The sequence below is a fragment of the Sarcophilus harrisii genome, chromosome 1 (assembly GCF_902635505.1).
Source record: "Sarcophilus harrisii chromosome 1, mSarHar1.11, whole genome shotgun sequence".
Taxonomy (NCBI): Eukaryota; Metazoa; Chordata; class Mammalia; order Dasyuromorphia; family Dasyuridae; genus Sarcophilus; species Sarcophilus harrisii.
Window position 1 is genome coordinate 322,183,184 of NC_045426.1, and position 288,358 is coordinate 322,471,541.

Here is a 288,358-nt window from a genome sequence, read left to right on the forward strand (position 1 = left end):
GCTTGGGATTTTCTGACCTATTCTGCCACTTTCCCAGAATCCTTCCCCAAGTTGATTTTTTAAAGTATATTTTGGACCAAATCACACTACTTTCACTGAGCTCTACTGACTCCCAATTACTTTCAGAACCAAATATAAACTATTTTGTTAGCTATTTCAGAACTTGACTAGTTCCTGTTTTCAGTCCTTATTATCCTCCTCATAATTTATTTTCCAGCCACACTGGCTTACTCAGAATTCCTAGAATCCAATGTTCCATGTCCTACCTCAGAGACTTTTCCCTCAGTATTATCTTAAACTATAACACCCTATCTCCACCTCCAAGTTTCCCTGACTTCCTTCAAGACTTAGCTCAATTGGTCCTTTTAAAACAAAGAATGAGCAACAACAAACAAGAATAAGCTTACATCCCATCTACTCCAAAAGGCCTTTCTTGGTTCCCCACTCCCCCCAACTTCTAATGTTTTTCTACTTCAGAGTTTCTTCCATCTACTCCATATATATCTTCGTCTTTATACCTAGTTCTTTACACATTGTCTCCTTCCATTCAAGTGTAAGCTCCTTTCAGGCAAGGACTGAGTTTTGCTTTTCTTTTATATTCCTAACCCTTAGTTCAAGACATAAAAGTGCTTAATAAATGCTTTTCAACTTGACTTAAGTTGTAAATTAGATAAAAATTAATTTATAAATCATATTTTTCAATCTGATACCTCATCCTTTCATCAGTCCTCAATACCAGGAATTCTCTATTCTGATTAGCTCAATGAACAGGGTAAGTATCTTCAAGATGCTATCGTATATAAAACATTCACTATTGCCCAAATCGCTTAAGTATTAAAAAAATAAAATAAAAGATATTTGCTCTTTTCCTTTATTTTCACTCATTTTTTCTTTTCTTATTATGGCCAGTTTCTTCCTCAGTTGCTAGAAGTATGCTAGACATTAAGGATACAAAGATCAAGGAGTTTCCATTCTACTGGGAGCATAATATGTACGCAGAGAGGTAAACATAAAGTAAAGATAAAGACAATGTCAATTTAGGAGGAAGCACTAATAAGTAGCTGGGATAGGGAATCAGAAAGTACTGCCTTCTAGGAGGGAGTACTTGAATTGAGTTTTGACAAGTGCTAAGAATTTCGAAAGTAGAGATGCAGAAGGAAAGCATTCCAAATATACAAAGGTCGAAGATAAAATTAAGCAGGTCATTTTATCAACAACGCCACAGTGGAGAGATTATTCAGTAGGATTGGGGAGGTTAGCAACATCAAATACTGCAGATAATGAAATATAAAAACCAAGAATCCATATTTATAAAAATATTGATAGCAGCCACCTAATTTTATAGAAAAATAAAACAAAAGAAAAGAAAAACAACCGGAAGCAAAGAGAACTCCTCTTGCCTGGACAAAGTTTATGTTAGGTAAACGTGATAAAATATTGTTGTTCAAAAAAAAATGACAAAAAGGATAGATTCGGAGACCCCTAGAAATACATTATGAACTGATACAGCATGAAGTGAACAGAAGTAGGAGATCAATTTATATAATGATGACAACATTATAAATATAATTTTGAAACACAATTTTGATCAATGCAATGACCAATCACGACTCTAGAACAGAAGTGGGCAACCTTCTTTATTCTGCCACAGACCATTTGAATATTTATAACACCATTTTCAGGCCATACAAAATTATCAATTTATAATATTCAAGCAGTGGGAGGTTGTTGTACCTAGTTTTCACCTTATCATCACCTGTGGTTGCCTTAGCAAATGATTTCATGGGCTTTTTTCCCCACTCCTGCTCTACAAGATAAGAAAACTTGCTTCCCTCCTCTCGGCAGGGAAGTAATATACAAGAGAGAGCTATGAAATGACAAACATTTTCTTTTTGATTTTTTTTTTCATTAATTCCCTTGAAATTCTTGACCTTTTGTTTTTCCATATGAACTTTGTTGTTATTTTTTCTAGGTCATTAAAATAGTTTTTTGGGAGTCTGATTGGTATAGCACTAAATAAATAGATTAGTTTAGGTAATATTGTCATCTTTATTATATTTGCTCGCCCTATCCAAGAGCATTTAATATTTTTCCAATTGGTTAGATCAGACTTAATTTGTGTGAAAAGTGGTCTGTAATTTTGCTCATAAAGTTTCTGATTTTCCCTTGGCAGATAGATTCCTAAATATTTATATTATCAGTAGTTACTTTAAATGGAATTTCTCTTTGTAACTCTGACTGTTGGATTTTGTTAGTGATATATAAGAATGCTGATGACTTATGTGGGTTTATTTTATAACCAGCAACTTTGCTAAAGTTGTGGATTATTTCTAATAACTTTTTAGCAGAATCTCTGGGGTTCTCTAAGTATACCATCATGTCATCGGCAAAGAGTGATAATTTGGCTTCCTCATTGCCTATTCTTATTCCTTTAATCTCTTTCTCAGCTCTTATTGCTATAGCTAGTGTTTCTAATACAATATTAAATAGTAACGGTGATAGTGGGCAACCTTGTTTCACTCCAGATCTTATTGGGAATGGTTGCAGTTTGTCTCCATTACATATGATGCTTACTGATGGTTTTAAATAGATGCTGCTGATTATTTTAAGGAAAAGTCCATTTATTCCTATACTCTCAAGTGTTTTTAATAGGAATGGATGTTGGATTTTATCAAATGCTTTTTCTGCATCTATTGAGATGATCATATGGTTTTTGTTAATTTGGTTATTAACATGGCCAATTATATTGATAGTTTTCCTAATATTGAACCAGCCCTGCACTCCTGGTATAAATCCTTCTTGATCATAGTGTATAATCTTGGAGATGATTTTCTGTAGTCTTTTTGCTAATATCTTATTTAAGATTTTAGCATCAATATTCATTAGGGAGATTGGTCTATAATTTTCTTTCTCTGTTTTCAGCCTACCTGGTTTAGGTATCAGTACCATGTCTGTGGAAATGACAAACGTTTTCAAACATAACCAATATGTTTTCAAATTCAGTGCATTTCCTTTGATTGTCCTTTATGACGTGGAATTCTATTTGTTCTTATTTCTGTTTTCTGGCTTCCTTTTTTGATTTCAAGTCCCAGATAAAATGCTGTCTTCTATAGGAAGCCTTTCCTGATTCCCCTTAATAATACTGGCTTCCCTCTGTGAATTATCTCCAGTTTTTCCTGCCTATTTTCCCTTTATACATAGTTGTTTATATGCTATCTCCTTAATTAGATGGTGAGCTCCTGGAAGACAAGGACTGTCAAGCTTCTTCTTATATTCCCAGCACTTAACATAGCATCAGGCACACTGCTGGCATTTAATAAATATCTGTTGATTGATTGAATTTGTTTTTGCTTGACCATACTTATCTGTTACAAAGGAAGGCTTTTATTTTTAAGGGAAGAGTTGTGGGTGGAGGTGGCAATTGGGAGGGAGTAGTAATAGTGATTTAAAAAAAAAAAAGGAAAGAAAGTCAATGAAACAAAAAATAGAGAGAGCAGAAGGATGCTAAGAAGTGGACACAGATAAACAGAACAGTATTAGCATTGCTATGTATGTTATATATAACATATACTTTTAAAGTGTGCTATATATGTAAAGTATGTGCATAATAGAGTGTCAAGATTTTGTGTACAACCCCACTTTTCCAATTTTCTTTGTATATGACAGTATTCATGTTTATTGTTATTTTTCAGGTTTGTAATATTTTTTTTTTAGTGAAAGATGGGACCTGAGAAAAGGCTATTGGATTTAGCTTTTAAGTTGCCACGTGTAACCTTAATGAGAACAGCTCAATGGATTGCAAACCAAGGTCAAAAAGTCAATAGGATGTGAGGACACAAATGCAGCAGGTATAGACAGTTTTTTCTCCTGAGATTTTGGCTGTGAAAAGGAAAAAAGATCTCGTGGAATAGCTTAAGTGTATGACAGGGTCAAGTGCAGCATATTTAAGGATGGAAGAAATCTGTGCATATTTTCAAAAATGATATTTTAAAAAAATAAGATCAGGAAGGATTTTTTACTGAGGAAAAAATGTACATTAAAAAAGGCAACAATACATCAACAACTATTGACTTATATGCCTCTTTTCTTATCTCTAAAATATTTTTGAGACTAGAAGTGAACAGTCTTTAAAAAGACATTTTTTCTAGCTGTGTGACTCTGGGCAAGTCACTTAACCCCAATTGCCCCAGAAAAAAAAAAAAAAGACATTTTTCTAGCACAGACCACATCTTTATAGTCATACAATTAAATGATTGTTTTGAAGAATTTAAGAACTTACTCTGTCTGGTGCTTGGTGGATTTTTTTAAATCATTTGATTCAGAATAAAATGAGATTTTGCAAACTTTTCTGAAAGAAGGTATCTTTTATACACGTTAGTTAAAGTAATACAGGATTCTATAATAAATGTGACTAAGAGATAATGCAACTTGATGACTTGTCAAGCATTTATATTGAATAAGGCATAAAAGAAGAAGACGTATACTCTCTGGTGATAATTGCCAGGATTACAGAATGTCGATCACATGTGGTACAAATAAAAGAACTTTCAATTAATATTGCTTTTTCCATATGCTCCCATTCAATGACGATGTTACTAATTATATCAAGTACTGGAACACTGCAAAACATTTCTCTTTTGAAAAAAAATTGTTATCTTTTGTTTTTATATCACTTATATTTCCTGGTGTGTTCTTTTCCCATTTCTCATCCAGAAAACTACCCCTTATAACAAAGAGTTTTTGAAAAGTGCAACAAAATAAACAAACATAGAAGTCTGACATAATAGTCAATGTTATACTCCAATAGTCCCTCACTTCTGCCAAAAAAAAAAAAGAAAGGTAGTAGGGGAAAGTACCTTCTGTTCTGGGGGCCATTAATAACTTTATGAGGGCAACTAGGTAGCTCAATAGATAAGAATGCCAGTCCTGGAGTCGAGGGACCTGAATTCAAATCTGATTTCAGATACTTTTTAGCTGTGTAACCACAGACAAGTCACTTACCCTTGTTTGCCCAGGTCTTCATCTGTAAAAACAAGCTAAAGAAGAAAATAGCAAGTCATTCCTGTATCTTTGCTAAGAAAACCTCAAATTCAGTTGCTAAAAGTTAGACATTACTGAAACAACAATAATTTCACTGCATTCAATTTTTCTTTTCTTGGTGGTGTTATTATTTCCATTTACATTATTCTGCTGGTTTCACTTTGAATTAGTTCATTAAATTAGTAATTTCTTTATAGCACGATAACATTCCATTGCATTCATGTGCCACAATTTGTTTAGCACAACGTTTTCTCAATGAAACCTATAATTGTTCAAAGAGATTGTTTTTTTCCTTTGATCTGTCCAGATTATGAGCTTCAGCTGGACAGAGAACTAATTGAGCAAGACCATCATATTTATATTTCTTGGACAAGTGCTATGAATGAACATGAACTAGCCCCAAAGTTGTGTGGGATAAAAATATTGATTAGAATATTTACAAATATACCTATAACCATATTATGAATATTTCTCAATTGATGGGCATCCCCTAAATTTTCAGTTCTTAGTCACCACAAAGAGCCCTGCTATAAATATTTTAGAACATAAAGATACTTTTTCTTTTTCCCTTATCATTTTGGGGAAATAAACTTTTCCTTCTTGTTTTTTATCTCTTTGGGATATAGACCTAGAAGTGGTTTTAGATTATTTCTTTGGTATTTTTGTACTTCTATTACCAAGTTTCTATTTCTTTTTTTTTTTTTATGATATTCTTACATTAGTCTCATTTCTTTTCCAAATTTTTTCCTTATCTCTCTAATTTGATTTTTAAAATCCTTTTTAGCTCTTCCAGGAATTTTCTTGTGCTTGAGACCAACTCATTTTTCTTTGTGGTTTTGAATATAACAGTTTTAACTTTGTTGTCTTCTAAGTTTGCATTTTGATCTTCCATGTCACCATAATAACTTTCTATGGTCAAGTTCTTTTTGTTATTATTTGCTCATTTTTCCAGCCTATTCCTTAAATTTTAAATTTATGTTAAAATCGGGCTCTACTATGAGGGTGGAGGAGGTACTCCCCCAAGTTTCAGGATTTTTGTGCAGGTGTTTTCAGAACCAGTTTCCTCCAAAGAAGTATATAATCTAAGGTAAGGTATGGTTACTGCTCTGCTAGCCTGTGCTCTGGTCTCCAAGTGATTACAAGCATTCTTTTCTGCCTTGGAACTATGATGAGGGTCTCTGCTCCACTATGACCATAAACGCTGGTGTTTTGGTGTCCTGGGATGGAGTGTGAGAAATATAACAAAGTCCTATACCTAATGCCAGCAAAAGGACCATTGTAATCTGCTGATCATTTTTCTGACCCCTTTGCCATCTATGGGCTGAGAGCTCCAGAACTCTCAGCTACTTGCCTTCAAGACCTCCTGCTAGAGAAACAGACATTTCCTTCTAAGCTTCTAAGTTGTCTTGGACAGCAAAACTGTTTTACTTCCTTTTTTTTTTTGTGGGTTTTGCAGCTCAAGAATTCATTTTGAAGCATTATTTAAAGTTGTTTGGAGGGGAATTTATAAAAGCTTAGATGAGTCCCTGCCTTTTCTCTGCCATCTTGGCTTTGCATCCCATCTATATAACATATTTTCAAAATAGATAATAACTTTCTATTTATAATCAGAAAGTTGGAGAAGACTCATAAACTTGAATGCAGGGATCATATCATATCTTTGTATCTCTTCCAATTTTTAACACAATGTTTACACATGCTAGTTATTTAATAAATGTTTCCTTCATGGAAGAATAAATGAAGATATATTAAAGAGAGAAAGAATCTTTCTACTAATTGCAAATGAAATTGTATACTATTTCATCTATATTGTACTTGTTTACTGAGTCCAGATGTTGTTTTTATGGCTAGCTTGTTTATATAACTTCCTACCACATTGGATTTTATTTTCTTGAAATCCTTCCTAGACTGTTATTTTCAATATTTCAAGCTTAATCTCCACATCATCCAAAGGTAAATGAGGGTCACACGAGACCACCACATATTACAGAGGTTTTCATAGGCAAAGTAAAGGGGGTCATTAAAGAAATGTTAGAGGGGAAAAAAAGGCTCTGGTCATATGACAAGATTGAGAGTCATACAAAAAGTCTATAGACTCTACCCCAGTTGTCAGGCTATCAAAATCAAGGAATGCCCCCATGATTTTGGGTGGACCTCCTATAAAAAACTCCTGAGAGGTCATGAACAAGTCACACAGAATGGCCAAGACTGGATATATTTCTATTTTTATTGGAGGTTTGGAGGGATTATCCTCGTCAGTAATACCATAGGTCCATTTGAGTAATCGTAACAATTCAATCCCTATGTGCCCCTAAAAACTCTTGGACCCTCTCATATTTTGGATTGGGTAACTTCAATGAATCCAACATTCTTAACAACCATTATTTCTAGTCTACTACCTACCACAAGTAAAGTCAATCACTAAAAACAAAAATATAAAATTGTTTTTTTCAATTTCTTTCCTGCCCTTCTGACTTCATTTCCCCTAGCACCCAATTCCCTCATGTTCCCCCTTTTCACTTCAGCCTCTGAATTCCTTCAAAACTCAATTCAAATCCCATCTTCTGAAAGAGACCTTTCTCAACTCCTCACTTCCCCTCATCTGAACTCATACCCATTTTTAATGATTTCTTCCTGACATTACCTTTCACTAACACTATATATATATAGTTTATTGTATATAATCCCCATTAGAATGTAAATGTAAGCTCCTTGAGGACAGAGCATTCTCTGTCTGTCTGTCTTTCTCTCTCTCTCTCTCCCCTTCTCTCTCTCTCTCTCTCTCTCTCACATACACACACACACACTTTCTCTTTCTGCCTCTTTTTCTCCCTCTTATTTTCATACATGTTCTCACTTACTCTAGCAACACTTAAAGTGGTATGCAGCATGCACTTAGGAAATGTAACAACTAACAGAATGACTTACTTATTACTGGTATACCCCACATAGACCAATCCTCTCTGGACTATGGCCCATGATCCAAAATAATCTTTCTCCACTTTAAATTTCTATTAGCTCTGTATTCTGTCCCTAGTGTTACAGAGAAAATCTTCTAATAAATCAATCTACACTAATGTGTTAATAGTTGATTACAGATTAATGTGTCATACTTTCCCTAGGATTTTTTGTTTGAAAGAGAATGCTTGGAAAACGAATGGATCTCTATTACTGAGTTTACAGGCAGGTGTCCAAGGAGAAGACAGGAGAAAGATAGAATTGGTCAGAAGAGTGTATTTCCTCATCCTTCCAGATGGCTCCTTGTTCCACCTACTCTTGAAATCCGTCCTAACAACAGAGAGCTAGCTGTAGCCATCCACCCCAATTTCAAACACAGCTTCTAAAAGGAAGAATGTCTAAACAGTCATTACAAATTCAAAGTTATTCCCCTTCTCCACTCGCAACAAATTCAAGCCATCCTTTTCATATTAGTAAATCATTAGTTCCTAAACATTTATTAGCTCCTATGAGAGAGGCACTGGGCTAAATATTGGAGATACAAAGATGCTCTGGGATCTCACAGTCTAAGAAGGGAAACAACTTGCTAACTATGCATGAACAAGATATATATGAGATAAAGGGAAGGGACACCAGGGAGAAGACACTAGAATTAAGGGTGATAGGAAAAGGCTTCTTATAGAAGTTGGGATTTGATCTAAGGCCAGCAAGGAATCCAAGAGTCAGAGATGCAATGAAAAATTCAGGCGTGGGGGACAAGCCAGTGAAAATACATTCCTCCCACATCCAGATAAAGGAGAGAATCTTTCTTATGTGAAGTCTCACCAGAAATAAATTCAGCCTCTAAACAAGGAGCATTGTGGTACCATTTCCAAAGCAATACAGCAAATTCCTACCAAAGGGCTAGATAATTTGATCCAGGCCCCCAAGAGAACAACGAGAAAATATGGCTACCAGTTCCAGTCTTTTTCAGTTCTCCAAAACTGAGATTACTCTAGACTTGGTTGTTGAAGTGAGGTACATTCATTACCTGAGTTTAAATAGGTAGCTATGGGGTGAACGAGGGCCAGGTAGGCTTTTTAGAGAGACAGAATTTGCTGCAGATTCCTTCCTTCTTTCACACAAGCAAACCTTTGGGAGAGAAAACCAGGCTGACCTGTGCTGGGGACTACCATTTTGGTCAGGATAAATTTCCTTTCATTCAATTTAATCTCATTTCCTCTCTGCTGTGAAAAGGAAAAGTAAGATATGGAGAAGGGCCCTTCTCTGTCCTCCCAATTCGAGGGTGGCTGCCAACCAATTAATGCCTCCTGAATGTTATCTCACAGCTATGTTAATGTTATGTTAATAAATGCAATTAAGATAACATTCATGAGGTGTTAATTGGTTTGGCAGATGCACATGAATAAGAAGCACAGATATTTTGCTTTCCCTATTTATGGAGGCAGGAAGTGACACAAAGTTGGACAAAGGGAAACTTAATTTGCCTCCAGTCTCTTTGAAACAATTTATGCCTTTTCTATTAAGTAAAATTTGGGATTTTAAGAACATGCACATTTTGAGCAATTTTTAAAAAAGAGATCTAATGATTGTAAAATGTTGCAAAAACAACAGAATTGTGTTTTGTCACAGGAATAAACTGTCATGTTTTCCCTCCTGTATCACAAAAAGTACTTGTATGTTTTCTTTTGCATGTGTCCATAGCATGTATATTATAATAATAATAATAATAACAATAATAGAATTTATATAGCAATTTAAAATTTGCAAATTACTTTTTATAAACCTCTAATTTTAGCTTCACAACAGTGCTAGAAGGTAGGTGCTATTATCACTCCCATTTGATAGTTGGTAAAACTGAGGCAAGCTAACCCAGGGTCAAATAGCTAATTAGTGTCTGACAGAGGACTTGAACTTGGATACTTCTGACACCAAGTTTAGTTTTTTATCTACTGTACCATTTAGTTGCTTCAGATAAGGCTTGAACTTATCTGAGTTACATAAACTCATCTAAATTTACCTGTCTTTGCTTTAAGAGGGAAAAAAAAAGTCTATATAAATAATTTTTCAAAAGTAGATAAAAAAAAAAACACTGAGGAATTTATTTGTAATTTTTAAAAGGCCTCTGGGTACATTATTTTAATTGGTTAATAATGACTCCTTAATTTATCCTTTTTCATAAGTACATATCTTCCTATATAAAATTTACTTAACTCTCTATAAAGAGAAATAGCTTTTGCAAATAGTATGTGTAAATTAGGAACTAACTGAAAAGCTTCACTAGATCAGTTAAGTTTCTGGATTGGGCATTGTTATGATGGGGAAAGACTCCTCAGAGTTAACTCTTAAGCTTTAACATAAGGATAAACTTAAACCAAAAATCATACTCGTTTTTAAGAACTTAAAAAATATGTATATGGTTGCTATGATCTCTGACTGCCATCGATCATGCTACAACTTCTAAAAAAGGCACACCCAAAAGGAGAGTTCTAAAGATGCTCCCAAATATATAGCTCTTTGACCTTCTGAAACACATTAGTAATCCCCAAACTCTTCAGTTGTCTCTGTGCTCAAATCTTAGGAAAAATGGTAGCCCAGTCCCTCATACAGGATTTCTCCAAGGACAGATGTGATTCCAAGGACAAAGGCCACAGCTATGTATAGAAATTCATCATTTAACAAGAGGTTGCCACAATTTCATTACTCTATTATAAGTAGGTCTCTCTCATCTGGTTCTCTTTCTTTAAAACACAGTAATAGATAGCATTTATATAGAACCTTCTGTGTACCAAGGACTGTGTTAGATACTTTACAATTATTATGTCATTTGATTCCCAAACAACTTTGGGAGATAGGTGCTATTATTATCCCCATTTTACAGATGAGGAAACTGAGGTAGACATAAGTCAAATAACTCGTCCAGGGCCACAAACTAGAAAATTTAACTCAGTCTTACTGACTCCTGGCATAGCATCCTATCCACTGGGCCACTTAGCTAGACAAAATACTTTTAAATGTAATGGCCAAACATAAAAATGGCATACCTTTTTCAGAGAAGATGCTGAGCAAAGCAGAATCACAGTATTACAAAGGAAATGTGAAGTGCCTGACTAGTAGCAGAACCTCCTGAACTTGTATTGGACTGATCAGCCACAGTCAAACATAGCACACCTTGAACATGACATTATGGTGTTATTGGTCTTCTTCAAGTACAAAGGATGAACAGCAACAGAGAAGGTCCTATTTCTCTCTCTTATATATGCTGATTCTAGTAGAGAGCTACTGTCTGCAGCTGTTGAATTCCCATTTATTTTTATTGTCTTAACAGTATGGGAGCAGAATCTGAAAAAGGTTCTTCCTTTATTTAGACCCAAGGTGAAGCATCCTCTTAGTCCCCATTTAGGCTCAAAATGAGTAGCTATTTACATACAAATTGGGTTTCCAATTAGGGGTTATCATTTATCCTAGATTAAATAAGTGAAATATATTGAATAGAATAGTGGTCACTGAACTCAATAAAATGTATACAATAACAGGCAGTGAAACATATGCCAGATCCATGATTGTTTTATTAAGAGTGAAAATATGGGTTGAATTGAAGATTCAGTCCTCATAATACCATTATCCCATCAAGATATTGGTGAAAATAAAGATTTTTACTAATCCATTTGTATATTTTGATAAATTTGCAGCCTTATCAATGTGGTTACTGCCTCCAACAACACAGATGGTCTTTCAGGACTCCTCTTCTAATGCAACCTTGCCCATAAATCCTCCACAAGGGTTTATTCATTGTCCTGGAGTCTTCCTTTAAATGTTAATGTTGCTTGGATACTAATGGAACATACAAACTGTCCATCAGTTAACCCTTGCTCTTGCACACATGTTCAGCCCACCTTCCTTTCCAATCACATATCTTTGATAACATTCTTTACTCTGCTTTTCTTGTGCAATTCTTTAATTCCTAATAACTAACTAATACCATCCATGGATTTTTCACCATTCTCTTTATATGACTCTCAACTTTAATTCTTTGAAAATATTGTATTCCATGACTTAGAGCAGGGGTCCTCAAACTTTTTAAATAGGGGGCCAGTTTACTGTCCCTCAGATTGTTGGAGGGCCGGACTATAGTAAAAACAAAAACTTTGTTTTGTGGGCCTTTAAATAAAGAAACTTTCATAGCCCTGAGTGAGGGGGATAATCGTCCTCGGCTGCCACATCTGGCCCGCGGACCATAGTTTGAGGACCCCTGATTTAGAGCCTATCTAAAAGTCCAAGAAGAATATATTAGTCATATATCTAGAATTGGAATGGACCTTCGTGGTCATCTAGTCTAATACTATCACTTTATAGATAGGAAAAAAATTAATTAGAATGATATAATTAGAGCTGAAAGTGACCATAGAATCCAATTTCCTCACTTTACAATTGAGGAAATTAAAGCCCTTATAAGCTATGACATATGCATGGTCACACAGCAGAACACACATTTACATTTGGTATTATGACTTTCCACAGCACCCCCATTCTTTCTCCCTTATGTTAAAAAAAAATGGGCCTTTAAAAGTTGAGAGTTATTAAAATCCCTGACCAATTTCCTTCTTTTATTCAATTTTGAGCCAGATCATAGTCCATGCACAGAGCTGATATATGGACTAATAGACCATCTCTAATGTTGGTCAGCAGTCCATCTACTGAATATCATAATTGGTGAGGTGAGAACCAATGACATCACAAAGTATTGTCTTGACCCACACATTGATTGGATTTAAGTTAGGCAGGGTTGCACTAAGTCAGCATCATCACTCTCTCTCTTCCTGAGTCATTGAAATCCAATGACAAGACCAAAAAAAAAAAAAAAAAAAAATCAAGATGACTAGGAATGGGCAGGATGCAGTGGATGACTTTGGTATCTATGGTATCTGACCAAGCTCTAAGCACTCCACAGTGTCTGCTTCAGCCATCTTCATGGCCTATGGAGCAAATTTATCCATCTACCCATTCCGCCATCTTTGGGGATTCATCAACAAGTCTAAAGCCTGTCAGTAATTGGTTTAGCCCATTTGCCAAGACAGTTTTACAGGGGTAAATCATTTTATGTGCTAAAAATGCTTTGGAGCCACAGGTGAGAGCTACCAGATAGGTTATACAATAGCCAGAGCACAGAATATGGAGTCAAGAAGACCTGATTTCAAATCTTAGCTCAGACACTTATAAGGCACTTAACCTCTGTTTACCTCAATTTCTTTAAGTATAAAATGAGAATGATAATAACATCTACCTCTGAGGGTGGCAGTAAGAGCAATTGAGATAATTTTTGTCAAGTGCTTAGAACATTTGGCATAGCTGGCACTTAATAAATGCTTGTTTCCTTCCTTCCCTGAATAACAGACATTCTTTAGCCACTTGGTTTTTCCTATGTGAATAGTTAAATTGAATTCTTTTGAATGATAAGGAATATTCTTTGGAAGTTCTATGATATTCTGACCCTTGATTGAATCATCACCAAGTCATTGAAAACAGAAGTACCTTTTGTATATGTTTTTTGGTAAGAGCAACAAAATAAGTTGGAAATGAGTCAATTATCACAACAGAGATGGCAGACATACAGGAAAGAATTTCCTTTTCTCTGAAGTCTTTGAATCTGATTTTTATCATCTATATCAGGGCTTCTTAAACTTTTTCCACTCACAAACCCCTTTTCACCCAAGAAATTTTTACGTGATGCCAGGTATACAAGTATTTAAAATAGAAGTACAAATCGAACATTTACTGACAATAAATTATAATTTCATGACCCCCATAGTCAGTTATGAGACCCCATACGAGACCACAGCTTAAGAAGTTGAGATATTTAGAGCAGGATGCTCTCAGAAAAACCTGGAAAATCCTCCATGAACTCAAGCAAAATGAGAGTGCTTTGTATTGTGTACAAAGTAATAGCAATGTCCTGGAATGATCAACTGTGAATGACTTTGCAATTCTCAGCAGTACAATGATCTGCAACTATTTTGAAGGACTTATAATGAAAAATTCTATCCACAACCAAAAAAAAGAACTAATTGTGTCTGAATACAGATTGAAGCATGTTCTCCCTCCCTCTCCCTCTCCCTCTTCCTCTTCATCTCCCTCTCTCTCTTCCTTTCCCTCTCTCTTTCTCTCTCTGTCTCTTTGTGTATGTCTCTCTTTCTTTTTGGGGGGGAGGGGGGAATCTATGTTTTCTTTTACAACATGCATAACTTCACGTGTGCTTTCTTAATGGGGACTAAGGATAGGGATAAGGACAGATTCTAGAACTCAAAGTTTTAAGAACAAACAAAAAAATTGTTTTAAATGTAACTTGAGGAAAAAAATTATTAAACAAACATAAAATTTTAAAAGAAGCTGGATCTAGAGTGATAGGTTTCTAGAGACCTGAAAGGAACTTTTAAGATTAATTCAACATTTTTAAGACAAAACTAAGAATCAAAGAAGTCATGATTTCTCAAAAGATTACACAGTAAATTAGTAACTAACTGACGATTATCTGCCTGTCCATTGCTCTTTCCATTCTACTATGCTGCCTCTCCCTTTTCTTGGTGTAATGTCCTTACCTTTTCAGTGTAGTGTAATAAAACTTTATTCTTGCTTTTAACATGTGCATATGTTGATTATTTTTTAGATAATAGAAATTTATTATCTTTATTAATGACAAGTTGTTAAATGAACTCTGTTATGAAATAGCATTTCTGTCTCTGTTTGTTTAATATTTTCCAATAAGATAAAAACATTATGGCCAAAACATACAGTGTTTCATTTTCCTGGCTTCATTCTGACTGTGGAGGTGGTAAAAATATACCCAATCCCTGGATACTGATTCAGTGATTTGTAGATGCTTCCACTAAGATTTGTTATAGCAGTAAGTCCTGGACAAGCCCTGACTTGGATGCTATTGGAGATAAGATTTCCAGACATCCCATTATATTTCTTTCAGTGGTTTTTCAAATCAAGTCAATAAGCATTTATTAAGAACCTATTATGTGTCAGGTTTCTCAAATACAGGGTCACTTAGGAAGTTCAAGTATATAAAATCAGAGAATCATAATGTAAATGTTATTTCTAGGATTTTCATGGCATAAAGGAATTAAATATCTTCCATGAAACTTTCTTGTATTTATGGTATCAGATATTTCCACCAAAGAAAACTAGGAAAATCTCTGCAAAGCACCATCCCAAATGTTGTGATGTTTCCTGCATCTACAATCACAACATTCACAATGTTATAAAATAATGTTTTCCTATAGAAAGTGAGATTTTAGCTGAGACTTAAAGGAAGCCAAGAAAGTCAGAAGGCAAGGAAAATGATCCAGTCATGGTAGAAAGTCAAAGAAAATGGCCAGTTTGGAGATTGGAGAATCTCGTACAAGAAGCAAATAACATCTTAATACTATTATGACAAAACTTTGACCTTAGAAACCCCTTAGAAAGATCTCTGGGGATCACCAGGGGTCCGTGGACAACATTTTGAGAATATCTGTTCCACCTAATTCTTAAAAAAAAAAAAAAAATAGCCACAGAGCCTCTGCTTGAAGATCTCCAATTAAGGGGAACTTACTATTTTTTTTTTGAGACGTTCCATTCCATTTACACACAATTTTCCTTCTGTGGTTCTGCTAAGTGGGTTTCTTAGCCATTAAATATCTAGACATCTTGAAAAGCTGAACAGATCTTTTTTAAAATATTTCTGTAGTTTGGAAAGACTAAAGACCTCTGATCAACAGTGGACCTCTTAATCAACAAAGATTCCAGATGATGCATACGAACCACCTGCTGAGAGAAGATAGACTTATACAGAATGAGACATACATTTTCAGATATGACCAACGTGGGAATGTGTTTTGCTCAACTACAAATTTATTAAAAGTTTTTTTGTTTGTTTTTATTTGTTTTATTGCTGCTTTGGTTGTTTGGGGATTTTTGTTTTGTTTTAATGAAAGAGATGGAGGAAAAGGAGAAGGTAAGGACAGGGTTGCTCCTCTCCCACCAAAAATGAATAAATGAAATAAAAACCTATGAATCATTAAAGCATTTTTTTAAAAATGCACAGCGAACAGAAGGAAGAACAAAAGGACCATAAGCAAAAAGAACAGCTTTGAAAGTTATATGCTGAATTTGTTACATAATTGAAGAGGAAGATGTATATAATAGACTCACAGTTTCATGTGGAATCCTTTTTTTCTATTCTATTATGTATATTGAAATAAGAAGGGAAGGAAAAAGAAAAGAAGAGAAGGGAAAGGAGGGGAAAAGAAGGAAAAGCAAAGCAAGGCAAGGGAATACACATATTATATTCAATTAAGGGATAGATGAGTTACGATCTGGGACATTGTCACTTAAAAACAAAATAGAAAAGAAAAAATTCATATTCTTATATTTGGAAGAAATCCAACTTAATACTTGATATTTTTGTAGTGGCTAAAAATTGGAAACTGAATGGATGTCCATCAGTTGGAGAATGGTTGAATAAATTGTGGTATATGAAAATTATGGAATATTACTGTTCTGTAAGAAATGACCAACAGGATAATTTCAGAAAGGCCTGGAGAGACTTACACGAACTGATGCTGAGTGAAATGAGCAGGACCAGGAGATCATTATATACTTCAACAACAATACTATATGATGACCAGTTCTGATGGATCAGGCCCTCCTCAGCAACGAGATCAACCAAATCATTTCTAATGGAGCAGTAATGAACTGAACTAGCTATGCCCAGAAAAAGAACTCTGGGAGATGACTAAAAACCATTACATTGAATTCCCAATCCCTATATTTATGCACACCTGCATTTTTGATTTCCTTCACAAGCTAATTGTACAATATTTCAGAGTCTGATTCTTTTTCTACAGCAAAATAACGTTTTGGTCAGGTATACTTATTGTGTATCTAATTTATATTTTAATATATTTAACATCTACTAGTCATCCTGCCATCTAGGGGAGGGGGTGAGGGGGGGTAAGAGGTGAAAAATTGGAACAAGAGGTTTGGCAATTGTTAATGCTGTAAAGTTACCCATGTATATATCCTGTAAATAAAAGGCTATTAAATAAAAAAAAATAATAATACTTGATATTTGAATTAATACTGAGAAAAGGTAAGAGTATTACCAAATCCAATCACTTCCTGGATTTGTATTTTTGTTACAGTTTTTACTAAGACATTTACTCATAGGCCATCCAAATAACTGTTAAATAATTATTAGATTTTATAAATGTCTCTGTTTTACATGGATGAAATTTTCAGTGAGAAGTCAATGTACTTTTTAATCAATCTGTGAGGCATAAAATAACAGCCTTCATTATAACACTATGGAGTGCTAATTTGAATTTTTTATTTAATGTCAGGCATCAGATACAGTACCCCACACTGTGCTCTGCACCTAGGAGGCAATCAGCAAATGTCTGCTGAGTGATCAAAGGAGATAAGGTAAAGAAGTTTGAATGAATAAGTGAATATATGAATGAATGTTGTCATTAAGTTGATTACATATTTTATTTAAGTAGGAAATATGTACTGTTCTTCTTGGCTCTGCTAAGTTTAAGGCAAGGCAAAAGCTAGGATTTTAAATTGCATACATGATTAAGCCCTTACCAATTTGGGCAATATTGAAAGGAATGGCCAAGATATTCACACAAAATAAACAATACCAGGAAATTAATATGTGCAGTGACAAGTAAAGAAAAAGAATACCAACACAAAGCCAAATACTCTATAATTTCAATAGTCAATCTCCCCCAAGGGTAAGGAAATTAATCTTTCCTTTTAATGAAAAAGTGCGGAACTATGAGTACAAAACATTGAATACTCCCTCCAACAAAACTACTAATTTCATTTAACAATTTTTCTTTGTTATAAGATAAAGTATCTGAGGAGTGGTAGGGAAGAAGAAAAGGCAAGAATAGCAGGGAAGGATAGAGCTGAAAGTGAGTATGAAATTTTAAAATAGCATCAAACTCAAATAAAATTGAGGGCCAATAAGTCATACATAAGAATCCATCTGGCTACATGCTGACTTGGAAAATTGTATATTAATATTATATGTGTTTTATTGTATTTTTTCTTATTTTTGTATTTCCCAATTATATTTTTAATCTGGTTCAGGATGCACTCAAAAATGTTAGAGCCACATGTAAAACATCAACACTTATTTTTAAAGAAACTGAACAGGTGGAGGTCAATAAATAGTCCAATTGATCTAAAACCATGAGCCAATGAGATAAGTAGAAATTGATGGAAAGCAGGAGGAAGGAACTAGTATAGAAAGCAGACACAAATTCAAAATAAGAAATTACAACAAAGCCTGATGTTTGAGCTGAAAAAAAAAGCAAAGTTAAGAGCTAAGCAAAAATTTCTTGTATTAATCAGTCTCAAAGGATCATATAAATTTTAGGCCAAAGGGTTGTAAGGCAAGGCTTTACCCTTCAACCCCAATCAAATTCCCTTCAGTTGAAAAACCCTTATCACTACCCTGCCTATATTAATTTCTGCAGAAAATTCCAACTATGGATAATCATGAGGTACCTTCCAATTCTCAGATTCTGGTATTCTGCATGTAATCTAAAAATGATGTCATTAATGTTAAAATTCTCAAACAAATGAATGAGACTTCAAATCCATATAGCAGCTATTTTGACATCTTAATTTTTTATCCATTTTCTAAAATCCTCTATGTGGTAACATGGTAGTCACTGTTTTCATTATTGTTTAAAATTATGCATTAATTATATTAAAATAACTAAAAATCTGTTTTTGCTAGGCTTTCATGTTACCATTTTGTTTCCCAAAAGAAAGCACACACAAAATCTTATAGACAGAAAGTAGATAATCAGGGATGTACAAAAGCTTACAGTAGCTTAAGAAGCTAATTATAAAATTTTCAATGAGATCATTTACACTTCAGGTATCAACAAATACAAATCAGGGCTTTATTTGTTGTTTTGCTGATTGTCTAGACTGAAGAAAGTGATGACGAAAGTGTTAATAAATGCAAATTAAACTTTTAAATGTGTTGTGCATATTTTTTCCCAAAGAGCCAGTTGTTAAACATTTACAATACACTACTGCTTAGAGTTTTCATGTGAAATAGTGGCTTTTTTCTATGACTTCACAATTCAATAACCAAATTTTTAAAAGTCCAATCAGTGAGATAAAGTAATTCTGAACTTTAAGTACTATAGGTCTTGGTAGTTTCCAGCTTGAGATTTTTTTTCTAGCAGTAGTGTGTCATTTCAATCAATTAATATTTTATTTTCCATGTTCAAAAATTTTAGGTAGATTCCTTGTATAAGTTCTTGTAATACGGTACTCAGGTTTTATTTTTAACTTAACCATATTCTGCTGGAAGAACTGTTATACTAATTTAAATTAATTTCATATCTAGCATCATTAAGGCCAGTTACTCTAATTTTTATAGAAATCATGTATTCTTTCAACCATCTTCTCTCAGTTCTGTTTCATGAAGTTTTTTTCCTGCTTATACATGTTTTAATTCCAAATCTCTTATTCTATTTTTCAGATCCTCTACATTTCTAGAAAGATTCTTCACTGGGAGTCCTAATACATTTATACCATTGTTTATCTTCAATATTCTGCTTTGAAAGCCCTGATTCATGGCCTAACTTTCAACTAAATATCTTTTTTAAGAGTTAAATTTCTCTTTGAATCAATTTTGGGTTTCTTGTTTCATGATCTTGGAATTTTTGTAAAACTATCCTTTTCATTGTGTATTTCTTCATCATTTTCCTTCATAATCCAACATTGGTTCAATGTGTTATAGCTTTTTTAAAATTTTTACTCATTTTTCCTTCTGTCTGTATAAGTCTCACTGTTGGTTAATTTGTTTGGTAGCTGGGCCTATATCTAACATTTCTCCCTCATGGAGTTTTTGCCTTTTTTAAATATTCTCAATAAATTGTCTCTGCTTTTTTCTTTTCACTCTTTTTCTCCCCCCTTTATTCTCTCCTTCTCCTTTTTCCACCTCTCTTCTACTGCTACAGCATTGATATCTTTTCCTGCACAATTTGTTCTCAAGCACCCCAAATTTAATCAGGGTCCAGTTGGCTCCCTTCCCATACCTTAAGCATGGGACTCTAGTTCAGTTTCTATTGCCCTTTCTCTCCAGACACAGAAGTCCCTCCTTTCTTCTTCTCTTTGCCATAGCATCTCTCTCCCACTGCCTTTCATCCAAATACACTATCCTTCATATGTCTGGACAAAATCAATGCTGTCTTTCATTTTGGGACAGGGGCAGGAGTAATAGAGTTGAGAGAAACAGACCTCAGACTAAGTTACTAATCAGCAATAGGGCAAACTGGAAGTGAAGCTAGTGAATTAGAATTTTAAATATATACGTTCTCATATATTATTTCATTGGATTCTTACTTTATGTTGTGCATTCTTTCTTTTTATCAAATAGATTCATTTTGGCATATATTACCTTCTTTGGGGGTTTTCTAGATTAGAGAGGTTTTTAGAAAACATCTATTCCAATTATTGTTGCTTGTCCCTCGTTTTGGAAGAGGACCAATAACATCACAGGAGATATCAACACAACTCCAACTACTCCACCATTACATCAATTATACCACCTACATTAAAATTTATAGCCATTTATGAGAGTTTTTGTAAGATGACATTTAGTCAGGATAGCAAGAGCTCTTCACCTTCTTCATTTTTTGTGTCTATTTCTAAAATCTATAATTTTTTGTTAGAGTTTGCTTTTCTGAAATAGAACTAAACCATGTCAGACAATTGTTGCTCACAGTCATGTACCTTTCACTAAATGTCATGAGGATATTCATATTTTTATTCTGACTTTCTGACTCTGGGTCCACTTGGATCTTTCTCCCAAGCACTTCCTCGTACCATGCTGAGACTGCTAGGAGTTCATAACTACTCCATTCAAATAGAGCATCTGTCAGGGCTTGTCATCACTGTCTCCAGACACAAGAACAAAGCTGTAGAGAGATATTGTAAGATCAGCATACATTCAAACTCCCTGGCTTGACAAACAGGGCGGGGGTCTCCTGTCTCTGTGAAGTATCTTAATTCTCACTTCCCCCTTGTCTCTTACATTTTTTTTCCGGTCAAACTGCTAAAGGAAACATATCTAAATATACTCCCCCTTATGTGCACTGACTTACTCATTATACCCATTGATTCACACTCAGCTCCTACAAAATCACATCATTCTCTAATCGCTCTCCCTCTCTGACTCACATTACTAATCACTTCAAATATAACACAAACTTTCCATTATCACCTCATTCTCCAGAGACTTTCTACTCCACAACCTCAGAGGCTGGTTTGGTAGGCAGATCTGCTCCACCAATTATCAGTGTTGGGAATTAATCCTGAGAATTCCTCTATATTGGGGAAGGGAGAATGTTAAACAAGCAACTAGGATCCCCAACACAATCCTTGAAGCTCCTTCCTCAACCTGTACACAGTCCCAAAGTATAATTTATGGGCACCTGAGGGCAGCTCTGTGCCTTTGAGCCTCTGGCACATAATTATTCTTCCTTCATTGACTTCCTCAATCTTTGATACAATAATTTTATGGTTCTCATTTATGATATCATGCAAAAAGAAATTCTTTATTTTAAAGGTTTTGAGAAAATAATACCTTAAGAGTTTTTGCTGGTTAAGTTGAGGTGTTAAAAAAAAATCTAATCCATGTTCTGTCTCTGGACCCATCATATTTTCATTTGATTGTCAACTAGATAAATATTCTTTCACTCTGCCCTAAGTATTTTGTTTTTCTGTGGCAGGCAAACAAATACTGGTCTCAGAAATACTTCTTTCATTTAAACAATTTGTATCAATCATATTCTTGCCAGGTGAAGATGACCTAGTGTTGCCAATTCATTTTCCATCTGTGATTGTGTATGAAATGTTCTTATTTCCCAGCACTTTTACCTCAATGAGCATCAACTTGATCTTTCTTTCTCCTGCACAGACCTAATTTTTTTTCTTATTTTTAAAATTTCCTTCACCTTATTTCCAAAAGTGTATAAAGCCCTGAAAAAACTATTTCCCTTCCTAAGTCCTTGGAATCATTTTGGAATTTTTCCAGATTTTCTCCAACTAGTGCTAAATACATGGCCTTTTTGCAGCACTCAGCTATTTAGGTTTGCTGAAAACATTGTGAATCATGGAATAGGGCTAGTTCAGAAGAATTAGAATTTCAGGGGATCCAAAGGGCAATGGGAAAGTGAATGAGAATGTAAGAAGACACAATTACTTATATATGAAGAGGAGTATAATGATATAAAAGATATCATGAAAGAAATTCACAAACACACAAACTCTACATAAGAGGAATTGGGTTTTTCTTGTAGCAAAAATAAGAAACAATAAATGGACTGCCCAAGTGTTATCTTCGTATTCTAGAGACTTTTGCTGGTTTCTCTGCATACTGATGGAGGAGAATGAGTGAATCAACAAGGTCTCACCTCTCCTTGACTGTCATGGCTTCAGATTCCCTACAATGTCATTTGATTTGTGCTTCAACTCCATCCCTTATCACTAGATCCTTCCAACACACACACGCACACACACACACACACACACACACACACACACACACACATTTAATTATAGATAGATATAGATATAGAAACAGGGAAAGCTTAAAGAAAAACAGAATCATCCAAGACCTGGGGTTTAATTCTCCCTAATCAAAAGAATACAAATATTCTTTTCCTCTTTTCAAAGTATCTACAATTTGAAGGCTACTTACCTCTGAAATAGGAGTTGTTAAGATCAATAAACTTTTAAAAATTATAACTATTTTAATATAAATTTTACCTTTGTAAGCATATGTATTTCAAATACCCATACTCTCCAGTATTAAGTGAACCTCCTCCAATGAGATCCAACACTGGACCAGGAAGAAGAATAGGTCTACACTCTGATTGCCACTGCAACTTACAGTCTTCCTTTTTCCACTATCAGTAAATTGCACTCTTCAGGTTTACTCTATCAATAAAATCCTACTGAAATCTCAATTGCTTTTATTTACTTCCCCTTTATTATTAATACTCATTTCCCACAGAGGTGACAGTATATGACTAATAGTTTTCTTCTCTACTGCAATCCTTTCTCTCAAATCTAAAGACTGATACATACATTCCCTCAAATACTTTGGCCAGTTTGTCAACCACCTCAACTGTCATGATTTGTCATTTCAACCTACCTTAGGAATCATCATAACCTTGATTTTAATCCCAGACTGAGTCTTTTGAGAAAGCAAACCAGGCCATCTTCTTCCTCAATTCTGATCTATTCTTTAACCACTGAATGGGTGCTGCCTCAAACAAACTGAGAGCTGTGAAAGACCTTAGCTGAAAAAGGGCAATATCTCCTACTGCATCAGTGATTATTACCAGTGTCTTGAACAACAACAAACCACCACCACCCTGGATCTCATTATCAATAAAAATAAGATTAAAAACATCCTACCAATACTTCAAGGTTCAGATCAAAGCTTTCTTCATAAATACTCTCCTGGTCTCCACTTCCAATTCCCCACAATTTGGAAGTAATTCCTTCTTCCTCTGAACATTTATAATACTCTATTTATATCTTACTTGTGTCATTTATCATATGCTAATTTAGATTGCAGGAATTTTTGTATATATCTTATTATTCCTGCTAATTTGTACAGTAAATTGAAGATAAGGAGTCTGTGTATATGTTCCTCATCTCTGTTGGACAGTACCAAACAGAACACATTTTAAATAATAAACCCTTATGAAGCATTTGTTATGTAGCTTATTCTTTGAAGCTACCTTCCCAAACTGTACCTGTACTTGCAGACTGGGTCCCCAAAAGATAACTACTATGATTTTCCTCAGGGTTCTGGGAAAGGTAAATTCCTAATACTGTAGCCCCCAGGTTCCCATTTGGGGAAGAGGGGAAGTATCTTCTCAAGATTATCAGCTGATATCAATTAATCAGATTTAAAAGCTAGTATTTTCTAAAGAGGCATCATAAGTACAATTGGTATAAAACATCTTCCCCTTCAGACAGTCCATGTGACAAAAGAATAATTCAAACTTTCTTATTGCTGAAAATTTGTTTCTTCCTTTTCTCATGAAGTTAGTTAGGTTGATATAGAGGTGTCTAGGGTGGGTGAGATCAGTGATATGGTTAGTATGTGAAGGAAGCCTAGGTTGTTATGTAGATGTAGTAGTGCTACTAAAAGGGGAAGGGACCCAATATAGAAGAGGAAATATAATCCTGCATTGAGTCGTTCATTTTGGCTTCCCCATCATGTGATGATGATTAGAATAGGGATTAAAGTAGTCTGGAATAGGATGTAGAATATGGTGAGTTCTGAGGTGAAGGCTATGATTAGGGATAGTTGAAGAATAATAAGTATGGTTAGGTAGATTTTTTTTTCATATCAAGGGCTCATGAGCTAGGTGATTTTGACTAGCAATGATTATTAGTGGAAGGAGTCAATATGGTAGAACTAGGAGTGGGCCTGATAAGGAGTCTAGGGAGAAGGAGTTGTTATAGTTATAGCCTAGATCAGAGTTGTGATAAAGCAAAGTTAGACTTTCTATGTATTTCTAGTTTGTCCTCCACTCAAATGCAAACACTTATCAGTTACTCAAGAGACATTGCTAGGATTGGGAAGCCAATCCTCTGACTCTAAAGTTCACAAACTTTTATTCTACTCAAGATAGGGGGAAGTAAAGGAGACTGGGGCAAAGTCCAAGAGTCTCCCCATTCCCATCTGCCATATGCTTCCTTCTCAGGAGCTTGACAGTCAAACTCCCAATTCTGAACTATTTATTTTCTGATTTTATACAAGCCCCACAGATTGTGACCAAGTTCCTCAACCAATCTGAACCTAATTCCTTTTAAATATAGTTGAAATGCCTTTGATTGATTGGTTGACTGATTTGTTCATTTGAGGTATCCAAGATTTTGTCCACATTTAATAAATGTTGGAGATTATCCTCACCTGATGAAGGTATCAGAATATATAGCATCTTTATCTAGGGTCACTGAGTGATTGACCCTTGCTGTTATAGCTCAGCATATGGATGAAACAAAGGCTTGAAAACAGGCTAACTGCTTCCTCAACTATACCATGATTTCCACAACTTGTTCAGCAAGTTCTTTATATATTTAAAGATAAACCGGCCCAAGTGGCATGTCATAATTGGCCCAAATCCTGAATAAATAGCATTCTAATAATCAAAGTGTTTGAAATTGGTATGAATCATCAGATGGAGCATTAAGTATCATTGCAGTAGACTTCTCCCTAAAGGACATAACTAGAAAAATCACTGGGTCCACTCATGTCTACCATACTCCTTTTGGGAATAAAAATCACTTACAGAACACCAATGGCTAAGATTTGTCAATGTTCTCAAGAATTTGAAGAAAAAAGGGACCAATAATCTTTTAGGGACACCCTTTGGGCTTTTGTCTGCTATCATTTGGGCGCTTGATAACTCACATTTTTCTAGGCTGTAATTTAAATGAGAAAGGACCATTATGTCAGTCATTCAGTACTAGAAATTATATAGAATTGAAGTTCTACTATTCAACTATTCAAATAACTAGTGGAATTACTAGGAGTCCTTTCCACTTACACATTAAAAATCACTAGAAAGGGGCAAGAAATAATAATACTTTATACTAATATAGTACTTCCCATATAAAGATCACAGTAGATCCTTGCAAAAATTAACCCTTAAATACTTATCTCCTCTCTACAGAGAGGCAGAGGACTATAAGGACACACCATCACACAGATTGTTAGAATGTCACTGTATCCCTTGTTTTTCATTAAATCATTTTTCTTCATTTCAAGAGATGATTCAATTCTGTAGAGTAACCCAAAATGACAAATATAAAAAAACTAAAGATATCAGCAAAACAGATTTAAAAGGAAAAAATAATTTCAGAATAAGTGTCATTTCACATGTGATGTGGTGACTCTATGTATTCCCATTTTATGGGTGGGGAGAGGGGAAACTACAATATAAAATACCTTAGCCAAAACTGCAAAGTCAATTATAGTGATGTCAATCATATTGCTTCAGTTTTGTCATAAGACCAATAGATACAACCCCAATACAAGCAGCAAAATGACAGTACTAGAAAATATCAGTGGCTCTAAAATGCAACATGTCCCTCTATATGTACTCATTGGTCTCATGTGTTTTATAATGGTGTGGCTCTCCTGTATGTATTCCCTGCCTGTGTTCACTCCTTCCACTGAAGCTGTATTTATTTGTGCAGCCTAGGTTTAAGAGGGAAATTTTTGAGTACTTATTTCACTGTCTTTATTAAATGAACTAGTTGTGTACTCTTGTTGGTTATTAAAGATAAATACACTGGTGTGCACTTTTGGTGAGCTATTTAATGAGCACATCCTTTTTAAAGGATGTGACCCCACAAGAAGGGGGTATCCTTTCTTTAGGAAATGATCCACTGGGAACCCACCCTATGAGTTGGGTGTTCCCTTATGCATTACATCTTTAAACCTTATAGGTTTACTTACTTACCCATTTTCCTTGGGAATGTCTAGTTCTAATTCCTATGTAACTAAGTATTAAAGTAACTAAGGTACTAGTTACTAACTACTAAGATAATTAAAATGTTAGTAATTAGTACCCCTTATAAGTCTGTATCCAACATCATCACTATCTTTCACAATGTCAGAGTTGACACTTGATACATATATAGCTTTCAAACTGAAGGAGCCATCCCCTCCCCTCCCTTCCCTAAATACCTTTCTAATAATGGAATGCTCCCAAACGGGTTAGAAGAATGGAACCCTTTCAGCTTAATGATGTGGTCCCCATGTAGATGTGTGAACTAGGTATCTATATAACTTTTAATTCAAGAATGGGGGTCAGACTAACTTATCTACAAACCCAGACACATAAATCACTTCTTGGGAGAGCTTCCAAAGTGAATGGATATTGCCTCATCCTTGTTGGAGGAGGGAGAGAAAAGTAAATTTCACTTGGAATCTATGATCTAGTTGGACCAGAAATAGTAAGTACAATTTTCTGTAGTTTTGCTCTTGTACTTTGCTTTCTCTCTCTCTCAACTATAAGTTGCTGAAGGAACTTCCCCTAGTAGTTTTTCTTTCCTCTTCGAGGAAATTGGCAGCTTTCAGCTGAGCTTCAGGCCTTCCCTTTCCTCCCTGAACCTATTCTTCTGTTGTTGCTGAAGAGAGGTAGCCCTTTGGCTGAGTACTAAGACTCCATTGCTCTGGGCCGTGGTTGTTGTCCTGGATCTGTTCTAACTTGAATCTGAGTCAAATAGCAGAGGCCTGATTTTGCAGCTTAGCTTTCAGAGCCCTTCACAACCTGGCCCCAACTTATCCTTTCTGCCTCATTGTACATGACTCCCTGTCTCACACGCTGTGATCCCGCCAAACTGGCCTTATCTCTGCTCCTCACACAGGACACTACATCTCCATGCCTTTTCACTGGCAGTCCTCCATGCCTGGAGCACACTCCCTCCTCACCTCTGCCACATAGAAGCCCTTCCTTCCTTCCAAACTCAGCTCAAACATCACCTATATAAAGTCTTTACCATTTCCCTTTTTCCCTTACTAGTGCTCATATTACTTTGTATTTATCTACTTTTTTATGTATTTTCACTTATTCACTTTAGGTTGATTCTGTATATTCTTACATATATCCTTATTATCTTCCTCGTGTTAGAGTATAAGTTTCTTGTGAGTAGGAATTATTTAATTTATTATTTATTTATATCATTATTATTAAATATATAAATATTTATATATTTATATATTTAGTATTATTATTAATTTAATTTATCTCTATAGGCTGGACATAGTAGACACTTATAATGAATTAAATTATTTTAATTAATTTTTATAATAATTATTAAATATCTAAATATTTATATATTTATTATTATTAATTTAATTTATCTCTATAGGCTGGACATAGTAGACACTTATAATCCTTGTAATCATTTAACGATTTTTTCTCTGTTTAGAAAAAAAATCTATGTTCAATAAGATCATATTGGATTTAGAATCTAAGATTGTAATCTATCAACTTCTTTTACAGAAATATATATATATATATATATATATATATATATATATATATGTGCATTTAGAATCCTTAGAAGTTTTTTTGATAGGGTCATGTTTAAATTCAAGAATTCCCCAACATAAGATATGCTATGATCCCTATTATAAACTCTTTCTCTTGAGAAAAAAAAATTAATTCTTTATTCTTATTCTTTTGAAGGGTAGGGAAGATTCAGCTTTATAAAGATACTGTGGTTATGATTTAAAATGATCCCAGAGGGTTTTAAATCATCCTAAATATCTGTTGGCATCCTAATAGATTTGGGGGTATAGAAGATTTAGTGGATGGTAAAAGTTGGAGATTTTGCTTCTTTTGGCAAACATGGTAACATAGCATTTCAGTTAGGCTGGCAGAGTACAAATTATCATCCCCATTTTACAGATAAAGAATCTAAGGTTAATTATCTTATTAAGGGCCTCTCCAGGTAAAAAAAATTAGCAGCAACATAACCAGAACTCACTTTTCCTAACTCATTTTCCAATGTTTTTCCCTCAATATCATGTTGTTTATTGACTTGGCAATGACACAAATTAAGTAGATTCAGAATACATAATCACCACTGCATAAATAATGAATTGAAGAAATATTTTATTCAACTGCTTTTTCCTTTGTCTAACTACTGGACACCAAATTTGCACATAAACATTTATAAATTAATGATTCAAACATTTTTCATAATGAGGGGGACAGTCTTTTGCCATGATGGCAAACCACCAGCTTTGCCCCATCATCCCATATTTTAATATTTCTAGTGTCTGCTTATGAATTTTCCAACCTCAATACAATTTCTATGACCTGGTACAAGTCACCAAGGAGGAGGAAGGAAGTTGGAAAGGTAAATGAAAAGTATGTATATTTATCCACATTCTCAAAAATTACTCATTGGAGATTGTGATTATGTGGTAAACACTGCTGGGTACCTTGAGACAGGAAGGAAGTGGACTTCAGTAATCCTAGTTTAGATCAGAGTTGGGGAAGGAAGACTTTCCCTTAAGAAGGAAAGGAAATCTTGATATTTTACTGGGTCATTTATTTGTGTATCATTTGAGCAAAGACCAATTGTTGAATTTTCAATATGAGTAATAACAATACATACACAGTACTTGCTTTATACAAGGCACTACACTAAGGGTTTTGCAGTTATCCTATTTTTTCCTCACAACAACCTCAGGCCATTATCATCTTTACTTTACAGATGAGGAAACTGAGGCAAACACAGTTTAAGTCTCATGCCCAGGGTCATATAGATAATAAGTGTCTGAGGTTTGAATTTGAACTCAGGTCTCCTGCCTCTAGACCCAGTTCTCTATCCATTGTGCCACATAGCTGTTCCAGATGATGTTTATACCTGGAAACAGCAAATGCTACAAATCAGAGCTTAGTTTGTTGTTTTGTTGGTTGTCTAAACTTAAGAAGGTGATGAAGAAATTGTCAATAATGCATTTTAAACTGAAAAAGTAAAAAGTGAGTATCTTTTTATTTTAGATAGCCAATTGCTAATGCTGACCAGCACTGGAAATTCCAAGGCATGTTGGCCACAGGAAATCTCATTCAAACAATTATTATAACTTCCCTGAGAAATGACTACAATTGTAGCAGTAGTATCAGCAAAAAGGCAAAGTTTCCAGATGACTAATAGAACACCAGCAACAGAGTGACAAGGAAGTTTCTTTGCTTTTTTTTTTCTCAATAGCATTTTATTTTTCCAATTATATGTAATATTACAATTATATGTAACATTCACTTTTGTAAAATTTTGTATTCCAAATTTGTTCTCCCTTCCTCCCTTATTTCTCCCCTCTCCAAGAAAGCAAGCAATCTGATGTAAGTTATATAATCTTTTTTTAACATATTTCCATACTTGTCAAGTTGTGCAAGAAAAATCAGACCAAAAGAAAAAAAACCACAAGAAAGAAAAAGGTTAAAATTGTATGTTTTGATCCACATTCAGTCTGTCTGAATGTAGATGGCATTTCCATCCCAAGTCTTTTGGAATTGTCTTGGATGACCAACTTGCTGAGCGGAGTTAATGCTATCATAATTGACCATCACATTATTGATTATCACACACTGTTACTGTGTACATTGTTCTGGTTCTGCTCACCTCACTCAGAATCAATTCATGCAAATCTGTCTAGGCTTTTTTGAATCAGCCTGCTCATCATTTCTTATAGAAAAATAATATCCCATTACATTCATATAATAAATTCATATTAATTATGTCCATAACTTATCCAGCCATTCTCTTATTAATAGGCATCCACTCAATTTCCAAAACAGACAAGAAAGTTTTTGGACCACACTGATGAGTTCCAGGAGATAGTACAGCCAAGGACCAGCAAGGAACAGAGCCAAAATATGGATGGACAAACTAGACTTTACCCTTCACTAATGCTGAATCATGGAAATTATCTACATACTGAAGGAAGATGGAACTGAACAGAAGGGTAGTCATATGGAATCTCTGGAAACCCCAGGTCCTCTCCTCACTTGACAGGAGTCCAACACAAGTAAGTAATTAAAGTATCAGTAATTAGTACTTCTTATAAGTCTGTATCCAACATCATCTAAATCTGAAGCAATTGTGAAGTCTCCTAGAGGCTCACCAGAAAGGAAAGTTCTTTGCAATGTCTATAGATTTGTTTAGGAATCCTAATTTTTCTTCATTGAATATAATATGTGACCCATGTTCCATGTGTTGTTAGCTTGCTGCCAGCAAGCAGACCAAAGATATCTAAATATGAGATAAAAATAAGCTAATCAGATGCTCCCAGATGAATTCTAGCTGGGAACAGGAGATAGAAATAAGCTAATCAGATGTTCCCAGAGGAACTCTAGCTGGGGACAGAAGCCAGAGAGCATTATGTTACTCTGGGTGGACTGACCATATGCTCTCATCCAACACATTCATTATTGGAAATTTTAGAAATTATATTTCTATGATTCTGATTTGAATACAGTCTCCAACTGTGAAAACATTACTATTGGAGAATTCTCCCAATATGGCAATATCTCATCCCCAGTATTAACAATAGATACTACAATAACAAAAACTCAAAAAGATTTTTGAACAGACATATAATTTTTTAAATGTGGGCCTGACAGCCCTTTTTGTAGTGGCTAAAAACTGGAAACTGAATGGATGTCCATCAGTTGGAGAATGGCTGAATAAATTGTGGTATATGAATATTATGGAATATTACTGTTCTGTAAGAAATGACCAACAGGATAATTTCAGAAAGGCCTGGAGAGACTTACACGAACTGATGCTGAGTGAAATGAGCAGGACCAGGAGATCATTATATACTTCAACAACAATACTATATGATCACCAGTTCTGATGACCTGGCCATCCTCAGCAAGGAGATCAGCCAAATCATTTCCAATGGAGCAGTAATAACTGAACCAGCTATGCCCAGAGAAAGAACTCTGGGAGATGACTAAAAACCATTACATTGAATTTCCAATCCCTATATTTATGCACACCTGCATTTTTGATTTCCTTCACAAGCTAATTGTACAATATTTCAGTCTGATTCTTTTTGTACAGCAAAATAACGTTTTGGTCATGTATACTTATTGTGTATCTAATTTATATTTTAATATATTTAACATCTACTGGTCATCCTGCAATCTAGGGGAGGGGGTGGGGGGGTAAGAGGTGAAAAATTGGAACAAGAGGTTTGGCAATTGTTAATGCTGTAAAGTTACCCATGTATATATCCTGTAAATAAAAGGCTATTAAATAAAAATAAATAAATAGATAAATAAATAAATAAATGTGGGCCTGAGAGTAATGTCAAGAGCATTGCTTGAACAGTGTGTGCTAAGGTGTCTCATTCATTGTTAAATAAGTTTCCAGATATTATCTTCCTTCCTTTATTCTATCCCCCCCTTTTCTCCCTTATTTCCTTCTTTCCTATCCCCCCTTCTTCCTTCCATTCTTATAGAATAACATGAATTATTTTATCTTTCTACCTTTCATTTGCAAATAAACTCATCTCTTTTCTTCTTTCCCCCTTTCCTCTCTTCTATTCTACTCTTTTCTCCTTTCTTCTTTGTCTTTTATTGCCCTAAAGAGTGAGGAAAACCTAATCTCAAAGCCTACCTGACATGTCTTTCCTAAAATTTACTACATATCCTTTCTCCATCTCTATCATATTCTAATAAAGGAAATGTGATTTGGAAGAAGAAAGGAATTCGAAATAAAATTGAATTGAAAATTGAATGTTTTGTATTTGTCATTCTGCTTCCTTTAATATGCATGTGTCTCTTGTAGCATCCCATCTGCTAAAAATCTCAAAGGCAAATGTTGTGAATTCTGACTTCTAGGTCTCTTAGAAATATCAGGTTCTCCCCAGATTCATACCACCCCCTCTGTACCCTGGGAGAAGAAGAAAACCTCATATAAGATTTGGGGGTTGGGAATGAGATCACGACTTGAGTGAAAAGGCTAAGGGTGAAAGCAAAGATGAGTTAAGGAGAAGCAGGAACTGTGGTCACCAAGATGGAGAAGCAGGGCAGGATCTGCTCATTCTGATGGAAAGCAACCTGGGTGAACACATTAATCATCCATGGCAGACAAATGAGAATAATGTCAGAGAATTGGAAGAAACTCTAAGCAGCAATAGATTCTCCCCCAAGATATTTCCAAGTAATATCTTCTTTCCTCACCCTTTTTCCCTCTGTTTAAGTAATACTTTAAAATATAGCAACAAAACAAACTCTTTTTTTAAAAAATTATCTCATTTTACTCTCCCAGATGCCAATAATAGTTTCTAAATATGATTCTCTCTTTCACAAATAAATTTATTTCCATTAGTCCAATTGATAAGAATGTATTTAGCACTCTCTATGTGCCAGGCACTCTGCTAAGTCCTGGGGATATAAAGAAAGGCAAAAATTTGGTTCCTGCTCTCAAAAAAGTTAAAAGTCCAATGGAAGAGACAATGTGCCAAAAAAAATGCACTTGTGAGATATGCAGTGCAAGTGGAAGGTAACTCACAAAGAACCAAGAAATACAATTCTTTAGTGCTACAGAAATTTTCATATGAAAAACTTGGGTTCCTTCTTAAGGAATTTGATGGATAATTGAAAGATGTATTTAGTGTAAGAATTCAATCAATCAAAAGGCCAGTGGTATTTATTACTGAATCAGGAGCCATCTGCCCAGATGATACTTTTATTTTACTTCTCCTGAGGCTATGCTGGCACATGCTAGTGGGGAAGACACTGCCTATGTCCAAGGGATAAAAGATGGAGCCTGCATCTTTCTGGGACACATATTTGTCTATGTGTTCCTGGGCATGTGTAATCTGAAGAGTAGGTTGACAAAGATGGCCTCTCTAGCTACAGAGCTCACTGATATAACAGACAACATCTGTCTTGGAGGCCCTAGTAATGGTTTACCCATTAGCAAGGTTGTATAGTGAGAGAGAGGGAGCTAGTGGGGATCCCAGCTTGCAATCAGAGTGTACATGAGAGATGACCCTGATGGCTTTTTCATTTCACAGTCTATCAATGATAGGACCCTACAGCTCTAGCATGGGAGGGTAAAATTTCATCCTGGGTGCTATCAAGTCATGATTTAGTTTTCTCTATGATCCTATAACTCTTCAAACAGGCCTAAAACTTAAACTTGGAGCTCCTTTAGATTTCCTCTAGACTAACAGTTCTCGAAGGATGGTCTGGGAGTTGCTGGAAGTTCAGGAGATCCTTTTAAAGGGTCCATGAGGTCAAAATTATTTTCATAATAATATGAATATGTTTTAATTTTTAATATGGTAAATATCAATGGATACAATCTATATAAGCTAAAACTCTTAGGGGAGAGGATCCTCAATAATTTTCAAGAGGATAAAAAAGCCATGAGACCAAATAAGTATGAAAACTACTGATCTAGAGGTGTGGACCAATTTGAACCATTATGCTTTTAGGGATAAGTTCTAGTTCCAAAGTTTTACCCTATAAGGAAGGGAAAGCTAAGAAGGACAAAGGAGAAAATTGTTCTTCCAAGCTAGATGTACTCAGAGAACTATCATTTAACATTCTTTTAACTTGAAATTATTGTTAAGAAAAATGACTCCTTTGTTGTCCTTTCCTATTCATATTCAGCTCAGAAATGGAATTGCAATAAAAAAAAAATTTCCTCTGTTTTGTTTTTAAATAATCTAAAGTTATAGAATTTTAGAAACAAAAGGGGTTGTAGAGGTCATCTAGTACAATTCTCTAATTTTACAGCTACAAGCATTAAAAATAAATTTGAAAAAAAGTTCACTAGCATAAATAGTAGTCATAAAGTTATCTATCCCCAAAGCCAATTCTTTATTTAAGTATGAGCTTTTGCCTTTATCAGGGACATTTGCACATGAAAATATGTTTGCTAACCTTAGTTCCCTAGATATGAAATGTAAGCCAGGAGGAACACAAACATGATTATACAAATGTAAATATGCTTTCATATACAAAAGGCCCTAATGAAAGCAAAGTCCTTACCAAAAAAAAAGCTTTCAAAATAAAGGCTAAACAAAAGTGAATTGACTGACTTTCCTTTAGAATGACTACTAGCTAGAATTCAATCTTTAATATATTTATACAAACTCAATACCAAAAATAACAAAAGATTATTCTGACATAAATCCTGGGTTTTTATTGTTTTTATTTAGACTTCTACCAAACTATACTATATTTTGAAGTTGTTGTTGCACCTGCTCTGAACTTTCAAATAAAATCTGACATTTTCTGGCTTCCAAAAGATGAATATACACGTATATATATTTGTATGTGTCATAGCTATAACTGTGTGTTGACTCATAGTTAAAGTTTGCATGTTAGTTAACACTGAGAATATCTAGATAATCTTGAGATTAGCCAGATAACCTTAAAATTAACTTCAAGAGTTAGATAATTTTAGGTTGTAGAGGTATGGGGGATACTGACAATTTCAAGAAGTTTTTGTTCTTTCTTCCTTTCCTTTTTAAAAAGGACAAAAATATTTCTATCACTCCTTCCAAAACAGAGCAGACAGGGAAGAAATATGTATCTCCACCAAAGTATCTCAGAATAACAAACTATCAGAGCTGGAAGATCATTTAAATCCCATTGTTTAAGGCATCCCACCAATCATATAATAGCTCTTAATTGTAATATGTACATATGCATGTATATATGTGCCCATACACAGAGGCATACATATATATGTCAATAAACCAACAACTATTTATTAAGCACCCACTATTTACCAAGAACTAACTATAATCATATTTTAAGCACAGAGAATAACTTTTCAGTTTTTAAAAGAGAGAAAGGGGGAGAAAGTGTGTGTGTGTGTGTGTGTGTGTGTGTGTGTGTGTGTATGAGAGAGAAAGAGAGAGAGAGAGAGAGAGAAAGAGAGAGAGAGAGAGTTTATATTAAAATACTTTTATTCAGTTAGCAGACAAAATCAATTAAAATACATTAGTTCAATCTGAAAATTAGTGAGACTTAATTTACTAAATTATTTTCTAATTTATGTTGTTTTATTTTTTGTTCTTACTCAGATTTTTTTTTAAATCAGTTTCATCATTTTAAAGCTTCAAACCAATATCCCCTATGGTTGAACAGGAATCATACACTGATTTTGAAATGGGTCACTTTCCACAAATGGGCCTTAAGAAATAGATGAGAAGTAAATCTGAAAGAAATGTGACTGCATCTTTTTATTTTTTAAAAAGATAGAACTTCTGCATGTAAATGAGAGCTATTCTCTTCAAAATAATTACCTTGTTAAGTATTCATTTATTTCTTTTTTTAAGTATTTTATTATAGCTTTTTATTTACAAGACATATGCATGAGTAATTTTCCAGCATTGACCCTTGCAAAGCCTTCTGTTCCAACTTTTCCCCTCCTTCCCCCCATCCCCTCCCCTAAATGGGGTAGACTAATACATGTTAAATATGGTAAAGTATACGTTAAATGCAATATATGCATATATATTTATACAGTTATCTTGCTGCACAAGAAAAATTGGATCTAGAAAGAAAGAAAATAAAACCTGAGAAGGAAAACAAAAATGCAAGCAAACAAAAACAGAACGAGTGAAAATATTATGTTGTGATCCATACTTAGTACCTACAGTCTTTTCTTTGGATGTAGATGGCTCTCTTCTGAGAGCTGAACAGAATTGGAACTTGTTTGAATCATCTCATTGTTGAAGAGAGCCGCGCCCATCAGAATTGAGTCTCCACTTATTTCAATCATATATTCATTGTTTAAAAAATTGGAACTAGCTTCAGATTTCATAACACATTTTTAAAAACATCTCTAGAAACAGCAAATTAGAAATTCCTCAGAGTCAAAATTGGTGAGTGAAATGGATGATCAAGCTAGGTTGCACAATTTTGTTTAAAAACGATGGTGTGAATATAAAATCTCAATAATAACAAAAATAGTGTGGCTCTGTGAAAGAAAAGTTGCAAAAAATTAAATAAATGGCAACATCATAAATGCTTAACCTCCCAAAATGACAATTTGAAAAATCCAGCATTCATTTTGTGATCTAATCTCTAGAACAGTAATATTTCAATGGTCCACAATACATAAGAAAAAAAGATTCAGAGTTGGAAGAGACCTTGAAAAATCATCTAGTCCAATCCCACAATTTGCTTAAGGTCACCAAGCAGAAATAGCAGACCGAGGATTTGAACCCAGATTCTTTGCCTCCAAATGCAAAATTCTTTTTTCCACTGCATCATGCAATTGTACTCTTGACAATGGTACAAACTAGAACCTATCCTTTTTTTCATCATATGTGTCTTTTCCATATCCTCTACAGGAGGGTTACCTAATATGCTAAGACTTTTCTTTAGCTTTCCCTATATCCTTTAACTCCAAATTCAGCATTCTTTCCACTGTTCCAAGCAGACTCTCCAAGGATAACTTGGAGCTATTCCCAGGTACAGAGTTTGCAGACTGTTCTTCAGCTACCCCTACCTCTTGCTGATCTACTACAGCTGATTTATTTTCTTCTCCAGTCACAGTTTTTGTTTTGTTTTGTTTTTTTCAGCGATACCTTCTTTTACTTTTACTCTTTCATCTGTGCCATTCTTAGGATTATAGACTGAAACTTAGAGATCATGACATTCTACCCCACTCATTTTAAAAATGAGAAAACTGAAACCCAGAAAAGCTAAGTGATTTCTTCAAGAACACACAGTAGTAAGTGGCAGGGTTTGTATTTGAAATTAGAACCTTTGACTTCAGAGTTGATTTTTCCCACTGTCCTGTGCTCTCTATGCTGCTACTGCCTATCATACCCACCATTGTCTCTTCATTGACTTTTGTGTAGTCTATAACACCATAGCATCACTGAAAAATTCTGTTCAAAAGATGGACCTTTGTTTCAGAGAGAAACACTGATTAATAAATTAATAAAACACTGTTAATAACCAGTATCCTTCCATTCCTTAAGGGTTGGAGGTCAGGGATGGAAAGAAGGAATACAGATGCTGAATGTAATATATACATTAACATATATGGTCACTGTGTCAATTGGTTTTGTGGAATAGTCTTTCTTTGTTCTAAAAGAGATTTCTATAGCAAGGGAGGGCAAGGTGGATAGAACAGGTAAATGACTTCAATGTTAAAACAAAAGTAATCAATAAATCTTTTTTTAAAAGAACTGCATTTTCCAAAAACATCCTAGCCTATTGTCCCCCTCCTTTTGTACTCTGTGCTAGTCCCATTTTATAACCCATCACAGGGTCTATCCAAGATACAAACACTTTTGAACAAACTCAATGGGGTCATCTACCTACCTGCACATCATAGTCTGACAAAAAGACAATTTTCATACATTTTGTTTTTCCTTTGTGGATAATTAAGCCAAAACTTTTTTGATTGATGACAGATTTCAGTTAGGAAAGTCCTTGGTATTCTTAACCTAGAAGCCAAAGCATAAATCTTATAATCTATATAACAAAATCTATAAAATTTAAAGAACTTGAGGTCTTCTTCATCTATAGTAGGAGTTTATTTAAATTGGTATTTATTTCTATTTTTTTAATTTTCAGGTAATAAGCAAACTTTAAAAAAATAAAAATCCATGAATACATGACTACATGATCCAGCAAAATTAATTCCTACATGAGCCATATATGAAAATGTATGATTTTTTCCTACATTTGAAATTTGTCGTACGCTGATCAGAATGCTAAAATATTTCATTTTTTTTTCTCTATAGCACTAGTATTATATAAATCATGTTCCTAATTCAATAGTAGAGGTTTTTAACCTAGGAACTATGATCTCTTAAAAATGTGTTAATAATACACTTTAACATATTTCACATGTATGGGACTACCTGCCATCTAGGGGAGAGGGTGGAGGAAAGGAGGGGAAAAGTTGGAACAGAAATTTTTGCAAGGGTCAATGCTGAAAAATTACCCATGCATATGTTTTTGTCAATAAAAATCTATAATAAAAAATAAATTAAAAAATGTTAATATAATTGGCTTCCTTTATAATCCTATGTATATTTTATCTTTTAATCTTTTATTATTATTTATTATGCCTTTAAAAAGATGATTATGAGAAAAAATCCAGTAGCTTCACCAGATTGCCAAAGGGGCCTACCTATGTCACACAAAAAAAAGTTAATTCCTGATCTATATGAAAATCTTCTTTTTTTTTTTCGTGCAAACTACCCCCCATACAAAGATGCCTAATACCTTCAGCTAATAGCTCTTATGAACAAGTTTATAAAGTAAGCTTTATTACTTTTGCATTCTTTGTTTAACACATGGATGAGATAAATTTCTGTTACCAGAAAAGGGAATAGCAGAAGATGGAAAAGAAGAAAAAAAAAGAAACACCAATAATAAAACATACTGCTTAGATAATAGATCAGTTATCTTGATGTCATATTTTTCTCTTCTTCCATGAGAATGAGTTCATTATAGTTCACTGGTGTAGGACACTTCTGGTAATTTTCTCTAGTGCAAATAGGAAACTGTTGTGCAATTTTTATTACTTTTTTTTGGTACTGTGAGAGTAAATGACTTCCCATGGTCACACAGCCAGCACGAGTCAGAAGTGGAACTGGAACCAAGGTCAGCTTTCTATTTCTTATGTCGAGTAGTCTCTCATGATGTCTCATGCTGGTGATTAAAAGCAATCAAAAGAATCTCAAAGAAAATTCTTTCCCAAAGAAGTAGCCATGCTCAGCATGCTCAGGGAGAGCAAACTAGACACCATGCTGAATCAAGGTTAGAGATACCACTTCCATGGAGCAAGTTGAGAAATGGAGAAAGAATTTAAAAAAGTACTCCAAAGACCAGATAGTCAGTAAGGAATTAAAAGTAATATACAAGGAAGAAAAGTATTCTCAAGATGATGGTTCATCTCATGCAAATGTACTGATCAAGGCAACATTCCTTTCTGATAGCAGCATGTTCGATGGAAGAGTTAGTATGTTTTCATGAAAAATGTTACTTTTACTATTAATGCAGAAGGTTATAAAAGTAATTGGAAACATCCATAGGTTATGAAATACTCTATTATATAAACCCAAAAGGAGAGGTCTAATCCCTACTTTTGGATAGAATAACATAAAATAACATAGATTAACATAGATAGAATAACAGTGTGTTATGTGTACCTCAAAAATGTTCTATAGCCTGAATACGTTTAACTTCACTTAAATATTTTGAAATTTTTCCAGTATTTTAATATAATATTTAAACAGCAATTTCTAATAATATTCTAGTGTAGTTTTCATTTAAAAACACATGTGTAACTTTTTCTATGTCAACTAAAAAATTAGTTAAAACAAGTAAAGGGAAATAATTTTATTAATATTTTTTCAACTTGTATAGAGAGTCATTGAGCTTTCTAATGTCATATAATTAGCAGGAAATGAATGTTTCGTAGATTTAAAGCTGGAAGAATTTTAAAGGTCATCTAGTCTGGTTAGATGTCATTGATAGTTAAGAAAACTGAGGTCCAGAAAGAGAATTATTTGCCCAAGTTCTCAGGGGCCAGTATAGGATGAATCTGACAGTTGAACTTGGGTCCCTTGATTCCAAATTAATACTTTTGCCACATTATCATGCTGCCTCTCTAAGAATCTAACTTCCCATACAGATATTTTAAATCAAGGAAAGAGAACTGTGAGTAGCAAGTATATTCAAAGTAAAAATATAATAGTACAGCTAAGACCTGATTAGAGTGAATAATGAATACTGTGAAGTGGTCGCAGGTAATCAAATTTGTACTATTCAAGGTTATAATTATGTAAAATATAGCAAATGGTTTCAATCCATTGAAAATATGCAGTGCAAATTTGAATAGTGCAACTACTCAATGACAGCCATTATTCACACTAATAAGAACTTGCCTGCATACTTTAAAAATATTTTACCTTCAAAACATATTTTCAAAACTGAGACCTTTCTCATAAAAGGTAGATCATTTTGCAAATCTTCATATGACAAATGCCAAAATTTTGGACAAGAGGTAGAAAAAGTGAAATATTTGATGTCAAAGGACCTGAGGTCAAATTCTTGCTGTGTTTCTTCCCTGGTAACTTTGGACAATTCCTGAGTAGATAGTTAGATTAAAATCTTTTGAATGATAAGAATCTTATCTAGAAGGATTTGTAATGGTCTATAGAATATGATTACTTTTAAAAGCTAGGAAAGGAAAAATTTAGTATCCATTGAATTGAATCAATATTTATATTTACACCAGGAGGTATTATTTGATCTAAAGTCAAAACCAAATAATTTTAACTTTAACACTGCAACATTTTTATTTTGTTAGGAAATTATAAAGACAAAGTATCTATGTGACTCTCAAATTTTAATAAGTAGAAAGTTCAAGGGCTCATTAGAATTAATTTAAATCTAGATAATTATTTCTTTTTGTTATTATTACTTTTTCCCCCTTTTTGTTTCCTATTCCTTTTGGGGTATTATAGTGAGAATGAGAACAATGGATAGTCTGAGTGCTAGAGTGGTAAATAGAAAATATGAAAAGAATTAGACAGAAGCCTCCAATATATTAGATGGATCATATTTGAAGGATTTATGGAAAGATGTAAATGGGCAGCTAGGTAGCACAGTGGATGAGAACCAGCCATGAAGTCAGGAGGACCTGAATTCAAATCTGAACTCAGACACTTACTACTTTCTAGTTGTGTGACCCTGGGCAAATCACTTAATCCCAATTGCCTCAGGAAAAAAAAAAAAAAAGGTGTAAATGCAAATTACACAGTATAAAGTACAGAGGGATTAAGATTTGCACCACTGAAAAAATACACATGAATCCAACAAGGAATGTCTGGTACTAGTTTTGAATAATAAAACTTAATTTGAAAAGTATTTATTATAATGTGAAAAATATATAACTGTAATTATAAAAAGAAGTACATCTTAGCATGTCTATTTAACTAGGTAAATATAAGTATAAATTTCTGAAATACTTTTCTAGAAGAGAGCACTTTACTAAGTCACTTCACTTTACTGAGTCAAATGCTTTTTTGTAATTAACAAACAACAAACATAATTAGATATTATATCTGCTATTCTTTCAGTCAATTGTGTGAATGTTAAAAACCTGGTTTTCTATAGAAAAAAATGTTTACAAACACAACCTTTTGCTGTTAAAAAATATTTTCATCAAGGATGATTTCAAAATGTATGTAGATCATTCTCATAAAGATTTTAGAGATGAGAAAATAGGTAGCTCTATTAATGTCTTCTTAGTAAATTTATTTTAAAAATAATAATACTAAAGTTTCCCCTCCCCCCATTCTTTTTGATATTTCTCCTTCTTTTAGATAGCTTAAAAACTGATTCCTCTGTGTCTTCAAAACTGTATATTGCCTCCAGCACTGGTTTCTTCTGAGTGTGCTAATAGTCCTTGACAAACACATCTTTTTGAGTGCCATCTCAACTTCTTTATATAGAATAGGATAGTGTTTTTAAGAGTGAGGGAGCACTAGCTAGGGAAATAAGGAAAAGTTTCATATAGGAAGTGGTGCCTAATGCTGTGTTTTGAAGAAAGGCAGCAATTCTAGCAGTAGAGTTGAGGAGGGAGCACCTTCAAGATATGTGAGACTATTAATACAAAGGATTCTAAGCAAGAGAGATGAAATTTTTGTAAGAGAAACAGCTTATAACTAAACTGTAGAGTGCATAAAGAAATTAATATCAAATAACACTAGAAAACTAAGTGAGAATCAGATTGTAATTTTTTTTTTTTGTAAACTCTAAACTGAGGATTCTGTTTATCCCAGAAGGAATAGGAAGCCACTGAGTGTTTTGGGGTAGAGATCTAACATAGTCATATCTGTGATTTAGGAATATCAGATTGGCCATAGTTCAAAGAACTGATTAGTGACTGTGACTGTCCAGGTGAGAGATGATTAGGGGCAGAATTAGGATAGAAATATTATAAATGAGAGAAATGTGAAGGATGTTGCAGAGGTAGCATTGACAAGTCTTGGGAAATGACTGAATAAGGATTTGAGGAAGAAGGAAAAGTCAAGGATGATTCCAAGATTCTGAAGCAGTCATCAAAAGGATGGTGATTCTATCAATAGAAATGAAGAAGTCTAGAGGAAGGATGGATTGTGGGGCAAATATAAGTTCTGTTTTAGACATGCTAAATTTGAGGTACTTTATTAATTATGTGACCCTGCTTGAGTAATTCAGTTAACATTTCAGAATTTGTTTTTCTTTTAGAAAATAGGAATTAAAATTTTTTAAATGTTGGAAGAAAAAATACTTGGTAAATCTTAAAGTGTTATAGAAATAGGTATTATTTTCTTGCTAAACCTTCTCTAGAGGATATTAGGTTTATGTGATTCTACTAATCATAAAATCATAAAATATAGGTAGTAAGATCTGCAGTACTGAAGGAAATCTCCCTAATTGACTTAAACGAGGTTGTAAGAAAGAACAATGAACTAGAAGTCAGGAAGGCCACATTTTGCCACAGATAACATACTAATTCTGTGACCCAGGCACACTTCATCGTGAGTCTCAGTTTCTTTGCCTATAAAATGAGAATGTTGGATTCAATGTTCCCTAGGCTCCCCTGCAATCTAAACCTAGATTATGTTCTCTTATGAAGTAAAATGGGAAAGGAAGGGGCAGCTAGGTGGCAGTGGATAGAGCACCAGTCCTGAAATCAGGACCTGAGTTCAAATAGGTCCTTAGACACTTAACACTTCCTAGTTGTGTGACCCTGGGCAAGTCACTTTACCCCAATTGCCTCAGCAAAAAAAAAAAAAGGGGGGGGGGGAAGGAAGGGATATGAAGGGATATGACAAGAGTGAAATAGCAATATGAAGAAACATTTCAAGTAGTATGCTATTGCCTGTCACAAATTTTCATTTTCCTGTACAGGAATGTTTGTTTTTGTTCAATAGTCATCACTTTAAGATGGATAGGAATAAACCAAACTACATTTCCTTTTTGGTCTTCTAATTTAAAGGTGGTATTTTGACAGTTTCTTTCACTTTCAACTTAGTTCTCATTTCACAAAAGATTCGCCACCAATATGTAATTAAAAGAGAAACGCAATAAAGGATTAAGGGTCAAATCACACAGACTCTGATTTACACATGCAAACAAACATTGATATAGAAGATTAAGAGCTCAAAAGGTTAAAGGGTACTACTCATACTTAATGAAATGATTATTAGCTAAGGTAAAAAACTGAAATCAATATCACTGCTATCACAAGAGTGAAATAACAAATTGATTGTCATCAAAATAATTTTCTTCTTCCAAATAATTGAGAAACTCTAATATTGGTCATAAATTTTAAAGTACAATGAATTTATTTGGAGTTAATATGTTAAAGAGGAGGCAAAGCTTAAATGGACTTACAAAAAAAGTTTTTGTACCAACATAACAAAAGCTCACATACACCATCTGATCAAGGACAAATATTTTCCTTGAACTCTTTATCTTGCATTTTGCCTACATAAGGAAGTTTAGTTAGTAGCAAAAGTAGGGAGTATGGGATATGAAAAACAGTTACTGACATGATAAAGAAAAGAAAGTAATACATTAAAGTGATGGTATCCCATAGAACCACAAGGATAGAAAGTACCTACAGAGGTATGGAATACAGCCCTCTGTTGCCAATGCCTAAATTGTCAAAGAAAGCTGGTCCTCTTTTAAAATAATGTATTCAGAATGAGACAAGGAGTCCATAACTTTTACTGGGACATCACTAGTACTTAATTATCTTTCTAATTAAAAAAAATGTTTCTTCTCTATGCCTGATTAAACTCCCACTTGCAGTGAAACACACATAGGTATGTGTAACTGACATTTACATAGCATTTTGATTTACAAAGAATTTTGCTTATATTCTTATTTAATGCTTCCAGCATGCTACTGTTATGCCTGTTTTATAAATGTGGAAACTGAGGGACAAGAGATTAATTATTAGTTTAATTATTAATTATAATTTAAATAACACCTTAAAATTTACCAGTCTTATTTGATCCTTCCAGAATGCTACTGTTACACCTATTTCATAAATGTGGAAATTGAGAGATAAGAGGTTCATTATTTGGTTTAACTGAAATGAATGTCTCTTGCCCGTGGTCACACAGCTGGTCAAATATATCAGAGGTGAGATTTGAGTCTGTATCTTGAGGACTCCAAAGCCAACATTGCCCAAAATACCACAGCTTTGATTTATTGCCATCATCTTCTTTTTCTTCATCAAACCACTAATAGATTGTGATTGTCCCAGCTTGATGCTGAGCCTCTATTAATAATACTTTTCTTGCTACCCAGTGCACCATCCTAATAGTGGCCTGATCCAGGCCATCTTGTCCTAGCTTATTGATATTGTTATAAGATGGAATCAAAATCCTTACTGAAGTCCAGATAAATTATAGCTATTGCTTTCCCCTCTTTCAACTGGGCTCATCACTCTGTAGAGGGAAATTAAATTGGTCTGGCATGATTTGTATTTCACAGAATCATGTTGATTACTACCCAGCACCTTGCACTCTTTGAGATGGCTGCAAATTGATCGTTGTATGATTTGTTCTTGTATCTTCCCAGGTAGCCACGATAAGCTGAATAGTCTCTAATTACTGCAGTTGTCCTGTTCTCTGTTGTAAAAGGCAGGTACTCGCGCTGCTGCCTATTCCCCATACTCAAGACCCAACATGAGTTTCAAAAAATAAGGGCTATTGGTTCTACAAGGACTTTTGCCAGTTTCTTTAAGTGCCCTAGGGTGCACATAATCAGACCCTGCTAATTTGAATACATTCATCTTTTTAAAGTACTCTTCAATCACTTCCTTCTCTCTCCTCATTTGGCTTCTTACCCCATCACAGATGGCACTCACTCTCCTTTCCTATTTTTCCTATCATTGTTGAACTTTTTTTTAAGACGGGTTAAAATCGCACCAAAACCTTTTTTTTTTTTTTTTCAGAATCATTTGTTAGTAGCTTTCCATCCCTGTTAAGAAGGGGACTGATATTTTCCTACACCCCTTTTTGCACGATGTTGCAACACAACTTCCCTAATTAAGTATAGTAGAGAAGGAGGGGATGAAGCCTATAAAGGAATTTATAGCTCCTTCTTGAATTTTCTCAATAAATGAATTAACAATGAATCAATAAATGAGCGTTTCAAAAAAATGCTTATTTGATTGGGTGGTATAGTTTTGTTTTTTGTTTTTTTTTTTTAAGGTAGGGGTGAAGAAGTAGAGGCAGAACTACACGTCAAAAATTCTATCTAGCTTCCTGGCATGATGGTGATTTTTTTTCAGCTTTTTTCTCTAATTTTTTAAAAATTGTTTTTAACTTATAAACTAAGACAAGCATTTCCATAACATAATAGAATAAAAACAGATTTCACATAAAACTGCAGATCTATTACATACAATTTGCAATTCCTTGTCAAATATATAATAGTTATTATATACATATTTTTTTCCTTTTTTATTTTTCCATCCCTCCCTTCTTCAAGAGATAGCCACCATTAGACCTAAACATGTACATATATGTGTATGTATGTATGTAAAATCATTCTATACAAACTTCTATTTATCAGTTATTTTTCTGTGCAGATAACATCTTACTTCATAGGGTCTTCATAGTTAATTTGAGTATTTATAATAATCAAAATGACATAGTCTATCAAAGTTGTTTTTAAAACGATATTGTATACAGTAACAACAATGGTTCTGCTCATTTTGTTCTTCATTATTTCATGCAAGGTTATCCATGTTTTATTTTTTTAATTTATGAAAAAAACAAGCATTTTCATAGCATAGCACAATAAAAAGATGATTGTACATGAAACTGCAAATCTACTGTGCACAACTTGCTATTTCTTTCAAATATACAATTAAATTTTTTTTCACTTTTCCCTTCCCTCCTTTCTAGAGGTGGCATAGATATATAGATATAGCATATATCTATATATATACATATATATGTAAAATTATTCTATACATATGTCTATTTATCATTTCTTTCTCTGAATGTGGTTAACATCCTTCTTTATATGTCCTTTATAGTTAATTTGGGTATTAACAATAGATCAAATAACTTATTTGCTCAAAGCCATTCTTAAAACTATATTGTTGTTACTATATACAATGTTTTCTTGGTTCTGTTCTCTTCATATTGCTCTTCATTATTTCATACAAGTTTTTCAATGTGTTTTTCCCCCCTGAGGTAATGGGGGTTAAGTGACTTGCCCAGGGTCACCCAGTGAGGAAGTATTAAGTGTCTGAGATCAAATTTGAACTCAGGTCCTCTTGATTTCAGGGCTGGTGTTCTATCCACTGCACCACCTAGCTGCCCCCTGTTTTTCTAAAATTATTAGAAGAGGATTCTACAAAGATGGCAGAATATGTTTAAAATATCCAACTTCTCCAACTTTCCCTCACAAACAAGACAAAATTGCACCTTAAGGGAAAAAAAAGAAGACAAAAACAAATAAAAGTTGGAGCAGAACAATGGTCCTTGGACAATCAGAGAAGATAGGACCAGAACAAAGGTTTGACTCCCGTGAAGTGTGAACAACTTCAGGCTTGTTTCAGCTGAAAGCAAGAAATTTCTTGCTTTTCTGCAAGCAGAAAGCCCCGGGGCTACCTAGATTGGAAAGTAGTCTCAGCTTTAACCAAAGAAATTTTCACTTCTAGGACACTGGAGCAAGTCTGGCATCCGAGTCTAGGAAAATTGAGGGACTTCTGCTGGTAAGGAACTCTAGACCCAGTTGTGCTGCCAAGACATGGCTCCAATCAACACAAGCCTGGGCAGATTCAGTAGCATTGGCTGTGGGCACTTGCAGAAAAGTGGAGCTCTTGGGTTTGAGTTCCAGGTCAGAGGGGAGAACTGAAGAAAGGTCTGAGGCCAGAGGCACTATCACCCCAACCCCAGGATTAGAGGGATTAAAATTCTTTTAAAAAAAATTAGCAGGCAAAGGAGGAAGAACCGAATCATAGAAAATTACTAAGGGAGTAGAAAAGACAGGGAGGATCATCTTCAGAGGAGCACACTGAAATTTATATCCCAAAGAGTCAAGTGATCACCTACGCCCCAAAAATTCACAGAACAATTTTTTTAAAAGACTTTAAAAATAAGAGATTAAGGAAAAACCTGTAATAATAACATCCCAAGAAAAACAAGAAGATTATGTAAAGAAAGTCAGCCAACTAGAAAGGGAGATCCAGAATCTTAAGAAAGAAAATGATTCTTTGAAAATTAGAATTGAGCAAGGGAAAGCCAGCAAAGTTATAAGAAACCAAGAAATTATAAAATTTAAAGAGTGAAAAAACAGAAGACAATGATAGATATCTCATAAGAAATAAAAAGATCTCAGTAAGAGAAAACATAAGAATAATTGAACAAAAAATATTACCAAAAAAAATTTTTATATAAGACATAATTAAAGAAAATTGGCCTGAACTGTTAGAACAAGAGTGGAAAGTAGAAAAATAAGAAAAAAAAATCACCATCTGAAAGATCCTATGAGGAAAACCTACTAGAGCATCATAGCTAAATTTGGAAACCCTCAGATCAAGGAGAAAAAATTATGAGTAACAAGTGAAAAACATTTCAAATATGAGTTAGTCATAATTAGAATCACATAAGATCTAACAGCAGCTATATTAAAAGATTGATGGACTTCGAATACTACATACTGAAGAGACAAAGAACTATGGTTGCAACTGAAAATATCATACCCAACTAAATTAATCATAATCCTGAATGAAAAAAACAAACATATATATATATATATATATATATATATATATATATATATATATTATATGTATGTATGTATTCAATACATTGTAAGACTTTCAGGATTTTGTTACAAAAAAATCAGAACTTAGTAGAAAATTTATCATGTGAGATCCAAGAGAAACATCAAGTAAATATCAAACATTAATTTCATAGTACTCAATAAGAATAAACTGTTTATCTTTATATGTGGAAATATAAACCATGTGTTTAATTAAGATTGTCATTAGTAAGTGGATAGTTTAAAAGAAAGATTGGAGTAGTGCTGCGTATGATGGATTTTAAAAAAGGAAAACTGTAAGAAAAGGCAAAAAGCTCCTGCTCCTGCTCCTACTCCCAGAAGTTGTTTGTCTTTCATTCTCAAAGAGGATTATGGCATCAGGGAGGTTATACCATAAAATGCAAATGAATTGGATTTAAATGAGGGAGGCTGTGCAAGGTCACCACCCTCACTTTCTCCTCTTGTGCCATTATATCCAGTGGCCTGGTATATAGATCAAGACAACTAGAGATAACCCTGGATGCAATGAGAGATTTTGGCCTTTTTAAGGCAAGGTCTTGTAGTGTTCTTCTTTTTCTGGAATATGATGGTTCCCTGGGAAAGCAGGTTTCTTGGGGAGGTTTTCTGGAGGCAGCCTTAGTTTCAGTTCAAAGTAATAATCACTTCAAATACAGGCAGCTGATAAAATCCAAATGTTTGTTTTCTCCTTCCAAGGCTTGTCTTTTTCCTTGGGCTCGATTAGTTTTCTTAGAGGCCTCTCTCCCTCCTTGGTTCCAAGAGCTCTTGCAGCTTGTCTACCAGCTTCTGCCTCTAGCTCTCTCTGAATCTTCTCAGCTGACACCTCCACTCACTCCTGGCTCTCAAGCTCCCAGAGTGCTCCTTGGTCCTAAGAGCTTCTTGCTTATATGCTATACACTGGTGTGTACTGAGTACACACCAATCATTATATCACTGGGAAACCATTATTTGTAATACGATTAAATCAATCCTAAACTAGATTTAAACATTGTCTCCTCAATTCCACTTAGTACCTTGTTTCAAGTTCTGGCCCATAACATCTCCTTGTAGGATCAGATCAATCATACTGAACCATGCTAAATTAGATAATTATTGTCTCTATCAATTCTAATGACTTAACACTTTGTAAGGATTCCAACAAAGTCTTTAACAGGTCTCAGTTTGATTGAAACAATGCCCAATCAGTAATTAAGATTAAGACATGAGGCAGGTAATGGCTTCTTTTATATCTCAATTTGGGAGAGGAAGACCCTCAGGTTTCTGTTTAAAATCTTTTTCTCATACATAGAAGAGTATAAAACTCTTCTAAAGTAAGAAGGGAATAAAGGATAGGTGTGAGAAGAATTAAAGAAGGGATTTTTAGAGGTGGGTAGGTTAAAGAATAAGTGGACAAGGTAGCAGATAGAAGTAAATAGGGTTAAAAAAAATAATGAAGAAAAATAGGAAGGAGGAAAATATAAAAGTAATTGTTGCTTAGAATATCAAGGGAATGAATTTACCCATAAAATGGAAAGTGATAGCAGATTAAAAAATTTGAATTCAACAATATGTTGCTTTCAAGAAATAAAATACACCAAGATAAGATCAAAATGGGTTCATGATCTAGGCATAAAGAATGAGATTATAAATAAATTAGAAGAACATAGGATACTTTACCTCTCAGACCTGTGGAGGAGGAAAGAATTTGTGACCAAAGAACTAGAGATCATTATTTATCACAAAATAGAAAATTTTTATTATATCAAGGTAAGCTTTTGTTTGTTTGTACAAACAAGTTAAGCTTTTGTTTGTTTGTTTGGTTTTGTTTGTACAAAACTAATGCAGACAAGATTAGAAGGGAAGCAATAAACTGGGAAAACATTTTTACAGTTAAAGGTTCTGATGAAGGCCTCATTTCTAAAATATGTAGAGAATTGACTCCATAAGAAATCAAGCCATTCTCCAATTGATAAATGGTCAAAGGATATGAACAAACAATTTTCAGATGATGAAATTGAAACTAATTCTACTCATATGACAGGTGCTCCAAATTATTGATCAGAGAAATGCAAACTAAGACAACTCTGAGATACCATTGCATATCTCTCAGATTGGCTAAGATGACGGGAAGAAATAATGACGAATATTGGAGGGAATGTGGGAAAACTGGGACACTGATGCATTGTTGGTGGAATTGTGAACAGATCCAACCATTTTGGAGAGCGATTTGGAACTATGCTCAAAAAGTTATCAAACTGTGCATACCCTTTGATCCAGCAATGTTACTACCGGGCTTATATCTCAAAGAGATATTAAAGAAAGGAAAGGGACCTGTATGTGCAAAAATGTTTGTGGCAGCCCTTTTCATAGTGCCTGGAAACTGGAAATTGAATGGATGTCCATCAATTGAAGAATTGCTGAATAAGTTGTGGTATATGAATGTTATGCAATATTATCGTTCTGTAAGAAATGACCAGCAGGATGAATACAGAGAGGCTTGGAGAGACTTACATGAACTGATGCTGAGTGAAATGAGCAGAACCAGATTATAATACATGGCAACAACAATACTATATGATGATCAATTCTAATAGACGTGGCTCTCTTCAACAATGATAGGATCCAAATCAACTCCAATTGATCAGTAATTAACACAACCAGCTACACCCAGTGAAAAAACACTGTGAAGTGGATGTGGACCACAGCATAGCATTTCTACTTTTTCTCTTATTTGCTTGCATTTTTGTTTTTCATCCCAGGTTATTTTTACCTTCTTTCTAAATCCAATTTTTCTTGTGCAGCAAAGTAACTGTATAAATATGCATACATATATTGTATTTAACATATACTTTAACATATCTAATATGTATGGGACTACCTGCCATCTAAGGGAGGAAGTGGAGGGAAGGAGGGGAAAAGTTGGAACAAAAGTTTTTGCAAGAGTCATTGTTGAAAAATTACCCATGCATTATGTTTTGTCAATAAAAAGCTATAATTAAAAAAGAAAGAAAGAAAGAAAAACATGAAAGGGCAAAAACTTAAGAAAGAAGACACTGTCCTCCAGAGAAACAGATGACAACTGGCAATAAGCATAGTACGGTCTCACATATTGTATGAATGTATATATGTATATATGTGTGTTAATAGATATCTATTTATGTGCGTATGTGTGTGTATGTCCTATTTAATTGTAGCCTTCTTTGAAGGAGAAGAAAAAATTAAGAACTGAACCGTTTAAAAAACAATGTGTAGCACTTACTATATAGACTATCCTGAAATGAAAATTTATTGCTTTCTATTGAATCCTCTCATGTTCAGCTGTGTACATGGCAATGCTTTTTTTTTTTTCTTATTTTGTATTTAAGTTTAAAATAAATTTTAAAACAAAAAAAAAAACAACAAATTCATCATTTCTGATAAAGAGATTATAAAGTCATAAAGGTTTTTCAATGCTATATTAATTTAAATGCAATGCAACTTGGCCTCTAGATTAATACTTATTTCATTCACCTTTGGGTTTATCAGGTATATTTTTAAAAGCAGGCTACTTAGAGCTTTTTGTTTTTTTCTTATGCTCCTTACTTCAAAAAAGAAACAGATAAATGAATGTGAAAATTAATCTTTAGAGAGCCAGAGAAGGAGAAAGAGAGGCAAAAATCCTAAACTCTTGCAAAGTGGTCAAAAAACATTTTTAAAGCATCTACTATGTGCCAGGCACTGGGCTAGGGTATTGAGCAAACACAAAACATGAAACAATTCCTGCTGGCAAAAGATTTACAATCTGAGAAGTAGAATGAGCTCATTTGAACAAGCAGTTTAATACTACATCGGAGGGATGCTGAAACAAAAACTAGTTGTAGGAAGTCGTCATTTTCTATAGCCAATTTCAGACAGCATCATTAAAGAACTTAACATTGCATTGATATTTCATGTAATACCAGTGTCTGGGTTACTAAATTAGGTTGGAAGCTGTAGCAAATCTTTCAGGCCTCCGGGCTTCCAATTATAACACTGAAAAATAGTTTTTTACTAAATACAGCATAACCCTAGAGGCCTAAAAGAGTTCATACACTTACACACATATATATACACACACACAGAATTCAAGGGAAATAATGTCAAGACAGTACTAGTTTTCAATACAGGATGCATTTGATGGTTTCACTGATATATCTTAGGAGCCTGAAAGAATGACCCATCTTTCTCTTTATAAACCAGAACTATAAACTCTGGGAAAATCTGATATTATTAATTAAAGGAATAGAAAGCTAAAGACAGCAGGGAGCTGGGCAGGGATGTCATTAATCAAGCAAGGAAAAGACAAAATAGTGATATTGTAGATTTAGAGTTGAAAAGGACTATAAAGGTCATCTACTGTAGCATCCTCGATTTTTAGAGGAAGAAAGCAAAACTCAGATTAATTTGGACTTTCCCAAGTTACATGGACAGCCAGTACCCTGACTTTGTGGCATCTGTACTATACGATCAAGCAAAGGCAAAAGCACAGGAGTTTGTTTCAGGCATACAAGACAAGCTGGTTAATGAAGAATGAAGTCCATTTTGACTGGAATATAGAAATAAGGTGAGAAGGAAAGTAAAAGGAAAAGTATTTGCAGTCGGGCAGTATATGTAGATTGGAGTCAGCTTTTGTTCAGTTGACAACAGGAAATCACTAAAGAGTGGTAGTAATATGATTAAACTTTGCAAAAGATTGGAGGATTAGAGAGAGTGGCAGCAAGAAAACCAAAAAATGAGACTATTATAGGCCACAGGAGAGGTACTAAGGGCCTTAATTGGATTGAGTGCTGAGGAAAAAGAAAGACATGAATAAAAGAGCAAAAGTAAAGGTGTTAGCACTGATTGGGTATGGGAGGAGAGGGAAGAGTCAAAAATGACTCTGAGAACTTAATGGTGGCTCTATTAATAGGAAGAGCAAAGTTGAGAGGAGTTAGCATTTTCAGGAAGCAGAATATAAATTCTTTTTTGGATTTTCTGAATTCTAAATGTCAGAGCAAGATGCCAAAGGTGAAAGTAACCCACAGTTGGAAGTACCAGCTGGAGTGAGGCTATATATAAATTTAGGATTCCCTTGCACATAAACGATAATTGAATTCATTTCAAAATCATCAAATTTTTAAAGCTGATAGGGTCCTTTAAGATATTACCTACTTATATGAGGTTGGGCCCATTACTGAGTCCTGACATTTTTTTCATCTATTAAGTGAAGAGACTGATTGACTCAGGGATCCAACAAAACTGACACCTGAAAACTTGTATGTCCTGGAATTAATGAAAATTAAGTTTCAGTCTTACAAAGAGCATATTCAAGTAAGACATCAGAAACTTCTGGCTCCAAAGCAAGGTATTTGAATTCCCTGAATATTTAAATTGGACTAGATTTAAGTTAGTTGTGATATTCAGGAGGTAGCTAAGTAGCACACTGAATGGAATGCTGTAGCTGGAGTCAGGATGATCTAAATTTAAATCTACCCTCAGATACCAGCTCTATATACTTGAGCATGACATTTAACTTCTGTTTGCCTCAGTTTCCTCAACTGTAAAATAGAGATAAGAGAAGCACTTACCTCACTAGGCTGTGATAAGAATTGAATGAAATATGATTTGTAAAGCAATTAGCACAGTGCCCAATAAATGGTAGCTGCTTAATAAATGAATTATTTCCTTCTCTCCTTATTCAAGTCAGTCAGGTAAGCCATTTTCTAAATGACTATCTTTCATGGCTTCATAAACTTGGTATGCTCACCAGTGAAGAATGAATGGGTCAATGAATGAATTAGTGAATCAATGGATAGACATATTAATTTTCCACTTTGTATCAGCAAGTGTTAGAATTTATTGATTTATTTAAATTAAAAAGAAAAATTAACATTCCCTGCCCTAAAAGAGTTTACATTATTAAGGAAGATAAAATGAATGTGAAGAGGCATGAGGAGCTATCAAGAAATGCCTCTTGAAGGAGGTGCCATTTGAGCTGAGCTCTAGATGAAAATAGAGATTCTAAGAGACAGAATTATATTCTGGATAGGACAATAGCTTGAACAAAGACATAAAAACAGAAATTAATGTTGATTCATTCAGGGCAAAATGAAAAGAAGGACCTCTATTTGCCTACAACTCACACCTTTAGCATTTCCCAGCATCATGCACACAGATGACACCCAGTAGAGTCTCTGTTGTGTATATCTATATGTGGTAAATACTTGGGAGACATAAGATAATTCTTTATTGATCTTTGGGCCAGCAGATATTACCCTGATCCCTTATTTTGATGGCTAATTTTTCCTTCTTACAGGCTTAAATAAGCTTATTATAATCCACACCATCAAGGGAGGAATTCTTCCATTCCTTATCTTAAAGAAGAACTTTTTGCAGAACAATAGAGCCTGAAGTAGAGTGTAGATTATCTCTTGAGAAGATTTAGCCTGAATGGATTCCAGAATCTATCCTCTAAAACTGCTGGAATCTTTGATAGATGGAACTGGATATAAGAGCCTGTGGAAGGCTGAGGATTTTTGAAGAGATTTTATCCTTTTACTATTCATTAAAACATATATCTATAAGACATGGTTCATAATCATATGAATAGCATATTTTATTATTTGTATATAGATATTTCTATAACTATATTTATAGTGTAATTTTTATTTAGGAAACTTAATCACACAAATTTTCACTTTTTATATATACATGTAAATTATGTATTGTGTATATGCATATGTTATATATATATAAATTATATGTATGTGTATATGTATAAATACACACACACACACACACACACACACATTCTTCAGTCTCTAGAAGCCCCAAAGAAAGATGGTAGAGTTCTCATTAACACCTTAGACATATTACAGCTTTGGAGCAACTACCAGACCAGCACACTATTGGAAAATTTGTGAATTTATTTGGGCTTTTTGAGAAGCAAGAAAGTATTATATAAAGAACCACAAAAATGGACATTTTTTGACTCCGTAAGGCCACTGCCAAAACTATCATTTAAGGATATCATTTTTAATAATAACTAACATTTATATAGTGCTTGCTATATGCCAGGCACTGTGCTAAGGACTTTACCATTATTATCTCATTTAATTCTCACAATAGCTCTGGGAAGTAGACATTATCTTCATGAGGAAACTTAAGCAAACAGAGCTTATCTCTGTGACTTTAGAGTCACATGGTAATTGTGTGAGGTTAAATTTGAACCAAGGTCTTTCTAACTCCAGTCCCAGCACTCTTTTCATTGTGTCATCTACCAGCTATTTCTACAGAAAAAAGATGTCTAAGTGTCGGCCAGTTGGAGAATGGCTGAACAAACAGTATGTGAATGTAATAGGAGTATATTGTCCCTTCCCTCTATTATTTCCAATTTATCTTGTCTTTGTTTTGTTTATACAGTTGTTTTCCTGTTGTCTCTTCCATTAGGTTATGAGCCCAAGATCAGGAACTGCCTTTTTTTTTTTCTTTTTCTTTTTTTCTTTTCTTTTTCTTTTTTTTCTTTTTTTCTTTCTTTTTTTTTTGCATTTCTAGCATTTACCAGAGAGCCTGGCATATAGTAGGTGCTTCACAAATGTTTATTGACTTTCATAAGAAATTATAAATATGAAGAATTCAAAGAAATATGGGAAGATTTATAAGAAACAATCCAGAGTAAAGTAGAATAAAAACAATACATAATCTAGTCCATGGTTGAATTATCCAGAGAGAAAGAAATAATAGATAAGGAAATGAATGAATAAACAATGACAATATAATAAAATGAGGAAAAATTTAAATATGGAAGCAAATAGGATATATGGCTGTTGATTTGTCAAAATCAGTATGTATATTTTAACAAATTGAAAATAATGGAGTTGTAGTTTATAGACAGATGCTATATATATGATCCTTTTTATTCTTGTTTGAATGTTTATTCAATAGTTATTCCAATGTTTATTTTTGTTGACCAAGTTTATAATAAATAATAATAATAATTGACATAAGTGAGGGAAAACTAATGAGACAAGTATTGGAAACCAAGATGGCTAGAGCACTTCTACATAAAAAGGAAAACCATCTCCACTTCCTTTCTCCTGTTAATTCATTTATTGCAAAGTAAGAACATTCTAACTTTTAATGGTATCCACTGCAGTGATGTAAGCATGGCTTGTACTTTAACTCAGTAGCATTCTCTGAAAGATTTTCTAGCTGCTTTCTTTTTAAAGAGCTTTGCTGGAGAATTTGGTGTTGACCAAGTCTTCATAGTTTAAATCTCATAAATCTCATAATAGCCAGAGGCATATTCTTTGACAGAATTTGCATCAGCGGAGCCCAGCAACCTAGAAAGGTAAGGCAGAGTAGACTTGCCACTTTTGTTTTTCCCTCCCCCAAACACTCCACCCTACCTAAACATATTACATCCCAGGTAGTCTTTTGTAACACTGTTTTTATTATAGGTAAACCTAAGTGGGTGGGTGGGGGAAATGGTTGACATCAGAACCTAGGTCATTAGCATAGTCTTTCTCACACAATGAGATTTCTATGGAGCTTTTCCAACTTGAGTGGTTGTAACAAGTTTTAGATGCCATTTTCAGCAAAGGAAAATTGTAGCACAGGGACAATGGTTAATGTATTATTTCACATTAAGGGCATTAAGTCTTTCCTGAAAGATATTGTTGAGGGATATTGAAACAGAGGTCCTAGGACTAGCAATAACTTGTTAATTCTGGAAGAAGACAAAACACTAATCTTTTTCCCACTATATACTTTTAATCTAACATGGAACAAAAAGGCAAGTTGTAAACTTCTGAGGAACAGCTTTGGAGAAAAATTCAAGGAAATGCGCACAATCTAAGAAAGAAAATCTAATCTTATAATGACCATTACTCAAAGAAAAATTAAAGAAATGCTATTGTCACCAGTCATCACTGTAGTTTTGGATTTTTTGTTGTTTTTTTTTGTTTTTACTCTGTAGGTGAAAATAGAATTAGCAGACTGGGATCCTGGACTGACCCAAAAGAAAGTTTAATGCTAATAATTTCAAAGCAAAGGACAATAATTCTTTGTTCCCACCACAACCTACTTGAGCTCAGAAACTTGGGCTGTTAAAATTGTTGTGACAACTCTTCCATTCAAGAAAGAACATGGTGTAGCAGGCCTTGAAAGCCAGCTCATTTACCCTCCACATCCAAGGAGACACTAATTGGTGACTGTACTGAAGGAAGGAGACAACTAAATGTAGATGAGACACATTCTGCAACTGCCTGATTCTTCTCTCCAAGAAGGTGCAGTGGAAAGAATATTGAATTTGAAGTTGAAAGCTATATGTTTGAGTCTCGATTCTGACAATCACTATCTGTATAATCGTGGGTTGTCAGTTTGCTCCTCCCTTTGGTAAGTTGGCATTTAAACCCTTTTGGACAGGTATTTCATTTGAATTCCTACCCAATTCTATAGCAAATAGTTTTTAGTTTAAACCTCTTTCTCGTGTTTTTGACAATCAGTGTAGTATGGAAGAACTCTAGACTAGTGTAAAGTGAATATATATGTGCTCTTTAAATATCAATATAAATATATTAAATATAAATATATATATAAATAAATATAAATATGGCTGGCACAAATGTGGCACTGATAAATATCTGATCTGGGATCTGGCTCACCCCTCTCCAAGAGTGTTTGTGATTTCTCCCTTGGGGGAGCCACAGAATGAAGGCCATAGCAAGATACTTACTCCTTCCCTTTCCCATTCTCAAAGAGAGTATAAGCTATACCCTATGTCTCAAATAAATGTATATCTAAATGTACAATACTTTAGGGAAAGTTCAGGATACATACAACTTTCCCTGATTGCTCTCAGGCAAAAACTAATAGTTTCATGTCACAAACTTATCTCCTTCCCACCAAACATCACTTATATAAAGGATTAATCACAAAGTGAATAAGTGAGTAAACCTATATATACAAAAAGCAAACAAACAAAAAACCCAGTAAACAGAAGTTACATAGAAGTTAAAAAGAATTGAGTAGGTCATATATCCTCAGAAGTAAGGTCTATGGATCACAGATTACCAAATCCCTTTCATGGGAATTAGTAGGTTAAAACTATTTTCATAATAATACTAAAGTGTCATTTGCCTGTTAATATATCCCACCTTTTTCCAGCTACATATTTTATAAAGCTGAATTTTCTTTATATGCTTCAACTAAAATAACATCATAACAATTTGAATGCAGGAGCAGATATGAACATTCAGCTATCTTTTATTAAGCTAGACACTAATGAGATTTAGAAAAAAAATGTAAACTAATGCTATATTATTTTACTTGCTAAATTTTTTGTTGTTGAAAAGTTTTTTTTTAAATGAAAAATGCTATTTATGTACATTAACTGATTTATTATTTAAATGAATTAGTATTTTAAAAATTCTTTGTCTTAATTTCTAATATGCTAAATATTAGATATAACCTATATAAACAAAAGATCTTTGGGGTCCTCATAATTTTTGAGAGTATAAAAGGGTCTTCAGACCAAAAAGTTTGATGTTTAGGATAGACTAAATAATTGTTGAGTCATGTTGGACTCTTTGTGATCCTATCTGAGGTTTTCTTGGCAAAGATACAGGAATGGTTTGTCATTTTCTTCTCCAGCAAGTTTTACAGATGAGGAAACTGAGGCAAACAGGACTAAGTGACTTATCTAGAATCATACAGCTAGTAAATATATGAGGTGGAAATTGAACTCTGTAAGATACATCTTCCTAATTTCAAGTCTGGGACTCTATCCACTGTACTACCAAGCTTAACCAAAGAAAAAGGGAATGATCTTCTGAGGAGTCCATTTTTAATAGTCTCTAAGGTTGGATTAGAAGTCAATGGCAAACCATTTCAATATCTTTGCCAAGAAAACCCCAAGTGGCATCCAGAAAAGTTGGATATGATTGAAAATTATTAAAAAATAACAGATTTTCAGGCTGACCCTCAGAAAAAACTGCCTCAGGCTTGGGAAGAAGTGGATTCTTAGTTTTAGTTCTAGTTCTGACTCTGCCACTAACTTTCCACAAGATCCTGAGCAAGTAATTTTTACATTTTCTTACCTCTAAATCATATAATGAAATTAATAGTGATATAGAGTAGAAGTATCTTGGCTCCCAAATAGTACTTCTCCTATGATTTCTCAAAATGAGTACTTATAATAAATATATTAATATTCCTTAGCTTACTTTTGTAATTATAAAAAAAAATCAACAAGAAAAAAGTAAAAAACCCAAACAAAACCAATGAATCAAACAAAAAACATCCGGAGTTACAGCCTACAGAGCAAAATACAAATTGAGTGTTGGCTAAATACACACCTTGTTTTCACAACATTAAGTTGAAGACTGCTTGCCCCAGAGCAACATGAAAGAAAGTCATCAGTCATTTTTTTTTTTTTTTGAGAAGAATCTTTACATGAAAAAGGTAACTATAATAAGCATTATACTGAGGTTGTCTAAACAGGAATTACCTTAAGGCACTTACTTCTACTCATTCTATTCAGTTTGAACTTTGATGATGAACCTTCAGGCCTGGAGGGGAGACATAGAGCATTGAGGCTTCATCTACTTACACTGGGAGATACAGGTTATTCTGGCCTACAGCCAGTAGAAATGAGAGAGAGAGAGAGAGAGAGAGAGAGAGAGAGAGAGAGAGAGAGAGAGAGAGAGAAGAAATGAGAAAGAGAAGAAGGAGGAGGAGAAGAAGGAGGAGGAGGAGAAGGAGGAGGAAGAGGGAAGAGAAGGAGGAAGAGGAGAAGAAGGAGGAAGAGGAGGAAGGAGGGAGAGAGAAACTGCTATCACCCTACTCCAAAATTATTACAGTAATATCTTAAATGGTCCTTCTGCTTCTCTTCACTTCAGAAATCTCTTTCTGATCAGAATGGCTACCTAAAGGGGTCCAGCACCCAGGTTTCAGGTGGGCAGGAGCAGGGATAGCACAAAACATCAGCTCATAGATTAAGAGTTATAAGATTGATACTACCATTTTCCAAATGAACCTGAGGCAGAAATCAGAAGAACCAAGTTCAAAGAGAAAAGTCAAGGCAGAGAGTAACAAGCACCAATAGATAAATAATTCATCAGGTACAAAAGGTCACCACCAGGGACCAGGGATCCGAATAGGCAGTTCTGGGGAACAAATGATAAGAGTAACTGACATTTATATGATCCTTTAAGGTTTTGGAAAGTATTTTCTATATAATTTCATTTGAGTCTTAAAAACAAGCCTATGAAGTAGGTATAACAGCTATTATTATCCCCATTTTATAAACGAGAAAACTGAGGGTACAAGTGGCTTCCCTATGGTCACAACTGGTAAATATTAAAATTTTCCTGATTCCAAATTCAACAGTGCTATATCCCTTATGATATCTCATTTCCCTCATAAATACTGGATCAAAAGCACAGGCCAAAAGAGGTTAGGATCTAAGCAACAGGTCTAATTAATGGGCACTAGCAGTAATAATAGTAATAACAAAGCTTGTTACCTTATGAGGTGGAGGTCCTTTATGTACAGCCTGAAGTAGTCTAAGAGTGTGGGCCAGCAGGAGCCTTCAGGCAGAGGCAAGTAACAACACCTGATGGAGTGAGGGGGCAGGGGTGCCAGGCAGTTTCTCACACTCTCCTGTACTTTGTAGTAATAATGTTCTTCCTAAAATATCAATTTCATCTTTCTCCAGGCACACACTTAAAAACTCTCAATGCCTCCCCGTTGCCTCTAAGATAAAGCTCAACCCTAGAATTCAATTCTATTATACGTTTTTTTTTAAATGACTGGGTGCCCAAATGCAAGGCTTTTAGCCAACTTTATAACTTTCTCTTACACTTCTCTTACACAAAGCTTCTGTTCTAGCCAGACTGATTTCTTTACTCTCCACCCATGCTTTGCACTTTCCCAGGGATGTGACTCCTCCCCTCCGTATAATGCAGTCCTTCTTCCTCTCCACCTCTTTCAATTCCAAATTCATCCATTCAAGACTCACCTCTATGAAACCTTCCTTTTCTACCCCAATCCATTGTAAATTCTCTTCTTTAAAGCTCTATGACACTTCTTAAAGTGGCATTTTCCTTTGCTGGCTTTTATTATTACTGAAAGTTTTATAGACAGTATTTCTTTTTCCTGCCCAACTCCACTTGGAAGCAAGAATTGTTAACCTGGGGTTCAAACCTTCACCATCACCACCACCAAGGAGTCATTAGATAGACTTTTAAGGATCCATGAATTTATTTTTATGTATTGTGTATATTATGTATAAGTTGAGTGATAAGATGATTGGTTTCCTTTGTAATCATACAGGGAGTTTTATTTATTTATTTTAAAATATGATTCTGAGGAGTTTATCCTTAGGAGGTGTCACCAAATGGCCAAAGGGGTTCAGGTCATACACATAAAAAATGAAGATCCTCTGCTTTCAGAAGAACAGAGAATATATCTTGCTTATTTTTATGTCCCCCACAGGTGCCCACTACCTAGCAGGTGCTCAAAAATGATTTGTCATTCAACCAAATCAGGGTGTTAAGCAAGCGATTCCAATCTCCACTGAATAAGGAAAAAGGAGGCAAAGACAGACTGCAGCCTGAAGAATTTATTAAGCTAGGTATGACAGCTTTTCTGACAGAGACAGTTTAAAATATATCTGAGTGGGTTTCAAGGAAAGCTACAGCCTTTCCTTTGGATGCCTTTAAAAAATATCATTCTCATCTATCTGCAATGGTTTAGATTCAGTCTCTTGCCTGAAGGCAAGAGGATGGAGTAGAGTCTCTCAAGGTCCTAGCCTTAGGTTTTCTCTTTTTATAATACTGTACATTCTTTGAAAGAAAATAACTCAGAGAGAGGGGCTATTATTGTTAGGGGACTTTGGGTTTCCTACCCATACAGTTATATATTTTATTCTCTCTCTCCTTTCCCTCTCGCTTCCTTTTCCTCTCCTTCTTCTTCCCTCCCTCCCCCTCTCCCCCCCCATATAGATATATACATTATATATGGATATATATGTATATTTCTTCCTCCTCTCTGTCTCAAGGTGAGTTAAGTCTTTTTCAGCCTATGCTCATAAAAACAGATGACCTGGATCTTTATGGGTAGCTAATTGTTTGTTTTTAAGTCATAAAAATGAATTCTTGCTTTGTTTTCAAAGGAACATACACTTCATTCAAACCATACAAACTGAATGACAAGTAGGTGAAGTCCAAGATTTGAAAGATAAAACTTTATTTGTTGATTTTTCTGCTCTGAACTGAAAACAATGGAACAAAGGAGCCAGTTTGTTGATATAAGCTCTATAAAACACAATAATATTAGTCATGTAAATAAGAGAAAATAAAAGTGGTTTAACAAGATAAATTACAAGAAGTCACCACATTAGAGATTAAAATATTCTGATTAAGCAAACACTAACTGGGCCAAAAGAAAGGATAAAGGAAAGAGTGATAACTTCTGATTTAGAAAACAATGGGTCTCCTTTTATCTAAGGCATTGCCTAATAACAAGGCTAGCATTCAGAGGCTAACTCATATTTCCATTGTGAATCCAGGCTCTGCTGCCATTGTATATCTCCCTTTTTATTCAAAACAAAACAAAAACAAAACCATGGTAAAATCACAGCAAGACAAAACCAGCAGATTCTCTTTCCTTTTTTTTCTTCCTTTTTTCCTTTCTTTTTCTTCCCTTTCCCTCTTGTACTCTCCCATTCCGTCCCTCTCTTTTCCCTCTCTCTTCCCTTCTCCCTCTTCTTCTATCCCTCTCCCTCTCTGTCCCTCCTCCTCTCCCCCTCTCTCTCTTTTCCCCTCTCCCCCTCCCTCCTCTCCCTTCCCCTTCCCCTCACTTAGCTCCCTCCCCTCCCCCTTCTCTCCAATCTATTTTGCTTGGTCTGAATTATGTAAATCTGTGACGGGAATAAAAGGTGTCAGTGGTTTCCAATTCTCTATTTGCATTCCTGCTACTCATAACTCGCTTTGTAATTTGCTGGCCTGACTTTCCACACGATGAACAGCCTGCTGTTCTCAAGCTGGAGGGAAAACAGCCAACTTATCAGTGTTTAAGATTATCCATGTACCTGTATGAACAGTAACTTTCTCATAACCTTTTTTTTTTTTTTTAAATATAAGAACATTTGAACAATTGAAGTAACAGTTTGGGGATTTGCACTATTTAAACGAAGAGTATTGAATAGGTCTATGCCATTTCTTGAGTCAATATTAGATATTTGTATAGTTTTCTTTATTAAAGTGTACATCTATAAATATAAAGAAATAAAACTTCTTAAAACTTTTAACAAGTGAAACCTTTCTGGTTCACACTTCTAGCGGTCTCCTGGCAGGGATGATTTCTAGATTGCCAATGACTGTGCCATATAAATAAGAACCAGGATACCAAGGTCAGAAGTTGCCTTGTAAAGAAATTATTCCATCTCTGGGCCAAGCAGCTCACCTACTGAAGAAGTCCAGTTCGTTTTACCATTGTTCATTTGGAACATCTCCAATACATTCTATTGATAATGGAATTTGGAGCTGGAAAGAATCTAGAGCCCAAAGCTTGTTGATTAACTAATTCAACCCTTTCATTGTGCAGAAAAAGACACAGAAGCTCAGAATTGGAGCTTGGAGGTAGGGAGGAGCAAATAGAGAGTTGGGGTAACCAATGCTTTAACTCAGAATTGTGTATCAAGATTTTTTTTATAGCTGTTAAAGATATATTTCTTAGCCCCCTTTACCCTAGCCAGGATTAGACATCACTTAAGGTTTCTAAACTAGCAATCCTCCCAACCCAAGCCTACCCTAACCTAGATTGTGGCAAAGTACCTGTTCTGTCTGTCCTGCTGGGCCACAGGGAAAAGAACCCCAGGGATCCTTGGCAGGAAATTTTTAGCAATAGAATAATATAAGCCAGTGGCCAGAGATCATGGGCAAGAAAAATATTGCTTCCATGTTATTAAAGCTTTCTAAAGACTCTATTAAGGTATAGCTCCCAGGTTTAGAAACTGGCAAACTGTAAAGACTCCATCCCTAGTCCAAAATTTTCCATAACTGCTTTGGCAGATAGTAATAAAAGCAAAATTTCTTTTTGATCCCCAATGCTTTCTAACATATTCCTCTTTGCCCTCCCCATACCTGCAAAGAGGCATTGGACCATCATGTGTGCAGGAACATCTTTGAGATAAAGGAAATTATAATTTGGGGGATAACAAAAGGTTCATTTTCTATTATGGATTCCTGAAACTCCTACTAGCATTGAGGCTCTTGAGAACAGTTCCCTAGTCCAACAATTCAAATCAATGAATATATATTAAGTACCTTCTGAGTTCTAGACATTTGTGCTGGACATCAGTGATACAAACAATAAAAAATAGTTCTTGACCTTGAGAAATTTACATTCTATTATTATTAAAGTAACTGTGAAAAAGTGAATCTCCTTCTTGCACACATCCTCTTTCTCTCTCTCTCTCTCTCTCTCTCTCTCTCTCTCTCTCTCTCTGTCTCTCTCTCTCTCTCTTTCTCTCTCTCTTTTTCTCTCTCTCTCTCTCTCTCTCTCTCTCTCTCTCTCTCTCTCTCTCTCTCTCTTTCTTCCTCCCTCCCTCTTCCAAAGGATTTCTTCCATACATGATTTATTTGGCAATGAGCCTCTTCTTCTTTATGCTGTTATTTATCTTTTTATTTTTATCTCACTGAAAGGACACAAAATTTCCTCAAAGGAAAAAATAATTTTACTTATCATACAATTTTTATGCATAGAAACCAGACTAGACTAGTAATTTATAAATTGACAGATTATTAGTTACTAAACTTTAATTTTCCCCAACTAGATTAAAAACTCTATAAAGGCAGGGATCACATTATAAAATCCTTTATATAACCCAATTTCTTTCTCTAAAGAAGCAATGAGGAGTACAAAGTCTTCTGAGCTGGGAGTCAGGAGACCAATCTTTGAATCTCAGCTAACATTCAGTAGTGGTGTGACATATATAAATTATTTTATTTTTCTATTTCATCTGTAAAATGATAGTGATAACACTAGATCTAATTCAACAACTGTGGTGATGATTGTTATTTTTGTGAGGAAATCACTGATGTTTTTCTATATAAATATGAGTTTACTAATATTAGGGCTGATAAATGTCTTTGGGTGATAGTAGTGATCTGTCATCTGAAAAGAGCAACACTTGAAACTATTAACACACATTAAAACATGTTGAATTAGTTCATCATATTATCTAGGACAGTGTTAATGGAACAAACGAAGAAATAAGTTTTGATGGACATAGGGTCAAGAAAGGGTTAAATCATTGGGAAATTTTCTGGAATAAGAACCCAGTAAAGGAGGAGTAAAGTGAATCCCAGCATCAAGATTCTGGACCCTAAAAGGATTGTGGGATTATAGTTTTAATAATATAGAGGATCTTTGAGATTCTTTATCCAATCCAACTTTCTAATTTTATAAATAATCAACCCGACTATAATGGGTGCTGAGGCAAACATGATGATGGTGAATCTATAACTCATTCTTCCATAACTAGCCTGGCTTCAGGACTCGACTGAACCTCCCCTAACTTGACCATCTAGACAGGACCATCTTCTTTCCCCTGCCATATCCTTTTCCTCCTTTTTGAGGGACTGATAATCAAATCCCTTCTATGAGAACCATTTCTTCCTTGCTCCCTCATAGCTATCCATATCAGTGTTATGCCTTCAGTGTTCCTGTTCCATTCTCCCCTACCTTTCCATCCTGCTCTCTAAAATCCCTATTTTATTGTTAACAAATTATCCTTCCTATTAGACAAGAGGTTCTTGTTCTTTTTTTAAATTTTAATAGCTTTTTATTTACAAGTTATATGCATGGGTAGTTTTACAGCATTGACAATTGCCAAACCTTTTATTCCAATTTTTCCCCTCCTTCCCCTCACCTCCTCCCCTAGATGGCAGGATGACCAGTCCATGTTAAATATATTAGAGGATAAATTAAATATAAAATAAGTATACATGTCCAAACCATTATTTTGCTGTACAAAAAGAATCGGACTCTGAAATATTGTACAATTAGCCTGTGAAGGAAATAAAAAATGCAGGCAGGCAAAAATATAGGGATTGGGAATTCGATGTAATGGTTCTTAGTCATCTCCCAGAATTCTTTCGCTGAGTGTAGCTGGTTCAGTTCATTACTGCTCTATTAGAATTGATTTGGTTCATCTCATTGCTGAAGATGGCCAGGTCCATCAGAATTGGTCATCATATAGTATTATTGTTGAAGTATATAATGATCTCCTGGTCCTGCTCATTTCACTCAGCATTAGTTCATGTAAGTCTCTCCAGGCCTTTCTGAAATCATCCTGTTGGTAGTTTCTTACTGAACAATAATATTCCATATTATTCATATACCACAATTTATTCAGCCATTCTCCAATTGAGGGGCATCTACTCATAGACAAGAGGTTCTTAACTTTTCCTGTGTGTTATAAACCCCTTGAAAAGTCTGGTGAAGCCCTATAGATTTTTCTTGTAATTATCTTTTCTAATATGTGAAATAAAACTTATAGGATTTCAAAGGAAATCAGAGGTAATGACATGCAAATATCAAAATATTAAAAAACAAATTTTTGGCCCCTAGGGTAAAGAATTTCTGTATTAGCTCTTTGCCAGGAAGATCTACTTTGGAAATTACTTTGTATATGTTTTTGTATTTGCCTATATAGCAATCTGACACCCTCTCTCCCTTCATAGAAAGTTTCCTGAGGAGCTTGGCACATGATAAGTGGTTAATAAATGCTTGTTGAATCGAACTGATTTGCTCAAGGTCATGCAAAAGACAAAGCCAGAATTGAAACAGGATCTGACTCCAAATCCAACTCTTTCCAGTTTTCCAAAAAAGAAACTACAGTTTTCTCCAGAGACAGCTCCCACAACTTACACCCACTTAGATTTTGTCAGGCCCAGAATCAACTCTAAAAAGAGTAGCTGCCTCAGTGCTTCTGCTTTTCACATTCAATGTGGGAGACATATTACTTCATAGAATCTTGGAATTTCAAAATGGGAAGGGATTCACAATCTGTTTCAAATGTTTTCTCCCTGAAAAATTCCCATTACAACACACCTATTAAATGGTCACCCAGCCTTTACTTGAAAAGCTTGAGGGCAAAAATCCACTACCAATTCTGGATAACTCTAATTGTTAGTAAGTTTTTTTCTTATAAATTAACCTTTTTGAAAATTTACCCTATACTCTGCCCTCTGAGGCCATATAGAAAAATTGTTAGATTCTCTTTCCTATGTGACAATTTTTTAATTACTTAAAACACAACTATGAAGGGACAAGTCACTAAATCTCCTTGGGTCTCAATTTCCTCACCTAAAATGTTAGGATTGAATTAGGAAGAGAACAAAACTGGATTACATTTGGGAAATACACAGCACTTTTTTGATCATAAGTTTCACTTTAACACAAAAATATAAATTTATAACAACATTCTTTCAGTGATATAATATAGCTAAGTTTCATGAAATATCACAGTCTCAAAAGAATCAAAATTAAAGAATTCCCAAAGGATAATAGGGGTGGGAATAAATAAGCTTCTGCATAGTACCAATGAAATATTCAGTAAATGCAGAGCCAATAAGCAAATCGTATAATCAGGAATAAGAAATAGTTATTGCAACAATACCAGTTGCATCAGTTTCAATAGAAATCGTATAATCAGGAATAAGAAATAGTTATTGCAACAATACCAGTTGCATCAGTTTCAATAGAATGTGAAAAGAATTAGAGGATGGTCTTCGAAATGTTGGATAGGTATTCTATGAGGATTTGTGAATTATGCATATGGATGGGTAGTTAGGAACCAAGAAAGATGAGATCACTAATTCCATGAAGAATTGAAGTATGTTTCTGATCACTCTGTTCCTTCTAGCTAAAATGAAATGTTCTCTTTCTGAGTTGCTTATTCATTTCCTAAGAGGTCAAAGTCCCAGCTCAAAGGAAGCCTTCTCCATGAATTTTTCCCTTATTCTACCAGTAAGAAATAGCTTCATCTAACTCTGAACTAGCACAGTTTGGGGCTTCCTGCATTTATCCTATGTTATTTCTATTTGTGTGTGTCTTATTTCACTCGTTAGATTATGAGTTCTATTACAGTAATAACTGTATCTTATTCTTCTTTGTATCCCTCATGGTGCTTTGCACATACTAGGTACTCAGAGATAATTTATCAAATGAATAAATGAGTCAATTCATGCAACTAGTGTAATTAAATGAATAAATAAATAATAAACTAACCCACTCAAGTGAAAAAGGCACTGTTCATAGCATAAAGATAGACTTTGTCCCTTTCTCATTGAGAGGGTTCGAAGACATCTAACATGGCTGGTGCATGAAGGACATTTGGGGCCTGAATAGGGAAAGAGGGAGGAAATTGGTAAAATCTGCTTACATAAAAGATGGTGGAATTTTTCTATACAATATAAGTATTTCATAAATCTCTGACAATAAAAACATGCTTGACCTGGAAAGTCAAGAGAGCTAACACGATTGTCCAATCTGCATTTTTTACTTACTAAAAAGAGACAACCCTGCAATGAAACAGTCTTTGTTTTTTAAGTTCTGAGGTTTTTTTTTTTTTTTTTTTTGCATCTTTCCAAAGTAGGCCAGATTTCAAATGAAAGATTCCAAATGAAGGGAGACATGTAGAAGAGATTCTAAAGAGTCTCTCAGTAGACACAGAATTGTTGAATTTAAAGATAATTGAGTTTGACTCCCACCATAGAACAGCAACCCACAGCCATTAGGATTCTTATTTAACCAGGGCTCATCAATTCTCACTAAACCTTATTCACAGATTTGAGAAGCTTCAGCTAATGCTAATAAAATAACTACTATAAAAGAAAAGATCTCCCAGGGAAAACTGGAAATTTCCAGATTTCAAAAAATAACCTTGGACTTGATCAACATTCTAAAGACAGCCATGTGAATGGCTAATGAAGCTGTATAATTTCAGTATGTGTTTCTCAAGGTCTTTTAAACACAGACTTTCGTAATGGGGGGAGGGGAAGAGAGGTAGTGTGACATACAAATAGAACAAAATTGGGACCCTACTCCATTAACCTTGCATTTGTTTGTCATTATTTTTCTTACTAAATTATATAAATGGGCAGTGTGAAGTATTCAGACAATAAAAGTAAGGAATTGTACTTTGCCTTTCATTCATTTTTTCCCATTCTTCTTCCCTGCTCCCAGTATATATCTTCTAAAGAAGATTTTTTTGGTAAAACTTCCTCCATAAATGTAAATAATACTCAAGCTTTTCATAAATTGAGAGGGGGTAGAGGAGAGATGGAGAAGACTGAAGGTAGAAAGTGGGGAGACTTTCCCGCCAGAGATGTTAATTTTTATTTAATTCACCATGCATAAGGAGGCCTTTTCTGAAATTTCTTAATGAAGGTACACAACTAAAATTTAGGAAATAATTCTCTACTATCATGTTTCTTATCAAACAGTTTAAAAAAACATGGATTTGTGGCAATGAGCATATCGATACAGAATACCCATAATAATGAGCTCTTAGATCATTGATGTTTAGTATCTCCTTTCTTAGATTCTCTCTCTTATAATAATTACTCTTATTTTGTCTCCTCTGCTCACCTCCAATTTTCCCTTCCACCTTATAGTCCCATTTCTTTCTTTCAGTACTTTTTATTTCATTTTTCACTTTTATTTTCTCCAGTCTAATGCTTTTTTTTCACTCTCTCCATTTTATTTTGTTCCTATTACTCTTTTGTGGGGAGCAGAGTCTGAAAAAGAGAAATGAAGAGGGAAACCAAGAGAGTCATGTGAAGAAGAGATATTGCGTTATGTGGTTCAGTGTATTTCTAAAGTATTTTGGAAGCCTGCATCATTATTGATGCCACATGTAATGTAGATGAGTATTCCTGAGATCTAGGTTCATCCCTTGTGCAAAGATACCTTCTCTCAAGTTGGGAATGGAGGCATGAAAAGACAAAGGAAAGAAAGAAAACTAGAAGGGCAGGGTAAAAAAATGGAAGGAGATCATTTTTTCTTCTAGTTGGATGTTCATGATTATAAAGTAAAGTTCAAAAAGAGTCATGTTCTTGATTTCTTGGAAAAGGTGTAAATTATTACCGACAATTGTAATAACAATTACAATCCACTAAAGTCTTACTCTGAAGCCCCAATGAGATGTGGGAGTTAACCAGGGATCTCAAAGAAATCATGAGGATATAATCTCTGGAAGAAGATAGGAAAAGGAAAGAAAGAGGGAAGAAAGGAAGGAAAGAAGGAAGGAAGAGAGGAAGGAAAGAAGAAAGGAAGAAAGGAAGGAAGGAAGGAAGGAAGAAAGGAAGGAAGGAAGGAAAGGAAGGAAGGAAGGAAGGAAGAAAGGAAGGAAGGAGGATAAAAGGGAAGGGAGGAAGGAAGGGAAGGAGGGGGGAGGAAGGAAGGGAGGGAGGAAGAGAAGGAGGAAGGAAGGAAGGGAGTGAGGGAGGAAGGAAGGAAGGGAGGAAAAAAGAAGAAGAAGAAGAAGAAGATGATGATGATGATGATGATGATGAAATGAGGACCAATCTCACCATTCATGTCAAAACCAGAAAATTACCAGATGATAAATTTTTGGTTACAACAATTCATGAGAAGCATTTATTGTGGAGGAAATACTTATAACAATGAAAGCAAGTATTCTTAAAGTATTTAAGGAAGGAGTAGTAACAAGGATAATAATAAAACAATATATAAGTGGTTTTGTGGATAGTCCTGAACTTGGACTTGGGAAAACCCAAATTCAAATATGATCTTAGATATATACTGGACTCTGAGTAAATCACTTAACCTCTATTTGCCTTAGTTTCCTCATCTGTAAAATGGAGGTAGCAATAGTACCTGCCTCCCAGAGTTGTAGTGAAAATCAAATGGGTAATATTTTTAAATCATTTAGCACAGTGCCTGGTACATAATAAATGTTTGTTATCTATCTTATCTATGTTTAATTTTATCTTGCCTTTATGGTTTTCAAAATGTTTTCATATACCTTAATCCATTTGGCTTTCATACCAATTCAGTGAGATAAAATATTTCTTTCTTTGCGAGAATGGCTTCACACTGTAGTTGTAGTTAAAACTTCCCTCCCCAAAATTAAGACTATTAACCTATTATTGAGGCCATCCATGGTGGGCGTTAGGTCTATTTGGGCCATAGAGGAACTTATATAGGCTACATAGGTACAAACCAACCTTATTGCTGCCAGAGAGAGGATGAGAATAGGAGGATTCAGCCAGAATATTCTGGGCACAAATAAAGGCAAAATAATTATACAAACAAGCACTAGCTGGTGGCCAAGGTTATGATTCAACAATTTCTGGGAATCAGTGATATGGGTATTTCTTTCATTAGCGCAGACTGCAATTCATCCATATCTTCTCATAAAATAATCTTCTTTTCCATATCCTCCTATAGATCATGCAAAAGCTACCTAGCTAACATCCAAGAAGCTTTCTACTAAATGTTTTCACATTTTTCAGGTACCCTTGAAACTTTGAGCTGCCTTCCTATGATCTCTCTCTCTTTCTCATCACAGGATTATCTACCTCCTTTTCTTATTCATTTCTTCCATAGCATCCCTTGGAATCCATGTGCCAAATGAAAATTTCCATATGGAATCCCCTTTCCATTTCTTATTTATAAGGAAAAGAAAGAGAAAAATAAGGAAAGAAAAAGTTAAACATTTTTAATGGGGTACTGCTCAATAGAATTATGAGTAGATACTGGAAAGGCCCGTTCTTCAAGAAAAAGGCCATTTGGAAGCATCCGATTTTAATTAATGATACTTGATAGATAGGTACTCAGACCAGTTGCTTTTTTAACGTTGAGTAAAAGAAACCTGAATAATGAAGGAGGTAGAGAAGGAAATGATAAACTTTAAGAAAACTGTTAAATTTTTTGAAGGGAAAGTTAAAAAAAGATTTTTGAAACCAAATACCCTTCCCCCTTCTCCAACCTTGAAAAATCATGCAAAAACTGAAAAGGACCTTAAGGATCATCTGATTCAGTATTTCCTATTTACTAACTTATGACTCTCTAAATGAAGACTGCAATGATGGGGTTCACAATGATGATCATTTCATACTAAAATTCCTTTAATAAAACATGGAATCATATGCATGTTTGAAAGCATTCTGGATTTACTTCTGCAGTGATTCAAAAACATCATGATCATGTGTGAAGATCGCGTATTTTAAAATCAGCCGGAGTCAGGAATTCAGGTTAGGGGAAAATCGTCAGTCTTTATTCTCAGTGAAGAAAGATCAGAGGTGGAAGAGAATGAGCGATAGCAATGTGTGTAGCTGAGTCAAGAAGCTAGCCAGACCAGCAGCCGCACGACCAACAGCTAGGAGTATGGAACCCAGGCCCAATCTCTCCTACCTTCTCTTCCTGTCTCTCTGCCTCCACCCACCAAAACAGTCATTTCCTATACAACACATCAGGACTTGCACAGAGAGTGGGGTGGGGGCCATTCTTTATCCAAGCATGTATATTAATAGAGTATAGTCCAATTACTATTTAGCCTCACGTGCTTGGGACCTTAGTGCATCAACTCAAGCCTCAGCCCATTACAATCATGTGCACAATGATTCTGGTATTTTTGCAGCAACTATATCACTCTCTGACCACTTCTGGATAAGCACAACACTTTCTTATGATTTCTCAACTTATCATCAAATTGTTTCCAAACTACCACAAGACTTTAACATTAGATCATAGTTCCCAGTGTTCATACAGATACATGTTCATACTCCTCATTTGCATTTTATGCACTGCATCAGTTTAGCTTCCCTTCTGTCATTCTATAACCATACATCATCCACTGAGAGGTTTGCATCCTTGCAGCACAAATGTCAGGCTCTTGGAAAATTGTAGTCACTGGGCATGAGCATTACAAATGATCTTGGAGCGATCATGAACCAACACAAATGTTCTGCAAAAACAAATCTTATATTGTCTATCATTGCAGTAATAAAACTGTTTTTTAATTTAAATTTATCTTCTACTTATATTATTATTATTCTGTTTGATAGATTTCTCAATGAATTGGTTAGCAATTAGTCAATTAGTAGAGTTTCTGTAAGAGTACAGTTGGTATGGCAGTCAGTAATAGAATTGGAGAAAGCTACATCTGAAGAAAGTTTTTCCTTACTAAAGTTAGCTTATATAAAAAAACAACAACATGTGCAATTGCATTTAAAGTATATTTATCATTTAATACAGCATTTATTATCCCATAGAAAAGTAAATATTTTATATAATTAGCTATTCATTTTCCTTAATTTGTTAGATCACTAAAAATAAAAAAAAAAACAACAAAAAACAAATTCCTCCCTCTGCAAGAGAGCTTATAAAATTCTCCTAACATTTTCTACTACATATTTATGTGAGTAAGCACTTTCATTTTTTGTTTTAAATTTAAAACAACAACAACAACAACAACCAGAAATAAGCTCCACATGAAACCAGATTTAAGTCTGTTTCCTGTTGAGGCAAATAATACAACTTTTGTTCAGAAAAAAAGTTCAACATAAAAATTAAGTATATAATTGTCAATATTATATTAAATATGTTTTGAATTACAACTTATTTTATTAAGAATGTTATTTATAAACAAAAATTTGTAAGATGAAATTTAATATGGATTCTTACATTTAATAGTATTGAATTACATGGATTCATTCTTTTAATCCTTATAGAATGTATATTACAATGTATATAATATACATTATAGAATGTATATAGAATTATTTCTTAATTAGGGTTTTATTTTATGTATAAAGTTTTTATAATTATAGGTAGAATGTTTTATATCTTGTAATTGAACTATAAGCATGAAATTATGTCTACAAAATATATTTATATGATTTATATGACTCATGATTTTGTTATATTTATATAAAATTATTTAATATATTTACATAAATTCATATAATATTTGTATAAATGTATGTTTCTGTAATTTATGATAATTTGCTTCATAACACATCTATGTAATTATGATAAAATTAATATGTAAATTTTAAAGTAGAGGCTTTGGGGACAAAAGTTATAATTGAAACTATAGAAAGGACCTAACAAATAAATCTCAAAGAATATTATGTGTAGTATATTAAATTACCTTGGAATTCACAGCACATTGTTGTTGTTGTTAAAAGGGATCTATAGAACAAAAAGTACTGGGAACTACTAATGTTGTTTAACTTCTTCATTTTATGAAGAGGAAACAGACCCCAGAGAAAGATTAAATGAATGGTTCATGGTCATTAAGGAACGTTTGTTCAACATTTACTAAAATTTAAATTCACCTGAGGTATAGACAAGAGGAAGTTACTGGGAGATAATATGATATAAAAAAAAATCTACAAAATGTTTAAAAAGTACAAGGATATGCTTCAAAATTAATTGAAAAATATTAATACCAGGCAAACTATCTATTCCCCTAACCTCTAATGTCTCTTCCAACTCTCAATTCTGTGATAAAAATGGTTTACCAGTTTAATAGCCTTATCCAAAAAAGGAAATGAAATCAGTCCAATACAACTTTTTCTTGCTAAAACAAAGCTGGTTCTTTCTGATCCCTGCTTCTTTCCTTAGATATTCATAAACTATGAGTCATAAACTACATCCTAGAACTTTGCTAGCTTTTGGAGTCAAGTTCAATAGGTGTAGTTTGTAGAATCTATTTTATTCCCTTCTATGAAATTCATAAAATCTTCATCAATCCTGAAGCACTAACCATCTTCACCATTATCTTCCTGCTACAGTCAACAGTCTCTCACAACCATAATATCTACTACTAGTTCTTTAAGTATCTTACCATGTAGTTTACTGCCCCAGGTGATCTGAACTCATGATAAGGGAAGGGAATAAGCCTACTATGTGTCAGACACTGTTTTAAATGCTTTATAACTCCCTCATGTGATTTTTCACAATAAAGACAATTAGGCAATCTCTTACTGTCCCCTTCTGTTGATCTTATGTAGAGAGTTAATGTAACATATATGGATAGAGAACTGGCCAGAAAGCAAGGAAGACTTTTTCTACATCCCATCTCTGAAACATATTGGTTTGTCTGACCTGACTTAGTTACTTAAACTCTTACTGCTCTGGCCAAATCTCTAGTTCTGTAAGATGCAGAAAAAGTGCCCACCTGTCTTGATAGAACAGGTGAACAAACTGCAGGTTTAGTCACCATCCCTACAAGCTCTCTATTAACCATTTCTGTTCTCTTTTCCCAGTCTAAACATCATTCTTGTTTGACACAGAAAAAGGATGAAAGATACAAGTTGAACAGTTCTCCCTTCTTTCAGTTAACTGTTTTTTTTTTTTTCCATCCACCATGAACTGAAGTCCTTTCACTTTAGAGTTCCTCTTTTTTTTTTTTACCCATTATAACAACAAAAATAATAATAGCCTGTTGCTTTCTCTTTAATGTTTCTTAACAAACTCAGCTCATTATGAACTAAATGAGATAATATGTGCAAAATATTTTAAACACACTGTATATTAGCTGTTGTTATTATCATAGTGTACTGCATATACTCTTTTTTAAAATTTTTATTTTTTTTTAAATTATAATAACTTTTTATTGACAGAACCCATGCCAGGATAATTTTTTACAACATTATCCCTTGCACTCACTTCTGTTCCGATTTTTCCCCTCTCTCCCTCCACTTCCTCCCCCATATGGCAAGCAGTCCTATATATGTTAAATATGTCGCAGTATATCCTAGATATACTATATGTTGCACTGTACTCTTTTACAAGTCTTTAGTCCATCTTCAGCATGTCCTTTAAAAATTTTACATTTTACAATTAAAACATTATATTACATGTAATTTACATTACATTTATAAGCTGAGTTTCTTATGCCTGCTATTTCTCTTTGAAAACTTAGAATATTTGGGAGCAGCTAGGTGGCACAGTGGATAGAGCACCAGCCCTGAAGTCAGGTCCCCCTGAGTTCAAATATGACTTCAGACACTTAATACTTCCTCACTCTGTGACTGGGCTCAGCCTCAGCAAAAGGAAAAATTAGAATTTTATTTTTCAGGTCATACATTTTTCCTGAGTTAAATAGAATGCCAGGCCATTGACTATTGGCTAACAATGTGCCAGAGGCATTTCAAGGGATTATTAACTGGTCAAGTTAGGTTTAAGGGAGAAGTCAGAACTTCAGCTGGGTCTTTAAGGCTAGATAGATTTCACAAAAGTGAACAAAGGCATTTTTAGAAGGAGGAATGTATATGCAATGATGTGGAAATGGGAATATATTATATTACACTAATTATACTAGACATTATATTAGAAAAATCAGCAGACCATACATATGCTTTGACCTCGTGATATCACTCCTAGGAAGATCACTCCCAAGAAAACTAAGACTTGGTGTGTGTGTGTGTGTGTGTGTGTGTGTGTGTATCTGTCTGTCTGTCTCTATGCATGTATATGTCTCTGTGTATATGTATAATAGGAGACAATCAAGAAATTTATTGCTGAAACATGATTCTTATTGGAAAGATGATATTGGGAAAATAGAGAGTAGATTGTCATAGCCACCAGTACCAAGTGAAGGAAATTTAATGTTATTCTGTAGGTACCACAAAGCCATTTAACATTTTTGAATTAGGAATCAAAGATAGTGGATGATTAAGATAATAATATGACAGCAGTATGGAGAATAGATTGACTGAAATAGTGATGAAAACTGGGGGAACCAATTAACATTTTGTAATAACTGAAATGTGAAGTGATAAAGATCTGAAAAAGATTGTTGGCAATGAAAATTGAAAGGAAGGATGACTTAAAAAATACTCCATAGGAAGAATCAATAGAACACACTAATTGAATATGGGAGAACACAAAATAAAAAGTGCCCCTGAAATTTTCTGCTTTAGGGACCAGAGAAAATGATGATACTATTGTTGAAAAGTTGAAAGGAAAAGTTTTAGGAAGGTTAGTTCACTTTTACACACACAAAGTTTGATGATAAAATAAAATGTTTTAGGGGAAAGTTGGAGGTGTAAGCCTGGAACTTTGAATTATTCATTGGTGTGTGGCATATAGTATATATACTTAATAGATAAATGCTTGTTGATTGATTGATCACTTAGAGATACTAGTTGAAGCCAAGAAAGTAGATAAGTTCTCAGAGATAAGAATTTGCTATATGAATGTTCAAAGGATATAGATGGACAGTTTTCAAAGGAGGAAATGTAAACTACTAACTACTTTATGAAAGTTTGCTTGAAATCTCTAATAAGAGGAGAAATGCCTATTAAAACACCTCTGAGAATTTGCCTCCTATCCTTCAGATTAGTTCCTTAAAACTAGAAATTATTTTGTTTTTTGTCTCTGCACCTTCAATGTATCTAACACATTGCTGAATGAATGGGGAAAAACAGTCACATTAATCTATTGTTGGTGAAAATGAGTTAGTCCAATAGTTTGGAAAAAAATGATGTCATACTTAAAAATTCCCCAGATCATAAATAATCTTGTGACACAGTGATATCATTACTAGGCATATATCCTAAGAAAGCCAAAGACAGAGGAAAAGATACGCATCTGTGTGTATCTATATATTTTGTTATGTATATCTATAAGCACAAAATCATATACCATAATGCATGTAAAAATCATATATGCATGTATATATGCATATGTAAAACCCATATACATTAAATTTTAAAGGCAGAATGTGCTCCCAAAACATTAGGGAATGTTTTTGTAACAACTATTTTGGCTACACAAACTTAATAAATACTTTCTAAAACCTATTTAACTCTAGTTGATAATCAATGACCAGCATCCTGGCTAGGAACTTGTGAATGATACTACCAGAAAATCCCAGTCCCTTAGCTATATCCTCAGAGTTCTAAGATCAACAGTAGTCATTGGTCTTTGAAAACTAAACCTGCCATTTGGAGCAATCATTGAGAAAAATGAGTCAAGAGGAGGTACTATACATATAAACCAAAATATTTATAGGAGCACTTTTCTGGTGGCTAATAGACTGAGAAATGGCTGAATACATTCTAGAATATAAATGGAATGGAATATTATTGTGTCTTAAGACGATTAAGAATTCAGAGAAATTTAGAGGTTTTTATGAACTGACACAGAAGGATTTGAATAAGGAAAACAATTTATACAGTGACCATAATGATATAAAGGAAAATAACAGTGAAAGACATTAGAATACTGATCAATAAAGTGACTTAGTGAAATGCTAGTGAGGCATATGCCCTTTTTCAGTGGATAGGTGGTTATCTAGAGGTGTATAATGAGGCACATATTATCAGGCATAGCAAATACATTAGTTTATTTTACTTAACTAGCCTTAAAAATATTTTTTTATGAGAGAAGATTCTATGGTGGTGAGAGAATATCAAGGAAAGAGACAAGAATTAATCATGTTTGGGTTGATTTGATTAAAGTTGGTTCATCTTTCTTTTTCTTCAATATGCACAATTATCCTGTGACACATACTGGTTTTGTAACCCTGGTGAAATCACTTAATTTCTCAGCATTCTGGGAGATTTTTCTAGGCTATATAAATTGCAGAGAAGTGCCAGTTTGTTCTGATATAGGGAGTTCCTTAAACCTTTGGGATCACAGATCTAATTCCAATCCTCATCCCTTCTTCCTCATTGTGCCCACCACACTCCTGACTTTAGGATCCATTCTTCCCTCATCAGAACTTAGTATATTTTTTGAGTAAGAAATGATAAACTTCTTGCAGCCAAATATGGTGTCTTATTTAGTTTTTAATATTTCTTCAACTCTTAGCATAGTCTTGTGTTCATGGAAGACACTAAATATATGTTCATTGAATGAATGTTGAATAAGTGAATCAATGAAAGAATTATTATGATGCAACCTAAGGGAAAAAGCTCTCTACAGCTGACATTCTATTCAAATATCTTACCCTTAAGTGCAGAAACCTATTATGTTATTGAGTTTCATTGGGAAAAAAACTGTTAGGCAATAAGCAAAAGTATTATTTTATTAGGTCTGCTGCACTGGAAGCATGATTTTGTTATGTCTTACAGGCAACTTTTTTTTTCCTGAGAAGCATATCTCCAATTTCATAAAATAAATAAATAAATAAATAGGATTCATGGGGCAGACATTTTCTGTATAGGCATTTTGTCATAAATGTACACATTCTGTAGGTTCTATGTGTCAAGTGTCAAGAGATCAGAAGAAAAACGAAAACATGATTGGACAAATCACTTCACTTGTCTTTCCTCACAAATAACACTGAAGATATTGGACAACATGATATCTAGAGTTCCTTCGGGCTCAAAAACCTATGCAGCTTAAATTCAAACAAACAATAAAATACAGCAAAAACTGTATTGTCACAGTTGGCAAAAGTTGAGTTATTCTAAGTCACCAAAAGGTAGATTCTTTAAAGATAATTCCAAATATAATCTCAAGTTTGGAATCTGAAAATTTATTTATATAAAATATGAGTAACAAAAGATAAACATTCTTATTCTTGGTATATGTTCTTTTTGTCTCAGCATTCTACCCTTCAAAATCTTCAAATATGGCATTTCCCAACATTGGTATATCTCTGCAATTTACTCCTCCAAGCCACATTATCTCTCACTTTCAAAATACTATTTATTCAAAAGTCATTTCCTCTTGAAATTTTCCCCAGATCAATGCCCTCTAACTCTTTTTTCCAGAGTTCATCACATTAGGTTTTGTTGATTACTTTAGCGTGTAGACATAATTAGTAACTTTATGAATCATTCATCCATTTATATTTTTATTTACAAAGTAAATCTTTCTTTAAAAAAATAATATTGTATGTGGTTGGTGGATAAAGTTAAAAATCTGGGTTTAACATTTATCTTTGGCACAACCTCTAAGACTAGCTGTATGACTAATTAGCTATATTAACTTTTCAGTCTCCCCAGGGAATTAGCTAAAACTACGAGTTACAGATGTGTTGCTGGGAGTTCCCTACACCAGGGAAATCACAGGGCTGGACTACCAAAATAACTGGCCCATAAATGTTTTGGTTGAATTTGACTTCCTGGTGTGAAATGAAAGAGAGAAATTCAAATATACTTTTGAAATTTAAATAGTATTACTTAGTAAGTCATAAATCAGACCAAATTTTCATTGTACCAAATAAGTGTTAAAGTTATGAAATAGAAGCATATAAAAAAAACACAACTTTTTGTTTATTATTCTATTTTCATCATTAGTATTCATTTCTGTCATGCATATATCTAACATTTTTGACACTAATCGACCATTCTGGCTAGTCTCTATTCCAGGGGTTTCCTGGACAGAGCCAGAGCCTGGTATTCTTCCCATCTGTTTGACAGTTCCTATTACTGATCTTCCTTCTAGTGACCCCGAGGGCTATGTCTTAGACTCTCTTTGGTTTGTGTGTGTTCCCTTCCTTGGGAAATCTTTTGTTTTCATGTATTCAAATACTGTTGTTATTGTATGTTTTAAAATTCAGATCTTTCTACCTCTAATCCTAGTGTTCCATCACACTGACATCTCATCAAGATTCCATATAACAATGAGAAGAACTCTGATAATTTAGGACAATGACAAATGATATTGATTTGTATTGTCCTTCTCGTTAAATATAAGCTTTCTGAAGTCAGGGATTTTTGATTGCTTATATTTGTAATCCCAACTCTTAGAAACTTTCTGGAACAAAGTGAGCACTTTAAAAAAATGTTCTCTCCTTCTCTATCCCTCTAAATTTATCATTTTTCTTTCCATCCCTCTGTCCAGATCACCTCTGAGGTCCCATCTAGCTGTAAGAGACTAAGATGTAACTCTTGTACACCAGTAAAATTAAGGCCTCACTTTCTGGAGCTTCCAGAGGATATCCTAGTAGGAGTTACCTGAAGGTACTTGTCGCCATAGAAACGCTAATTTGAAAGCCAATGATCTAAAGAAAGGTATTATTCCTTGAGGCAGGCTGTTTACATGAATCAACATTTCTCTAATACTTGTCAGTGTTTTGTAACACTTTCTTAAGTGCCAATTGTAGCTTGCCAGTTCTTCTGAAGTGTAGAGGCTGTAAATGGGTGAAACCAGAATGGTAACCAAGTTCCCTTGGGGCTTTTTCTGTCATTGTAATGCAGAAGTTCTTTTTAGTGTTTTCATTTTGCATAATCATTAGTTATTTGGAGACTAGTGAGAAGCATTGGACAGATCTATTAAGTCTTGATTAGTCAGTATGCATTAAAAGTGCTTGTTTTCCATTATCTCTCCCACTTCTTATCCTTAATCCACACCTATTCGAAGTATTTTTATCTTGATTTTCTTCATTTGATAGTGCAACTGGAATTTACTTGTTAAAGGGGATCTCTAGGGATTACTTTAGAAAAAAAAAAATTCTCCTGAAATTAAAAAAAAAAAATTACAAGCATGCTGTAAGGAAACATCTGGCCAGAAAAATATATGGGTGGGGTACCCCTACTTGAAACTTGTCATTTCCACTGCTCCACCAGACAAACATTTATTCATTAGCACACAATCTATGCCTCTCAGATTTTGAATAAACACATCAAGAGTCCAAGATTTAATTGTCTGTTTTCTCTTCTATCCACTATTAACCTTTAAATCTCAATACAAGGAGTTATAAATCTGTTTTTACACTGTCTTTCAAAATACTGAAGAAAAAGTTAACCCTGCCCAAATCAATTTACTGTTTCTTTTCCAAGGGGAAAAAAAAAGCCAAGAAAGCAACTATGCAGGGAAGCAGCAATGAAAAGAAAACAAACTTTATTTTCCTCTATCTCATGGTTTCTAAATACTTAACATCCAGAGAATTTGCTCTTTCCTTTTATTGTGGATTTGCTGGTGATTTTGAGCTCCATGCGCCATGTAATAATACACTAGGGGATTGCCAATGTAATGCCCTGATTTATTTAAAGATTTCCATTTTATATTAGTAGATAACCATTGGAGGTAAAATAATCTCTATGGAAGAATTAAGGAAATGGTCTATGAAAAATCAAAACATAAATGATACAAAGGGAAGATGGGTGACTTTGTGGATTGATCACACTAAGCTTTAAGTATGGAAGACTGGACTTCAAATCTAGCTTCTGATACTTACTAGTTGCAAGTCACTTTGTCATTGGTTTCACTCAGTTTCTATATCTATAAAATGGAGGTAATAATAGCATCTACATCCTAGGCCTATTATGAGGGTAAAATAAGGCAATACTTGTAAGATGCTTTGCAAACCTTAAAGTTTGACTCTTCAGTGATTTCATTTGTTTTTGTTTTTGTTTTTTTTTGGCAAAGATATTGGAGTGGTTTGCCATTTCCTTCTCCAGCTCATTTTATAGAAGAGGAAACTAAAGCAAACAGGGTTTAGTGACTTGACCAGGGTCACACAGATAGCTTCTAGGTCATATTTAAACTCAGGAGGATGAGTCTTCCTGACTCCAGGTCTCAACTTACTTCAACACCTCCTTGCCCTCTAAAATTAAAGTACTATATGAATGCTAGCTAGTATTAAGTATTAAGTGAACAAAGGGGTAATTCAATGCAAGAATACTTGCTTATGTCAGTAAGGACTTTTAATGTGTTCAGAATAAAAAGAAATGAGCCTTATTTCTTTCAAATCTTTTTTGGTTCAAAACATTATTAGTTTCTGAACTAGGTGCATTTAATTCCATCTAGCATATAAATTAAATGGGAGGTGAAAGTCACAGGGCCCTAAAACTTTGAGATCTTTGACACCATTTCCAATATATATCTCTCTTCCGGTTTCTCAAGTCCTCAGGTACATGAGGCAACACAAGGATTTACAGGTTCTGGAATCAGAGGGCCTTGGTTCCAAGTCAAACTCAGCTATCTTACTACGTTAGGCAAATCATTCCGTCTCTCCAGGCCTCAGTTTCCTTATCTCTAAAATGAGAGAGCTGATATATTACTGTATATGTACTACTATATATTACTGAATATGAACTTTTTGTGAGTAAGTTCAACCAAAGTTTTATCTGGTCCCAGAAATTATCAACCACACATTTTAAATTTGAAGTTTAATGAAAAGGTAATTAAAATAACATTTGAAAAACATAAACACCCTTTCCATTTAACAGAAAACAGACATATCTGAATAGTGGTGGTTAAATAAAATGTTTCTGTCCTTTTGGGTAAGAGTATTGTATCGAATTCTAGACTATGGTCTTCACTAACTGGTACATATGCAGGCCTAAGTGCTCCAGAACAAGTGTCAAATGAGTTTCTCTTCAGCTATTTCTTTTCTTTATTCTGTCCTATGCAATTCAGTTTCTGTTGAGCTAAATGCTAAACTGGAGGGGAAGGGGGTAGGGGGGAAAGAGGACATTGTTCTTACTCTCATTAGTCTTTGGAATGGGTTCAGGAAAAGTGACTAAATTCAGTGAGCCCCATTATTAATGATTTGTTCAAATGGCATTTTCCCCCCTACAAAGTCTATATACTGTCCTTGTCTTTCAAGGGCATCTCACTTGTAGATGTGGAGAGTCCTGGTAGAAGTGCACTCTGCTTGAACTATTTCAAGAAGACTAATCATGTCTCTATTCTATTTGTGTGAAAAATCTTAAATTAATCAGAATATATTAACACTTAGAAGTTACTCAGCCATGTGTATAATATGTAAATACATTTATATTGTTCATATATAGACACATTAAGATGCTGTGATGGTATTTATATCTGTGTGTCTATGCTTATTGCTTATATATACATATCCCTTCTGTTACAATTTATGTCTTAAAATATATTTAACAATCTTCTGAAGAAGGCCAAAGGATGATATTTTGAGGGGGTGGTGGTGGTATTTTAGAGATGGCTGGCATGGTCAAGTATCTTTTGAAAGGAGATGACTAGACCTTGAGAGTCTTATCAAAGTGGAGCCAAGAAGCCTAAAACACTTTCTTTCACTAAAGAGTAAATGGATAATCTCTGGCAAATTTATTCATCTTTTAAACAGTAAACAAAAGGGTGAGTTGTGAAAACAAACATTTCATTTTCTCGGAGGCTCATTCTTTTCAGCAGTTTCTTTCCTTTCCTCTCACACCTTTTCTTTCCCATTCTTAAGTTTTTCTTCCTCCTAAGCTTTGTCTCTTGTACCCAAGCACTGAAGTTGCAAAGGAGATATTTTTAATTATAAGTACTACAGTAATGAATTCAAGTACACTCATTTATCATAAAAGGCTTCCCCATCTGCCTCTAAAGTATGCTTTAAAATGTTGTGTATTTGATAACATTAACACTGAGAATTTTCCATCCGTTAGTGCTAAGCATTTCAGATGCTATTTTTTTTTTTTTTTTAAGAGCATGGAGGTAGTTTCAGGCAGAAAGAGTACATTTATCTCTCTCTGTGTGTGAGTGCCTGTGTGGTCTCTTTTCCTAATTTATTTGCACTTCAACCCATTGGGATCAAAATGCAATCCCTGTAGGCAAAGAGAGATTAGGGGGAGGGGGTTCACTTTTTCCTCCTCTTCACACACACACACACACACACACACACACACACCCAGAAGGGAAAGCAACTTCTCAAGTGCCACAAGTTCTTCTGGCCACTGTACAAATTGTTCCTGAGCATGGAGGGCTTCCAAAAGGCCTAATTAGCAACTCACAGCAAACATTTCTTTGCATTAGCTAATGATCCGGCTACACTTGTAAGCAAACAGTACCAACATATCTAATCAATGCTGAAAAAACCAACCAAATGCCTATTAAACATCTGGATGTAATTTTCTAGTTAAAATAAAATGAAAACATATGCAGGTTCCTTTGATCTATGCCTTAAAGAAGAAATTGTTGATAAAAAAAAATACTGACCAGTCAATGTGTCATTTTCATAAAGTCTAGTCGTTTCTCTTCAAATGCTCCCAATTTAATTTTGTTGGTTTCCTGCAATCTCTAATTTTACCATATTGTGCGAAACCACAAGAGATTCTTTGGATCTGATTTTATTTGAGGTTTTACTGCTGCATGGATCTGCTACTGATTTTTTTTTTTTTCTACTTTGCAGTCTTTTTCCTCTTTTTTGTCTCTTTTAGTAAAAGAGTATAGTGAGTAAAAGGTTATAAAGTAATGCTGAGAAAAGTCCCTTTTGGAGCCTTTCTGACAGAGGTAGGCTCAAAGAAAAATTCCTAACTAAAAAAAAAAAAATTTAAATGATGAATAATGAAAGCAGTATCTATTAACTTGAAAGTAGTGAGGATAATGAAAATGGCTTTTTTAAAAAGCCTGACCCCATTATTATTTGTTTCATAAAAAAAGAGGTAATCGTTTTAAGAAGATACATAATTTCTTGGATTCTATGATTAGCTGCCTCAATTAACTTTTTTTTTTCATTGCTCTGCACTGCAGAACAGTGGAATAAATCACAGGAAAAGATTTTCTCCTATTAAGGAAACAATACTATCTAGTATCTATAACATCTAGTATTCATTTGGACATGTAGTGGAAATACTTGTGTTATTGGTAGGTTGAAGATTTGATAATCAACAACACATGAATGAGGAAAATATGTTCAGTCCCATCTATGATAGGTAAAATGAAGAGTACCACAATCCTTTGTTTCCTTTGCAGAAAAAAGGTACTATTCATCAGAAGCACAGTTTTATATGGAAACTGAACTTAATATTTTTTCAAGTAAAAACATCATCCATACAATGCATGCAAAGGTTAAAGAAGATTGTGTTTAACAGACTTCAAATAGAAGAGTAGAAATTATGAAATTGCTAAATAGGCACTATTTTCTTTTAAATAATACTGTAGGCAATCTGCACATATATTATTTATTTAAAACATAAGATTAAAGCTGCTTGATTGTTTAAACACCATCATTTGTAATGCAATTTGATGAGTTTTGCAGTATAATTATTACAGTCTGACAATCAAGGAGAAAATATGACCTTGAAAAGGGGCAGAGCCTTCTTCATCTTACAGGGATGCTTCTCTGAGAAAAGAAGAAACTGGTGAAAAGTAGCCATCATTAGGGCACAAAATTAGAGACTTTCAATTGTAAAAGATAATTTTTCAGAGATAACACAGAGAGGAAAATCTAAAGTGCTGGTGTCTCAACTGCCATAGGTTAGGAAGTAGTTGTCAAAAGAGAAACTTAAGAGTTTTCTCCAGTATACCCAGGAAAACTTCTAAAAACATTTTAAGTGAATAAAATCACTTTAGAATATTTAGATGTATTATACGGAATGAAGATGGAGGGGATAAGGAGGGGAAATGGAGAGGAGGAAGAAGAGAGGGGAAAGAATATTGTTTTTGTTCTTGTTCTAAAATACATTGTTTTAATTTGTCTGTTTATATCTAATTACCAGTTTGTGCCAGCAGGTTAAAATTCACACCAACCCATAGCTAGGTAAGCAGATGTGTTGCTGTCTCCCTTACCAGTTATCATCCTATATGCATGCATATCTGTCCTATGTTCACACCTTCTACCTAAAACTGAACAAAATGAATGCAGAAGAAAAACTGTTCTAGATTAACATAATGGGAGATAATTTGAACATTGCCTATCAAATCAAAGTGCATCCTTTATATAGCCACCAAATGTCTTCATGCAAACATCTATGAGTCCACAATACAGAGATGGGTGTGTGTATGTGTATGTGTATAGTTGTATTTGAAATGTATTTCTAAAAGAGGGGAGAAGCAAAGCTGAATTTATGTCTGGACATAATCTGACAAAAAAAAGGAAGTACTGCAACTTCATTTCCCATGTAAACAAGACAAAACACAATGTTATTATACATGAATGAAAACTCCATTTATTTAGCAGATTGCAGAGATGAAATTCTAAATGTTTAAGAATTTACTATAGATTTCAAATAAGCCTAAAAATGTTTGGTTTTCATTTATAATTGAAGTTTGAGGCTTGATACAATCATGAAAAATCAATCTTATAAATGTTTTAAAACTGCAACAGTGAAAGATGTTGCACAAAATGATCCTTTAAATATTTTAAGAAGAATGATCTTTGTAAATGTAAGAATCTTTTAAAAAAAAAAGTGCATCTGTTTAAAAAGCAATTTTTTTTTTTTTAAGATTTAAGTTTTTTGAAGAAGACAATTGGGATTAAAGGAATCATTAATACCAAAAGACTCATTAACTAAATTCCAACATAAGATACATGTTTGTCAAAGAAATATATTTCCAATTGAAGATATGTTTCCATTTGACAAAGATAACATTCACACACAGGACATGTGGAAAGAACTTTACTAAACTCTATTTTAAACAAAACTCTGCAAAATTAAAGACTTTCAAGTTTGTACTCATACATTTGCACTGACAGAACTGACAATTTCTAATGCATCCTATTCATACAAAATCTTCTCTCAATTTCAGCTATGTCACTTACCCAATACTCTCTAGTTATTATTAACTGAAATATTTCAGTGTTCTTTTTACAATCAAAACTATGGGGGGAGGGGGAGGAGAGAGAGTCAGGTTGGTCAGCGCACAAGTCTGAATTACATGATTTCTTCCTTTCTTTTCAGCGTTAGCAGAGTATGGTGGTAACTGGGTTGCAGAGCTCTTAAGAGTTTGAGGTTGATTCACGACACAGGCCGGGTAGAATTTTCAAATAGGGTGAGCTCATAACAAGTAACAGGAATTTTCGGACATGTGTGATTTGTGTCACTGGTCCTTTTTCTAGCTTTCTGCTAAATAAAACCACTGTGGTTTTTAAAAGGTGCTTTGAGATCTTATTTTTAAAAATGCCACGTAATTTCAGCGTGGGTGTTTTATGTAAAAATGCTTAGAAACGAGGCAAACAGCCAAGGCTTCTCCACTTTGCCTTTTCATCAAGTGCATAAGCTATCCTTTTGTGTCCGTGAAAGGTAACTATTGGTAAAAAACAATCGTTAAAGACAGTTTTGAATGTGACCTCGCTTTCAAAGTAATAATATCAAACGAGTGGTTTCCACGGGGGGGGGGGGGGGGGGGGGGGGGGAGGGAGTGTTCTCCTTTAACTACCCTCAATTCCCCATCATAACGAGATGGTCTGCCTCACTGGGTTACTTTCACAGATATCTGAACAGGTTTTTTTTAAGTGAAAAAAAGAAAACGACAGAATTTTTAAAGCCACACACTATTACTGACACTACTCCTCGCCCCCTCTCCCCTTCTCCCTTTTCTCTCCAGAACGCGCCCGCGCGCTCACTCTTCCCACGTTACTTTGATTGACAGCTCGGTACCGCCGCTCTCCTTCCCACCGACCTTCCCATTTTCTGTGCCAATCTCAACGTTCCCCCGCTTCCTATTGGCTGGCCTAGGCGTCCCGCAGCTCCTCTAGGAACGCTTCCTCCCGGAGCTGGGGAGAGCGAGGCTGGGCGGAGGGGGAGGGAGGAGAGACTGGGGAGACAGTGCTGATGGAAGAGAGAAGAGGAGGGAGAATGGTGAAGTGGGCGGTGGTGGGGTGGGGGTGGGGGGGAAGGACGAGTCTGGTATTGCTCTGCAATAGGGCGATGGGAGACGTGTCGTCAGGATCCCACGTTGGATCTTGGAACGCAGGATTGGTTGGGCCGGGACTCCTTCTTCTCCTCCTACCCTCATCCACACGGACTACATCCTCTGCTCTTCGTCCCCTTTCCCCCCTCCCAGCTCGCGCCAGGGTGGGCGGGGCCGGCTGCTGGTTAGCTAGAGGAGTGTGAAACCGCGTGTTAATGTTACCAGCGCGAGAGGCGCAGGCGGCAGCGGTGGCGGCGGCAGCAGCAGCGGCGGCAGCGGCGGAGGTTTGAGCAGGGGCAAGGGAAGGAGCAGGAGCAGGGGCAGGGGCAGGGGCAGGGGCAGAAGCAGGGGCAGAAGCAGGGGCAGGGGTAGGACCAGGAACTGGAACAGGAGCAGGAGCAGGAGCAGGAGCCAAGAGCAGGACCAAGAAGAGCTGGAGCCGGAGCAGCAGCGGCGGATACATTGTGTCCGGCTTCTTGAGAGGCGGCTGATTGCTACCGGCTCGGTGGCATTGCCTTGACCAGCAGCAGCAGCCGGAGCGTCGCGGGCTGTCGAGACCCTGGCGGCTGAACACACCAATTTACCTCACTCCGACTCCCTGTGCACTCTCTGACTTCCGATAGCTTTGTGGAGTTGCTGCTTGCAAAAAAGAAAGAAAAGAAGAAAGAAAGAAAGAAAGAAAGAAAGAAAGGCAGAGAAGATCATTAGTGAGCGAACGGGTTTGCTCCGTGGATTTTTCTCAGTCGTCCCTCGGTTTATGGATGTTGTCCCCGGGATTCCAGGGGAACTTTACTTGTGGCTGGAGCATCGACTGTTAAAAGGAAAACATAAAAAAGGAGGGGGGCACCAGGGTGGAAAAGGAAAAGAAAAAAAACCCAAAAAGGATTAGCAGCGCCACAAGACTCAAGAGCTGCGGGGCTGTACGGAAGTCTGTATGTGAGGAGATGCTTTGGCTGCGGTGGCTGCAGCAAGGGTGTGTGTGAGTCGCTCCCCGATGTGCTCCAGGCGCGAGGAGGCGGCGGCGGCAGCTGGGAGGCTGCTGCACTCGGGAGGGCTGCACCCTTCTGAGTAACTGAGAATTACCCCATCTCGTTTGGTTTTTCTGCTACTACCGAGGATTTTTCTGCTACGGCCCAATAATTAGACTATTGCCTGTACCTACCACCAACCACCTTGTTCCTCGTTTCCACTTGTTTTAGTTGTTGGGATTTTTTGTTGTTGGAACCTTCACTCCAAGACTGTTTTGAGTGCATATACTGCTTGGCCACCCCCTCCTCTCGCGCGCTCTCTCTTTCTGCACTTTCCTTGCATCATTACCCCTTCTCTGTGGTTGATGGTGATCACTTGGCTCTGAGCCTCCACCCGGGGCTGTGTGTGTGTGTGTGTGTGTGTGTCCACGTCCTCCCGGGAGCGCCTTTGAGCCTAACCGGCCCGAGTATGTATGTGTACGCTTATATGTGAGTGATCCTGGGTTCCCCTTTGCACCCACCAACCCCTGTCTGGGCAGCGTGGTTGACAGTTCTTTCCCAATTCGCCTCCTGTCTGCTCTTACTGGATTTCGTCTTTAACCCTAGAAGTCACCCGCTTGCTCGGGGGTTTCCGGTCCCTTAATTGTTTGTTTTTGTTAGGGGTGGGGGGTGGGGCAGCGTTCTTTTGCCACCTGCAAGTTGCCCCCCACGGAGCAAGGGCGGGAGGAAGGGGGAGAAAGACTGGATTGATTTGCCCTGGACCTGCGCAGCTCGCGCATCTGAGGGGAGTGGTTGCTGTGGGGGAGTTAACCTTGGTCCCGGCTTTGGCCGTCGGGGGAGGAAGACCTGTGCGCCCACCGTCTCTCCCACCTCTCCGCCGGAACTGGGTGATTCCATTGTCCATCTCGGGTCTCTCTTTTTCCCGAAGCCCAGAAACTCTCCTCTTCCCTCCCCCACTCCCCGAGGCCGGGCGGGAGACGTTGGCCCCTGTGGGAGGTGGGGGCGGTGAGCAGGAAGAGAGGGAAATGTGGCCCTGAGCTCTGGGAGGCAGTGTCCCACCCGGCGGCCCGGCCCAGTCCGGCCTTGGGCAGCCCAAGTAGCCCAACTCCGGTTCTGGTCCTGCCTGGCTGTTGTGCGTGCGTGTCTGTATGTGCGTGTAATGTCAGTGTCTATGCGCGCGCGCTTGTGTGTGCATGTCTAACGCGCACCCCCCTCCCCCCTTGCTTGGATCTTCTTTCTTTCTTCCTGTCTTAATTTTTCTCGGCGGGATTAAAGTTGGAAATTGAGCGGAGAATTGAGCTGCCCAGGAGCAAGGCAGCGGCTGCCGTCAGAGCGATGTTCCCGCAAAGCCGGCACCCGGTAAGGAGCGCCGGGGCCCCGGGGCCCTGGGCGTATGCTGGAGGGTTTGTGTTGGGGGGAAGTATAACAACGTTTTGCGTTGGGGGAGGCGCTGTTCTGGTGTTATGATGGGTTCTCTATAATATCTGTCCTGCCTTTACCTACCTTCTTCCCGTAGCCTTCGGGGCTGCTTAGGTTGGGCTCTCTGGAGTTCCCGGCCCTAATTCCCGCTTTGGGTGCGGGTGCGAGGGTGGGGGTGGGGGTAAGAAGTGGTGGAAATTGCCGTGTGGGTTTTGTTTTGTCTTGTTTTGTTTTGTTTCTTTGAATAGTAGGGTCGAGGCAGAAATAGGTTTTAGACCTCTGGCACCTTTTATTCCCAACTACTACCCTCCTCCCCCTTTTAATTTTCTTCTTGCCACCTCTAAAGCCTGCACTTAGGCCGGCAAGGTAGGGGGACGGGGACAGAGAAGCTTCTTCGATTTTCCCCATATATAACCCTTTTTTTCCTATCCCATGTACATGAGAGGGTATTTAGCTTTCTCCCTTCTCTCCCCCCTCTCCCAGTAGCTGGCCCCCACTTTGTCCCTCTTTGTTCACTCTTATTTACATGTCAATTGTAGTCCTGGATCTTGTGGGACTGGGACTGGCCCTGGTCCTCCTAGATGACTCTGGGAATTGAGAGTATGGGGGCGGAGGTAGTTGTTCCTCCACTTCTCTCCCTGGGGTTGTTAACCTTTTATTGCCTATGGGAGGGGCGGGCACCCATCATTTCCTTTGGCTTCCCAGACCCTTTCGGAGGAGGATGCTACTTCTGCCTAAATTACTGAGGTATCCCCTTTCAGACCCCATCTGTTCCTAGAAGTGGAATGGGGAGGGCTAGGGGTAGATTTTAGACCCACCTTCTATACCCTTTGGGAGTTTAGGCAAACGGGATGGGGGCAGGGAAAAAGCATTGCCATCTGCCTCCCCCAAAGAAAACTGAAAAAAAAAAATACTTTTTGTACCTTCGACAGCCGGTAACTTTTGTTTTGGTTTTGTTGTTTCTCTCTCTCTCTTTTTCTCTCTTCCCCCCCCCCTTACCCCCTCCCCCTCTCTCCCTCTCTCTCCTCCCTTATCTCTTTATTGTTGGTGTATGTCTATGCACATCCATCCCACATCTCCAGACGCCGCACCAGGCTGCAGGTCAGCCCTTTAAATTCACCATCCCGGAGTCTCTGGATCGGATCAAAGAGGAGTTTCAGTTCCTGCAGGCTCAGTATCACAGGTGCGTGCAGCAGGCCCAGCGGATGCCTTAAGTCCTGAGCTGACCCTGTCCATCCCTGGCCTGGGGGGGGGGTTGGATATCAGGGTGGAATGTATTTGACTTGATGGGGGGTTGGGAGGGGGTTTTGTAGTTTTCTTTTTTTCTTCCTTACTGTTTTATCCCTGGGGTGGCAGCTGTATTTAGTACTTGTGTCCAGGCGGTGGCGTGTGGAATCACAGTTAAAACCTGTCATTCACTTTTCCCTTCCCCGCCCCCCTTCTTGGCTTTTCTCAGTCATCCTCCCCCCCCCCCCCATCCCCTCCTCCTATTGTTTCAGCCCCCTGTTTGCTGCTGTTCAAATGAACTCTTTTTCTCGTGTTTTGGGGTTGCATGAGAACTGTCAATATTTGCCCTTCATTTATTTATTTTGCAACAGGCTGAGCCGAAAACACTGGTTCAATCAATGTCTTAGTCTTGGAATGTAAGGGACAAATGCAGTGTTGAAATAACTTTTGGTTATGTTGGGGGATAGAGTTGTAGAAAGCAAAGTTCATTGTGGAAAGCTTACTCCTTTTAAACATTTATTAAACATTTATTGTTGTTGGGCCATTTACACTGAGACTGACTTTGAAGATCCAAAAAATAAATAGAATTTCAAGTTCCCATCTTGTTTCTGATGTTTCTCCATATAAAGTTCATCATAGTGCTTGAATACAAGTATAGAATTACTGTCCAAATCAGTGAGAATTTTAACAAATGGAAGAAATGATGTTGTGGCATGTTCTTAAGAGCTTAAAAAACTAAGAAATTAGCTTTCATACTTTATAGAGATAAATTCCATCACAATTTAAGATCTATAAATGCCCATTTAAGTAAGGAGTATCAATGAATCCTCCTCCCCCCAGAAATATCCAGTATTCTGTTTAGAGCATGTATTTATCTAATCACACTACTTCCAGGGTTATACCATTCTATTGGCTTACCTGACATGCTTTTAGTGTGTTTAAAAGACAAAGGTAAAACTAGCTGAGTTATGGAATGGTAATTTCTTAATTAAAAACTTTAAAAAACTTGGATGTTTTGAGAGTCAAAACAATATGTGTTATTTGAAGTTCAAGTTTCTGTTAAGATATTAATTATTCTAAACCATGAACCTAAATTAAAATTTAACTGATCAAGAATTTATTAACTACTTGTCAAGATTACTTTTGTCCTCTATCTGGAATTTTGTATGTTCTAAGCATGAATCACAGTGGAAAGAATTGTACATAAAATTCATTTTACTTGTATTCTCTATTAAATACAAGGGACAAAGCTTTTGGGTGTTTACTTTGATAGTTTATAGTTTTTTCTAAATTGGTCTGTGTTTTTACTTGAAGTGCAAATATGTGAGGCAGATGTTAAAACAAGTGACATAATGTTTACATGAAGTTGCCTGTTTTGTTTTTGTAGCCTTAAATTGGAATGTGAGAAATTGGCAAGTGAAAAGACAGAAATGCAGAGACATTATGTGATGGTAGGTATCAAAGATTTATTTTTTTTCTTTTCACATACCATAACAAATATATTTTCTTAGTATCACTTAACATGAGTTAATGAAACTTTTCATCCTCTTTTTTTTCTTCACAGTATTATGAAATGTCATATGGATTAAACATTGAAATGCATAAACAGGTAAGATTTTTAAGTGAATTCCAAATTGAGACTAAGAATCAGTTTATGGTTATAATTCTGGTATTGCTTTTGGTAATAGGTGACTTAAAGACATTTGTAGGTCTCAGCCAGTTTATTAAAGAATCATAGTCTTAGAGTTAGGGTAGTTTCTTTTCTTTTTTTTTTTTTTTTAAACAGAAAGGAAACTGAGACCTATAAGTGGTTTGAACCTATGGTTCAGATTTGAATCTTACTTGTAAGACAATCTCTACATTTGGCATTCTTTTCTCCTATACCAAACTTTATCCTGATAATTACTTGGCAGAAGTTCTTTGTCTTGGTGTTTTTGCAGAAAAATTGAAATCACTAAGTAAAAGGTATGGAAAATATAAGCTCTGTTGTTTATAGGAAAATAAAAATTGATTGTACTTTAATGCATGGATAAGTTAATGCGTACCATTTGATATTACAGGTGTATAGACTTGAAATCATATACATATTGTTGAGTCATAGGATTAAATGTGGCAGAATACTTAGAAAGTAAACTGGTAATCAGGACATGGGTTTAAATTTGGCCTCATGGATCTTAGCTCAAATCACTTGATTTCTCTGTCTCACTTTGATCATCTTTAAATAAGAAAAAAAATATTTGTACTCCTCGCCTTCCAGGAATGTTATGAAGATTATTTTTATTATTTAAAGCTCTTTGCAAGCCTAAAACCATTATATAAATGTCAATTAACATAATAATATTGACACCTAGAATCAAACAGAACCTTAGAGATCATTTATTAGATTCTCTTCATTTTTTTAGATGAGAGAATGAAGAACCAAGGGAAAGGGAAATAACTTGTTCAAGGTTACACAGGTAGCAGACAGCATATCAGGATTTTGAAGTCATGTACTTTTTGACTCCAAATTCCCACTACAAATAGATATTGTTGTACCCTCTTAGAAAAGTAGAAGAGCAAATTGTGTAAAAGAACTTCTTTTCATTAATGTGATATGAAGAACTATATAGCAAGTACTTATTTTCTTTTTCAGTTTTTTTTTTTTTCTTTTTTTGGTGCTGCATAAAAATACCATTTCGATGACTTGTTGGTAAACATATCTTTAAAAAGAACTTAGTAAATGAAGTCTTTAATCTGGGAGGAAAAAAATCCTTTTATAGGTGTAGCATATGTTGATAGTAGCTTGAGTTCCTAGTGGTTTTAAAAGCCTGGAAAGATTAGTGACTGGGAAAGCTCTGGTTATGACTATGAGTTTGCAAGTTCCCATAAAATTCACACTTATGGCTACTATAATGGTGAATAAAAAGAGTATTGAACTGGAACAAGGCACTAAGGACCTCATAAGAGAAGAAAAGCTAAATGATTGCTCAGCCCAAAGGACCCTCAATTGAGTAGTCATTGTCTGCCAAAGAAAGCATTAATGGCAGGGTGTAAGTATTCGGTAGATATGCTGACGTTCACTTTTTCATCAGGAGACTGGTACAATAAGTCTTTCAGAAATCGATTGCCTCTTAAAAAAAATTATCATTAGATGAAGTTGCACAGTTGGACACATTTCAAAGTGCAACAATACAATTCTTGCTTGATGTATATGTGCTATTTCATCTAAAACCCTTGTTTCATTAAATTAAAGAGCATGGCTGACCGGCTAGGGCACAGTGAAGAAATTGATTAGTTCAGGCTTCAGATCTTCACTATATTCAAAGACTTTCATTAAGCAAGTGTGTTTCAGAGTTGAATTCCGCTTTTGTAACTCTGAACTCTTTGATTCTTTTTAATTCGTTGCAGATTTTGATAATGCTGAGGTGTAGTTTTGGAAATCCTGTTTTCAGCTATGTTTGGGAGAAGATAGTCTAATTTTCTTTATTTGGACTAATTATATTTTAAAGTAATTTTTTTGAAGTAAACTTTATAATGTATTCAGAATTGTTTGGGCTTTTTGTTGTTACAAATAACTACTGTCTTATCAAGAGGAATTGTAAACTTGATTGCACAGGTCAGGAGGAGTCCTGGATAAGTTGGGGTTTTTTTTGGGGGGGGGGTCTTTTTTGTAGCATATGAGAATTCACAAACTTTTGTCAGAATTCTGTGTACTTGCTAATTTGATTTTTTTAATGGCATTAAAAGACAAAATTTGTATAATGAAGAGAATGAATAATAGGCTGAGTTTTACTTTGAACTCATAAAATCAGAGAATTTAATAGCTCACTGTACTGCTAGAGCTCCTGTTTTCCAAAAAACAAGATCGCTGTGTTCATGCTAGGTTTATTGCTGGATTTAAAGAATATGTATTATTTTTTTGTGCCCATATTTAGTTGTATGACATTTCTTTTTCCTTAAAGGAAAAAGAGATGTGTCAGAAATGTGTGTGTGATGGGTGTTAAGAAATGTGTTTGGGAGTAGAGTTACATCTCTGTGCATATATTCATGGGCAATTGAGTGAATATTTTGTGTCTACATGTAAGTATATATTATATAGTATATTATATGTAACTAGTTTAGTAATTTGAAAAGTGTAAAAGCTTATATATATATATTTTAATAGCAGTCTTAAAACTCTTTAAATTATGTTTGTATTGTAAATGATGACAGACCCTCAACTATAGTGATGCAAGGTTCAGCTCTGTTATGATTCAGTGTTAAAGTAGCCTTACAATTAAAAAAAAAAAATCTTTCTGAATGTCACACGTTAATAATAAGTTCTGAGGAGGCATTGGGTAGCTAGTAATCATAATTCTTATTAAAACTGGTGACGTCTAGCCCCTAGGGTGTAGCCAGGCTCAAATTGATGCTTTTTTGCTGCCTGATCACCAGCGTGGCCTAAGTGCTCATTATGTTGTAGAGAGGCCTTTGGAGCTCTCATTACGTTTGACAGGAATTCTCTCTAGGGGGAAACTGGGCATTAGCTAGACTCCTGACAGGCTGAAATTATTCCCGCTTTATGGCTTATAACCAAATGCTAGCAAGGCATCATCAGGGGACACAAAAAATTGTCATTTCTGACAACATCTTTGTTACTGAAAAATGCAGTGATGGGGAAACTTTCCACAGAACAGGCTTTAATGTTCTTAAGGCTTGTTTCCTGTGTAAGAGACTGCTTCTCTTCCTCTGCTGCTTCTCTCCACTCCCTATGCCTCTCAGAGTGTTGGTTGGATTTTATATTCTCCAGTGTCATCATACTACTAAGTCTCTGGCAGTCTTTAAATGGAACTGTCATCCAAATCAAGAATGGTCTAATTGTGGTTTGCCTACTTGTAGATGCAGGTTTGTTGTATATATTCCATATTAATATTGTTTCAACGTTTATTAGTTTTTTAATTGACTACAATAAATTTATGAAGTCTGAATTATGTTTTGCATTCTAAATCTTTTGGTATTAAAAAGAATATTTCATACCATAATTCAGTTATAAGGAATAACTCATAAGGAAAAGCTCATGTGAAATGAGAATGAGCTAAAATGGAAACTACTGTTAATTTTTTGCAGCTGGTACCTAAATAGCAATGAATGAACTTTGGTTTTATCATCTGTAAAATAGGAATAATTCTTAAATCACTTGATGAGGTTAAGACTCAGAAAGTTGCTGACTTGCTAGATGCTTTGTAAGCTTGAAAGTAATTTTAAAGATATGTCACTTATCCTTGGTATGTGTGCACTGAGTTCATGTGACAAACTATTAGGGCTGAGTGGCTCCTGTATTTTTGTGCCTTGGGACATCTTTATTCAAAGAACTCCGTTCATGTGGGCAAAAAAGCCATTTGAAAGATCACAAAATTCTGTCATTAAAAGGCACAGAGTCTATTGACATAGCATGGTGAAAGATTTTGAAGTCCTAGCACTGGGGATAAAATGTCAGAATCACAGTAACTTCCTTGTTTCAGAGAGGTTAAAATTGAGACCTGCAGGGGATAAGGCACTCACCCAAGCACACCAGGTCAGTAAACTAGAGCTAGGAGGCAAATCCCAGTCTCCCAGCACTAGCTATAATGGGCGTTCTTGCTGTTCCTATATACTCTAGCAGCCTCTTTTCCTCTTATTTGCTGTGTTCTCCTTTTGAGTCAATATTGGGCAGGCATTTGTGAGGACAGGCCTAAGTTAGGGATATTGTGGAATAGGGCTGAGCTCATCTGGGTCTGCAGAAAACTCAGTCCATGACCTTGATTTCACCAGTACAGTGTTGTAACTAGCTGAGCTGGCTCAACTAAAATTTAGCATTCTGAGAGACGTGAACAAAAAAGACATATCTGAAGGTCTGCTGACATGTGACCTTTCTGGGATGCTGAATGTTTCTCTTAGCAGTTTTATTTTTATTTGCAAAAGACAGGATAACATTTGTTCCTCTCTTCATTAGAATGTTAACTCTATATAGTGTGTGTGTGTTAATGTGTAGATGAGCTAAGCAGATTGTAGAGAGAAGCCTCTTTTTTTGGTGTCTTGGATCCCTTTTGGAGTCTGGGGAAGCCTTTGGACCCTTTTCAGAATAGTTCTTTTTAAATATAAAAAGTGAAGAGGATGCTAAATTTCATTTAGAGGTTAGATGTAAAGTAAGGATGTTTCGTTTTTGTTTTATTTTGTTTTTTCCTATATGAGTTTATAGAGCCCCTGACATCTGTAACCCACCCCTAGGGAGTCTGTGTACTCCAGATAAAGAACGCCTGGGGTAGCATATTGACACTAAGCCCTTCTGAGAAAGTGTTTATAGGTTAAATTTTGGGGGGTTATGGGAACAGTGAGGTGTCAGGTAAGGGAAAAAAAAAACTATGATCTTGCATTCATTACTTAGCAATAGTAGTGGATGAGACTAATAAACATTCAGAAGTAGCTGTTTTATGAGTTTTGTAGAAGTTTCTTATATATGAAAATTGGCCTTTTCCATCTTTTTATTTTTGGTTTCACCTACAGATTTATTCCTTAGACCTGAATGTTTACTTCTACTGCCTGAAAGTTGTTACTTCTATTACTTTCTTTTACCTTTTTTTTTTTTTTCCTGGTTTTACACTTGAGTAAGATTGCTTTCTAGGTCAGAAATCTATGTCCAGGAAATGTTTGCATGCCAAAGTATTGGTATTAAGGATTAAACTCTATCAGGTGCTAATAGGGAAGTGGTACAAGATGTCTTGCTGTCATCAAGTATAAGAATGGAGTGTGTGTGTGTGTGTGTGTGTGTGTGTGTGTGTGTGTGTGTGTTCACCAACCATATCAATTCTTTCTAAGAATAAGTTGGAAATAAAGCTTCTAAGTAAAGTATATATTTAAAGCCCAGTTCGTTAAGGTTAGGATTAGCCTTTGTTCATTGGCAAGCAGCCAAAGAAAGATTCATCACTTTTGAACTTACTGACAAAACTATAAACCACCAACAGTGTGTGTTTGCTTCCATTCCAAAAGTTGAGAGGGAATAAGTCTTTGTTTCTGGAGGTGGAAATGTTTTAATTGAGACATCCTTTCTTAATTTGATTTAGCCTGGAGACAGACTTAGAACAATCATCATTTAACATATTTTTGGTTTTCAGTTTCCTCATCTGCAAAATATGGGAGGGAGGGAGTGTAAAGCATTGTTTAGTCTCTTTCAGCTCTTTCTAGGAGTCTTTATCATTTATTAGAAAAACTAATGTTGCTCACAGAAAAGCTTTTAAAAAGGAACATGGAATGGAAATTGTTAGTCCACACCAGATGCCAAATGAAGCCAGTCTTAAGCCAGGGGGCTTAAGATAATGTTTTCCCAACTAATGTTGAGTAATAAGCCCCATAAGAAAATCTGTCCCTTTAGTAAACATTATGTAAAGAAGTCTTGTTGAATGATACTGAAACTCAAGGCACACTCATTTATTTAGTGAACTTTTTCTCACGAAACTAGTTGAAGTTTTTGTTGATCTCTTATGAAAACATTGTAGTCTCCAGGAGTGGATTGAAGTGGGGTGGAGGGAGAGAACAAATTTAAGCTTAGTTGAATCGCTTGGGTTAGTTAATAAGATCCTTTAACAAGATCTTTAATAGACTATTGTTGAAAAAACATATTGTTTTCAGTGTTTTTTTTTAACTTTTGTATTTAATTGAAAGATGTTTAAACTGACAGTGATTTACTTCCAATTAAATCAGAATAACCTTTATTAAATGCCTGTGTATAAGCATTGAGGAATAAAAAAAGCAAAACAAACCAGAAAGACCTTTAAATCCTTGCCTTCAAAGAATTTATATTCTATTGCTTCAGTCCATAACTAACTTAATTGATTTTTTAATGAATTTTCAGATAACTTTGGAAAGAACCTTTTTTAAAGCTGAAAATACAAATCTTTGAACTATTTAGATCATATTCTAAGAATGAAGAATAGAGGGTTGATGCATTACTGAGTTATAGGATACTATAATCTCAGAATTAAAAGATACTTCAAAGAACTAGTCCAATTTGTACTCACATCATATCTCCCATCAACATTATTTCTGACCAAGTGGCTATCTGGCTTCTGAGAACCTGCCTAACAAATAGCCAGGTAAATGGTATAGCGGATAGATGTGGAGTCAGGAAAATCTATATTTCAGTCCATTCTCAAATACTTATTAACTGTGTGATCCTAGGCAAATCACTTAATCTCTGTTTGCCTCAGTTTCCTAATCTGTAAATTGGGGATGATGATAATAATAGAATCTACCTTCCAGGGCAGAAGATCAACTGACATAGTATGTGTAAAGCACTTTGCAAATCTTAAAGCAGTACTGTATATAAATGCTGTTTTTATTATTACTATTATTAAAAACTTGGTATCTATTGAAATACAGCCTATTCCATTTAGAGAGTTTTAATTATTAAGGACGGCTAGATGGTACAGTGGATAGCATTCTGAGTATGTAGTCAGGAAAATGTAAGTTCAAATCCAAATTCAGACATTTAATAGCTGTGTGATCCTGGGCAAGTGACTTCACCCTGTTTGCCTCAGAAGGAAAGAGTTGGACATGACCAAAATGATTGAACAACAGCAATTATTAAGCAGTCTTTCCATTGAGTTAAAATTTGGCTTTACTCTGTAGAATTCAGAACTGCATCAAACCCTAGAGTTTGCAAATGAACAAATGACAAAATCATTCAGACTTGTCTAGTCCTCACAAGGAGGAAATTCAGGTCCTAAGGCTCCCGAACGGTAAGAAAAGACAAATGCAGTCTTTTCTTTATAGTCCCACTGCTTCTATACTTTAAAATTTGATAGAAAACAGAACTTTTAAGGAATATTGTATAGATTTAAATCTGGAATCCTGTTGGGTCTATACTTTTTCTGAAATGTTAGCAATGCTTTGACTTGTTTTGATTAACATATGAAAGAAATTGGTATGTTTAAAGAAACATCAAATCAAGACATTTAGTAATTTGAGAGGGTAAAGAGTTTTGTCTCAACTTAGGTTAACCCTCCTTTTTCAGAAGTCTTTGAGGATGATGAAATTGAAATGTCAGAAAATAATACATACTGATGATGAGAAGCATACTAATTAATGTTTAGAGTAAGTTTCACGTGGTAGATGCTAAATTCAGAAAACATTTCAGTAACTTTTTTGTTTTTCTTCAGCGTTGTTAATTTTTGCTTGGTTCTTATGAATGTGAGGAACAAAATACATTAGCTGATGTCATGTTCATATTTTTAGCCCCATTTGTTACAAATTAAGCCTACTTAAAATGAATTGTTAGCAAAAATTAGTAAATTCTGAATTCTGTACTTTAAAATGTGAACAGTTTGTGAGCAAACCTAGTTTTACTTAATGCTTGTGAGTTCCTCAACAAAAGGATTTTTAGATGTGTAAGAAATGTTAAAAATATAAATTATATATATTTCAAATTTCTCCAATGTATAATTTTGTCCCCCATTCTTCCATATACAAAGCAAAAAAAAAAAAAAACAGAATTCTGAGAAATTGAAAATGCTGTATCTTTTATTGACCATGTCTCTCAGTTTAGATTTCCATACTTTTGAAATATCCCTGAGAAATTTTGAAGTCTGGTTATTGGTCTAGAATTGGTACCTAGAATTTTTTGTTTTGACTTGGTTTTTGTGGAATAAATTTATTATTAGTCTTAAAAGCTTGGACTCAGTTATTTTATTTGTTTTGCCTTTCTTGCATCTCCAACATTTAAATAGTGCCAACAAGTAGTAGACACTTAATTGTTTGTTGACTGACTAAATAAAAGCTAAATGTTTACATACAGAAAGATTGTTGATTTTTGCATACATTTTGTTAGTGTTATTATGTATGCTGCATTCTATAGATGCCTATTGCACTTCTTTTCATTTCTCTTATAGTAACCCAAGATTTTGGTTCTTGAGCGATGGTTATCCTATGATTCTTTGTCATAATGTTGTTGCTGTTAAAAAAGAAGGGAGAGAATTGAGATGGTTGAAAGAAAATATTAATTAAACAATTATGAAGTTAAAGGTTTAGTTCTATCAAGGCTCTTTGAATTGAAAGCATGTTTGCAGTCAATTCTTAAATGAACACTTTCAAGTCCTTGAAATAGAAGATGGAGCCATAGGTTTCCACTGTGAGGAACAGCAGAAAGAGCTCTGACTTGGGTTCAAATTCTGTTTCTGGTAATTATTATCAGAATTATGTAGGGAAAGTCCTTGAGCAATAATAGAGAGGGTTGGAATAGATGATTTCCCAATTTTAGATCTATTATCCTATGATATTTTTCTTCATTTGTAATTGTTAGAATGACTTTTGAATGTACCATACTTGTTCCAGGTAATCACACCTATTAAGTTGTAGGCAGTTTGAATGACTGACTGTTTTCAGTAAGTTTTTATTCATTTCTACTTACTATTTGCATACAGCTTATTGCTATGTCTTCTGTGTTTTTCTGTTTTGTTTTTCCCCCATAAAGTGAATTTTTTTTTTTTTTTTTTTTTTTTACAAATTGGGAGAGTGTATTTGTTAGATATCAGTGTTTGGAGCTGGGCTTCCTTTCTTCTTCCATATGTTCATGTAATGCTAAAGGATCACTTTGAAATAGAAAGGGTTGTTTCCACCTGGTTTTATTGATAGGAAAATTGCTATACATTTAAGTTTAAAATTTAAAAATGTGGCCAGTCTCTTTCAATTTCTGACCTCAAAAATGAATTCTTCAGGGAAAAAAAATGTTAAAAAACCTAAAATGTATGAAATATTTCTTGCCCTTGTACCCCCAAAACTTTAATGAAAAAAGAATTATTGTTCAAGTGGTATAAATTATATAGACCAGACTGTCATAGATGATTGTTTCTTCAATTTAACTGGAATTTAAGATGAGAGCATTTGTACACACTAGGACATAGATTTGTAAATCAAAATGCTAGTCCAGAATCTGTGTTCTTTGCAACTATAACATGGACAATTCAGGTTAGTAGTTGGTGACAGGAAATAAAGCCTGACTTTTTGTTTAGAAGTGTCCCTAAATCACAAAGCATCTCTTGAGTTTGTGTAGTTGCTAGTCTATGGAGCTAGGCTGCTTAAAGGCATTGGTCAGGAAGCTGCAGCTCTCCAGAAGCCTCTTGATGCCTTGGGTAAACAGTCGGTCAAAGCAGCTTACAAGTAAGGTGACCAGTCAGTGTATTGACAAGAACAGACACAATAGAAAACTGCATTAGGAGGCAAGCCATTGGGATTTGCAGTAAATATATTACAGAACACAAGTGAATTGCCAATACTGCTTGTTTAGCAGTTTGCAAGGGCAGTGGCAGTATGGATTTTTGAATTAGAAGGGAAGGACTGTTCTTTCTCTGTGCTGGAACATCTCGTTGATGGCTGAGGAGAAAATTGATTTAGAGAACAAAATGCTGCTGCCTTTATTTGTGCCATTTTTAAAGGCTGCTATGGATTGGTGAGTGAAAATAAAAGGTAGCTTTCTGTATTAAGAGAAATAGGGGTAGCTCATTTATCTGCCTGGTCTAATCTTCTGGCATTAGCAATATGAAGATTGAGAAGGTAGGATGGGGGGAACAGCATCCAAATCTAGACTGCTGTCATTGCTGCCTTACAAACAAAACTGGTAGAGAATGGCCTTTGTAGCTTTTGCTCTTTGAGAAATTTCTGTCTGAGTAAAATAAAGGGTTTTGACTTAAATGATGACCGAGATCTCATATTGGTTGGTTTCATATTGTATTAAAAATCAAATTTTTAAAATGATTTTTATAGGGTAGTAAGCTTAATGGGATTCATCAATGGGACTCTGGATAAAGAGGTCATATGGTACTTCTTTAAAACGTAAAATTTTTTTTTGGCTTTTGAATAGTTTAAAGTGTAATAATAGGTGGTACCCTGCTTTGTTAACATGGAAGTATGTATTAATTTGGCTTACACTAAATTGGAAATTGACCTTTGGTCAGTCTGTAAAAGGAAGGTTTAATGAGCTAATTAATAGTGCAAATAATGTTAAGGAGGGTTAAACTAGTTTAGAAAATAAAACGTTCAGGCACCTCAAGCGTTTTAAAAGTACCAATTTACATGCAAACAACCGATTTACTAATTATGAATCATCCTTATCCATTAAAACTAGTCCCTAAAGGACCTCCATTGGCAATACTTTGTTAGCTTGACTTTATTAGTAACTTAACATACTTGAATGAAAAGACAATTGTATAAAAAACATAGTGTTTGGATGAGCGGGAGTCAACCACTCTCATCTTTCCAGGGAGATTGAGGACCACTGGACCCTACCATCTGTTCTACTAGTAGTTCCTAGGAGCCTCAACCATCTGTCTTGTTGATACATTGTTAAGGCCTCCAGGCACTGTTCTTTGACCTGCTGGGGGATCCTGAGGACCCGTTAGTCTTATCATATACTGCCCCAGCATCCTTAGGACTTAAAGGCCTTTCTACCCAGCCCACAGCTGACCCTGCTTTATATGTAGTCTTTCCCAGTTAGAGTGTGAGCAACTTGAAAGCAGGGATTGCCTCAGTATTTTTCCTTGTTATCTTCAGTGTTTGGCATATATAACAAATGCTTAATAAACATTTTTTTCATTCACTCAGAGAAAAATCCTATAATTAAAGTTTTTTTAGGATTAGAAGGATTTTTCTTCATTGTTCCTTTTCATCCTATTATTTCTTGGTTGAATCCTCCCTAGCATAGTAGCATTAGTTTTACTTTAATAGAAGTTGTAAAATACATAAATTGTGGCCATTAAAGGTTTGAGTAAAAAGGGATATTCTAGATATAAAGATAGGAAATAGACCTGGGGAGAAACAGCTTTGAAGAAAATACTTTATGATGTTTATACTATACTGAGTGTTCTCTCATCTCCAGGTTCTTAGCTTTTCTGAGAAGAGAGTGGATCCATAAACTAAGGGGATGGGGAGTGGGGAGGGAGGAGACAAGTTGAATGTATTATATTCCTCCCCTTCTATATATTGTAAAAGATGGAAAGCTTATTCTCATTTGTTTTGTTTTTGAAAGAACTGAGATTGTCTCTCTGGCATGAAGTTTTTGTACTTTTTAAAAAGTCTTTCTTGATAAAGGGTAATGTGGATTGTGTTGACTATGTCAAGTAGAAGGTTGGGGAGAGGAGTGGAGCTTATTAGAAGCTGGGTGTGCTGGAATAATTCCTAGTCTGTATGTATTAATTAAATCAGAGAAAAGAGTTCTGAGAATCCAATCATAGGCATTCTTGTCCCAAGGCAACAGGCAGACCAAATATTGGGTTGAACTTGATTGGACTTCTGACCTAATCTGAACTTTATTTCCTGTAGATAAATTCCATAGGTTTCTGTTTGCCCTCCTTATTGACACCTCTGTGTAAAATCCATTTCTTGACCCCAGAATACATTATGGGCATGAGGCAAAAATAAAAAATAGGGAAAGGGTGGGCTACAGAAACTTATTTCAGTGTCTGTTTTTAAGTCAGATGCACTGAGAAACCCAAGCCTTTGCCCAGCTAACCTATCAAAAAAACTAAGCTTTTTTTCCTGCCTCTCCAAATTTGTTTGCTCCCATGACTTCAATTGTCACTTCTATGTAAAGAACTCCCAAATCTTTATCTACAGCTTTGATGTCTCTTGCTTGCCTATATATTTTTATTTTTTTGCTGAGGCAGTTGGGGTTAAGTGATTTGCCCAGAGTCACACAACTAGGAAGTGTTAAGTGTCCAGATTTGAACTCCTGACTTCAGGCCTGGTGCTATATCTGCTAGCTGCCCCCTCCCTATATATTTTTACCTATGTGGTCCCACAATACAGCATATCCCCAACTCAGTTCATCATTTCCTTTAAATTTGCTTTTCATCATCATTTTCCTTATATTTAATTACTTCCTCAGTCCTATGAATAAGAATAGCTAGTATTTATAGAGTGCTTTAATATTTACAAAAAATTATATAAATATTTTCTCATTTTTTCTTCACAACAACCTTGAAAGTTACATGCTATTAATAGCCTTACTTTTCAGATAAGGAAACTAAGGCAGATAAGAATGAAGTGTCTTCTTAGGGTCATACAGCTAGGCTAGTACATATCTGAGGCTAGGCTAAATATGAAGTCAGGCCTTCCAACTGTAGGCCCAGCATTTTATCCACTGTACCATCTAACTTGTTTCCATTGCCAAATATTCCTTGATTCCAGCATGTGTAGTCATACCATAAGCCTGCTTTCTTAGACTATTGGAGCAGTTATCTCAGAGCTTCCTGCTGCTACTAGTAGACACGTCTAATGAAATGATCTTGGAGTCAGGAAGACTTGGAGTCAGGTTTTGTTCCTACCACCTCTTAGTTGGGTAACCAGACTGTAAACTTCTTGAAGGCAGGGGCTGTCATTCTTTTTTCTTTTCTTTTTCTTTTTTTCCATATTAGTATCTCCATCAGCTTAACACAATGCCTAGCACATAATAAGTGCCTAGGCACATAATAAATATTGACTGGCCAAAGGAATAATCTTACTTTACTCAATTATAAAGTGGAGATAATAATAATACCTACCTTCCAGGGTTGTTGTGAGGATAAAATAACATTATATCTGTGAAGTATTTAGAATAGTACTTGGTACATAGTAGCCCTCCCTCGCAGGGTGGTTGTCAGTCAGGCTTAAATGAGGTAATGTCTAATAGAGGTGAAGCATTTTGCAGACCATAAGCACGGTAAAGATTAGTTGTTATCACCCATTCTAGAAAACTTTGAGGGATGATAGTATTGGTGATTTGGATAAGACTCCCTCTAGCCACCACTTCTTCCTCCCTCTTCCTACATAATTTCTTGAAAACTGGTCTTTAGCTCTCTGTTTAATTCTATTCTTCTATAACCTATATGTTGTCATGTTCATGGCAATATTTTCACCCAATCTTTGATCTGGTAAGTCAGAAGCTCTGTCTTCTTTACCACTAACCTGATCACACTTGATATTATCACACTTAGAGAAATATCCTCATTTCTCTCTGTTCATCTTCTATTCTTTTCAGTCTCTGTTATCTTCACATAAATGAGTCACAAGCATGTTATGTATATGTGAATATTAAAGGTTCTTTTGTAAATGTTTAGGACTAAAATTTTCACATACTGTGAATTCTGATATCTGGACTGACCAGTTCCTTCCCTTAAAATCTTGCCTTGTGCTTTGTGATTCCCTTTTAGTTGAGTTTCTTTTCTGGATTTGTTTGCTCCTAATCTTAATTTTTTTCAAGTGCAGAACTTAACATTTCTAGTATTGCATCATTTTCTTTCTTAGTATCAGTGTTTTATCTTCGGGCCCAGATGGGTTCTCTTTTTATAAGGTCTCTGTTGGAAACCTCTTTTAAACTAGCAGAAAAATAATTCTGGAGGAAAGAGGCAGAGAATGTTTTGGTTATTTCTTCTTCTCCTACCAATAGGAGGTCAGCCATCTTGGGCTGTGTGCCCCATAAACATGGATTTAGTAGTAATTGAACTAGCTGTTTGTAGTTTGTTAGTTTTAGGGGAAATAAGAGCAGCCAACTTTATTTTAACAGATAATAGTTTAGGGATCTTTTAAGAAAATTCTTTTAGTGGAACAAGAAAACCTGACAACCCTTTTTAAGAAAAGGTTCATAGAGAGGTTATGGATAGATGAAAATGGCTTTGCTTTCAGAGCTCCTGATTATATTGCTAATATTAAAATGAAACAAACAAAAACTATACAAGAAAGGAAAGTTTAGGTTATTAGTGACAGTTGGAATTTTTAAAAGGATGACGTGCTATAGAATAACTTGTTTTAGCATATTTGAGATGAGAAAACAACAGCTACCTAGTAGAACTCTTATGTATGTGTGCGCTTGGTCTGTATGTTTGTGTACTTGTTTTATATGTGTATGTGCTTGGGTCTACACATGTTCCCATTTCAGAGGTAAGGGGATAAGAGTAGTTTCCAAAGGTGACTCCTTTGGTGGGAAGTATTAGAAAAAGGACAGGATGTTAAATAACTTAGTAATGAAAGAAGCATCCCAGAAACCCTTGAAAAATCATTCAGTAGTAGTATCTACATTCACAAATAGACTGGTCATTTTATAGTTGAGTCAGATTCTGAAGAATTAGTCTTGTAGTGATGCAGAGAAGATGAGAAATTTAAGTAACATCAGCAATCTGGATTTGACCAAAGTCCCAAGCTGTAGTATCAGCTGTTGACAACTATGATTGACTTTTTTGCTTCTATATTTGATTCAATAAATAAGTTTGCGTATAGGGAGCTGAAGGTGAAGGGTACCTGATTTAGATCAGATAGGTTTAGAGACAGGTTTAGAGATTGTAGGTACTCTGTAGTAGATCCTTATGAATGGAATAGTCAAAGATTTTAATTCAGATGTGGAACATAGATTTTTTTTTTCCTTTCTAATTAATTTGTAAGTATGGCTTAACCACTGCAAATATAGAGCCACATACAAATCAATCTCATTGTATTTAGTACTTTAATTGTGTGCAGCCATCCATTTGCTCATTATTTTATCACAAGGTCAAATTTTTTAAAAAGCTGTTTTTCTGATTATCATATTATGTTAGTCTGTCAGTTTTCCCCCAAGTGCTGAGATTGTTCAAAGTTTATTTGGAATGAGTACTAATTGCTTATCAGATTAAATCAAAACCTGTCTTCTGGTGCATTAAAAAAAAGAGGGGGTTTCTGAGCAAACCTCCTACTAGTGAGAACATTAGTATTGACAGGATTTATAATTTAGGATATAGTTTGAAGGCCAAATTCTACTGTTTGTCGCATACTGCTTAATATGGCTGTAAAGAGGAGATGAATGAGGCTACTTTTCTGACTCTATTACTCAGGAGGACTGTAAATTTGATTGGCTGTTACAATTCTAGCAGAATCATTCGATTTGAGAGCAATAGAAAGATAAGATATCCAATTACCCAAATGATTTGCAGGGTTAGCCAACGTTGTCATGGAGACACGAGTTGGAACAAATTAAATTTTAAGCAATAAAATAATCTTAAAGCACGTCTGGGAACAAGAAAATTTGGCAGTGGCACTTACCTGAATTGAATCTTGGCTTGACACGATGTTGTTTGACATTGATATACTGTGGGGGCCTAAACTTTTAAAAGGCACAACATTGCCTTTGCAGAAATGGAAGGAAAGCTTTCCCAGCCAAATCCCCCAAAGTGGAGGCTCAGCTTAAAGTAGGAGTTGTAAGGTTAGATTGTGGCTTACATGATGCTTAATTATAATGTGTTTTTAAGAATATTCTCTAAGGATTGAAAAGCTTTAATGTTTAATCTTCTTTAAAAGACATCTGAAAAATAAAGATTTATTTAGGATTTACATTCAGTTTTAGAACTGCCATTTTCTACCCTTTGGATATTAGAATGTATGTTAGCAGATGTAATGGAAATTGCATGACTGTCTTTTGGTAGCGGACAATATATTTGCATGTACAAGTAGATTTCTTTTTTTTCTTTTTTTTGGGGGGGGGTAGCCATACACCTTGGCATTGCAAAAAATATGTACATCTTCCTGAAATCCTTTCTATTAGTTCACTTTTTCAAAGTACTGCTTGAAGGGGTAGTAAACTAAATTTTGGCCAGAAAATCTGAATCTGCTTAGACCTGGGATAGAGTTTAAAAGGTTTATTTTCCCTCATTAATGTATTGTTTAACTGATTTTCCTGGCTTGTAAGTTGGATTTTAAAACAGTCAGGGTGGCCCAGAAGGAGAGCTTTTTATCCACATGTCTATTAGACTGATGGAGACGAAAATTGGTCTGAGGTCAAGCCATTTGCAGCATTCTCACAGCCTTCGATTTTCCTCTCATCCTCACCACAGATCATCTCAAATGATTCAGTAATGACCCAAAGTGCAACATTGACCTTTATTCCCTGGTGAATTACTGTGTTTCACTGTATAAATGGCAGGAAGTCCATTTTGTTCTTCCAGGAGGAGTTCAGTATTATTGAGCCAGGCCTCCCCTGTGGGAACCATACAAGTACAGACCGGTGAAATATAATACTTAGGGTAAATTTGGTTTCTGTTGCTTTGGAAAATGTGAATTGACATGTCTCAAAACCCCCTTTTATACTCTTTGTATATTTGGGCAATTAATCATAGATGATCAAAGAACTTTTTTTTTTTTCTTAGAAGAAAAACAAATTGACTTGCCCCCTTACAAAATAACATGTGTATATGAGCAGATACTTTTGGCAGCCCTTGAAATTTAGTTAAAGATGGCTCCCAGTCTTAGAAACTGTTCATGCTTGCATGATTGTATCTTTCTTTAGATAGTTACCCTATATTTCTTCCTGGAATTTGTTACAGTCAAGTATGTATTTTAAATTAGAAGCTACTCTAACTGGGAAGAAGGGTTCTTTAAATAATGTCCCAAAATCAAAGTTAAATTTATTAATTGACTTGTGTAATTGAGTTGGTTTCTTTTTAGTCATTTAGATAGTGGTTTTTTTTTGGTTTTTTTTTTCCTCTTTTCAATAAGATTTGGTGGTTGTTTCTTTCTGAGAGTCATGTTCTTCAGAAACTCCATTAACAAAGCAAAACCAATGGGTATTATTTTCACTTGACTGTATATGCAACATTTTGTACTAGTAGCCTCTCATTATCATTTCAAGGAGGAGGTGCTTAATTATCTCTTCCCTGAGACCAAGATTGATTATTTCAAGTACTCAGTTTTATGCTTTGTTTCAGAGTTTTCATTTATGTTATAATCATTTTATATGTTGTTCTCTAGTTTCTCTCTTTTTATAATTGTTGATTTAATTTATTATTTTGATCTGAATTCTTCATATTTTTTCTTACTATACAGTTTTTATTATAAAGTTTTTAAGAATCCTTGAATCTTTGAAAATAAAATTATTTTTATAACTATTCAATGTGATTAATTTCCTTTGACCCTTTGTATTTTATGCATTAAAAATATTATACTGAGAAAGGGATTCATTTGCTTTCACTAGACTATTGAAGGGGACTATGACAAAGGGATATTATGTTGATATACTACAGTTTGTTTGACTATTGTCCAACTGATGGTAGATTTGTGCTACAAGTACTTCAAACTTCATACAAACACTAGATTGATAGTCATTTTATAGGAGTAATCAACTTTTGTAACTATTTTTTTTATAAGGTATTTGTAGTATGTTTTTGTTGTTATGTAATACATACACAACACACATGCATGAATATTTTTCTATATTTAGTTTGACAGAAGTTAATTATTCCATTCAACAGATAGTTGTTAAAAATTTAACATGCTAATTGCTGTGCTGGGTTCAGGGGCTACATTTTGGGGTTTAGGAAGTGGAGGCTTTCAGTTTTCACTTTGCCCTTTATAATTTTAATATTTATGTGTGTATATGTTATTTATATGTGTGTGTATGTATGTTTGGAGGCAACTGGGGTTTAAGTGACTTTACCAGGATCACACAGTAAGTGTCTGAGGTTAATTTGAATTCAGATTTTCCCGACTACAGGGCTAGTCATCACTTTTATGTATTTTCCAGGTGAGCCATTTTATACTGTGAGATATTTTGCATTTTATCTATTTTTCCAGTCTTTTTGACTTTTATTATTTCTTGATATCTCATGGAGTCATTTGCTTCAATTTGGTCAATTCTCACGTTTAAGGAGTTGTTTTCTTCAGTAATGTTGTTAATTCTCTTTTTATAATTTGGTTTTTGTTCTTTTAAAAAAAAATCTATCTTCTAAAAATTCTTGTTGGACATGTATCCAATTTTCATTACTCTTTTAAACTTTGCTTGTAGTTGATTTCAAGTAATTCAAGTAGCTTCTTATTTTTCCAAATATAGTTCCAAATATCCAAAGATAGTTTTCAACATTCACCTTTGCAAAACCTTGTGTTCCAAATTTTTCTTCTCTCTCCCCCCTTTTCTTCCCCCACCCCCCGTCCTGTAAGCATTATGATATAGGTTATACATGTGCAAAAGTATCTTTTAAAATATTTATCTTGAACTTTCCTGTAACCGTAGTGACTCTTTAAGGTTAGGTTCCTTTTCTTCCCTCTTCTCCCCATATTGCCATCTCAGTGCTAGATTCTGTTCACTTGGGGGGGTTGAGGGAAAGTGGGGCATATCTGACCCTGAGCTGCTGCTGTGTGTGTGTTTTTTTAATGTCCTTCTAATGTTTTTACAGCTTAGTTTGGGAGCCTATTCATTTTTGTGTTTCTGGGAGAAGTTTGTTGACTATCCTCCTAGTATGAGCTCTGCAAAATCCTGACTCAGGTTTGAGTCTGTTAGTTATGTGTAGTTGAGTAGGAATAGACTGCTATTGGATCCAGTGAGTGTTAGCTTGCTGAGAGGTTGGGACTGAACTGCTTGTTCCCCTTTGGTCTTGGTCTCCTGGCCTGATTATTTCACTGTAGCTTGTGTACAAGGCTAAAGATTAGACCTAAGTCTCAACTTAGCTCTTGGGCTTAGATCCACATAGTTAAATTTTTGGAGTTTGGAATTTGTTTCCTTTGCTGTACACAGATTGGGTCTCTTATTCATGAGCCCTGCTCTCCACCCTGCAACTGAGTAATAGGTGACAGCTGGCACCTGTTACTGCTCCCAGGGTTAGTTCAGGGATTCCCTGGAATCTATTTCTGTTTGGTGCTTCAATCTCAGCCCCCTTGCTGTTCTTAGGTATATAAATGCTCCTGCTGGCTGGGCTTCTCGTAAGCCCTAACCCAGTGTCCACAGACTTCTCTATATTTTCCTAAACTGTTCTGAGCTGGAAAAAATTAATCATGGTAATTCTGTCTTGACTTTGCCCATCAAAATTTAATTTAGTATTGTTTGTAGGCTGTTGTGGAGGGCTTGGACTGGGTGAGCTGGGCAGAAATGCCCTAGACTTTACCCTAGAAGGCAAAAAACAAACCAGGTTCTGCCCTCAGGGAGCTTCTCACTAAATAGCTCTCTATTGGATTACTCTACAGTAAAAGTTGGTTTCTTTCTAAAAATCCCTTTCTTTCTGACATTTCAAAGTCTTGATGGGTCCAGAATGTAGTTATTTAACAGCTCTCTCAAAGTAAGTTTTCTATTAAATTTTCAGAGAGATTATGCTGTTCACATTCTCATTAATCTCTTGAGTTTGCGATATTTTTAGATCGGTTTGAAATGCCATTTTAGAATATACTTTTCTGGCTGTTGATTTGACCATCCTCACCTTATTACTTTAAGTAATCAGACTTTTGAATTTATTTCTAAATCACTCCTACTACATTTAATTTTTTTACTGTTTTTTTTTTAAACATGTGAAACCTTTTATTTCCCCCCTCCTATTTGCTCCCTTTCCTTAACAAATCTCCTGCTAGTACCAGGCCACTTTAGTACCAAGACACCTCTTTAACTTATTTATTCTTCATCTTTCCTCTAAACTCATATTCTCTTCATTATTTCAGTTATTCCTACAAGAAAATTTTCTCAGGTCACTGAGATTGCGTTCATATTCTATAAACATCTAACAGTTTCCCATTGGTATCATCATAATCATCATCACTCAAACTACAAAAAGGACTTTGTTTAGGTTTGTGTGATTTAAAATTTTGATTTATAGGTAGTGAGTGTAGGGGTTAGGGGGTGGGTCAGACATGCTGGGTTTTATGTAGCATTTAGTAGAAACACTCATGACAACTTAATGTAGTCCATAACACTTAGTTTAAATGATGTGACAACTAATTGCCATCAACCTCCTTAAAAATTTGTAAGTGCTATCAAAAAGCAGGCAATAAATCATGCATTTGTAGTGGAATTTTGGCATTATGGTTTGTGATTTCCCCTCCAGAGTATTTATTGAAAAGAGCCAATTAATACTGAATTGCAACATTAGATAATCTGCATCTTTCTTGTAAGCCTACCAAACCATCTTTTTAAACATGAAACAAATCAATAAGATCATATGTGTACAAGCACTTTGTGAACTGTGCAACAAGGGTGTCTGAATAATGGAAATCTGCTATTTAGGGACTGAAACAGCTGCTTTGCCTTTGTCACTTTGTCAAGGATGCAACTTTACTGAAATGACAAATTAAAGCACAAACACTCTGCTTGGCAACAGTTGGGTCAAAACATTTAAGTCATTAATTAGAAAGAACCAAGGCAAAAGGAAAAAAAAAAGAATTACACAATTGTACAGTGTTGCAAACTCAACTTCATCTTGTAAAATGCAGCTGAATTCCTTCATGTTAATTTTAATGATGCTTCCAGGAAAAAAAAAAAAAAGAGAGAAAGACTGCTCTTGAGTCTTGGGGCCTGCCAAGCTTGTCATTTGCAAATAAATCAAAAGACCATCTTTGCTGGAGCAGGAACCAATGAATAGAGTTGCTTTGTCATTCTTTGATAGGCCCCACACTCAAGCCTGCTATTAAAAATGAATGTATTCAAGAGACTCTGCATTAAGAACATAAACAATTAAGGGCACTTGAGATGCTCTGCTAAGAGCTGCCATACAGATACTACAAGAGCTTTCTCATGAGAAAGCAGGCCTCCGCAATCTGCCTTGCCATTGAGCTGGGCAATTAGTGTTGCTGTCTCTGCCTAAGCAGGCTCTCTGCAGTGTGGGGCATATGGGATTTTGTTTTTAACCCCTCCTTGTTTCCAGCTAAAGCTGTATGTGAAGGACCTGGAGTTAGAGGACAGACTTCATGCAGTTGAAGATATCTCCAATAGTAGAATGCTACTGGAGGCTGTCAAAAAATGAAGAGGTGGACTATTAAGAAAAAACAAGCAAACAAGCTGTGGTCATATGCAATTGAGCACTTAGGTTTTGATTCATTTAGCCGTGTGGAGTTTTGAGAGAGATTTCGGTTTTTAGCATTTGGACATATTTCATCATTGGTATTAAGAAAGGGAGAAAGAAGGATGAAAATTGCTGTCTTCTAACCCTCAATTGAGATTTTCACAGTTGACAAGATCATCCTGGTTACTATTGGTTGGAATTCTTTCCTTGTTGAAGGACCAGAACTGTAGGCATACCCTGTCTAAATGAAACCTCGAAGGGAAAATACAAATTAGTTTAGGAAGTGATTATTCACTTTGCCATAAGGCTTCACTATAGGATTTCTTTAAATAGTAAGTCCTTTTGGGCATTTAAAAGTTTGAGTATGTATATTTGTATATGAATTATTTATTTAACCTTACACTGGATCATCCCTATAAGCACAAGTCAATATGTTTTATTTCTTTCTGTTTCTTAAAGTGCTCTTTGTGTTGAATTGAAAGTTTTAGGAGCATGCTTGTTCTTTAAAATAAGGTATAGGTTCTTATGGACTATCCTATCATGTCCTAAACAATCTAAGAAGCTTCTGTGACTCAAGGGATTAGATTGGCAAGGAGAATTGGTGTTTTGAATAGCAAATCTATATCTAAATGTCTGTAGTTAAAAGGGAAGAGGGTTTTTTTTCCTAGTTAAAGGGAAGAGAATATAAGAAATTTATTAATGATAAAAATATTGTAGCAAGCAGTAAACATTTGCCTGGCCCTTGTGGAAAAACATTTGTTGCCCTAAGACTTTTAGTTTATAGCAACTAAAGTTTTCTGGGGAAATTCTTATAAGCAACCAAATAATTTTCTAATGAAAAGCTATTTTGGACAAGTGGAATTTTTCATGTGAATTTTTTCATGGAATTTTTTTCATGATAGACCACCCTTTCCCAAATTAACTAATTGGAGACAAATTCAGGTCCAAAGAAAAAACATTTATTTAGTCCCTGCAGGGAGAGGCCCAGACACACACCTGGGAGCTATCCCAACTCCTGCCATGTGTTGGTGAACCTGACCACTTTCTAGCTTGTCAGGATTTAAATATCAAAAGACTCAAGCCTTTGCATTGGATAGACTAAAAGGAAGTAACCATCCTTGACCAATAGTCACCAATATTGTCTGCTTCCTGTGGATCAAGGCACTTCTTGTAATTTCCTTTCACTGACTTAGGGTCTGACTTTCTGGCTCTGGGAATAGGGATCACATGACTTAGGCCTAGACTCAGACTTGAGAAAACTTCATTCAATCAATGAGTCTCATTCATTCAGAATAATGGCAAAAAGCAGCACAATTTTTTTTCTTGTTTTTCACTTTAGGCCAAGAATTCTGATCACCTGTTTTAAAAATGATCTAATTTAGAACCATACGGGTATAGATAATTCCTTGTTAATTTGTAATGAACTAACAGCCTTAGGAGAATTTTTTAGAACTGAAATTGGGGTAACTTGGAATCACTCATTTGTTATATAGCAAATGAAACCTAAGGTAGTAGAAGCTTAGCTTTTGACCTTTTCATAATCCATGTAGTTTTTTTTAGTTACACTACAGCTCATACTTTTTCATTCCTATTCTTCAAGTGATATTTCTCGGGGCTCTTGGTTATAGGGTATAACTCTGGTTTTAGAGGACCTAGAGGTCTAGAAGAATCAAAACATGCTCCATTGCTTTTTAAGTATGTAGTTGGAAGGAACCTTTGGGGTCATTGGATTAGATCCACAAGGGGACTCTATAGGGTTCAAATCCTTCTATTTATCATTTCAAGATAATGAAGCCCAGGCAAAGTAAATTGATTGTAAACCTTAAAATGGCATCTAAATGTGAGTGGTTCTTGTAGATGAGAATAATGATAGTACTATTATTGAATCAGGTTACAAGGATAGGTAAATGACAAAACTGGGATGACAACTCAGAACTCCTTACCCTCAGGGCAGTATTCTTTCTAATTCACATTGTCATAATTTGAATTTTTTTTAATATTACCAGATAGCCCATCTTAAACCTTTTCCTTTCAATTCTGAGTTTCCACTCCTCTCCTCTGTCCTCCCTCTTTCTTGATTAATACCATCCTTTAATTTTTCCTTCCTCTGTCTCCTAATTTATGGTATGGGCTACTTAATGTTGTCAGACTTGGTTTGCTCATATGTAATTTCTTGTTTTTTTTTTTTTTTTTTTTTTTTTCTTTTAAACTTTGAGTAAGTCACTTCAGTTCTTTGGGACTTAGTTTCCTATCTGTAAAGATAGCGAGATTGGCCTAGAGGTTCCTCTAAACTTTAAGCTTTTGAATCTTAAGAAACAGGAATCTTTGTTTATACTCCCACATTGAAATTCTGTTAACACATTTAATATATCCATACAATCATAGATTTTTAAGACTTGAAGGGATCATAGAAGACATCTTCTTAAACCATTTCAGAGAACTGAAGTTATTTGCCTGAGATAACTAATTATTAGCAGTTCAGACTAGATCTCAGTTCTCTTGATTCTTAATCCAGTGGTTTTTTTTCTCACTGTGCTCACAAAGTGTCAAATAGTGACTCTTCAAAACTCTTTCAGTTCATTTCTTCCATGAAAGCTTTTTCAGTTCAAACTCAGTTGACTCTGGTTGCTGCAGTTTAATTGCATTCTCTCCTTTAAAATTTTTTACATATTACAGCTGTCACCTTGTCCTGATCTTTGTTCTTTCCCTATGTTTGAATGTATACATTATACTTTCCTTCCCTAGCTGCGCATCTAAAAATAGACAAATGCAAAACTGAAGTTTTTTCACTCCCTTCACACCCAAACCTTTACTTTCACACTTACCTAATGAACAAATAACAGTTCAGTAAATAAACATGGATAGAACCATTCTATATGGAGAATATTCTTCATAGGTCTGTGTTGAAGTTCCAAAGAAATGGAGGATCTGGGTTGTGCTCTTCAGGAGATGTGTGGCCACATATGAGATAAGACTAGTCCCTTCTCTGTATTGGAGCTGATATATCTGCAAGCTTTGCATTTACATTGTTGTCTAAATGTAAGCAATGATAACTCTTCCCCTTCCACACCTGGGTTTTCAGTGCTCCCAGTGTGGAGATGCCCACTAGGATCAGAGATCAGTAAGTTGCCTAGGGCAGTGAAATTAAAAAATTTATGGTCATATAAACCATAAATTTATACATATAAATATGTATAAGGAGGACTTTAACCCAGGTCTTACTGACTCAAAGCTGGTCACCTGTCCATTAAAGCATGCTGGGTCTCACATAAAGTTGATATGGCTCTAACTCTGGCTTACAGAAAACTCATAAAATGTAACTTTAAAATAATATCTTCAAAGTAGATACTAGAAATTTTTTTCTTTTAAGTAAATAATCATGTTAGGGTTTAGATGATAAATTTGGACTAGTATTGTAACTGGCCAGTGAGTTCAAATTTATTAATTTATCCCAAGCAGTGTGGTGGTTAAAAGTAATTAGCCTTAGGGTTTGGGAGTTTAGGGGGGGTTGGGGCATCTGGGTTTATAGCCTACCTTTTTTTTTTTTTTACCTTCTTACCTTTGTGACCTGAGTAAATGACTTGACCTGAATAAGAGGCAGTTAAAATTTGACCTTAGACACCCATTAGTTACGTGACTCTGGACAAGTCACATGTTTGCCTCAATTTACTCATCTGTAAAATGAGGGTAGTAATGGAATCTACCATTTGGATTGTGAAGATAAAATGAGATCGTATTTGTAGAGCACTTTACATAACGCCTGGCATATCTTAAGTGCTATATAAATATTAACAACTACTGATATGACTACTACACCTATACCTATAACTACTACATTCCACTGAGTCACATTTCTTTCATCTGAAAAATGAAGATAACAGTCAGTGTTTACCTTAATATAGCTCACTCCCCTTCAAGTTCAGCAGGGTAATTGATACATAAAACAATACATTCCATTTTAAAATATTGACTAGTATTTTGTATGCTTCATTTGTAAGGGACCATACTTAAGACATCATATGTGTTATGTGTACATGGATAGTATGTGCATGTATGTGTGCATGTTTGGATTTTCAAGTAGTTTTTTATCTTCAAAATTCTTTGGAAAGAGAAATTGTGCCTATAATTTCCTTTTGTGCCATGTATATTATGTATGTAATTCAAGTCATGGTAATTTGATGATTCCTATTAAAATAATACCTAACAATCTGGCCTTGTTAGATTTGTAAATCTAGACTTCTAGATTTACAAATCCTGTGTATTTACATATTCTGTGTTCTGTGTATTTGGTGCATATGGTCTTATATCTCATTGAAAAAGCGGAGAGAAAGCAAGTCTGATTGTTAAGGCTCTCTTCTCCCTGCGACGCAGCCTCTGAATTATGGTGAATTCATCCTTGAATATGTTTTTATTGCCCAAGCTTCTCTCTAAGTATTTCTCTCAGCTCCCATAGATTGAACTTTTATGTGGACGATTCATAGAATCAAACCAATAGATTTCTTGAATCTTAGTCTTCCCCTTGAGCTTTTAGTCCCATATCCCCCAGCCTCTTTTGAATATTTTAAAGTCTATCTCAGAGATAACTTAAATACTATATGACCAAAGTTGAACTTGGTCTTTTTCCCTAACTTTTCCCCTTTTCCATACTTATCTCTTTATGACACAGTTACCACCATCCTTCCAGTTTCCTGTGTTCATAAGCTTATTCCCCTCGCTTCTGATTGTTGCACCATCCCCTTAATTGCTCTCCTGGAATCAAGTCTTTCTCAGCTCCAGTCCATCCTACACATTGCCACTAAAGTAATTTTCCCCTGAGCTTAGATGTGACCATGTGACTCCTTTATTCAACCAACTCCAGTGGCTTCCTGTTGGGCCTGTAGGTTAAAATATAACCTTTTCTTTTTAGCTTTTATAACCCTGTGCAACCTGGCCCCAGCCTTTCTTTTCAGTCTTATTGGGGGTTATTCTCCCTCTCTCATTCTTTGATCTAACCAAACTGCCCATCTCTGTCTTCTTGAATGATTCTTAATCTCCTTAATTTTGCACTGACCATACCATATGCCTCAGATTTCTTATCTTCTTTCTATTACTAAGAACACATTACTAATGCACTTTCCTCAAAATATCTTGTTATCTAACTACTAGGAAGAAAGTTCTATTTCTTCTCCTAATATATGCTCTATCCATTTATATTTGTACTTATAACCTCTGTTAGAACGGAAGCTTCTTGTTTGAGTGTAGAAATTGTATCATTCCTTGAATTTATTTCCTTAACAAAATGGCATATATATAGTAGGTATTTAATATGTACTTGTTGTTTAATTGATTGTAATTCTCAGGTTTAGTCTTGAATTATTATAAAGATAAAACAGAGATCTGTAGACAGATATTGCAAGGAGTCCACCGATAAATTTCAAGGGATCCATAAAATTTGATGGGGATAAAAATCACATCTTTATTTCCGTATAATTGATTTCCTTTAAAATCCTATGGATTTTATTTGATGACTATAAAAGCATTACTCTGAGGAGTCCATAGGCTTCAAACTAAATTATCAGAGTGTTAAGAATGCTTGAGTGAAGATCTCATGTCAACAATATTTTTCCAATTTTTTTTGCATTTTAATATATATTTTATTTATTTCATTTAAGTATTTCCTATCTAAAAATTTTATTTTATTTTTAAAAATTTGCATTTTTCTTCTCTTCCTTATGTTTCTCCCTCACTCCTTGAGAAAACAGACATCATTTATACATATGAATTCATGCAAAGCGTTTCCATATTAGCCATATTGCAAAAGAAAATACTATCTCCTTCGTCTCCAAATTTAAAAGTATGCTTCAATCTTCGTGGATAGTTCATCAGTACTTTCTTTGGAAGTGGATAGCAATTCAGAAACCCTTGAAATCTCACTCAAATTGTCCTCAGCCACCTGGAAAAATGTATCAAATTTATTTAGATTATTTGCTTGTTTTCTAAAAATAATATTTATAAAGCATTTAATTATGTGCCTTACATGTAATAGGCACTTAATTTTTTTCTTTTTGTGGAGAGTGGGGGTATGGTTAGGGAGTGATTGTTGGGAGAGAAAGAAACATAATCATAATCAGCTCCTGCCATGATGCAGATGGTTATTGGACTGACAACTAGACTCCAGGAAACCTGCATTGCCCCACTAACTAGATGTTTTATTATTTCTGGGCCTAGTTTCCTCATCTGTAAAATGAGGGGGTTAGACTATATAAGAAGTGTAAGCTCATATACAATAGTTCTAATCTCAAGAATAATTTAACATGCTTTGATTTATCCAATACAGCTTTGGAGGAACATGCTTACAGGAATAATAGTGGTATTTTAAATTGGATTCACACTTGCCTAAAGACTGACCATATTGGTAGTAGGATCCACATTAATAAGTAACAAGTGTTTGGGGCCTTATTTGATGAACTCCAATCTCAAATTCAGTGGATTTTAAGAACAAGGGTGATAGTAGAGAATGTGGTGTTATATTCATTTTCCAAATATTCTTATTCCACAGGTCAGAACCTTAAATAAAATTTTACATTAGATTGTAATTCCTCTAAGCAGTGGAAAATACTCTATTTATTAATGATTGACTCCATAGGCAAGATTTATTGCTTAGAGTTTTAGACATTAAAGAAAACTTGACCTTTCTCCTGCTTTTTGGTAGCACCCTGGGGTCTTGTGTTACCTCAAGGGATACCATAAAATTGTCAGACTGAAAAACTTATGTGATTTATAGTTCATTTTAAAATATGTTGATACCACATTTCATACTTATAAACTGTGAAATCAGACACCATAGTCCTTAATTCTGAAAATTCTGGCAATCATTTGGTTAAGTAAGCCAGATATATTCAATCTGCTTGTGCACTCTTTAGACATTAACCATTTGTTAGTACAAAATAGTGAGAGTTAGCAAACCATGAATATAGCATTCTCAAGTCTACTATTATCTAATTAAGAAACCATTAAGCCATGTAAACTATAATAGCTCAGTTTATCCTTCTGTAAAGTGGGATTAAGTTCAGCTACCCACTTACCTCATTAGTATGTTATAAAGATTAATGAAGCAACTTTGTAAGGCATTTTTAGATCCTCAAATTAAGAAAGGTTATTATAGAAGCACAAAGTATTTGGGGATATGAGACTTTCTTAGAAAGTGTTTTTTTTTTTTTTTTTTTTTTTTTAAATCTAATACCAAGTAGCCTAATTTTTTATGTTATTTTTTCCCTCTTATCTCTACAGACTGAAATCGCCAAGAGATTGAATACAATTTGTGCACAAGTCATCCCATTTCTGTCTCAGGAAGTAAGTAAAACTGTTCAGCTGTTAAAGTGCAATTATGTTGCTTCTCTGTTTGCAAATTAGCTAGTTTTAAGATGTTAATTTTATCACAACGCACAAGTGTGAAGAACATCTGTTACAGCTGAAGTGTGCAAACCCCCTGCTATTCGGTTGAACAGATCTGAGGGCAAGCTGCAGAACTGGCGACAATAGCTCAACTTCAAATTAATTCTTTTCAGAAGAAAACTGCAAAATGACTATCAAGATAAAGCTTTTTTTTTTTTTTTTTTTTTTTGTGAGCAGCAGTAGTAACTACTGATCACTCAAGTGTTCCTCATTTTTTTTTAAAATTAAAAAAAAAGTTTGTCTTCTGATGTTAGTTATAAAAGCCTTTTGTTTCTGCATTGTAGGAAATGACTATACAATTTACTAAATCCCAGGTTGAACTTTAAAGTTAAAATGAATAATGCAACAATTACTCACTTTTATATAGTTGTAATGTTTACAAAAACTGGAAATTGTCATGTGAAAGATACTGGGCACCAAGGTGGCCCAATGAATAGAGCACCAGTGAATTAAAATCTAGACTCAGACATATACTAAGCTTTGTGACCCTGGACAGTTCACTTAAAACCCTGATTCACTACAAAAGGGAAAAGAGTTTTTATAGAAATTTGGAAATGTGTATTATAAAAAGAGTACTTTGTTTGGATTCAGAGGGTCTAGTTCCATTTGTGGCTCTCCCATTTTACTGTCTTTCTGATCTTGGGAAGTCACTTTAACTCTTGAGTGTCAGTTTGGTAGGAGGGAGTTGGATCTGGTTGATAATGGTTCAATATGGTTCCATCTAGATGAGCATTTTCCTTGTAAGTAATAGGTTTTTATAGATGTACTTAAACACACACACACACACACACACACACACACACAGAGTAATGTGCTCTATTCCCAAAATTAAAATGATTATGGAGATAGAGACAAATATATAGTTATCCTCTTATGGAAAGTAAGGGCAAGAGGAGATAAGAATGAGAAGAAAGTCCAAATAAAGTAACTTTTAAAAGCTGAAAGTAGATTAAGCGTTCTTACAACATGTTGCTCTAGGCTTTAATTCTTGTATCTTTGAATAGTTAAATTTGCCCTTTTAAAATCTGCTTCTTGGCCTCAAGTTTTTATATTTAGACTGATGAGGTAAAGCTCACTGTGTGGGTAGGACGTTTTTACTTTACCTCTGCCCAGTCTTTCATACACGTTTTGTGTTTATGTAATTTATTTTAGGGCCTCAGAATATTCTTGCTTTGGGGAAACTCAAAAGTTAGAAAAGACATCATGGATAGAGTGTTGGCTTTAAGAGTCAGAAAATCCTGAGTTAAAATATTGTCTTAGACATTTACTTGCTTTTACTTTGAGCAAGTCATTTAACTTTGTCTGCTTCTGTTTCCTCATCTGTAAAATAAGTAAAATAACAGCACCTATCTCTTCCCTACACCAAAGTTGTTATAAAGACCTAATAAGATTACATATATAAAGTTCTTTGCAGACCTTTAAGCACTATATAGGTGCTAGTAATCCTCATTATTCCCCTTACCATCCTCACTGTCTAGCCCAACCTAAATAAGAATCCTTTCTGTGATATTTTCCCTAAAGTGTTCCTCCAGCCTGTGCTCTAGTGAAGGAAGAACCAGCGAAACCAGCTATTTCCAGAAGTAACCAATTCTACTGTTGCATAGTGGTCATTGGAAAATTTTCCTTAGATTGAGCCCAAATCTGCATCTTTGTAACTTTCAATCATTTTTGGCTTTTCAGACCAAACACTGCTACTTTTTTAAGGACACATCCCTTCAAATGCATGGATACATCTATCATGTCCCCCTTCGAGTTGTCGTTTCTTTTGACTCAACATCCTCAGCTCTTTTTTACTCCCTCTCATGACATAATCTTGAGAGCTGTTACCCTTGTGAAGTTTTCCAACTTATCAGTGTCCATAAAGTGTCCCTCACTGAAAACAATACACTAGTTCAAGTCTGACTGGGAAAGAGTATAATGAGTAATTAATCAGCTCTATATTCGTTCATTCATTAAAAACCACATCTTTGTTTTTTTGTGATAAATTTCTTTCTTAGCCTCCTCTTCATTTTGTACTTGTGAAATTAACTTTTTGAGCCCAAGTGTGGGATTTTATATTTATACCTTGAAATTTCATGACAGTTGAGTCATTCTTAGTGTTTTGACATCTTTCTCACATACTGATCTAAAAAATCATAAACAGCCAACAGAAAACTTGGTAGCCCCTAGTATTTGGTGAAATATATAACTTTTAAAATAAGGTAGTTATTCTTAGGTTCCCTCTGCTCTAATGCTTTGCATTTATTTTACATGTATTAAAACAGTATCTAGGAAAGAGAGCCTAGCCTTTGGTGTAGTTCGCTTAACATCTCTGCCTTAAGCTCTTCTACATTTAGCAAGTGTTTCTTGTTTACTTTCCCCATGCTTCAAGATTTTAGGAAGAAACAAGTAGAATTTTTGACTTAGTTATCTTAACCTTGCTTTTCTGTTTTTTCTTCCAAAGCATCAGCAACAAGTGGCTCAAGCAGTTGAACGTGCCAAGCAAGTGACCATGGCTGAGTTGAATGCCATCATCGGGGTACGTGGTCTTCCAGGGCTCCCTCCTACAGTGTGTATAACCAGCTTTCATTTCTTATTGATTGCTAGTTTACTGTAAAGATATTTTTGATGTCTGATGTTATGTATAGATGATAGGTGTTTTTATAGACTCGTATTTTTGGTGAAGGGAAGGAGCAGGAGAAGGGAAAGAAAACTTATTTTGTTTTGGCACAAAGAATGTGATTTGTTCCCTGCTCCCATGCAGCATTCATTCATTGCATTAGCAATAGCAAGACTTTTAGTATTGTGTTAGTTAAACAAAAGGTTCCAGATTGGTAGCCTTTTAAATGTTTTTCTTTCCTTTCTTCCTATGGTATTGGGATCACAGTGAGGCTAAGCCTGAGCTTTATATTGCTTCAGTTCATTTAGTTATCTTTGCTTTTGCCTTCTGCTTTTGAAAGTACTTGGAACCTGTATAACTATTCACCCTTCTTCCTCTTTCTTTCTTGTACAACTTTCATGAATTTTAAAGGGGCACACCAGTGAAAAGAAATTTCTCTTGCTTTTGAAGAAGTGTTAATTGTCTGACATAGTGTTCTAATAGCCTTTCACCAAGTTTTTGATTTTAAATATGCTGAGATCAGTTAATACTCCTTGCTTGTGACTGGTTGTCAATCACAGGTCATTGGCTGTGCATTAATGAACTTGGTGAACCGTACATTCCTTCCACTGCATGAGTCTTTCCCCTCTCCCCACTCCCCGACACAGAGTCTCCAGAATGTTTCTCATGTTTTCTGCCCTTCCAGTCTAAGTGAAAGAAGTAGCCGAAACAAGGAGCCGTCCTTTCTGATTTTATTCATATTGTGAGCGCCCTGAGCGGATTCAAATTACTCATTTATCAATTTATGTTAATTGCTTGTGAGAAGATGCCCTGCTGGTCTTTATGGTTCCCTCAGACACTTTGTAATGATAATTAGACATGCTGCTCTACGGATTAGCAGTGCCATAGTCCAATGACGTTTGCAGACAATGGGACCAGTTGATCCATCTGTGCTTAAAATTACATCCCAACTGGAGATGGAGAAAAAACATAAGAGCCAGGGAGGATTAAAAGAATGAGCCTCAGCTTGAAAATTCTCCTTTCATCAGTTTCTCAATTGCAGATCTGCAGTCAGTTTGCCCGTGGTAAGCTATTGGCAGTCAATTAGGTGAAATAAACTGGGAGGGTGACCTTCATTCCCTTTTAATAGCTTTTTCCTCCCTGAAATGGGGAGCTTCAGTGGATTTTCAGCTTAAATTTTATTCAAGCTGCTTTATTACACTTGACAGCTTAGCTCTGCATAAACAATCCCCCTTCCCCCAAATCCAAGCCCTGCCCCCCCACCTCAGTATCACATTTTGACTGTTACTTAGTCCACTCTAATCACATTCAACCAAAAAAACACAATTACATCTACATTTGTCTGCAACCTTCTGTAACTTTTTTTTTGAGGAATGAATTGCTTTATTCTGGAGTTCAAATCAAATCTTCATATGGAACTCTAGTATGTACAATGCTTGAGTTTTGGAGAGAATAAGTATTTACATAGTACCTACTATGTGTCAGGTATTAAGCTAAGCCTTTTATAGATATCTCAAAGAATAATGGTGAATTTTACTTGTACTTTGATCATAGCTTCTTTTAAAAAAGAAAGAATTTATTTTGATTAAAACAACATACAGGCAAGGAATTCTCCAGGTATGGATTGTATCACATTGGTTTTCCTGTAATATTTGTATGTTTCAGTATAACATTTATAGTAAAGCTTTTTAATAGATTCCTAAACTTATAGAATCTCCTTCTATGTCACTCTCAGAAAATAGTGATCTTGAACTTAAGCTTCCCCTCCAAATAATGATGTCAGGAGTTCTTTTAAAGTGGGGTTCTAATAGTTTTTTCCAGAACAAAATAATTCAGGTAATGTTACTGTTTCATTAAAAGAGTATGGTAGCACTGCAGAAAAACTAGATTAGTTAAGTATAGGTCATCTCAAGCCTCTTGACAGCCAGATGTCTTAAACAGACTTAGCAATCAAATCTTTTATAATTGATCATTTTAAGTATGTATTAATTTGTCTGAGGGATCTTTTTATGGTTGGATGTGATCAATAATGATCCTTTCCTAAAGCGTAAGTTTCATGCTCGGACATATGCTTGATTTTACTTGAAAGGGATTGTGTGCATCCTGGAAAATCGGAGTAGCATAAAATTGGGTTGACAATTCAGTAGACCTTTGCACCCCATTCATTGAACATGCAGTGTGTCAACCTGTCTCCCCAGAGGGGAGGAGGCATCAGGAGGCTGTCTGTTCCTACAAGCAGCAGCTGTACACCAAAGTAAATGCAGCCTGGTTTGATAGCAGCTGTCAGTATTGTTCAGGGACCTGACTTAGTGTAAAGAACAATAGAAGGGGCCATGCCCTTAAACTGCATCGTCTTTCAGGCTAAGAAAAGAAATAGTAATTTAACGGTTTAGACATCTATTACAAGTGTGAAAGATCATGAAAGAGTCCTCTTTAAAATGCAAATCACTGAGAAAATTCTCAGTTTAAGACACAATCAGTGAACTTAGGGCTCAGCAGTGCTAAAGATGTTAGTCTAAGGTAAGCTGGGGTGGGTGGGTGGAGTTAGAGGAATAAAGGTTAGGTTTTCTTAATAATAGAAAACTTCACCTGGCTAAGCATCTCTGTATTCTTGTGTCCTTAATGCTTGGATCTGAAACTAGGCACTCTGGGGATAAGGGAAGTTATTTAATTTTTCTTATTAGATGATTCAAAGTACAGTTAATTTTTCTTGGAAATAAACTCAGTTCTTGTAGCTAGAGCAATTGTGTTAATTTGTTTTTTGTTGTTAATCTTTTCTCACTTCCTGTCGAGAGAGACAGGGAAGGAGAGAGCAAAGTTAGAGTAAAGAAGGAGAGAGAGGCAAGGGGAGGAGTGGAGAGAGAAAGAGAGAAGAGAGACTTGAAATTTTATATTCAATATTTTGTTTTTCTGTTCTTGGCTTTGACCATTTCAGTGGTGAGGGAGAGAAAGCAAATTCGATGGCCTCAGTAGAATAATGATTGCACATTTACCTGTTGAATGCTGCTTTTAAAAAGCTATTTGTTATTAAATGGGTTGTATTCTTGTAACCATAAAAGGGCTATTTAATAATACAGAGTACTTAATGAACTCAGGGTTTGGTCTGGTTTGACACACAAACCACCAGGGCCTTAGAAAAACAAGATGAGCTGAGGGAAATGAATATATATGAATATGAGCACTTGAGTATCAGATTTCCACAGGCAGTCCTCACACTTAGTGGGTTATTATTCCTGGAAGAACTGTTTTAAGCTTGACATAAGTCAAATCTAAATTTTTTCATAGAAGCCGTCAGTAAGATGGTGGTTATATACCCAACTGATACTCAGTTCTTTATTAGATGACTAGACATACATAAAGGAAGTTGGCTTACATAAGAAATAGTGAGTTGTATTTGATGTCAGGAATATCGAAGTTCAAATTCAGCCTTAAACATTTATTCTTTGTATAATCTTGAGCAAATTTAACCTCACTTACCTTTGGTTTCCTCCCTAGCAGATTAAGAGTATTAATAAAACTAATCTCATAGGGTTGGAAGGATAAAAGAAAGGCCAAAACTGTTTACAAACCTTAAAGCAAAATACGTTTGTCCAACTTAAATTGTAATAAAATTTTTTTGCATCTGGGCCGAGGAGTAATAAACAGGTCTTCCATTAGAGGGTAGGGAAATAGTAGAGAAGGTTGGCAGGGGAGGAGCTCTCCTCAGCCTGCCATCTGGTACCTTCCTTTTTAAACTAATTGTTATTGATAACTAGCTGCTAAGCTCTGTTTTTATGTTTTTGAAGACCTGCAAATTTCTCTAATTGGATATCCTGGGCAAAATGACAGTCACCTTTCACTTAGTCATCTCTGTGGCTTACCCCAACAACCCTCCCCCTCCCCCTTCCCCTTGATGATGTTAGCACTTTGCATCCAAAAACTTCACCTTCACTGGTGGCAAGGCAGCAGAGTAGAATGCTGGTTCTTGGAATCCAGAGACCTGTGTTTAAATTCCATCCCTAATTTCAGGCTCTTTGATAAGGAAGAAGTCATTTCACCTCCCCAGTGTGTTTTCTTATCTGATTAAAATAGAGATAACAGTATTTGTACTAGAGATAACAGTATTTGTACTATCTACCTCCAAGGGTCCTTGTAAAAAACACTTTTTAAACTTTTAGTGATATACAAATTTGAGTCTATATTTTGGCTAATTAACTATCATTAGATTTTCCCATCCTAATGATTATCACTATTCAATCTGATCTTCTCACATGATTCCTCCACAATTTGCCAAAATCAGGCAATCCCATTTTCCAGAATTTGTCCTTGTTTTTGTTTTTTTTTCTTCTTTTTTAAAAAAACAGTCTAGTTATTTCTGCCCCTCGAATATCCACTTCCCAACTTCAGCTAATACAACTCTGCTGAATCCTAGTGATAGTTACCATAATAAATATTTTTAAAGTCATAATATTAATATGTGGAACAGTTGACTTCTATGATTTAAGTGCTGTCCAAGTTGGTCAAAAATTGGCTTATTGGCAACTCTTCCCCTTCCCCATTATGTCACTCTTGTTCTTTTCCCTTATAATTCCTCAATGTATTATGTTCTCTGGGTATTAACTTACCCAATAATAGTTTTACCTAATTGCTTTTTTAAAAAAAATGTAAAATTAATAATTTAGAATAGAAATATACTTGAGGTTGTGTGTGGGTGTGAGTGTGTCTGAAAAATGGTCCTTGGCCTTCATCTGATTGCCAAAAGGATCTGTGACATAAAAATAGATTTAAAACACTTCTGCTTTAGTTGATCTACTGTTGTTGGTTTGTTGGTTTTGTTAGGTCTATGATGAAAGTTCTTAAAAACACATATACATTGATCAGAGTTAATGCAATAATAATGCCTTTTGGATTTAAAATGATGTCTTATTATAGGATACAAATTTCTTTCCTCTTGCTGCTTTATTTTGGTCATCAAGATCATGGGATTCTTCAAGGTATTTGAGTGATATCATTGATTAAGACAAGGCAGGATGGGGGAGGGGGACAGGGCCTGGAGGACTTTGAACCACTTGATCATTCTTTAAGAAATTTAGGGATTATCTGTTTAACCTGTTGGTTTTTCCTCTGAAAATTTCTCTGTAGACATTGGAGAACATGCTTTAGTATTTCAGTTGCTCTAGAAATAGGCTTTCTTGGGCTTCCAGAATTTCACAAGGCATACCTGCTTCTTAAAATACACAAACCAAATATTATTGTCTCTATTTGAAAAAAATTGTTTTTAGTCCCTCTCCAGTTGTTCTTTCATAATGTCAAAAAGCTTCCAGGCATTGACTTGAGTGATAGCTGAATTCAAGGACATAAAGTTCAGAGTTTATCCTTATTGTACAGTAATAAAAGTTGTTTCTCCTGCCTCCATTTTTGCCACAAATCACAGAATCTGAATCTTAGGAATTTTGGAAGTGGAAAGGATTGGATTAGATCAGAACTAGAATTTTAAATGATCTCCTGGCTAACTATTCTAAATCATTTAGCTCATCTTTTGAGAAGGTATCTAACTTGCCCACGATCACATTTAAAATTGTTATTACTTTAGGTCTTTTCTTGTATTTCATACATCTTGTTTCTGCTTATTTTATATATTTGTCATGTCCCAAGCTCATAGAGAACAAGAACTGTTTGATTTTTGTCTTTGGAGTTTTAGTGGTTAGTACAATACCTGACACTGAATACATGCTAGTTGATTGATAAATATCATTGCTCCTCTGTTGTGGAAACTCCTCTACCAGGATACATCACCAACTCCTCTGTGACATTGTCATAGTTGCCTCAGACATTGAGAAGCTCAGTGTTTTGCCCATAGTTTCTCATCCAGTATGAGGTCCATTCTTCTATACCCTTCCATTTTGCCCTTCGTAGCTCTTCTTTTAAGAAACTGCCTTTCATATTACGCATGGAAATTATTTTGGGTTTATCTGAATGTGTAGGACACTTAAATTGGGCAATTGATAGAGTGGGAGGCCTAAAGTTGGGAAGACTGAAGTTCAAATCCAGCCACAGAAAATAACAATGATCCTTGGACAAATAATTTAACTCTGTTTGCCTCAGTTTCTGCATCTGTTAAAATCAGCTGGAGAGAGAAATTGCAAATTACTTCAGTTTTTTTGCTAAGAAAACCTCAAAATGGGTCATGAATGAGTTAGACAAAACTTAAAAAAGTGAAAAAAGACAATTTAAATATGAGGCTTTTCATCCTCACATCTCTTTAGTAAAATATAAACTTTTTGATGGCCAAGACCTTCTATTTTGTCTTTGAATCTCCAGTCCATAATACAATGCTTAGAATTTAATAGTTGTGGAATGGATCCAAGGTAGAACTTGAGTCTAACAACAAGGCAAAATAATCTCGTTGCTTTACTGTTAACTACATGATCTTGTTTTCCATGTTTCTAAGCCCACTCTCTTTTTAATTCCACCCACCAGTTTATACTGTTATTACTCTGAGGATTCCCAGCCCTCTCAAGTCAGAGGAAGCATATCATGGTACTTCCAGGCCTGCTAAGTGCCATAAATGGATAATTAACAGAGTATTATAAGTGCCAGTTACTAGAATTCAGAGATTGCTACTTGTATTTTCTTTTTTTTTTTTTGGGTAGAGGTTGCATATATTTCAGCATTTGAACCAGATGCTTTTCTTCATGCAAGAAGGATTTTTAAGGCATTTATCACTGGAAAAGTATTGCTGTTCAGTAATTTCCATGATGTACATTCCATAAATCTGGCTAATATAAATATAAAGTTTTTTTTTTAAAGAGAAAGATTAGTTTAATAAGCCTAAAATATGTTTGAAAAGGAGATAAATCATTGATTCAGTATCCAATATTCATGTAGAGAACAATCAAGTTCCTGGTACAAAGCAGATAGATTTTGAGGTGGGATTTGAAGGACAGAATAATGTTTGTGCATGCAGGAAAAATAAGGTTGGTAAGCTTATATACTTGGAGTATTTGGGGCCTTTTAGCCAGAAAAACCAGATGTCTGCTACACGTGATGTCGTCACCTTAACTACAAGAAAATCTGTCATCTCTCTGGTGATCATACATATACCTGATAGCAATGAGTTTCAGTGATGATTCTGACCTTATTCTGATTTATTTAACAGTAGCTTACTTTCTTTGAAAGATTGATCTGTTTGTTTCCCTCTGCTGTGCACCAGGCAGGCTAATCTGTGGTACAATGCTTAATCAGTGATCTCATCTTTTTTTTTTTTTTTTTTTTTTTTGTGGCAAATTTGGGGGTAATGTATTTTATGAATATCCTGAAAGCATATGGAACATGCTTTTTTATTTTTTTTGAAGTATATGCATCTTTTTATGTTTAGTAATGAAAGCAACGTGAAGGGTGACCCAAAACCTCTAGATTTCTCTTGGATTCTTGTTTCTTTGTACAGGCTATCTCCCATGACTGGAATATATGCCTGCATCTTGTGTACCTCTTAGAATCCCTAGTTTTCTTCAAAGACTAATTTAAGCATCTACATGAAGTCTTTTCTCATCTCCTCTATCTGCTGAGGCTTTTCCTTCTCCCAAATAACTTTGTGTTAACTTTCTAGATTTTATACATGTTTTTATAGGTACATGATGCTTCTTCTGATAGCATGTAAGGTTCTTGAGGGTAGGGGCTATTTGTTTTCCTGTTTGTATCTACAGTTCTTGGCACACAAAAGCCTTTTTTAATTAAATGGGGTCACTGTATGGATTTTTAATATTTTAGGGAAAATAAATGTTTTTGTCTGATTATACTCTTAAGCCAAATTGAGTCTATTGTTGCATGAGTTGATTGGCTACAGGATTAGCAAGATGTTGGATTATTTTTCCCCCTTGGATGTGGCTGACAGTTATCTCTGGGATTGTTGTGCGAAGTTTAAGAGGATGAGTTTAACCTCTTGAGGGTTTATTCTTACGAATATGCAGTTAATCCTTGGAAAGCCTATAAATACCTGGGCTTGTGTGTGTTTCCTTGTAAAAAAGAGGAATAGAGCCTAAAAGAATAATGCATACAACTACCAGAAAGAATAGACTAAAGGGCTGCAGCAACACTCAAGGTCGTCTTTGTCAGCTGTAATCTGTTTGATGCTGCCAAGCCCTTTACGTGAGTATATCTTAATAGGATGGCGATTTATTAATTTTTTTTTTTTTTTTTTAGAAGAAACTGCACAAAGCTTTTGATGCATCTTACTTTGGGTGGAGTGCAGTTAAATGTTAAATTGTACTGCCAAGCATCATTCTCAGACAAGTGTTCTGATCTTCAGTGTTCTTCCATGGAGTTATTCCATGGGGCTTTGCGCATTTCCTTGTTGGAAGGTTGTTGGGCAAGGACTGACATAAATTCTGATGGGATGTTAATGTGAGAGTGCCTGAAGTACAAGTTAGGTAAAGATGAGAAAAACAGTGTAACTGTTAGAGCTTTCTGTAATATACACTTAAACAAGGGAGAAATGAAACATTTTTAGGGCAAAAATGGAATTTCAGTGTCGATAGAGACTTTGAGGTCCAAAAATTTATCCAGGATTTAATTATCTATCTAGTTAGTGGCTAGAACTAAATGGGATGGCCAGATTAAATAGTATTCATTTCATTGAGAGATATAACACACACACACACACACACACACACACACACACACACACACATATATCTAGCAATATATATTTACACACACACACATATAGATAGATATTGATATAACTAAAAATGCTGTATCTTCTCATCTTCCCCAAATTTTATTGAAATCTTTTATTTTTATGTCACCTTCATTTCTAAATAACATCCCTTCCTTCACCTCTGCTAAGAGAGCTGTCATTTTAAGAAAAAAAGAAAAAGGTAGGAAAATTAACCAAAGCATCAACTAAATTTGACAGTAAATGTGGTATTCTCCAGCATAACTCTGCAAAGAAAGTAGGAAAGTGTATTTTCTCATCTCTTTGGACCAAACATAGTCATTATAGTTACACAGTATTTCCATCTTTTTTATTTTCCTGTTTACATTATTGGAGTCATGTGTATATTTTCCTGTTTCTGCTTATTTTGCTTCCCCATTAATTGATATCTTCCCATGCTTCTCAATGGGTCTCTTTAGAATGCCATTTCTAAGAGATTGCTGTTAAATAGTTGTTGTTCAGTGATTTCAGTCATGTCTGACTCTTCATACCCCATTTGGAGTTTTCTTGGTAAAGATTCTGGAGTACTTTGACATTTCCTTCTTTAGGTCATTTTATAGATGTGGAACTTGAAGCAGACAGGGTTAAGTCAATTGCCAGGGTCACACAGATAATTGAGTGAGGCTAGATTTGAACTCAGGAAGAAGAGTATTCTTGGCTCCAGGCCAGGTACTCTCTCCACTAATTGCCTAAGTTGTACACTGAGAAATAAATATTATAAAAATTTGCCTTCCATTCATATATGAAGATGCTTGCTAGCCAACCAATGGTACCCTACTTTTAAAATTGTCTTTTCTAGTAGTGGTCATAAGTTTGAGTTATACTATCATTAGTCTTATCTGATTCCAATTGTAATAAATAGTTTTTTTTTTTTTTTTTTTTTTTTTTTTTTAAGTGATTTGGTTGGGGGCAGCTATATGGTGCAGTGGATAGAACACCAGCCCTGAAGTCAGGAGGACCTGAATTCAAATGTGACCTCAGACACTTTTAACACTTCCTGGCTGTGTGACCTTGGGAAGTCACTTAAAAATTGCCTCAGCAAAAAATAAACAAACAAAAAAAGAGACTTGGTTGAATATTTCATAGTAGGGGAACAGAATGAAGTTCTGAAGTGGCCTATAATTTAACCAATATAGTGAGAGCTTATTTATTCTAAGATAAGACATGAATGAGATGGTAGCTAAATGGCTGATCTGTTTCTCGGGGGATCATGAAGCTGTATAAATTATAAGGGTATGAGTCTCTAGTATGCTTATAGTTTAGTAAATTTGGGAATCTAATTGGAAATATGGTAGAAATGCTCATTGTATTCTCCCATTGCCATTCTTTAGGAATAGCAGCCATTTTAAAAAACTGCCATTTATAGAATATCTAATCCTTGTTGGTTAAGTTTTGTCATTTATATGTCATCTTGGTAAAGAGTCTTTTTGAAAATAAAGTTTATATTCTGTTGATGCATCAACTTTATACATAATGTATTTTTATTTATTCCAGTAAATCTTTCCCAATTACATGTACCAAAATTTTAACATTAATTTAAAAAAATTTTTTTTGACTTGCAGATTCTTTTTCCTTCACTTGTCTCCATTTCTTAAGAAGGCAAGCAATTTGATGTTGGTTATACATGTGAAGACATGTAAAATGTATTTCCAAATTAGTCATGTTGCAAAAGATAACAGAAAAAAATTTTTTAAAGTATGCTTTAATCTGTATTGAAAATGGGTAGCGTTTTTCATCATGGGTTCTTTGGAATTATCTTGGATCGTTGTTTTGATCAGAATAGCTAAGTCTTTTACAAAAATTCATCAGCTTTATTAATTGGAGGAATTGTCTAACTATATATTGGTTAATTATAATAACCAATAGATTAGATGCTTTACTGCTCAAATAAAATTTGTATTATACTTGAATATGAAAATGGGGGAATTAGAAATTAATTTTTTTGAAATGCAAAAGTTGATTAATACTTTGATTCTCTCTAATCCAAACTTTGGAGATTCTTGCTACATGCAGGTGTGTGTCTTGTGGACAAATTTTTTGTTTGCTATTGTTACGAATCATGACCCAAAGGAATGTGGAGCGAAGGACTCATAGCATGGTGTTATGGCACTAGTTTGTTATAGAGACTAAAAGCAAATTCATTTAAAGTCTTAGATTATACTTAGGGTACTCCTAAAGATATTCTTAATGCTTTCCAACTTTTGGTAGAGGAGGTGTGGCATTGTGAACAGTGGGTCAGAAATAATGAAGACTAGCATTGGGCAGCTAGGTAGCACAGTGGATAGAGCACTGGCCCTAGAGCCAGGAGGACCTGAGTTCAAATTTAGCTTCACACACTTGTCACTTAACCAGAATGGCTTTGCTGCTGCTTTTCTCCCCCCCCTCCACCCCCCCCCAAAAAAAAAAGGTCACAAAAATACTTTGCAAATATCTTCTATTATCCTTACACAGTATTTCCATCTTTTTTTTCCCCTTTTTATATCATAAGAGTCATTGTGTACATTTTCCTGTTTCTGCTTATTTCCCTTCCCCATTAATTGATATCTTCCCATGCTTCTCAGTGGTTCTCATTAGAATGCCATTTCTAAGAGATTGCTATTAAGTAGTTGTTGTTCAATGATGTCAGTCATGTCTGACTCTTCATACTCCATTTGGAGTTTTCTTGGTAAAGATTCTGGAGTACTTTGCCATTTCCTTCTCCAGGCCATTTTACAAATGAGAAAACTGAGGCAGACAGGATTAAGTGATTTGATTAGGGTCACACAGCTTGTAAGTGTGAGGTAGGTGTTATCTTTATACCCATTTTACATAGGAAAACAGACTGAGAGCAGAGAAAGGACTTGACCACACAGCTAGTAAATATCTATGCTTGAATTTGAACTTTTTGGCTTCAGGCCCAGCACCCTATCTACCTTACCCACGTTTCCATTCAAGTCCCACAATTAACATACTCTTTGCATAATTTTGGGCAGATCATTAAACGTCTTAGGGCCCCCAAAACTTTTATCAGTCGCAGAGAAAGTACTTGCCTATGTCATGGAAGTGGGTTCTTTGTCTCAGGGTTCCCAGTACTAGTGAAATCATAGGTCCAAAACTTACTTGTCACTTTACTGTCTGTAAACTCTTCATGTACCCCCTCTAATGAGGAGAGGCCATTCACCTGATGGTAGTTTGTTTAATAATACAGCAGCAGTAGGAGGAGAGAGTGTGTGTACATGTATGTGTGTTTTTTCTAGCTGTTAGGCAATACAATAATGGGATCTATCTGTTTCCAAAAAGTAATATTCACTGTAAAATTGCACAATACATACCATAAGGATTATGGAGGAAATGACGTTAAAAATCATGACACTCAAAAACTTTGTTAGTGACACGCAGACAAAAGATAGGAATTTATTAAAAAATAATTGCACAATATCATAAATCTTTGAGAAATATGTAAATATTACAATAAATAGTGGCAGTGTCTGCAGCCTCGGATGCTACTTGGTAGGCTGGTAAAAGGCTTGAGTGACAACTTGATTTGATAAAGATTTGAAATTCTGAAGTTTGCTTGTAGAAATGGGCGTCAGAAGGATTGAAGCTAATGAGTTCTTGTGAAGTGGTGCAGTTTTCTGTATTCTCTTTGATTCTTGAATATAAAAATCACACACAAGCTAACACAATTTGTGTTATTATCAGAATGTTCCCTAATATATCAATTATATTGGAGCATATTCATTTTTTGAAACAAGCCTTATGTCAGAACTAACTGTGCTTAAGCCCTCCTCTGTTTACAAGGTGTCATGCTATTTGTTCCTCCTCTTTGCACTGTAAAAAGTCTTTAAAATAAAAAGAGCGAAAGATTTAGTAATGAATTCAGAGAATAGCGATTTAAAGAAAAAACCACACTAACGTAAATTTTTTACTCAAATATTTTTGGTGTAAACATTAAGGGTTAACATAAAATTTTTCCTTCCTCCCATTAACTGTTAAATTCAGAGGCAAGGATTCTGTTTCTTCCCCTGTCTGTGACCATCATGATTGTTTTACCCATTTTGGGAAGTAGTTATTTAAAATTTTGTGTGTTTGAGGTTTTCTCTGAAAGACACAGACAAGGAGACATTATTCTTTTGTGGGTTTTGAGGTCTCATTAGCTCAAGATTTAGAACATTTTACTCATATCCTTCCCAAATTTGACATGTTGGGAGAGGAAGATGAGACTATCAAATTCCATTGTTACCAAACCATCCCGTTCTTGCTTTTTATTTTTTTATTTTATTTTTAATAACTTTTTATTGACAGAGTGTTCTTGCTTTTTAATATCAATATGGAAAAGGTTCCACAGTTGAATCTTTTTTATGTTGCATAGCAGAATATGATATTTATTTGGAGAGAGGGCTGTGGAAGGTTGATATGTTTTAATCTTAACATTAGTATCGTCAATTATAGAAAGTGTATGTGGGTTTTTTTTTTTTTTTGAGGTGCAAAAAATAGTTTATATGGGGACAAAGGAATATTGAAAGCTGAATTAAGTGCTCGCTCTCTCTCTCTCTCTCTCTCTCTCTCTCTCTCCCTCCCCCTCTTTCTCTTCCTCTCTCTCTGTCTGTCTGTCTGTCTGTCTCTCTCTCTCTCTCTCTCACATACACACACATACACACTCTGTATCTCACACACACAACCTTGATGGAGCCAAGAATGGTATCACATTAATGGGCATGCAAAGACATGTATGATTTAAATGTGTTCAAATCTCTTTTATTACAAATGAAAAAACATTGCTCAAACTTATGATAAATAGCAGGACCAGGATAATTCTAAATTGCTAAAATGATAAACATTGGTTTATTTTAATGTCCAAAAGTAAATTAAAGGCCATTATTAATTTAAAATGAGTGGAGGGGAACCAGATTTTCCTCCTCAAGATTTATGATATTTGTCAGTTTACATAATTACTTGGTCAAACGCTCCAAGAATCAGAATTGGAAAGGACCTTGTAGCTCTCTCCTTACTAAAAGAAGGATCTCCTTTATGAAACATGACATACTCATCCCACCTTTGCCTGCAGATCTCTAATGAGTAATAACTTACCACCTCCCAAAGCTTTCTCTTCCCCATTTACCTCATACTTGAAGTCATTAAATATTTACATTTTTTTACTATATTTAACAATTAACTGGGTGTGTGAAGTAAAACCTCAAAATTGTTTTGATTTGCATTGTCATTTATGAATTGGAACATTTCATATGATTGTGAAAACATTTCAGTTCTTTTGAGATTTGTTTGTGTCCTTTAATCATTGGGGAATGGCTCTTCTCTTATTGTTAGGATTCTTACAAGATGCTAAGTAAGTGGAATTGAGGAGACAGTGGTTAAATCTAGTTTAGCATTGATTTAATCCTACAACAAATAATGGTTTCCTAGTGATACACTGATTGGTGTATACTCAGTGGTGGGGCATAATAAAAGGAGAAGCTCTCAGGGCCAGAAAGGACAAGTGCACTAGAAGCTCTCGGAGATTGAGACAGATTCATTCCACTGTCCACCTTTGTGGTGGCTGGAGGCTGAAATAGAAACCCTTGGGAGTCGGGGAGATTCAGAAGCCAGAGAAGGCAGTCGAGGAGAACTAAGGAAGACAGAGAAGTGGTGACAGGCTGTCCTGTGGAGAATACTGAAACCAAGATCCTGAAGGCCTCCAGAAAACTAGCTGAGCCCCAAGTGAAGGAGATAAGACTTTGAAGAAGACAATAAAGGTTTTGGACTTTAGCACCTAGCTGCATTTGGGGTGATTACTGAACTGAAACTAAGGCTGCCCCCAGAGACCCCAAGAAACCTGTTCCCAGAGAACATTACATTTTAGAGAAGACTATTACATCTTATATTGTTAGTTTTCTATAAATCTTAGTTTCAGAAATATTTTCCCTGTTTGAGTGCTTCTCTTAATGTATTTATATTGATTTTATTCTTGCAAAAGTTTTTTAATTTCACATAATTAAAATGAACTTTGTTATGTATGTATGTATGTGTATGTGTAAGTGATTGCTTTGTTTGGTTAGGCATTCTCCCTTATCCCATAATAATCAAAGATACCTATCTCATTCTTTTGTGACTTGTCTTATGGTTAAGCATCTAATTTGCGCTTTTTCTTATATAAGACTTTGATCTAAATCTAATTTTTGCCAAACTGCTTCTCAGTTTTCTTAGTAGTTTTATGTCAATTTGAATTGTCCCCAAGTAATATATATACCCTTGAATTTTATTATTAACCATATTATTATTTCACTTATTAATATTAACTAAGTTAATAATACTAATTATGTTAATAACATTAACCATATTATTAATTTCACTTATTTCTGATTCATCTTTTTAAAAATTGAAAAAATTTTCTCCCAATTACATTTAAACAATTTTTTACATTTTTCTTTTCCATTTTTCTTAAAACTTTTTATTTTCAAAACATATGCATAAATAATTTTCAGCATTCACACTTTGTAAAACCTTGTATTCCATATTTTCCCCCCTCCCTTCCCTCAACCCTTCCTCTAGATAGCAAGTAATCTAGTATGTTAAACATGTGCAGTTCTCCCACAATTATGCTGTACAAGAAAAATCAGATCAAAAAGGAAAAAAAAATTACATTTGTTTTTAAAACTTTTTGAGTTCTAGGTTTTCTATCTTATCCCTACCTCCAGCCCCCATTAAGAAATCACATGTGAAGCTATACAAAAAACATTTCCATAAAAGTCAGGTTGTAAAAGAAAACATAGATCTCCTACCCTAATAATGGTGTGTGTGTGTGTGTGGGGGGGGGGGTTGTCAAAGAGAGAAACAAATAGATAGACAAAGAGAGAATGAGAAAAAGAAAGAGAAAATATTCTTCAATCTGTATTCATACATAATCAGTTCCTTCTCTGGGTATGGATACAATTTTTCATCATAATTCTTCTTAGCCATCCTTAGTTAGTTTATTCTGCTCATCTACTTTTTTTGGTGGTTCTTTTTTTTTTTTTTTTTTTTTTTTAAACCAGGACCAAGTAGTTTTGATAACCTACAGTATAATATAGTAATATGATGATAATCATTCCTACTTTTTTTTATTATTTTCTTTGGGATTTTAAATATTTTTTTCTCCCCTTTCAAATAATTTTAGTGGTTATTTTGCCTAGTAAGTAGCCACTTGGTCACTGACTTGGTAAATTTATTTTAACTATTGTCATTTTGTCAATAATGCTATCTAACTATGAACAGTGAATTTCTCTAAATCATTCCAGTCATTTAATTTTTAAAATAACATTTTGTGGTTGTATTTGGAGAAGTCTTGAAAGTGCCATGATAGGCTGAAACCTATATAACATGCATTTTTAAATTGCTTTTAATATGAAATTTACCTTTTTATTATTTCCTTCTGAATTTTGTTATTGGTATATAGATGTCATTTATTTCTGTGCATTTATTTTCTATTTTGCTACTCCTACTGAAGCTATTCATATTTTCTTTGCTAATTCTCTGAGGTTTTCTAAGGAAGCCAGGTCATTTGAGGACAGTTGTCTCCAGCTATATTTATGTCTGATTTCTTTCTCTTATTTTATGACTATTACTAACATTTCTAGACGTGTCAAATAACAGTGAAGAAAAGAGGCATCCTTTCTTTATTGCTTATTTCTTGCAGAAGGTGCTAGTATTTTCTTACTGCAAATAACGTTGACTTTTGGTTTTGGATATGTACTTATTTTATCATATTTTAAAATAGCTCCTCTTAGCTGTGCCCCATTTATTTTGAATAAGGATCTTTTGCTTTTTTGTTAAGGCATAAACTCTTTAGCTCTGGAGAGAAGATATATTTCAAAAGATATGTGGGTTTTTCTATTACCTAAAAAAATTTTTTTTTATTGGATTGTCATTAAAAAAAAAAATCTCTTTTTTGCTTTTAAGAGTTTGCTTTATTTCTGTAGCATCTCCTTAGGAAAGTTCAGAGGAAAAGAATAAACAATTCAGTCTTTATTATTTCCCCTTCCTGCTGCCCTCTTACATAGGTCACTAGCATGATGAAGTGGAAAACTGTAAACACTTGCCATCTATGCCTGTGGGCAAATTACTTAACTTCTTACTGTTTTCTCATCTGAAAAATTAAGATAATAACATAACTCATGAATCATTATGAGGAAAGTGCTTTTATAAAACTTAAAATAATACATACTTGTGAGCAAGTATTACAAAAGGTAACTTAATTACATATATTCATAGAACTTAGTGGAGTTCCATCATTACTATCTTTTCAGTTTCACATACTGTTCTTTATATGGACCATAGTCGTCCCCTTAAAGTGACATTTGATCTATCCCATCTGGCTCATTCCCCCATTACCTGAAATCCCCTGCCTTCTTAGATCTTTCTTTCTTGGAAGTCTTAAAATCCTTCACGGTGAAATAACACCTCATCTACAAAACCTTTCATGAGTCTCCTGATCTGTGATTAAAAAAAAACAACAAAATTATTCAATATGTTTTCTATTCTTTATCACATCTTGAGAATTGGTCCCTTTAACTCTTCAAATGATTTCTATCCTCAGCATGGATTATCTCTGTATATGGTCTGGTACAACCACTTCCCATCTTTAGCGCTATTTCTATCATGTCATTCATCATATTGAATTCTACAATGTGGCCTGTATATAATAAATGTTTTTTGATTGATGAATGAGGAAACTTTTTGATGGAGAAAGTACCTTGTTTTAGAAAATTTTGACTTTGGCAGTTAAATCTCATCTTGGGTGCTCTAGATTAGCTGCCCTAAGTAAGTTGCATGACAACCTGTCTTCAAGCTTGTGTGGAACTCCAAATATAAAAAAATTAGGTTAATTGCTTTTTCTGGTATATAATCTTCACTTTTACTTTCATCCTGGTGCCAGGGATGGCAGCTTTTTCTTTCTTCCTTCCTTTCTTTCCCCAGTACAACATCAACAACATTTTCTAACTTCTACTCTCTTTGTTTTGTTGTTGTTGTTGTTGTTGTTGTTCAGTCATTTTCAGTTATCTTCAAATCTTTGTAACCCCATTTGGCGTTTTCTTGTTAAAGTTACTATGTTGGTTTTGCTATTTCTTTCTCCAGCTCATTTAAAGAATAGGAAACTGAAGCAACAGGGTTAAATGAATTTCCCAGGTCACAGAACTATTAAAGGTCAGATTTGAACTCTTTCAAATCTTCCTGACTTCCAGGCCTGGTATCTTTATCTACTGTGCCACTTAAATTGTCCCTCTTCCACTCAAAGACTCACTAAAGTGTCACTTCCTCATAAAGAGACTCTTTGTTTCTCCTGTGATAAAATACCCCTTTCCCATTACTTAAACATTCATCCCTCCATTGTTGTTTTTTGCTTTTTAATCTTTCTCCTTCTGGATGCACAGACTTTAAGAGTAAGGGAACTGTATCTCTTGTATTGTTTTGTTTTGGTTTTTTGTATTCCCTACCCCCTGGATCTTGTACGTAGTTGGCCCATTAAATGTTTAATTGAAAAGAATATCTGATAAATGAACCACTCTGTTGCTGCTCTGGGCAGCACTATATTTATGGCCTTTTTGCCCAAAAGAGCTGCCCATAGTGAATATTGAAGCTCAGATTCAGAATTACAGTTGGGAGGAGGTAGAACAGGATAGGTATTAGAAATGATTGACATGCAATTAAGCGATTTATTTGTCATTTTTACTTAATAGTATGCAATTAAGCGATTTATTTGTCATTTTTACTTAATAGTATTTATTATCTCCGGGGCCTAGCATAGTGACTTGTTTTGTTGGGTTCAACCACTCCTCTAATTATAAGTTCATAGTTATTTTGAATTAATTTACATGTTAGTGTTTACATTGTATGCCTTGGTTTTAATATTTCTAAAATTTAGTTGAGTGAGAATGTCTGTGACTCTTTTCCTAACAACAATGAATGAAAAACAAATGAGTTGATGCCTGCTAGATCTGTCAGAGCTGGGGGGGAAAAACCCCACATAAAACCCTAATACTTATTTGAAAGGCTTTTTGGAGAGGGAAGCAAAATCTACTGTAGTTGAACTTCCACTTCGCCCTTTCCCCCCCAATCAGTGCTATGGTTAATTATCCACTGCAGTTGCTTGTGTATGCATCATTGGGTTCTCCTTCCCCTCCCCATCCCTATACCCTTCCCCCCTGAAACCGGACATAGCTCTTATTCTGCAAGTAATGATAGTAATTGGTGCTAGGACAGACCTTTTACTCATCCTTCTCTGAGCACATTTCTTATGGCAGGTGTCTAGTTTTTAATTAAGTGCTAATGAGCATGCCTACCAGACCGTGAGGCTGCTGCCAGCTTCTCCAGTTTTATGTCTTGCTGTTGCTGCGCCCCTTAACAGGTGACAGAGCAGGAATTAGTGTCTTTGAAACGACAGGAAGGTGATTATATGCATAAAATAATTGTTACTGTGATCTTAAAATGGTAAATGCCTCGTTTAGATACACTTTTCAAGAATACTCTTCTTGTCTTCTCTGGTCTGTCCTTGTCCCTATTTTTCTTCTCATTAGGAATGGTTTTCACTTCAAGGATAGGAGAGATTTATGTAGAAGGTGGTCAGTCTCCTTTTCCTTGCTATGGGTTGTTTGTTTGTTTTTCAGATGATGGGGTGAAGGGAGGTTTGCCAAGCTTTTTTAAATTCTATACAAATAGTTTCCTGATTTCTGATGATAAATCACACCATTTTACCTTATACTCTGAAGGTGGAGAGTTTTGAAGACAGTATTTATTGTTCTATTTAGAAATCAGTGAGAAGGTAGTGCTCGAGGCCCTTACTGAAGAGCGAGTGTGATTTAATGCAGTAGGGACAGTCTAGGCGGGCCATCAATAAAATAAGCAGTTTGAGGCCTAGAGAAGTTACCACAAATCAGGGCTTTAATTTTGGGATCTGACAGGGCACCTTAGAAATTAAGCTTTAATCATTTTTACTCTTTTCTTCTAAACCTAGTTTTATACCTGGCAGCTGAAATATGGCTAAATTTATGTTGCATTGCCTTTTCTTGAGTATTTTTCATTGCACACAGTAAGCTATTAACTGTAATTTGAGAGAAAAGAATACCTTTTTAAATGTGAGCAAATTTATGAGATGAGGGCAGGGTAGGGGAGGTTGTTGGTGGCTATGTAGAGTGTTGTGTTAGTGAGAGAAGCAACTGGAATGGGTAGAGTGGAGGGTGGGGGGAGTCCTGAGAGAAAAGGATTACCTGTGTCCTGCTGCTCCCCAACTGTGTGTCCCTGGGCTTGCCACTGAGCCTCAGTGTACTCATGTGTAAATGAGAAGACGGATCAGGTCATTCACTATTCTATCTTTATCAGTCATTGCTTCTACTGTAAATGACCTAGACTGACTAGTTGTGGTGAAGTTTTCCTCTGATGGGATGTCCCCTGGGAAGTTGGTAATCACCTAATCACAGTCTTGAGGTGGAAAGGACCACAGAAATCATTCAGTTTCATCCCTCTCTGGAAGTTTTCTCTATGAAGTTTCTAAAAAGAATCACCCAAATTTTCTTCCTGCTTGTTAACTTCTCTCACTCTTTTTTCCAGTTATTTTGATTTATTTTGAGCCCATGTCTCCCTGCTACTTCGAATAGTTGTATAGTTCTGACTTCTGGAGCTAAACAGAATAAACTTAATCCCCCTCTTCCACATGACAGCACTTTAAATAAGAAAGTAACTATTCTATCTCTTGGTTTCTTTATTCCTTTTAACAAATGAGAAAAATCAGTTTGTCTGTCTTTGTCAATGTAGTGTTAGATTAATTCCAAGGGTATGTGGTTGAAAGGAGATTAGAGATTAAACAGATTCGTAAATGGAGAACCTGGAAACCTTGCCACTGATTCTGTTTATTTAAATAAACTAATCAGGCCTATCTTAATTAAAAGTAACAAACTTTTAGGAGGTATGATCATAATAATAACTAACATTTATGTAGTGCTTACTATGTGCCAGACATTGTGCAAATGCTTTATAATTATTGTCTTATGCTATTCTCAGAACTGCCCTCTGAAATCGATGCCGTTATTTATCCCCATTTTACAGGCAACATGCCCAGGACACCCAGCTAGTAATTGTCTGGGGTCAGATTTGAACTCAGTTCTTTTGATTCTAAGCCCAGTGTTCTACCCACTCAAAAAGAAAGTGGGTAGGACCTAGTATCTAGAGAATTCAGAAATTACAGTTTGAGGAGAGGAAAAAAAACTACATGAAGAGTGTGACCTTTGAATCTAAAGAGTTAACCATATGTTTATTTTTTTCTCCCTTCTTCCCTCCCTTTTCTTTCTTTCTCTGCATTTTATGCCTCTTATTTCTTTTTCCTCATGCCCTCATTTCATGGTTCTCATTTCTTCTGGGAATGACCCACGACCACATGCCCACAGCAGCAGCAGTTGCAGGCTCAGCATCTCTCTCATGGCCATGGACCCCCAGTGCCTCTAACACCTCACCCATCCGGACTCCAGCCTCCTGGGATCCCCCCCCTTGGAAGCAGCGCCGGCCTGCTGGCCCTCTCTAGTGCATTGAGTGGGCAGTCTCACTTGGCAATAAAAGATGACAAGAAACATCATGACGCAGACCACCACAGAGGTGAGAGGCATGGCAAGCCTGATTAGGACCTGATTCTTTGTCCAATGAATATTCATACAATGCTGCAAAGTTGTATCCATCTCCTAAAGAAATCCCAAGTTTTTATAAAATGAGAAAAAAAAAAAGGAACTGTCGAAAACCTTTTTACCACTGAAAAACAGAAGTTTTCAGTGTTTGAAATGATGGGGATTTGTAGGCTTTCTCCCACTATAGATTGTGGAGCTTTTTTTTTTTTTTTTTTTTTTTTTTTTTTTGACATCTTGGCAACTGCTTAATGTAATGTCAGTGGCCTGCACCATATTATGGAAAACTGTTAACTGCTTAATTGGGTGATTTTCAAAGAAAGTAATGTTGTGAAATGGGGTGAAATGAAAGTTAAATTTTAAAGTGAATGTGTTCAAATGAAAGGTTAGATAATTGCATCTGTTACTACTTAGTTTCATAGGCTTTAATTCTAGTATGCATTAAATATTGGGCAAAATTGCACTTGACTAATTTTTGAAGAAAGTAATTTATTCTGTCATGAAATTAAAAAAATAGGCTTTGTGTATGGTTAAACTGTAAATCTTATGTTTACAAAATACTGTAATTTTCAGGAAATCACTGTATTAGGAATGTGCAATGACTTATATAAATAAAAGCCATTTTTAAAACTGTTCGGGGCTTGTGTTCTAATTTTTCCCCCCTTTTTTTTATTTCTGTTCTTGCCTCTGTGTCTGAACGGGCATGTCTGTGCGTTTCTTGGTAACCACGGGATCAGACAGAGAACCGGGCACAGTAAGTACTAAAACTCCTAACATAAAAAATATTCCATTTTTCCAACACTTGCCCAGTTTTACTTCTCTTTCTCCCTACACACACACACACACTCATGTTCTTTTTAGTTTGCGTTTTTTCCTTTATATTTTGGTCGTTTTCATTGCTGTTTTTAAGTGAGGTTTCCAGTTTTTTGTGTTAGCCCAGAAGATGGTATTATTTTGTTTAAAAAAGCTTTGTCAGTAATGGCAAAGTACAGAGAATTGCTTGCTGTAATTGTTGAATATGCTTTATTGTGTATTTTTCTCAGATCATATCAGTAATAAACTCATGGTTGTGCATGGAGTTCAGGTTGCCTTTAAGAGGTTAAACATACTTCTTTTAAGAGAACCTTTCAGGTGAGAAATCAGAATTCATGATGAGCAAATGTTACCTCGTACTGAGTGATTGATTACACCCTTATGGATATTTCTAAGCTACTTGATTTCCCCATGCACCATAGTTTCCCTTAAGTGTTTGCCTTTGGGGCATGAACTCCACTTTAAATAAAATTACATTAAAATCTGTATCTGAATTAAATCCTAAGAAAGCAAGGCCATATAGGTGAAGATACTATATGCATGTGGGATTCATTTAACCTTAGTTCATTTTGCATTCTCCACAGCTCCTACATGTCTCCTCCTTTCTGGTTGCCACTGTTTGATGAAAAGTGGGCCTTAGAGACTAGAACAGTAAAAACACACTGAAAGGAACTAGCATTGCCTGCCATTGTGATTTCTCTTTTCTTTTGGCCCCTTTCCCATTCAACTCCACCCCCAAACCTGTTTTTGAGGCTTAAGAAGATTGAAGAATTGTGAGCATCTTGTATATGATAATTCTTGTATAGAATAAAATAAGATGCTCTATATAACTTTTTTTTTGTTGTTGTTGCTATTTTTATATCAACGATCTTTGGGACTTTAAGAAAGAGAATATGTAAATGCTTAAAAAAAAATGAAAAACCTAATTCCTTTTTTCTCCTTCCCCACATAAGACTGAAAGTTAACAATAGTTATTCTTGAAAATCTTTGTGAAGATGTTTTTTGTTGAATTGTTGCTAGGGAGATTGATTTTAGTGAGCCCCCTCTGTTAGACTTTTTGAAACATTCCTGTCAAATATCCTCTCTAGAATGTGCAAAGAAAACATCACAGTTTAAGGAACAATATACATGGTGTCAAATGATGAAGGGAAATGGAACTTTTAGTATTTACTGTCAGGATTTGTATGTTTCATTTTCTCTGAATGTTTCCATAAATTCCTATTTTCTTTCCTTTCCCTTCTTTTTCTCTAAGTTTCTTTTAAGCATTTTTCTGTCGGAGATCTTTTGGGCAGGCCTGTGAAGTCTCCAGACCCTTTGAGAATAATGTTTGTAAATGCATAAAACAAAATTCGTTGGATGCTAAAGGAGTCAATTACAGTAAAATGCAATTATCAAAGTGTTTTTTTAAAAGCATTAATGGACCCCAAGTTAAGAATGTCTTCTTTGAAGTGTCAAAAAGTTGATGCTACCATAAGATTAGATAATAGCGCTTGTCCCCAAATATAAAAAAGTCACATGTGTATGTATCTGTATGTGCATGTGTCTATTCCAATGTATGTGTATGTATGTATGATAATAGTTAACGTAACTTATGACACACATGCCAGATACTGTGCTAAGTGCTTTATATTTAGATCTCATTTAATCCTCACAACAACCCTGGGAATGTAGGTCCTATTATTTTTCCCATTTTTAGAGAGAAGGAAAAAAAATCAGATAGAGGTTAAATAACTAGTAAATGTCTGAGTTCAGATCTGAACTCAGATCATCTTAATTCCAGGCCTGCTACTTTATTTAAAATTAATTAATTTTTAAAAAGTCAGATAGTTCTATCACTTAAATAAGGGCCATATCACATTTGTTGTGTCCCCCTGGTAAGCTGATGAATGAAAATGGACAAGTATGGCAGAGTGTGGAAGGTATGAATGGGTTACAGTTTATATCATATGTAAATGAGATCAAACTCCTGGGGAAACTTGAGATAATGAAAAGATATCAAAAGATATAGTGGAATCTTATATCTCCTATTAGCAAATATCTATAATCTATTGATATCCTACATATGAATGGTTTGGGACATATTAATGGTAACAATCACCTGCGATTTTTTTTTTCTCTTTAACATGTTTATTTTTACACAGTTCAAATAGTGAAGTGGGATTTTCCTAGATTTCCCAAATTAGCATATATTTTATTTTGCTAATTGTCTCTAGTTTATATATTGAAAAGTTGAGTAATTTTAGCAGGGTATGATCTCAGAGGCTGAAGTCTCCTTAAAGAAGTTTAAAATCATGCTTGAATTTTTTTTTCTTAGCCAAGCTCTGCTATTAGTATTTAGAAATCATTGAATGAACTCTAGGATATTGCAAAGTGAAAATTAGATATTGTATAAACTAATCAATAAACTAATACAAAAACACCAAATCATTGCTTATTGTCTTTTCACTGCACTTTTGAAAATACTTCATTTTCTATATCTCAGGCAGGATTTATAGCATTTGTTGTTTGTTCATAGTATTATGAGCCTATAATGCAAATCAGGCAGGTGTCACAGTTTTGTAATCTGACCTGCCTTATTGCTGCTACATAGTAAATGGGTGAATGGTGTTACCTTTTCATCAGTATAATTTGGCTATTTTTCTTCTTAAAGGAACACACTTATGATTCCTGTGGAGCATATAATTTGATACAAAGTTTAATGTAAGAATTAAGAGGATACGTGGGTAATTTAGAAAATATTCATCTGTGTTTTAAAAAAAAAAAAATAAATGTTACCATTTGAAATACCAAGCCCAAGACTTGGCAGACAGAAACATGAGTATATGCAATGTAATATTAATGCCCACTGATGATTGTTTGCAACAGAGAGTTAAGGAGAGGTGTCTGTTTTGTTGCTCATTAGTTTTCTCTTGTCCTTCCCATATTAAACAGCCTATATTTACATAAAGTATAAAAATTTGGATGATTCATCTGGGACCAAAGTGGTTCATCTTGGGGGATTAGGAAAGAGGTATCATAGACTTCATCTAAATTTTCAGTAATTACATGCTTTTTTTTTTTTTTTTTTTTTCAGGAGAATTGGGCAGTTTTATATTTATGTTGGAAAACTGAGAACAAACTTGATAACTTTTATGATAACTTTTACTTAGTGTAAACTGAAATTGCTAATTAGTGAGGCTTCAGATAGACTGGCAATATGTTCATTATGTAAGAGGTTTCAAGGGCATGGTCTTTAGATCACACAATGCAACTGTTCTAAAATTGATTGATATTTAAATTGAATCTTGATAGGGATTTTAGAAAATTTGCAATTCCAAGGTCCTTTTTATCACACAAATTCCCAACAACCTGCTAGATTTTCTAAGGTTTTTTGTTTGTTTGTTTATTGTAGGTTGAAAAGTTACTAGAATATGACCATCAAGGAAATTCAGGGCTTATTGAAGCAGTATTTAGCTGTATAAAACTATGGGATTTGATTTGAATTTGGAATTGATTTGAAAATGAATTAGATTCAGGCTTTGTTTCTTAGGTATTAATGGGGGAAAAGTCCACATAAGAAAGATTTAAAATAAGTAGCATTTTTTCTGTCATACTTTTAAAGAAGGAAATTTGAGTTAGTTGTTGCTACTTTAGTTAGAGGCCTTAAACAGATGCTATGGTGAGCATATAAAGCAAAAATTTTCCTTAAGTTACTGATATGTGTAATCTGAAACATGTGAAAAATAGAATTACAGAGAATAATTGAATTTTGAGCTAGAAAGGAACCTTAGCAACCATTACATCTAACTCCCTTCAATTTATAGAATAGGAAATAGATTTAGAGAGGATCGGTTACTTGCCTGAGGTTGACCAGCTAGCTAGTCAGTGCATATTGGGTACTTAGAAATTGGATTTCCTGATAACTTGTCCATAATTCTTTCTATTACACTATGATTATTAATTTTTTTTAAGTTTAGCTTTTTTTTTTTTTTTTTTTTTTTTTTTTTTTTTTTTTTTTTTTTTTACCGAGATTATTTTTAGAGCTTTTGCCTATTAAGGAAAAGGTGATTTCATTTTCCTTTTCTAGCACATGCATAGTAGGTACTTTAAATAAATGTCTATTGGACTTATATTTCTATTATCCCTTTTATGAGGAGAATGGGGCACCCCTTTTTTAATACCGTAGCAGAATTTAAATATTTCTTTAAATAAAAGTTAATGTTGTTTTACATATAACCTGAAATTTCCCATAGCATAGGAGAGTTTAAATGAAACTTAAAGTATATATGAAGTAATTTATATTTCAAAGTCTAAGTTAATAATGTAAAGAATGATCTTGTCAAAGGTAATAGTCTAGTTTTCATATTTTTTGTGAAAACTAATTTTTAGTATTCATGACTAGCCTATATTTTGGGAGCTTAAGAGTCTTTTATTTTTAATTTTTTTTATATATCTATTATTTCACAGTAGTCATTTATGGGTAGTTTATAAGGTCTGCCATTAGTATAGCTATCTTTAGGTGCATTCAACAAAAGTCTTCATACAGTCTTTTTCTATTGCCCAATTTTTAGAAGTATAAACTTTTTGAGGCATCTATAACCCTGAAATCCATGAGTATTTTGTGTATATGATATATTTACACAAGTGGCTTTTGTTTTCATATAGTCCTTCCTCTGTAAAATGCTACCAATCTCTCCCTTTTCAGTAACTTACATCTGATACATTTGCCAAAAGGAACAAAAAGAGGAAGAATGGTTTAGTACTAGATATAATTCTCGATTTTAACTATACTAAGAAATCAATAGAAAAGAAGATGAAGGCAAGTTATTTCATAGTTAATTTTTTTTTTTAAAGTCCTGGGGGAGAACACTTTATACTTAATTCTTGAAGAGAAAGGAAACAGTCATTCAATGATCAAGCCTAGTATGTTCCGTGCACTGTGCTAAGGGCTTTACAAATATTATCTTATTTGATCCTCATAATACCCCTGTAAAAAGGTAGGTGGTCCCTTTTAGCTTCATGTTCCTAACAGAGAAGGCTAATGTTTAAGTACAATTAAGAAAGAGAGAGAGAGAGTGTGTGTGAGTGTGTGAGTGTGTGTATGTGTGTGTACAGGATATCCCAGAAGTTTTAGTGCAAAAAGGGTTTTTGAATCCTCTGTATTATATAGTTCTCATTATAATCATCTGTAATTATGCTTGGGATAGAGGACTGGATCTGGAGTTGGAAAGACCCGATTTCAAATTTGGTCTCATATACTTAAAAATTGTATAATCTTGGGCAAGTAACTTAACCCTGTGTGTCTCCATTTCTTTATTTGTAAAATTTAAAATGTTAAAAAAAAAAAAAAAAAGGTGGAGAAGGAAATGACCAACCACTCCCATATCTTTGCCAAGAAAATCCCAATTGGAATCATGAAGAATTGGACACATAAGCTGACTGAACCACAAATAACTCATACATAATGATCAGGAGAAGTAACAGTATTGGTTTTTATGAAAATGTTACAAAGAATTAAAGTTTTAAAATCATGATGCTTACTATTAATAAGGCCCCATATTGTAGTCATTTTGGGGAAGCAAGAAGATAGGGACAGGACAAAAGTACAGAAAGACGGATGACTTATTCCTTGTGATTGATTTGGATAGCTGAGGCTCCGAGATGTGATGGAACTGCTAAATGAACAGATTTGCTCTTTTGCCCTATCTGCTGATAACTGAGGATTCCACCTTAATGGATTAAAAAGTCAATCATGTAGTCTCTTAAATGTACAGCAAAATCTATGAATGACCAACTGTGCTGGGGAAAAAAAGTGTAGCTTGTGGCAATTATTTAATTGGTGCCAGGTGTAGATAAAGAAGGCACACAGATGTGATGAGGTGCACTGTCACCTAATTGTTATAATGTTCGGTGTAAAGTTAATTGTCGATGTGTAGAGTATCATAGCAAATTAAGTTCCCACTGCCTGAGTATAACAGGATAAATGAGGTATCATGAGCTCCCAATCTGTACCTCTGACACAGATAGTTTTCTTGTGGATTGGAGAAAGTCCCCAGGGGTAATCAGCATGGCAGTAAAAAAATCCATTTGAGTGATGTGCATTATCTTCACATTAAGGAAACCTGCCCAGCTCTCTGTGTACCCATGAGTGAGTTTTCCTTTTATGTTTGCTACTGATGTTTTCATGGTTTGGATTTGGTTGGCAGAAAAGTTGCTTTGAGGTCCCAGGATATTTGAAGGGTATAGAACAAACATTCTGCTAAGTGACAGAATGTAATGGTTCATTAAGTTTACTTTTTTTTTTTTCCTGGAGTTATTTACAAAAGCACATTATCCCACACAGACAAGTATTAATGGTGAGTGGGAGAAAAAACACAAGGAATAAGGTATAAGAATCAACTTTATAACAATTTTGTTATAACTTTTATAACTATAATCTAGGATGGTGGTTCCAACTGTTTTCAATATGAAGATCCCTTTTAACATCAAAACCTTTTTATAGTAGTTTTACTCATTTGGTATTCATTAATAAACATAGTTTTCAGAAATTGAATCAAAAGTAGCTTTTTGTCGCTGAATATTTTCTTCAATTAATCTTACCATTTGAAAAGTTGTAATGCATACATTTTCAGGGAAAATTACTCAGTCCACAGAACACACATCTAAGTGTTTATGATGTTTGTTTGATACACTTGGATTCCTAAATCCCCTTATACTCCTCTTATACTCATTCTGAGATGGCTGGCCAGGATCTGGAGTACAAATTGCAATTACCAATTGAAATGTTTCTACTTTATCCTTGAGTCAGGCAAGTAGCATCCCCAGGACATCCAAGAGACCAAAAGGATGACCAAGTTTATTGATCTTTCAACTTAAGGCTCATTCTGACTCAGCCAGGTGTGCTCCTTGACATTTGTTAGGTTACTCAATTAAAGTTACATGACTTAAATAGAAGGATTATTTCCTATTATTACCTTTGGACCTTTATTTCCATTACATTACCAGAGAATCTATGGAACCTTTCAACCCATTACATTAAAACTTTTTCCTAATTAGTGAGCTGGATAGTGCAGCACATTCAGGAAAGAGAGAAGGAGGAACTGTTACACATCTCCATAAAATTATGTTGCACAAATGGCTTTGAGAGTGCTCTCTAATGTATGGTGCATTAGCCCATTTAAGGTATTTTAAACATGCACTTATTCACACTGTGCCATTTTCTAACTGGCACATTCCCCTTTGTATCCATCACATCCCTGCCATTAGCATTAGCAGAGGAGTTGCTTTATCCTCCAGTCCCCCACATTTGTTGGTATTCTGTCACAAGTCATCCACTATCACAAGTGCTGCCATAGTGTCTTTTGACTTCTTTATGACTGAAGTGCTTTATAAACCACATAAAGTATACAAGTAAAAAACTCCCTTCTATTGGAGCACAGAAAATTTCACATTTACTTGTCAGCTCTTCTGTTGATAGAACAAGGCCATGTTTACACCATTTTCCCCCCTAACATTTTGCATGTGATATTGGTGTCCATGAGTCGAAATAAGAAATGACATTCTGGGTCACACTTGATATTCAGTGCTCTAATTTTTTTCCAATTGTGGTACCAACATTTTGTGATCAAGGGTCTTAATTTGGGTTTAATTCTTTACCTCATATTTTAAATTGAGTTTTCCTTTCAATTAAGAAATATTTATTTTCTCTTCATTCTGTATTCCTTTCTTTCTGGCCAAAAAAGGAGGGAGGGGAGTAGGTAGAGAAGAAACCTTTGTGAGAGACATGGATAAATGAAGAGAACCAAATTCCCATGTTGACCTTGTACAAACACAGTATATCTCATTTTGTATATTTTGTCTGTCATCTCTCAGCAAGTGGGCTGTCTTTGTTCATCTTAGCTTCTTTCCATTTTGGTTGCTTATCGCAGTTGATCAGAGTTCTTAAATATTTCAGTTTTTTCATTTTCACAATATTAATGATAATTTATAAATTGCCATACAAGTCTTTCTTTGTTACAGAAACAGCTTTCTTTGTTAAGGAATAGTAATATTTCTTGACATTCATAAACCACAGTTTGTTCAATCATTCTCTGAATTGATGGGGCATCTCTTCGTTTTTTTTTTTTTTTTTTTTTTTTGCCATGATTAAAAAGAACTATTATAAATATTTTTATATATGTAGATCTTTCCTGCCTTTTTTTTTTTTTTTTTTTTTTTTTTTTTTTTAAGGTCTAGTAGTGGTATCTCTGGGTCCAAGCATCTGTATAGTTCATTATGTGCTCTTACAAGTTGCAAGTTTGTAAGAACCAAAAATGCTCAGATTGCTCAAGGGGCAGAGACACATAATAGTTTAATTTGAAGGCAAAGTTGATTTATTCTGCAAAATAATGTAATAGAGTAAACGTAATACAGTACAAAGAGCACTAAATCTGGACTTGGAGAACCAGTGTTCAAATCTTGCTCCTGCTACTTACTACATAATGTGATCTTCCACAAGTTAATTCACTTCTCTTGGTCTTTGTTTTCCCTCATTTTACAAATGAGGGAATGGGGTGTCTATGTGCCATAGTGCATAAAATTCTGTTCTTGGGGTCAGGAAAGCCCAATTTTGAATCCTGCGTCATCCATTTACTAGCTCTAAGACAACTAAGGCAAGCCAGTGATAATTATCATTATTATCATCATCATGTCACAGGGTGATTAAGAGACTAAATTATATAATATAGGTAAAGTGCTTTGCAAACTTTAAATATATGTGTTAATAATTATTTTTTAGATCTCAAAGAATCCTTTTTAGCTCTAAATCTATGTTTCTGTTAAAATTGATATTTATAAATCTTCCCAGAGCATCTTTTGCATCTAATCTCAAAGATTGCCTTGCAATTCATGGGTTCAACTAAGATTTAATTTTTAAAACATCAGCAATACAGTATGGCCATTGTAAACATTGAGCACCAAATGGAGTTAGAATGGTTTATAAGATAACTTTTTTTAACCACTTGGAGTTTTCAAATATTAATTTCTCTTTATATTTGGGTATGTCATGATGATTGATCAAAGCAAATTCTTACAAATCCTTAGGGATTATGATGTACAATTTGAGAAGATGATTAATTGGTCTATATGTAGTACTCAGCAAAACACCTAAAATGAGTGTGGATGTCTATAATAATAAGTATAACGTGAATATAAAAGATCCATGTTGATTTTAAGTAGTATCTTTATGATAGTGTTATTATGTAAGTATAAAGATATTAGAACATGAAATTTAAAGTGAGACACCTTAATTTTATATGTTGATCTCGTAATAATTTTGCATTTAATGATAGTTTCTTCATCTTTACTTTTCTCTTTCATACATTCATGGTTACAACCAGGAGTTCCTGAGAATGAAAAGTGCTGGACTTAGGAGTTAGTTACCAGACTTAGCCAATGGTGTGGCCCTGGCAAGTCACTTGACCTTTGCCTATCTCAGTTTTCTTATCTGGAAAAGGAAAATAATAACAGCATCTATCTTCCAAGGTCATTGTAAGAATAAAATGAAATAGCCTTTATTAAAAAATACTTTGTTAACCTTAAAATGCAATATTAATGTGGTTATTTTTATTCTACGTCTAGAATATTTCAGGTGAAATTCTTAAAGTATATTCATTTAATAATCAATTTTAGGTTCTTTCAAAATTACATGTAAATCCAAAGAAGCCCAACTATGAAAGAGGTGAGAAGGCACATTAATACATGTACAAGAAGCCTAATGTTCTTTGATTTCCTATATTTTTGAGCTTAATAAGTCTAGAACTGGGAGGAACCTCAGATGCTGAATCTAATCAACTCATTTTGCAGTTGAAGAAAATTAGCCAGGGAAATTAAATGTAACTTGCTTTAGGGGTGGCCCAGATAACACAATAAACATCCAAAGCTGAATTTGAATCCAAGTCATCTGACTCCAAAGTCTATGGTATCTCCCCCCCTTCCCCTTAAATATGCAAACTAAATTGTCTCGTTTTCACTTTTGATTTCTAAGGACCATGCTGACTGAGTGGAAGTTCCTTCCTTGTGTCAAAAATTATGAAACCAAAGACAAAATTAAAGAAATAGAGAGGAGTCAAAGAATGAGCTCTATTTGCTTTCAGTAACTTTTAGATGGGACATACATAGGAATACGAGCTATTCTTTAGGTGATTCTACTGGCGAAACTAGTTAGGCACTATTGTGCTATGAATTTGAGAATTCCTGGCCAGGAATCCTTAGTCCAGGATTTTCAAGTCTGTCTCAGACCTTAGCACTTACTATGTGGTAGGCACTGTACCAAGACCCTGAGAGCTTTAACTGTGAATTCATTTGACTTAGAGTGAAATTTTGTGCTTATGATCTTTTAAAGCTCATAGTTGAAAGTGGCCAATTTGCAGATGTTTAGGTGCATAATTAGCCGAGCCCCAATGCAAAAAACCCTTTTAGGCCTTTATGAAAGGAGCATTAAGTTTATATATTGGGGGAAGGGTTCAATAAAGACTTGTAATGGGAAACTAGCATTTGGACTTTTTTCCCCCCCTCTGCCTTCTTAATCCTCAGAATCAGGTTCTTAAATTCTGAATCTCTCACAAGTACTTTCTTTTTGGCTTCCCTTGCCTTAGTCATTGTGCCTCTTGAAGAGGCATAAGCTTACCTAATATAAAGTAGTGATTTCCCGCTATCATCCAGTGGAGAGGAACTTTGACATAAAACTAAGCAACCTCTGGGAAGCCAACTTTGCAAAGAGCTAACATGGGACATCCCACCTTTCTTGGGGTGGGGATCTGGCCAATTGATAGTTATTTTCCTGCACTCATTTTATCAAGGTAATTAGTTCAATGATCCAAAGAGCCCAACTTTCAGCCACAAAATTGTGGTAAAGACATTACTTTGGAGTTCCTTTATACTTAGAATTGCTCTGGGCCCTTCTCCCCTATGCTTTTATGTAAGCCTCCTAGGCATTTGTTTAGCTTGAGCAGTCATGAATAAAAGAGCTTGAAACTAGCTTTCAAATACAGCCTCCAAAGTAGGCCAAAGAGGATTCAGATTGCCTTCAGTTCCCTATTTTCTTCTTCCTCCTCCTCCTTCTCCTCCTGTTCTTTCTTATGGTTTCGGGTTAATGTTTAAGACGAAAAATCCCCTGGTGACATCTCTGATTTGGGAGGGGGGGTGGGGAATCATTCAGTGTCCCTACCCACTACCTCCCCTATTTTGCCTGTCCTGATAAGCAGCTAGTTTGGGGGCCATGGATAAGACTATTTGGCCTGCAGTCAGGCTTGTCTTCCCAAATTCAAATCTGGCCCCAGACGCTTTTGTGTGACCCCAAAAAAGTCACTTATCTCTGCTTGTCTCAGTTTCTTCATCAGCAAAATGAACTAGAAAAAGAAATGACAAATCGCTCCATTATCTCCACAAAAGAAACCCCAAATGCACGCTGAACTGAGCCACGTTTTTAAAATGTGCTATAAAAATTTGCCCTTTTGCATCTACTCCTGGAAACCAAACCCTTATAACCCAAAGTTTGTTTTTGAAGAGGCTGAGGAACGCAGGGCGAATGTGGGTTGGCCCCTTACTTCCCTTCTCTTAATTCTCTGGCCTTCTTTGAGAAGGAGGTGGGGGAGTGGGGGTAGCTTTGTGAAAGAACTGCTTTGCTCTCACCACTCCCACCCCCCTTTCAGCTTTGTTAATGGCCTGAACACATCACTGAACAAATTGCCCCCTTGCATATGCTAATCCTGCACTTTAAAAGAACTCTTTGTAACATGTTGTAATGCTTTAGCCTGAGGGGAGATAGGGATTGTAGGCATATGGAATCAGGGCATGTGACCCCCAAATTTCTAAAATGCCAGTTTTCTTTGAGTCAACAGTTTGTACTTAGCATATCTGTATGAAAGGAGGTTATGTAGTTTGTGGAAAAGATTAGTCTTTGCTCTTGTCTTTTGTCCTGGGGAGGCTGGACTCCTCATTTAAGATTCACTGTGACTGAACCATCAATTTTTTTTTTTTGGGGGGGGGGGGTAAGTTGTGGTTGTTCTGTTTTGTTCTTAAATTCCAGGGCTGTCAATGAGTTGAACATTAAAGGTGAAAATGCCAAATCTTATTTCCAACAATAAATTGGAAGGAATTCAATTGGGCTTTTTGTTATTGTGGTGGAAAATGTGATTTGTCTTTTAGGAAGCTAAATTGTTAGCCCACACCCATCTCTTTTGAAGAGTTTTCAGTGTCATTCTGGTAACCTCCTTGTTCATCGAAATGCTTAGGAAGGTTGTTTCTTCCAAGTTTTATTAGTTCATTTGTCTCCCCTTTCCCTTTTTTTTTTTTGCTTCCAACTAGTAAATCACTAAAAATATTCCCCCAAACGTATTTTTATGAATAAATTGTGAGCTCTTCCCTTCTAACAATGAATTTAGTTGAATAGGAATCTGAATGATAAGGTGCAAAGTCAGCCAGCTGAATTGCTTGATTTGGGCAAAGACAGGGTCCACTCTCCAAAATATATGAACCTCTTTAAATGTTTGCTTTAAAACTCTTTTGATGATGACTTGAGTTAAATAGAATAAAAGGCTGTGCTAGGTATCACATTTCCAAAGCATCTGTCATGTCCCATTTTGAAGTTCACAAAGTACAAGGAGTTCTTTAAAAATAAATTTTCGATTGACTTTTTTTTTTTCCCTTTGGCAGAGTAATTCTCTCTTGGTACCAGATAGCCTAAGAGGAACAGATAAACGGAGAAATGGACCCGAATATTCCAGTGACATCAAAAAAAGAAAGGTGGATGATAAAGATTCTAGTCACTATGTAAGTAAATAACCCACGAAAGGGGTTCATTTTGTTTATTTTGGATAGTTTGGTGCCAAGTAAAGGACCTGTGTAGGAGAGGGCCTCTGAGTAATTATCAAACCTCCTGTTTACCTAACACTGGAGAGGGAATTGATCATTGTACCTTAGAATATTTACTCTTAAAACCTACAGCACCACCTGTCACAACTAACTAATGCTGTACTTTATCAAACCTCAGATTTAGAGGTGTATGAAGGACCAACACTAAAATTTAGTATCAGGAGAAAAAAAAAACATTTTTATTTGATATCCAAAAAACCCCCCACATTACTCAGTATTAAACTGGTAACTTTGGGCCATTTTGAAATTGTTTTGGAGTTAAGTAAATAAGCCTTTTGACAGTTATGGTTCTGTAATATTATGGACTATTTGAACTAGAAGGAATCTAGGAGATTATCCAGCCCCCTGGTAACAAACTCAAATAGAAATGAAACCCTTTGGGTGGCATATTGACTTATAAAACTGCAAATTAACATTATCTTTGTTGTACTTTTATTTATCTTGTCAAACATTTCCCTGTTACATTTTAATTGGGTTTGGCCACACTCTGGGACTTTGTAAATTTCTTGTGAGTTTGGCTCTCTGTGATTTTACACAATTCTGTCAATGGGGGTGGGGGGGGGGGGGGATTTGGCCTGTAATTGGGAAGGCCTGACTTCAAATTCAGCCTAGATACTTACTAGCTGCATAAGTATGGGCAAATCACTTAACTTGTGTGTGTCTGTTTCCTCAACTCTAAAATGGGGAGAAAATAAGAATAGTGCCACCCTTGCAGGGGTGTTATGAGGAAGATAGGGGATACTTTTGAAAAGGTACTTAAGCATAGTTCCTGGCACATAATAGGTGCTCTATAAATGCTTATTCCCTTTTTCTGCCACTTACTACTTTATCATCCTAAGCCACAGTTTGTTCCTCTTAAAAATGCAGAGGTTTGAATAGATTACCCTGAGGGTCCCTTGCAGCCCTGGATGTGTTTTTTCCTTTGTTGAAATGAAGGATGCTCTGAGGGTTTAGGGACCTTGCCTGAGGTCTGAGAACCAGTTTATGACAAAACCTCCAGCTAAGGGATCTCTTGATTTCTAAGCTTGCCATTATTTCCACGTATTAAAAAGGACAGTCTTGGTTTTAAAGCTGGCATTGGCAATAGAATGGCTGTGCTGCTTTGATGGTAGGGAAAGCTCTAGTGTGGGAGGCAGAGGCCTGGAGTTCATTCCAAAGTCCTGTATTTACTAAACATGCAATTTTAGGCAAGTCCCTTAACCTTTTCAGTCTCATTAACTCAGTTCAATATGAGGAAGTTGTATTAGATCATCATTGAGGGCTTTTCCAGACCTACATATGTGATCCTTTAATCACCTTGGTCATTTGTGACTCATACAGTGGGAAACTTGGGCATATTCTGTAATGTGGTGAATCTTATTGCTCCTTACAGAGATTATTTTCCTACTCTCTAGAATATAATTCAAAGTTTAGAGCCCACACTACACTAACTCCTACCTACCTTTCCAATCTTATTTCTTATTATTCTTCTGCCCAAGAGCTCCTGAAGTTGCCTCCACAATGCATTAGTTGTTCCCTGTTGCTAGCCTCAGTGTATATGATCTGGGATGAACGTTCTCTTCATCACCACTTCTTAGAATTTTTTGCTTCCTTTACAGTACAGTTCTGGTGGGCTGCTGCTCTCTCCTCCCTCCCCACCTGTGTTTTCTTCTCTTGATATTGCTTTCCATACAAATTTGTATGTCTCTCTTGTGAAATATAAACTTCTTTCTCATCTTGAGTTTTCTCTGATATTTTTGTACATAGATATTTAATAAATGTGTGTTGCCTTGTTGATAAAAGCATTTCTACTGTTGCCCACATTCTGGAAGGACAAACTCCCCTCTAAAAAAAGTCAAATATATGGGGGCAATTTCTTTTTTCTTTTGCAATGTAGAATGACTTTAAGGGTAATGTAAACATTAAGTCTCTATCTATGTCTTAAAAATTCCATTGCAGTCAGTAACTAGTAAGGAATTTGTAGTTCCTTCTTTTTGGTGAATCAAAGTATGGTGACTGCAACTTCATGGAGAATTGATTTACTGATACCTCACCTTATTTCCTGTAGAAGAAGATATTGACTCCTTATTCTAGTATTTTAAGGCCTTCCTCAGTCAACATATTTTTATTAAGCTTTAATTTATACCAGTCATATTAAAGACTAGGAATATTAAAAGAAAAATAATAAAAAACAGTTCTTGCTCTTAAGGAATGTTCTAATGGAGGAAAGTAGATAATTGGTTACACAAAAGATATATTCAGAGTAACTGAAGGCAGTCTGAAGGAGAGGGAAAGCCCTAGCTGCTGGGGAGGGTGGTACTGGAAAGGCCTGCAGAAAATAAGATTTCGTATAACTCTTGAAGGAAATAAGGCAGAATTATAAAATAGAAGATTTATTAGGGTATTTCTGGCTAAAGGTGATGAGAGCTGGAACTAATTAGAGTTGTGGTGGTATTATTGAAGAGCTTGGATACAAGATATAGGAGGAAAAAAAAATGGAAATAAGGTTAGAAAGGTCAAGAAGAATCAGATTAATGACAGAATTGTGCATGAAAAATGAGGATGCTATAACTTTATGGGCTTGAGTGACTGTAACTGTGGTGTTTCTCTTAATAGGGAATTTAGGAAGGGGAAGATGATATGGGAGGAAAAGCCTGAATTCTGTCATTAATCTGATTCTTCTTGACCTTTCTAACCTTATTTCCATTTTTTTTTCCTCCTATATCTTGTATCCAAGCTAAATTACACTCTTAACTGTTCTTCCTTGACCTTGTTTTATATATCTCTTTCTTCATAGTCTTGTTTACAAGTCTGGAAGCTATTCTGTCTTTCATGTCTTTTGTTACTTTCTCTTCAATAATGATTCCAATGTCCCCTCTTCCATGAAGCTTTCCCTAATACATTCTCCCTCTGATGGGATTTCTCTCTTCTTCATCTGTCCTACAAGTCAAGTTCCACTTGTGTTGTACTCAGTTTTGTATATATGTTGTATTTTTGTCGTCTTCTTTCACCCCCATTTTGATTCTAAACTCTTCTAGGAAACACTGTCTTTTTATCTTTTATATCTCTAGCACCTACACAGTAGTAGTAGGTGCTTTATAAATGTTGGCTGAATTTAACTATTGATGTTTTAAGATAAGCATAGCATCCAAGAAAGCCTTTGATATCTTTTTAAAATTGAGAGAAAGAGAAAAGTTAAATAACCCAATATATATCAGAATATATATATATATATACATATATATGTGTGTATATATATATATATACACACATATATATGTGGACATATTAGCTTTAAAAAGGAGATTGTGGGTTCATTAATGAGGCTCTGGTAATACAAATTAAATTATATGATTTGAATACCTTTGGCACTCTATTAACTAGGACTATTTCAAAATAATTTTTTAGGACAGTGATGGTGATAAAAGCGATGACAACTTAGTTGTGGATGTGTCCAATGAGGTAATTATTCTGTCAATATGTGTCATCAAAAATGTCTTGAGATCTGAATAAAAGTGTTTGATAAGTTCCCAAAAGAAATTTAAAACAGAGGTGCTTTTTGTTGTTAAACTTAATAAGAAAAAAGCTTGTTGCTCAATCATGGACCTGACCTAGACTTTATATGGAATTGTTCGTTTTCAATTTAAAAAACAAAAACAAGAAGTAATTCAGTTTCTTTGATTTACTAAATGTAGTTTGTAGAATTATTTTCCTTTTCTAGCCCTTAACTTACTTTATCTCACTACCACCACCTTTTATTAGACACATACAAAAGGTATTAATGTGATCAGAGGGGAAGGTAAAACTCCTGGCTTCTGTCTACTTAGTAATGGCTGGGAGCTTGATCTTAATCATTTGCTGTTTTTATTTATTTATTTATATATCTATATATAATATATAGTTTACCTTTTATATAAAATGCACATTCCTTAATTTAAAAGTTTACTATTTGTCATATCTGATCGCTTTCTCCTTTTTGATCTAGGGAATTAATTTGGTTGTGAGTAGGATTGATTAAAAGTGTCAGCTAAATCTTTGAAAATTTTGATTTTTTTTTTTTTTTTTTTTTTTTTTTTGTGAAGGATCCCTCATCTCCACGGGCAAGCCCTGCACATTCACCCCGGGAAAATGGTATTGACAAAACCCGGCTGCTGAAAAAAGATGCCTCAAGCAGTCCAGCATCTACAGCATCCTCAGGAAGTTCTACTTCCTTGAAATCCAAAGAAATGAGTTTGGTAAGTTTTGTAAACTACTTAGGCTTTCGCGAAGAGTATTCAGTCTGTTTTTTCCAAAAGTCCTCTTATCAGAAACATTGACAGAGAGTTTTCCAGAATAGGTTCTAAATGTAGAAACTTTTAATTTCAGTTATCTTCTGCTTACCAACTTAACTTAAAATGTTAGGCCTTCATATCAATCCCTGAAGAGAGCACCTTTACCTTGCAATGACTTAATATGTGCACTTAATTTTTTTTTTCTATATATCAAGCTTATTTTTTTTATTCTTTAAAAAACTACATCAAAATTTTTTTCTCTGCTATTGTATGGTATAAAATTTCAAAGCCAAACAATACAACATTAAAAAGCTGCCCTTTTTTGAGCCTTATATCTAAGATATGTAATAGTCCATTTCTTCTAGATAATTAGAAAAGCTGTTAAATCTAGATCTGAGCCCTCAGTGGAATGCATTTGTGAACAGCCAGATTCCCTGTTCTAGTATAGAGGTACAACTGAGTTGTATGCCTTTACACATTAAAAACAAAGCAAAAAAACCAAACAAACCCTTTTCTAAGGATGACTTATCTTACTCAAGGGATTTGTGCTGGCTACAAAGGTCCCAGAAATTGTAAAAGGAAATTCTGGGAAGAAAATCTCAAAATTCTGAAGTTTTCCCTTTTTTTGGGAGAAAAAAAGTCCCCATTTCTTTACTCTAGTTTACTGTGTGGTGTATTTTAACCCCAGGCCATACTATCTTTGCTTAAGGAGCTGAAAATATCTATGAGTGTGCTAAAAGATGCACAATCTGTACTAGCACTAGTGTTATGAAAATTTAGTCTCACATATATAATAAAAAGTATATATATATATATATATATATATATGTATGTATGCGCATCATGTGTATATATAGATGCGTGTGTGTATAGGAATACTTATATATATATATATATACACACACACACATTATAAGGAGGGGTGTGTGTGTGTGTGTGTGTGTGTTTATATATAGTTAATGTATAAACTCAGAACTGAGAACTTAGTCACCAGAAAATTCTGGAACTCATAAAATATTGAGGGCAGAAGAGTAATAGAACAGTTATTTGATGTGCCAGCCATGGCTAATTTTTTGTAGGAAGAATTAGAAAATGTACAGGTTCCACTACTGATAGGATACTATATTATTTATCCTACTATATTTATCATTTACTAGTAGTCAGGAGTTCATTTTTTTGATATTCTGAACCTCTTTCGAAGTTTGACAACGCCTATGGACCCTTCTCAGACAAATATTTTTAAATGTACAAAACAAATCCATTGCTCAAATTTCAAAGAAAATCAGTTATGTTGAAATACAGTTATCAAAACATTTAAAAAGTTCATGGCCCCTGCCCTAGGGAATAGGTTTTGTGAGTCAGTGATTTATTTATTTTTCCCCCATAAGCTTTCCCATCTAAGATTCTCAGAAGACTACCATATTCTTCATTCAGGATGATCATAGAATTCTAAATCTAGAGTTGGAAGGGCCCTAAGATGGAAACAACCTTAGGCAAATTGCTTAATTTTGGAAGGTGAGGAGAGAAGTTCTGGTGCTCTGGTGATTTCATTTTTCTTATCTTTAAAATGGGAGCATTGGATACTCTGACCTCTCAGGCCCTTTGCAACTCTAGGTATATGATTCCAAGAACTTCCTTATCTTAACAGACAAGGAAATTAAATCACCAGAAATTTAACTGACTTGCCCAGCATCACACAGGCAGAAGTGGTAAAGGGCAGAGGCTGTTTCAGATCTGGGCTTGTTTTCCAAGTTCACCGCTTTTCCCACTATATACTTTGACGATCCATGTTGTAAAGCCCATTGCATTTGAAGTGATGCTTTTGTGGCATTCTTGAATTGATGGCTCCACAGCCTTCCCACCCTTGCTGTAACTGACAAGTGAGAAGAAGGGGTGTCTTGCCTCTTAAAAGGGAGCTGGTGCTTAGTTTTGAGGGGGGAGTGTGAAGTTCCCCCTGCATGACCCCTGGTCATCATTCTAACTTGTTGTTAATTGAGATGTCAGTGATTCAGGGAATGTAGACTCACAGAAAAATACTGATTAAAAAAAAAAAAATCTGCGGAGGAAGAAGTGTGATCATGTTCTGCTTTTCTAGCTTGAATTTTAATTCTGGCAGGAAGAGGAAAGGTCAACATTTCTCGCTCACAAGTTAATGCTGTCAACATTGTGTGGATTTATGAAAATTGGCCGAGGGAGTAGCTAGTAGGTGCCCAGTGTCCCAGCTGCTGTTGTGATAAATTGTGTAATATGGCTTGGATTAAAAATAATACTCATTTAATTTGTTTAATGATACCAGCATGAAAAAGCCAGCACGCCTGTTCTGAAATCCAGCACACCAACTCCTCGAAGTGATGTGCCAACCCCGGGCACCAGCGCAACTCCAGGACTTCGTCCAGGCCTCGGCAAACCTCCAACAATGGACCCCCTTGTTAACCAAGCTGGTAGAACACATTACCTCTGTTGGTTTTTTTTGTTCTTTTGCTTTTCTATTCTTGTTGTGTCTTCTTTTACTCTTATTGTAATGTCATTTCTCCATGAATATTAAATGTGCTTATTGCCACTCTCCTTCGTATCACTGAGAAGCCATGATAAGAAACAGCTGTTCGCTCTTGGTTTTCGGCAGCTGCACCCTTTTCTGCCTCAGACTGTTTACATTCAGCTCTTTATTTTATTTCCAAATAATCCAAATGGTAGGCGCTTCAATAAAGTTTCTGATAATTATTCTGAATGTAATCTCCTTACCAAACTATTATTGTGTGTCTGAGTTAGTTAATATTTGCTGAGGCAGCCTGGCACGTTCAGCTTGAGTGTGCCTACTGCCTCTTTTAGTTGGTTAGTTTTTGGAGGTATGTCCCTCAGGAGATAGTGTTCTCTCCTTCCAAGGAAGTGAGGGGTATTTGAACTTCAAAGCTGGCCTATGAATAAACTTATAACTCTCAACTTTATCATCCTCATTGGGAAAAGAAACAGCTTGGGCACAGGAGAAAATAAACACTAGGATAATCACTTCTAAAACTGTTCTTTAGTTTACACAAAACCATGGTTGACATTTCATTTCAGTGGAAAGTTGGAACAGGGGAAAAGGTTAGATTTTATCAAGAAAATATTCCTCTGCGATGAGGTCAAGTAAATACATTTATTTCTGTAACAAACCCACATCTGCAAAATGGGCATATAATTAATAGTTGGTCCATTCTACTCGGCAGGTATTTTGTCTGGATGAGTGGTTCTCAATCTGTTTTCAGTGAATGTTTCGTTTTTAGTATTTTGATAGCTGTACATCAATGTAATTGGTTTTCTTTGTATTCCTATGTATTTTATGCTTTTAAAAACATTGTAAGAAAGCTTCACCAGCCTGCCAAAGGGTGGGGGGTGGGGGGGGAAGTCCATGACAAGGCTTAGGAACCACTGGTCTAGAGAAATGAAAGGTAGATAGTGTGTTTCTGCCTCTGATAGATACTATATGATTATGAGGAAGTTAACTGCTTTGTTTCTCAGGCAGCTAAAGACCATAAATTACTAACAAATTGATGTGCATCAATGGAGGGAGTTTCTATCCTTTTCAATTAAAATAACACCCCTTCCCCCATACCTTACACTGGTAGAGAGACAGAGAGAATGAAAAATATTTATGAAAGTGCTTTATATTGTGCCTTACCTTTCACGCTACTTAATTTTGAGCTCCAAGGAAGAAAGGACTGTATGTACTTTCCAAGATGACATTCTTTGTTTTCCTTCCTCTATCTGTCACGTATGTGAGAAAACAATAATGGTGTTAGAGAGCACATTGGGTTACCACAGTGTTGGTTCCTTTCCAGCAGCTGGTTTGAGGACACCTCTGGCAGTACCAGGCCCATACCCTGCTCCATTTGGAATGGTCCCCCATGCTGGCATGAATGGAGAGCTGACCAGCCCTGGAGCAGCTTACGCAAGTTTACACAACATGTCTCCCCAGATGAGTGCCGCCGCAGCTGCAGCTGCCGTGGTGGCCTACGGACGATCCCCAATGGTAGGCCACACACTGCTTCCATCTCAGTGGGATGGGTTTTGGTTCAGTGAGAAAAGCTGCATGCCTCATTTAGCCCTGTCAAACTCCTGGGCTGGAGAAACACCAGGGGCTGACTGCTTCCTTGTGTGTCTCACTCCGCTATGTGGTCAAGAATAGCAAAACCCCACACCTTAAAAACAAAGACTCAGTGTATTTACATACGTTTTCCTTTCTGCCAGCCTTCATCAGTGATATGGTTCATTAATAAATGCCAAACTGTTTTTGTTTTACTTATTTTTTGGATTTAAAAAAAGGTAGTATTAGGAAGCAATGAGGGACTGTAGTGGTTGGAAACATCTGGTTTTCTTCCACCACAGTTGTGTGTGGGGGAAGGGGGGGTGTTTTAAGACTACTTGAATGAAAAGTTCACATAAGGCTTTTAATTCTTTAAAAAAAAAAAAAACTTTTTCTTCCTTTAGTTAAAAAATAAAATAAAAATGGTTATAACTCTTGATAAGCATTCTGGATATGGAATCAGAGGACCCTTACTTCAAACTTTGACTTTTATACTTAACCCATGTGTCCTTTATTTCTTCAAGTCCTTCAAGTTCTTATCTTTAAAATGGGGATTGGATCAAATGGCCTCTAAGGTATCTTCCAGTTCTAGCCTCCTACTTTTTTAAAAAAAATTTCCTTTAAGCTGAATTGTATATAGAATGTATGTATAAGTCCTGAGGTCTATATTGAAAAAAAAAAAAAAAAAAAAGACTGAATTCCTGAGAATATCTTTAGTCTTTCTATAAAAGGAGGGGGAAATCTCTTTCCTTTTTCTCTTCTCTTCTCTTCTCTCCTCTCTTCTTCTTCTCTCTTTTGTTAGAAAGATTGGAAAGCAGATTTGATCATTAGTGTAAGGAAAGGAATTTGTGTATGTAGTACTGACTTATCTTTCCATGGCCCCTGCAGGTGAAATGCTCCATTGTAATTAGATCGTATGATTAAAGTAAATTTGTGTTTTATGGGTACACTCTGGTAATGATTGGGAGTGTTGGCCAGGGAACATGTTTAGCAGTAGGAGGAATGGAACCGTTCCTATGGAAAAATTGACCATAAATAGTGTACAAAGATGATTTATCAGATATGATTATCAGATTTATCAGATCACTTGAGTTAGACATTTTGTGGGCTCTGTTAGTACGTTTGGGTCCATCTACTTGTTCATATAATTTGTGGGAGAGTAGGTGGATAAATGGAGCATTGTAAAGTCTCAAAGAATGGCATGCAAAGTTGATTATCATCTTAAACACAGGTTTTGGTTTTGGTTTTTCTTCAAAATAACTGTATTGGCCTGTGGTGTTTGGAGAATTATATAACCTCTGTGGGTGGACTTGTATAAAACATTTAAGAAATGTCATTATTCTCTAGCATATTTTCTGAATGAGTAAGAAGGGAAAAAAAGGTCTTGGTCAAGTATCATCAAATGTTGTCTTCTTTTATACTCAGACAAAAATCTGAGTTCTAATCCATCCTCAGGTACTAACTAGTTATGTGACCCTGGTCAAAGCACTTAACACCGTTTGCCTCAATTTCCTCAAGTTTAAGATGGGAATAATAATAGAAACTATTTCCCAGGGTTTTTATGAGGATCAGATGAGATATTTGCAAAATACTTAGCACAGTACCTGACACATAGTGAGAGCTTAATAAATGTATGTTTCCTTCCTTCTTTCCCTTAAAGAGATATAAAAGTTATCAAAATTATTATCTTGTCACCTGCTGTATCCAATTCTTCCCCAAGTCTCTAAGATGTTCTTTTCCTTTTGTTTTTTCCCCTTTTATTCAGGTTGGTTTTGACCCCCCTCCTCACATGAGAGTACCTACAATCCCTCCAAATCTAGCAGGAATCCCAGGAGGCAAGCCGTAAGTACCTTTAACTCTTTAGTAACTTTCTAAATGGGAAGAGACTTAATCATTGGCAAACAAAAATCCCAAAGGAATTTACTGGGCTTGGGTGTTTCCAAGGAGATTTCAGATGTTTTAGCTCAGTGACTGCCAGAATTTTCTATTAATACATAGCTAGTAGGTGTCATAGGTACTGCATGTTGTTGGTAACCTTGTGAATTTAACCATTTCTGGAGAGAATCTCTTTGTAGAGTGGGCAGCATCAATCTGCAGGAAGATAAAATGTACTGAGGTAATCATTTTCCCAGAAGGATGCTTTGCCATTCATTCAGAGGACAGAGGTTAGATTTTTCAGTAATAAGCTGTCATCAGCTCTTAACATTGAAAACAATTGAGGTTATCTTTTTTTATTCATTACTAATAGTGGAGCCCAGTTATTATCATATTTTTGGCAAAAGTGAATTTTTGATGGACGATGGGCTACCAGATACTCAACAATTGAAATTTAGATAGTGCTCACTGATTTTATGTGAATACTTGGGCAAATTCAAAAGAGCAGAGATTGAGTGGCAAAATAGAGCTTTTGAGAAGAAAGGAAGAAGATAATTATTTAAAATGTCCCGTATTTTTAAAAATTGAAAAACATCTAACAATAAGTTACTTTATCTTTGAAAAAAGAACAAGAAAAATTTAAAGTAATCATTAAATGTCAAATTCCTGAATGAAGTAAAAATTCATTGTTCATATTTTATTTAAGAACCTTCTCCGTAAGCCTATCTGCATATGCCTCTGCTGCCCTAAAAGTTAAAATGTAGTTTTGCCTAGATTTAATGAAAACTCTCTTAAAATGTTTTAGGTCTTGAACACTTAAATAACATATAGTTTAGCAACAGTATGTTAAATATTATTGCTAAATATTACTGATTCTGCAGCCTTTTCATGTGTTTCAACTGATTTAGTTGAGCATAATGCAATATACGTTGAGTGGTTCTTTTAAAACATACCCACTCACAAACAGTATGATCGCAAATGGAACTATGTTTCAAATGGACCACCCAAACACAATGTAAGGGGAAAATTGAATTCCTGACCCATTATCTCTGTCAGAGAAATCAGATTCCCATTACTCTACTTTTCATATATATTAATGTGTATTACAGTGAAATTTGATTCCTTAAAATGATGCTATTGTTTACATTAGATTGAAAGAAGTGGAGGAATTTGAAAAATTTAGGAAAGAAAGTTGAGTGAAAAAAAATGAAATAAACAATAATGCTAAGACTTAAAATATAATGTAGGCCATTCCTGTTTATCTGCTTAAAAATAAAACAAAATACAGATTAACTCTGTAACCCAGAGGTTCTCCCAGTTTATTCCATCCCCAGTGTGATTTTAGTACTGGAAAGAGCCAAAATTGCACATTGCACATTGCAGTCAGTCTGTGTTAGAGATAGGACTTGTTTCCTGATCTTTCTGAGTGTATTCGCTATACAACACTGCTCTCTGGTTACATGTGATGAAGCTGAGGGTCAGTAAGGCAAATGACTTGGTCAAGGTGCCTTCAACATTAGTTAAAGTCTTCTCTGGCATTTAAAGCTTTTTGTAACATGACTTCTTCCTATCTTTCCAGTCAGTGTCTGTCTGTCTGTCTTTCTCTCTTTCTCTCCCCCTTCCTCCCTCCTTTTCTTTCCTCCCTTCATCTGTCTCTCTCTCTCTCTGTCTCTGTCTCTCTCTCTCTCTCTCTCTCTCTCTCTCACACACACACACAACTAATTAGGAGAAATGGTGCTCCAACTCAGATTTTTGGATTCCCAGTCTTATTGCTATATACCACATTGCCTTGGAATTTAAATAATTCTGATTTGTAAGTTAATATTCAAGGCTAACTCAGCTATGGGGATTAACGTCCCAGAGAACAAAGCAGCTAGCTTTACTAGAGAACAAGTCTGTTTTTAGATATGCTGAAAAAAATCTTACACCATTTTGGTTTAGACAATTCAAGCGTGTGCATCCTTTAGTCTTTGGATGTGTAGCTGCTATATCTTTCTCCTACCTGATTTCTTTACTAGGACTCCTTTATTAGGAATTAGGAATTCATGCCAGATTCATTGAAGGTCTACAGTTTTGCTTTTTTATGTAAAAATTAAAACTTATATCTTTTGTTTTTATATTACTTATGTTTCCATTTCTTGTTATTTCTCACTTCTCTCTCAGGGCACTCATCTCTTATGATAAAGAATTAAAAATGAAAGGTCAGGAAAACTAAACAACATAGTTCAAAAATGCCATATCTGTAGTATTCCATACCTTTGGCTCTCCCTCTCCCCAATCAAAAGCAAGTGGAGGTGACATTCCTTATCTCTTTTTGGATCAGAACTTGGCCGTTGTGGTTTTGTGATGCTGTTTTGATTGCTTTGTTGTTATTCCCATGTACATTGTTATAGTTGTTGTGTAGACATTATTTTCTGGTCCCACCAAATTCATTTTTTCATCAGTTTATATAGGACTTTCTTATCTTCCTTTTGCTTTTTATCTTTTTGTTTTTTTCCGAAGTATGTGTTTTAAGGAGGTCAACAAATTGATGTGTACTTAGAGAGCGTAATGAATGATCAGCTCTCATTAGACAGTGAACTCCCCAGATATATGTAAGGAATGGTTAGATTTAAGCTTTGCATCTTCCCTAGATTTAGCACAGAGATTTGCATATATAGCATGTTTAATAAATGTTTGTTATGTTTTATTTTAGCTTATTAGTGTGTGGAAGAGTCTAGAAATTAGATCAACTGCATTCATTTATAGCCAACTGCCTATCTAAATTGGTGCTATTGACGTAAGTGGTATAAACGGATAATAGCTTGTTTTGAGTCTCTAACTTACAGCTGTTCTGTTAGGATACTACATATATAATTCAGGAATCAACTGTCCCACTGCCATGGTTTTAAATTTTTTGGAGGGGAAAGAATGAGTCTCCATATCTTATCCCAGATAAAAATGTGTCCACCCTTGCTCCTAATCCCAGTGACAGTTGAGTTTAGACAGGAGCTTTGAGCTGCTTGATTTCCAATCTGGTCCAGTTTGCCCAACCTTAGATAATGTGGGGGTCCACCATATTGGTTTCAGACTTGGTGCAGATAGCTAATTGGTTATCTACTGTAGAAACTACTGTAGAACTCTTAAACACAAGCATTCCACTAGCCTCTGTCTTCCTAGTAGTTGGGATTACAGGCATGCATCACCATCCCAGCTAAGTATATCATGGACATCTTTCAAGTACCTTTTGGGGGTTGGAATTATAGGAAAAAAACATTTAATTTTATATGAGATAAGATTGCGTCTTAGCAAAAAGATGTTTCATAAAAGAGAGCGTACAGTAGCAAAACAGACAGTTCATTGAAGAAGTATACTTTCCTTCTTGTTTGTTTTTTGTTGTTGTTTTTGTTAACTGATTTTTCTGCCTTTTCTTTCACTCACCACACTCAAGTTTCCAACTTACTTTTCTTGGTGGATTTGAAAATTAGGGTGATTCCATTTTTGCTGACTCTTAACACACTGTTGTTTTTTTTTTCCCCTGTCTATTATCTTTTGCAAATCTGTGTCTTAGTGGAGTTAACAGTGATACTATATAGGTTTTAATTGAGCGAGTTTTTCTGCCCTCTGGCAAACTAGAAATCTGTAGATAATTTCTTTGGGATGCAGGGTAGGTCCTGGCCTTACTCCAAGAGCTGATGATGCATTTGAGTTGTTGGGTAATTGTGATTTGCTTTCCTGTTCTCTAAAATCTGCTCCCACCACTCTCTCCCCTCCCAAAGTGTCTTGGCAAATTCAGAGTATACAAATGTATTGGCGAATAATAAAAACAGGAAAGGACAACTCGCACCAGTCTGCACTTGCAGCACATATGCCACCAATTCTAGAATACCTGGATAAACATAAAGCTTCCACTTTCACCACAGGAAATCATTCAAATCACTGTGACACAGTGGCTAGACTTAAGTCAAGAAGACTCAAATTCAAATCTAGGCTCAAGACACTTAGTAGTTGTGTGACCCTGGACAAGCCACCCCGCTTCTGTCTGCTTCCTTCCATGGGACAGAATAGTAATTAAAAATAGCACCTTTCCTGCAGAGTTGTGAGGTTCAGATGGGTCAAAAATTGTAAAGTGTTTATTTAGCACAGTATCTGGCAAATGTATACTTACTTCTGAAGTACAGGTTTTGGTGAATAGCTTGAATGATTTCCTGGTAAGCAATTTATGTCAACAATCATTGTTATCATTATTATTATTGAATTAGATGGAAAGCACTTTGCAAATATTAAGTGCTATGTAAATATTATCTATTATAACTTATAATTAAGCATCTATTTGCAAAAGAATGTGTATCTTGTAGAAGACACAAAGATGAAAAATACTGTTATCTTTACCCTTAAGAAGCTTATTATCAAATAGAGATGATATGGCACATAAACAGAAAATGATTGTTCTCAATAGAATGTGACTGGAACAAAGAAGAGATTGCTTTTAGCCAGCAGGAATCAGAGTTGGGGCTGGAAGAAATAGAAAAAACCCATTGAATCATAGTTTAGAGATAGGAAGCATTCTTTTAAAAATGAACAGCTTGTAGTAGGAAAGGTTCAAGGAACCTGGTTGGGTTGATTGGGGAGTTTGGGACTAGGATGGTCAAAGACAGCAAGCAGAGTGGAGGGGACAGCTAGGTGCCAGGGTGCCAGAATGACCCCCTGTGAGGATACCTCTTCCTCTTTGCTTTCCTTCAGAGGACAGACTATTCATACTGTTTGGCTGAGCTGGGAGTTACAATTCTAATCCTTGTGTGTTGAAATGGAGAACCTCTTGCTATTGCCTCCTAATATCCTCTGAGTCTTGCATTCTGCCAGGCCATCAGAACCTGGCTTGCTAATAATGTTCCCTAAGAATGCTTGGGTCTTGCCATTTACATTCTCACTGCCCCTTTTTAGCCCTTTCTCTATAGCTGAATTGTCTTTTTATCTATTGTCTCTGCCCATTGGAGTATGACCTTGTTAGCAGGGGTGTGTCTTACTTTTTATAAAAACTCAAATGCTTGTTTATTATTCATACTCTTAGAATTAAGAAAACTGGTGAATTGATTAGATATGGGAACAAGAGAGACTAAAGGACCAGTGTCCAGGTGGCGACCTCTGGCAAGCAGTTGGAAATGAGAGTGGAAATACATAGATTTCATAGAGGTGATATTAAGACATGGAAGAAAAGAAATTGCCAAGGGGAAAAATGTGTATTTCTCAAATATTTTTGGCTGAATAGCTTGAATACATTGTTGAACCCTGGGAAAATAAGTTTTTACAAGCTGGGTGATGTTTTTGGTATATTTCCTTGTATCAGGATATTGTCCTCATCTGATGATTAATTTAGTTGTTTTGCTGCTGTAATTTTTTTTAAAAAATGACAGAATTTATTGTGTGTGATGAAATGAAGCCAAAAATAACTCTTCCATTTAACCTTTTCTCAGATCTTATACTTGAAAAAAGATTAAACTCATTAACAATATAGAAATGTTAACTGGGGGAAACCTCCAAATGAGTTTTTTGAAATATTATCATTATCAGGGGCAACTAGGTGGTGCAGTGGATAGAGCACTTGCCCTGAAGTCAGGAGGACCTGAGTTGAGATCTGGCCTCAGACACTTCACACTTTCCTGGCTGTGTGATCCTGAACAAGTCACTTAACCCCAGTTGCCTCAGCCAAAAAAAAAAAAAAAAAAAAGGCAAAAAGAAATATTATCATGATCAGCCTGTTTTTTAAAGACTGGTCTGAACCAGTATATGAATACACTTTGGAAGAAAAAGCTTAATACTAATGAATGGTTTTCTGTGGAAAATGAAGAATATCAAAGTAGAGCCCATTAACTTGGTGATTGGAATGATTTTTTCCTTCTGCTAATTGGACATGTTGCAGAGCTAAGGATCTAGTTTTTTTTTGGTGACAAGTTAAAACAATAACAATAGCCTGATGCCTTTTCTCCTTTTAATTCTTCAAAGTTTTATATTAAGCACACCTTCCGTAGCCATTTTTTGAGAAAAAAATTAAATTGGTTGAGTCCTTCTGTTAGTGAAGAGGGTTTAAATACTCCCAGCCTTTCTGTCAAAGTAAACTTCCTGTCACTTTTTCCTGATTAGAAAGTCAGGCTGATTGTATTTTTTGGTGGTTGTATGGCAATGGGTGGTTTTGGTTTAGAGTTGGTATAATATGGTTGGTAGAGATCTGGATTTAGGTTTTACTTTTGATACATATTGGCTCTTTTATGGTTCTAGATAACTCTGGAATAATATCAACTTGCATTAGTATTCACATTACAAATTACAAGATGCTAATTTACATTAGTCAGGAGGTTATTTAGGAATTTCCTACACCAATCAAATCCCAGGGTCACGACCTATCTGTGTGCCTTTTGGAGAGAGGAGGGGTAAGAGAATGTTCAGGCTTTAATGATTTGAGGAGTTATCACTAAAAGAACTTATACCAGTTGAAATCAGCAACTGCTTGGCAACTGATAGTGTCAGAGAGTTGTTTGGCAGGAATAGCAATGGTACCAGGCCATTGCCCTTAGACATCATCTGAGGAACATCCCTTATGGAGAGTGGCTTGGCAATTGCTCCTAAATATGCTGCTGCCACCATTTATTGAAATTCCAAAAAAAAGAAAGTTCTTATCAAAGTCCCTGGCACTGTCAAATGATTCAACATTGGAAATATCACATAATAATAATAATAATAATAATATTAAAAGCAAGCATTTATATAGCATTTTAAAGATTTTTATAATTTTTTTCATTAAAGCTTTTTATTTTCAAAATATATATACATGGATAATTTTTTTAACATTGATCCTTGCATAGCCTTATGTTCCAAATTTCTCCCTCCTTCCCCTCCCCCATTCCTCCCCAGATGGCAAGTAATCCTATATTATGTTATACATGTTAAAATATATGTTAAATCTAGTATGTAAACATATTTGTACAATTATCTTGCTGCACAAGAAAGATCAGATCAAAAAGGAAAGAAAAAGAATAAGAAAACAAAATACAAATGAACAACAACAAAAAGAGTGAGAATGTTATGTGTTATGATCCACACTCAATTCCCACAATCCTCTCTGGGTGTAAATGGCTCTCTTCATCATGAGATCATTGAAACTAAGCTCAATCATTTCATTGTTGAAGAAAGCCATGCCCATCAGAGTTGATCATCTTATGATCTTGTTGCCATATATAATGATCTCTTGGTTCTGCTCATTTCACTTAGCTTCAGTTCACGTAAGTCTCTCCAGGCCTTTCTGAAATCATCCTGTTGGTCATTTCTTACAGAACAATAACATTCCATAACATTCATATACTATAATTGTAGTGTATTGTAGTATAATTTATTCAGCCATTCTCCAGTTGATGGGCATCCACTCAGTTTCCAGTTTCTGGCCATTACGAAAAGGGCCGCCCCAAACATTTTTGCACATGTGGGTCCCCTTCCCTTCTGTAAGATCTCTTTGGGATATAAGCCTAGCAGTAACACTGCTGGATCAAAAGGTATGCACAGTTTGATAACCCTTTGGGCATAGTTCCAAATTGCTCTCCAGAATGGTTGGATCATTTCACAACTCCACCAACAATATATCAGTGTCCCAGTTTTCCCACATCCCCTCCAACATTTGTCATTATCGTTTCCTCTCATCTTGACCAATCTCAGAGGTGTGAGTGGTATCTCAGAATTGTCTTAATTTGAAAGAAATACCGTATTATGAGTAGATATAAATAAAACTCTCTACCATCTCTCTCCTTTGGTGCTTAAACACAATAGGACTTTTTCATCTGTCTTGGAACTAAACCTTTCATGTATGTTGTCTCACCCATTAGAAGAAGAGCTTCTTGAGAGCAGAGACAGTTTTAAAGATGGAACATTTGTTCCCTTTTGCTTAGCACAGTGCTAAGCACAGTGATTTGCCCAGAGTCCCTTGGCCAGAGTGAGTCAGAGGCAGGATTTGAACTTACTATCCTCATTCTTAAGACCTCCTCATTCTGTTGAACCATGTTGCCTCTCTTATTTGTTACATGACAGGGAAAATACCTCATTCCTTGTTATTGTGTCATACTCTAGAAGGTAGAATAGGAATCATGTAAAATTCTGAGAGGCAGTTTCAAAAGCTTAATTTGTTCTTAATCTTTTAAAAGAATGAAAGCATGAGTATTTTTACTGAGAGATTTTAATGTTTGACTGCGAAGGATTCCGTAGTGAGTCACTAATGTTTTTTTTTTCCTGTTGGCCTATAAATTTAATTTAATGCTTCATGACTGAAATTAGGTCAGTTACTAAACTTTGCATCTTTTTCTAGCTTATTTGCTTTATCCTTTTTCTGAATCAGTAATTGGACCTGGCATTATCTCTTAGTGTTAGAATTAACCTTAATTTCTCATTCTATAATGGAAGGAAAAAAGGGCCATTTTTGAGTTTTTAGAGACCAAAATACTGGAACAAGAGAATTCAAGAGCTGTGAAGTGACCAGATGAAGAAACTGAGGTTAAGTAAGAATAATTAAAATAGAAATAAGGGAACCTGGGTCCTTTGTCTCTGCTTTGTCACTCACTGTGACAAAGTATCTGTCATGTATCTGAATTTTATTTTCATCACTGTCAAAAGGAGAGGTTGGAATAGATGTTACCTTCCAACTCAAAAGATTCTGTCCAAAGTCGCACAATTAGGTAAGGGAACTGTGGTTTAAAATACAGATCTCTTATTTTTAGGACTGTTGCCTTCACACTTATTTTTAAATTGGGACCTTTGTATAATAGATGGCATTGATAAAACATATTGTGGTAGTTAGTCTATCTAGATGTTTTAAATACCAGCTAAATAATAATATTAATAGCAAGCATTTATATAGCACTTTTAAGGTTTACAGAACACTTCAAATATTATCTGATTTTATTCTTAAAACAATCTTGGAAGGTTGATGCTATTATTATCCTGCTTTTATTCCATGCCTAACAACCCAACCATATAAGGCCACCCGAACATTTTTTGATATTAAAAAGATTTTCTCTTTGTTTCATGGAAAATTTTGGATCACTTAAAGAATTTGACTTTCCCATAGGCAATCCAATTCACTCTTCTCATTGTCCATTTTCATTACCTGTCATTATGAAAATGGTTAAATTCTCTAGGTTGTCTATCCAAGCAATGCAATAATTGGGATAAGTTTTTTTTTTTAATCCACTTGGTTTTGTTTGGATAGGTGATTGTATGATTGTAAGTGTCTTTTAGGATGGTTCTACATTAGAGATGCTTAACTTCCTGGGGTCCATGACTGGACAGGTTATGTGTGCTCTGTGAAATTGGATGAGAAAAAATTTACGTCTTTATTTTCACAAATTTATGTATGTTCTGAGAAATTTTGCATTATCTTCAATTACAAATTTTGAAAAATATGAAAGAATTCATAGGCTTTGTTAAACTGCCAAAAGAATCCATGACACACAAAAATATTAAGAACAGTTATACAGTAGTTCTGGAACTGACTACACAAGAGCATCTCAGTATCTGTAAATAATCAGTCTTCACCTTGAACTCTATACTGGTTCACTTCTATGATATTGGCAAACATTTTTGCTGATCTTTTGTCTTCTTGTTTTGTGACTTTCTTGATAATGACAAAAGGGTTTGTCAAACAAGGTTTATGGCTATTGAATCTTGCATATTTCTGCCATATGCATGGGAACCACGTTGTTGGATGGGACCCTTTAAGGTGATGTCTTTTTTGAATAGCATGCTTTTTTCCCCCATTGACACACACTATGATTTTGTTTGCCATTCATCTTTTTGACAGTTGTTTGATGGTAAAAATGAGATCTGCTCTGAAATACTGTTTGCAAAAACTTGTATGTTCCCTTCTAATGCCCTAATGTGTTATATAGATTATTCTAACTAAAGACATGGATAGAAAAGTGGGCATTTGAGCTAGTAATTATTTATTGATGAATTTTCATTTTTCATTTTTCCTTTTTTCCTTCCTTTCTTCAGATACTTCAATGCCCTCTAAATTGTGTCTTTTCATATACAGACCCTCTAGTTCTTAGACTTGTATACTTGCCTTTTTCTATTTTTTTTTTTTCCTGGTGCCATACATACTTTACAGACGCACATCTGAAACCATGAGATTAGCATTCAAATGTGGTGACTCATTAGTACTATGCTCATACCTTCTGATCTTCACTGGGTGTTTTAGTATAATGTTTAGTTTTAGTTAAAAGAAGATAGTTACTGTAATTTCCGTTTTGATCATGATCAACTCTTCCTTCTGGAATCTTTTTTTTTTTTTCTCTTAAATAATTGGAAGTTGAGATGACTACTTGAAATTTTTGTTAAAGCAGATATACTGTTTATAGGAGCCATATAAATAATTTGTGTTTTCTAGGAGACATACTGAGTGGAAGTTGCAAAGAGGTAAGTTTAGGTTTGATATCAAGAAAAACTTTCTAATGGAGATGGAATAGGATGTCTTCACATAGAAAATGGAGAGTCATTTGTTGGATATGTTATAGTGAAGATCCATTAGGACATGAATCTGAGTAGATTCCAATTCCTTCCACTTCTCAAATTCTACGATTCTCTGTTCTTTCTTGGTTTAGCACATGATTAGTTTTTCTTTTTTCTTTTTCTTTTCATTTTTTTTTCTCTTAAAAAATCCTTGTTCTCTCATTTGATGAAGAGAAAAAAAAGGTCTGATTTATAGACAGTTGAGATAGTGGTCAATGATTTGTAGTGTTCCCTCTTCACACAGAATGAGATTTAAGGTAGAAAAATGCTGAAGCCCATTGCCTGTCTCTTTGTTGTTGGTTATGACTATGACCTCTACCATATATAGTTAGTTCTACATTACTGAGAGGTCTTTCTGTGACTGAAGTTCACATGTTTCAGGCAGGTCTGTGATTTAGTAAACACCTGTTTTTTCTTTGTACACAGAGCACAGTTCACTTTTATTAATAGTAGCTGTTTCTACTAGGGGAAAAAAACTGCTTCTTAGGAACGCATTCTTGTTTTCTATTGCCACAATTCCCATTGGGGGAAGATCTGCTCTCTATTACTTCACCTTCTGCTACGTATCTAATAAATGAAAGGGCCTTTGCTTCTGACCAGTTTTATTCCATTTCTGTTTTTAAATCTAAGAAGCCTGGTAAAGTTCACTTTTTCAGCATCTAATCCAGTTTCCAGCAATACAAGTGACCCTGGCCCACTGCCACTTGACCCTGAAAGCTACGGGGAGTGTCATTTCTCTGAGGCTGCATTGTCACCAATTAGTTGGTCTTGGCACTACCCATATTCTAGGAGCAGCGCAGTAAATTATTCTATCTCTTGATAGTTTGCCACATTCGTGTTCAAATGTCTCTCAATAACCTCCTTCTTCTGATTTTCTTTTTGGCTTTCTGTGTTTCCCCAAATGCCTCCCTTCTCCCATCTGGCTGCCATTTTGAAACCTCTATTCCTACCTACTTCACCTTCAAGATTATGCCGGGTTTCACATCCTGCTTTTTCCTTTATCCCTCTTATTACTTTTCCTGTGTCCATTATCTACACATATACACACTTATGTGTATATAGGTTGGAGGATATGCTAAGCACATTGAGTTTCCAACTTTTAGTGAAGTACTTCTTTTCTGGGCCTCTTTTAGCTATTATTTTTATCTAATAACTCAAACCTACAAAATGATTTATCCTTGGTTTTGCTTAATTTCTTTTAGACAGATAGGGAATTGTATTCTATCTACTAGTACACAGCCCTCTCATTTTTCCTCTGATGTTTTTCCTTTTATAGCTAATTAATTAAACAAGTAAGTACTTATGATCTGCATCAAATCAGTATTACCCTTTCTGAGTGCTGTCAGTGTTATTTCCAGTACTAAATAACTAATGTCACATTTTTTAGCTTTCCTTTTTCCATTCTTCTGCCTACTAATTGATCCTCGAGTTCTTGTCCTGTCATTTAGACAACACCAATCAGTTACATTGTTCTGGCTTAGTGCTCATTTGATTAGGCCTTCCAGCGCAGCAGGCAGTTTTCAAGCTTCCTTTGAGGCCCCCTGTGACTAATGTATTAACATTCATGTGGGTTTCCCTTGGGACAGAAAAGTACTTGCTTCTCCTGCCAGTCGCTCATTGCACTGTGAATCCATTTTAAATAGTTGCAGTATTATGATCATAGACCTCTTATACAGTTTAAAAGCATGTGACACTTGGAGACAAGTGGGAGTTATCCAGAGATGTACATTAAAAAAATCCTTTTCTCATTTGTGCCTCATAGGCCTCTTTTAATCTGAAACATCTGATTCACACACACACACACACACACACACACACACACACAAAAATTCAGTGTTCAAATTTAAACTCAAAATCAGTTTCACTCCCTTTTAAAATTTGAAGACAAACTGTCCAAAGAACTGTTAAAACTTATATGGGACTATCCAAATTTAGTAGTGGCCATCATACCATGGTGAGGGACAGAGAGAGAAATGAAGGCATACAAATAGATACTTTTCAAGGATAGAGCACAGCCCTCTCTATTTAGTGTCTTTCTTGCCAAATGAATTTAAACTCACCTAATTTTGTGAAAAATGACTTGATATTTGTCTGTTTCTTCCTGAATTTTGTTTGTTCCTGTTGTAAGAACAGGAAACATGATTCCTAGAATCTATTGCTGTAGGAAAAACTCAGTATGATCTTTCACAGACCAAAGCTTATATTTCATATAGTCTGGACTCCCAAGCTAAGGAGAAGAGTAATTATTTGCTGTTTACTGCATTATCAGATGTGTGTTCCAGTTTGAGTAGATATAATATATTTATGTTGGAGCATTTTGTGAAAAATGAGATATTACTGGGGGAACTTAAGAGTACCTTCAGGAGAAAGGCTTAAGCTCTCTGGCATAATATGGTAGAATTTGCATTTGCATTACATTTATTTTGTATTTGTTTTTCAGGCCATCAGTGTAATTCTCATTGCACATAAATTATTCAGATAAAAAGTTACAATAAGAATTCAAGCCAGATTGTCCATTTATTGTCATTTATTGGATTTAGGTTGCTAAGAGATAACTTAAGTTTGTAGTAGTGTTCTTTGACTTTCCAGTATATTTTAAATGGTACATTGGATTTTTCTTTGAAAAGGTGATACGTATTTGATTTTTAAGCTTAAAGAAAGCATAAGTTTTGGTACTTATATTCTTCTTATTTTCAGTCAGTTATATCTTATATTCATCTTCTTTCCATTCCTTCTGTCATTTCTTTGATCCAGGCCTATGTTACTTCTCTCAAAGGACTATTGCTGTACATTAATAATATTGTTGATGGAGTTGTGAATCAAGCTAACCACTGTGGAAAGCATTTTGGAATTATACACAAAAAGTTATTAATGATGCATGCCCCTTGAATCATCTGTAACACTAATAGGCTTATATGTCAGAGAGATCAAATGAAGAGGAAAGGGCCTTCTGTATACAAAAATATTTATAGAAGCTCTTTTTGTGGTAGCAAAAAAAAAAAAAGCTGGAAACTAAAGGGATGCCCATCAATTAGAGAATGGCTAAACAAGCTAAAATATGAATGTAATAGAATACTATTGTCTCTAAGAAATGAGGAAATAGAAGACTTTAGAGAAAAATGGAAAGAATTAAATGAACTGATGAGGAAAACAATTTGTACAACACTATCAAAGTAAATAGCTTTCAACAATCTTAAGAACTCTGAAAAATGCTACATGACTGACCTTGATTCCAGATGAATCACTTCCTGACAGAAGGAATAGAAACAGGATTCAGAGTGAAACATTTTTAATGACCTTCCAACTTATCTTCCAGCCGTTAATTCATCCTTCATTTAAGTGACCAAGTTTATCCTCCTGATGCAAATTATCTGATTATAATTTCCCACTGCTCTAAAACTATCAACAGTTTCCTCACATTGATTGCAAAATGAAGTCTGAACTTCTTTTTCATGATTTTTAAGACTCTAATATAGTTGTTGTCTTATTCTAAAGTGCAACTTCAAATGGACTGGTATTTTTTCTCCACAAACATGGCACGTTTCATGTCTTGAGATCTTTGGATACACTGGAAACATTCTTTTCCTTTATCACCATTGAAAATCTTTTCATTCTATTACCTAATTCAAATGCTGATTATGCAAAATTATAGAATCAAGTTGGAAAACTTCAGAGTTTTCTTGACCAACCCATTAGGAATCCTACTTCAATAGATTCTCTAGTAACTTATCTTTTCTTGTAGTCTTAATGAGGGAGAATCTACTGTTTCTTAAGTTCAAGAATATATTTCAAGCTAGTTGGAATTTTTTTGTTTTTAATTAATAAAAGGAGGAAGTGTCTAACAAGTGGGCTTATCCAAAAAAAAAAAGAATGTCCTACCTTAGAAATAGTAGATTGCTTATCAGTAGAAATCTTTAAATATAGAGATCAGTGAGTCAGTTATTGTTATTTTGCTTATTGTATCACTTTCCTACCCCTACTTCCCATGACTTTGAATTTTTCAGATTTTTGTTCTTTATGGCAAAGTTCAGTCATTCCCCAACCATTAGATATATAGATTGTTCCCGATTTTTCTTTCACAAAATGTTGATAGAGATGGATCTTTTAGCTTCTTTGATTTTAAACCTCATAGTAGAATCTAAAAATCAAAAAGTATGAACGATTTTACAAGCATAAGTCATTTTTTAAAATGACCTGTTCATAATTCCACCAACAGTAAATTAGTATACCGGTTTCCCTTAGCCCTTCCAATAGTGAATTTTTCCATCTTTGCCATTTTGACAGGGATAGGTAATTCCTGAGTTGTCATTTGCCTTCTTTACTTATTGACAACTTTGAACAATATTTAGATGATTGATAGTTTATGGTTGATTTTTTTTTTAAACTATGTGTTTTTATCTTTTTATGATTTGAGGAATTTATTGTTTTTTTTTTTTAATCTTAGAGATTTGTGTTGATTCTCTAGATTTTGAGTATTGAATTTTTTTTTTTGAGGATTATTTAATGGAAATTTTTTTCACAGTATATTCTTGTTCTTAGCTGCATTGATTTTATTTGTTCAGACCCTTCTGCTATTTTATCAAATTTTATTTTATTTTTAGTAATGTCTGTATTACAGCTAGATTTCTTCCTCTTTTTACATTTTTGAAAGTGAGAACCTTCCACTTTGCTCTAGCTTTATGTTCCCCCTAGACTAAGGGTTGGGGAACTTTTTTTCTGCCAAGGGCCATTTGGATATTTGGATGTAGCCCATCATTTGAGGATCATACAAAATTATCAATTCTTAGAACTCAAGTAATGAGAGGTTGTTATATCAAGCTTAACATTGCCTGGTGTTGCCTTAAGCCAATGATTTCATAGCCCTTCTAGACCCTCAGGCTGGAGATTCTCCATCCCTGCCCTAGACCAAATGACTTTATATTTGGAGTGATCATTTAATTGATTATATCTAGGGTAATTGTTATAGTGGAAGGCAATGTCCTAAACATCATTTTTCCAGACATCTTTTTGACTAAAGAGAGGCTTTTTGGGTTTATCAAGTGTTAGATTGCTGATAATGTTTTCTTCTGAATCTTATATATTTAAATTGTGAAACTGATTTTTTTTTTTTTTTTTTTTGAGGTAATTGGGATTAAGTGACTTTTGCTCAGGGTCACCTGGCTAGGGAGTGTTAAGTGTCTGAGCTCAGATTTGAACTCAGATCCTCCTGACTTCAGAACTTGTGCTTTGCACCACTGCTACCGCACCATCTAGCTGCCCTGATAGATTTATTTTTAATTTGGTATCAGATGGCTTTGATAATTATCATTCCATTTTTTGAAATATGATCATGTCATATCTCCTTTATTTTTTTCCAAATTGCTTTCCTCTGAGATTCTTGACATTTTAACTTTTCCATGTACATTTTTATTATTATTTCTCATTTCACAAATTTATTTCCCAAGTACTGATGCTATGGCTTTTTTTTTTTAGCGGGAGCTTTATAGTATTGCTGTCTTTAAAAGTTTATGTATGGGCTATGCTAATAAAGTTTCTTATATAGATATTTTTCCAGAATTTTAATAATTCCTTATTTTCCATAATTGCATATTATTTGTGATATTTGTGATATATCCCAGATATAGAATGAATGAATGAAAAAGGAATTTATTAAGTACTTATTCTGTATCAGACACTGTGCTGTAAGAGCTATAAATAGAAATGAGAGAGACATTTCCTTGTCCTCTAGATACTTACATACTATTAGGGGAGCACAGTACATGGCAGGGAAGCAGTGAAAGATTGTGTACAGTAAAGAGTATGCATGTTTATGGTGCCATGGCTTGCATTTGGTCAGGAAATGGCATGGTAGACTTAGAAATGGAAGAGATGAAACTAAATCTTATTAATGAGAACACGAGTCCTAGGAGCATTTTATTGCTACTTGGAATGGCATTTTAATTTCTATCCATTATTCCTGTCTCTTTTTAGTAAAATTGTGGGTGATTATGGCCTTATTTTGTATGCTTCAACTTTGCTAAAGTTATTTTCCATCTTTTTTTTCCTGATGTCTAAGATTTCTTAGGAAAACCATCATGTCAATCTTTGACAATACTCTTCCCTAAATCCTTTTTTTCTTGGCTTAGTGTTTAACTGCTATTTCTGGTACTCTGTTGTAAAAATGATAGACAGCTCTAGTCCTAGAGTCAGGAAAATGGTGAGTTCAAATCTAGCCTCAGACACTTAAAAACTATATGACCCTGAACAAGTCACTTAACTTTCTGGGTACCCTTATTTTCTTCAACTATAAAATAGTGATAACAGCACTTATGTCTCAGAGTTTCTGTGATGACCAAATGAGATGACATTTGTAAAGTGCTTGGCACAGTGCCTGGTACATAGTAACATTATATAAATGCTTATTCATTCCTTCCCTTACATGCTTCAATTCCCAATTTTTATTGGGAAAATATCCAGCGTTTCCTCATTACAAATAATCTAGCTCTTGGTTTTTGAAGAGTACTTTTGAACATATTAAGCACAATCACTTTCATTTTTATTCTTTTTAGTGTGTTTATATCTAAGGACTTATCTGTGTCTTTTGATATAGTATCGATATATCCATGTGGTTGTTTTGCTTTTTTGTTCTTAATGTGATTTGTCATGCTTATTGTTTTACTAAATGTATTCCTGGTTTAAATTCATCTTGGCAATAATGAATATTTTTGGACACATGGCTATGGTCTCTTTGCCAATAATTTTATTTAAAACTGTATTAATTTTTGTTTACTAGTGATATTGATCATTAGTTCTTTTTTACTTTGTCTTTATGAGCAGAGGGAGGTAAAGATATCAACTTTATGCTCATTCTCTTTTCTGCCATAAGTTCTGAGGTAAAGTAGTTACTTCTCTCTAAGGTTTCCATTATTTCTATTTTAGCGGCTTAACTTCTTTTTGTTAGGCTCAGGTGAGAATAGGAGTTCTTTTCATTTCTGCTATCTTTGAAAAAAGTAAATTGATTTGTATCAAAGACAATCAATATTCTAGGTACTTTAATAGGGAGAACTCAAAAAAATGCCTAGACAATTAAAATCTTATTTTCATTACTATATCATGTTCCTGCTAAGTTTGTGATTCATTTTTTAAACTTCTCATCTATTTCATTCTTCTAGCCAAGTGAGTCTAAAGCATGCATATTTGTTTGCTTGAACTTGTTGCTCTAGTTCAGAGTGCTTTTGAACCTTTTCTGCTTGTAACCCCTGAGAAATTTTTATGTGACCCCAGGTATAAAAGTATATAAAATAATTATGCAAATCAAACATTTATTGATAACAAATTATAATTTTACGACCCTCACATCAAGTTATGGGACCCCATATGGAATCATAGACCCCAGTTTAAGAAACTGAGCTTCTAGTTGGTTCCCATGTATCTGTGATCATCTCTATGCAGTTAATTATCATATCTACATACAACAACTTCATTTGTTCCTAAAAATAACTACCTGTTGGTTATCTCTGCCTACATACTACAGCCATCACAAACTCAACATATCTAAAACTAAAGCCATTATTTTTTTCCTCAAACCAATCCCTTCTCCTGAATTTGCTATTTCTGCTATTTCTGTCAATAGCGTCACCATTCTCTCTGTTTATCCAGGTTTACAACCTGTCTCTGCCACATTTTCACTCTCACTGACTAGCCTCCTTCCTTCTCCTCTACATCCCTGCCAGGTTTTTATCAGGTATATTTTCTCAGTATTTCTCCTATGTTGTCCTTTTCTCTGATCTTTATGTTAATGCCATCCTACTTCAGATCCTTACCACTCCTTGGCTTGAATTATTGCAGTAAGTTACATATTGGGCTCCCCTAATCCACTTTCTCCCCTCTCTCACCTGTACCTCACACAATTGTGTAGGTCTGACCATAATTTTCCATTCTTGTTCAAGTGACTCTCCATTGCTTTTAAGGTACGTAAGAAACTTGTTTTGGCATTTAAAACCCTTCATTGTCTGGCTTCACCCTTCCTTCCCAGAATGATTTTTGTCCAAATGCACACACGTACAAACTCCCAGCCCCGCACCCCTACCCCCTCATTCTGTAGTCTGGTCTCCTCTCCTATCCTCCTGTCCCATATACCTGATATAGAGTAAAGCTCTTAATCATATTGGTAAAACAAGGGTTTTTAACCAGCCTTGTTCAGTTCATTCTGTTTCTTTCCAGGAGCTGTTTCAAGCCATGGTTCAGAAATAGAAATCCTGTCCTCATCCACCATCTTCTTACTTACCTTTTACCTTTGAAAATCTACTTTTCTCTTTAAAAGCCCTTGCTTTTCACTCAATAACAGTGAGAAAAACACCACCTGTGTTTCCTACCTAGGCCATCATAATCCCCAGCAACCCAAGTATTAGCTTTCGTGTTTGAAAAGGCTTAGGAGGCTCTTTGTCACATTCTGGATACATACTCTAGAAAGAAAGAATTGTCAAGACAACAAGTACCTGCCTTAGTATCCTTCAGCATGGCGTCACCCACCAAGAATTTCTTCCCTTTTTTCTCTGAGTTTTATTGCATGTGCTCTCACATATTGGGTCCTATGTATCTGCTATCCTTCCCTTAACAGCATAAGATAATTCCTTTTAAGAAGGTATGGTGCAATTTTGTACCTATTATTTAAAATGTTTACTGGTTCTTCCTTTTCTTCCCATTATTTCAGCCTTCTACTATTTTATTTCTTAGGAATCACTTATTCTTAGGTTATTTTTTTTTCCATTTCTATTCTATTTCTATTCTTTTTATGCAAAAAAAACCGTTGTATTTTTTGTGAGGAACATTTCATTTTCCCCAATAACTTGAAATATAGAAAGGGATCCTTTAAAGATGTAGAACACTTATAGTGGTTCTGATTAGGTCAGAGAGACAAGCACTACAGAATTAATAGAGACTACTGCACAATTCCCCTTGCTTTCCATATTAATAGATAATATTTTGACCTCTGTGACACAGATCTCTCCAGATATTTCAACTATAAGTAGATGTGGTTACTAATAAAGTAAAAATAAGTAGGGTTTTTTTTTGTCAAGTAGTTTCTCTACCAACAGATACTGATAATACAATATTAATTATTTTTTTGTTCTTAAAGAGGAGAGATCCTCATATACAGAATTCTGTGATGAAACAATTTTCTTTTTTTATGGTAGTTCTTTTTGTATGTCTCTTAGCATCTTTATTGGATTATAAACTCATTTGAGGGAACAGATATTGTCTTATTTGTCTTTGTATTATCTCAGCACCTAACAGCATAATTTGTACATATCTGTCCATTTGACATTAACAGTTTTTTAAATTTCCTTGTTTAAATTCATATCTGAAATTTGCCTTTTGCTTTTTTACAGACAGTTATTGCTTGGGTATGTGATAAGTGAAAAAAAATTAGAAGAAGAGCATATGCTTAGTTCAGAACAAGAGAGAAAAGAAAGTTTTCACTTTTCATTTGTTTTATATGCACTAAAAATTATTTAAAGGGGTTAAGCTATAAACCTCAAAATTATATCATTATTCCTATATTTGGAGTAGAAAGATAAATGTGAAGAGTTAAATTTGTATCTGTTTTTGGCTGGATAATAAAGCATGTTGGTTTTTCCTAGGCAAGTCTATAAACTCTTCAAGAAAATGGGACAGTTTTGTAGTAATGAAAAATCTAACTTAAGCTAAAATCTCAATAATTTGTTAATTACCAGAGAAGCAGTGTAGCATAGGGAAAGAACTCTGGTTTTAGAAAAGGTCTGGGTTTTTATCCAGCTTCTAATACTTCCTAGCTCTGCAAGTCTCATCATTTAACTGAGGAAATCAATTTCCTCATCTGTTTAATGGGGATAATGATATTCTCTGCTCCCTCCTCTTACAGAGTTGTTGTGAAGATCAAAGGAGATATCTGTAATGTTCTTTGTAAACTTTAAAGTACTATATAAATGTCAGTTATTACCGTTTTTTCAAATGAGGTAATATACTTAAAGTACTTTGTAAACATTAAGATGCTATATAAATGTCTTCTTTTATTATTATTAATATGGTGAACAAGGCTTCTAGGTAGTCTAATATTTAGTTTCTTTCTGGTTTGAAAAAGATAAAGAGACTGGATGGAGGATAAAAAAATACTTGGATAGTAATAATTAGTAGGAAACCACAACATTCAGCACCAAGATGGATCTTAAAGGCGTTATTACATCTAACCCCCCTGATTTTCAAGAGAAGGAAGCTGGGGCCCTTGAGAAGTTGTGGCTTGGCCTTTAGTTATACAGCTTGGTGTAAAGCAACATGTCTTCTGAGTTTAAAAAAACAAAACAAAATGCAAAAAATAAGTGTTCTTTCCTTTAAAGAATGATTGAACAAAGAATGTTGCTTTTATTTTAAAGTGTGTGTATGGGGGGGTTGGTGGGGATGGGATGCCACTCAATATTTAAGGTGTCCAAGACATTGTTTCTAGTAAATAATTTTGACACATGAAAAATTTAGGACATTCCCTTGCTATGAGGAAAAGTGTTGTTGGGTAATTGAAATGAGTGGCAGAAATTGTCTTTCATATGGAAGAAAACAGTCAAAAGGAGTGTAGTCTTGGATAGAAGGGAAAATCTTGTTCCATAGAGCTAGTACTTTGCTTATTGAAAAGAAAGGACCCCGTTGACAGACAAATGCTGCTGAATGAATGGAAGAAAGTGAAAGAAAGAAGGTGTTCTACTCAGCACAGGAAGCCATGTGACAGAGCAACATTGTGGGGAGGTAGCTCAGTGTAAAACATGGAGCCGAATAATTCCAGCCAAACATGGAAAGAAGTATGTTGAGAAGCTTTGGGCTTTTTTTTTTTTAAAACATAGGAATACAATGTATCATCAGAGTAATTTGAGGAAGTTCAGAGGGCTTTTTTTTTTTTCTTTAAAGCATAAGAACTAGCCAGTCATTTCAACATGTGGTAGAAAATTATAGGTAACACTAAAGTGAAATGATTTTTATGTTCCTTCTAAAGCTCTTTCAATATTTTATCATGGAAATAGGAAAAAAAAGAATGTTATGAAATTGTATGGGCACTCCCAGCTTTTTACTTAGAAATATATTCAACAAGGAAAAACATTTTAGGGCAGTCAGGAGGTGGTTATTCGGTTTTCAAGAGAAAAAAAGTAACATAAAAGAGTCTGTAAAATTCAAAATTTGAGAGACCCTTTTTAAAAATTATTTTGTATTTCTAAAAGTGCATTAGGACAATCCTGGGCACCTGGTAGGTAACTAATAAATGTTTATTAACTGATTTGTGCAGTAGAAGGAATATTGGATTTGAATCTGAGTTTAACTACACCTGCCACTTTTTAATTTTTTGGTCATAGAGAAACCATTTAACATTTCTGGCCTCAAGTTTCCTCTCCAGTAAAATGAAGGGATTGGATTAGGTGACCTGTGGGGTCTCTTCTCATTAGAAATCTATGATCATTGTGATAAGCTGTTGAGTGATATATAGTGGGTAGAGTTTTGGCTTCATTTGGAGTCAAGAAGAGATGAATTCAAATCCTGCCTCTGACATTTATCTAGAGGTGTATATCTGCCAGGACACTTACCCTTAGCCTCAGTTTCTTCATCTGTAAAGCAGGAATAACAGCATCTGCAACTCAAGGTTGTTGTAAGGATCAAATGACACTATGTGTGAATATATATGCATAAACATATGTACATTAAGCACATATATATGTATACATACACATTGATACCCACATTATATTTGTATTGTTGTGTGTATATTAAAAAAAATCAGTTTACAAACCTTAAAGTTCTTTTAGATTTTATGATGATCATTTGATAATCATATGACGACTCTCATCTTTGTTTTTCGGTGGAAAGATGGCTAAGTGACTTGTCACAGAAAGTTAGTGACAAACTAGGATTAGCACTCAAGTCTCTTTGCCTTTCTTAGCATTGCACCATAGTGCTTCTTGCTGCTTCAAAATCATTGACTTCTCTTAGGTTTAAACATGGAAAGTTTAGCTTTGGAAGTAATAAGTTTCCTTGGCAAATTAAGATCAGAACAACTGATACTGGGTCTTTTGAGATAGAGATTAGAACTGTAAGAGGTGTGGTAGGCTAAGCTTTGTTTTTGGTTTTTGATCGTCGGGATAAAGGGCAGGTAAAGAAAATAGAAGAAAATATCTGTCCAGCTTTATATTGCCAATAAAATAACCCCTTCTGGGCCTAACCAGTAAAGTGTTTGATGTAGGACTTAATCTCTTCTATCTTCTTCATTCTGGTATCTAGAGAGCTCAGTGAATGGTTACTAGGGATTCCAACACAGATTTTTAGGAATGGCAGATGTCTTATCTTCTGAACCACAGGAATTCTACTTGTGTCTCTTATTTTCAAACCAAACATTTAACAAAATGATCTTTGGAATGAACAGACAGTGGGTATGTTGGCTTTTATAGTTTGTTTATAATTGTACCTTAAATATTTACCAAGGGCAATGGAACAATATTTAATCAGAGTATATGATTTGAAAGTTTTGTGTTATTTTAAAATAAACATACAAACACATGGAAAATAATTGCTTAATTTTATTTCATCAAGACATAACTCAGTATGGTGGCCTTCCTGCAGTTGATAAATTTATTTTGCCATCTATATTAGATTTATTCTGTTACTATTTAATTCTTCAACTTGAATTGATTTCAAGTAGGAGGAAATAACTTTAATCAAGTAAAGGACCTATTCAGGTCTTTATGTCTTTGTTGAGTTTAGCGACAGATTTCTTTATGATGAATTTTTTTTCTCTCTTCTCTCTTATGTTCCTTTTACCCAATACCTACTCTTCTCCATTGCCTGCCCCTCCCCAAAAGCGCATACTCCTTTCACGTTACTGCAGATGGTCAGATGCAGCCTGTACCTTTTCCGCCTGATGCTCTCATCGGACCTGGAATCCCTCGACATGCTCGTCAGATCAACACTCTTAATCATGGAGAAGTAGTGTGTGCAGTTACCATCAGCAACCCCACAAGACACGTGTACACTGGTGGGAAGGGATGTGTCAAAGTCTGGGACATCAGCCAACCTGGCAATAAGAGTCCAGTCTCTCAGCTGGACTGTCTGGTAAGTGAGCAGGAACTTGTGCACAAGGGTAATTTCTCCTTTGAGACTCAATAAGGAAATAGCTATGCTGGCTTGGATTTTATTCATATTAGGAGGAAATAGAGGCCAGTTCTGTTTCCTGTGCTTAGTATTTTGCTCTACTTTTCCCCCTCTTTAGAGTTAAAAGCTTTATTTATTACAGTTGTGGTTGATACAATCAAACGCTGTGACCCCTCCCCCCAGTTGTTCAGATTTATTTGGATTCTTATTGTAAGAAGGTTTCCCAGTTTTCCTTTTAGTGAACTGGAGCAAAGCTAGAAAAACACTGGGAATTCTTTTCAATCAGTTCAAGTTTTATTTTTGTTTAACTTTTGCATAAAAATTGCACAACAAAATAGCATAAAAAGCATTCTGAAAAATTGACAACTTCTAAAGGGGAAACTCTCAGATACTATCATAAAGACTCTTTAAGTGTATCATTTTAAGAAAGCAGGGCAAAATATTATTTCCAGAGGATAGATGATGAAATGAACCTTCTGCCTTCTGGTAGAGATGTGGTAGACTATGGATAGAGAATATTATACATGCTTACATGTTGACATCATGTGTTAATTGATTTTTCTAGATTTATTTTCTTTGTTACAAAGGAGGCTTTATGGGATAAGAATTTGTAGTGGAAAGTGGCTATCCAAAAAAGCATTGGAAAAACCTAAAGTTGTGATTTTTAAAAAGATAAGTCAGTAAGCTTATTTCTGAGAATAGTATTATCATTTTGTAAATATCACATGCGAGAAAAAATAGAATGTGTTCTGAGCTGTAGCTCTAACTCTTAGATTTATAGACTACATACCATATGCCTTAGATTGTAAGAGGTCTTTGCTGTTTTAAATGATGCATGCATTCACTTTCCTATCATAGATAAGCTCCTGTGAGTTACACACTGCCTTCTAGGGAATATGAGTTCAAGAAGTTGCAAAGAATCCAAGTAGCAGGTTTTTTTGGTTTGTTTGGGTTTTTTTTTAAGAGACATAAGCTATCTTACCATTTAAGCCACAGGAATTCTTGTCATTTTCCAACCTGATTTCCTAAATTCTTGTTTTCCTGGACAGGATTCAGACCCCAAACCAAAAACCAACCTACATTGTGTATGGTTTTTTGGACTAGGAAAGGTAGATTTAATTTAATTGTTGACAAGTCAGTTAGCTAAAGTATCCATGGTTCTTTCAGTGCTTGATAACAACTGTTCTTAATCACTGAAAAAATTCTGAAAAATCTTGTATTATTGCTTCAAAAAACATATGAATTTATTGTATACTTAATGAATGGATATAATTTATCTGTTTTTGTTTTGTTTTTTCAATATTTGTGATAATATCTCACTGATTTGGAGAATAGAAGAGATGAAAAATTTCCCTTATCTTACTTTGCCTTTCAGGGTTAGGAGAATTAGTACTTAGTGAATATGTAATTGAGACAGATATATATGAATTTTTTTTTTAGACTAAAAAGCCGACCTGAGTAATAAAAGCACAATACATATCTTAGGAAATAGGTTAAGCTATGAGCAATAGAAAATTTTCATCATTACTTAGTATTCCAATAGTAATTCATGGATTGAGGCAAAGAATTTATAAACCAGAGTTATTTATTCTCAGAGAAATAAGCATGCAGCCTTATGTTTAGTTGTGGAAAAGTAAATTTAATATGACTCCTTTACTGTGTAAAGATGGACAGAGCAGGGAAACAAAAGCTATTGTATGTATAGGTTAAGGTGAGTTTGTGATGACTTTTGAAGATAGCACAGAGAAGTCAGAATTTGAATGTTCTCTTTGCTGTACTCTTGGCACCTGAGACATCCCAAATCTGAAGTCTAAAACCAAACTAGTGTTGGAAGGATAGTGTTATGTTTTATTGGGCAGTGCACTGTAGTAATTTAATGTTTATTTCACAGAACAGAGATAATTACATCCGTTCCTGTAAATTGCTCCCTGATGGCTGCACCCTTATAGTAGGTGGAGAAGCTAGTACATTATCCATTTGGGACCTGGCAGCTCCGACCCCACGCATCAAAGCTGAGCTGACATCCTCGGCTCCTGCCTGCTATGCCCTGGCGATCAGCCCCGATTCCAAGGTCTGCTTCTCCTGCTGCAGCGATGGGAACATCGCAGTGTGGGATCTGCACAACCAGACACTGGTCAGGTAGGTGACTATGGCCCCTGAAGAAGAACTTTCAGAAGATGCATTATTTGATTAGATAAAGATAATGCTCTTAATTCATAGACTGCTTTTGGTAGTCAATCAACCAGCATTTATTAAGTTCTTGCTATATCACAGGCTTAGTGCCAAACTGGGGGTATGAAGAAGATGCAAAAATAATCCCTGCCCTAAAGGAGTTTACATTCTAATGGAGAAGCCATGGATACACATACATGCACATATATACATACATGTATATATACACACATATATGTATGTACACACACACACACAATATACATACAGAGGAAAGGAGAGGTAAACTTATAGCCCAAGTGAAGGGATTGGGAAAGGCCTCCTGTAGGAGGTAGCATTTTAGCTGAATCTTAAAGAAAGATAGGAAACCTAAGACATAAGCAATAAGGAGAGGATATTCCACAGACATGGTAGATTTTATGGATAAAGATCAATAGTCTCTAGACCAAACTTTTTATTTCGTTTTATTTCACTATGTATTTGTCTTTTACCTTATGAATTAAAAAACATGATTATGAGAAGAATCCATATACATTACTAGACTGCCAAAGTGTTACCCACGACCCCCCCAAAATTTAAGAATGTGTATACCCTAGACCTTTATAAGGCTGTGACCAAGTGTCCTGCCCTGAATTTTTACTTTCTCTTCAATTATCTTCATCCTAGTGACCCAGTATGAGACATATGGTGAGGAAACTAAACATAGGTCATGAGAGAGCTTCATCAGAACTTTTTCTTCTTAGCTGGAGTTGTTCATTTGCAAACATTAGAAGATACATGATAAGAAATGACGATATAAACTTTCCTAATTATTAGAAAAACATATTTCAAGGCCATCGCCCTGCAATATGGTTTAAAAAATATATTGGTATCTCTTAGACTGTAAATAAAATCTATACAATAAGCTGCTTATGTCTAGCAAAATCCTGTTGTCTGAGGTCCTTTCTGTATGTTGTCCTCTTGACCTTTATACTTGTTCCAGTCTTTAGGAAGGAATTTTTTATTCTTCCTCATCTGTGGTTTCCCTCATCTTTATCAATAACAATAACTGGCAATTATTATATTAAAGAAAGTATGGTTTCATTTTAAAATCATTTAAATGTTAAGAATCGAATTGAAATATGTAATGAAATATTCGGATCTCTCATTTTGTGATGCTCCTTTGATACTTACCATCATGTGTTTAAGTGTATATACCAGAGTAGGAAAATTTTCAATAGCTCATTTTGTTTTGAAGCCATATTTACAGAAATGTGGTAAGAAACATAGAGGCAGAATCTATTTTTATTGCATGTGTGTTGACATGACAATAGAATTAATTTTATTGATTTACAGGACAAGTAAATGATACTTGATGATATTGCTTCAGCTTTTATAGCAAACAGTTCCCTGTCTATTATGGGTACTCAGTAATTATTAGTTGGATGCATGCGGGCATGTTTGGATGGTTGGGGATGAAACCATGAAAAATTGACATTATGGATCTCTCTGTTTAAGTTTCACCATTTGTAAAACAAGACTCAAAACATATGTCTTTGACCAATATAGAGATATTCACATATAATCACAAAATCAGTTTCTGGGCTTTCTTTGGTACTTCTTTAGATTCTTCTTCTTTTCTTTCTCTCTCTCTCTCTCTCTCTCTCTCTCTCTGTATGTGTGTATGTATGTATGTGTGCATGTGCATGTGTGCTCAGTTACATGTTATTTTACCTTGGTTGAGTATGGGCCTTTTCTTCTAAGGAGTTTTCTTTTTATATAAAAACTCCTAAATAGTCATGGAAAAGTCATATAAGCCGAAAACAACTACAACACACCTTTCAAACAAATATTATATAATGAAATGCATCTAATGGGATAGTAACTAAAGGCTAAGTCAAAGAATGTCCTACTTTTATGAAGATAGCAAGATTTGATGACTTAAATAATTGATAATAATAGCAAGCATCTATATAGTTCTTTAAAAGTTTGCCAAGCACTTTATACATGTTTATAGAATCTTATTTGATCCTCATAATAACCCTGTGAAGCAGGGGCTGCTACAAATTCCCTATTTACAGATAAAGAAACAAATAGACATGGATAAGTGATTTGTCCAGATTTATATAGCTAATTAGTACTTGAAGCTGGATTTTAACTCAGATCTTTCTGATAGCAGTCCAGGAGGTGATCCAGAAAGTGACATGGTCCAAGTGATTCTATTTTCAAGGGCTTTGAAAAAGAGTCCAAATCATCCTCCAAATTACAGAGTATTAAAAAATGCCTTCTATCCTTTATCTTTGTTTCTCCTATAATCTCAAGAACTACTTCCATGAAAATCTGCTTTGGATGCCTCATCATTATCTGGAGATGACTTTGGGGGTCTTGAAAGCTATGCCAGTAGATCATATTCTAGACATTAATCACTGAGGGAGAGAGGCTTGTAGTGTGACCCAGCTGACAGACTTTGTCTGTTCTCCAAAGACCATCCTTGCCAAGTTTGGAAAGGCTTATCATCAGGCTGACGATCAGTGATGAATTGTTCAGCCAGAACACCTGCGTAGAGTCCTACTAAAACATGGATAAGTTGGCTATTTTTATTAAAAAGAGAATCCATACCAAAATGAAAACCACGGGTTTTTATAAAACTGAAGCCCCTAAAATTTTATAAACAAAAATTAGCTTACTTTTCTTTTGTATTCATCTCTTCTGAAGTTTGGGAGTTGTAGAACTGTTTAAAAATCAAATAGACTTCCTTGAGAGGTGATTGGTTCCTCTTCTCCCTACTTTGGAATCTTCAAGCAAATATTAGTGAGTCTATTATGGTAAAGATTCATGTCTTGTATTACTTGGACCACAGCAGTTACTAAGTTTCTTTCAGCTCTCAAGCTTTGGGATTCTTTGACACTTAGAATCAAAAGAGATTTGGAGGTCCTCTTGCATATTGTAATTCTAAGACCTACTTCATTTTTTGACATCATCAGCAAATATAATTGAGGCTTCTATAGTACATGATTGGGAGGCAGAGAGGCACAGGAAAGAAAGAGAGAGAGAGAGCACACGCGCACTTATACAGTACAAGCAGTTTTGGATTTCGGATCAGATCTTCATCCACGACCTCTGTGACGCTAGGTAAACCTCTCAGTAAATGAGACAACTCTCTAAGATTATAAGTTGCGAAACAGTTAGCAATCTGTGTGATTTGAAAGAATTTTCTCACCGGGAATTCCTTAGACCAATGAAACAATAAGTATAATTTTAAAAAATGTATAAGCTACTGTCCAAAAACATAAGGGGTATTCTATTGTTTGCCTTCTTAGTAGTTAGTAGGTGGGAGAGGACAGAGGGGAATATGAAAATATAAATAATTTTTTAATATATAAGATATAGCCCTAGGCATTAGGATACTGAGATAAAAGAGGTAGATTTACATCCAATTTCAGTGAGCAGTGATATACCTAGCATAGTACTTAATACATAGTAGATACTTAAATGAGTGTATATGTGATTACTTTGAGATACTGCATTTGTTCTCTACCCCAAAGTAATATCTTGTTGAGATCCCTGCCATTTTCATCAGTAATTGTCTTTTTGCTCTCTTTTGCCAAGCTTGAGGTCAAGAGGGCTGAATAGAACTTGGAATGACCCTTTGTTACTGGGTTAGGATTTCCCAATGCAAAACTCTAACACTGAAAACAGAATTGAGTAAATATGTGAGCTCATAACCCACTGGCACAAAGGGCATCTTTTTGTTGACTCAGTCATGGTAATGGGAAAGTTTGGTCTTCTGGATCCTGTCCTGGTGATGTTGCTAAGCCTTCAGTATATTTAATGTGACATTTCACAGATGGCAATGGGGGTGGCAGGAGATGGTGGATCACATCCATATGATTAAGCAGGTCTTGTCCTTTTTACACCGTGTTCATTTGAGGATGAAATTGGGATTTTGCATGTTGCCCTTATATTATAGGTATGAGAGGAGTTGGAACTTCTGAAAGAATGTTGGGAAGGGGAGCTAATAAGGAATTATTTAACTTCTCTTGTTTAGTTAGCTGAAATAGAGTTCTATTTCCTTACTGCTTACATCACAAAAAAACATTTTGCAGGTACAATTTCATATCCTACCCAAGGGAAGGGCAGCTTCATCTTACAGATCAGCAGACACAGAAGAGATGACACATGCCTACACAGTCCAAAACTAACAATACAACAGTGTTTACCTTGAGCTCTGGCAGGAAATCATTATTCAATCGGGTTTGTTTTATCAGGCAATTCCAGGGCCACACAGATGGAGCCAGCTGTATTGACATTTCGAATGATGGCACCAAGCTCTGGACGGGAGGTTTGGACAATACAGTCAGGTCCTGGGACCTGAGAGAAGGGCGGCAGTTACAGCAGCATGACTTCACATCCCAGGTGAGGACTCTTTCTTTTCTCCCTTTGAATATGCACCTTGATTTCGTAAGGAAGGGTTAGTTTGTGAATTTTTTTCTAAAGAAGGAGAAATGCCCACAGTTTTTAGAGTGCCATCGGCCAAGGCTCACGAAGCAGAAGTTGAACCGGTCTGCTCTGTTCTGTTTATGCATGATTTCATTCAAGGAATTTGGGCAGTGAAGAATACACTGTTTTCTTTAAGCAGTGTTTGAAAGTCTGTTATACATATGCTCACTGTTTTAATATAGGTCAAAAGATGATTATTTGATTAATATATAAATAGTGCTAGGAAAATATGAAGCAGTGTTCTCATTGGAGAGAAAAATAATCACAGCAGCCTAGAAAGTAGTTTTGCTTTCATCAGGGGAGGATAAGCAAAGCAATCTTAGGGGATCCCAGTTCAGTTATTTATCCCTTAAAATGTATTTGTCACTGATTAGAGAAGTGGAGTTTTGAAATTAAATGTAAAAAATGGAAGCCTCAGAGCTTTGGGATATTTTGAAAATTACTTAAATAATGAACATTTCCCATGGTGAGAGTGGTGTGGAGATGTGTCTAAATGTGAACCCAAATTTGGAAAAACTAGGAAGATTGCATCCTCAGGATAGGGACTAGGCTAGTCCTGCTACTCTCATTGGCTTAAAATGGCAAAACTGGTTGATGGTCCTCTAATTTAGAAAATAAAGGCACAATATCAGTCTCTACCATCCTATAATATATATGGACCTTTGGTCCATACAATGACTAGAGCTAAAGTAGGAGAAGAAGCACAATGCTTGGGAATTATTTCATCCAGCTTCAAGCAAATTTCTATTCTTGGTATGAATCCTAGACTTTTCCCCAAGTCCTAGAAAGTCCCAGACAAATTGTCCTTTGGCAAACTTTCAAGTCCTAACCAGAGTGCTGGAAAAGAACGCTCAGAATGATCTAATACCATAAGCCCCCAGGTTAAGTCTTATATAGACAAATAATCTTATTTAAGATCTTAAAACATTACAGGAATCCAGTATGCATTCTCTTCTAGGCTGTTGGTATATCTGGCATTATTAAAATCGATTCAAGATACCTGGCTGTGGGCTGTGGTTGCCCTTTATGGTCTGGGGTTATGAGCTTCCCTTACATTTGAACTTCCCCTGAGGGTCCGCTTCATCTTGATTCACCTGTATTTGTCTCCTTTGCCCAAGTAGAGTTTGAGTTTGTGACACAGCAGTGAGAACATTCCATGGCACATGCAGAAGAGGAACAGTTTAGTTTTGCTGACCTTTAAGGTTCGCTCTGCAGTACAATCCATCCTTGTCATTGTTATGAGTGTATGATTGAGGGTCACAGCGGACAATGAGGCAGGAAGACTTAAGCTAAGTTAGAGGACCCCTGGGCCAAGGACAGATATTGTGCAAGATCAGCAAAGGGAAAGAGAGTTTTTCCTGCCTGCAACAGAGCTCCAAGTTAATGAAATAAAAGAACAGTGTAATAACAAAAAGGGACCCTGAATGATGATCACAGGATCCTTCAGTTACTGGAAGCAGCTGGTTTTAATGGTTTCTTCATGACTTGTCCCTAATAAAAAGAATAGGGACCAGCTTTATCAAGTCTTTGAGGGGATGATGATGTAATGTTTCTAGAATTTTGAATTCATGGAAGTAGGGGGTGGGAGGAATATAACCAGGACTTAAGATTTTTCTTTGAAGATGTGATGAAATAGAAAGTAAAATATGCATGAAAATTTTCACATCAGAATTTTTCCTTTTCTTGAAGGTGAGGATGGGGGAATGGAAAGTAAATTATATGTTAAAAAAAAATGTTAGCACCCTTAATTCATATGACTTTATTTTTTAGTTTAGGAATGTATGTAAAAATGTATTCTATATAGCTTTCCCTATCATTCTGATGTTTGTTGCCTTTATAAAAAGTGAAAGCTTGGGAAAATGTTGAAAATTTTTCCACTTGTGGGGGAAGAATCCCAGTCTTTGAGTGAAACTTAGTTCTTCTAAATCCTTACTTTTTTTTTAAGAGTGAAGAAAAAGTACTGTTCATTTAATTTCCTTTATGACTTTTTTTTTCTGTATTATTTTGCTGTTAAGGCTTTTCTGCTTTGAAATCAAACACTGTGATAATTAGTACATTTTTTATATTTTATACATTACTAAATGAATTTTTCTCATCTATATCTATGGGAGAGATAAAGAACTCTAGATAGAGATATAATCTGATATTATTTATCCTCTTCCCCCTCAAACTTTTTATGCAAAAGAATTAATCAACTTGTTGATTTTTTATAGATCTTTTCTCTTGGATATTGCCCAACGGGAGAATGGTTAGCAGTGGGCATGGAGAGCAGTAATGTGGAAGTACTACATGTCAATAAGCCAGACAAGTACCAGTTGCATCTTCATGAAAGCTGTGTTTTGTCACTAAAGTTTGCTTACTGTGGTAAGTAGAGTAGAAAACAAATCCTTAGAACATGTTAAAAAAATTAAACTAGACATGAAACTCACATGTCAGAACAAATACTACTCTTGAGTTAAATAGCTGCATATAATAATAATTTTTCCATTGTATTAATGCCCTCTGAAACTACTAATGGGTGTCTGCTTCAATCCTTCTCACTGATGAGAAATGTTCTAGACAGTGGAATTGCCTTGATGTAGATTTTGTATTCTTTAAATTTTTTATCCACTTTTTCTACAAAACTTACATTGGGAATGGTAGAAATTTACATTATATTAAAACATTAAGACAGAACTTACATTGGGAATGGTAGAAATTTACATTATATTAAGACATAAATTTGTCTGTATATCCAACCCTACTCTCTTTCATGAATTCCAGTCTCAGATCTTCATTGTCTCAGCATATCAGAAAACAGAATTCATCTTCACCGTAAACTTGTCCCTCCTTTAGCCTTTACTGTTTCAGTTGAGGGCATCATTATCCATATGAATTCATAGACTTTTATAGTCCCCCTTAAATCTTCCTTCTCCCTCACTGGAGAATTTTCTGTTTAAATATTAACAGCCAGATATTAAAAGAATGTTTGTGAATTTAGGTAAATATTAGGTAAATACAGCATAGCTGTGTATGATAAGTTTGAGGCTTTTTCTGTTTCTTGTTAAAACTTAACATGTACCTTTTCTACTTACAGGTAAATGGTTTGTGAGTACTGGGAAAGATAACCTTCTTAATGCTTGGAGGACGCCCTATGGAGCCAGTATATTCCAGGTGGGAACCTGTTTCTTAGAATTATACAGAAATGTAACTTGTCTGTGTTATCCTTGGCTCTTCCAACTTGGGAAACTGTATGTGAATGTGTTTTTTTTTTTTGTTTGTTTGTTTTTTTAGTCACTTCTCTCAGTAACGAGTTTTTTTTTGTTTGTTTGTTTTCCAGTCCAAAGAGTCCTCATCAGTGCTTAGCTGTGACATCTCTGTGGATGATAAATACATAGTCACTGGCTCTGGAGACAAGAAAGCTACAGTGTATGAAGTAATCTACTGAAAACATGATGTGGTTTTAACTTTTAGAGTTGAACTGGGCCAAAATGTTTTGAATTTGTAGAAGTAGAAAGGTTGTAACTTAAGGAACAAAAAAGAAATCTGATGTTTCCAAACCTTTTCATGAAGCTACTCCGAGTCTACAAAAGAAGGCAACATCCAGCAAACTAAATAACGGTCACCTGCCTAGACCCAAAGGAAGCATGGAGGCAAAACGAATGGACAGATAACCAAGGTTTTAGGATTCAGAGACTGAGTCTGTTGAGGAATGTTGGAGCCTTTTATTTTCTTTCTCTGTGACCTCCTACAGATTGCTCTCATTGCCTGAATATGTGAGATTACCTTTCTGTTCTTTGCAGTTCAACTTGCATTCTGTCCTATGTAGAGCAGTGGTGTCTCCAATGAACTTTGTTCCCTGGTTTTGCATCTTGTGATATGTTTTTTGTATTTTTGTTGAAGGTTAAACATTTGTATAAATTGTAAATATATTTGGTTTATTACAGTAAAGGCTTTAGTACCAACAAGTGTTTTCCCCCGTTCTTTATTAAGTTTTTGTCAGGGTGTTGGAAATGGGGTTGGGGGTATTAATACGGATTTTATAAGTAAGTGCAATTTATCTTTAAATGAATCTTTAAAATGATTTTAAAAGAATTTTTAAAATGAACTTTTTTTTGGTTCTGTTTAGTGAATTTGTATTTGAACTCTCATGTAGTTCATATGTAGGATACCAGATGTGTGTCTGCTATAGATTATGTGCCGTGTTAAAGCTATAAATAGCAGTTTGACAGGAATAGAGGATATGGGATAGAAGTTGGGAGAAGAAATGATGGAGAAGCTGGAATCACTGCATCTGAATTAATTCTCCCTATTATATTTTCATGACAAGAATTCACAAGTCAGAACCTTGAAAGAAAGTGTGGTGTAAAGTATAGTGTGTAGAAAGATCACTTAACTTAGAAGTCACAAGACCCAAGTTAAAAGTATACTTATTTAAAAATTGTGTGACCTATAGAAAAATCACTTAATCTTTCTGAATACCCAGTGTATGTATGAGTCAGTTCACCTTTGATACTGATTGCTTAGGTGATCATGAGAAAGTCACTTAACTTTTCTGAAGTTTAGGTAGCTCTCTAAGACTATGATATATAAAGGTGTGTTGCAATCTACCCAGTCCTGACAATTCCAGGTCCTAAATGTTACAACAATATCAATCACCATTTATCAAATGCCTACTATAAGCATTACAGACACAAAAAAAAGGCAAAAGATACTCTCTACTCTTAAGAAGTTCCCCATTTAATCAGGGTGATAAAATGCAAACAAATATAGACAAAGCAAACTATAGGATGAATAGGAAATAATTAACAAAGGGAGGACTCTGGAATGAAGGAAGGTTGGTTGGGGAAGGCTGCCTGTAGCAGGTAGGATTTTAGGTAGTACTTAATGGAAGATACAGAGATTAATAAGTAAGAGTTGAGGAGATCTTTCCATGTATGAGCATCAACCAGAGAAAATGCCTGGCGAGCTGAGGAATGCTGCCTTGTTTGTGGAACATCCAGGAGCCCTATGTCACTAGATCAAAGAATATTGTGGGGAGGAGTGTAAGGTGTAAGAATGGAAAAATATGAGAGGGCTAAGTTATGAAGGATTTTGAGTGCCAAATGTAATTTTTCTGGAGATACAGCCACTGAAGAGGACGAGCAAGGGGCCAGTAACTTCAGATTTGGTTTATAGCAAAACTCCTTTAGTGGTTGAATTCAGAGGGCAGTGTCAAAGGAAAAGGACATATTCAAAAGATGTTGCAAAGATGAAATGGAGAAATCTTAGTAACTTTATAGAGATTGGGGAGAGGGGATGTTGAGAGAAAGTGAGCACTTGAGGATAACTCCTAAATTATGAGTCAAAGGGATTGAGAAGGCAGTCTCTGTAGTAATAGGGAAGGAAAGGGATTTAGGAAGTAAGATAACGAGTTCTGTTTTGGACAGGTTGAGTTTAAGAGGGCATTTAGTTTGAAACATCTGGACTGCGGTTGGAGATGTGAGTTTGGAGGTCAGAGAGTTGGGGAACGGTAGATTTCAGAATCATCATGGGAACTTATGAGATCATCAAATGTAGTTGTATAGGTGGAGAAGTGGGGTCAAGGACCGAATGCTGAGGAATACAGAGAACCCAAAAAGGGAGACAGAAGGAGGAAGTTGGGAGATGAGGACCAGGAGAAAATGGTGTCCCAGAAAACCTAGAGAAAGAGTATCAAGAAGTGATCACCAGTGTCAAAGGCTGCAGAGAGGTAAGGTAGTATAAAGATGGAGAAAAAGCCATTGAATTTAGTAACTTAAGAGATCACTGATTATTTTATTTTATTTTAGCTAAGGCAATTGGGGTTAAGTGACTTGCCCAGGGTCACACAACCAGGAAATGTTAAGTATTGAGATCAGATTTGAACTCGGGTCCTCCTGACTTCAGGGTTCATGCTCTATCCACTGCATCAGCTAACTGCCCCATCGCTGATAATTTTAGAGAGAAAAGTTTTGGTAAAATGCTCAAGTCAGAAGCCAGATTGTAAGGGAGAGAACAAAGTGTGGAGGCTTCTATTGTATGGCAGCTTTTACTCTTTAGGGAGGATGGAAGTGATAAAAGACAATGATGGGGATGAAAGGATGGGGCATGTTTGTAGGCAGCAGATAGATTAAAAAGAAGTGCTAAGAGTGGATGACAGGGGGCGATCTGTGAGAAGATAGATGAGAGTGGAATCATTTGAACAGGTATTGGGATTAACCTTGGTAAGGAGTAAAGCTACTTCAACATTTGAGATAGGAGTGAAGGGGAGAGTGCTGGAAAGAGTCTTGAGTGATAGGAGATGAGGAAAGGGAAGAGAAGAGGGAACACATGGCAAGTACCCTTAATGTTTTCTGTAAAGTATGAAAAAAAAGCGGGGAGGAAGGAAAGGGTTGGGGAGGGATAAAAAGATTTGGAAGGGCAGTTGTGGAGAGTGGGATAGTGAATAAGGGAGGTATTATAGAATTGCCTCACGGCAGTGAGGACCCAGTTGAAGTTTTCTAACATTTATAGTGGATTCATTTGGAATAGTGGAGTGATTTTATCCATCTTCAATGATACATGTATAAGAGCAAAGAAGGCAAATGATGGGAGTGATCCACAAGACTTGGCTAGGTTTAATTGGTGATATAAAGGGGGTAGGGATTCAAGGGAAAGACAGTGTCGACATGAATTGGTTCATCAAGGGGTCCACTTGGGGAAACGAGGAGAGAGTAGCTATTTCAGGGAAAATGATCTGGTAGAGCAGAGAATTGAGAGATCAAGGGATTGAAAATTGTGGAAAAAGAATAAAGGCTGTGAAAAGGAAGGCAGAGGAAGAAGAAAAGCCAATTAAGATCAAGGAGATTTCATATTTCTTGAGTATAGTGGGTGATGGCAAAAGCCAGGGTATGACTATCTACATAGCTGAACTGGGTAGTGTACCTCAGGAAATGAGTAGGTTGAGGAGGAGAATGCAAACTCAGAAATGAGAAAAGTCAACAGACTCCTGAATTTTTTTCCAATACTATTTGTTTAATAGATTAATACTTACTTTATTTAATTACACCCAACCTCACCCCTCTCTTTAGAATCTTTGTCTAACAACAGTCAATGGGAAACATTCTCATTAGCAGAAAATCTGTGAGATCATTTTAATCATAAACCAGTCTAAACAAAATCACATAGCTTATAGCTTGAAGAAATCTGTAAGACAATGTACTTACAAAACAGTTTTTATTGCCTGATTCAGTGTTTCTAATCCCTAAAGGGCCACCAGGTTGAACTTCCTTAATTTATTTTCTATAATGATGTTTTTACTGTTGAGTTTTACAGAAGAATTTATGATAGCTTCCAAGTTGGCCATTTTTACTTGGGTATATCTGTATCCATCTACCAGCTATCTGTCTATATCCATCCTCTTTCCAGTTTTTCCAGTATTCTGAAAAAAGCTTGAAACTGCATGTATTCATTAGTTTGTTAGCCAGTTACTTTGCTGTCTTAAGCATTATAGAAACTAACCCTTCTAACTCTTGGAGTTTTATATTTATATATGTGTGTATGTATATATATATATATATATATATATATAATTATTTTTAAAAACAATTTTAGGGACTTTGTTACCACTTTTGTGGTTCAAGTGAGTTTGGAAGCATCAATAATGATTCCATTCATCTAATGTAGTCTGATTTCTTGCTCATTATTTTTTTCCTGCTACACAAAAACAACTTTCTAAGCTACATACTCCCTTTGGCAGATATTAACCTGGTGCTCTGGTGTTACTTATTGTTTCCAGGTCAGATACTAACATCAATCATTGTTTCTTACACTCCATTCTTTAAGATGATGGCTTCATTAGAATTTTTTGCACAGATTTTTTTTCTTTCACATTCAAGTCAATCTTTTTCCCCTCATTTTTCTGTCTTGAAGAATTCTTGTCTTTTAATATGCATTTGCATTTTTTCTCTTCCACTTCCTTTTAAGTATTTGGAATCCTAAGCTCTATAGATTTGATTATTCAAAGAGTAATACTTTGTAGTTCCTCGGTTTTTCAACCAATCTTCTGTCCTGAGTCTGAGTAAGTCAAGGTTATTGCTCATTTCTCTTAACTGTTTTCATTCACTCTATTCCAGAAAGAATCAGTGGCAGAAAGTCTATTTCCTCACTTTGTTTTTTGGAACTAGGAATCTACTTGATGTTGATACTACATACTAAAAGTCATTTAAACAGTCTATCATGAGTGTTATTTTGAAACACTGGCTGACTAAATATTTACTTATATCTCAGGAGTTGCTAGCAGTGTTTTCTCCCATTTGCTTACCCAATTTTTTTTTCTTTTTCTTTTAAGAATTGGTTTCTACACTAACCTTCCTTATCACTCTTAGAGAATGCTATTTTATTAATCTAGTTTGAAAATTTTTCCTGTTCTTAGATTTACAATTTCATTTATGCATTTAAATTTTATGTGTTCAATAATACTTTTATTTATAAGTGATGAATATAAAAATTTAACACGATCTCATATTGTATAGTAGTTTCTGACCTTCCTATCTCCAAAATAAGTTTCTGCTATGTACCTCTTACTGTAGAACAATGGAGTTTGCCTAGTGAAGTCCTGTGAAGACTGTTTTCCTAGTTCTTTCCTTGAAAAAAAATTAGTAACTCATGGTATATTCAGAACACATATATGTGATTTAGTTGGACTTTGTTAATGTTCTATGAAGTATGGGCAGGAATTTTTATTTTATAGAAGGAAAAGATTGCAGACAATTTTATGGCTTGCTTGAGTTGTCCCAACAATTAAGAGGAGAGGAAGGAGATATGGGGTGTTATTCCTAAGTTTTGTTCTTCTTAAAAATGAGTCTTTGAACATTTTGAACTTGACTTTGTAGTCAGAAAAGATAAGACTTCTCAAGACTCTTCTCTCAACATCTGGCATATGAACTGCTTCATATCTAGAAACTCCACTTGTATTTCAGGCTTCAGTTCTTCCTCCAAATTGCTGATGTCCTTGATGATATTACATCTTGCCAAGGAAGATCACTTCTTCCCTCTGCTCTAATTACTGTTTGAAAGAGTTAAAAAACAAAACAAAACAAAAACCAAACCCCCAAACCCCAAACTTGTTACTTTCAGAAATCCATCACTTCTTTAACCATGTTCTTTAGACACCTGACAAACAAGTGATTCTAGGCTTTTTATCTGAGCCACAGCTAAAAATCTTTACTAAACTGGTATAAGATCTTTTGTTAAAAGAAATTTGAGTGATGTCCCTTTGGACCCGGATCTGTGATCACTGTCTTATCAGAGCCTCCTTCCTCTGTGGGTTAGGGATCAAATTGGCCAACAGAATATGGGACAGCTTCTATCACCTTTGAACTATAGTCGACATTTCTTGTTTTTATTGCCCTTAAGACCCTTAGCCTCTGGATAGTTGTAGTTATGACACAAGGACCAAAAGGATTCTCATACAATTCCACTATCTTCTGATTCATCTAAATCATCACAGAAAGATAGATATTTGTTCTATTACAGATTAGTGGGGTCTTATGTTCAGATGACTTTGAAGATAGGAAAACTTGTATTCAAATCTTGCCTTCACTAATAATTAACATACATATAGTGTTCATTACATTCCACCCACAGTGCTAACTGTTTTAATATTATTTCGTGCTCCTTACAACAGTACTAGAAGGTAGGGGTTATTATCCCCATTTTACAGATGAGGAAATTGAAGCAAAAGTCACTTTCCTATTAACACACAACTATCAAGTGTTTGTGGTCAAATTTGAATTCAGATCTTCCTGATTCCATATCTAGTACTGTATCCATTGTGCTACTTAGGCCCCCATATTAGGCATGTGGCTTTGGGGTTGTCAATACCCCAGTGCTCACCAATTAGAAAGTAATTGTTAATATGAATTGGTGGAAAAATTTCCCTCTAGGAGCTCTCTACAATCAAGAATTCACAGATCTGAAATGACCCATCATTCTCTAAGAAACAAGACTGTCAGACTTCATAGTTTGAGATTAACTATTGTCTGAACCCTGAATAGAAAGAATGAAAAGAAGTTTTATAATTCATCTTTTAACATGTGTTATGTCCTGGGCATATATAGAAAAGTGGACAGATCCTACTTTTAAGACACTCACATTCTAATAGAGGAATACAACACAAAGGTAATTCTAGAGATTTGGATTTTTGGCACAATAGCAAAAGATTGACAAGTCACTTTCTAGAAATGTAATGGGCTGCCTGATATAATGGGTAATGTCCCATCAGTGAATAGTATTTATAAATAAGCAGAGTGGCTACTTTCAAAGGTCAAAGAGATAAGACTAGAGCTGAATCATCTTAGCTGCCATCCAATTTTAGAATTCAAGAACTCCTTTGGAACTGTTTCTAGATATCATACCACATAACATCTTCATTTTTCACAAAGTTGTATGAAATCATGTTAGCTTTTAAAATGAGAGACCATTCATTAACTTGCTAGGAAAATAAGAATCATCAACCATTTTAGGCCTCTGACCCCTTGTAGTTGGCTGAAAAATATAACTTAAAAAAAAAAAACACCAACCCTGCTACTGGTACATTTAGGCAAAGGAAGTGGTATTAAGAAAGTTAAATCCGAGTATCTGTACACACAACTCCCTTTCCCTTTTAAAAATAATAAACTAAAAAAAATTAAAAGTTTCCTCATATAAAGATAAATGAGTAATATCCTACTTGTACTCAAAAAAACCCAAGATGGATAATGTAGAGCTTTATCCCAGGACACTCAGTTCATTGTGAGGTTTCCACTTTGAGCTGGACCCAGGTTGGCAGACTACTGAACTGCTACCAGATGGTGGTAACTTGCAAAAGAAATAGATGGTCTTGGGCTAGTTTCAATCAGAAGAGTGTCAGGACCACTGAAACCACTCCTGCCACTGGCACCCTTGGGGAGGCTGTTCAGTGGAAAGCTTGCCCTGGGTGATGCTGAAGAAGACTGGCCTTTGTTTCCATTGCCATCTGGCTGGGCGCCTTTCCCTTGAAGTAAATAAATGAACTCAAACTTACTTCATCCTTTGAAAACATGACTTAAAAAAAATCCAACTTATTACACTTAACAAGCAAATACCGTGTGCTTCTCCATGATAAAGTAGGAAGCCAGGTTTTTATACCCTAAGTCTCAAATTTTCATCAACATAGGTTAATTGGGCTTTGTGTCTACTATTTGTTGTCACCATTCAACTAGTTGGAGAAAGATTAGAGGGGGCGTTAGAACAGTTTTTAACACAGGATAAGTTGTGATTGACACTTATTTCTTTAATAGGTTTGTGCTGTTGCACCTGTGAATATGAATGTATTTCTATTGGAATATTGGTGAGAGTTTGCCCTTAGAAACGTCAAAGCTGAGCATGATGGTGCATGCTTTTAATTTCTCTGTTCCCAGGGATGCTCAGGTTGCTGGATCACTTGATCTTGGAGTTCTGAGCTGCAGAGGGCTAACGCCCATAAGTGCACGAAGATGATGAATTCTTAGCTGTGGGTGGTCACCAAGCTGCCTAAGAAGAGGGTATGGCAATCTAGTCCGGGTCGGAAATGGTGCAGGTCGAAGCTTTGGGGATGGTCAATAGTGAAACTGACCTGAGAGGACTTCCATTCTGGGTAAGATAGGAAAACCCTATCTCACAAAAAATGATAGGAAGGAAGGAAAGAAAGAAACTTGAAGATTGTTAACCATTCATTTTCACTTCACAAGAGCATTACCATAAACAGGCTTGGATTTGGTAATGGGTTTATTAGACCTGGGTGCAAATTCTGTAACTGTGAAAGCCATTGAAATTTTATGTAACTAAGTCCCTTTATCTATAAAATGGAGATAGCAATATTGATAGGACCCCACTCCTAAGACTGAGATTTTTTTTTTTTTAATTTAATAGCCTTTTATTTACAGGATATATACATGGGTAACTTTACAGGATTAACAATTGCCAAACCTCTTGTTCCAATTTTTCACCTCTTACCCCCTCCACCCCCTCCCCTAGATGGCAGGATGACCAGTAGATGTTAAATATATTAAAATATAACTTAGATACACAATAAGTATACATGACCAAAACATTATTTTGCTGTACCAAAAGAATCAGACTCTGAATTATTGTACAATTAGCTTGTGAAGGAAATCAAAAATGCATGTGTGCATAAATATAGGGATTGGGAATTCAATGTAATGGTTTTTAAGGACTGAGAAGATCAAGTAAAATAATACATTTAAAGGGTATTTCAAACTTTAAAGTTCTCTATAAATTCCCTTTTTGAAAGTCCATTTTATTCTAGTAACCACTGTTCCAGCTATGAATTGGGCCACCTTACTCTTCTTGCAATTACATTTCTCCATCTAGTTTTGAGGAAAAGAAATAGATAAACTTTGTCATCCATCTAATCCAGTTACTGGTCAGTTGACACTCAAAGCCTTTGAGAACTATTTCTGAGTTAGGAGTTGGTAGCTCAGGTTAATTATAAATTCCCAGAGAGGGAAATTGGAAGGAGAATGGGAGGTTTGAAAAAGAGGAACCGGATTTTTGTCATCCCTTTTTCTTTTGCTCCTTTCCAAGTATGTCCCTCTAATTGTGATTTTAGCAGTAGAATCAGGACAACATGGATCATCAGAGTATATCTTCCCCACTCAATCCCTCACTCCTCAATCTTCTACATTCTCATTTACCCCTACCTTGAAGTAAAGAAATGCAAAGCCAATTTAATTTCAGCAGGTGTTTCTTCTGATACATCAGAAATGAGAGGCATTGTTCCTATCCAATGTTAGCATCCTGATCAATGGTTTTCTTTTTTTCTTTTCTTTCATTTACTTTTGTTAAATCAGGTGATTCTGGCAGAAGATTTCATGAGAGTATTTTATATAGGAAGAATAAAGAACAGGAAGAAACTGTTTCCTTTTCTCTAATCTAAATCATCAGCATCAAAGAGAAGTTCATCTATTCAGGTCTTTGCCCTTCTGGTTTTCTTTCTGCTGTTCTATGAAGTGACCCATATCTTGCCCCCTGAAAAAGACAATTCATAAGAAAGAAAAAACTCTTGTTCTTCGGGTGAGAGATTCATTGGTTGATTGCATCACGTTTTCCACCTGGAAGCAAATTTCCTCTCTGGGTTCCAGTGCCTGAAGAGACATTAGTTTGCTTTTCAATTTACTTGCTCATCCTACTGAATCCATTGCATAGCACTCTGGAATTGTAATAGTGCTAATACATAGCTTCACGTTTAGAATGTAAAGTACTATCCATCCTTAATAGTTTGGTTTAATAGTCATTCTCTTCTTCTCCTATAACTTCTTTAAAAAATTTTATTATGATTTTCAGGGAGTCATATGACTTTTGAAATATTTTAAAATTAAATTAAAATTCACTTTCCTTCTCTTTAACCTGACCCCTTGCTCTGATTAAGAAAGCATGAAAAGCAAAATTCCAATTATAAACATGTATGGTCAATCTAAATAAATTCCTATTTTGGCCATGTCTGAAATTATATATATATATATATATATATATGCCTGTATGTATGTCTCCATCTGTATAATGAGTATCTCACCTTTCTATAAGAAGATGCTCCACATGAAATATCATTATCATCATCATTGGCTAAAATTTACATAGTCTTTTAAATAAATCTTTTAATAAGTCTTTAAGTCTTTTAATAAATTCCCACATTGACCATGTCAAATATATCAATATGCCTCAATTTTCAGTCTGAATTCTCATAGCTGGATGAATCTTTTGAAATTGTAGTTAGCCATTTTGTTCATCATATATCTTTCAAAATTGATTGTACAATATTATCATTATTGTATAAATTGGTCTCCTGGTTCTATTCACTTTGCTCTGTATCAGTTGATACAGTTCTTCCCTGATTTCTCTGAAACTATCCCCTTCATCCTTTCTGATAGAATAATGGTACTCCATCACATCCATGTACCATAACTTGGTCTATTTTGCCAGTCTGTTGACTTTGAAGCCTCAGGTCATATACCAAGACCAAGGTGCAGGTGAATAGCCAATTATCATCATTTGAAGAATACAATAAGTTCCATTTCCTGATAAAGTGACAGGTAAGACCCACATTAATCTCCTAGAATCCTAACCATTACTTTTTTAAAGTACATTAAATATATGCTATATAATGACAATACTTTAAAAAACACTTTGATAATAAAATATTGATTTATGGATAAGGACCTTTGTATAAAATTCAGAGGAAAAACTGAATATGACTATGGACAAGGACCTTTGTGTAAAATTCAGAGGAAAAACTGACTATGACTTTATAACAAGAGTTTTTAACCTGGGATGCATACAACTCCTTCTCCCCAACAGGAGGGATCCATGATTTTGGATGGGGGAAAATTGCATCTTTATTTTTTCACTAACCTTAGTCTTTTTTTTTTTGTAAACCTACGTATTTTATTTTATGCATCCAAAATATTATTCTTGGAAGGGTCCACAGGCTTCATCAGACTCTGCAAAATGGGTTCATGGTACAAAAAAAGGTTTAAAATCCTGCTTTACAAGAAAAGACTTCAGGAAGAGCACTAAACCATACTTAGATTATAGGCGCAAGTGGCAGCTGTGAGATTATTCAATATGTATAGCATGTATTAAGTCCTGTGCCGGCAATCATTTTCCATATAGCAAGTCCTCTTGAACAATCAGTCAGCTTGATCTTAAATAAAGGTGAACCTTCTTTCAAAGTTTCAGGTTGCTTAAAATTCCTGCATAATACTGTCCCTTTTCACCTCCTTCTGCTGTTAGCAGGAGCTTTGGGTCTGGCTGGCTTTCATCTCAACCAGCTGTCTACTAAGATCAGCAAACAAGAGTTCCTGATCCCAGCTAATGGGTGGGGATATCTCTGATTCTGTTGCCAGGGAAACCAGCGTCAGATGGGTGCAAAACAGGTTAAGGGTTTCAAGCATCCTTTTTTTTTTTTCTTTCTTTTTTTAATTTTAAAGGAAAAAAAAATCCCTCAACTTTTCTTTTTCTTTTTTCCTTTCTTTCCCCCCACCACCAATCTAATGCCAATTTCCATGGAAACAGGATCAGAAAGGCCACTGGCAGTCAGGAACCGAGAGTAAACTCACATGTGTCTGTAGGCTGTTGCCTGTCTTTTGATATCTGTAAATGCCAGTTAATATAATCCCACTCCAGATCATATGCTTGGCAGTACCTTCATTTATTTAAAGGAAGGACTAGATAGATTAATTGGGCAAACTTTTGAGATAGGATATTTGTATTAGCAATAATCAATCAATGAATATTTATTAAGGTTCTCCAAGAAGGCTACTAAGACCCAATGTATGACCTGTGGAAGAAAAAACTTTGCTGGGAGTCTAGAAATAGTGGGAAAAAGGAAAGAGGAAGAAAAAGGAGAACAAAAAGGAGAGAAACTTTACTTACAGACTAAAAATCTTATACAGGATTTGTACTAATATACAAAAAAATTACAAAAATAACCTGTCAGGTATATGACAAAACATGGAATAGGGAAATAATAACAAGTTATTTTTAAAGAATATATAAAAATAAAAAACTGAAGAACATTAAAAACAAATCAAATTCCATCTAACATGTCATTATTATAATTCATATTGCAATAAATACCAGCAAAATGCAACTTTGCAAATTGCAACTTTCAAAAAATTGCAATATTGCTATAAATGTAATATTTAATTTAACAAGTTACAAAATGAAATTCCCCCCCACTAGAATGTTAAATTTTACAATTTTGAAATAAGGTATTAATTATTTGAAAACTAAAGAAGAATTCAGTGAGAAGTATTTAAAATGAGGCAGCTACTGGGATTATATCCCAAAGAGATTATAAAGAAGGGAAAGGGACCTGAATGTACATGAATGTTTGTGGCAGCCCTTTTTGTAGTGGCTAAAAACTGGAAACTGAAGGGATGTCCATCAGTTGGAGAATGGCTGAATAAATTGTGGTATATGTATATTATGGAATATTACTGTTCTGTAAGAAATGACCAACAGGATAATTTCAGAAAGGCCTGGAGAGACTTACACGAACTGATGCTGAGTGAAATGAGCAGGACCAGGAGATCAATATATACTTCAACAACAATACTATATGATGACCAGTTCTGATGGACCAGGCCATCCTCAGCAACGAGATCAACCAAATCATTTCCAATGGAGCAGTAATGAACTGAACCAGCTATGCCCAGAAAAGAACTCTGGGAGATGACTAAAACCATTACATTGAATTCTAATCCCTATATTTATGCACACCTGCATTTTGATTTCCTTCACAAGCTAATTGTACAATATTTCAGAGTCTGATTCTTTTGTATAGCAAAATAACGTTTGGTCATGTATACTTATTGTGTATCTAATTTATATTTTAATATATTTAACATCTACTGGTCATCCTGCCATCTAGGGAGGGGTGGGGGTAAGAGGTGAAAAATTGGAACAAGAGGTTTGGCAATTGTTAATGTTGTAAAGTTACCCATGCATATATCCTGTAAATAAAGGGCTATTAAATAAAAAAATAAAATAAAATGAGGCAGCTAGTTGATGCAGTGGATAGAGCACCAGCACTGAAGTCAGAAGAACCTTACTGGTTCAAATCTGGTCTCAGACACTTAATACTTCCTAGCTGTGTGACCCTGAGCAAGTCACTTAACGCCAATTGCCTCAGCAAAAAAAAAAAAAAAAAAGTATTAAAAATAATTTTTTTGATAAAAATAGGTAGGTGAGCCCTTTAATATTTTTAATGAAAGAATAATTAAGAATTTTCATGTATATATAATAAAATTATATATCCTAAATTCCCAAAATGTAACTTTATTCATAAAAAGTTAAAATTTTAGACAATTTAGGAAAGTTGAAACTCTTCTTCTTTAAGATGAGTCAGCACTGTTATCTAGTCAAATTACAGAAGAGAGTAAAAAATATTCAGAAATTGTTGGTTCATAATACAAGTTCTCAAGTCATTATTTAGAATAGTGTATTCACTGAAAAATATACATGCATAATATATGTATAATATAGTCACAAATTACATTAAAATATAATTGTATTCTGCTCTTACTATGTAAATAATTGATTAGAATCTATATTGGTGAACAACTGCAAGAATTTTGTATATTTTCTTTGAAATTAACTATTTTTTATGATTGTCAAAAATAACTCATGAATAATAATATTACTGAGAAAGCCAAATATAATATTCAAGGTAGTAGAGTTATGGACCTTTTTCTAAACTGTAAGCTGATTTGATATTTTGTACTGGCTCCCCAGCTCTCATTAACCTAATGCCTATTGCCAGAAAATATGGTGGCTGCTCAAGATACCACAATTTAAATGAAACAGTGACATTAAGGAACTTGCATTCTATAGGGAGAGCCAATATGTACATACTTATATAGCAGGTCCATATGAAAAATAATAATAAGGCCATCTGGAAAGGGAAATACTAGCAGCTGAATCATAAAAGACTTCATGACAAGTTTCACCAAATAAAAGGATCTAATTATAGAGGGAAAAGGGTCCAAACTTTTGTCTCCTTCCATGACTTAATTTATTAGTTATGAAATAATAAAGGCTGACATTTAAATAGCACTTCATAGTTTACAAAGCATTCTGATATAATTTCATTTAAGTCTCACAAAATAATTTTATTTAGTAAGTATTCCTATTGCATAGATGAAGAAACTGATATTTAAAGGAGGTTAAGTGTCTCTCTAATTTCCAGATTCATAACTAGAAGTGGTCTTATCATTTAAAAGGTCTTTCTGATTTGGAGTGAAATCTCAGGTTTCAGATGTTTTGACTTTCTATCAAGGATGTAATCCCATGGTATGTAATGTTTAGAAATCTAAATCTCACACAGCTGAATAATTGAAAAGCTATATGATGTTAGCAGCATGTGCGACAACACATCTTGTTCCCTTGGCACAATCTTTGCGGTAAGCTCATTCACAGATACGTGAGTTTCCAGAAAGAGTGGTGTTTTATATCTCAACATCCCTGGCATTATTCCTTGGTAAAGGAGTAAAACCATATAGGATACAATTAAATATCTTAACCATTTTTAAAGTTACATGCACACTGCACATGGCTCGTTGTTGTTGTTACTGAATTGTATTCAATTTTTCGTGACTCCAGTTGGGGTTTTCTTAGCAAATTTATTGGAGTAGGTTTGCCATTTCCTTCTCCAGCGTACTTTACAGCTAAGCAAACTGAAGCAAACAGTTAAGTGACTTGCTCAGGATGACACAACTAATGTCTAGGGCTGGATTTGAACTCAGATCTCTTTGACTCCAGACCCAGCACTCCATCCACAGCAACACCTTTCTGCCCTTCATGGTTTACTTACAAATGATCAAATTTCATCTTAGCTTTTTTTTTTTTTAAGGTTTACTATTAAATTTGAAGGGTTTAAAGGACCAGCTTACCAATATATGCTCTGTACTTAGCGATCAATTAAAAAACAGGTATTTTTCCTAGTTTTTCTTTCATGGTTTTTCCTTAGTTGACATTTCATATGAATTTTGTTATATTCTTCTGGAATTTTGAACTACTCTTGCCTGTGACCAGGACATTTCAAAAATTTCAAATCTTGAATTTGGCAATATTTGGAATCTTCTAAATCACTTTAATGTTACACTATGTGAGTGCAGGAAAGGCCCCTTCACTCTATAATGAAAGGTAGGGGAAGCAGTGGGAAATTTGGACAAAAGACAGAATTATCTGGACTAAATTCTAGCTTCAGTTTTGATCTCTATGGAACTTTCTTGCTAATCTTAATAAGGAAGAAGTTCATGGTTTATAAGTAACCATTTCTGGTATGAGTATTATTCAAAATATGGTAATTAAAAATTTAAAGGTATCATATAGTCAGAGATAGAACTTGAACCCAAATCTTCTTTTTCTTGAGCCAGTGTGGTTTACAGTGAACCAAGACAACATCATGAAACAGACTTCAGTAAAAATAGTTCTTATTGTATAAGAAAACATGTGTCCCAAAATCACAAGTTACAGATTGAATTTGACCAACATTAAATATCCAATAGGTATAGGGTACTATCCCAGGTGCTGAAGATACAAAAAGCAGAAGTAAAACAGTTTGTACCCTCAAAGATTTTACATTTTTAAAAAATTATTGTTTTTGTTTTTATTTTTTATCCTGCTGGAAAAGCAATTGCTTTCTTTGGGATATTATCAGTATATTTTATGATATGAATAATTTGGTTTATCAAATATATCTTGAAGATCACTGTCTTTCACTTTCATGGTGTTGTAATTTTTAGACTGAAATTAAACATTTAGGACACTGGTGTATGTACAACTTATAATTTTTCTATAATTCCTTTTGATCTAAACCAAACTGATCTATCTTTTCTTCATTTTTAAATATATATTTTTTCAATTAATAAAAAATGTTTCTTTCTTACCCCCTACCCATTGAGGAGAAATTAAAATGCTTGTAATGAATATTTATAGTCAAGCAAAACAGAAGCTGTGATCATGTGAATACTCATTTTCTGGAAGCAGAAACATTTCATATCTCTTATTTTTAAATTTAATTCTTCATAAATCTTTCCAAGTTAGTTGTCTTTTTAGTATTGTTGTTACTATATAAATTAGTGTCTTTGTTCTGCTTACTTCACTCTACATCCATTTATACAAGACTGTTTAGGTTTCCCTAAAACCATTTCTTTCCTCACTTCTTATAGCTCATTAATATTCAATTACATTCATATGCCACAATTTGTTCAACCATTCACCAATTGATAAAGACCCCATTGATTTCTAGTTTTTTGCCACTACAAAAAGAGCCACTATAAATATCTGTGTACCTCTGGTTTTTGTCCTCTTTCTTTGATTTCTTTGTGATATAGGCTAGTAGTACCATCACTAGATCAAAGGGCATGTAACTCTTTTGGACATAAATTATTTTCCAGAGTGGCTAGACCAATTCATAACTTTACAGTAGTGTATTAGTGTTCCTGTTCCCCACAGTCCCTGGAATATTTGTCATTGTTGTTATCAATCCGATAGATATGAGCAAAACTTCAGAGTTTCTGTAATTTGCGTTTCTCTAATTATTAGTGATTTGGAGCATTTTTATGTGATTGCTGATAGGTTGGATCTCATAATTTTTTAACTGCCTGTACATATCCTTTTACCATTTATTTGTTGGAGAACTCATATTTTTAAGAAGAATTTGAATCAATTTCTTCTATATCTTGGAAATAAAATTCTTATCTGAAAAACTTACTAGATTTTTTTCTTACTATTTTTCCCTCTGTTACCTGTTTTCCTTCTAATTTTAACGGAATTGTTTTCATTTAAAAAAAACTTTTGATTTTATGCCATCAAAATTCCCCATTTAATTTTAATCTCAAGGCATCTCGATAGTGCAGTGAATAAAACACTGACCCTGGAGTCAGGAGAACCTCACGTCTTACTGTGTGACCCTGAGTAAGTCACTTTACCCAATTGCTTCACCAATAAATAAATAAACAAACTAAGCTTAATCTCTATTCCTTGTTTGGTCATAAATTATACCCGTATCCATTGACCTGAAAATTTTTCCTTGCTCCTGTAAATTTTGAATAATGTCACTCTTTATGTTTAAAGTACTTGCTTTTGTAAACCTGGATAAATGACAACTTTCCAGGCCTCACTAGAATAGCTAAGAGGAGATGAACTACAAGTGATTGAAAATATAGAACTGACAATTGGGAGAGCACTGAGAATAGAAATACAGATCTTGAGATTTAACAACATAATAAATCGTACAGTACAGTAGCTTGCCAACAAAGGGCATTTAACAAATGCTTGTTGGTGGATAACCTTTCTGAGGGCATTAGTATAGAAATGAATTGAAATCTAAAACTTAGACCACACTAATAGTTAGGGACTAGAAAGAGGAAGAACATCCTGAAAAACATAGACAAAAAAGGTATTACATTTATGATAGAATCATAGGATTTCTTTAAAAGTAGAAGGAACTTTAAATACTATCTAGTCCAATCTCTTCATTTTTAAAGATGAGGGACTGGGACATGAACAAACTGAATGACAAGACAAGGTCACAAGGTAATAACTAGGAGGGGTAGGATTTGAACTCAAGACTTCTGAGTTAATCCAGTAACCTGCCCAATGTACTCTGCTGATTCTCAACATTTCCATTGATTATTTAACTTTTCAGTGATCCTCCTGAATTTAGTGCTAGTTGGGATTTTTAAAAATGGCAAACCACTTTAGTATATTTGCTTAAAAAAACAAAAAAAAACAAATGGGGTCAGGAAGAGTTAAACACAGTTGAAATGACAAAACACCAACAAATAAAAATCAAAACGAATTAAAATTAATTTAAATTTTGCAGTTCTCCTTGAGATAACTCCAAGCTTTCACAAAACAAGATTAGGAATTACTGATGATCTAATCCATTTAAAAAATAATTAACAAAAAAGGATTTATTAAGTGCTTACTACAGGTCAATTCTTAAAATATGGATACAAAGGCAAAGGCAGAGTCTGCCTTTTAGAAGGTTGCATTTATTGTAATGGTGTAAACAATACAAATGGCCAGAGAGGGACTCTTTGGTCCAGAAAGCTACAGTAAAAACAAGTGTGGTCATGAGGGAGTAGATTAATACACCCAATCTAGGAATAATTACAGAGCTGATTTCATCAGGGTTCATGAGAATAGGGAATGTAGTGAAACATAGTGGCTTTCCTGAAATAATGATATGGGAAATAGTCATCAATCAAAATAGCTGGGACCAAAGCCAAAGCTTCTCCAGGCAAGCCAGACAGTTGGCAAGGAGGAGATGGCCAGAAAGTAGGGAGTTACTAAATGAAACTTCATTTATTTGGAATAAAGGTATGTGTGCCAAGGAAGCAGAGAGGGTGGGGGGAGGAGAGAATTTGGAGAAGAAACAAGCCCAAATAATTGAGAACATAAAATTGCCTATTTAAAAAAACATTATTTTATTATTTTTGGATGCTATGCAGAATAAGCTGTTATTACTTCATGAAGGCTACTAATAACTAGAATAAGAAGAGTTAATGAAAAATTAAAAGTCATAAATAAAGCCTTGTTACTATTTAGATTCATTTTAAATAAATGAGTTATGAATATTGTATCTGAATTTTTACAAATCTCAAATTAATAAACTTTAAATGAATGAAGTTTAGTTATGCACAGTATCTGAAATACAAATACCCACCTATTGCTCTGTTTGTCATGGCACCATGAACTTCTGGAGAATATTTCTGCTTCTACCACAGAAAGTTCTGTCTACATTATAATCACACACACACAAAAAAAGCTGCATTGATTAGCAACTGATTGTATCATTCAAACATGTTGATATTCAATCTTGATCCATATATCAATTAGATTATCAACAAGCATTTATTAGATATCTATTATGTGAACTGAAGAGCTAAATGATGTGTAACATGAAGACAAACTATATAATTTACTTGGAATCAGAAGGCCTAGGGTTCAAGTCCCAGATTTGCCATTTGCTATTTAAAATAAAATCGTAATTAAAATTTTAAAATAATTTATTATCTATTTATTTTTTAATGTTCTTAAATTTTTTATGAGTTCTGAATTTTCTCCCCCACTCCTGTCTCTCTGCTATCCAGTGAGTAATATGATATCCAGCAAGTAATATGATATCAATTATACATATGAAATCATGCAAAATATTTTTCCTTATTAGCCATATTGCAAAAGAAAACATTAAAAAAACAAGAAAAATAAAGAAGTTTTTTTTAAAAGAATGCTCAATTTGCATTTAGATTTTATCAGTTCTTTCTTTAGGAACACATTTTTTCATCATGGGTCCTTTGGAATTTTCTTGGTTCATTGCCTTGATCAGAGCAGTGTCTTTCACAGTTGATCATCAATACCATATTGCTGTTACTGTGTAGGAGAATGTTCTCCTGGTTCTGCTCACTTCCATTTGCTTTGGTTCATTTACGTCTTTCCATGTTTTTTTCTGAGACTATCCCCCTCATTATTATTACACAATAGTACTTCATCACAATCATAAGCCACAATTTGTTCAGCTATTCCTCAATTGATGAATGTCCCCTAAATTTCTAAATCTTTGCTGCAACAAAAAATGCTACTATAATTACTTTTGTACACAAGGGTCTTTTTCTTTTTTCTTTGATCACTTTGGGGGACAGATAGTATTGCTGGAGCACAGTTTTATGGCTCTTTGGGCATTGTTCCAAATTGCTCTCCACAACAGCTGGACCAGTTCACAACTCTACCCGCAGTTCATTAATGTATCTCTTTTCTATTATTTCCTTTAACATTTATCACTTCTAATAGATGTGAGATGGTATCTGAGAATTGTTTTATTTTGCATTTCTCTAATCATTAGTGATTTAGAGCATTTTTTCATATGACCATTGATATCTTTGATTTCTTCTTCTAAAAACTGTCTGCTTATATCTTTTGACCATATATCACTTGAAGAATGGGAGTAAATAATTTAATCAAACAATCAATAAACATTTAATAAGTGGTAGACATCTTCTTGGGCAGCTAGTTCATACAGTGGATAAAGTACTGGGTCTGGAATCAGGAAGACTCACTTTCCTGAGTTCAAATTTGGCTTCAGGCACTTATTAGCTGTGTGACTCTGGGCAAGTTACTTAACCCTGTTTGCACATGGCTAAAAACAACTAAACAAAATCTATTGGCATTGTGATAAGTACTGAGGATACAAAGAAAAAAAACAAAAACAAGAATGTCTCTACCCTAAAGAAGCTTTCATTAAAAAAATATTATTTTAAAATAATAACCTTTTATTTTCAAAATATATGCAAAGATATTCTCAACACTTAACCTTGCCAAACCTTGTGTTTCAAATTTTTCCTCCCTCCTTTCCCTTCACTCTCTCCCCTCGACTGTAAGTAATCCAATATATGTTAAACTTGTGCAATTCTTCTATCCATATTTATCATGCTGTACAAGAAAAATCAGACCAAAAAGGAAAAAAAATGAGAAAGAAAACAAAAAGCAAGCAAACAACCAAGTGAAATAAGCAAACAAAAGTGAGAATACTGTATTGTGATCCACACTCAGTCCCGACAATCCTCTTTCTGGGTGTAGATGGTTCTCTCCATCACAATTCTATTGGAAATATTAAATCACTTCTCTGTTGAAAAGAGCCAAGTCCATCAGAATTGGTCATCACAAAATCTTGTTGTTGTATTCTGTATTCTCTTGGTTCTACTCATTTCACTTAGCATCAGTTCATCTAAGTTTCTCCAGGTCTCTCTGAAATCATCCTGTTGGTCATTTCTTACAGAATAATAATATCCCATAACATTCATATAGCACAACTTATTCAGCCATTCTCCAATTGATGGGCATTTACTCAGTTTCCAGTTTCTTGCCACTACAACGAGGGCTGCCACAAACATTTTTGCATATGTGGGTCCCTTCCCTTCCTTGAAGATCTCTTTGGGATATAAGCCCAATAAAAATACTTCTGGATCAAAGGGTATGCACAGTTTGATAGCCCTTTGGGCATAGTTCCATATTGCTCTACAGATTAGTTGGATCAGATCACAACTCCACCAACAATGTATTTTTCCCATATCACTTCCAGCATTTATCATTATCTTTTCCTGTCATTTTAGCCAATCTAAGAGGTGTGTAGTGGTACCTCAGAGTTGTCTTTATTTGCATTTTTCTGATCAATGGTGATTTAGAGCTTTTTTTCATATGACTAGAAATTGTTTTAATTTCTTCATCTGAAAATTGCTCATATCTTTTGACCATTTATCATTTGGAGAATGGCTTGTATTCTTATATATTTGAAGCAATTTTCTGTATATTTTAGAAACCCTTTATCAGAACCCTCGTATATAGATTTCCCCCAGTTTTCTGCTTCCCTTCTAATCTTGTCTTTATTGGTTTTGTTTGTCCAAAAACTTTTTAACTTAATATAATCAAAATTATCCATTTTGCATTTCATAATGCACTCATGTTCTTCTTTGGCCACATATTGCTTCCTTCTCCACAGATCTGAGAGGTAAACTATCCTTCATTCTTCTAATTTGTTTATATTATCACTCTTTATGTACAAATCATGAACTTATTTTGACCTTATCTTGGTATTGGGTGTTTGTTGTTGATCAATGCCTATTTTCTGTCATATTATTTTCTAATTTTCCCAGCAGTTTTTGTCAAATAGTGAGTTCTTATCCCAAAAGCTGGGGCCTTTGAGTTTGTCAAACACTAGATTACTGTAGTCATTAACTATTGTGTTTTGTGAACCTAACCTATTCCACTGATCAACTACTTTTATTTATTTGCCAGTACCAAATGGTTTTGATGACTTCTGAAGCTTCTATTTTAATAGGGAATACAGAGGTGTGTGTGTAGAGAGGCGCTAGATATAAAAGATGTTAAGTTAACTAAAGGAAGAATCGGACACTGATAATATATTCAGTCACAAAGAGTGAAATGTTGAGTCTCCTCTACACCTAGGAGACTAGAATAATGGTGATGCCCAGTAATCAGTTTGAAAAGAGTGTTAGGATTATGAGGGAAAGATAAGAGATTCTTTCTTAAACAGCCAGTTTGAAATATCAATTAGGCTATTGGTGATATAGAACTATGGTTTAAAGAAGAAACTGGACCTGCATATAAATCTGTGTCATCTACATTTATACTCTAGAGAGTATAAATAAATCCATGGAAGCTAATGAGGTGACTAAGAGTATATAGAAAGAAAAGAACAGTTCCCAAGACAAAGTTTAAGTGTCCACAGTTATGGGTCATGATTTGGAAGAATCAAAAAAGGAGACTGAGGGGTGATCAGACTGTTGGGAGAAGAACCAGGAGAGTTTTGTAATGAGAACCTAGAAAAGAAAGAGTATCTAGTAAGAAAAGATGATCAGCAGTATGAAATGCAGAAGATTGAAGGATGAAGATAAGAAAGAGAACCAGATTTATTAAGAGACATCATTGATCACCTTGGAGAGAGTAATTTCAATTGAGTAATTAAATTGGAAATCAGATTGCAAAGGACTGAGGAATGAAGGAGAAAAGAGGAAATGGAAACAGAATGTAGATTTTTTTTTCTGGGAGTTTGGCTGAAAATGGAAAGAGAATCAGCAAGGGGCTGTTTAATAACTGGATCTCTAAAAATATAGGATACACTTTTAAATTTAAGCATTATTAACATTTTCCTCCTCACTTTCTTCACTTTAGACAGTTAGCAAAATGATAAATTAAACCTTATTTTGTAGTGCTTATAGCTTTTCAAGGTGTAAATGCTCACAATGTCAATTAAACAACCCCCTGACCCCTGACTCCAGTACCTCCCTCAATAATAACTTGTGGGGATGATAGAATCTATTGAAATGTTTTTGTTGTTCTAAGAATGGGAGAGATTTTGGCATATTTCGAAGTAATCAATAGTTAGAAAGAGGTTGAAGATTAGAGAGAAAAGAGATAAGGTGGCAATGTGGAAGAGAAGATGGAAGGTGATGGGATCAAAGGCACATGAAGAGAGTGGGCCTTGCCAAGAAGGACTACTTCATTGTCTCCTTATTTTAAAAATTGGGATGTGGGATCAGATGATCTTTAAGATCCTCTAAAGTCCCCAAATTCTTTACTTCTACAAATAAGACAGAGTTCCTGCCTTTAAATAGTTTATGGTTTAATTAGAGACATTAAAGCACTGGCATATGAAATGGTAAGCCATTCCAATACAATATAACAAACATTTGCTAAGCACCTGGTTTGTGTAGGGCAGTTTGGTAGGTGCTAGGGATACAAAGACAAAACAAAATATAGTCTGTTTTCTTGCCATATGTTTCTCCTCTGTTCTACTCACAATTTTGGAATTCTAGGACAGTGGGATCAGTCTCAAATAGAAAAAGGGGCCACTAAACCACACATAAGGATTCCTGTGGACCTTATATTGACTTTATTTTAAAATTTAAACATCTATTTTATTATATTTTTTATTTATTTTGCTAAATATTTCTTAATTATATTGGAAACTGGTCTCACTTGGGTGCCTTCTTCGGTATTTGACATCTCTGTTCTAAGGCAAAAAAGAATGAAAGATGAGGATCTGGAGCAGTATTAAAATTTTAATAAATGAATACATCTTATAAGGCTTTGATGATGGCCATAAGTAATAAAACATACTGTGTTTTATTGTATTGTGTTTGAGGATAGAGAAGAAAGACAAGTGAGATGTGTACACATTCAAAAGAATGGTGTTGAAGAATAGGTCAATCCATGGCAGGTGAAAATAAATCTCAGGTTCCCAGGCCAGTGTTAGGGCAAGAGGTGGAAAGAAATCTAGACAAATTAGTTGTTTGGGCTCCTAAGACATTTGGGGAATGAAAACAGGCCAATGTAATGTGGAGAAAATGGGAAAGAGAGAGTGTGAGATGGGGATCTGTAGTAAATGAGAATAATGGGTGTAGTTTGAGGCAAATTTGGTGAATGTGTGGTTGGGAGCATTGAGAGTAGTATAACACATGGATACATTTGGTTTGACACTGTTGGGATAGAATTGTGGAATATAAAGATGAAAGATTGCTGAAATAAGAGTAGACCATTTGGGTTTGTGGTGGGTAAGAATTATGTTCCACAATATAAAGATTATAGAGGCAGCATGACATAGTGGCTATTAAACTGGCCCTAACCATAACCCAAAGAGAGATATCTTAAAGGAGGGGAAAGGACCCACATGTGCAAAAATGTTTGTGGCAGCCCTTTTTGTAGTGCCTGGAAATTGGAAATCGAATGGATGCCCATCAATTGGAGAATGGCTGAATAAATTATGGTATATGAATATTATGGGATATTATTGTTCGGTAAGAAATGACCAACAGGATGATTTCAGAAAGGTCTGGAGAGACTTACATGAACTGATGCTAAGTGAAATGAACAGAACCAGGAGATCATTGTACATGGCAATAACGAGATTATACAATTCTGATGGACATGGTTCTTTTCAACAATGAGATGATCCAGGCCAGTTCCAGCGATCTTATGATAAAAAGAGCAATCTACATCCAGAGAGAGGAATGGGGAAACTGAATATTCTCACTCTTTTTGTTGTTGTTCACTTGCATTTTGTTTTCTTGCTCAGTTTTTTTCCTTTTTGATCTGATCTTTCTTGTGCAGCAAGAAAATTGTATAAATGTTTACACATATTGGATTTAACCTATATTTTAATATGTATAACATATATTGGATTGCTTGCCATCTAGGGGAGGGGATGGGGGGAAATCTGAAACACAAGGCTGTGAAAGGGTCAATGTTGAAAAATTATCCATGTATATATTTTGAAAATAAAAAACTTAAAAAAAACTTGCCCTAAAAGGCCAGAAGAACTGGATTTCAAGTACTATTTGTGATTCATGCTAATAACAAGACTCTAGGCAAGTCATTGGGCAGGTATCAGTGTGCTAAACAATTCTAGAAAACCATACATTACAAAAAAAAAGTGCTGGCTTGAAATAGTAGAAAGAGTTTCCTCACGTGGGGGTATTTTAAAAGGCTGAAACCCCTAGCCTAGTCCCTATTTAGGGGTTATATACCAATTGAGAGCAATGTTGTAGAAGACAATTATAATGATGATTTTTTAAAATTGACATTTAAATTGTGTTTTAAAGTTTGCAAAACAAGGATGATTTCAGAAAGGCCTGGAGAGACTTACATGAACTGATGCTGAGTGAAATGAGCAGGACCAGGAGATCATTATATACTTCAACAACAATACTATATGATGATCAATTCTGATGGACATGGCCATCTTCAGCAATGAGATGAACCAAATCAGTTCCAAGGGAGCAGTAATGAATTGAACCAGCTACACCCAGAGAAAGAACTTTGGGAGATGACTAAGAACCATTACATAGAATTCCCAATCCCTCTATTTTTGTCTGCCTGCATTTTTTATTTCCTTCACAAGCTAATTGTATACTATTTCAAAGTCTGACTCTTTTTATACAGCAAAATAACTGTTTGGACATGTATACTTATTTTGTATTTAACTTATAATTTAACATATTTAACATGTAATGGTCAACCTGCCATCTGGGGGAGGGGATGGGGGGAAGGAGGGAAAGAGTTGGAACAAAAGGATTTGCAACTGTCAATGCTGAAAAATTACCCATGCATATATCTTGTAAATAAAAAGCTATAATAAAAAAATAAAGTTTGCAAAACAGTTTCCAAATGTTAACTCATTTGATATGTACAACTCTATGAAGTAGCTGTTATTATCAAGTTTTTTACATGGGTAAAAGTTGTCTAGTACATGTCTGAAGCATAATTTGAACTCATGTCTCATTAATATCAAGTACTGCACCAACTAGATGCTTGGATAAGCAGGATTGATAAATTCCTTAGTAATCCAGGGAAAGTATGAGACGTTCTGAGCACACCTGGCGTCAGGTAAGGCATTTGTATGTGAGAGAAGAGGATTCTGTGGTCAGTCTCTTTTGGTTGCATTTATTTCCTTGGACAGACCATTGATTTCTTTTCCTCGTTGATTTTTTTTTTTTTTTTTTTGCTATAGTTAGAGTCTTCCTTGCAAGTTCATTGAAGGTCATTTAGATTCATTTTGTCTCCTGCTTGGCACTTCTCCTTTGGTGCTTGGCACTTCTCCACTAGTGCTTGGCTTTGCACTCACTAATCATGGTTGTTGACAAGTGATTACCCATGAAAATCTTTAAAAGCAGAGGGCACAGCTTCTGAGAAAAGAAAAAAAATCTGAACTTTGCACTCATGCTTTATACTTAAAATACTGGCATCATATATTGGATAACAGAAGTGAAAATATTTGAGGAGGGGACTGTAACATGTGTTACTGTACACATATAAAGCCATGCAATAATTATTACCTACTTGCATACAAATAAGATATGCTATTTCCTCTGAGGTAAGTACAAGAAAGAGGTACTGTGAGCTAAATTTCCCTAATTTTTAGGGCTAGAGGATTTTTATCCTGATTATTCTAAGGATATATATACTTGAGGTCAACCTTATACAGAGAAGTAATTATAATAATTTTCAATCATTATAAGTGTTATTGTCCTATTTTACAGATGTAAAAATGAGTGAAGAAGGGGCAGCTAGGTCGTGCAGTAGATAGAGTACTGGCCCTGAAGTCAGGAGCACCTGAGTTCAAATCTGGTAAACACTTAACACCTCCTTGCTGTGTGACCCTGGACAAGTCACTTAACCCCAATTGCTTCAGCAAAAAAACAACAACAAAAAAAAGAATGAAGTCAAGTGAATTATTCCAGAGTGCCCAGTTAGTAAATGCTAAAGCTGTAACGGAACCACAAAGGTCTTATTTTGTTACGGGAAGACAATTTATTGCTTAGGTTGCTACTTCTGTGTAACCTATTGCCCAGATCACCTGCTGCAACTTTAACTCTATGCTCTGGGCTTACATGAACCAAGCCCCATCCTAGGAGCTAACCTAAAAAAGTAATATTTGCCTTTTGGCTTATTGCCCAGTCCTGGAGTTCATCCTGGGAAAACCTCCAAGTAACCCACTTATATTAAAGTTTCCACAGATATAAGCTGAAGGGATCCTCAATTTCCATTCAAGCATTCAAGGAAACAAATACATATTAGACATAATTCAAGCCTTAATTTGCCCCGCAGAAAAGATAGACACAAATGATTCACTGGAGTACATAAACAGATACCAAAGATGTGAGGACTAGTAAGAACCCATAAACACAAATAGAAAATAAACAAAGTAGACCTACAAGTTCTTCTAGAAGGCTAGGTCACTAGCTACTTTCAAATCAATAATCTAGCCTAGCACTACCCAAGAATCTTCTGGCTAGAAGACTAAAGTCTGAGCTCATACTGTTAAGGAAAATAAAAATACCCCTCCTTTATGCAGGAGTACAAGATTCAGGAACGTTGTCCATGAATTCCCCTTTCAGATCACATAGTTTTATCATGTACTTCTCCAGGAATTCTAATCATTCTGGCTATTGCCACTTCTTGAACTAGGAAAGGGTTTCCTGCATCTCCACTCCTCTGCCCACTGCCAAAGCCCTCTCCTGTCAGATTGAATGTATTACAAAGCTATGAGTCAATGCAGACTTTCCCTACTATTTTTCCAGTTTTCCTCAGTCCTAGTTAGCTAGATCAATTTGGAGACAGATCCAGTCATTGATCCCATCAGGAGCCATTGCCTCAAGAAAAAGGCAATAAGTAAAACTACACTGATTATGGGGAGGAGCTCATCAGATGTTCCAGTGAAAGGCTCACTAACCTAGAAGCCTATCAAGTTGATTAGGTAACTATCCTTATCTTCTCCCTTTTCCTGTGTTAGGATGGAAAGGGTCAAGAGAATGCCCCTCTGAACAAAACTAACTCATAATGCCTAAAATATCTTTATTTCATAACATCTCAACGTCCAAAATTAGAGAGAGAGCAGAGACAGAGAGAGATTGAAAGTTCTCTTATAATAAAATAACAATATTCTGGAGTTACCACAATATATCCATCATTTACACTTTCATGTGAATTAGCCCCATTTTACTGTTAATTAATTTCATCAGATTTCTAAAATCAGCTAAAATTATCACATAGAATTTGGGTTTGAGGGAGGGATGTTCTTTGAGGTGTTTTCCTATCCTCTGACAAGGAAGCCCCTTTCTCACCCATTGAAGGAGTCTCTCACCACTCCTTGCTTTTTTCTCCTTGCCACACTCAATTCTCCACTCAGCTGCTAAACTGATCTTTCTAAGGTCTGATCATATCATTCTCTACCTGAAATTCTGCCTCCATAGTCTCCAATTCTTGGCTTTCTTCAAGTAATCAGCTAAAATCCTATCTTCTATGGGAGAACTCCCACCATCTTTCTTACTTGTAGTACTTTTCCTCTGTTGATTAACTTTCTTGTATTTATCATATGTACATATTTGTTGCAGTGGTGTGCTCAAGGTAGTTCACACTGTCTTGAGAGCCATTTCTTATATTTTCAAGTGAACCCTTTGGAAACTGACAAACCTTACAAATGAGGTTTGATTTATTGTTTTGTTGATTGTCTATACTTAAGAAATAAAGGATAAAATGTTAATGATTATACTTATACTTACAAAGTGCACATTATTCCCCTCCTGGAGAGCCAGTTGTTAAATATTTACCAGCACACTTCCTGCTTGTTTATATGTTGAGATTGTGATCTCCTTGAGCATAGAGAATATATGTTTATTGACCACTTAACTGACTTCCTTCAAGACTGTTCTTAAATCCTCCTTCTAGACCGTGCTCAAATCCCTCCTTCTGTGAGAGATCTTTCTCAGTGTTCTTTTTCCCTTCCCCCTTTACTTAACTTCCCCTGTCCTCCCAACTCTCTCACCTTCCTTTTAGATTATATCTCTCTTGTTTGCACATAGTATTTAAGGTTATCTTTTCTTATTAGAATATGGAATCCTGAGAGCAAGGACTTCTCATGCCCACCCCATCTCTGTGTATTTTCAGAGTTTAGCACAATGTCCAGCAGACTAATGCTTTAAAAATGCTTGTTGATTGACTTTACACAATTATCCTTTTGTTATTACTGGGAGCAGTCAGTATTGAAAAATCATACTTCCTCATCTCCTTACCATGCCCAAGGTTAGAAAGGTGCCCCTTATCCTAACCACCTTATCTGTATTTTTGAATTTGTTCAAGTATGATTAAGATAACATATTGTTTGGAGATTAAGTAACAGAATACTACTATTCATATATATCTATGAAACTTTAATCTCTTTGAGATGGGAGATTTTCATACCATCATCATTCCTTCAACTAGCAGTGTTTTGCACACAGTTGGCACTTAATAAGTGTCCATGAAATTGAAACTGAATGTCTTTTAGGACCCCCTCCCCCCCAGATAAGTTTATAATAGTCAAAGAGAAAAGCTGACTTTTCTAAAGGGGTTATATTAGTGATATTGGGGAGTATGGAGGGAAGAAGGAAAAAAGCTTGGAAGAGCAAGCTGGAAAGGTCACAAAGGGAAGTTAACCCATGGCATAGAAAACGAAGAAATCACTTGTTACATCCCTTGTCACGCGTCTAATTTGTTTAAAATCAAATCCATCTGTTCATTTCACACTCTTTGTTCCACTTCCTTGCTACAATCCACAGTGGATTACTCCATTACTTTAAAAACTGGCTGCAGTTACAATAAGCTAATAACTTATTTTGTGGTTAACTGCGTCAAGACATTTTGGAATAGCACCAATGTTTCCTTTCCTTAAAAAAAAAATCTCTTGAAAGATCCCAGTAGTTTTGCATTTTGACCCAAGTAATCCCTTAAATCGGGTTTAAAAAACATATTGTTTACAAGTTCTGAAAGTTTTTCCTCTATCACTAGGGAAAAGGTCTGCAGTGATTCAGCCTCTGCCTTCCCACTTGGTGTTTAAATAACCTGCATGTCAAACCTACATTTGCTTCACATGCTCTGAGCCATTACTAATGACTTTTGGCCCAACCAATTCCACTTTCTGATGTTGAAATCTAAAATTAAAATGGCTTGTATTCCTTCTCAGGAAAGACTTATCATTTTTCTATGTAATAAACCAGGGCCCCAAGAGGCTTTCACTCGAGTTGTCTCAATCCCCTGAAGGTGTTCCAACCCATTAAAGTATGAGCAGTATTTTGGGTTAGCTAATGAATCAAAGGAACATGTGCTTGTATGCAAGATACAATTTAAAGGAACATGTAATTGGTGACATTCTGTAATCCATTCATGGGAACATTTGCTGATGGGGAAAATATTTGATTTTTTTTGGATGTGTGCCTAATTCTGTATCAGTCCATAAAAGCTTGTGGGGGGTCATTATTTTTGATTTGTTGAACATGATTCTGAAGGCAGAGCAGCAATGGAATTTGTGATCTTGCCATGGCAGCTGATTAAGGAATGATTAGCTGGCTTTTTCAACAAGCTTGGATTTGCACTACTTGTGGGTATTACCTCTTTTTTTTCTCCCTTTTTGTCAAGCACATGTTATTGCTTGCTGCTATCCTCTACTCCTGTCTTGTTTTGAACAGCTAAACATGTTGGAAAATAGAGTATTTATGAAATTGGATATTAAAATGGCAAGTGGTTTAAAAGTGAGGAATGAGTGTTGAAAGATTCCTGCACATGTTCACAGTAATTTTACATTTTTCATTACTAAGGTAATTAAAAAATTCCTTAGGGCTGAATTATAGTAAAATTTTATGTATCCTTATACTAAGCATAAACTAATTCTCTTTCCCAAGGGATAAGCTTAATTTAAATAAGAAATATTTTTAATTCCATCTAATTTATTCACATTATGAAAAATGGGCATGCCATACTATTTGTATTCAATGCCATTACTTCTTAAGGATTCTTGCTTCTAGACACAGTCTAATATAATGGAAATTACACTGCAACAAGGAAGTAGAATTCTAAAATCTTAAGCTGCAAGGGATCTCAGAAATCGGGTTTAACCACCTACCTGATACAGGCGTCCCCTCTGCAGCATCCCTAGAAACTAATCATCTGGTATCTGCTTGAACACCTCCAGGAATGGAGACACATTGTCTCAGAAAATATCACTCCACTTTGGGAATAATGTTAATTGATGAATTTTTTCCCCTTTTATTGAGCTACTATATCCTTCTGTAATGTTCATCTTTTACCTTGGTTTTGTCCTCTGGGACTAAGCAGAATAATTTCAATGCCTTTTCTATATGATACTTCTTCAAATACTGGAAAATAGCAATCATGTTCTCATCAAATCTTTTCTTTTCCTTCCATGGCTGTTTCAAGGCCCTTCACTATTGCCTAACTATGGACACTCTAATTTGTCAGTGCTCTTCTGAAAAGGTAGTGGCTAGGACTGGACAAAATATTCTAGATAGATTCTGACCTGTGAAAATATCATTGCCCCATTTTGACCCTGGCTTCTTCTGGTCCACATTCTGCAATTTATCTTCCTTTTGGTTTTTATGAGGAAAAAAAGCACTTGAAAAACAAAATCTGAGAAGAGAGTAAACCATTATACATGATGTGAAAACTATTTGATTTTTGTGAGGAACTCCACTATGAAAATTCCTTTACTCTTCCCCCTTCAAGGAAAATTACAATGTCTATGATTTAGAAAATAAATGATAGTTAGTTGAGGTCCATAGAGAATAAATAGTTTGCCTATGGTCACATAGCTATTTAGAATCCGTGGTATAATTTGAAACCACATCTTCCTAATTCCAAGCTCTGCATGCTACAAAACAGGAAACTATTATTATTTTCAGATGTGCAATTTTAGGCAGGTCACCTACCTTTTCCAAGCTCTACTGCCTCGTTTGTTAATTCAAACTACTAATACCAACCCTGCCTCCCTCATTTGGGGAGCAAAGGAAATAATATAAGGGAAGTATCCCCATTCAAATGGAAGTTATTGGGGCAGCAAGATGGTGCAGTGGATAAGGCACCAGTTCTGAATCATGAGTACCAGAGTTCCAATATGACCTCTGTCTAGATGTGTGAATCTGAGCAAGTCACTTAACCCCAATTGCCTCATCGAAAAAAAAATTAGAAAAAAAAAGCAAAAAAAGCCTCACATCAATAGTGCTATCTGATATTATTAATTGTTAATAACCTAATATTAAAATCTAAAAAAAATGCCAAAACAAAATCAAATGGAAGGCATTATTTAAATGACTGGTATATACAAAATTTTTCTTATAAGCCATAAATGAAAGCTATAACTTTATCAAATGACTCAGTTTCTATTACTGACAAATGTTCAGAAGGTTCCTAAATAAAATGAAATTAAAAGTCCCTTTACTTGACCTCAAATTAAGATACAGGATCTCTCATTTTCCAAACTCTTATAAAGGGTTGTCCACCCTAATTTTCTCCAATGCTTCTCCTCCCACTTATTTCCCAACTCCTTGTTCAGTTTCCCAACTCCTCCCAACTGTAACACTTACCTTCAACTCCTTTCTCAAAGGTTATCAACAATTTCTTAAGTGTTCTTTTAAAAATTTCCCCAGGCCTCACTCTATTAGATTTCTGTGGTGGTTCTCCTATCTATCTGACCCTTCTCAGGCTACTTTGTTGGATAATCTTCCATCTCTTACCCACTAAGGGTGACTGTCCCCCCAAGGCTTTGAGCTAGGCCTTTTGCTCTTTTTTTTCTATTCTCCTCTGGTTATATCATCATCTCCCATACGTTCATTCATTTTTTTCTATACAGATGCATATCTACATATCAAACCCTCATCTTTCTCTTTGATCTCCAATTCCACATTGCCAATTGCCTACTGGACATATATATAAAACATAATTCATATATTTTTCCTCTAACCCATCTAAAATGGAATTTATTTATTTCCCCTCGAATCCATCTTTCCCCCAAACTTAATTCTTAACCAAGCCCTGTAAAGGGCTCCAACACTCTCCAGATACCCAGATTGTCAATCTTAGAATCATCCTCTCTTCCATCTTCCTCTCTGCTACCCTGGTCTTCCACCCTATATGATGTGGTGATTCTAAGAGATATAATTTCTTGATAACTTAATCATTTTATTAATAAGGTGAGCAAAATATTAATAAAAGGATCATCATTTAGCCAACTCTCTCAGACCAAAGACGGTGTGCTCACAGTTTATATACCCTTCAAAGAGTCGTTGCTCTTGAGGGGTGGCAGTCAACTCTGATTGGATAACCCAATAGAAAGTGAGATATGTTAAAATGAGGATCTTGAGGTATGTGCCCTGTATCACTGAAATCTTAGTCAAAGAGACATTAATTTTCATATCACAAGAGATCAAAAGAGAGGAAAAAAGAGAGGATCCACATTTCCCCAGACTCATCAGAACAAACACAATGATCAGAAATATCTCCATTAGCCCAAATTTACAATTTGTTTTACTGTCTTGACTTGGATAAATCTTTAAGAGATTTTCCACACTGGTTGGTTTCTGAATGAAGAAGTAGAAAAGGGGAAAAACTTCAGTTATTTATTTTTATTTTTTTATTAAAGCTTTTTATTTACAAAACATATGCATCGGTAATTTTTCCAACATTGACTGTTGCACCCCTCCCCTAGCTGGCAGGTAGTCCGATACATGTTAAATATGTTAAAATACATGTTAAATCCAATATATGTATACGTATTTAAATAGTTATCTTGCTGTACAAGAAAAATCAGATTAAGAAGGAAGAAAACAAAACTGAGAAAGAAAAAATGCAAGCAAATAACAACAGAGAGAGTGAGAATGCTATGTTGTATTCTACACTCTGTTCCCATGGTTCTCTCTCTCTGGGTGTAGCTGGCTCTCTTCATCACTACACAAGTGGAACTGAAAACCTCAATTATTAAATATGAGGGAAATATTCATTTCTCATAGCAGTAAGTTACTAAGTGTGGTTGATTTTACTTTTACCACATCTCTTGAATTTGTCCCCTTCTCTCCACCTTGCCAAGTTCTGTTTGTTCCTCACCCCCTGAATATAAACTCCTTAGTTTGGCATTTGAGGCCTTCCACAATCTTGTTCCCATTTATCTTTCGATAGTTATTTCATATTATTGCCCTCATTATGCGTAACATTTCAGTCAAATTGGACTATTGGCTCTTCCCCAAATTTAACATGTCATCTTCTGCCTCCAAGGTGATTTCCATTTATGTAAGAAAAAGAAAATCAGTAAGAGAGATTGAAACAACTTAGAAAACTAAGGTAGAAAAGAGATGATCAGTTAATCAACAAACATTTATTAAGTGACTGTTTTTAAAATAAATGCCCAATAAGTATCAGGACTCTGCTAGGTGTTTAGGAAACAATAGCAGAAATTAAGTAGTTGAACCATTTCACCTCTGTATTCCTCAATTTCCTCTTCTGTAAAATGGGGATAATAACAGCACCCACGATTGTTGTGAGGATTAAAGAAAGTAATATGTATAAAACTCTTTCCAAACCTCAAAGTATGACATAAATACATTTATTATTATCATTATCATTGTAGATAACAAGTTCATGCAAGATATATATATATATATATATATATATATATATATATATATATATATAATAAATATAAAATTATTGGGAGGGGAGAAGGAAGATACTAGCAAATATGTGGGAGAATATTTACTTGAGGGAATAGAAATCCAGAAAGCCATTAGAGAAGAAATTTCATATGAATTAGTAAGAAAGAGATGTGAACATTTTCTAAATTGTCATAGCTTCTTTTAAATTCATCATAGGTGAGCACCCAATTATGAAGAGTGACATTCTTTGTTTTCAGGGGCAGAACTAGGTGAGTTCTGGGAGCTGCCTCTCCATCTTTCCTATTGTTAGCATTGGGAGGTAGAGCTAGAGATATCTCAGTAGCCTTGCCTCCATGCTGTTCCCTGTTTCTGCACCTGCCTAGTTATCTTACTTTATGTGATTATGCTAATATTATTATAATAGTGACTTCATAGGTCATATTGCCCTAAGCATTGTTGTTTACACATTCCAACTGATAGTCTCAAGTTGAAAATAACTGAGCAGTATATTTGTTACTATTAGCAATTGAATTTTTAAAGTGAAAATGACTTTGGGCAGCTAGGTATTTCTTTTAAGTTCTGTTGTATGGCAAAAAGAGACTGAATCTGGGAGTCTGAGTATAGTTATTCCTTCCAAATCACAACTTTTGTCATAGCAATCTTTACATATTGTGAGTCAGCCTAAGAAATTAAATGAGAATTTTGAGGAGATTTTGAGGAGGAAACTGCAAACAATAATACAGAAGAAGTTTAGAAACTCAAAAATGCATAAAATATTTGAACAGTATGGTATAATATCTTCTCTGCTACAAAGGAAGGAACAAAAAATTCATAGGGATTTTCTGGATGGCTGGGGTACCATGTCCTAACCCCTATCAAGTGGAAGGGATAATGATATTAGCCACAGTTTTGTCCTGAACTTGTGTGGTTTTAGGGCAAATAAATTCCCCTTTCTGTAACTTATTCTTCATTTACACAATAAAGGAATTGGAAAGGTCCTTGAGAGCTCTCAAGTTCTGGTGAGTGTGGGCAGTGACCATTATCCCTCAGGTTTACTTTATTTACTTCTCACCTTTTGCTTAGTAGTTGATTGGTTGTTGTCCATGCCCTTAAGAGGACCAAAATGACACTATTATATTAAGGTCAAAGTATGATGTGTTAGACTGTGGCTGATCAGACTAATACGAACTTGGAAGACTTGTACCACAGAATGGGCACAAATAGCCCATAAGAATATTTGGAGTGGAGATGTCTCTAAATTTGCTCATCTCACATTTCTTTTGAACTACTGCAATTCTCATAGAGCACAGTATCTTTGGTACATTCTCCCATGTTTCACAATTGCCTGTGAAGACTACAAAGGGAATATTCTGGCTTGTAATAATAATAATAATAATAATAATAATAATAACAGCAACAAAAGACATTTTTGAAGTGACAGACTCTTGTCAGTATTTTATTTCTCCTACTTCTTATTCCGCTAACTCAAGATTATAGGATACTAACTCTGAGACTAGAAGGAACTTTAGAGGCTATCTTTTCCAACCCCCTCATTTTAGAGTTGAGAATATTGAGACTTAGGGAGCCCCAAGGTCACAGAAATAATAAATATTAGAAGTGGGATTTGAAGTTGGATTCTTTGTGCTGTACTACACAAATTCCAATGAGTGTTTTAATTCTATTTATAGCTTTTGACATTCCCCCTTCCCACTTTTAAAAGATAGTGCATAAAAAAAAGATCTAACTTATTTGGTCAGTTTAAAAAATGCATTTTCTTTGTACAATGAAGTTGTGCAAACCCTATATAGGAATCTTTCCTATCCTCCATCCTCAAGGCTCCTTTTATTTTAGCCAAAGGTTTCAATCAGAGATGCTGTCCAGAAGCTTCTTTATCTTTTTATATTTCTCCTTCCTGCCACCTTCCTGCCTAGTGCTTTTTAAATCACCAATTTATCCATGACGGTACAAATGTCTCTGTTTTGAATATTAATCATTTCTACAAAGCTATTTAAGAGAGCATTAAGTCACTAATATATGTGATCCCCTTTTAACAGCAAATTTCCAAGGAAAGTGCTACAACGGGGGAGATGGCTATGATAAATTCAAGAGGAGAGGAATATGGAATTCAGAGAGCAGCTTGAATGATTTGCTGTTAGCATGGGGCCCAATAACACTACAAAGCTATAAACTCTGTCGATCTAGATTGCCCAGTTAGGTGGCAGAGATGCAATTTGTCTTTTCTGAAGTCGCCTGCTGCTTGCTAGCTCCATCTCCTGTCACAGCCTATTAGCTCCCCAAGAAAATTGGTGGGAAATTGCCTGCAGATTGTAGGAAATTGCATCTCCAGGCCCTGGAAAAAATGTGGGATAGCACAACACTGACCCTCCCAGAGCAGCTATTAATACAGCAAAAAGTGACCTTTGACTTGCTGGGGAAACGACTTGGCTATTTGCTGAATAAAGACTGTATTATATATGGCCAAAGGAAGGTACAAATGATTATCCTAGCTAGGCTTGCTGCCAACCTGCTTTTCAAAGCTTCAACATTAGTTAGAGGGGTTTTGCGTTTGTTTTTGGTGGGGATTCTTTGAGTGTTGGGACATTGAAAGTGGATGATAGATTGGTTATGTCATACTTAAAGTACCTTTTCCCTAGGTGAGAAATTATGAAAAGGAACTTACTCAAGAATATCTAAAACAAAGCAAAGCAAAACACAACACAACACAACACAACACAACACAACACAACACAACACAAAACACAAAGCCTTCCAAACGTCTGGAGTAAATTTTTAAAGAAAAAAAATTAAAACCCTAAAGTAACATCACATACATGCATTGTTTCATTTTTGCACTAGTCTAATTTTTGGTGCATATGTTTTTTTTTCCTTCTCAATTTCATTCTCTTGCCCTTCTGTCTCTCCTAATGTCAGAACTTCAAAGACTAGCTTCAGAAATTGAGAAATAAAGATAATACAGTGTTTCATAGGAATATATATTGGGTACATTTTAGGCATCACTAACATTCTCTAACTAAAAATAAAGATCTTGACATGCGATTTATAGTCTTGCACTCCTACCTAGAGAGATCCAAGTTCTCTTTTCTTGAGGAATCTTTGTGAAGTGATACAGCTGCTGGGCAGCTGCTCCTGAGAAGGTTACAAAAGCGACTTTAGTCCAGCAAGTTATAGACTGTTCTCAACAGTCTGAAAGACATTTTACCATCTGTGCTGCTGGCTAACAGGTTTAAATGCAGAGAGTAGGTATGTTATGCCACAAGTTCTCATCACCATAAATCCTGGTTTATAAGTATTAACCCTATTGATACTGGGGGAAATAACTTTATGGATACCTTCAAATCTGAATATGCAGATAGTGTTACATAGCTATTAAATATTCTAAGACAAAAATAACATCTTAACATTATACATAATCTTCTCATGTCTCAAAGATTTTGAACTGGAAAAAACCTTAGGTGTCTTCTAGCTCAAGGCCCTCATTTTATATATTAGGAATATGAAATTGAGAGAAAGCATGGGACTTGTTCTAGGTCAAAGAGATAGTGGCAAGGCTAAAATTCAAACCCAAGTCTTTGATGACATTTTCTATGCTCTTTCTACCATACAATGCTGCCCTACTCCTAAATGAACCACAATATAAAATACCCTTCCTTGTTTAGAAGCCTTAAGTAAGGAGCATGTAGCGCTAGTCTCAGCTTTTCCAAAATCATGAGATTACATAATGCTTTGAGGTTTAGACAGAGTCTTCCTTATAGTGAGGGAAACAGAAAGAAAGGAAGGGAGGAGGGAAGGAAGAAAGAAAGAAGGAAAGAATGAAGGAAAGAACAAAAAAAGAAGGGAGAAAGTAAGGGAAGAAGGGAGGAAGGAAGGGAAGGTGAAGGGAGAAAGGAGAGGCATTTATTGAGTATTGATAATGTGCATCCCTGTAAATGCAAAAATGGACACAGTCTCAATACTCTTGGAGTTTAAATTCTAATGAGAAGAGATAATACAAATAAAAGTGTGGTGGCTCGACAAGAATGTTTTCATCTGGGAAGTCACAAGATGATAAGTGGAGTCTTAAGGCAATTAACAATTGATTAACATTTTTAGGAATGGTAGTATGGATTTGATTTTTGTTCCCAGAGGAAGAAGGGGAAAGTGAGTGAGGAGGTGCCTTGATGGGGTAATTTTATATCTGAAAGGAAGCTGATTGAGAGTCTGTCTTGCAGGATGTGGGGATGTCTAAATTTGGTGAACTCTCTTCACTAATCACAAGTGTAAGGCCCCAAGATGCTGGGTTTGACACAGAAGGTGAAAAGGAATACCATGGCAGGAAGATGGCTTTACTATCCAAGATTCTGGAGTACAAATATTGTCCCATTTTGTAGAGGGATAAACTAAGCTACAGAAAGGTTAAAATGATTAGCTAAAGGACTTAAATGGTGGGATTCAGGATTTGAATCCATGTCTCCTGTTCTTTCTACTGTACTTCACTATCCCAAGAAAAGTTGTTCTCATATGCGTAATGTCCAGACTAGCTCTCTGGAGGACCTTGGGATTAGCCCGAGTCCTTGGTCTTAGTGGAGGAGTGAAGGAGGCAGGACAGCCACCATGAGGCTGGTCAAAGACAGAGTCTTTCATTTCTAGTCCTCTCAGCCCTTAAATACCCTAATGCAATTACATCATTACAGCATACTAAATATGTATGAACTATATTACCATGCTAAGAACTAAGTAATGTATACTAAAGAACCATCATCTCATCAATTAACACCTTGTTGTAAGTATCCTTGTTTCCAGAGTTCCAGCCCTCTATACATATGTTTATGTTTCTAAAAACATAAGGATGCTAAGTGAAATGAACAGAACCAGGATTCATCATATACTTCAACAACAATATTGTATGAGGATGTATTCTGATGGAAGTGGATTTCTTTGACAAAGAGAAGATCTAACTCAGTTTCAATTGATCAATGATGGACAGAAGCAGCTATACCCAAAGAAAGAACACTGGAAAATGAATGTAAACTGTTTACATTTTTGTTTTTCTTCCCGGGTTATTTTTACCTTCTGAATCCAATTCTCCCTATGTAACAAGAGAACTGTTTGGCTCTGCACACATATATTGTATCTAGGATATACTGCAACATATTTAACATATATAGGACTGCTTGCCATCTAGGGAGAGGATGGAGGGAGGGAGGGGAAAAATCAGAACAGAAGTGAGTGCAAGGAATAATGTTGTAAAAAATTACCTTGGCATGGATTCTGTCAATAAAAAGTTATTATAATAATAAAAAAATAAGGAAAGAAAATGTCTAAAGATACCCTTGGTTTATGTTTGAATGAGAGGGCTAGATTGGAAGAATGATTACAAAACACAGAACTCCACCATTTCCATTGCCAGTCTACTCTTTGATTCTTCTATTGGGGGATTCTCGAGCATCCCAGTGTCCAATCTGGATATACATTACAAAAAATGTATATAAAGACTAGTTCTGCTAACCTGAAGAAGTTCACAAAGAAAAAAAGCTTCACCAGGAAAGCTCTAATAAGTTATGGTTTCAGAAAGTTGCATCTGGATCAAGTTAGGTGCAGTGAGGCACAGGAGGTGCAGAGAGCACAGTCGGATGTATGTGTGGTTGTGGGTGAGAGGGTGGTGGTCAGCAATCTAAAGGACCCACAGTAGCTGCAGTCACATAGAAGGCAGCGGCAGCCCATACTCTAAATATTCTTGTGGGGAGAATGAATGACTCTATAGGATAGTTGAGAGGACAGTGGTTAAATCAACAAACATTTCTTAAATGCTTAGTCTTTAGAAAGCACTATGCTAACCTAAGTAGTCACCAAAATAGAAGTACGCTTTGCTGGGAGGTAGCATGCCATTGGTCTACAAAATCCACAAGCTCAACAGCAAACAGTTGGGCTATTGGAGAAAGCAGTAGATGATGCTTACTCTGTCAGGAGGGTCCCACAAAGCCATCTGATGCCATCTAGTCACTCCTAGTTAACCCCACCCCACCCTCTAATTATTGGGACAAATTTTAGGAATCACCATTTCTGTTCCAAAGGCAAGATTACCTACTCTACCTGCTTTCCCATAATGTTTAATGATATAGCATGATATAGCAGATAGAGGAATGATTAGGGAATGGGGAAGAACTGGTTTTGAATCAAGTTGTTATCTTTCTCTGAACCTTAGCTATCTCATCTGTAAAATTAGGAGGTTGGGCTTTTAGCAATAAATCTATGAACCTATAATAAATATGGGTAAGTTTTGAGATGTTTTAATTTGGAGAGATTTTATTCAAACTAGTTTCCCTATAAACTGTATGTCTATCAAAATTTCATTTGAGCTGATTCTCTAAAATTCAGATTGGGACTTGACTCTAACCTCCAAATAATTCTGATTTTATGATAGTTTCTTCAGATTAAAAGAAAAAATGGATAGTACCTGAGACAACTTTCTTCCTTTCTCCCTCTCTCCTTTTCCTCCCTCCCTTTTCTCCTTTTGTCCCTCTCTCCCTCTCCATTTCTTCCTTCCTTCCTTCCTTCCTTCCTTCCTTCCTTCCTTCCTTCCTTCCTTCCTTCCTTCCTTCCCATTTTCTCTCTGTGTCTCTGTCTCAGTTTCTCTCTTCCAGTTTAGCATATTGTTATGAGATTGGGTGGATTACCTCCAATTTGCAATTGAAAAGGCTAAGGTCTAGAGAAGTTTCATCTTACCAAAGGCCCCACCATAACAAATGTCAGAGCTAAGATTGAAATGTACTGATTTCCAAACCTAAATGGAACACAATGGTTGACACAGCATCCACATAATCCCAGGAGAGAAAACAGATTGCTTCCCAGCCCGTAAAAATGAGATCATCACTTGCTGTTCATTGGTCAAATAATTTGGAAAATGCTAGTTGCCTCCCCTTTCTCAATAAATCCTCTCCAATCTCTGTCTCCTGAGAGAGAACCAAGTTGTATTTCCTTTTGTTCTGAATCTTAACTTCCAGTCTAGGATGCTTTCCTTCATCATTGTGTTTTAAAAAGGGTTAAATGAGAGGGTTAATCCAGTTCTATTATAGTCTTTGTAAGACTGCATTCTCCAGTAACATTGGTTGTCCCATCTATTCTGCCTAGCTAGAATCTGGAGAGTATATTACTTGCTTTCTCCTTTCCTTGAATTCTTCTTTATTGAAAAATTTAAGTAACTTGCAGTCAACTGTGTATGAAATGATGTTTGGTCTGATAGATTAGTTGATGTGATCATTAACATTTCTTGTGTCAAGAACCACAGCGAATAAGAAGAATATGGTGGGGATGGGATGAGAAGCATATTGCACAAAATTTATTTTCAATTTGTTGTAAGCACCTTCATAGACATTAGGCATTTCTAAATAGTGAAATATTAAATCAGAAGTACAGTATTTTCTTTCTATCTATAAATTGTTTATTTTTGAGTAGAAGACCAGACCTTGAAATAAAAAAACAAACAAACCTACTTTTAAAGTGCTACTTTTCGACACCTACTAGTTTTGTGAATCATGGGTAAGTCACTTAACCAGGAAATACTTTAAAAGTATAAATTACAAATGAGTTGTCAGTCTCTCTTAATGGAGAGAGTTTTTATCCTGGAAACTTACCATGTAAATGAAATCATAGATCTAAGCAAAAGAACATTATTCTATTGCCATTTTATCCTGTACATAGCACGTTTGTAAATAATTGCTTACATGTTGTCTTCTTTATATTAGATTGGGAGCTCCTTGAGACCAAAGACTGTCTATTTCAATTTTTTTTTGTATCCCCAGTAATTAGCAATAGTGCCTAGCACATAGTAGGCACTTAAAAATGCTTCTTTAATGATTGGCTTTGATGTCAAATCCCATTTAGTTTCTACTCCTACTCTGCTTCCATGCTAGCCTGACTACTTCTCTCAACTCTGCCATTTCTTTAGTATGGCAATGATAATAATAATTATAGCAACAATAATAATAGCAAGCATTTATGTAGCACGTTGAAGTTTGCAAAGAAAGCACTTTGCAAATATGATCTCATTTTATTCTCACAACAACTCTAGAAGCTAGGTGCTATTATTATCCTTATTTTACAGAGGAAAGAACTAAGGCAAACAGAAATTAAATGACCTACAGGTTCACATAGTTAATATATATCCAGGCAAAATTTAAGTGCAGGTCCTCCTGACTCCAAGTTCAGCATTTTATCCAGTAATAATTACTTATATTTACATAGCAGCAGACTTTACACACATGTCCTCATTTAATACTTCACAAGAACTCTGGGAAGCAAGTTTTATAGATATATTTATCATTCTTTTACATGAAGAAAATGAAGCTCAAAGAAATTATGCTTTGTCCATAACCCCACAAGGAATAATTTTCAGAAGCAGGATTTGAACTCTGGATTCTTTTTTTGTTTGTTTTGTTTTGTTTTTTTAAATAGTATTTTATTTTTCCAAATACATGCAAAGATAATTCTCAAAATTCACCTCTGCAAAACCTTGCGTTCCAAAATTTTCTCCCTCTCTCCCTCTTCTCCCTCTTCCCAAGACAGCAAACAATCTGATAAAAGTTAAACATATGCAATTCTTCTAAACGTCTTCTCTGGATTCTTTTCAGTCTAAGTCCAATGCTCTGCCTCTCAAAAAGTGATTCTGGGAGTGTCTGAGCATCCTAGACCACAATCTTCAGAAAAATTGACCAATGTATATATTTAGTAGAGCATGGGTTTGATTTTTCTGGAAGCTGGGTCCTAGTGGTTGCTTAGCTACTTCTTTGAATACCAAGGAAGTAATGACAGGGGCAGAGAATAGTATGGGATTTGGATTCAGAAGGACTGGGTTTGAATCTTGAAGCTGTTTCTAACCAGCCGTATGTCTGCCAAATCAGAACTTTTCTAAACCTTACACTTCTTCATCTGTAAATAGAAAGGGATATATTCAAAGACACCCAATGTCCTTCCAGTTTTAAATCCTATGACCCTCTAATGCAATATAAATGGAAGCAAAAAGACCAGCTATTGCTGATATTCATAAGCTAAATACCAAAAAATGAGTAGCTCAATCCATGCAAAGTACTGACTTAGTGTCTAATCCCTTTGTCATCTGGCCTTTTATGACTTATAATTCCATTAGCCAAAGCTTCCATATATCCATATTACAAAAGATGTATCTTTCACTCCTGTCATTTTTCTAGTTCCTGCTGCCATCACCTTATATAAGAAGAGATGAAAGCTTGACATATTAGTTTCCTATTTTAATAGTATCAAACTTTTTGATCATGCACTCTTATCTGGAAAACATTTTAAAGTATATACCCCTAATATCTACTATGTATCTATCTATCAATACAATACATATAATATATCTATACTACTATGCTAATAATTATGTATATTATAAAATACATAAATATAAATTATATACAATGAATTATATTCCTAACAATTCTAAAATTCTATACTCTCTATGGGGATATTTAATAGCTCTACTAATCAGAATAATAGTCTTCTACTAAACCCCTTTTCCAAAGCTTCATCGTTTTGGACCTATGTTCTAAGAAGCTGTCAGCAGAATATAAGCTCTCATGGATCAATATGAAAATTCAACTCAATTCAACATAACAACAAAGTTTGTTAAATGTCTGCTCCTTGAAGCATTGTGCTAGGTACTGAAGAGGCAAAGAGGAAAAAAAGATAAAATGGCTCTCAAGAAGCTTACATTCTAATGAGTAAGAAAGAGAGCTTAGTATGGTCCCAGAAATTTGCCAAGTCTTTACCATGAGAACTATTCTAGCTGATTATGGAAAGGCTGATAACCCGAGGATTCACCATAAGATGATGGGTTTTTTTCCAGCCATAATAAATGGAGACCACTACTTTACATTTAACACTTCAAAGAATGCCTCATGATGAGCATGATCATGGTCTCACCACTTTGCATCTGGACTATTGAAATATCCTTTTGATTGGTCTCCTTGTCTGTTTCTTCCCATTCCAGTCCATTTACCACTCAGCAGCCAAAGTGATTTTCCCAAAGCACAAATCTGATCATGTCACTCCCTTCTACAATAAACTTCAGTGGTTTCCATTACCTTTAGGATCAAATACAAAATCTTCTGTTTAGTGTTTGAAGCCTTTCACAACTCTTCTGTCCCCTTCTAATCTTTTTTATCTTGTTAAACTCTAATAATGTGGACTGCTATCTAGAGACACTGGGGCCACCTTGCTGTTCCTTGCCTAAATTAGTCTAGTGCCTAATCTATTTCCAATGCCTGTCTCCCATGCTTACAATGTTCTTCCTTCTTGCCTTGACATCCTTTCTTCTTGTTTCCTTAATAAGTCCTTAATAAGTGTATATTCTCTTGTTTTTGATATGCCAGATTACGACATTTGCTCTTGGAAGAGAAATTCTTTTTTGTCCATGGTTACTTGAAATTGTATTACATTTCATAGGGTGATGTGGGGATAGACATTGATGTTCAAATATCAGATAACAATCTTGAATCATTAGAAATGCAACAAGGGCTTAGAAACAAGTGATGGGTGCTTTAGGCCGAGGGATAGAGAATAGTGTGAAACTGGATTTGTTGGTTTAGGCACTAAGGGATTTAGTTGCTACAGGTACGGTATTTGCATCCCTAGTTTAGCCTAAAGCTGTAGCACTTGCTTCTGAACATTTCCACAAGGCATTGCCACTTTAGTTATTTGTATTGCAATTGATTTTATTTTTCCTTGCTGAACAGACGGATGCACAGCACAAAAACAAAATATGCCCCCTTATTTCTGCCTTTTCAGCTTGGGGGGTGTGTGTGATTTTTTTTTCCCAGTTAAATCCTATAAAGGGAAACTTAGAATCCTTTTCTGCCAAGACTATTCAGTACATGTCAGCTGTGCTATTTTTCTTTTCTTTTTTTAAAGGCGCTTTTTCAAAAAAATAGCAAATGTCTTTCTTTTTTTCACAACTTTAAAGTCTAAGGTTTATCCATAGCAATTTCCTTTGCTTTGGTATGAAGACTGAAAATACACCACGAGCAAGGCATTTCATCAAAAGTAAAACATTGCCAGTTATTTCCCGTGTTTCCAGCTCCTTAGGAGGTCCAGGCCATTGCACCACTCTGAAGCTACTCGTGTTATGAAGAGGAAAATGAAAGAAAACAGAAATTAAACAATAAGACTGCTTCAGTGCTGATCAATTGCCTGACTATCCCAAGGACCTCAAGATTCCCTTTAGAAAAATAACTTTAATTTAATTGCAACTTATATGATTTCTTGCTCCTGGGTTTTCCTTTTGCCTTTTATTTAAGAAATTGATTCCCAATTTCAAATCTTTTTTTTGGGGGGGAAAGAAAAGAGTCTATTTTTTTTAATGAAAGAAAGAAAGAAAGAAACAACAACCATAAACTAACTTCACAAATGTCCCACTTGCTCCAGAGGCCAAGAAAATTGTTTAATCCTATTTCAAGATTCCAAAGAGGCACTGTGCTACAGTGTCTTCTCTTTGTTCTTCACATATGGTCCTCAATCACCCATCTTTGGACCTTTATACTGGTTGTCCCACATACTCAGAATATAATCACTCTTTACTTCTACTTAAATGAATACCTGTCCTCCTTTAAGTCTCAGCTCAGCTCAGCACTATGTTCTGATACAAATCTTTCCTGATCTGTTTCCCCCAAACCCAATTATCCTACTGCTAATTCCCTCCTTTCCAAGTTATCTTGTATTTAAGTACTTTGTATATATTTGTATTTATTTGATTTATTTTGATTGATTATATTATATCATGTTTATGTTTTTACATGTACTTGTCACCTCTCTAATAAGAATGCAAATAGGGATTATTATTTCATTCTCTGTACTTAGTTCCTGGCCCATAGTTACCATTTTATAAATGCTTGTTAATTGAATGACAACTTCCTTTGCCTCAGTTCTCTTATCTATAAAATGAGGGAATTAGAATAGATGGCCTCCCAGTTTCCATTCAGCTCTCAATCTGTCATCCTGTGATCCAGCATGAGTCTTTGGAACTCCATATCTAGAATCTTTTTTAGTAGGAACTTAAAGCTTCCAAGATAATTGTTCCTTACACAGCCTGTGACATCAAAGGTAAGAATCCAACAAGATGTATCAGAGCAATGCCATATCCCATTTTATAAAACATACTGTGCCTCTGTTGTATGAATTTTGGTCATCTGAACAGAAAAATTAAAAGTGTCAAGGGAGAAGGTTACCTCTCTCCTAGATTATTTATCCCATTCATTTTGCTGCTGGGGCTAAAGATTAATTACTCCTTTCATTTCGATTCTAAGATGTTCTTCCCTTCCTTCCCTGTCCTTTTCCTTCTGCCTATTGCTATCCCAAGTTAAATGATTTTTCTTGGGCAAGAAAAATAATAGGTGTCCATAATAAAATATCTTTGACATTACTGGCTGGTTTGCTTTTTCTGTAAATATTGGGAGGAGACTAAAGAAAAAAAAGAGTTATTGAACCAGATTGGAACAATTATTGTTGCTGTTGATGGTGTTTGTTAAGGAGGGTCAATGACATCAAGAGCGTGATGAATTGGGTTTGAATGAGACAGATCTGAGCAAAAATCTTAAGTCTCACTCCTCTAGAGTTTTCAAAGTCCAGGAGCAAAGCAAAGATCAAGATGACTGGTAATGACTCAGGGTGCAGTGAGTGAACTCAACCTTTCTAAATCAACATCTTTCCCAAGTCTCAGTTTGTCTAAGGCCAGTCCAAAGTGGCCCAATTTGCTATCCCAAAGATATCAAATTGGAAGGGGAAGACTCACAATTTTTGGCTAGGACAGAAAATAACTGCTATTTTTCCTCATTCTTAGCTATTAAAACCTAAATAATATGGTGCAGAGGCTTGGTTGAGCCTATTATTAATCATTCAATGAAAATCAGAATGATTACATTGGGATAATTACTGAGAGAGATATGGCCCAAAGAACATGGATCAGTTTAATGCTTTCTTGGAGGGTTAATATAATTAAGGGTTAATTCCTGGATTCAAGGTATATTTACATCTGGAAATATGCCATGTCATGGCCCTATTATTTTATTTTACAATCTCTACCTCCTACTCCAGTCTGAAGGGTTTTGTAAAGTGATACAATCATAAAAATTGTGAGGGTCAAATGAATTAACATATGTAAAGTTCTTTGTAAGCCTTAAAGTGTTATATAAATGTTAGTTATTATTAATGTTATTTATTTTTTATTGCTATTGTTTATAGAGATCCAGAATTCAAATATAACTAAGGCAAAAGTAACCTGTTTTTCAGGATCTTTGGGAAGGGAAGGAAAACATTTTTTTTATTGGGTCACCTGCTGTTCTTTCATTTAGTGTTTTTCCTTTAAAAGTAAAAGGTAGTTTTGCTCTATTTTCTTTCTTTTGGAAAACCAGACCAATAAATAACCAAATTATCAAATTATATTATATTAGGGAACAAATAAGATTGCATTAATAACTCTTTTAGTCAGGTTAGAATTAACTAAATAATAAGAGGAATATATTAGCTCACTTTTTTATTGCAGAAAGGACTACTTCTTCATGGGTTTTTTTTTTTGGACTCCCCTGAAAGACTCTAAGTATCCTATTTTCATTCCATTTCACTTCATCCCCCAAAATGTTTAAAGCCTAAAGCATGTCACCCTTTTGGCATCACAATATATGACAGATGCTTGGAGGAAAGAAGCAGGTGCAAAAATGATGGAGGGTTAACTCACACTGGCCACAAAGCTCAGGATTTGCTGCCACTATTGTTAAGTAATCATACTAAGCAGCATAGTTCTGCTTTCAAAACTCCTCCTGGAATTGCCTTAGAGCATGGCTAGGATTTGTGACTTCTCTTTAAATTCACTTTTCAGAGAGATATTGGGAATGGAGATTTCTGGACCTGTGATTTTATCAAAGTAGGGTACATGGGTAAGGGGACTCTACCGATTGAGATCAATAACTGATCTGTGACTTGTACTGATAGAAGTACCTAAGAAGAAGTAAAATCACCTGCTCATAATCACATAGCAAATAGATATCAAAAGAAGTCCTAAATCTAGATCTTTCGCACTTCAAGGCCAGCACACTGTATTACTTCTTTGTATTAATGACTTCTATCAATTGGCAGTATACATTTCGAAAGGTTCACCAAAATAATTGTCACACATAATTCTGGAACATAGGTTTCCATGACCAAAGAATTTCTCATCTAATAAGCAATCTGCTGGTGATCAAAGCCTCCCCACAGTTAAGTTCCTTTTTGGACAGAAGAGATATAGAATCATAGATACAGAGTGAAAAGGGGCCAGATTTAATCTAACTTTCTCATTCAGCAGTTGTGAAAACTGAAGTTTAGGTATTTATGAATTTATCTATCTATCTATCTATCAGCCTAGGCATTTATCTATCTTGAAGTCTAGGTATTTATTTATTTGTTTATCTATTTATTTATTTTGAAGCTTAGGTATCTTTTTATTCATTCATTTATTTATTTTGAAGTCTAGGTATTTAAATGATTTGTTTGAGATTGTTCAGAAAGTAATCATTGGGATTTCACCTCAGGTCCTCTGACTCCAGAGCCCAGTACTCTGCTATTTATCTCTAGGACCTACTTGAAGCCTTTTCAACTTAGTGGAACTGATGAGAAGACATCTTTGGGGGCTTTTTGTCATTTCCACTCCATGATGAGCTATCTGAATAGGGCTTTGTGTAGGACAAGAATCACATCTTCACCAATGAAGGGAATCTTTTCAAGGAATTAACAGGTCATTAGAGATTGGCAGGTCTCTGAAATTTGTTGTCTACTGTGGACCTGTTTATTTGAGGCCCCAAGATATATGAGATAGAGGTGATTGAAGAAATTTATCCTTTTCCTGTAGGAGGGGGGAGAAGTTTAGCCTGAAAGTTGAGAATTTTATAAGTAGGTTGAGGGGGAGATGGGGGAGGAATCCTAACCAAAGTCTGAATGCCTCTGCATGAGAACCAGATCCTTCAGGGGAAGAAGGCTAAGTGTGGATGCCTGGTCCTGCCACATTGGCTTCCTCTTGTTAAAGAAGCATACTGGTTTCTCCATACATCCTCCCCTGAATCCACCTCCTTCTTGTCTCTAAAAACGTCTCCACTCTTTCAAAGAAAAGGGGCCATTCCATCACAATCTGATGAGAGCTAGGAACACAAAGAGACAATCGTTGGGGAATTTTTGTACCCAGCGACATTAGTCTCTAATAAGTTATAAAAGTATTACTATTTGATTCTGGAGCTGGAATCTTAGCCAACTACCCATGCTATTTCATTTTTGCTTAAGTTGTCCTGAAAAGAATCTACATTATTTTAAATCTACCTTTAGGATAACTAAGATCTCACACAAGTATTATTACGTTTTCTTGCAGCAACTGAGAAAAGTTCTCCAGGTAAAGAAGAGATAGGTAAACCTCCTACTTCTATACAATTGTATAAAATGATCAGGGGGCCTCAGGAACTCAAGGCCAGCAGCTCAGGAAGAAACTTCAAACCTTAAGAAAGCTGCCAGTGTTTACATTACTATCCCAGTCTGGTGACCCCAAATAACCCTTTGTATAAAAGTTGACAGAGGCTATTACAAAAAGGATTATATTGCACTTCAGCATATATACACATCCTAATTGGGATGGGGTGAAATAATGACCTAGAGACATAGAATTGTTTCTCTATGCTCCATTTCCAATTACCACAATGTAGAGTGGGTATAATCACTTTGTTAACATCAAGTCTATTAGGAGTATACTTTCAGCCTGTATCCTGAGACACATAAATTATTATTGGGGCCAACACACTGAGGTGGGAAACAGGTCCACAGTACTTTCATCCTGGCTGATGTGTCTCTGCCTGTGTATACTGGCCTATTTTATGAATACAACAGTAAGATAAAGCAGACGACATCTCACATATAATACTGGTTGTAGATCACAGCTGAATAAACTGCTCCTGGAGTTTTAAGGGTCAGCGCAGTGTATACAGAGAGCAGCAGTGACCTATGGAGTAGTCTCAAGACATAATAAATACAGCCTTCATGCTTTTTTTCTTTCCTTCCGCTGATTCAGGTATTTTCAAACACTGTGGGGCTCCTCCATGGGTGCAATAATTCAAATTCAGCAGACCATTGTATCAGAGCAAAGTTTCTCACCAGGCTTTTAATTTTGGCCAAACAGAACAGAGCAAATTCTAAAAATGTCCTAGGGTGTCTGGTGTCTCTTTTAAAAATACACTTATATATGTCTCATTTTCTTTTTTTTTCTTTTCCCCTGTTTCTCTCTCTCAATTAATGTATTCCATAAATATTTATTGAATGAATTTTATTTTTAAAAAATGAACAAATCCAAATTATACACTTAAGATTGAAACAACTTCTGACTAAGACTGCTAACATTAAGATGCTTCCTAACTTGGTGCTTCAAATGTTTTTTTTCTTTTAGGACCTGAAAGCATGTGGCTTGAAAAAATAAAAGAAGAAAAAAATAGACAGTCCATGAGTTCTCTTATGACTAGCACTTAACAAATGATTTGAGAAGTTAGATGTCAGATAGTATAAAAATCAAACTAAGCACCAGTTCCTTGAGAGCAAAGCCTGTACTGTTTTCATATTTCTTATTAGAGTTTCTAGTAAGTAATAATAATAATGTTGTAATAGGAAGTCATAGTAAGTACTTTGCAGGGTACAAAGGAAAGAACATGGCCCCTGGAGTCTAGAGGATTTTGGTTCAAATATTTTGTCTAATACTTATTGCACAAATAACCTCAGGCCTAATCACTCAACAAGAGGAAGTGAAGGAAACAAGCATCAGGCCCTGTACTAAGCACTTTACAAATATTGTCTCACTTAATCCTTTTAACATCTAGCTATTATTATCTCTATTTTGTATTTGAGGAAATTGATGTAAACCAAGGTTAAATTAATCTTTGTTTACTCAGGATTACACAATTAGGATCTCAGGCTGAATTTGAATTCAGGTTTTCCTGATTTTAGGGGTTGCACTCTCCACAATGTGTCAGTTAACTGTCTCCATGTCCCTGGGCTTCAGTTTCCTTACCTGTAAAAATGAGGAGGTTGGACTCAAGGGTCTCTAAGATTCCAACTCTCTATTTATGATCCTAACATTAGATTTGACTGTGGGCCTCAATATTGTAAAAATATCATGCTTAACTTTTCTCCCATTCACATTCAGGAGGGCACCCCTTCTTTATCTTCCCCTAGTGAAGAAAATCTTGCTTCCTTTAAGTGAAGTTTTCTATAATATGCTATTCACTTAAATGAGATAGCTTTGGATCACGAGGGAAAATATTCCCTGAGTTTTAGAACTCAGACTAGATTTTTTTTTTGATGGGTAGTGGTTCAGGTACTGTTACAGACTAGTAGTTATTGTTTTTCCCCCATTCTCGCTAAAGAATAACAACAAGCTGCTTAGCTTCTTTGTTCTCCATTCATCCAAGTCCTCTCAGCGCCAGTTAAAATTCCAGCCAAAGTAGGCTGGGCCCAGACTCATCCAGAATCCATCTCTGTGACATATGTACAGAGAAACATATCGAGCAGAGGAATCAGGACCAGGTTCTTCCCGCTAGGAGAAAAGGCCCATCAGATTTTGTTATGCTGCTAGCTTGCCTTCCATTCTAAAATGGAGCTATCTGAGAATTGGACCACTTTTCTGGTCAACTTATGATTTGTTAGTAGATGCACACTTCCTACTCTGGGGCAGAAAAAGAAGAAAAGGGCTATGAATTAAAGGTTGTTCAACAAACAAATGGGGATTGTAAATCGAGCGAGCCTTTCCAATCCCCACTGCAGATCTTTTACTGGAGTTTGCTGGTCTAAAGAGAGAAGCTTGACAAAAGACCCTCTGTCACTTATCAGAGTCCACTGTACCAAATACAGTATTCCCAGACATATGTAAGAGGTATGGACAGGAGTCCAAAAAACAAAACACAAATCCCTTCCTCATAACCTACTATAATTTAATCCAGATGGTCAAGTTTATGTGTTTTCTTTAAAACGCAAACTGTCTCCAGTGAATTCATTAGAACCACATTGGAGCTTTCCTGCCTAGTAGTTAAAAATTTAGGCCTGCCAAGTGCTATCCTTCCAAAAAGGGAAGTGATCAGATGTTTAACATTATTTAAGATTCAGTCCCTGACATTTGGGTAAAGCAACCAAACAGCATAAAATAAAATCCAGATCAACAGGGTCACAAGTTAGTGCATTACTGGAAATGCTTCATGCTAGGTATAAAGTTGGCTTTATTGGCAAGACAAGTGGACTTGAGAAATAGACCCATTAACAGGAGAAAATGAAGAGAAGACAGGTGCAGTGCTGAAGGAAGGGTTCTAACTTCACAAGTGGTATACAAACATCACCATTCACACCTGCTAAGACCTATGGTGAAGTTTAAGCCACCTGAAGTAGCAGGCTATGGTGTGTTGATTACTAACCTCTTCTGTTTGATGACCTGGGGAAGGGGAAGGAAAAGGAATGAAAACCTAGTGAAGCTTTGCTGGGAGGTTTGGGTATGTCAATTTATGTTCCCTTCTGTAGCGACTTTTTTTTTTGTGCATTTAAACAAACCAAAAAGTGAGGGATACCTGGCCTGCTTGAAAATAAATTCCATGCCCCCCAACAGCCAGTCATATCTCAACTCTTCCCTACTACCTGTTGCTCCAGCCTAGCAAAGTTGTTTATTCATTCACTCATTAACAGATTCTTCTATGCATTCACTGATTTATTTTCATCCTTTTTTTTGTGTGATTCTATTGAATCTCCTAATTTTGAACCTTATTTCACAACTAAGCTCTCTACTTACAACAATCCACTCTATAGCCACCAAAATCTCTCTCTCTCTTTTCCTTTAAGACTTGTTCAATCTAACTGCCCACAAATCCTTGCTTCCCTGAGAGAACTGAACTACCAGACTCCTAGAGAGAATTGTTTATGTTTGCTGCCTTTCCTTCTCCTGTCACAGTTTTCACCTTGTTCTCTTATTTGTTTACCTATTCCTTTTCAATCTTTTTTACTGGGTCATTGGCAATCTTCTAATCCCTTAATTTAGAGGTCCACAAGTGATTGTTATTATTTAAGGAGACCGAGCCTCTGTACCAAGAAACCACTATTTGGGGAGGGGGCATAACATCCTTGAAAGTGTGCAAATGGTTCCCTTCCTTGGGGAATGACTTCTACATGCCTCAGATTGGAAACTATGTCACCATCTCCAGGGATCTATCTCCATGGGATCCTCTCCTTGTACCTTTTCCTGGCCCAATTGTGTCATCATTTTAACTCTCTAAATCCTCCCCTCTGCTTCCCTAATTTACCCCAGCTACAATAATTCTTAATTTTGACTGTCACCACCACCATCACAACCCTAATTATTCAGTGTAGTTCTAATTTCTGTTCTTGATCATTTTATTGTTCTCAAATATATAGATTCCCAAATCTATATATCATCCAGCTGGACAGCACTGTGAATGAAGTTTTGGATCTGGAATCAATAAGACCTGAGTTCAGTCCTGTTTTCTACATGTTAACTGTGTGACCTTGAGTAAGTCTCAATCCTCATCTGTAAAATGATAATAAATAAATAAATTTGGAGTATCAATAGCACTGAAGCCTTGTCACTTCAAAAGTGCTCAAACACTTCCAAACACTTCCCATTCCCCCAGGGCAAAATATAAACCCTCCAACCTATGATCTTAGTTTAGATCCTTTTCTCACTAGTTCCCACTTAGCTTTTTACCTTCTTTCATGCTACTCTCCATAAAACTACATTCCAGCCAAACTGCACTAATACCCTCAAACTTGAAAGTCGAGTTCCCATATCTATACCATTGAACATGTCTGGGATGCCTTTCCTCCTTATCTTTTCGACTCAGAATCATTGAGTTCCTTTCAAGATTCAAGTGAGATTCCATTTCCATCGTGAAGTCTTTCCTTATTCCCCTAGTTAGTACTTTTTTCCCTCCCTAACTTAATTTATATTATCATTATATATAAAGATAGTATCCTCCAGGAGAATAATAATCACTGACATTTATTTAGCATTTAAGGTTTACAAAGCACTTTCTATAAATTATCTGATTTGAGCCTTGCAAAAATCCTGTTAAGTAGGTACTTTGGAAATTATTATTCCCATTTTATATATCAGGAACTAGGTCAGAGAGGCTGAGTGATTGGCCTAGCATCACATAATCAGTAATTAGAGGCAGGATTGAAACCCAGATCAGACTGACCATATATCTACCATGCACTTAGTAGATATTCAGTAAATGTCTGCTGAATTTAATTCAAGCTGTCCCTATCTGTTTCCATGCTTCAGGAGAGAAAACAATTTTAGCCTACTAAAGAAGTATTTTATTCTCCGCATTTCCCCAAGTCTCCTGTAGATAACAAACTCTGTAAGGACAATAAAATTTAACAAGCATTAATTAAGTGCCTCCTAGTATCAGGCCCAGTGCTAAGCCCAAAGGGTAAAAAAGAAGTCAAAAACGGAACAGTTTCTGCCTTCAAGAAACATACATTCTACTGGATTGACAGGGACCACAATTTCTCTCTGTTTATATCAAATATCTGTTATAGTACCATGTACCTTATAGACTTTCAATAAATCTTAAATCAACTTGCCATCAAGTACATTTAATAGCACAAAAATTCTAGTGGGTCAAAAATTCTCTTTTTGGTTCATAGCATTATTATTGTTTTCAAATATATATTCAACCAACCAGGTCTGCGTTGTTGGATGCCTCTGAAAATTGTTCTCAGCTTGCTAAACAAGAGTACCACATGGTTACGGGGTTGTATTGTAACCATGCCCCAGGTTTACAAATGGTTGGTTTCTTTTCAATCTCTCCTTTTTTCCCTTTTCTTTCCCTTCTCTCTCCCCCCCCTTTTTTTTGTTGAAACAAAGCATTCTTGTGAAGCCCAAACACTTAGAAAAGGATCAATAATAGTGAAGTGCTGTCTTTTTTTCAGCTGAGCAAAGCTGGACAAATGCAACTCCAGAAGACTTGCCTCACACCCTAATTGAGGAAAGTGTCAACAAGTAAGAGTTGAATAAAGGTTATACATGCTCTCTGCCAGGGGATGGCATTGGACACACCAGCATGAACGCTGCCTTTCCAGCTTCAGGCTTTCTGTTCTCACTATAGCTTAATGGTTCACAGCCCTTTTATGAGACAGCTGTGTAACAATGAGCCTTTATGACAAGCTGACTCTTTTTTTTCCCCCTTTTAAATCTCAAACTGTACTATATAAAACATTCTGTCTCCTATCGTTCTATCAACAAGCTCTGAATAGCCAAGGCAAGTGCTCCTAGAGCACTGGTTTATTTCCTAGGATTTTTTTTTTTTCCACAATAAAAGAATAAAGGAGAAAGACAGTTCAGTGTGTGAAAGATGGCCTTTGTGTGAGGTCCTTGGCCAGATAATCTCATTCCAAAGATCTAGGTGACTGGAATTTCCCTTCCTCCCATCCTCTCCCCCACCCCCCACTTCTCGTACAAATCCTTAAGCATTAACTCAGGCGGAAAATGAGTCTACTCTACATTTATCTTACTGAATGGCAGTCAACTCCCGCCTAATCTTTCAACATATATTTGTTCAATGGATCAACAGATTGTGTAAGCAGCATGACGGTTGGATTTAGAAATGTGTCTGCTCATGTTTGGTTTGTACTGAACCATTGACCATTTTGTTTGTGAACCCATCATAAATTATATCTCTGGGTAACCCAGAATAAGGGAAGGGGACAGGAGATACTTCCTCAAACAGGAGGGATGCTTTATATTCACTGCCATTTTTTAGCATCTGGCATACTAACTTTGTGTTTGCCTTTTGGAGTCATTTGTTTTTCTTTTTTTTTTTTTAAACATGTTTAAACCCCAGCTCCTAATCTATCCTTCTATGAAACTAAGTCATATTAATTCTTCTGCCTCCTCTTTTCCCATGTAAATGCAGAAAGGTTAGCATGATAAGATAGTAGCCACTAATTAATGGCAGCTTACATTTGAGAGGCACTTTGCGAGCTAAATAGTTCTCTCTATATATTATCTGATTTGATTCTCACAACTGTTTCAGTGAGAATGGTAGTTGGTAGGTTGAGGATTTAGAGCTGGGAGGAATTTAGATGTAATCTAATCTAAACTTCACATTTTATAGATGAAGAAATTGAAGGCCAGAGAAGTTAAAAGATATGGGTGAAGTCACACATAGAATAGCAGAGTATTTCAACCTAGGTCTCCTAAAATCAAATTCATTGTTTTTTGATCCTTCACTAACATGAATTATCATCTTTTTATAGTTGGAGAAGCCAAGGCATGTTATATGATTGTGATGGAACACTACTGTGTTTTAAGAAATGATGAGCTCAATGATCTTAGAAAAACATGGATAGGCTTGAATGAAATATTGAAGAATGAAGTGAGCAGAACCAAGACAACTTTGTATATAGTAACAGCAGCATTGTTTTAAGAACAACTTAAAGTGACTGTCATTTTGACTATTATAAATACTCAAATTAAATACAAAGAACATGTGAAGGAAAATGCTAGCTACATACAGAGAAAGAACTGATAAATAAAAATACATAAAGAATGGTTATATTTGCATATAAAGATATACATGTATGTGTATCTATACATATATTTACATATATAACTTGTGTAAATATATATGTGTGTATATATATACATACATATACAATATATGTTTGTGTTTAATGGTAGCCATCTTTAGAGCAAGGGATTGGATGGATGAAAGAAGAAACAAAAGAAAAATGTATACAATAACTTTATAAGGAATAACAAGTATGTAATAGATTTGCAGTTTCATGTGCAATCTTTTTATTATAATATGTTATGGAAATGCTTGTTTTATTCCATAAATTAAAAATAAAATCAATACAAATCTTTTAAAAGGACTAAGACCAGACCTCATTTTGGCATAGTAGAGCATATGAAATATATAAATAATGATATAACAAATAACACATGTGAAAAAGTCAACATGGAAGGACAAGCTAAGAAAGGATTCTAATCCATCACTTTGGTGTAATGGGTAGAGAGCAGGACCTTAAATTAGAAAGCTCTAGATTCAACCTGAATTTTTGACATATTCAGGTTATATGGCCCTGAGCAAATCACACTCCATGGATGCTTTTAAGATGATCAATTGCAGAGCAGGTCCAGATTTGAATTGGTAGGTGCAATACCCCACCCCAACCCCCTGCCCACTCCTCTATTTGGGAAGAATCACAAACTAGCTTTCTAAAAGAATCACAGCCCCAGTTTTTTAAACAAGCAAATCAATAAACAAACAAGTTACTAGGCACTGCTGAGGAACACACAGATCTCCACACTAAGCTGTTAACAATCTAGGAGGAAGATGAAACAGTTCTCAGAAGGTCAAATGGACCAGTGATCCCATTGATTTGGCTGTTCCCTCCAATGATGCTGCATCCTGCCTTTCTTTGTATACCTAGCACTTAGTCAAGTGCCTGGTGATAACTCGCCCCCAATAAAGGGTTATTGACTGATTGACAGAGATTGTCACTCATCTCTGCTTGTCCATCCTGTGGGGCTTTCAACCATTCCCCATTACAAATTCACTAGCTTCTAGAGATCTTCCTCCATTTTCTCCTGTTCCATTCTGTTTCTCCTGTTCTCTCTGTTCCACTGGTCATTTCTTCTTTTTTTTTTTTTTATTTAATAGCCTTTTATTTACAGGATATATACATGGGTAACTTTACAGCATTAACAATTGCCAAACCTCTTGTTCCAATTTTTCACCTCTTACCCACCCCCACCCCCTCCCCTAGATGGCAGGATGACCAGTAGATGTTAAATATATTAAAATATAACTTAGATACACAATAAGTATACATGGTCATTTCTTCTTACCACATGGGCAGCCCATCTCTCCTTCTGCCATATAATTCCTCATGATGTCTTTTACTGCCTTTTTTTTTTTTTTCAGTACTTCTCTTTGGTTAGATGAGGCAGTCTGCCATGACCCTCATTACTTTCTGTGTGATCATTTGATAATCATTATTATTTTTTTTAATCTTCAGAGACAATATACTCTGCATCTTCCTACCATAAAACAACATTGGGATTAACAATAGCAGGCTGATAAGTACTTAATGGAGCCTGACTTGGGATATTTTGTATTTGTGTCAAATTCTATTGGAAGGAATGGCAGCGGAAGATCAGAAGCCACTGCAATCTGTGATCTCACTGGGAGAAGGGACAACTGCCCTTCAGTGTCTGGTCCTTGTGAGGGTGGGGAAGGAAAGGAGGACTCTGGGAGTAGGATATCAAGGTAATGCTGGCTGTGGCTCTGAGTGGGGGGACTGGAAGATAAGGGAGGAGAATGGTGATTTCTTTGGGTAGACTTTGCAGGGAAACTTGGACCATAAAGATAACTTTTAGAGAGGTGGCAAGGAGAGAGAGCTGGGGAGAAGAAAACATTCAATCAGAAGAAATGCAGAGCAAAAAGGAAAGAGGTATTGCTGAATTCAGAATTACTACTGTAATGTTCAGTAGGCAAAGTAATTTGTAATAATTAATAAAAATAATAATTTACATACAACTAGATCCAGGATTTGCAAAACACCCTCTTTTGGTCAGGCTGCATAGAGCTTGGAGCTAGTAAGCAAGCACTCCTAAGGGGAACATTCCCATGGCAAGGGTCAGTGGAAATGTTTTTCCTCTGATGCCTAAGAAGTTCCTCACAGGCCTGTCACCAAGCCAGGTCCAAATCCTATGCAGCCTATGATCTCATTTTATCCTTAGCACAACCCTTTGAGGTAGGTGCTATTATTATCTCCATTTTACAGATATGGAAACTGAGGTTTAGAGAGATGAGTGTTTTATTCCACAGCAGATTGCACATTTGGAGACATCCATGCTTTATCCTTTGTTTTATTACTTCACCACTAAATGATCTTTTCTTAGGGCAGGGACAGATAGAATAACTGAAACCTGTTAGATTTGATAACAAGGTTGTTGAGAGAGAGAGTTGAGATTTTTAGTTAAAAAGGCATTAATGCCTACAATGATTCAATTACAACGTGTTTGAATTTCCATGAATACTTTTGAATTTCATATTTTCACATTTTGGAGAATAATCCAGAAATAAATACCTTGCAATCATTAAGGGAATTGTATATTATTAAAATTAATAAATTATATTATATATATTTTATTTTTACCTTTGTACTTGTACACGTTTTTTCTCATTTTACTCTCATGACAATGCTGTGAAATTGCTATGGAATTGTTATCTATGATATTGATATATGTATCTATTATATTGTATTATTATTATCTCTGATATTGTATTGTTACCTATATGTATATATGTATACCAATCCCTCTAGGCACTCTTTCCTGGGTTTTGGGTAGGCACTTAAATGCTTACTGACTGATTGAAATTGCAACTCATCTCTGCCTGTCCATCTTTGGGGCTCTAAACTATGACTTCTGAATTCATCACAAGAGGCCATCCAATCTGTTCCTCTATTTCCCTATTCTTCTAATATTACAAGGAATATGAGGGTTGTCTCTGATTCTCTTCTTTAGCTATTCCTCATCATGGATCATCATATGGAGTCAGAAGACCTGAGTTCAAATCTGGTCTCAGAGATTTACTAGCTGTGTGATCATTTAACTTCTGTTTGCCTTAGTTTCCTCAACTATAAAATGGTATAGTGGCACCTTCCTTGCAAGATTAATGTGAGGATTAAATGAGATAATATATGTAAAGTGCTTATCACAGTGCCTGGCATGAAGAAGGTACTATATAAATATTTATTTTCTTTCCTGTCCACTTTCCATCACCTAGGCACAGGCATACTTTAAGACTCTTTCCTTCTCTTACCCTCTTGGCGATCATTAGGTTCAATGATCATCTTATTGAAGATGACTCCCAGATCTATATATCCAGTCCAAAACTTCTGAACTGAACTCACCAGCTACTCATTTGCTGGCTCTGACTGGATGTCCTGCAGAAATCTCAGATTGTAAAAGAACAAATTAGAATTTATTCCCCTCCTCCCTCAAGCCCTATCAAACAGTCCACAGTTCCTAAATTCCCTGTCTCTGTTGAGGGTACCACCATTCTCCTAGTCATCCAGGTCTACTCTTCCCTCTTCCTTTTCCTTCATAGACAATCAATTGCTAAGTCTTGCTCTTTGTCTCAATAATACGTTTCACAGCTACTATGTCCCTTCTCTCCACTCATATGACCACTAACTTGGTATAAATTTTATCTCTGGGTTTATTGCAGTAGCTTCTTATTAGTCCCCATAACTCCAGTATCTCTTCTCAACTTTATCCAAATGGCAAATCGATGTTACTAAAAGCACCAAGTTGGCCATGTTACTCTCCAACTCAAGAAGCAGCAATGACTTCCTTATTTCATGACTTTGACATAAAGCACATATTATTTTTGGTACTTAAAATGTTTTTTTATAATATTGCCCCAACCTACTCTTGCATATGATCTGTTTCTGACCTCTTCCTTGCTAGAGTCTTTCCTCCACATGCCTATTTTGTATTTACTTTTCTGTGTGTGTTATTATTTTTTTTTTTACCATCTCACCTAGAATGTAAATTCTCCAAGGCCAGGGATCATTTTATTTATGTCTGTTTTTATCTCTAGTACTTGAGTTGGAGCCTAACACATAATAGTTGCCTAAAAATGCTTATTAAATGGATGAACACATGTTTATTTTACTGCTAAGGAAACTGAGTCACAGAAAAAATTGGGGTTTTTTTGGCCTCTAATTTGAATCATTACTGATTAATTTGGGACCAGAGCTTATTCCCCTCCTGAATCCTGGCCTCTAGCTTTTCCCACTGGACCACATATATATTTTTTAAAGTAGAGGCCTAATAAAAGTAATAACATGCACTGAATCAATAACATTCTACTGGGTGGAATGAATGGAGGGGAGTAAAGGATGGAATAATCTGTCCATTGAACTGCTGATCTCTAAATAATTGAGGGGTTTTGCATAATTAAAATCAAAACAACTACCCAAGAAGATGGCCTTTTATTTATTTGCTTCTTTTGGGAAGAGAGACTGGTTTGAGATGTGTTAAAGAATCACAGTCCAAGTAAAAGTATGAGAGGAAAAAAATCAGATTATTTATTTAAATCCCAGTCAGGGTCATCTAATCTAGATTTGCCTCAGAGTTCTTGAGCCTGATCAGGATGATGATGAATGTTTGCCTTGTCTTACAAGCCGTTTACTGATCATTTTGAAACAATGAAGCAGTGATACTTTTTTCTTTTCTAGCTCCTCTTCATGAGTTTCTAGTGCTCCCTCATTAGAGTGTAAGCTCCTTGAGGGTAAGGACTATGTTGTTTGCTTGTATTTGTACCTTCAGACCTTCACACAGTTCCTGGCATGTAATATATGTTTCATGAATATTTTTTCCTTCATTCATTCGATAAGTATTTGTTAAGTACCTATTATGCTATGCAAGGCCTGAGGATATATGAAACAGAAATAATAACCCCTGCCCTCACGGAGCTTACATTCTATTGGGGAGGGGGAGGAAGGGAAGAAAGACATCTATGCATATAAATAAACACAAAGGATTTTGGGAGTACTGGTGGAGAAAGGGAAGGCTCTAGCATCTGTTAGGAATCAGGTATGACTTTATGCAGGCTTCAATACTTAAATTAGGCTCAGTTGTGAAACTAGCCCCACAGAATTCTGGAAAGAATGTATAGAAGGAAATTTGTCTGCAGGCAGAAATTTAGTCTCTTTGAAATCTTTTACTAAACTACATGGAAAAGGAATTCCTGATGGAGGAGATTAAGAAGTGACTAGAATAGGCAGCAGTGTTTACTGTTAAAGAGTCCTGAAATAGGACCAGTTATGTTTAAAAACAAAACAAAAACAAAAATCAGAATATCTTTTTGAAAAAAACAAAACACACGGAAGCACCTGGAAAGCATCCTCTCTTTGTCAGGCATTGCTAGGCTAGCCTGTGCACTTTTCTCCCAATTGTTTGCCTGTCATGGACGACTATTGAATTCTATCACTCTTTTTGTCTTCCGATGATGGAAACCTCCATTTGCCTACCTCTCTGCCCCACTCTTCCTTCCTTCCAACGCTCCCCCCACTTCATTTTAGAGAGAGGAGGCTTTAGAAATTGCCCTTGAGTTACAAAGGCTTCCAAATATTAGCTTAGGGACTAGGAGGGTTCTGCATGGCCATGTGCTGTTGTTTGTTGGAATAAATAATTATACAAAGGCCTTGCTCTTTTCTCTCATCTGTCTTTCTACAGAGTTCAAACCAGGGTTATTTGCAGGTATCCTCTTGAATGCAACTAAAAGCCTTTGCATATGCAAGCTTTTCAATGGCAGTTTTTTATTTTGTTTTGTTTTTTCTCTCCCACCTCCTTATCCCCTTTTTTTTCCCTTTCTAGGTTCTTGGCCCTGTTCCTTTATTTCTTTCAAACAATAGCCAGCTCTTCAGTGCTTCCCTCCCACCCCCCCACCCTCTATTTCTTTTCAAAGCATCACTGATGCCACTGTGGCTGACTTCCCAATTCACTGCCATCTATAATTACAGTTTGTTAAATATTTATAGAGGAAAAGCCACATAAATGAATAAACTACCTGATGCATATTTAACCATATAAATAAATATCCTAAGAACCAACTGCCAAAAATCTATTGAAGATTTAAATTAAAAGAAAAAAAAAAGCTAAATATATACACTGCTTCTAAATGCCTGGAGGATTATGGGTTGAAACCCGGTGAGCTCAGTTTGCTTGGGAGTGCTTGCTCACTCATGCACCTGCTTCTTCTTTTTGGTCTCTCCCTCTCTTTTTAAAGAGTAAATGACTTACAAGCTGAAAGCCAGCAGAATCCTGCTTTCCTACATGTATCATACATCACTCTTGCCAAGCCCAGATTACAGTACATTATTAACCTACTCAATTACAATGGAACTCCTATGGAAATGCCTATTATGGTCACATTAATATCCCATTAGTTCATCATGTTAATGTTATTACAATGGTTACCAAAGGAATTGAGGTTGATTGGTAGCTAATTTTGAAGGGTTACTGCCCCAAATACCACTGGGGAAACTCAACAGTGGAGGTGGATATTTTTCCTCTGCTTTCCTTTAAAAAAAAGAAAAAAAAGCTGGATAAATATTCCCTGAAAAAACACACCAAAGAGGTTGTCTGGATCTCCAGACATAAATCTACTTTGTTAGCCAGAGTCATTATTCTTGTCACCTTGAAATGCAATTTCACAACATCCTCATATTTTAATGGCAAAAGATGGCTAAATTGCCTTCATTAGTGCACATAAGATATAACAATTAGTTTGTATAATTAAATTATTAATGGTAATGATATTATTATGTCTATGTCTATATATTACACAGGGGCAGATAGTTGTTTATCTCTTCTCCAAGGAGTTCAATCCAACATGCAAATAGGTCATTGATTCCAGTTTCTGTATGAACTTATATAAATTGTAACAAGCGCTGGTCCTCAAGCTGTGGGGCTTTGAGGTTGTTATAAGAGGCTGCTGCAAGTCCATGTGTACATTAAGCATGGCCAACTGGTTATTTTGCATTTTTATCAATCAACAGATACTGACATATAGTTACTAATATGCAGTGGTTGGCAAATTAATTTTGATTCTTAAAGCTATCCCTTAAGTTTGGGAAGAATAGGTACCACTATAGTAAAGCAAAAGACTAGATTGTTCTAGTCCATGAACAATACTATGTCCCTAAAGTGATTCTATTCACACCTGTTCTCTCACCTTCCTCTTCCTCCCAATCCCACTTTCAATACAATTTGCTTTCTCATTCCAGAAGCATGAAATCAGACTAGATAAGCACTTTCTCCACATCTGTTTAAAGCCATCCACAATCTGGCTCTAGATTTAATTGCTTAAACTCCACATTCCATCTTCTGTTTCTATACTTTTGCATCAAATACATCCCCTCCATGGCTGGAAAGCTGGGTAAATCACTAAATCTTTCAGTGCTTTAGGCAACTTCCTAAGACTATACATAGGTTGCAGGGAGGGTGCTAATTTACACTAATAGATGTTTACACACACAGGAATTCCCTTTACCAAAGAAATTCCAAATCTATTCTTTATCCCATACCTACAGTGCTTGGGACAGTATCTTGAATAAAACAAGCACTTAATATGTTTGTTGAATTTTGTCAAATCAGAAGAGACTGGAATGGAGAGTTTATGAAGAGAATAATGTGAAATAAGAATAGAAAGAGAAGAGGAGTCAAATCATGGAGAGCCTTAAATAAGCTATTATATAATTTCTAAAGGCAATGAGGAGTCACTGAAGACTTTAGATATGCATCTTGAGACATCTTAGATTATTTTTTCAGAAGACCAAAGATTTTTTTTAACTTAAATGTATCTTTGAAATGCAATCAGTAATTTCACTGATTTCTAATCAGTAATTTTAGTGATTTGGGGCTAGAAGCATTTCCATATATATGTTTTAGTTTCCATGGTACTACTTGAAATATATAGACTTTTTTCCTGCTCCCTCCTCCCAAAAGGAATAGACTTTGGAGGTTATTTAATTCATTACATACCTGAACCAGAATCTCTTTTACAATATTGCTGAAAAGTATTCATTCAGGCTTTATTAAAAGACCTTGCATGAAGGTAACTCATTATTATGTCACACATTTACAAATACACACATATACACAAAAAGATAACAGCCCATTTCACTTTTAGACAACTTGTATTACACTTTAGCCTTTTCTTATACCAAACATTTTAAAAGAACTTTTAACCTTTCTACCTATTAATTTTGCTTTCCTAGAACTAACTCTGGGGCATGTTATCTCTTCAAATATTTGAATATTTTTATCACAGCTCCTTGCACCATATTCTTCCCTCCCTAGTTTCCCAAGAATTTTCTCTTTCACAGCAAATATCCCTAATTTTCCAAACCCATTTTCATTAGTTGAAGACTCAAGCTGAATCTCTAGTTCTCTCACTATTTCCATTGCCATCTTCTAGTCAAGATTCAGTGTTTGTTCCTTCCTTTCTATTTCTATTGCCACCTACGTGGAGTATTACAATAGCTTCCTAATAAGTCTTCCTACCTCTCTTCTTTCCCTCTCACACCTATTCTTCAAAGTACTACCAGAAAAAAAAAAGCTTATTTGCTCATGTCTTTCTGGTATTTAGAAATTTTGTTGTTGAGGCAATTGAGTTTAAGTGACTTGCACAGGATCACACAGCTAGGAAGTGTTAAGTGTCTGAGGCCAAATTTGAACTCAGGTCCTCCTAACTTCAGGGTTGGTGCTCTATCCCCCATACCAACTAGCTTCCCCCTGGTGCTTAGAAATCTTAAATGGCTCCCTGTTATCTACTAAGTAAAGTTCATAATCATTTAACATTATTTCAGGGCCCCTTGCACTATGCTCTCTTTTACAACTTACATTTTTTGCCAAACTGGACCACATGTTTCTCCCCTCCCCCTTTTAAATAAACTCACTTTCCTTCAAGGCTGAGCTCAAATACTATCTTTCTTAAAAACATCTTTTTTTCAATTTTCCTATTTAATAGTACTTTTCATTTTCCTGAGATAAATTTGTATTAATTTTACATTTATTCTGTTTTTATTTAGCTACATATTTTTTGTTTTTCCTCATTAGAATGTAAACCTCTTGAAGAAGGATACTTTCCTTTTGTGTAAGAGCATCCCCAGAATCCACCACACTGACGTATAGTAGGTGAAAAGGAAAAGGTTATTGAATTAAATTGAATTTGGCATCATTTATCTTATACTGCTCCTCTCCAAATACTCTACAATACAGCCTAACTGAACTGTTTTCTGAACACTTATTGCATATTCTTCCTTTGGTAATTTTAGGTCATACTATTCTCTATACTGGATAATTCTCATTAATTCTTCAAAGATTAGGTTAAATGTTATCACATCTGGAACTCTTTATTTAATCTTCCTAGTTAGAAATAATCTCACCTAGTACCTCCTATTCAATCAACTCCATTGGCTCTCTTTCCTTTTTAGGATCAAATATAAAAGACTTTTTTTTTTTTTAAATTTAATAGCCTTTTATTTACAGGTTATATGTATGGGTAACTTTACAGCATTGACACTTGCCAAACCTCTTGTTCCAATTTTTCCCTTCCTTCCTCCCACCCCCTCTCCCAGATGGCAGGGTGACCAGTAGATGTTAAATATATTAAAATATAAATTAGATACACAATAAGTATACATGACCAAACCATTATTTTGCTGTACAAAAAGAATCGGACTCTGAAATATTGTACAATTAGCCTGTGAAGGAAATCAAAAATGCAGGTGGGCATAAATATAGGGATTGGAAATTCAATGTAATGGTTTTTAGTCATCTCCCAGAGTTCTTTCGCTGGGTGTAGCTGGTTCAGTTCATTACTGCTTCATTGGAAATGATTTGGTTGATCTCATTGCTGAGGATGGCCAGGTCCATCAGAATTGGTCATCATATAGTATTGTTGTTGAAGTATATAATGATCTCTTGGCCCTGCTTGTTTCACTCAGCATCAGTTTGTATAAGTCTCTCCAGGCCTTTCTGAAATCATCCAGTTGGTCATTTCTTACAGAACAATAATATTCCATAATATTCATATACTACAATTTATTCAGCCATTCTCCAACTGATGGGCATCCACTCAGTTTCCAGTTTCTAGCCACTACAAAGAGGACTGCCACAAACATTTGTGCACATACAGGTCCCTTTCCCTTCTTTATGATCTCTTCGGGATATAAGTCCAGTAGAAACACTGCTGGATCAAAGGGTATGCAGAGTTTGATAACTTTTTGAGCATAGTTCCAAAAGCCTTTGTTTTGAACTCAAAAGCCTTTATTAAACCTTTCTTCCAATCTCCATCCTTTCCAATCTTCTTACACCTTACTAACTCTTTCATAGGTTTCTATCTAGTGACTCTGGACCTTTTTTCAGTTCCTCAGGCAATACACTACACCTTCTCTGACTCTTGTTCCAATTTTCTTCCTTTTCTTTTGGCTTCTTCAAGACCCTGATGAAATCCCACCTTGTTCACAAGAATTCTTAGATCCTTTTACTTAAACTCTGAGCTCCTAAAGATCAGGGACAACCTTTTGCCTTTCTTTGTATCTCTAGCACTTAGCATAGTGCCTGGTACATATAAATATTTAATAAATGCTGATTGACTTACTCTATAATGTATTTTCTTTTTAAATTATGTATCATAATTATATATATTTGTATCTTTCCTCCACCTCCCTCTTGGATTATATGTCCCATTTAATTCTGTAGTTCTTAACTATGTTGTGAGACTCTGTACACTACAGGCAGCTAATTAATGTTTGTTGTTGCCAAGCTATGGTTTGTTTATGTAACTGATGGTGGCTGTCTTCATTAGAAACTATTAGTACATTAATCAAAGCAGTGCTTATTGAGACTGACAAAGTGAAGGATTATGCTTGCTGTTTACTCTGACTCCTGAGGCAGTTACTATGTTTTTTACACAATCTTTTGATGTGCTGAGAGCCCCTAAATAAACTTCAGCTAAATAAACACATCATTCATTAGATTAATTTTAGAAGTGTGTCAACACAGGGAAGATCCTCCTGCTAGCTGGTCATTGTTGGATTCACTGGTTTAGTGAAATTAGCTGCCATAGCTGAAATAGCTTTCTTATTTAGGAACAGGCTTCCTCCAGCTTTGCTGCCTTCCTAGATGGCAAAGAAATTTCACTAGCTTCTCTTTGTTAAAAGAAAACATGTTTACTTTGTTAGTAAAATCGTCATAGTAGTGACTTTCTGGCCCTTGAGGTTTCCCTCAAGCCTCAGTGAAATAAAAAATTAGTTATTTAGAAGAAAAATTATTATCCATAAAAATCACGTTTTCTACTTGTCAAACCTCTTCAGCTCCTGACTGTCTTTATTAACAACTTTTGCAAAATTGTCAAATAAAAATGTAGCTATATAATTTTGTTGGAAGGAGTCAGGAAGACTGGTGGATTTATCTGTGAACACTGACTATTCCTATCCTCTGCCACCATGCTGACTTTCTCAAATGATTTGAAACTCAAAATCCCCTTAATTTTAGATTCCTCTAACAAAACTCTTTATGTATATATATATATATATATATATATATATATATATATATATATACATGTGTGTGTGTGTTGCATGTGTATGTACATGTAAATAGAAGCAGCTGGATAATAATAATAAAGGGTCTGAGTAAGGAAAATCTGAGTTCAAATACTACCTCAGGCCCAACTGTGTGACCCTAGGGAAATTATTTGATCTCTACATTCTTCTGTTTCCTCCTCTGTAGGACAGAGGTAATAATAGCACCTACCTCAAAGGATTGTTGAGAACATTTGTAATAATATATTGTAGAGTACTAATAACCTTAAGGTGTTAGCCATTATTACTGCTGCTATAACAATACTAATTTTAAAGCCTTGCAGATACCCTATATATTAAATTAGAGAAAGCCCCTGTTTCTTGAATTTAGTACAGGCAAAGAAAATTTGTAAAAGGAGACAAGTGTTCAGTTATAGCAAAACTTCACTAATTCTAAATAGTTAGAGAAGACTCATCTGAATCATAGACTAAAAATATTTGCGGTTTTACTATTTCAAGGTACATAACATAAGTCAGACTAACAACTAAAATTGTGCAGTAGAAGTCATGCTAGATCTCTTTTAATAGGTATTATTAATAATTTATCATGAATCTATTATTTGGATATAAATTGGTGCTACAGAAGTACTTTTTGAATGATTGAAAATAGGTTATTTTCTTTGGCATGTAATAAATTTATTTTCAATTTTGTTTGCAGTCATATTGGAATTCGCAAACTTCTTTTTTACATAATTCAGGACAGAGGCAGCCTTTAATCTTGTCTATGGTGAAATTGTAGTAGAGGACAGGTTTGGAGGCCAGAGAACTTGAGTTTAAGGCCCAGCTATCACTTAATCCCTATGTTACTTATCTAGAATTTCTCAATTTCCTTAACCATAAGAGAGAAGAAAATGGACCAGATACATTTTAAGACAACTTACAACACTAAATAAATGATCTGATGGTTATGGATTATGAATCCCAATTAATATGCTTTTTACTATACATTTTTTATTTTAGAGGATTTAAAAATTAGTAAAGACTCCTGTTCCCCTTACAATCAGTCTTTCTAATGAGCATAGTAAACAAGTAAAATTCAGAGTACTAAGATTTCAGTCTTTGGATGACTTTTATCTTGATCCCCAAGAGACTTTTTATGGCCATAGAGAACTCACAGAAGCATAAGAAATTACAGAGAGGGAAAATGGTTATTTATTTTAAACTCCTCAGGAAATGACTATACAGTTGGTACATTCTAGGTTGGCTTATTTCTTCCTTCTCATTAATGGCAAGCCAGGATTTAAAGAGCCTATAATAAGCCTGCCAGAGAGAAAAGGATGACCTACTGTGATTGGCTGAAGAAATGCTATGTCTCCAATCAGTGCTATGGAAAAAAGCATATCTTCCTGGGCTAGGTTGGTATGTCTTAGAGCTTAAGGGTATGTATCTAAATGTCAAGTGTCAAGTTTCAAGCAAGCAAAAAATGGCTGCCTTGTTTTTAAGAAGAAAAAGGCATATAGAATTACTGTGCAAATAAATAATTCACTTGTTTCTTGGTGAAAGATGAAAGACCATTGCAGAAAGTGGACACTAGAAAAATTAAGCTGAAGAATGCTATGGTCTGATGCAAAAATTTGAGAAGTTAAATGACTTTTCTAAGGTTATATGGTTAGGAAGTATTGAGCTCAGCTCTTTCTGATTCCAGGTAGGAAGGAGGAAGGAAAGAAGCTTTTATACAGCACCAACTCTGTGTACTTTTTAAATATTATTTCCTTTGATCTGCCTTACAACTGTCCTATTAGGGACATGCTTTTATTATCCTTAATTTACAGTTGAAGAAACTGAGGCAAATCGAGGTTAAGTGACTCATCTAGTATCTCACTGCTAGGAAGTGGCTGAGGTTGGATTTAAAGTCAGATGTTTCTGACTACAGGTCCAACTCTATCAAATGTGCCATTTAGCTGCCTCTATATCTGAGACAAAAATCCTACTCTCAAGAAACTTAGACTTCAAAAGGAAACTAGTATTCATATAAGGATGTGGCAATATCAATCAGTGAGAAAAACAAAGTAATGAAATGTACTGAATAGAGAAAACACAGGGTTGCAGAGACCCTGACTTGTGTGTACAGAACATCTCTCAGGATTAAAGTTTCTCTCTGATATGGTGCAAGAGGGACTCGGGGCGGGTGCATCTTTTTCATGACTTTGAATGACCTGAGAGCAGGAAGGCCTTATTAGTATCACTAATTTTTGTTCATCTTCCAATATGACAATACCTAGAAGAAAAGAGGTATAGACTTTAGATAGCTTCCTTTGACAACAGAGTTGCAAAAGTCACAAACCATATCTGACAAATATGATTACTATTATTATTATTAATAATAATATCTAGCATTTGTATATTGCTTATTACATATCAGGCTCTGTGCTAAGGGCTTTTTGTTCATTTGACCCTCACAACAACTCTGGGAGGGAGGTGCTATTATTATCCCCATTTTACAGTTTTGGATACTGAAGCAAACAGATTTAAATGATAGTAAGTGTTTGAGGTTATATTGGAAACTCAGGTCTTTTTGATTCCAGATCTAGTATTCTATCCACTGTGCCACCCAGTGCTCTTTGTCAATGATTCTAGGACACCTTCCATCTCTAGTCATTCTAATCTATATTGGGACCCAAGGCTCTGGAGGGGAAAGTAAGGCAAGGAGCCAAGCACAGCCCTCCCTCACTTAAATCCAAGTCATTTTCATGCCATGAGATGATTCTCTGATGCCTCTTCAAAAACAAGGGACAAACTGATAACAAAAACACTTTCATTTAAGATCTGGTAGGATAGAATAATTGAGTCAATTAGCATTTTACTCAAAACTTTTCAGGGTTAGTGAGCCTGTGTCATTTGAAAAGTTCCATGCAAGAATAAGACAGAGGGTATTCTACAAAGGACATTTTTATGACCCCCAAGCCAGATAGATATTGATATTTAATTTAAGAAGTCAAGCCTAACTGCTACCACTGAAGCTTTGCTTCAGTGCTTCTTTGTGATGTGGAGCTGAACCCAACTTATCAGAATTTATGCCAATAAAACACAAATTTTAAAATGTGAACCAGATATTATAATGGCTTTGAGTATGGCCTTGGACACAAATAGACTGAAGTCAATGATTGTAATGGTCTGAGGCTTGAGTTGATGCACTGAGGTCCCAAGCACGTGAGGCTAAATAGTAATTGGACTATACTTTATTAATATACATGCTTGGATAAAGAATGGCCCCCCCCCCCGCCCACTCTCTGTGCAAGTCCTGATGTATTGCATAGGAAATGACAATTTTGGTGGGTGGAGGCAGAGAGACAGGAAGAGAGGCTGGGAGGAATTAGCCTGGGTTCTATGCTCCTAGCTGCTGGTTGTGTGGCTGCTGGTCTAGCTAGCTTCTTGACTCAGCTACACACATTGCTATCGCCGTTTCTCTTCCACCTCCGATCTTTCTTCATTGAGAATAAAGACTGACGATTTTTCCCTAACCTGAATTCCTGACTCCGGCTGATTTTAAAATACGCGGTCTTTACATTTGGCGCCCAATGGTGGGAACCAAGGATTGAAGAAGTCTCCGATGACCAGGAACTTGGGTGAGTATTGTTAATAGACAAACAGGGAACTTATTTTCTTAAAAACTAAACTAGTAATCTTTTTTTGGCTGAAATGGGACAAATGCTAGCTAAAGGCTCTCCATCCCCTCCCCCCACCCCTTCAACCCCACCCATAAGTGGCGCTATAGAAAGCATGCTTAAGCTGATAGAAGGACAAGGGCTACTTATAACTTGGGAACAGGTAGCTAGACTTGTAGGTACATTAAACCACATCTCCCCTCGGTTTGTAGAGCAGGAGTAGATCTCTTGAGATAACTAGTGCCTGGTTGGACAACAGATGTCCGCATATTACAGTGAAAATGGTCCTCATTCAATTTCCATTGAGGCATTCTATTTATACAATATAATTCAGTTATCACTAAGAAACCCTATTCCTAGAAGAAAGAAAAAAGCTGCTCATGGGCCAAATGGGGAAGCCTGATATTAAGGAGGAAGACAATGAAGAGATTAATGACCATATCCCCATAGGTTATGGAGACTTAAGTGAGCAAGGGTGTGGTGAATTTCCCACCTCAGGAGGCAGCTTCAGCCCCACCTCAGGAGAAGGATTGACTCTCCTCCCACAACTCCACCCTCCTGGATGGAGGGAGGAGGGGGGGGGGAGTGACAGCACCAGTACCTACCCCCCAGCATCCAACTACTCCTATGAGTAGATTGCAACAGGGCTTAATGAAGGCCAAAGAAAAGGGTATAGATGTGGGAGAACTCCAAATGCATATTTTCCCTGTAATTTCCCAGTTTAATTCCTCCGTCAAGAAAGTCAAGATACCCTTTTAACACAGAAATCCCCAAAGACCGGAAAAAGGCTTGCACCTTTATAGGGCTACATCATTATGTTAAGATGCTATTACAGAATTGGGCTTTTGAAATTTACCCTAATGACTGGAAATTATAGCAAGGGTATGCCTAGAACCTGGACAAAATTACATGTTTTCTTAATGAGCTCCGGGAAACAAGCCCAACAAAATAGTCAAAATGGTTTCATGCTGTATACCCATGACCTACTAACAGGTATAGGTCCCTATGCAGATGTCACAGCACAGAAATTATCCAGTAGCAGAATGAGCAAATTGTTGCTAATGCATCAAAGGGCCCTGACCACAATAAAAAATGACAAAGGTGAGGCCTTCAAAAAATAAAAAGGGCCAAAAATGAACCCTTTGCTGACTTTGTGGGATCTTGCAGACGCATCACAAGAACTATGGGAAAATGCATCAACAGATGTTTTAATAAGGAACTTGTAAGGAAAATGTTAATGAGGTCTGCAGAAGAATTATATAGGACTGCACAGGGGATGTCCTTTAGGAGTTCTAAAACGTTGGTCACAGTGGGCACAAATGCCTTTTTAAAATGAGCGATTTTCCCAAATCCCCATGGGTAGCAACCCTTCTGGCGGAACTCCAAGACCCCAACTTTCAGGGAAAAGGCATCTGGCTCAATGTTGGTTAGAGGCAGAGGAGAAACAGGGTGGGAAAACAAGACCCGACCCCATGTCCAAAATGCAACAGAGGCTTCCATTGGGCCCCGAATTAAACCCGGTTAGGGGGGTGGGGCCCCACCCCAGGGCCCCAGGCAAAACACTTTGGGGGCGATTGGGCCTGGTACCCAGAGGCCGCTCCAAACCCCCAACAACCAGCCAGAAGCAACCTGATGGAGAAAGGGATTACAATTAGGGAGAATAGAGTTGTATGCATGAGACCACTGAGATACCCCCTGGGAGGGAAATCTGTTCCTCTCCAGCCATGGATTCCTTGCTCCAGGCACAGTAGGCTTGACCATTTATCCAGATACGAAAAACAGTGTCCATCTACATACTGATGTGGAAACTGGGGAATTGTAGATAATTCCCAATCACCAATAAAAACAATTTGTGACTTATCACCAGGAGAAAATAGTAGCATCAGGTTTACCTAACAGAACCTTAATAAGCAACCTGGTGATAGTCACCCAGATTCTGATTCCAGATCACAAAATCCAGCAGTATACTGGACAGCAGCTGTAACAACTGACCGACCTATGCTCATGATCTATATAAATGGCCTACCATTAGAAGGATTGGTAGACACAGGTACAGATCGGACAGTCATTAGAGGTGCCAGCTGGCCCAGTCACTGGCCAAAGATTAAAGCAGACACCTGCATGTCTGGTGTAGGAGGATCAATAGCAGCTGAAGTTAGTGCTGCCCCTATGAGATGGACTTTTGAAGGCAAAACAGGAGTTTTTACTCCTTTTATAGTTGAAAAAATCCCCATCAATCTGTAGGGAAGAGACGTTTTACAGCAATTAGGGTTAAAAATGAGTACTTCGGTTTTTTAAGCAGGGCTGCTGTTGAAGGCCTGCCAACACTTTCACCTGTTCCTATCCAATGGAAAACTGATACACCAGTGTGGATAGAACAGTGGCCCTTAGGTAGCGATAAAATTCAGGCCTTATTAGACATAGTACAGGAGCAGCTTGACCAAGGACACTTAAAACTTTCTCTAAGTCCTTGGAATTCCCCAGTGTTTGTTGTAAAAAAGAAATCTGGAAAATGGAGGATGTTAACAGATTTAAGAAAGGTGAATGAACAGATGGAAATTATGGGAACTCTTCAGCCTGGACTTCCATCTCCTACTCAGTTGCCTAGAGAATGGCCTCTTTGGGTCATAGATATTAAGGATTGTTTCTATTCTATCCCTCTGGCTAAGGAGGATATGAAAAGATTTGCCTTTTCAGTGCCCAGCGTTAACTTAGCTGAGCCTTATAAAAGATATGAATGGACAGTTTTGCCACAGGGAATGAAAAACAGGCCTACTATGTGTCAAATGTATGTTGCTGCTGCTCTTGCTCCAGTAAGAAAAGCATTCTTAAAAGTTATGCTATTATATTATATGGATGATATATTGGGATGTGTACCTGAGGAACAAATTTTAGAAGCATGTCTACAAAAGACCATAGAAATACTAAGGAATTACAAATTATACATAGCACCAGAAAAAATTCAAAGACATGCTCCTTTTCAATATTTAGGATATGAAGTATACCCTAAGGTGCTTACAATTCGAAAACTGTCCTTAAGAACAGAAAAGCTAAACACACTGAATGATTTTTCAGAAATTGATAGGAGATATCCAATGGATGCACTCAGTGTTAGGTTTGACTACCTATCAGTTACAACCGTTATATGACATTTTAAGGGGAGACAGTGCTTTAAATTCACCATGCCAGCTTACAAAAGAAGCTCAAAAGTTGAACTGGCTTTATCCAATGTGGTTGAAAGAGTCACTCAAAAACCCTTGGAAATATCAGTTTTTGCCACACACACCACATCAGTCCTTCATCAAGGAGACAGTGTGATAGAGTGGGTGAACCTCTCGGCACAACCGGAACAAAGCCTTACTCCCTACTCAGTGCTTGTGGCTAGAATTTTATTAAAGGCCACTAAGCGAGCAGTACAATTATCTGGGACAAGACCTGACAAGATATACACCTTTTATACCAATACACAAATTAATGTGTGTTGTGAGACCATCCCAGAGTGGTAAATTTTATTAGCCATGGCTCCAAATTTTATACATGGGTCTCCATTAAAGATAACCAGACTATTAAATAATTGGCAATGGATTCTTGAAGAAAAAGTTTCTAAAGTTCCTCTTAAAGGACCAACTATCTTCACGGATGCATCCAATCATAATATTTGTGCTTTGTACTCTCATGATCTAACTATAAAGAGAGTAGTCAGAACTCCTTTTCAGTCCACTCAGCAGAATGAATTGTACGCGATCATTCTAGCTCTTACTTATTATCCAGGAGACATAATATCTGATTCAACCTATTCAGTAGGTGTGGTGCAAAGAATTGCCACAGCCCAAATAAAATTTGCAGCCTCTAATATATATCAGCTCTTTAAGAAACTTCAAGAGCAAGTGAGAAAGCATCCAGGTAAGATCTATATATTACATGTCCACTCTCATAGTGGACTTCCAGGTCCCATATTTGATGGCAATTCAAAGGCAGATAGCCTTCTAACTATGTTGGTCAATACCCCTTTGTTCCAAGAAGCTCAGGCATCTCATTCTAAATATCATCAGGCTGCTCGAGCTTTACGTTTACAATTTGGAATAACAAGAGAGGAAGCTAGGAGCATAGTAAAAGCCTGTACGGCTTGCCTTCCTTTCCACGCTCCTACACTGCCTCCAGGGAAGAACCCTCGTGGTTTGAGACCCAATGAAATCTGGCAGATGGATGTGACCCATGATAAATCTTTTGGTCTTCTATCTTTCATCCCCATTGTGGTAGACACCTTTTCGGGATTCACTTTTGCAATACCAACAGCAAAAGAGAAAGCCCGAGTGGTCACTGAATTCCTCACACAAGCATTTGCTATTATGGGTGTGCCACAAGCAATAAAAACAGACAATGGTCCTGCTTATATTTCGAAACATTTTGCACACCTTTGTGCACAGTATAAGATTTTACACACCACGGGCATACCTTTTAATCCTCAAGGATAGACAATAGTGGAGAGGAGAAACAGAGATATTAAGAAGCTCCTCCAAAAACAAAAGAAAGGGAACCACAGGTAATCCTAGAGAACTTCTAAATCTAACCCTTTATACTATTAACTTCTTGATTTTTGACAAAGATGCACTGGCTCCGGCAGACAGGTTTTATAATCCACTGGAAGGTCAGTGTGAGCAGCTCCACTATCTTTAGATAATCACCAGGTGATGTGGAGAGACCCAGAAAGTGGTGAATGGAAAGGACCAGATAGGCTAACTGCTTGGGGGAGAGGGTTTGCTTGTATCTCTACAGGTGGAGAAGGAATCAGATGGGTGGCAACGAGCTGTATTCGCCTTGTCCATTGCAGAGAGATGGAGCAGACCCTTGAAACAAAGGAGACGACCCAAGAAATATCGGGTAGTTCTGTTGCTGATTGTGCTCACCATTGAAAGAGCGTGGCAGTTATGGCGTTTGACTCATGGACATCAAAGATTGTTGGACTTGAAAACCCTCAGGAATCATTGGATTCTCTGAGACATAGGACTTGAAAACCCTCAGGAATCATTGGATTCTCTGAGACATAGGACTTGAAAACTCTCAGGAATCATTGGATTCTCTGAGAAATGATAAGACTGTTACAGGACTTCAAAATCTGCTGGAATCATTGGATTCCCTAACACATAAAAAGACTTTTGCAGGACTTCAAAAACTCAGGGGGATCACTGGATTCCCTGACATGTGAAGCAATGGACAATAGATTGGTTTTGGACTATCTCTTGGCTGCTGAAGAAGGTGTATGTGTGACTGTTGTTTACATACCCTTCTTCTAGGACTTCTGGAGATCTTTTCCAACACCATGTTGATTTATATTGTTTGCTATTCCGCTACTTGTGTGTACAATTCATGTTTGTTGTACCACATTGATCCTGCACTGACTGAGGGGAGGGTCATCCCTAATGGCCTCTGCGTTATTGCTATGTGCTTGTGTAATACCTCCCATGCTGATGGGTTTGTGCATAATAAGACCCTTCAGCCCCAAAACCCGCTAGCAACCCCCACTTCCCTTTGGTGCTTTTCATCTCCCTTCCTGAGATGTCAGGGAGGGCGTGATCATCTCCTTTTTAGTGCTTTCACCGCCTTTCCTGAGAGGTCAGGGAGGCTGTGATCACCTCCCCTTGGGGGCTCTGACCTCCCTGAGGAATCAGGGATGGCATGACCACCTGTGTTCTAAAACAAAAGAAAGCGGGAGATGTAATGGGCTGAGGCTTGAGTTGATGCACTGAGGTCCCAAGCACATGAGGCTAAATAGTAATTGGACTATACTCTATTAATATACATGCTTGGATAAAGAATGGCCCCCCCACCCACTCTCTGTGCAAGTCCTGATGTGTTGTATAGGAAATGATGATTTTGGTGGGTGGAGGCAGAGAGACAGGAAGAGAGGCTGAGAGGGATTGGCCTGGGTTCTATGCTCCTAGTTGCTGGTTGTGTGGCTGCTGGTCTAGCTAGCTTCTTGACTCAGCTACACACATTGCTATTGCCCATTCTCTTCCACCTCCGATCTTTCTTCATTGAGAATAAAGACTGACGATTTTTCCCTAACCTGAATTCCTGACTCCGGCTGATTTTAAAATATGCGATCTTCACAAATGATTCCCTTAACTAAATATAAATATATTCCTCATGAAAAGTTTGGTTATTGAGTCATCAGATCTTAGTATCTAGAACTGGAGCCACACCAAAATCATTAGTTTCATTCCTCATTTTATTGATGGGGAAACTGAACCTCTGGGACTTGCCCAATATAAAGTAGTAAGAGAGTTAGGATTTGAACCCAATTCCCTTGTTTCTAAGTCCAAGAATCTTTCCACTGTACTGAGGTATGTCAGGTGAAGAATTATTTGGCCATGGAGACCAACAAATAAAAAACAAATAAAAACAAATTTTTATAAACAAATAAAACAAATAAAAAATCATTTTTTTCCTTGAAAGTTAAACCCATTTCTGCTTTTTACAGGGTAAAGGCAGACTGGAAAAGAAATAGGTATGCATCACCCAGATTCTAGTCAATTTATAATTTTAATTATGACAATTCAGTGTTTGAATTGTATCATGACCAATAAACTGAAACACTATTGGAAGAACTAAATCACATCCTTACTGACAATCTAGCAACAAATGAAATCAGAAAACAAAAAAATGTTAGTTTTAAATAGAAGGATAATTCATAAGTTCTTCTCAAAGATTAATATAGGAGTTGGCAACATTAGTTGCTTTGGGCCCTCAATGGCAACATCATTTCATAAAACATTTGGACATTTTTTTAAGATTTACAAAACATTTCTTCCCACTTAATAGAATTTTTTTCCCAATTATATGTAATGTTTTTTCCAATTATATGTAATGTTTTCAACATTCATTTTTATAAGATTTTGAATTCCAAAAATTTTTTCCCTATTCCCTCCCCCAAATAGCAAGAAATCTGATATAGGTTATACATGCACAATAATTTAAAACATATTTCCATATTAGTTATGTTGTGAAAGAAAAATCAGAACAAAAGAGAAAAAACCTCAAGAAAGAAAAACAAAACAAAAAGTGAAAATAGTATGCTTTTATCTGCCTTCAGTTTCCATAGGTCTTTCTTTGGATGTGGATGACATTTTCCATCCCAATTTTGTTGGAATTATTGTAGATCACTATATTGCTGAGAAGAGCTAAGTCTGTCATAGGTGATCATTATATAATCTTGCTGTTACTGTGTACAATGATCTCCTGGTCCTGCATACTTCATTTAGCATCAGTCTATGTAACAGGCTTTTCTGAAATCAGTCTGCTCATCATTTCTTATAGAACAGTAATATTCCATTACACTCATATACCATAACTTGTTCAGCCATTCTCCTATTGATGAGCATCCATTCAATTTCTAATTCCTTGCCACTGCAAAAAAAGCTGCTACAAACTTTTTGTGTAGGTACCTCTTTTATGATCTTTTTGGGAATACAGATGACATTTGGTCATCTTGTCAGATGGTACTCATGAGGATCATAGGGCAGTAGATATACGTGGAGACTAGTGAGGCTATGTACCAACATTTGCTATATGAAGAATGTGAAATGTTCTTCCAAACTGTATCAACATATGACTTGTGGATACAGAGAAGCACAGCAAAAAATACACTGGAAAATGTGATTTCGAGATTAGAGATATGAAAAAAAAAAGACGAAAGGTTGGTAGGTTGCCTTGAAGCAACATGTCTGTATATTATCAATACTCTCTTCAGAAGTGTTGAAGATGGCACAACAGCACAAAAAATAAAATTAATTACCTTTTAAAGGCTAGTAAATAGAGAAATATAGGAAATGTGGAAATAATTTCAAGAATCAACTATCTGTATGTAATCAGACCATCAAATAGAGCAGAGGTCAAAATCACTATCAAGTGTCCAGAAAAGATAAAGGTGAAGAGATAACACAGCACATAATTACCACATTTCTACTGTTTTCCTATCTTTGACCTTCTTGGAGGGATATACCCAGCAGTGATAATATTGAGTAAAAGCAAAAACTTAGGTATCTTTTCTCACATAACTTAAAATTGTTTTACAGAATTGTTTGAAAAAAAACCAATGGTCCCTCACAGTATATAATTGCAATTGATATAGACTCTCCAAAATTGATTATTTCTGAGTTGTCCTACAGATGTTTTAATTTGCATTTCTCTCAATAATAGTAATCAGTATAATTTTTTCATATGGTTGGTTAAATAACTTCTTTTTCAAAAATTATTTGTTCACATCTTTTTGTTCACTTATTGAAAACTGTCTATATTTCTTAGATTATATTCTTTAATCATATATATGAAGTACAAAGTTTATTCCTTCTCTTCCATCAGTCTCTCTTAGTACTGTATTTTCATTGATTTTGTTTGTGCAAAACCTTTTAATTTTTTAAATTTTTTGGTGGCAAAAGTAGCTCCTGTATCTCTCTCTCTCTCTCTCTCTCTCTCTCTCTCTCTCTCTCTCTCTTTCTCTCTCTCTCTCTCTCTCTCTCTCTCTCTCTCTCTGTCTCTTCTTGACATTTAAATTAAGCTAACATATTCATTTTAATATATTGTGTGAGATGCTGGTTCAAATTTTCTGAAGTTCATGTCAAGTAGAAAAGCTTTCCCTTAGCAATTTGTGTCAATGGATTTGTCAAATATTGGACTATTGTGTTCAGTTGTTCTTGGGCCTTAGTTATCTAATCTATTTTGCATGATTACTTTTTAAAAGAATTTTAACCAGTGTAAAATAGCTGTCAGAACAAGAGAACTAAAAGATCCCAGGAAGTTCAGCCAGCAAATACTTAAACTTTTAGGAAGCACAGTATCTCACAAAGACATCATTAAGTTACAGTATAAATTATGTACAAAATCTTAAGGTAACTGAAGATTAAAAAGCAGTAGTCACTAAACAGTTAATAGGCAACAGAAGAAAAGTTTAGCTTGTAAAACGTTTGGCACGAGATAAAATTAACTCAGATTATCCGGAGAGTAGTTAGAGATCAAATTGGTTGAAGAGTAACAAGTATGTTTAAAATAGAAAAGATCTGCCAATTGTTATGCTGATCTCTTCTCAGCATTAAAGACAAGAAAAGCAACATATCAGGACCTCATGTATTATGTGAGAAATGGAAATGTTGCTTACAAAGATGAATTCTGAAAGACTGGTTGAACTAAACCAAATAACATACAAAAGAGATTTGTGCAAGAGTCAGCAAGGCAATCAGAGATTTGTTTTCAAGATATGATGAAATGATTCTAAAAGAATTTAAAATGCCACCAATACCATTAACAGTAACAAAAGATAATCAAGATATTATTAACTTATTCTTTATTCTTACTTTCTCAACTCTATAAAATATTTGTGCGATTGACTACTAGCTTAGTCTCAGTGGTAAAGCATCAGTAAAATAAAGTTGACAAAAAATGCACATTGTCTACAAGTAGATGAGCAGTTCTCTGATTTATTCAATTAATATACATATATATATATACCTTTGACATGCATTGTAAATGTACTATTAGCTGGTCTCAGAATTCAAAAAGAGAATGAGTTAGATAACATTTTAGAAAAAGAATGATAAGATACATGTCATTTAGCCTCCATCTCCCTCAGAGTCCTCATCTTTAAATAGGAATAATAATAATAGCTACATCCCAGGGTTGTTGTGAGGAAAAAATGACATAATATTTGTAAAGTACTTTGTAAAGCTTAAAGCTAGCTGTTGTTACTCTTAATGATATCCATGACTTTTAAAAAATTCTTTTGGAATCTTCTGTCTTGAAAACAGATCTTTGCCTTTCAAAATTTGTTAGCCTCTGCACAAATTTCTTCTGTTATTATGATCTGACTTTCTATTCTCAACTCACATATTCTGTGCTTGAAACTATGAAGCAGTTCAGCCAAATCAACATGTGACAATATAAATGTAATAATCTATTATTCAATCAACCAATACACATACTTTTTAGGTTATACATGTACTATTGTATTATTTGTTAAAATTATTGTAGCTTTTTATTTATAAAACATGTGCATGGGTAATTTGTCAACATTGACCATTACAAAACCTTCTGTTCCAAATTTTCCCCTCCTTCCCCCGACCCCCTCCTCTAGATGGCAGGTAGTCCAATACATGTTAAATATGTTGAAGTATATGTTGAATCCAATATATGTATACATATTTATACAGTTGTCTTGCTGCACAAGAAAAATCAATCTAGAAAGAAAAAAACTTGAGAAGGAAAACAAAAATGCAAGCAAACAATAACAGGAGTGGAAATGCTATGTTATGGTCCACACTTATTTCCCATAGTTCTCTCTCTAGGTGTAGCCGACTCTCTTCATTACTAAACAATTGGAACTAGTTTGAATCATCTCATTGTAGAGAGCCACATCCATCAGATCGATCATCGTATAGTCTTGTTGTTGACTTGTATAATGATATCCTGGTCCTGTTAATTTCATTTAGCATCAATCCATGTCAGTCTCTCCAGGTCTCTCTGAAATCATCCTGTTGATCATTTCTTACAGAACAATAATATTTCATAACATTCATATACCACAATTTATTCAGCCATTCTCCCATTGATGGGCATCCACTCAGTTTCCAGTTTCTGGCCACTACAAAAAGGGCTGCTACAAATATTTTTGTACATGTAGCTCTCTTTCCCTTCTTTAAGATCTTTTTGGGAGATAAGCCCAGTAGAAACACTGCTGCGTCAAAGGGTGTGCACTATTTGATAGCCTTTTGGGCATGTTCCAAATTGCTCTGCAAAATGGTTGGATTCGTTCACAATTCCATCAACAATGTATCAGTGTTTCAGTTTTCCACCATCCCCTCCAACATTCGTCATTATTTTTTCTATCATAGGCAATATGAGAGATATGTAGTGGTATCTCAGAAATTTGCATTTCTCTGATCAATAGTGATTTGGAGCACCTTTTCCTATGACTAGAAATAGTTTCAATTTCTTCATCTGAAAATTACTTGTTCATATTCTTTGACCATTTATCAATTGGAGAATGGCTTGATTTCTTATAAATTTGAGTAAATTCTATATAATTTGGAAATGAGGCCATTATTAGAACCTTTGAATGTAAAATGTCTTCCCAGTTTATTACTTCCCTTCTAATCTTGTCTGCATTAGTTTGGTTTGTACAAAACCTTTTTAACTTGATATAATCAAAATTATCTATTTTGTGATCAATAATGATCTTTAGTTCTTCTTTGATCATAAATTCCTTCCTCTTCCACAGGTCTGAGAGGTAAACTATCCTATGTTCTTTTAATTTATTTATAATTTCATTCTTTATGTCTAAATAATGAACTCATTTTGACCTTATCTTGGTATACAGTGTTAAGTGTGGTTCAGTGCCTAGTTTTTGCCATACTAGTTTCCAATTTTCCCAGCAGTTTTGTCAAATAGTGAATTCTTATCCCAAAAGCTGGAGCCTTTGAGTTTGTCAAATACTAGATTGCTATAGTTATTGACTATTTTGTTCTGTGAATGTAACCCATTCCACTGATCAACTAATCTATTTCTTCGACAATACCAAATGGTTTTGATGACCACTGCTTTAT

At 35.4% G+C, this 288,358-nt stretch overlaps 1 protein-coding gene across 10 annotated transcripts; it reads left to right on the forward strand.

The window, feature by feature from the left end:
• Positions 1-90,529: 90,529 nt before the first annotated feature.
• On the forward strand, positions 90,530-204,817 carry TLE1 (TLE family member 1, transcriptional corepressor). 10 transcript variants are annotated; one of them, XM_031945483.1, is made up of 21 exons: positions 90,530-90,816; positions 91,205-91,288; positions 92,431-92,531; positions 93,963-94,026; positions 94,140-94,184; positions 122,584-122,646; positions 125,192-125,296; positions 146,435-146,639; positions 147,400-147,416; positions 160,148-160,264; positions 163,754-163,807; positions 164,428-164,580; positions 166,913-167,075; positions 168,438-168,625; positions 170,445-170,521; positions 193,933-194,182; positions 196,113-196,360; positions 200,641-200,788; positions 203,086-203,236; positions 203,949-204,025; positions 204,192-204,817. In XM_031945483.1, the coding sequence occupies exons 2-21, from the start codon at positions 91,265-91,267 to the stop codon at positions 204,297-204,299; spliced, it is 2,358 nt and encodes a 785-aa protein (XP_031801343.1). In that variant the 5' UTR covers positions 90,530-90,816; positions 91,205-91,264; the 3' UTR covers positions 204,300-204,817. The 10 variants fall into 10 exon arrangements, with proteins under 10 accessions (XP_031801343.1, XP_031801346.1, XP_031801345.1 ...); XM_031945491.1 differs by having other exon boundaries at positions 90,531-90,816; positions 166,913-167,057; positions 168,435-168,625; XM_031945486.1 differs by having other exon boundaries at positions 90,530-91,288; positions 166,913-167,057.
• The last annotated feature ends 83,541 nt before the right edge of the window (positions 204,818-288,358 follow it).

Excerpts from the sequence above, each read along its gene's own strand:
- TLE1 (XM_031945483.1), top strand. The coding sequence starts at position 91,265 with ATGTTCCCGCAAAGCCGGCACCCG. Across the intron at positions 163,808-164,427 it reads TTGTGGATGTGTCCAATGAG|GATCCCTCATCTCCACGGGC; the intron begins GTAATTATTCTG and ends TTTTTTGTGAAG. Across the intron at positions 170,522-193,932 it reads GGAATCCCAGGAGGCAAGCC|CGCATACTCCTTTCACGTTA; the intron begins GTAAGTACCTTT and ends CCTCCCCAAAAG.